The 288,358-nt window shown below is 39.6% G+C and overlaps 7 protein-coding genes and 2 long non-coding RNA genes across 32 annotated transcripts in view; 5 read left to right on the top strand and 4 right to left on the bottom strand.

Moving 5' to 3' along the window:
- LOC127435383 (putative uncharacterized protein DDB_G0282133) overlaps positions 1–11,017 on the top strand; it is a 16,622-nt gene extending 5,605 nt beyond the window's left edge. The window contains exons 5-21 of one of the 14 annotated variants that reach the window (XM_051688811.1): positions 125–282; positions 574–1,067; positions 1,308–1,369; positions 1,599–1,756; positions 3,792–4,465; positions 4,714–4,775; positions 5,000–5,157; positions 5,443–5,876; positions 6,125–6,186; positions 6,401–6,558; positions 6,846–7,519; positions 7,768–7,829; positions 8,044–8,201; positions 9,510–9,787; positions 9,988–10,049; positions 10,175–10,341; positions 10,472–11,017. In XM_051688811.1, coding sequence (XP_051544771.1) covers positions 125–282; positions 574–1,067; positions 1,308–1,369; positions 1,599–1,756; positions 3,792–4,465; positions 4,714–4,775; positions 5,000–5,157; positions 5,443–5,876; positions 6,125–6,186; positions 6,401–6,558; positions 6,846–7,519; positions 7,768–7,829; positions 8,044–8,201; positions 9,510–9,787; positions 9,988–10,049; positions 10,175–10,341; positions 10,472–10,560 — 3,910 coding nt within the window. In that variant the 3' untranslated portion in view covers positions 10,561–11,017. Of the gene's footprint in view, positions 1–124; positions 283–573; positions 1,068–1,307; positions 1,370–1,598; positions 1,757–3,346; positions 3,505–3,791; positions 4,466–4,713; positions 4,776–4,999; positions 5,158–5,442; positions 5,877–6,124; positions 6,187–6,400; positions 6,559–6,845; positions 7,520–7,767; positions 7,830–8,043; positions 8,202–9,509; positions 9,788–9,987; positions 10,050–10,174; positions 10,342–10,471 lie in introns of all 14 variants that reach the window. The other 13 variants (XM_051688810.1, XM_051688825.1, XM_051688814.1 and 10 more) reach the window with 13 other exon arrangements.
- A 105,291-nt stretch (positions 11,018–116,308) lies between these two features.
- LOC127435146 (nuclear receptor subfamily 2 group C member 1-like) lies at positions 116,309–137,547 on the bottom strand. The gene is made up of 14 exons (XM_051688362.1): positions 136,395–137,547; positions 133,606–133,717; positions 132,966–133,196; positions 132,426–132,504; positions 132,127–132,306; positions 129,092–129,239; positions 128,893–128,989; positions 127,982–128,160; positions 127,725–127,878; positions 124,094–124,215; positions 120,016–120,155; positions 118,964–119,101; positions 118,762–118,867; positions 116,309–117,005 (listed from the first exon to the last, which is right to left on the bottom strand). Exons 2-14 carry the CDS (start codon positions 133,657–133,659, stop codon positions 116,831–116,833), a joined length of 1,803 nt encoding a protein of 600 aa, XP_051544322.1. The 5' UTR covers positions 133,660–133,717; positions 136,395–137,547; the 3' UTR covers positions 116,309–116,830.
- Positions 137,548–137,971: 424 nt separating this feature from the next.
- Positions 137,972–182,577, bottom strand: LOC127435150 (FYVE, RhoGEF and PH domain-containing protein 6-like). 4 transcript variants are annotated; one of them, XM_051688370.1, is made up of 22 exons: positions 182,280–182,577; positions 178,299–180,318; positions 171,529–171,637; positions 170,942–170,998; positions 167,627–167,694; positions 167,434–167,464; positions 162,369–162,520; positions 158,046–158,202; positions 156,192–156,279; positions 155,980–156,030; positions 155,780–155,838; positions 155,636–155,707; positions 155,471–155,539; positions 155,159–155,242; positions 154,989–155,068; positions 154,679–154,778; positions 153,907–154,050; positions 153,722–153,824; positions 153,008–153,102; positions 152,762–152,890; positions 147,256–147,404; positions 137,972–141,115 (listed from the first exon to the last, which is right to left on the bottom strand). In XM_051688370.1, the coding sequence occupies exons 2-22, from the start codon at positions 180,314–180,316 to the stop codon at positions 141,079–141,081; spliced, it is 3,852 nt and encodes a 1,283-aa protein (XP_051544330.1). In that variant the 5' UTR covers positions 180,317–180,318; positions 182,280–182,577; the 3' UTR covers positions 137,972–141,078. The 4 variants fall into 4 exon arrangements, with proteins under 4 accessions (XP_051544330.1, XP_051544328.1, XP_051544329.1 ...); XM_051688368.1 differs by having other exon boundaries at positions 182,355–182,577; XM_051688369.1 differs by lacking the exon at positions 182,280–182,577 and adding an exon at positions 182,100–182,196.
- Positions 182,578–184,104: 1,527 nt separating this feature from the next.
- LOC127435389 (vezatin-like) lies at positions 184,105–222,924 on the top strand. 2 transcript variants are annotated; one of them, XM_051688832.1, is made up of 12 exons: positions 184,105–184,350; positions 191,603–191,737; positions 195,629–195,718; positions 201,307–201,491; positions 201,638–201,919; positions 206,163–206,300; positions 206,420–206,567; positions 207,342–207,670; positions 210,407–210,600; positions 213,431–213,528; positions 217,109–217,313; positions 221,877–222,924. In XM_051688832.1, exons 1-12 carry the CDS (start codon positions 184,315–184,317, stop codon positions 222,419–222,421), a joined length of 2,385 nt encoding a protein of 794 aa, XP_051544792.1. In that variant the 5' UTR covers positions 184,105–184,314; the 3' UTR covers positions 222,422–222,924. The 2 variants fall into 2 exon arrangements, with proteins under 2 accessions (XP_051544792.1, XP_051544791.1); XM_051688831.1 differs by having other exon boundaries at positions 206,151–206,300.
- A 2,778-nt stretch (positions 222,925–225,702) lies between these two features.
- On the top strand, positions 225,703–235,347 carry LOC127435390 (uncharacterized). Of its 2 annotated transcripts, none has more exons than XR_007896194.1 (3): positions 225,703–226,282; positions 230,743–230,838; positions 232,992–235,347. It is a non-coding gene; the product is annotated as an uncharacterized LOC127435390 (long non-coding RNA). The 2 variants fall into 2 exon arrangements; XR_007896195.1 differs by having other exon boundaries at positions 230,932–235,347.
- Positions 235,348–254,172: 18,825 nt separating this feature from the next.
- On the bottom strand, positions 254,173–270,553 carry LOC127435242 (ubiquitin carboxyl-terminal hydrolase 44-like). Its single transcript, XM_051688527.1, has 6 exons — positions 270,292–270,553; positions 265,074–266,342; positions 259,136–259,331; positions 258,022–258,130; positions 257,726–257,931; positions 254,173–255,121 (listed from the first exon to the last, which is right to left on the bottom strand). The coding sequence occupies exons 1-6, from the start codon at positions 270,466–270,468 to the stop codon at positions 254,991–254,993; spliced, it is 2,088 nt and encodes a 695-aa protein (XP_051544487.1). The 5' UTR covers positions 270,469–270,553; the 3' UTR covers positions 254,173–254,990.
- Positions 270,554–275,613: 5,060 nt separating this feature from the next.
- On the top strand, positions 275,614–278,785 carry LOC127435300 (putative nuclease HARBI1). Of its 5 annotated transcripts, none has more exons than XR_007896173.1 (3): positions 275,891–276,050; positions 276,573–276,728; positions 277,089–277,474. XR_007896173.1 is itself a non-coding variant. In XM_051688668.1 (2 exons), the coding sequence occupies exons 1-2, from the start codon at positions 276,893–276,895 to the stop codon at positions 277,451–277,453; spliced, it is 477 nt and encodes a 158-aa protein (XP_051544628.1). In that variant the 5' UTR covers positions 276,817–276,892; the 3' UTR covers positions 277,454–278,785. The 5 variants fall into 5 exon arrangements, 1 of the variants encoding a protein (XP_051544628.1); XR_007896175.1 differs by having other exon boundaries at positions 275,898–276,050; positions 276,623–276,728; positions 277,089–278,785; XR_007896174.1 differs by having other exon boundaries at positions 275,898–276,050; positions 276,606–276,728; positions 277,089–278,785.
- LOC127435301 (uncharacterized) lies at positions 277,483–279,624 on the bottom strand. Of its 2 annotated transcripts, none has more exons than XR_007896177.1 (3): positions 278,796–279,624; positions 278,504–278,565; positions 277,483–278,402 (listed from the first exon to the last, which is right to left on the bottom strand). It is a non-coding gene; the product is annotated as an uncharacterized LOC127435301 (long non-coding RNA). The 2 variants fall into 2 exon arrangements; XR_007896178.1 differs by having other exon boundaries at positions 277,483–278,565; positions 278,796–279,111; positions 279,210–279,624.
- A 38-nt stretch (positions 279,625–279,662) lies between these two features.
- On the top strand, positions 279,663–287,526 carry LOC127434914 (DEP domain-containing protein 4-like). Its single transcript, XM_051687976.1, is given in 7 exon segments — positions 279,663–279,743; positions 280,656–280,844; positions 282,731–282,750; positions 283,230–283,452; positions 283,536–283,688; positions 283,802–283,996; positions 287,510–287,526. Coding segments are annotated over 7 exon segments (873 nt in total). The 5' UTR covers positions 279,663–279,667.
- The last annotated feature ends 832 nt before the right edge of the window (positions 287,527–288,358 follow it).

Genomic DNA, 288,358 nt, shown 5'->3' with positions numbered 1-288,358 from the left:
CTTTATTGAATGATCTTTTGGTTTGTCATGTTATAAGTCAACTCAACAATTGATTCAATTGTTTTATTCCATTTTTTATTTGCTAATTATTTGACTGTGTTTCATCATGATTGTGTCTTCTCAGGAGCGGCTCCATTGTGACAGATAGTGTCCTTGAATTTGATAACAATGGCACTCGCCCTAACGTGTCAGAAGTGACAAACACCTTTGTTCAGGCAGCTACAAATGGAAACTTCAACTTCACGGTTGATCTGAAATCTGTCAATGTTTCAGAATCTGCTGGTCAGTATGTGCTTGCAGATTTACTGCAACTTTGAATGTAATCATTTTGTTCTCTAATGTAGTGATCGTGCACAATTAAGCACAGCAATTATCTGTGGTTTAGGCCGTTTCATTTCACAATTTTATTTTTTTTTTACATTTAATCTCAACTCAAGGCAAAAGTATATAACGATACATTGCAATTGTTAATATTAATTGAAATAATAATGTTCAGAATAATAACAATTATAATATATTTTTATCACTGACAATGTACTGTGTCCCTTTTTCCTGTAATTCTACACTAAACAGTAACCCAGAATGTGACCTCAACTACAGCATTCTCTAGCAACACCACAACTGCATCACCTAATAACAGCAACATCACAACTGCATCTCCGAATAACAGCAACATCACAACTGCATCTCTGAATAACAGCAACATCACAACTGCATCTCTGAATAACAGCAACATCACAACTGCATCTCCGAATAACAGCAACATCACAACTGCATCTCCGAATAACAGCAACATCACAACTGCATCTCCGAATAACAGCAACATCACAACTGCATCTCTGAATAACACCAACATCACAACTGCATCTCCGAATAACAGCAACATCACAACTGCATCTCTGAATAGAACCAACATCACAACTGCATCTCCTATTAGCATCACCACTTCAACTGCACCTGTTACACAGTTTGAAATAAATTTCAGCATTATTGAAACATTCAAGGATGTCTACTCAAATTTGAATGATCCTGAAACTATAAAGCTGAAAGATCGCATCACCTTTGAGGTAATATTTTTATCCAATATCGAATGTTTAGACTTATACTAATATGTGTAATACTCTGCAGCTAATGCTGTCAACATAAAAAAAAAAAAAAGTTACAATTGATATTATACATTTATAATATTTCTGCATGTTTAGGATAAAAAGCTTGCTAAGGCCTTGCTTTACTCTACTTGGACTAAATGACTTCTCTCTCTCTTATAATACATGTATATAAACTGTTTATTTATCAATCTATTGTAGGTTTCCCAAGTTTACAAGAAGCGTTTTCCAAACTTTGTTCGAATGGTTATTCTGCGATTCAGGTAAACAGTGCATGAAACACAAAAATATATCAAACAGACCGTTTACTGTAAATTTCATCATAACAGATTGATTTATGCATAATTTTTAAATTGCTTTATTGTTTTCTTGTTTGAATGATCTTTTGGTTTGTCATGTTATAAGTCAACTCAACAATTGATTCAATTGTTTTATTCCATTTTTCATTTGCTAATTATTTGACTGTGTTTCATCATGATTGTGTCTTCTCAGGAGCGGCTCCATTGTGACAGATAGTGTCCTTGAATTTGACAACAATGGCACTCGCCCTAATGTGTCAGAAGTGACAAACACCTTCGTTCAGGCAGTTACAAATGGAAACTTCAACTTCACAGTTGATCTGAAATCTGTCAATGTTTCAGAATCTGCTGGTCAGTATGTGCTTGCAGATTTACTGCAACTTTGAATGTAATCATTTTGTTCTCTAATGTAGTGATCGTGCACAGTTAAGCACAGCAATTATCTGTGGTTTAGGCCGTTTCATTTCACAATTTTTTTTTTTTTTTTTTACATTTAATCTCAACTCAAGGCAAAAGTATATAACGATACATTGCAATTGTTAATATTAATTGAAATAATAATGTTCAGAATAATAACAATTATAATATATTTTTATCACTGACAATGTACTGTGTCCCTTTTTCCTGTAATTCTACACTAAACAGTAACCCAGAATGTGACCTCAACTACAGCATTCTCTAGCAACACCACAACTGCATCACCTAATAACAGCAACATCACAACTGCATCACCTAATAACAGCAACATCACAACTGCATCACCTAATAACAGCAACATCACAACTGCATCTCTGAATAACAGCAACATCACAACTGCATCTCTGAATAACACCAACATCACAACTGCATCTCTGAATAACAACAACATCACAACTGCATCTCTGAATAACAACAACATCACAACTGCATCTCTGAATAACAGCAACACCACAACTGCATCACCTAATAACAGCAACATCACAACTGCATCTCTGAATAACAGCAACATCACAACTGCATCTCTGAATAACAGCAACACCACAACTGCATCTCTGAATAACAACAACATCACAACTGCATCTCTGAATAACAGCAACACCACAACTGCATCACCTAATAACAGCAACATCACAACTGCATCTCTGAATAACAGCAACATCACAACTGCATCTCTGAATAACAGCAACACCACAACTGCATCTCTGAATAACAGCAACATCACAACTGCATCTCTGAATAACAGCAACATCACAACTGCATCACCTAATAACAGCAACATCACAACTGCATCTCCTATTAGCATCACCACTTCAACTGCACCTGTTACAAAGTTTAATATAAGTTTCAGCATTATTGAAACATTCAATGCTGTCTACTCAAATTTGAATGATCCTGAAACCATAAAGCTGAAAGATCGCATCACCACTGGGGTAATATTTTTATCCAATGTCGAATGGTTAGACTTATCCTAATATTTGTAATACTCTGCAGCTATTTAAAAAATACAATTGGTATTATACACTTATAATATTTCTACATGTTTAGGATGAAAAGCTTCATAAGAACTTGCTTTACTTGGACTAAATGACTACTCTCTCTCTCTCTCTTTCTCTCTGTCTCTCTCTGTCTTTCTTTACATACTGTGTATATATGACTGTTTATTCATTATCTATTATAGGTTTTCAAAGTTTACAAGATCCGATTTCCAAACTTTGTTCGTATGGTTATTCTGCGATTCAGGTAAACAGTGCATGAAACACAAACAAAAAAATATCACACACTGTTTACATTTCATCATAACTTTAATTTATGCATAATTTTTAAATTGCTTTATTGTTTTCTTGTTTGAATAGTATTTTGGTTTGTCATGTTATAAGTCAACTCAACAATTGATTCAATTGTTTTATTCCATTTTTCATTTGCTAATTATTTGACTGTTTCATCATGATTGTGTCTTCTCAGGAGCGGCTCCATTGTGACAGATAGTGTCCTTGAATTTGATAACAATGGCACTCGCCCTAATGTGTCAGAAGTGACAAACACCTTCGTTCAGGCAGCTACAAATGGAAACTTCAACTTCACAGTTGATCTGAAATCTGTCAATGTTTCAGAATCTGCTGGTCAGTATGTGCTTGCAGATTTACTGCAACTTTGAATGTAATCATTTTGTTCTCTAATGTAGTGATCGTGCACAGTTAAGCACAGCAGTTATCTGTGGTTCAGCCTGTTTTATTTCACAATTTCTTTTTTTATTTAAACTCAACTCAAGGCAAATGTATATAACGATACACTGTGATTGTTAATATTAATTGAAAAAATAATGTTCAGAATAATAAGAATTATAATATTTTTTTTTAATCACTGACAATGTACTGTGTCCCTTTTTCCTGTAATTCTACACAAACAGTAACCCAGAATGTGACCTCAACTACAACATTCTCTAGCAACACCACAACTGCATCACCTAATAACAGCAACATCACAACTGCATCTCTGAATAGAACCAACATCACAACTGCATCTCCGAATAACAGCAACATCACAACTGCATCTCTGAATAACAGCAACATCACAACTGCATCTCTGAATAGAACCAACATCACAACTGCATCTCTGAATAACACCAACATCACAACTGCATCTCCGAATAACAGCAACATCACAACTGCATCTCTGAATAACAGCAACATCACAACTGCATCTCCGAATAACAGCAACATCACAACTGCATCTCTGAATAGAACCAACATCACAACTGCATCTCTGAATAACACCAACATCACAACTGCATCTCCGAATAACAGCAACATCACAACTGCATCTCTGAATAACAGCAACATCACAACTGCATCTCTGAATAACACCAACATCACAACTGCATCTCTGAATAACAGCAACATCACAACTGCATCTCTGAATAGAACCAACATCACAACTGCATCTCCTATTAGCATCACCACTTCAACTGCACCTGTTACAAAGTTTAATATAAGTTTCAGCATTAATGAAACATTCAATGCTGTCTACTCAAATTTGAATGATCCTGAAACCATAAAGCTGAAAGATCGCATCACCACTGGGGTAATATTTTTATCCAAAGTCGAATGGTTAGACTTATCCTAATATTTGTAATACTCTGCAGCTATTTAAAAAATACAATTGGTATTATACACTTATAATATTTCTACATGTTTAGGATGAAAAGCTTCATAAGAACTTGCTTTACTTGGACTAAATGACTACTCTCTCTCTCTCTCTTTCTCTCTGTCTCTCTCTGTCTTTCTTTACATACTGTGTATATATGACTGTTTATTCATTATCTATTATAGGTTTTCAAAGTTTACAAGATCCGTTTTCCAAACTTTGTTCGCATGGTTATTCTGCGATTCAGGTAAACAGTGCATGAAACACAAACAAAAAAATATCACAAACTGTTTACATTTCATCATAACTTTAATTTATGCATAATTTTTAAATTGCTTTATTGTTTTCTTGTTTGAATAGTATTTTGGTTTGTCATGTTATAAGTCAACTCAACAATTGATTCAATTGTTTTATTCCATTTTTCATTTGCTAATTATTTGACTGTGTTTCATCATGATTGTGTCTTCTCAGGAGCGGCTCCATTGTGACAGATAGTGTCCTTGAATTTGACAACAATGGCACTCGCCCTAACGTGTCAGAAGTTAAAGACACCTTCGTTCAGGCAGCTACAAATGGAAACTTCAACTTCACGGTTGATCTGAAATCTGTCAATGTTTCAGAATCTGCTGGTCAGTATGTGCTTGCAGATTTACTGCAACTTTGAATGTAATCATTTTGTTCTCTAATGTAGTGATCGTGCACAATTAAGCACAGCAATTATCTGTGGTTCAGCCTGTTTTATTTCACAATTTCTTTTTTTATTTAAACTCAACTCAAGGCAAATGTATATAACGATACATTGCAATTGTTAATATTAATTGAAATAATAATGTTCAGAATAATAAGAATTATAATATATTTTTATCACTGACAATGTACTGTGTCCCTTTTTCCTGTAATTCTACACTAAACAGTAACCCAGAATGTGACCTCAACTACAGCATTCTCTAGCAACACCACAACTGCATCACCTAATAACAGCAACATCACAACTGCATCACCTAATAACAGCAACATCACAACTGCATCACCTAATAACAGCAACATCACAACTGCATCTCTGAATAACAGCAACATCACAACTGCATCTCCGAATAACAGCAACATCACAACTGCATCTCTGAATAACACCAACATCACAACTGCATCTCTGAATAACAGCAACATCACAACTGCATCTCTGAATAACAGCAACATCACAACTGCATCTCCTATTAGCATCACCACTTCAACTGCACCTGTTACAAAGTTTAATATAAGTTTCAGCATTATTGAAACATTCAATGCTGTCTACTCAAATTTGAATGATCCTGAAACCATAAAGCTGAAAGATCGCATCACCACTGGGGTAATATTTTTATCCAAAGTCGAATGGTTAGACTTATCCTAATATTTGTAATACTCTGCAGCTATTTAAAAAATACAATTGGTATTATACACTTATAATATTTCTACATGTTTAGGATGAAAAGCTTCATAAGAACTTGCTTTACTTGGACTAAATGACTACTCTCTCTCTCTCTCTTTCTCTCTGTCTCTCTCTGTCTTTCTTTACATACTGTGTATATATGACTGTTTATTCATTATCTATTATAGGTTTTCAAAGTTTACAAGATCCGTTTTCCAAACTTTGTTCGTATGGTTATTCTGCGATTCAGGTAAACAGTGCATGAAACACAAACAAAAAAATATCACACACTGTTTACATTTCATCATAACTTTAATTTATGCATAATTTTTAAATTGCTTTATTGTTTTCTTGTTTGAATAGTATTTTGGTTTGTCATGTTATAAGTCAGTTGATTCAATTGTTTTATTCCATTTTTCATTTGCTAATTATTTGACTGTTTCATCATGATTGTGTCTTCTCAGGAGCGGCTCCATTGTGACAGATAGTGTCCTTGAATTTGATAACAATGGCACTCGCCCTAATGTGTCAGAAGTTAAAGACACCTTCGTTCAGGCAGCTACAAATGGAAACTTCAACTTCACAGTTGATCTGAAATCTGTCAATGTTTCAGAATCTGCTGGTCAGTATGTGCTTGCAGATTTACTGCAACTTTGAATGTAATCATTTTGTTCTCTAATGTAGTGATCGTGCACAATTAAGCACAGCAATTATCTGTGGTTCAGCCTGTTTTATTTCACAATTTCTTTTTTTATTTAAATTCAACTCAAGGCAAATGTATATAATGATACACTGTGATTGTTAATATTAATTGAAAAAATAATGTTCAGAATAATAAGAATTATAATATTTTTTTTTAATCACTGACAATGTACTGTGTCCCTTTTTCCTGTAATTCTACACAAACAGTAACCCAGAATGTGACCTCAACTACAACATTCTCTAGCAACACCACAACTGCATCACCTAATAACAGCAACACCACAACTGCATCTCTGAATAACAGCAACATCACAACTGCATCTCTGAATAACAGCAACACCACAACTGCATCTCCGAATAACAGCAACATCACAACTGCATCTCTGAATAGAACCAACATCACAACTGCATCTCTGAATAACAGCAACATCACAACTGCATCTCTGAATAACAGCAACATCACAACTGCATCTCCGAATAACAGCAACATCACAACTGCATCTCTGAATAGAACCAACATCACAACTGCATCTCTGAATAACAGCAACATCACAACTGCATCTCTGAATAGAACCAACACCACAACTGCATCTCTGAATAATAGCAACATCACAACTGCATCTCCGAATAACAGCAACATCACAACTGCATCTCCGAATAACAGCAACATCACAACTGCATCTCTGAATAACAGCAACATCACAACTGCATCTCTGAATAGAACCAACACCACAACTGCATCTCCTATTAGCATCACCACTTCAACTGCACCTGTTACAAAGTTTAATATAAGTTTCAGCATTATTGAAACATTCAATGCTGTCTACTCAAATTTGAATGATCCTGAAACCATAAAGCTGAAAGATCGCATCACCACTGGGGTAATATTTTTATCCAATGTCGAATGGTTAGACTTATCCTAATATTTGTAATACTCTGCAGCTATTTAAAAAATACAATTGGTATTATACACTTATAATATTTCTACATGTTTAGGATGAAAAGTTTAATAAGAACTTGCTTTACTTGGACTAAATGACTACTCTCTCTCTCTCTCTTTCTCTCTGTCTCTCTCTGTCTTTCTTTACATACTGTGTATATATGACTGTTTATTCATTATCTATTATAGGTTTTCAAAGTTTACAAGATCCGTTTTCCAAACTTTGTTCGTATGGTTATTCTGCGATTCAGGTAAACAGTGCATGAAACACAAACAAAAAAATATCACACACTGTTTACATTTCATCATAACTTTAATTTATGCATAATTTTTAAATTGCTTTATTGTTTTCTTGTTTGAATAGTATTTTGGTTTGTCATGTTATAAGTCAGTTGATTCAATTGTTTTATTCCATTTTTCATTTGCTAATTATTTGACTGTTTCATCATGATTGTGTCTTCTCAGGAGCGGCTCCATTGTGACAGATAGTGTCCTTGAATTTGATAACAATGGCACTCGCCCTAATGTGTCAGAAGTTAAAGACACCTTCGTTCAGGCAGCTACAAATGGAAACTTCAACTTCACGGTTGATCTGAAATCTGTCAATGTTTCAGAATCTGCTGGTCAGTATGTGCTTGCAGATTTACTGCAACTTTGAATGTAATCATTTTGTTCTCTAATGTAGTGATCGTGCACAATTAAGCACAGCAAATATCTGTGGTTCAGGCCGTTTTATTTCACTTTCACTATTTCACTGTCAAAACCTCTCAAAAATGCATGTAGCAATTCACAATTGCATGTAACTAAAAGCTGAAAAAATATGATATAGTGTTTTACAAGTTTATGACCCTACTGACAAATATACACAGGTAATTTGTATCGGTAATACCAGAAATTATCACAAATATCACAAAAGACCTGTCCAAAATTATAGAATCTCTCTACTAACTAAAGCATCTGGCATGCAAACATTTCAGAGATATCCATCATTGATGGAAAACTCGTAGTTCTGTAGGCATTCGTGGAAGACAAGCAAATACATATATTACATCCAATATGTTCTGAGTGGCTGGGATTGTGCTGTCGCACAGCAGTTTCACGTTCAGTGTGAACAAACAAATTGCTTGTTGATGTAATCTTTTCATATCTATTGTCACACTGACTGTGAAGGCAGAGCTTGAAGTTTTTTACAACACAGCGGTCTATTCGATGATACTCTTATCACTTACACTACCGGTCAAAAGTTTTGAAACACTTACTCATTCTTTATTATAATTTTTTTCACATTTTAGAATAATAGTAAAGTCATCAAAACTATGGAATAACATAAATGGAACTATGGGAATTATGTTGTGACTAAACAAAATCCAAAATAAATCAAAACTGTGTTATATTTTAGCATCTTCAGAGTAGTCACCCTTTGCCTAGAATTTGCAGACATGTACTCTTGACATTTTCTCAACCAGCTTCTTGAGGTATCACCCTGGGATGCTCTTTAAACAGTATTGAAGGAGTTCCCATCTATGTTGGGCACTTATTGGCTGCTTTTCTTTATTATTTGGTCCAAGTCATCAATTTCAAAAACTTTTTTAAAATTACATTTTAGTTTTATAATGAAATAAATTAATATGGTGGCACAATTATATTTTTGTCTACAAAACTAATTTCAAACATTTAAGCATATGTTTGAGATCAAAAGATTTTTAAGATCATGAGAAACATTTCAGTCAAGTGTTTCAAAACTTTTGACCGGTAGTGCAGCTTTTTGAGGGCATCTTAAATGTTATATTTGTGGTTAATATTCATGTAAACTCAAGGCAAATTTATTTAACATAGAGATTGTTAATGTTCATTGAAGTAATATAATAATGAAAAATTGTATCACTGACAATGTACTGTGTCCCTTTTTCCTGTAATTCAACACTAAACAGTGAATGTGACTTCAGATGCAACAGTCTCTAGCAACACCACAACTGCATCTCTGAATAACAGCAACACCACAACTGCATCTCTGAATAACAGCAACACCACAACTGCATCTCTGAATAACAGCAACACCACAACTGCATCTCCAATTAGCACCAGTATCACAACTGCACCTGTTAAACAGTTTAGCGTAACTTTCAAAATTATTGATACATTCCTGAATGTCTACTCCAATATGAGCGCTACTGAAACCATAAAGCTGGCAAATAACATAACCTCTCAGGTAATATTATTTATTTTATTTTTTTTATCAAATGGCAAATGGTTAAGATGAGGTTAGGATTTGTTTTTGTAGCATAATTTGATTGATTTGAAAATGATTTGTCCAGTCTGAAAATAATAATAATAATAATAAAAATGATGATACATATACAACTATATAGCATGAAATCTGTTTTAAGCTTATTTATTGATCTATTATAGATTATGCGAGTTTACAGGGTCCGTTTTGTGAACTTCCTTCGTATGTTTATTCGGCAATTCAGGTAAATTGTATTCTAAAATTAACCAACTGTTCTGTTCAAATTTCATTTTAACATATTCATTTGTTGATTCTGTTGTTTATTTGCTATGTATTTAACCATGTCTGAACCTGATTGTGCCTTCTCAGGAGTGGCTCCATTGTGACAGACAGTGTCCTTGAATTTAACAACAGCGGCACTCTCCCTAATGTGACTGAAGTGGCAAGAACTCTTGTTCAGGCAGTTAAAGATGGAAATTTCACCTTCAAAATTGATGTTACCTCCATCAATGTTACAGACTCCTCAGGGAACACTTGTTAGTATACATTTACAAATATTTTGTCATGTAATGATTTCTTTAAAAGTATGACTGTTTCCACAGCACTGAAAATATATACAGTATTTATGCTAAGTCACAATTTTTAATATTTTTGCTTTTTATACAGCTTCTAGGTCTCCAGTCTTGGCCAGTATGCTCACAGCTTTGTGGATGACCCTCACATCACTTCTTTTGTCAGCTGTAATGCACCTCTGAGCATCACATTCACACAAGCAAACAAACAAATCACACTACAACATTTATTCATTAAAATTAACCAATACAGATGATCTACAATTTAGAACTGGCTTTGCTATGCCAGATTGTAAATGGATTGAAAAATATGATATTTACTGCTTAATTTAAAGTCAATGTGAAATCAAAATGGACCCTATTTCCTTTCTTATTGCACATTTCTGGCCTTATTTTGAACTATTTATCCATACATGCCATTCCAAAGAAAGAAAGTATTTATCTTCATATTCTTTAATCAAAATATAATAGCTTGTTTTGCCTCTATTGGATGTGGAGAAAGGAACAATAAGGTCACAGCTGTGTTCGAGGCATGGTGCCACATGTTTTAGTAAAAAAAAACATGTGCTGTAAGTAAATAATGCTGTTTATTAATATGTGTTATATTGATTTATATATAAATAAAAAAAAGGTTACATATCATGTTTCCTCGTGTTCATTTAGTAAAGAAACATGTACAAACATTTAGTGAAAACAAAGAAAAGAAAACATGCCTTTATTACTGTATTCTTGAATTTATGCATATTTAATCTACTTGGCATCAGCAGCTGATTAGTTGAATTGATGTTTTCTCTGAATAAAAAAAACACCCTTTAAAGATATTTAGCAGGGGTATTAGCAAATACATGAATACTGATATACTGAATATCAGCAAAAGGTTAAAAAATGTCAAGATTGGCCTGCTTGACCATTTATTTAATCTGCTCCTTGTGGTGACAGGATTCATTGTCTACACCCTTCACTCAGTGGACTTTCATTTTTGTTCTTGAACAAGCTTATCATTTCTACTTGTAATTCCACACAAACTTTCTTAGCACCATTAAGAAATTACATGGCTTTTAATATCACTGCTGTTCTGATGGCACTCATTTATCTCACATTCCACTTTAGCCTTTATCTCTGAACTTCCAACTACAGTTGGAATCAAAATTATTCAACCTATTGAATTAAAACACATCAACTTAAACCTCAGTAAACAGTCAAAGTAAATTTTTAATACACATTTGAGTGATTTTGAGAACAAAGAGTTCAGTTTACCCAAATTTTAAAATAAATAGCATTCTCTCCACAAATGTCATGTCAGAAATATTCAACCCCCTAAAGTCATTTGTGGTACATCCTTTACCCTTAATAACATCAAATAAATGTATCAGGTATGTGTTCTCAGGCTTCAGACACCTCTCTATTGGAATTTTACATATTTCTCCTGAGCAAAAGCTTCCAGCTCATTGACATTCTTTGGTTTCTGTGCTAACACTGCTTCCTTGAAATCCAAACAAAGGTTTGCAATGGGATTCTAATAATGGACTGAAAGGGCCAATTCCACAATCCATCCCTGAACCAGATTTTGGACAACTTGGATGTATCCTTGGTGTTATTGTCTTGCTGGAAAGTCCAGTGATCACAGAGCTTCAATTTACACACTGAAGGCATCACATTTTTTTGCCTAAATGGCCTGATACCTGAAAGAAAGTCACAAAGTCATAGTCACAAAGTTTGCCAAATAACAAATGGAAAGTCGGGCCCATTCCTTCATGCTCCTTCTTAATAAATCTTCAGTCATGTTTTATCTGTATTATTGCCAGTTCTTTTGTAGTGTCTAACGCTCAAAGGTCATAAAAAGCACATTTTTGTTTTTCTCAAGACAAACAGATGAATTAATTCATTGGTAAAGATCTGACAGACAGATAGAAAGATGTAAAGTTAATCAAATAATGAAATAAAATTAGCCCTGTCCCTAATATACATCCACTGCTGTACATTATACATTTGTCTTGGAGAATGTTCTTTCGGGATTTGAACTCATTTGGTGAAGGCGGTCTGTCAACGGCAATGAAGGCTGAGCCTCCTTAAAAAAATTTATTCTTTTGAACAACAAAAGTGATAAAATTAAATGTTTTTTATTTATTTATTTTTTAATCATTTTATCATGAAGACTTATTCATGATAAAAGAAAAGGCTTATGGGTTCCCAGCAAACAAAACTTTTGTACAAAGTTTTTACAAAATGTAACAACGTTGCGTTGTGGTTGCAGTTATATTGCAGGATAGCATTTCAAAACTTTCTAGATACCATGCATTAAATAAAAAACAAGTGTAAACAAAATAAAACATTTTAGAAACATGGTAAAAATACCAACTTTTTTTTTTATTTTTTTTAGTAGCCACAAAAATGTCAGGATTATGCCATGTGCCTAGTCTTGTTTTTTATTTTAGTGGCAGGATCCTGACACTCTTGTTATATTGTGTTGTGTTGTTTTCTTCCACTGTCTTGTCTATCATGTTCCCAGCCCTGAGGCCTGTTACCCATAGTTGAACAAACTCAGAGTAAGTTTCAGGTTCACAAAACCAGACAGAGACAAACTGGTTTAAATCAGGTTCAGTGATCTCAAGATACTTGCTATAAACATTCTGTTAACTCAAGACTTTGATCCTGCATTCTTGCTTAAACCTGAAGCTCATGCGCATGAACGAGTGATGTTTGTCACAATAAGCCTATGTGTGAAGTATAGAGAAAGTCAGTGGCATTTACTTCTTGTAAGAAATTCAGTGTGATTTATGTCTCTGCTGATCATTATGAAAGTATGAAAAATGTAAAGATTTATACAGAATGAAAAAACACACCTGCTGCAGCAGAAGTTTGAGGTGACTGTTGGAAAAAACAACTGAATATAATGTGTAATTTAATTTATATAGGTTCCCAATAAGAACATACAGGATTATTAATTTTAATTGCATAAAAGTCTATATATTTGTCTAAAATAAAATAAAAATACAAAAGCTTCTACATTCATTTAAATTAAAAGTCTAATATAATTCAATGAAGTGCAATGCAGGTCATTTTATGTGATAGTCTGCAATATAATTTTAACCAGTATATATGTTTAGGTGGAAAGATTCATCACACAATAAATGCATCTTTAAAGTGTGAGAATCACCTAACACTTCTACAAACAATATTTTTTCTGAGGTTATCAGCATTGCACTGCATACAGGTACAGTATGTAAATAAATGCAAAGAAACTCAATGATTAATTTTTAATGTGCTGCTTAAAAGATACAAGGTTCCCAGATCTCTCAAATAACCCATTTTATAATATCTCAAAATATAGGTCTAATATATTAAATGTTAATATATATATCTAAATTCATTAATACATACATTTTCCTGTGAGGTGCGCTTTAATTTGGAGCAAGAGACACAGGGTGTGTGACTTTATTACAGATGTCATTTTTTTCAGATTAATTTTTATTTATTTATTCACATAAATGAACACCGTAAAACAAAACATATATACACAGAATCAATCTTAACCCCCACTATAACCCCTCCCCCTCCCAATCCCCAATCCCACCCTGACCCAAACAACATCACGGTGGTCTCAAATGATATAGACACATACACACAATATAATAATAATAATCTCATATCCATAAATGAGAATATACTCGCCCCATTTCTCCACGAACATGATATACCTCCCCATTCTTCTAAATGCCCCTTCCTCAAAGGCCGCCACCCTTCCCATCTTTGAGCACCACTCCTGAAAAGAGGGTGCTCCAGCTGACCTCCAGCCCCTTAAAATGATCTGCCTGGTGATCATGACACTGGTTAAGACCCAACTCTTATGTGTCTATTTTCAATGTCGATGACCGCTCCATCCCCAAAGATACAGGGTCTGGGGCAAAATGATACCCGAGAGCCTAATACATCGCACTCTAGACTCTGAACCTTTAACCAAAACTCCTGGATCTCAACACACCCCCAAAAGACTTGGGTTATGTCTCCGTCCTCTGATTGGCATCGCCAGCAGGTGGGTGTGTCTTTAAGACTAAGCATATACAATTTAGAGGGGGTCCAATAGGACCAATGTAAAATCTTGAATTGCGTAAGGTGCACCCTTGCGTCTCTAGACGCAGTTTTGACGTTTTTTAGAATCCTAGCTAACACTCCCTTCTCCAATTCCAAGTTTAAATCTTTCTCCCATAATCTCTTGACAGTGGTTGAGGCTCTGAATTAACAAGGAGTAATACACTGATGCCTCATGACCTTTTCCAAAAGCAGTAATCACCACTCTCATAGTATCTGCTGCTTTAGGGGGGTATATGCTATTCACAAAAATATTACAGAGCAAGTGGCGTAGCTAAAAAACTGAGCTCTAGGGATCCCAAAATGTTGAACCAAATTTTCAAAGGATCTCAACACACTACTCTCATATAGGTCACCGAGTGTAGTAACCCCCCTCACAATCCACTTTGACTAGCAGAAAGGGGACTTATTTATGCATAGTTTGGGGTTTAGCCATAAGCTCGAGGCAACATTTAGATAAATATCCGAATTAAACACTCTGGACACTTTTGTCCATACCGAGTGCAAATGCGAAATAACGGGGTGTGATTTAACTTCTCTGGTTAGATAGAAAGGCTTTGCAATGGCAATATAGGGGCAAGAACTTCCTGTTCAATACAGAACCAGGAAGGGGCTCTTTGAGGTGGAAGCAACCAATGAGCCAAATGTCCGAATGCATACTAATAAAACAAAATCTTGGGTAGGCCTAGCCCACCTTTGTCAATCGGCCTATGCAGCTTACTAAAATGTAATCTGGGGCGCTTACCATTCCAAATGAAAGACTTCGCTATGCTCTCAAATTGCTTTAAAAAAGAGTGGGGGACATCTATAGGGAGTGACTGTAGCAGGTAGTTGAATTTTGGAATATAGTTCATTTTAATAACATTAACCTTCCCAATCATCGATAAATGTAACGAAGCCCTCTTGCCCACATCACCCGAAAACCTTTTTATTAAAGGGTCAAAATTAACTCTTAACTAAATCAGACAAAGTTGCTGGGAATAAAATACCCAAATACTTAATGCCATGTTTGGGCCACTGGAAGGCGCCTGGCTGGAAGGCCATTAATGGACATTACACTGTCAGAGCCAAAGCTTCGGAATTAGACCAATTGACTATGTATCCTGAGAACTTGGAAAAGTAATAAATACTTCTGTGGAGGAAAGGCATAAATCTAGTAGCCTCAGAAATAAATAATAAAATATCATCTGCGTAAAGCAGAAGCATATGCGCCACACGTCCTGCCACCACCCCTGGAAAATCATCCTCCTTTCTTATCGCAGCTGCTAATGGTTCCAGTTCAAGACAGAACAATAATGGGGAAAGAGGGCAACCCTGCTGGGTGCCCCTATCCAGAGTAAAATAATCTGAAATTAATCCATTTGTTTGTACCACTGCTACAGGGTGTCTATAAAGTAACTTAATCCATCCAATAAACGTACTCCCAAACCCATACATTTCCAAAATCTTAAAAAGATAATCCCATTCTACCATATCAAATGCCTTTTCGGTGTCAAGTGAGATGACAGCGACCGGAGTCTGATCATTTGCCACTAACCACATGATATTGATGAAATGCCTAATGTTATCAGAAGAGCTGCGGCCCCAAATAAACCCCACCTGATCTATATGTATAAGAGATGTCATAACTTTACTTAATCGGTTAGCCAAAAGTTTTGACAAAATTTTTACATCTAGCTGGATCAGGGAAATTGGACGGTAACTCTTACACTCGCTTGGATCTTTGTCCTTTTTAAGAATCAGACTGATCCGGGCTTGTGTCATGGTTGGCAGAAGTTTCCATTCTTTAATGAATCCGTATAAAATTCTAACAAAAATTTAGCCAGTTCTGTAGCACAAGATCTAAAAAATTCAGCGGCAAACCCATCTGGCCCCGGAGACTTGCCTGTAGGTAGGGCCTTAATTACCTAGTCAAGCTCCTCCAAGTTTATCTCAGAATAAAGATAATTTTTTTGCTCAGTCGTCAGTTTAGGGAGTTCTAATAGTTCCACAAAGTTTCTAATATCTTCATCAGTAGACGAAGATGTGGAACTATAAAGATCAAGATAGAACTCTTTAAAGGCATTATTAATATCAATGACCAAGGTAAAAATTTCACCACCAGCAGATTTCACTGAGGGAATGGTAGACTTTCTCTGCTTTATATATCTAGCCAAAAGCTTCCCTGCTTTGTCCCCAAACTCAAAGTATGACTGTCTTGCCCTGAATAACCAAAACTCCACTTTCTGCGACAATATATTATTATATCTGTAATTCAATCGGGTAAATTCTCTGAGGCCATGAGACGACATTTGGCATTTCAGCTCTGCCTCGGCACTTTTAATGTTCCCTTCCAACTCCACAAGTTCTCGTACTTTGGATTTTTTGATGGATGAGGTATACTGTATGATCCGACCCCTAAGAACCGCCTTAAGTGCCTCCCAAGCCACACCCACAGAAGATACTGAGGACCAGTTGGTCTCCATATAGACACTGATTTCAGCCTTTAACGTTTGTTGGAAATCAGTATTTTGCAAAAGTGATACATTAAAGCACCAGCTGTATGATTTATTTTTCTCCATATGTGGTAACACCTCTAAATTCACCAGGGCGTGATCTGAGACTAAGATGCTTCCAATTGAGCAGTCAACAACAGATTAAATGAGGGACTTAGATACAAAGAAAAAATCTATTCTAGAATAAATCTTATGGACTGATGAAAAGAATGTATAGTCCCTACCAGATGGTTCAAAAGTCTCCAAATATCTGTAAGACCAAGATTTTTACACATCCTGTGAAGCGTCAATGTTGCTCTAGGGGGCTTACACACTTTTGCTCACTATGATCAAGGACTGAGTCCATCAAAAGATTAAAGTATCCTCCCAATATTATATCATGAGGGGTGCCAGTGGCTTGCAACATCCCTTCAAGATCTATAAAAAAGTCCTGATCATCAACATTAGGTGTGTAAATATTAGCCAAAATCAACCATTGCCCCTGAATTTCTGCTAAAACAATAATGACTCTTCCTAATTTATCTTTAATCTGTTTTAGCCATTTGAATTGTAGATGTTTACTTATCAATGTAATGATTCCCCTGCTCTTACTTGAGCCAGCACTAAAGAAAACATGTCCACCCCATATCTTCCCAAATTTTTCAGCTTTCTGCATGGAAAGATGCCTTTCTTGAAGAAATACTATATCATATTTCTCACGTTTAAGAAAAGAAATAACCTTCCTTCTTTTTATGGGGTGCCCCAACCCATTCACATTCTACGTGGAGAAAGACAATCCACTCATATTAACATCTGACATTTTGACATATTAGAAAAAATAGATTGTGTGTCAAAAATAAAAGACTACATTCCCCATTAGTGCAACAATCAAACCCCGAACCAATCAAACAGGCATCTATCCCTCTAAACACAAAAAGTCTGTGTACGCCTAGGAGAGTCCCCATGACAACTTTGCAGCTGGATTGCTCAAGTCCGGTGTTTCAATACAAATTTTGTGAGACAGATTTACATAACAGAAAATACACTGTAAAACAAACTCCAGCCAATAGACAGAATAAACACAAAGAATGTGTAGATTAATTCCCAGAACTGTATCGAAGGTGTGTTCCTCCACAAAACCAACTCTAGCCTCTAGCGTAACCAGCAAAAAAAAAAAAAAGGGGAAAAAAAGGGCCTTTCAGTTTCCTCGGACAGTCAAATGAATGTTCAGTGAGCCAGCTGTTTATGAGTGCCACAAATATCCTAATCCTTCCAATGTCCTGCAAAAATACTCGAAAAACAAACTCCAGGCCACAGGAGGCATAGGCACAAAGAATGAGCAGATTCATCCACAACTGTCCCGAAGGAGTGTTATTCCACAAAACAAACTCCAGTCGCTAGGCCAACACAAAAAGAAACAAAAAAAAAAAAAGGTGCCCAGCTTCTTCAGACAGTCAAGAGTGTGTACCGTGAGACAGCTCACTCAGGGGCCACATGAGAAACACCAAATGGCTACCTCACCCCATTGACTCTATGTAAGATAATGCTTGCTGGGGACACGTAAATACTTTGAGGCCATTCTTAGTATCTATTCTCAGTTTGGCCAGAAACATCAGTGCAAAAGCGATCTTCCATTGATGTAAGAGTTTCTTGCATTCCTTGAATCGATCACGTTTCTCTCTTGTCGAATTCGCAAAGTCTGGGAACAAGAAAATGCTGTGATTCTTCCAAGAAAGCGTTCCTTTGCTCCTCGCCTCGTGCAACACAAGATCTTTATTGGATGATCTCAGAACTTTGTCTAGAATTGATTGGGACTCTGTGAGCTCGCTCGATTTCCATCTTATGGCCTGTTATGTTGAGCAGACTCGGGAAGAGCTTGTCTAGGAATTTTACCATATCTCTGCCTTCTTCATGTTCAGGAATTCCAACAATTCGTATGTCATTTCGCCTACCGCAGTTCTCCAAATCCTCCCGTTTTTCCAAAACTCGTTTCAAATCTATCTTGGTCACTAGTGGATTAGCAGATAATTCCCTCTCCGATGACTCCAGATAATCGATTCGTCTCTTAACTTCCCTGATTCTTCTTACCAACTCAGAGAATTTTGTTTCCATCGCCATAATCGATTGACGTATTACAGCAAGATCCTCCAAGTCAGCTACAACTTTCGTCAGCCTTACAGACATGCTGGACAGTTGCCGCTGGATTTCTCCCACCACACCATCCAAACCGAGTCCCTGGTCTGCGGGCCTGTCTGAGGTTTCAGCTTGAGCACATAAGTGTCTTTTAATATGTCCAGAGCCCAAGGATTTTGAATTCTTTGACATGTTGACTTCAAAGAACAGATATATAGCAGGGTATATCGAATCTCACTGGTTTATGACATAAAAAAGATTAAAAACTGGCAAAGTGCACAGAGCTCGCCGTTAACACTTCTGTTCCTGCGCATGGCATCATGTGACTCCACAGATGTCACTTTAATCACAGCTGATTAATTCAGTATCAGTTTGTGATCTGTAAACCATAATAAAACCAGCTCCGGAGCAGGTTAGCCATGTAGCAAATTGCTAAGGCGATGGACAGTGGTAAAACCTGAAACAGAAAAACCAGAGTTTGCTCTAACTAAACTCAAATTTACCTGGGTGGCAACTGAAACTGGCTTCGTACAACAGGCCTCTGCCTATTTCTTGTCCTTGTTGTTCCTTGGATCCGTCCCCTTGTTTCTCTGATTATCAGTTCATTTGCCTCACCTGGCCTTCTCTTTACTACCTTCATTTTCTTCCCTTTATATTCCCCTCATGTACTCGGTTTTGTGCTGGATTCTTCCTCTTGGTTCCATCCTGGTCTGTTACCTTGTCTAGTGTTTTCTTTTTAAAGTAGCTTGATCTCTTTTGGCTCTTCTTTTGGTTTCGCCCTCTCATGTGTTGTTTTGATTTCCTGTTTTTTTGGTTTAAGTCTGGGATACTTTTTGTTTTTGTTTTGTAATTGTTTTCCTTTTAAAGGATCATTTCAGAGTTTTGGCTGTCTGCATTTGGGTTCTCCTCACTATATCAAGACAGAAGAATCAAGCCAGTTTTGATCCCAGTGGACAGTCAGCTCTTTTTTTTTCTTACCTATTCTCTGAGGCCATCAGATGACATACGGCGCTTCAGCTCTGCCTCGGCACTTTTAATATTACCTTCCAACTCCACAAGTTCTTGTGCTTTGGATTTTTTAATGAATGAGGCATACTGTATGATCCGACCCCTAAGAAACACCTTAAGTGCCTCCCAAGCCACGCCCACACAGGATACTGAGGACCAGTTGGTGTCCATATAAACACTGATTTCAGTCTTTAACATTTGTTGGAAATCAGGATTTTGCAAAAGGGACACATTAAGGCGCCAACTATATGATTTCTTTTTCTCTGTATATGGCAACACCTTTAAACTCACCAGAGCGTGATCTGAAACTAAGATATTTCCAATTGAGCAATCAACAACAGATGGGAAGAAAGCTTCCCTTTGCTCCTCACATGGCGCAACACAAGATCTTTATCGGATGATCTCAGAAATCTGGCCAGAATCAATCTGTGCTTGTCTCCCTCAGCAGATCTGTGAGCCGGGACTCTGTGAGCTCGCTCGATTTCCAGCTTGTGGCCTGTTACGTTGAGCAGACTCGGAAAAACTCGTCTAGGAATTTCACCATATCTCTGCCCTCCTCATGCTCAGGAATTCCAACAATTCGAACATTATTCCTGCGGCTTCTATTCTCAAGATCTTCAAGCTTTTCAAGGAGATGTTCCAAATCAACTTTGGTCGCGGGCGGATTAGCGGTTAATTCCCTCTCCGAAGATTCCAGAAAATCGATTCATCAACATCAGTCACTCTTGTAGCTAACTCAGAGAATTTTATTTCCATCGCCATAATCGATCAACGTATTACAGCGAGATCCTCCAAGTCAGCAAGAATCTTCGTCATCACCGACATGTTGGACAACTGACGCTGGATTCCTTCTCCCACTGCGCCATCCAAATCGAGTCCCCGGTCTGTAGGTCTTTCGGGGCTTTCATCCTGAACACATAAGTGACTCATCAAGACCCATATTTAACATAACATCCCAGCCACCCTGAACCCCCTGCAATTTGCCTACAGACAAAATAGATGTACAGATGATGCAATCTCCACAGCAACTCACATAGCGCTCTTAAGGACACTTACTTTAGAATGTTGTTTATCAATTACAGTTCAGTGTTTAACACCATAATTCCCTCAAAACTAATAGTCAATCTATTCACACTTGGCCTATCCTCCTCCCTCTACAACTGGATAATGGACTTTCTGACTGGCAGACTGCAATCTGTCAGCACTGGGTCTCTCTCCTCTAAGGCATTAATCATTAACTCTGGATGTCCTCAAGTCTGTTTGCTGAGTCCATTGCTGTTTTCAATCTTCACCCACGAATATGTTGCCTCCTTTGAAAGAAAGTCCATCATAATATTTGCCAACGACACCACTGTCATAGGCCTGATTACTTGTAATGATGAGAAGGAATATAGAAGTGAAGTGTCAGGCCTTGCAACATGTTGCAGAACAACCTGTAAAACTATGGAGATGGTTGTTGATGTGAGGAGATCAAGCAAAGGACAGCAGCATAAATGGGTCTGAGGTGGCGAGAGGGAGCTCCTTTACATTCCTTGGTGTTTAAATCAGTGATGATTTGTCATGGGCATTCAACACCACCCAAATAGTCAAGAAAGCACAACAGCGACTGTACTTTCTTAGGAAATTCAGTATGCCATACAAAATGCTCCTGAACTTCTAGAGGTGCACCATTGAAAGTGTGTTAACAAACAGCTTGTCAGTATGGTATGGTAACAGCACTGCTCAGGGAGTCAGAGTCATAATGACGGAAGAGAAAATCACTGGATCGACTCTTTCAGCCATGGATCAGTTGTACCCCATTTACCTACCTGCAAACCAGTTAAACTAGATAACTTGAGAAAGACTCTTACACATACACTACATAAACTTAATATTCTTTTGCATACAAAAAACACACAGCTCAAGGACTAATCCATATACATTACAACACTTACAATGCATGTTATAATTTTTGACTGTGAGTAAATTTACAGTATATTCAAGCAATAATGTGAATGACACCTGTTACTACATCTACTGTCCTGCTTGTACACTGTCTTAGTAATAATCCAAAACCAAGCATATTCAATTTATGGCTTTCAAACATGCTGCTATACACTTTGCATTTACAATGTCCATATTTTTATATTTAGACAGTATTATTGATGTTTATTAGGAACGGGCATGAGTGGCATGAGTGCCATGAATGGAAATAAACAATATTTTGAATTCTAAAGTTAATTTTTGTATTGTCTAATCAATGCTTTACTCGTCTACCACAATAATGTAATGCATTTGAATCATCTGAATTTATATTTATTCATTATAGAACTATTTATAATTTTAGTATATTTATATTTAAATATATTTGTAGTTATACATTTAAGGATGTATATTTGAGGAGTTGCTCAGTAAATATTAATACATGCAATTAAATGTGATTAATTAGATTAAATAATCATCACATAATGTAATTTAATCAATTCATAGTTCTAATAAAAGCAAAAGCACTGATGTGCAAAAATGAGGTTAGCCATTATATATATTTAGATTTGAAAAAACCTAGAGACAACCCTGTGTTCCAACCACCACAACACACCCTACTTCTGGCTTCAAGTGATTCCCTGGGGTGAAGTGGCAGGCTGAGTATATATATATATATATATATATATATATATATATATATATATATATACAGAAAATAAGCAATGAAAAGATTCATTTGTGGCTATTTGAGTCAAACAGAATAGTCAAACAGAATAAAAATATGAGCAGTTAATCTGCAAAATAAACCAAAAACAACCTATCTGCTCGTTAGGAGGTATGTCTATATAGTTAATATACATGTATTTTTTTAAAGGTCATCCCACTTGATGTCCACAAACATAAACATCATGGTTACTGGTGTAACCTCCGTTCCCTGATGGAGGGAACGAGACGTTGGTGTCGATGTAGTGACACTAGGGGTCACTCTTGGGAGCCCGAGACACCTCTGGTCTTTGATAAAAGGCCAATGAAAATTGGCGAGTGGTATTTGCATGCCACTCCCCCGAAAATATGGGTATAAAAGGAGCAGGTATGCAACCACTCATTCAGGTTTTACGCTGAGGAGCCAATATAAGGTCTGGCCATTTCAGCGGGTAGTTCAGCGTTGTGGCAGGAGGGACCAACGTTTCGTTCCCTCCATCAGGGAACAGAGGTTACACCAGTAACCATGACATTCCCTATCTGTCACTCACTCGACATTGGTCTTCCGCATCCCATCCAGGAGCCAGACATGGAGATTCCAGAGGTCTGGGCGCGGGTGCCGGATGGTGCCCCTTCCCTGAGAAAGAAGGTTCTTCCTCAGGGGAATTTGCCCAGGGGGAGCTGTCGCGAGGACCATGAGGTCCGAGCACCACGTCTGGGTGGGCCAGTAGGGTGCTTACCAGGACGACCTTCTCCTCGTCCTCCCTGACCTTGCACAGGTTCTGTGCGAGCAGGCTCACTGGGGGAAAACGCATATTTGCGAATGCCAGGGGACCAGCTGTATGCCAGCGTGACTATGCCGAGGAAGGCCTCGGTGAGGGTGTACCAGAGCGGGCAGTGGGAGGATTCTTGGGAGGCGAACAGGTGCACCTGTGCCTGACCGAATCAACTCCAAATCAGCTGGACCACCTGAAGGTGGAGTCTCCACTCTCCCTTGAGGGTAACCTGTTGTTACGGCGCGTCCGCCGAAGTGTTGAGGTTGCCCGGGATGTGAGTGGCTTGCAGCGACTTGGTGCTGCTAACTCCGTTGGAGGAGACGGCGGGCGAGTTGTGACATACAGCGGGAGCGCAGACCACCTTGGCGGTTGACATATGCTACCGCTGCTGTGCTGTCTGTCCAAACTAGCACGTGTTTGCCCTGGATCAACGGCCGGAACCTCCGCAGGGCGAGCAGAATTGCCAGTAACTCGAGGCAGTTGATGTGCCAACACAGCCGCGGACCCGTCTAAAGGCCGGCGGCTGCGTGCCCGTTGCCAACAGCGCCCCAGCCCATTTTGGAGGCGTCTGTCGTGACCACGACGTGCCTGGAGACCAGTTCTAGGGGAACACCTGCTCGTAGAACCGAGAGGTCGGTCCAAGGGCTGAAAAGACGGTGACAGACCGACGTAATGGCCACGCGGTGTGTCCCGTGGCGCCATGCCCGTCTCAGGACTCGAGTCTGGAGCCAATGCTGAAGCGGCCTCATATGCATCAACCCGAGCGGGGTGGCCACTGCCGAGGATGCCATATGCCCCAGGAGCCTCTGAGAAAGTTTCAGTGGAACCGCTGTTTTCTGTTTGAACGCATTCAAACAGGCCAGCACCAACTGGGCACGCTCGTTCGTAAGGTGCGCCGTCAAGGAGACTGAGTCCAACTCCAAACTGAGAGAAGAGATGCTCTGAACCGGGAGGAGCTTGCTCTTTTCCCAGCTGACCCGAAGCCCTAGTCGGCTGAGGTGTGAGAGCACCAGGTCCCTGTGTGCGCATAACACGTCTCAAGAGTGAGCTAAGATTAGCCAGTCGTTGAGTTAGTTGAGAATACGAATGCCCACCTCCCTTAACGGGGCAAGGGCAGCCTCTGCGATCTTCGTAAAGATGCGAGGAGACAGGGACAGGCCGAAAGGGAGGACTCTGTACCGATACGCCTGACCCTCGAACGCGAACCGCAGGAAGAGTCTGTGTCGAGGAAGGATCGAGACGTGAAAGTACGCATCCTTCGGGTCTACCGCCGCGAACCAATCTTGATGCCGGACGCTCGCTAGAATGCGTCTTTGCGTCAGCATCTTGAACGGGAGTCTGTGTAAGGCCCGGTTCAGTACTCACAGGTCCAAGATTGGCCGCAACCAACCGCCTTTTTTCGGTACAATGAAGTAGGGGCTGTAAAACCCCTTCTTCATCTCGGCTGGAGGGACAGGTTCTATCGCGTCCTTCCGTAGGAGGGTAGTGATCTCCGCGCAAGATAGCAGCGTTTCCGACTTTCACCTAGGTGAAGTGGACACCGCTGGACCTGGGCGGATGCCTGGCGAAGTGAATCACGCAGCCGAGTCGGACGGTCCGGACCAGCCCTCGTGACGGACTGGAAAGCGCAAGCCATGCGTCCAAGTTCCGCGCAAGGGGGACCAAAGGGACAACGTCATCGGATGTACCGGCAGGTGGGGCCTCGCAGCGGGGCAGAGCTTGAGGTGCCACACCACATCATGGCCGTGCTGAGTCCTAGGACATCGAAGCACTTACCTGGCTCTTTGTGACCACCCCCGGAACAGCCTGGGACGGGGGGGGAAGAGGCCTGTCCTCGTGACCCATGGAGACTGTCACATCGGGGGTGGATTTGTGCCACAGCTGGGCGCTCAGGGCGGGAGACCGCCGCTGGAGCGCCAACCTGCCAAATGGAGTGGTGGACGGTGGTCGTGATGCCAGCCGTACACACCGGATATGTGACCCAGGGAACAAGGAAACCACTCTTGCTGAGCTCTTGAGTACTGCAGCCACTTGGGCATGCAGTGCAATTAAATGCAAAAGGTAACAAAAAGATGAAGATCTGCTTACCAGCTCCAGAGCAGCGGGTTTCGTTGTCCCTGGGTCGCCCGTCTCAAGGGCGCTTTGAAGCCTTTCACGGGTTCTGGGCGGCCGCGAGACGGGTGGCATCTGCTTCCTGCGGTGGCTCCACGCCGGGGCCAGGCCGAAGGGGCGGGCTGCGGCGGAGCCGGTGCAGTCACCGCAGGGGGACGCCCTCGGCGATGAGTAGATGGGGTGCGGGATCTTGAGCCGCGCCGGGGCAGGATAAGCCGGCTAGCATCCATCTACTGCTCTACCATCGAGAACTGCTGGGCAAAGTCCTCGACAGTGTCGCCAAATAGGCCCGCCTGGGAAATGGGGGCAGCAAGGAATCGTGTCCTGTCGGCCTCACCCATCTCGATCAGGTTGAGCCAAAGGTGGCACTCCTGGACCACTAGTGTGGCCATCATCCGCCCGAGAGACCGCGCCGTGACCTCCGTCGCTCGGAGAGCGTGGTCGGTCGCCGAGCGCAGTTCCTGCATCAATCCCGAGGTGGAACTACCCTCGTGCAGTTCCTTTAGTGCCTTGGCGGATTTGCAGGAGAGCCATGGCGTGCAGGGCGGAGGCGGCTTGTCCAGCGGCACCGTAGGCTTTGACCATCAGAGACGTCATAAACCTACAGGCCTTGGACGGGGGCTTTGGGCACCCGTGCCAGGTGGCGGCGCTCTGCGGGCATAGGTGCACCGCGAGCGCCTTTATCCACCGGGGATTGCCAAATAACCCTTGGCCGCCCCACCATCGAGGGTAGTGAGAGCAGGGAAGCTGAAAAGATCGGGACAGGGCAGTAAAAAGTGCCTCCCGCAACCTTGTCAGCTCTTCATGCACTTCCGTGAAGAAAGGAACGGGGCGGGGCGTGGCTTTGAGTGGCACCACGAGCCCAGGAACCAATCACAGAGCCGCGAGGGTTCAGGGAAGAGCGGTGAAATCCACTCTAACCGACGCTCGCGGCTGTCCGGGAAAGCATGTCGTCATCTCCGCATCAGCCTGTGACTGGGCGATTGACCCCGAAGGGAGGAGCCCAGCCGAGGCTTCCGACTGGACGAGCCCGCTCTCCGATGCTGCGCTCGAGAGCTCATCACTTTCGCGGTCTCCGAATAAGAGGTCGAACTCGCCGTGAGACGAGCCGGCGGACTCACCCGGAAGCCCGATCGGGGCAGACGAGCGTGCTGGGGAATGGGAGGTCCGCGGGGGGATACCCGGCGGAGGCGGTCCCATTGGGGTCCCCAAATCGCCCCCAGTGCTAGCCGCGCTGGCCTCAAACCCGTGGGTAAAAGGACCGAGGTGGGAGCCTCTGGGGTGGCTCGCTTTCTTATGAAGGCGAGCCGCGACCGCAACGTTGCCATGGACATATTCTCGCAATGAGAACGTGACCATCCACGAACGGTGTCTCCGCGTGAGCAGTGCCCAGACACGAAAGACAATGATCGTGACCGTTAGAAGGCGAGAGATAACGAGCACAACCAGGAATAACACACAATCGGAAAAGCATCTTTAAAAAGACGCGTCTTTAAAAAGACGTTCCGTGTGTGCGCTCTTTTAGAGAAATATATACTCTTTTAGAGGGGAAAAATGCTCTTTCAGAAAATATACTCTCTAGTTTTTCTGCCGAAGCGCCCAGGGGCATTCTCTGCAGTGCACCAGTGCAAAGGAGGGAGAAGCCGCTGAAATGCACCGTCAGATCCAGCAGGTGAATGAACAGTAGTATTCAGCTCAGCGAGCATGACCATTCGGCTCCGAAGAGAAAATCTGAATGAGTGGTTGCATACCAGCTCCTTTTATACCCGTATGTTCGGGGGAGTGGCATGCAAATATTACTCGCCAATTTTCATTGGTCTTTTATCAAAGACCAGAGGTGTCTCGGGCTCCCAAGAGTGACCCCTAGTGTCACTACATCGACACCAACGTCGAGTGAGTGACAGATAGGGAACCAAAACACTTTGTAATATAAACAAAGTTTATTTATCCAGTAATATCAATTAATAATTAATACAATGCAGTCAATAAACGTCTGACTTACAACTACAAACTAAACAGTGATATGATTAGATATGGAAATAAAAATAATCCTATAACACATAAGGTGTGTGTGTGACAGTGTGTGTGTGTGTCAGTGTGGTTAGTGTGAGAGAGAGAGAGAGAGAGAGAGAGAGAGAGAGAGAGATTATTAAGTGACAGCCCGAAAGCTGATTTCGCGATAGCTGGAGAGAAAGCAGCCGTGTTCATCACTCAGAGACGCGGTTTTACAAGCGGGGCTCGTAAAAGTCCTGCGTTATTTGACTCTAATGGATGAACTCAGTTGCTGTCTCACCCACGATGGCGAAAATGCACAACAATCCAATTTGGTTGGACCACAATACAGCAAAACAAATTTGTGATAATTAATACCCTGAGTATTAATAATGAGCGAACATGGCGGTCCATAAACTGTACAAGCAAAAACCTTGAAACAAGAATAACACACTATAATATTCTATCTCTGCCCAGACGTAACCTCTTACTTGAATCGCATGAGGACACAGGTAGAATGTGTTTTCCTCCACCCTTTAACTTTGACCTGGTTCCTTGAGGCTCGGGTGATGACAGGAGGCCGTTTCCTCGCACTGTCGGTGGGCGGTACGGCTGTTGATTCTCGGCGGGCTGGCGGAGAACTCTGAAATGTCGACTTGATTGAAGATGGAAGAGAAATCTTTAATCTCTTCACTTCTGTAGGCCAACGGATGAAGATGCGAATTGCTCGGCGGTCTCCTTCGGATCCGTTAGAGTGTTCGGTTGAACACAAGAGTAATCTCAACTCGTCCAGCGAGATGGAGATTGTATGGCTACAGTTTCAAGTCGGACATTACTTCCTTAAGCCACGAGGTTGCACCGGAGAGCAGCAAAAAGCTACGTCCGTATTCGGTGAACTAAGTCGCTGGAAGCGAAATCTTTAAGCATTTCAGAATTATTTGAACTCCTGATGATGTCATGTTTGAGGGACGTTCTGTTGTGTGCCTCATCCAATAGGAGTTGAGAGCTCGATTCTTTAGAGGGCAAGGCTTCATGGATCTGTAGTCTGTTTTGGACTCCCTTTGTTTGATTTTGGCGCGATTTTTATCAGTAAAATTTACGACTTAGAAGGTGGGGGCTTGAGTTATGTTTTTATGACTGTTAGGCCTGCCTTTGTCTTCTATCTGAACACATGAGGCCCAACAACAGCATTTGAGGAGGTGATTTTTTAGAAGGCTGGGAAAATGGAATTTGTTTGATAGGAAGTGGGGTGGATATTTGGCTTTTTTGGAGGGTTCTCAGAGAGGGGCAGTGGAGAGGGATTTCTAGTTTAGATGTGTATGTGCATTCTTGTAGTTTTTCGAAAGTATACTTTTTAATTTTTTAATATGTTTCATATTTTTATATTCTAATTGTTGGTGACCACTGTAGTGCGTGTTTGTGTCGGGTGGGGGTGGGGGGGGGGTGTGGGGGTTAATGTATATAATTGATTCCATATTTTATGTTGTGTTTGTTTGTCTTATGAATGGAATCAATAAAAATAATTAATAACAAAGAATCAATGGATGCATCCAAAAGCTGAAAAAAGTTCAGAGGCTTTTATGCTTTACCGCTTTTATGCCTTATTTTTTTTTTTTTTGGCATGATACAACATAACGCAGAATGAAAGGGACAACAGACATTAGCTTTTACATTACACATAGTAACTTACATTAGCACTAGCCTTGCATGACAATACTTCTGGTGACGTTTGAGGATGACACAGGAAACATATTCTTGGCTGTTTCCTGGCAGCAAAGGTAAAAACATAAAAAAATAAATAAATAAAAAAACTTTTGCAACCATAATAGGAATAACTGTCCACATCTTTTAGGATTCCAATCTGAAATAATGGAGAGGTAAAAAACCCTTTTTCTAACAAACATAATAATATAAATAAGACAATCATGTCAAATATGGATGTGTGAAGTTCAGTGGTGGAAGTTTGCTATTCTGTGTGTACAAAAGATTGTTTAGGAACTTTCTGAGTTATGAGGAACTAGTTTTGCTGGAAAGGCGAGGTGCATAGTTTTGTTTTATTCTATATATTCAGGGATAAGAATTTGACTGGAAGCATTGCACCATTAAATTCAAAGACAGTTTGGTAACTTGTGACTCCCCACTCTGTTCTTATTCAATCATACTTTTGCGTGTATAAACAACAGGATATGAAAAGATTGTAATTGTTAAATCAATCAAGTTAATGTAATCAACCAAGAGTATATCAAAAATGCCTCATATGTAATATATTTTTATTGAATGTAACCCTAACCCTTACCTTAACCTTCAAGAAACATCTTAATATTGATTACTCCCAGGAAAAGAGCCAGCTAATTCCACTGCTTATAACTGGCTGACATTAAACAGATGAATGGGTATTTGATTGCATTTCAGTTATCCATCTCATCTAGAATGTACAATGTTTGAATGTATCAGTCATTAGAATGTAGAGTGTGTTATTAGTCAAGTAAACTGTATTTTCTTTTGATGGCCATTTTGTCGTTTTGATTACAATAATTCTATTATACAGGTGTCTCATTAAATATATGGAATCCAATTTAATATTTCACTTAGAATATTTGACATGTACTGTATTATTAAGTGATGGAGCCTAAACTGTTAAATAGAATATTAAAGATGTGTATAGGTTTTGCTATACGTTGTATGTCTTTTTTTATGCAAAACTGGTTAAAAATGTTCTTCCTGCAAGTCAACATGTACCAGGAACAAAGCAATTATTTTAAGTTGTTCCACCAGTTTCTAAACAAACTCATGGTCACTGGTCCTTTTTCTTTGAAAAAAAAAAGTTTCTCACTTTAAATGTCACCTCACCTGTCTGCTAGGTTCTCTTAGAGGCAACTATATAATTGTATAGACTTGCTATTGCTATTTGGATTAACCCTGGATTGTGGACTTTACTGAAGTGATAATTAAAAAGTAATCAGAAAAAAAGTTGTTTTGTTTGTTTGTTTTCATTGCTTGTTTCTTTTTTTTTTTTTTTTGTATGCACAAAAATTCAGGAATGTGTGCTTTGATTTAATCTCGGTATCCACTCAATGTGATCTTAGGTGTTGCTATGATGCTCCCGATATAACTATTTTAATGTTATCCACCCCAACACTTATTGATTATATTCATATTAAACAAGACTGTTATGTAATAAATTAGTTTTTTTTAGCAATGTGTCAATAATTTTTATGTACTTGCAAGGTTTGTGTGAAACACATTCTAATCTATTTAGTTAATTTACTAAACTGTTAATATTTGGTAAATATAACTGTATTTGTTTGTTGCTGTAAAGCTCTTGATTATTTTTCAGTCATGATATCAAACTCACCAACCATGTAGACTTTTTATGTTAATCAAACTGCTTATAATGAATTGTTGAAATATTTTTGGTCTTCTGTATATTTGCTCTAATCGGTGAGTCACGAGACTTGTTCTAAATCCCTCTTCATAATGTGCACATTGCACTATTTCAGAAGACAGAACTTTTCAGATATCATAAAGTAATAAATAAATAATTAACAACAACTACAAAAGTTAGTCAGAAGTAAAACTAGCAAATTAAGTATGGGGAAAACTGGCAACTTCAATGTACACAACAAACACAAGTTCTGTGTCAAATTATATATAGTAAATACTTGTTCTTGTAGTAAACTGTTGGGTACATAGATTCAAACCAAAAGATACATTCAAAGAAGTCCAAGATCCAAATTAAAAGCTTCACTGAAGAATAATACAAACTTATACATAAGGATAAACAACAAAAATTAAAGTTGGACCAAACTTTAAAGGTAGACCAAAAGTTTTAGTCCCCAAGGACTGTCTTTAGTGCTTTAGCGCTTCAATGTACAACCATTGGGGGAAACTTCCAGCTGAGTGATCTGCATTTAGATTGTTATCTTGCCCATATTCCTTTACTATAAATACAGTACTAAACTTTAAAAGATGCTAACCCTTTTGCATTATTTCCTCTATTTTAGGTCTATATTGGTTTCTCAAAAGGTGTCGTCCTGGTTACTTTTGTAATCTCCATTCCCTAATGGAGGGAACGAGACGTTGTGTCGATGTAGTGACACTAGGGGTCGCTCTCGGGAGCCCCAAACACCTCTGATCTTTGAGAAAAGGACAGTGGTAATTGGCGAGTGGAATTTGCATGCCACTCCCCCGGACATACGGGTATAAAAGGAGCTGGCTTGAAACCACTCATTCAGGTTTTTTGCTGAGGAGCCGGGACAAGGTCCCTGCCATTTCAGTGTGTAGTTCAGTGTTGTGGCAGGAGGGACACAATGTTTCATCCATCAGGGAACGGAGGTTATGAAAGTAACCAGGACGTTCCCTATCTGTCACTCACTCGACGTTGTGTCGATGAAATCGTTTATCGACTGGGGACCATAAGTGTCCGCGTCGAGGGGGTGTCACTTCTAAGGGGAAGACACCGCAGAGACCACGCCCTGCCCGAGGGGGAGGAAGTTGTGTGGAAATACGTCACATGGTCTTACCGAGTTTTGTCGGCAGTGTCTCATGTGGAGAAGTCCCCGTGAGAGGTCCTACCCAGGGGGGGTGGAGCTCTAAAACATGGCGACTGGTGGCAGAGGGGCCTCTGCCCAAGGAAGACGCGGGTTCACCAATGGGGAACCCCTGCCCGTAGAAATGCCAGGTCTGTCCAAAGGCTGAACAACAGTGACAGATCGACATGAAGCCCACACGATGTGCCCCGTGGCACCATGCCCATCTCGGGACTCGAGTCTGAAGCTGCTGCTGAAGTGGTCTCATATGCATCAACCCGCCGCTGAGGACGCCTCTGAAATTGCTTCAGTGGGACTGCCATTCTCTGCCTGAACGATTTCAGGCAGTTCAGCACGGACTGTGCACGCTCTTTTCCCAGTTAACCCGAACCCCCAGCCAGCTGAGGTGCCTGAGCACCAGGTCCCTATGCGCATATAACAGATCCTGAGAGTGAGCTAGGATTAGCCAGTCATCTAGATAGTTGAGGATGTGTATGCCCACTTCCCTTAGGGGGCAAGGGCTGCCTCTGTGACTTTCGTGAAGACGCGAGGCGACAGGGACAGACCGAAGGGGAGGACCTTGTACTGGTACACCCGGCCCTCAAAAGCAAACCGCAGGGAGGACCTATGTCGAAGTACAACCAAGATGTGGAAATACGAGTCCTTTAGGTCTACCGCCGCGAACCAATCTTGATGCCTAACGCTCGCTGAAATGTATTTCTGTGTCAGCATCTTGAACGGGGAGTCTGTGCAAGGCCCGATTCAGTACTCGCAGGTCCAAGATTGGCCGCAACCCACCGCCTTTCTTCGGTACGATGAAGTAGGGGCTGTAGAACCCCTTCTTCATCTTGGCTGGAGGGACAGGCTCTATTGCATCCTTCCACAGAAGGGTCGCAATCTCCACACGCAGGGCAGCGGCGTTCTCGCCTTTCACCGAGGTGAAGCGGACGCCGTTGAACCTGGGCAGACGCCTGGCAAACTGGATCGCATAGCCGAGTCGGATGGTCCGGGTCAGCCATTGTGACGGGTTGGAGAGCGCAAGCCACGCCTCCAAACTCCCCGAACCTGTGGCCGTGCTGAGTCTGGGGAGGTCAAAGCACTTACCTGGCTCCGAAGGAAAGCCGCGACTGCAACGTTGCCATGGACATGCTCTCGCAGTGAGAATATGACCCGTCCATGAACGCCATCTCCGTGTGGGCAGCGCCCAAGCACGTAAGACAGCGATCGTGGCCATCGGAAGCGGAGAGGTAACGACCACAACCAGAAATTATACACAAATGGAAAGATATCTTTAAAAAGACGCTCTCTGTAAGTACCACTCTTTTAGAAGGAAAATATACTCTTTCAGAGGAAGGATATACTCTTTTAGTCTGCTGAAGTGCCCAGGGGAGTTCTCTGCACACCACCGGTGCAAGAGGGGGAGAAGCTGCTGTAATGCGCCGTAAATCCAACAGCTTTGCAGAGGTGAATGGATCGGCAGAGGAATTCAGCTCACTGAAACACAACCGCTCGGCTCTGAAGAGAAAAGTGGTTGCGAGCCAGCTCCTTTTATATCCGTATGTCCGGGGGAGTGGCATCAAATTCCACTCACCAATTCCCATTGGCCATTTCTCAAAGATCAGAGGTGTTTGGGGCTCCCAAGAGTGACCCCTAGTGTCACTACATCGACACAACGTCGAGTGAGTGACAGATAGGGAACATGCCTTTATTACTATATTCATGCATTTACGCATATTTAATCTACTTGGCATCAGCAGCTGATTAGTTGAATTGATGTTTTCTCTGAATTAAAAAAAACACCCTTTAAAGGTATTTCAGAGCAAATACATGAATACTGATATATTGAATGTCAGCAAAAGGTTAAAAAATGTCAAGATTGGCCTGCTTGACCATTTATTTAAACTGCTCCTTGTGGTGACAGGATACATTGTCTACACCCTTCACTCAATGGACCTTCATTTTTGTTCTTGAACAAGCTTTTCATTTCTATTTGTAATTCCACACAGACTTTCTTAGCACCATTAAGAAATTACATGGCTTTTAACATCACTGCTGTTCTGATGGCACTCATTTATCTCACATTCCACTTTAGCCTTTATCTCTGAACTTCCAACTACAGTTGGAATCAAAATTATTCAACCCCCCTTGACCAGCAATACGTTCTATTGATGTGAATTAAAACACATCAACTAAAACCTCAGTAAACAAAGTACGTTTTTAATACACATTTGAGTCATTTTTAGAAAAAAGTGTTCAGTTTACCCAAATTTTAAAATAAAAAATAACTAATTCTCTCCACAAATGTCATGTCAAAAATATTCAACCCCCTAAAGTCATTTGTGGAGCATCCTTTACCCTTAATAACATCAAATAAGTGTATCAGGTACGTGTTCTCAGGCTTCAGGCACCTCTCTATTGGAATCTTTACACATTTCTCATGAGCAAAAGCTTACAGTTCATTGACATTTTTTGGTTTCTGTGCTGCCACTGCTTCCTTGAAATCCCAACAAAGATTTCAAATGGGATTTTAATGATGGACTGAAAGGGCCATTCAAGGACATTCCACAACCCATCCCTGAACCAGATTTTGGACAACTTGGATGTATCCTTGGTGTTATTGACTTACTGAAAAGTCCAGTGATCACCGAGCTTCAATTTACACACTGAAGGTATCACATTTTTGCCAAAATGGCCTGATACCTGAAAGCATCCATGGTGTCAGTCACATAGTCAGGATAGTCATTTCCTGCAGCCACAAAACACCCCCATAACAGGACTGACCCACCTCGATGCTTGACTGTGGGGATGGTGTCGTTCTTGTCATCACCTTGCCTTTATTACTCTAGACATACTGCTGACCCATGGGTCTAAAACTCATTTTCAGTTTAGTGTCATATGTCCATAAAACCTTCTGTAAGTACCCAGTCACAAAGTTCACCACAAAACAAATGGAAAATCTTAATAAATCTTCAGTCATGTTTTATCTATATTGTTTCCAGTTCTTTTGTAGTGTCTAATGCTCGAAGTTCATAAAAAGCACATTTTTGTTTTTCTCAAGATAAACAGATGAATTAATTCATTGGTAAAGATCTGACAGACAGATAGAAAGATGTAAAGTTAATCAAATAATGAAATAAAATTAGCCCCGTCCCTAATATACATCCACTGCTGTACATTATAATTTTTTCTTGGAGAATGTTCCTTCGGGATTTTAAATTAGGACTTTTTTCACTCATTGGCGAACTTCACACAAAGTATGAACAGCAGTTTTTTTTATATACACTGGCAGTCTGTCAGCGGCAACGAAGGCTAAGCCTCCTCAAAAATTTATTTTTTATTTTTTTATCATTTTATTATTTGGACCTTTATTCCTTCATGCTGTATTTCTTTTGGAACACACTTTTTATGTAATTTCTCTGCACTTCTGAAACTCATCACATCATGATAACATGAAAACAATGTTGAAATCTTGAAATAAGCTTGTGTCATTTAATTATCAGAAAAGGCTTATGGGTTCCCAGCAAACAAAACTTTTGTACAAAGTTTTTACAAAATGTAACAATGTTGCGTTGTGGTTGCAGTTATGTTGCAGGATAGCATTTCAAAACTTTCTAGTTACCATGCATTAAATAAAAAACAAGTGTAAACAAAATAAAACTTTTTAGAAACATGGTAAACCAACCTGTTATGTTTTTTATTTTATTTTTTTAATTTTTTTTGTAGCCACAAAATTTTCAGGATTATGCTATCTGCCTAGTCTTGTTTTTTTATTTTAGTGGCAGGATCCTGACACTCTTGTTATATTGTGTTGTGTTGTTTTCTTCCACTGTCTTGTCTATCATGTTCCCAGCCCTGAGGCCTGTTACCCATAGTTGAACAAACTCAGAGTAAGTTTCATGTTGACAAAACCAGACAGAGACAAACCGGTTTAAATCAGGTTCAGCGATCTCAAGATGCTTGCTATAAACATTCTGTTAACTCGAGTTTGATTCTGCGTTCTTGCTTAAACCTGAAGCTCATGCGCATGAACGAGTGATGTTTGTCACAATAAGCCTATGTGTGAAGTATAGAGAGAGTCAGTGGCATTTACGTCTTGTAAGAAATTCAGTGTGATTTATGTCTCTGCTGATCATTATGAAAGTATGAAAAATGTAAAGATTTACACAGAATGAAAAAACACACCTGCTGCAGCGGAAGTTTGAGGTGACTGTTGGAAAAAATAACTGAATATAATGTGTAATTTAATTTATATAGGTTCCCAATAAGAACATACAGGCTAATTAATTTTAAAAGCATAAAAATCGATATATAAAAGCTTTTACATTCATTTAAATTAAAAGTCTAATATAATTTAATGAAGTACAATGCAGGTAATTTTATGTGATAGCCTGCAATATAATTTTAACCAGTATATATATGTTTAGGTGGAAAGATTCGTCACACAATAAATGTGTCTTTAAAGTGTGAGAATCACCTAACACTTCTACAAACAATATTTTTTCTGAGGTTTTCAGCATTGCACTGCATACAGGTACAGTATGTAAATAAATGCAAAGAAACTCAATGACTAATTTTTAATGTGCTGTTCAAAAGATACAAGGTTCCCTGATCTCTCAAATAACCCATTTTATAATGTCTAAATATATAGGTCTAATATATTAAATGTTAATATATAAATCTAAATTCATTAATACATACATTTTCCTGTGAGGTGCACTTTAATTTGGAGTGAGAGACACAAGAGGTGTAACTTTATTGTATCACAGATGTCACTTTTTTCAGATTAACATTTTTTTTTTTTTTTTTGATTCACATAAATGACTGTCCCCCAGATTCTGAATTAACAAGGAGTAATACACCGAGGTCTCATGATCTTTTCCAAAAGCAGTAATCACCTCTCCCTAAAGTATCTGCCGCTCTAGGAGGGTGTATGCTATTCCCAAAAATAGTACAGAGCAAGTGGCACAGCTGTAGATACCTAAAAAACTGAGATCTGCGGATCCCAAAATGTTGAACCAAATTTTCAAAAGATCTCAACTCACTACTCTCATATAGGTCACCGAGTGTAGTAACCCCCCTCACAATCCACTCTGACCAGCAGAAAGGGGATTATTAATGCATAGTTTGGGGTTTAGCCATAAGCTTGAGGCAACATTTAGATAAATATCCGAATTAAACACTCTGGACACTTTTGTCCATACCGAGTGCAAATGCGAAATAATGGGGTGTGATTTAACTTCTCTGGATAGATCGATAGAAAGGCTTTGCAGTGCAAAATAGGGGCAAGAACTTCCTGTTCAATACAGAACCAGGGAGGGGCTCTTTCAGGTGGAATGCAACCAATGAGTCAAATGTCTCATAAACGCATAATAATAAAACAAAATCTTGGGTAGGCCTAGCCCACCTTTGTCAGTCGGCCTGTGCAGCTTAATAAAATGTAATCTGGGGTGCTTACCATTCAAAATTAAAGACTTCACTATGCTCTCAAATTGCTTGAAATAAGAGAGGGGGACATCAATAGGGAATGACTGTAGCAGGTTGTTGAATTTTGCAATACAGTTCATTTTATTAACATTAACCTTCCCAATCATCGATAAATTTAATGTAGCCCACCTGCCCACATTGCTCGAAAACCTTTTTATTAAAGGGTCAAAATTAACTCTAACTAAATCAGACAAATTTGCTGGGAATAAAATACCCAAATACTTAATGACCTGTTTGGGCCACTGGAAGGCACCTGGCTGGAAGGCCATTAATGGACAGTATGCTGTCAGAGCCAAAGCTTCGGATTTAGACCAACTGACTTTGTATCCTGAGAACTTGGAAAAGTAATTAATATTTCTGTGGAGGCAAGGCACAGATCTAGTACAAAAATAAAGGCTTCTTCTTCTTCTTCTTCTTCTAGTAGGGTCAGAGATGAATAATCAAATATAATCTGCGTAAAGCAAAAGCTTATGCGCCACACTTCCCGCCACCACCCCTGGAAAATCATCCTCCTTTCTTATTGCATCTGCTAATGGTTCCAGGGCAAGACAGAACAATAATGGGGAAAAAGGGCAACCCTGCTGGGTGCCCCTATCCAGAGTAAAATAATCTAAAATTAATCAATTTGTTTGTACCGCTGCTACAGGTTGTCTATAAAGTAACTTAATCCATCCAATAAATGTACTCCCGAACCCATACATTTCCAAAATCTTAAAAAGATAATCCCATTCTGCCATATCAAACACCTTTTCGGTGTCAAGTGAGATGGCAGCGACCGGAGTCTGATCATTTGCCATTGACCACATGATATTGATGAAACTCCTAATGTTATCAGAATATCTGTGGCCCGAATAAACCCCACCTGATCTATATGTATAAGAGATCATAACTTTACTTAATCGGTTAGTCAAAATTTTTGACAAAAATTTTTTACAAACTTTTTACATCTAGCTGGATCAGGGAAATTGGACAGTAACTCTTACACTCGCTTGGATCTTTGTCCTTTTTAAGAATCAGTCTGACCGGGTTTGTGTCATGGTTGGCAGAAGCTTTCCGTTTTTTAATGCTTCTGTATAAACTTCTAACAAAAGTGGAGCCATTTCTGTAGCATAAAATCTAAAACATTCAGCGGCAAACCCATCTGTCCCCGGAGCCTTGCCTGTAGGTAGGGCCTTAACCTTGGAGGAGCTTGACGACGTAATTATCTCAGAATCAAGAGAATTTTTTTGCTCAGACGTCAATTTAGGGAGTTCTAGTGGTTCCACAAAGTTTCTAATATCTTCATCAGTAGACGAAGACATGGAACTATAAATATCAAGATAGAACTCTTTAAAGGCATTACTAAAATCAATGTCCGAGGTAAAAATTTCACCACTAGCAAATTTCATGGTAGAATGGTTGAAAAAGACTCTCTCTGATTTATATATCTGGCCAAAAGCTTCCCTGCTTTGTCCCCCAACTCAAAGTATGACTGTCTTGCCCTGAATAACCAAAACTCCACTTTCTGCGACAAAATAGTATTTTATCTGTATTTCTATGGGGTCAATTCTCTGAGGCCATCAGATGACATTCGGCGCTTCAGCTCTGCCTCGGCACTTTTAATATTCCCTTCCAACTCCACGAGTTCTCGTGCTTTGGATTTTTTAATGAATGAGGCATAATGTATGATCCAACCCCTAAGAACTGCCTCAAGTGCCTCCCAAGCCACGCCTACAGAAGATACTACCTTTAACATTTGTTGGAAATCAGGATTTTGCAAAAGTGATACTTTAAAGTGCCAGCTGTATGATTTCTTTTTCTCCATATTTGGCAACACCTCTAAATTCACCAGGACATGATCTGAGATGCTTCCAATTGAGCAGTCAACAACAAATGAAATGAGGGACTTAGATATATATATATAAAAAAAATATATATTCTAGAATAAATCTTATGGACTGATGAAAATCAAATCAAAATCAAATCAAATCACTTTATTGTCACACAGCCATATACACAAGTGCAATGGTGTGTGAAATTCTTGGGTGCAGTTCCGATCAACATAGCAGTCGTGACAGTGATGAGACATATACCAATTTACAATAACATCAAATTAACACAGCTCAATTTAAACATCTGATATACACATAATTACACACAACAATATACAAATAATAACATACACTGTACAGTATACAATATGCACTATATAGATACACATTATTCAATAAAAATTAAAAATTAAAATAAAAGTATATATAGTAGTATATATAGAATGTACAGTATTGTACTGTATTGACATTCAGGCTGTTGGGTGATAGTCAGTTGAAAAGAATGTATAGTCCCTACCAGTTGGTTCAAAAGTCTCCAAATATCTGTAAGACCAAGATTTGTACACATCCTGTGAAGCATCAATATTGCTCTAGGGGGCTTGCACAATTTTGCTTCACTATGATCAAGGACTGAGTCCATAAATATAATAAAGTCTCCTCCCAATATTATATCATGAGGGGTGCCAGTGGTTTGCAACATGCCTTCAAGATCTATAAAAAAAGCCCTGATCATCAACGTTAGGTGTGTAAATATTAGCAAAATCAACCTCTGCCCCTGAATTTCTGCTAAAACAATAATGACTCTTCCTAATTTATCTTTAATCTGTTTGAGACATTTTAATTGTAGATGTTTACTTAACAACGTAATGACTCCCCTGCTCTTACTTGAGCCAGCACTAAAGAAAACATGTCCACCCCATATCTTCCCAAATTATTCAGCTTCCTGTAGGGAAAGATGCATTTCTTGAAGAAACACTATATAATATTTCTTAAGTTTAAGAAACAAAAAATTTGTAAAAAAAATTTATGGGGTGCCCCAACCCATTCACATTCCACGTGGAGAAAGACAGTCCGCTCATATTAACATTTGACATTTTGACATATTAGAAAAAATAGATTGTGTGTCAAAAATAATATTATAAAGACCACATTCCCCATTAGTGCAACAATCAAACCCTGGACATCCCCCCGAACTAAACAAACAGAAAAAAGAAAAGCGTTCGCATTAACCCCATGCATGACAGCCCCAACCGGCGTCCATCCCTCTAAACTCAAAAAGTCCATGTGCACCTACAAGAGTCCCCGCAACAACTTTGCCATCGGATTGCTCAAGTCCGGTGTTTCAATACAAATTTTGTGAGACAGAGTTACATTACAGAAAATACTCTGTAAAACAAACTCCAGCCAATAGACAGAATAAACACAAAAAACATGTAGATTAATTCCCAGAACTGTAATGAAGGTGTGTTCCTCCACAAAACCAACTCCAGCCTCTAGTGGAACCAGCAAAAAATAAATAAAAAAGGGCTTTTAGTTTCCTCGGACAGTCAAACAAATGTTCAGTGAGCCGGCTGTTTATGAGTGCCACAGATATCCTAATCCTTCCAATGTCCTGCAAAAATACTCCACAAAACAAACTCCAGGCCACAGGAGGCATAGGCACAAAGAATGAGAAGATCCGACACAAAAAGAAACAAAAAAAAAAGGCGCCCAGCTTCTTCAGACAGTCAAGAATATGTACAGCGAGACAGCTCACTCAGGGGCCACATGAGAAACACCAAATGGCTAACTCACCCCATTGACTCTATGTAAGATAATGCTTGCTGGGGACACGTAAATACTTTGTGGCCATCCTTAGTATCTATTCTCAGTTTGGCCGGAAACATCAGTGCAAAAGTGATCTTCCACTGATTAAGAGTTTCTTGCATTCCTTGAATCGATCACATCTCTCTCTTGTCAAATTCACAAAGTCTGGGAACAAGAAAATGCTGTGATTCTTCCAAGAAAGCTTTCCTTTGATCTCAGAAATTTGGCCAGAATTGATCGGGGCCTGTCTCCCTCAGCGGATCTGCGAGCCGGGACTCCAGCCTCATTTCCAGCTGATTTCCATTTTATGGCCTGTTATGTCAAACAGACTTTGGAAGAGCTCATCTAGGAATTTCACCATATCTCTGCCTTCTTCATGCTTAGGAATTCCAACAGTTTGGATGTTATTTTGCCTACTGCAGTTCTCCAAATCCTCCAGTTTTTCCAAAACTCATTCCAAATCAATCTTGGTCACTAGTAGATTAGCAGATAATTCCCTCTCCATCTCCAACTCAGAGAATTTTGTTTCCATCGCCATAATCGATCGACGTATTACAGCAAGATCCTCCAAGTCAGCTACTTTCATCAGCATCACAGACATGCTGGACAGTTGCCGCTGGATTTCTCCCACCGCACTGTCCAAACCGAGTCCCTGGTCTGCGGGGCTGTCTGAAGTTTCAGCTTGAGCATGTAAGTGTCTTTTAATATCTCCAGAGCCCGAGGATTTTGAATTCTTTGACATGTTGACTTCAAAGAACAGATATATAGCAGGGTATATTGGATCTCACCAGTTTTTGACATAAAAATGATTAAAAACTAGCAAAGTGCGCAGAGCTCGCCGTTCAAATGTCTGCTCCTCGCACGACGTCATGTGACTCCACAATCACAGCTGATTGGTTCAGTATCTGTTTGTGATCTGTAACCCATAATAAAACCAGCTCCGGAGCAGGTTAGCCGTGTAGCAAATTTGCTAAGACGATGGACAGCAGTAAAAACTGAGACCGAAAAACCAGAGTTTGCTCTAACTAAACTCAAACTTACCTGGGTGGCAACCGAAATAGGCTTCGTACAACAGGCCTCTGCCTATTTCTGCTCCTTGTTGTTCCTTGTCTCCGCCCCCTTGTTTCTCTGATTATCAGTTCATTTGCCTCACCTGGCCTTCTCGTTACCCCCTTCATTTTCTTCCCTTTATATTCCTCTCGTGTACTCTGTTTTGTGCTGGATTCTTCCTCTTGGTTCCGTCCTGGTCTGATATGTTTTCCTGTCGGTCTGGTTTTGTCTAGTGTTTTCTTTTTAAAGTAGTTTGGTCTCTTTTGGTTCTTCTTTTGGTTTGGTCCTCTCATGGGTTGTTTTGATTTCCCGTTTTTGTTTTTTTTAAGTCTGGGATTCTTTGTGTTTTTGTAATTGTTTTCCTTTTAAAGGATAATTTCAGAGTTTTGGCTGTCTGCATTTGGGTTCTCCTCACTGCAGAAGACAGAAGACAGAAGAATCCAGCCAGTTTTGAACCCAGTGGACAGTCAGCTTTGTGTGTGTGTGTGTTATGGGGCTGTTTCTTACCCCCTCTCCAGTCCAGCAGAAACTGGTCTCCCAGCACTTGCCTCTGAACTGCATATTGAGTAACTGTCACCAGGGTGACCGACCTTTTGGGGTTTATGCCCAGGTACTTCTCGATGCAGAACAGGGGTTGGGTATTGGTGAGACCGGCCTAACACATCTTTTTCTCGCCGGATTGGATAGGCGTTTGATTGGGAGGTGCTGGGGGATCTTAAATCCTAGACTTATTGGGGGGTGGTTGATCATGTCTGCCAGCTTAAAGAGATGGAGTTCCTACTCTGGGAATGGGACCCATCTCTGACGATCCTACCACCTGGTCCCTATCAGCCTCCAAGTCAACACCTAGCCCTATCATTACTTCCTTGGACATGCCTGCTCTAAAGAGTTAGTCTGGAAGGAAGGAGGAGGAGGAAGCGGCCAATGCTGAGTTTGCTGCTGCAGCCCCCCTTAAGGTGCCTGCCCTCTCCGCTGCAGCGACTATAACCCTGCAAGACTGTATTGAGAGCATAGATTGGGAGGTATTCAAAACTCCAGCCACACAGGATGACCAGTCTGTGTACATAGACAGTTATGCTGAACATGTTACTGGCTATATAAGCACCTGTGTCAATAACGTCATGCCCACTAAGCAGTCACGAGCCTATCCAAATGATAAACCTACAAGGCAGCTAGATATAACTTTAAAAAGAGCATCAGAGAAGCCAAGAGTCAGTACAGAAACTAAATTGAACAGCATTACACAACAGCCAACTCCAGACAAATGTGGCAAGTGTTACAGTACTTCACTGATTACAAGTGCACAAATGGAATAAAAACAAACCCCAGCACCTCTCTACCAGATTAACTGAACCATTTTTATGTCTGATTTGAATCAGGCAATATAGAGCTGACCAGGAATTCCATAAAAACCTTAACACACAGACATCACCACTGTGTCACTCAACTTGAAGAATATCAACCCATGCAAGACAGCTGGACCAGATGATATTCCAGGCCACTTTTTTAAGGAATCTGCTACTACACTGTCAGATGTCTACACTGACAATTTCAATCTATCATTCTCCATGGCTACAGTGCCAACTTGTTTCAAGACTACCACTATCATTCCGATACCAAAAGGAACACTGTGACTTGTTTAAATTATTACAGACCGATTGCACTCACTCCAATCATCACTAAAAACTTAGAGAGAGTCATCATGACCCATATTCAACATAACATCCGAGCCACCCTGAACCCCCTGCAATTTGCCTACGACAAAATAGTTTATCAATTACAGTTCAGCATTTAACACCATAATTCCCTCAAAACTAATAGACAAACTATTCACACTTGGCCTATCCTCCTCACTCTGCAACTGGATAATGGACTTTCTGACTGGCAGACTGCAATCTGTCAGCATTGGGTCTCTCTCCTCTAAGGCATTAATCATTAACACTGGATGTCCTCATGTCTGTTTGCTGAGTCCATTGCTGTTTCTTCACCCACGACTATATTGCCTCCTTTGAAAGCAAGTCCATCATTAAATTTGCCAGTGACATCACTGTCATAGGCCTGATTACTTGTAATGATGAGAAGGAGTTGCCTTGCAACATGTTGCGGAACAACCTGTAAAACTAAGGAGATGGTTGTTGATCTGAGGAGATCAAGCAAAGGACAGCAGTATAAATGGGTCTGAGGTGGCGAGCGAGAGCTCCTTTACATTCCTTGGTGTTTAAATCAGTGATGATTTGTCATAGGCATTCAACACCACCCAAATAGTCAAGAAAGCACAACAGCGACTGTACTTTCTTAGGAAATTCAGTATGCCATAAAAAATCCTCCTGAACTTCTACAGGTGCACCATTGAAAGTGTGTCAACAAAAAGCTTGTCAGTGTGGTACGGTAACAGCACTGCTCAGGAAAGTCATAAAGACTGCAGAGAAAATCACTGGATCAACTCTTTCAACCATGCATCAGTTGTACCATCAAAGATTTGTTAGGCAAATCCATGAAATCAGCAAGGACCACAGAAAGGTGCCTGAAGGCAGGAAGGCTACTCAGACTTACAGCATCAGTATGGTGAGAATTAGGGATGAGGTGGAGTAAGGGCAGCTGCTCTCTGCCAGGAACGAATTTAGGCACCTTTGAACAATGGGCCCCATTTACCTAACTGCAAACCAGTTAAACTGGATAACTTGAGAAAGACTCTTACACATACATTACATAAACTTAACAACATTCTTTTGTATACAAAAACACACAGCTCAAGGACTCATCCATATACACTACCGGTCAAAAGTTTTGAAACACGACTTAAATGTTTCACATGATCTTAAAAATGTTTTGATCTGAAGACATATGCTTAAATGTTTGAAATTAGTTTTGTAGACAAAAATATAATTGTGCCACCATATTAATTTATTTCATTATAAAACTAAAATTTAATTAAAAAAAAGTTTTTGAAATTGATGACTTGGACCAAATAATAAAGAAAAGCAGCCAATAAGTGCCCAACATAGATGGGAACTCCTTCAATACTGTTTAAAAAGCATCCCAGGGTGATACCTCAAGAAGTTGGTTGAAAAAATGTCAAGAGTACATGTCTGCAAATTCTAGGCAAAGGGTGACTACTCTGAAGATGCTAAAATATAACACAGTTTTGATTTATTTTGGATTTTGTTTAGTCACAACATAATTCCCATAGTTCCATTTATGTTATTCCATAGTTTTGATGACTTTACTATTATTCTAAAATGTGAAGAAAAAAATATATAATAAAGAATGAGTAAGTGTTTCAAAACTTTTGATCGGTAGTGTATATTAACAACACTTACAATGCATGTTATAAGTTTTGACTGTAAGTGAGTACATTTACAGTCAATTCACGCAATACTGTGATTGACACCTGTTACTACATCTACTGTCCTTCTTGTACACTGTCGTAGTAATAATCCAACACCAAGCATATTTAATTTTTTATGTCTTTCAAACATGCTCAAATCATCAAATCATCAAATAACTTTATTGTCACACAGCCATATACACAAGTGTGTGAAATTCTTGGGTGCAGTTCCGATCAACATAGCAGTCGTGACAGTGATGAGACATATACCAATTTACAATAACATCAAATTAACACAACACAATTTAAACATCTGTTATACACATAATTACACTCAACAATATACAAATAATAACATACACTGTACAGTATACAATACGCTGTTTTTTTTGTTTGTTTTTTGTTTTTTTTTACTATATAGATACACATTATTCAATAAAAATTAAAAATTAAAATATATTTAAAAAAGTATATATATATATATATATATATATATATATATATATATATATATATATATATATATAGAATGTACAGTATTGTACTGTATTGACATTCAGGCTGTCGGTTGATAGTCAGTTATTAAGAGAGAACATAATATAATAATAATAATATAATTTATGACAGTCCAGTGTGAGATAAAAGAGTAATAAAGTGCAGGGCTGATGTATTTTGATCGTGGGAGATCAAGAGTTCAAAAGTCTGATTGCTTGGGGGAAGAAGCTATGATGGAGTCGGCTGGTGCGGGTCCTGATGCTGCGATACCGCCTACCTGATGGTAGCAGTGAGAACAGCCCATGGCTCGGGTGGCTGGAGTCTCTGATGATCCTCCGAGCTTTTTTCACACACTGCCTTGTATATATTTCCTGGAGGGAGGGAAGCTCACCTCCGATGATGTGTCTGGCAGTTCGCACCACCCTTTGCAGTGCTTTGCGGTTGTGGGCGGTGCAATTGCCGTACCAGGCGGAGATACAGCCAGTCAGGATGCTCTCCACAGTGCAGGTGTAGAACCGTGTGAGGATGTGGCGGTTCATTCCAAACTTCCTCAGCCGTCTCAGGAAGAAGAGGCGCTGATGAGCCTTCTTCACAACGACTTCAGTGTGGACAGACCATGTGAGTTCCTCAGTGATGTGGACACCTAGGAACTTGAAGCTGCTGACTCTCTCCACTGGTGCTCCATTGATGGTGATGGGACTGTGTTCTCTGTCTTTTCTTCTGAAGTCCACCACAAGCTCCTTTGTCTTACTGACGTTGAGGGAGAGGTTGTGCTCCTGACACCATCATGTCAGAGTGTGCACCTCCTCTCTGTAGGCTGTTTCATCATTGTCAGTGATCAGACCTACCACCGCCGTGTCATCAGCAAACTTAATGATGGCATTGGAGCTATGTGTTGCCACACAGTCATGTGTGTACAAGGAATACAGTAGTGGGCTGAGAACACAGCCCTGCGGGGCTCCAGTGTTGAGGGTTAGTGATGAGGAGATGTTGCTGCCTATTCTAACCACCTGGCGTCTGCTTGACAGGAAGTCCAGGATCCAGCTGCACAGCGAGCTGTTTAAGCCCAGAGCCCGGAGTTTCTCATCTAGCTTGGAGGGCACTATGGTGTTGAATGCTGAGCTGTAGTCTACAAACAGCATTCTCACATAAGTGTTCTTTTTTTCCAGGTGGGATAGAGCAGTGTGTATTGTAGATGCAATGGCATCATCAGTGGAGCGGTTGTTGCGGTAAGCAAACTGCAGCGGGTCAAGATTGAGTGGCAATACAGAGCAGATGTAATCTCTGATTAGTCTCTCAAAACATTTGCTGATGATGGGGGTCAGAGCAACAGGACGCCAGTCATTTAAACAAGTTATTTTTGATTGTTTTGGAACAGGCACAATGGTGGATGTTTTAAAGCATGTGGGGACTACAGACAAAGAGAGGGAAAGGTTGAAAATGTCCGTAAAAACACCAGCCAGCTGGTTCGCGCACGCTCTGATGACGCGGCCTGGAATGCCGTCTGGGCCTGCGGCTTTGCGGATATTCACCCGTCGGAAGGATCGGGTTACATCCGCTACAGAGACGGAGAGTGAACTAACCTCTGTAGCTTCAGCCGCGAGAGCTCTCTCCACGAGGGCGGTGTTATTTCCCTCGAAACGAGCATAAAAAGTATTTAGCTCATCCAGTAGAGAGGCAGCGGTGTTCATGGCGGAGTTTTTATTCCCTTTAAAGTCCGTGATGTTGTTAATTCCCTGCCACATGCTTCTAGAGTTGGTGGTGTTAAACTGTCCTTCAATCTTGCTCCTGTACTGGCGTTTTGCTGTTTTGATAGTTTTTCGGAGGGCATAACTGGGTTGTTTATGCTCCTCCGTGTTCCCGGAATTAAAAGCAGAGGTCCGCCCATTAAGTGCTGCGCGAACATCGCTATTGATCCATGGCTTCTGATTCGGATAGATGCGTACAGTTCTGGTTGGAATCACTTCCTCTATGCACGTTCTGATGAAACACATTACGCTATCAGCGTAAAGTTCGATGTCGTCATCAGAGGCGGACCGGAACATCTCCCAGTCCGTGTGATCAAAACAGTCTTGTAGCATAGAATCTGATTGGTCCGACCAGCACTGGATCGTTCTGAGGGTGGGTGCTTCCTGTTTCAATTTCTGCCTGTAAGCGGGCAGAAGCAGAATGGAAGAGTGGTCCGATTTGCCAAATGGTGGGCGGGGGAGGGATTTGTAGCCATCCCGGAACGGAGAGTAGCAATGATCCAAAACCCGGTCTCCTCGTGTGTTGAAACTAATGTGCTGGTGATATTTTGGTGCGACTGATTTTAAACTGGCTTTATTAAAGTCCCCGGTCACAATGAACGTGGCCTCAGGGTGCGCGGTTTCCTGCTCACTTATAATCCCATACAGTTCCTTGAGTGCCAGGTCTGTGTCGGCTTGTGGGGGAATGTACACAGCTGTGATAATGACCGCTGTGAATTCCCTCGGTAGCCAGAATGGTCGACACAGAAGCATAAGAAATTCCAGATCAGGAGAACAGAAAGACTTGATGGAATGTACGTTCCTCTGATCACACCAGGATTTGTTGATCATAAAACATACACCACCTCCTCTAGTTTTACCTGAGAGGTCTTTCGCTCTGTCCGCTCGGTGCACGGAGAACCCCGCGGGTTCAATGGCTGAGTCTGGAATCTCTGCAGACATCCAAGTTTCTGTTAGGCAGATAATGCAGCAGTCCCTTGTATCTCGTTGGAAAGAGATCCGCGCTTTCAGCTCGCAGAGCTTGTTATCCAGAGACTGAACATTTGCCAGTAGAATAGTGGGTAGCGGGGGTCGATTTGCGCGGCGTCTTACTCTGATGAGAACGCCGGCTCTGTTTCCCCTTTTCCTCCTGCGTTTCCGCGGCCGTGCTGCCCAGACAAAGGGCTCTGCTTGCGTGTTTGTAAACAGCGGGTCGGCATTGAGGAATGTGAAGTCTGGTTTTCGGTGTGAGATCGCTGAACCAATGTCCAAAAGTGTTTGTCTGTCGTAGACAATAAGGCAGACAACATCCAAGACAAAAAACATAAGAATTGTGAACAAAACAAACAAAACATTGCTATGTTGTGTCGGAGCTCGCAACGCAGCAGCCATACTCGGCGCCATCTTGAGTCCAGTATGCTATATACTTTGCATTTACAGTGTCCATATTTTTATATTTTGATGGTATTATTGATGTTTATTAGGAATGGGCATGAGTGGCATGAGTGCCATGAATGGAAATAAACAATATTTTGACTTCTAAAGTCAATTTTTGTATTGTCTAATCAATGCTTTACTCGTCTACCACAATAATGTAATGTATTTGAATCATCTGGATTTATATTTATAAATTATAGAACTATTTATAATTTTAGTATATTTATATTTAAATATATTTGTAGTTATATAATTAAGGATGTATATTTGAGGAGTTGCTCAGTAAATATTAATACATGCGATTAATTGTGATTACTTAGATTAAATAATCGTCACATAATTTAATGTAATCAAGTCATAGTTCAAATAAAAGCGAAAGCGAAAGCACTGATGTGCAAAACGTCATGGTTACTGATGTAACCTCCTTCCCTGATAGAGGGAACGAGACGTTGGTGTTGATGTAGTGACGCTAGGGGTCACTCTTGGGAGCCCGAGACACCTCTGGTCTTTGATAAAAGGCCAATGAAAATTGGCGAGTGGCATTTGCATGCCACTCCCCCGGACATACGGGTATAAAAGGAGCTGGTATGCAACCACTCATTCAGGTTTTATGGCAAACATAAAAATGAGCAGTTAATCTGCAAAATAAACCAAAAACAACCTATCTGCTCATTAAGAGGTATGTCTATATAGTTAATATACTTTTATTTTTTTAAAGGTCATCCTACTACATATGTGCTGCTAGGTGTCCACAAAAATAAACTCAAATATTACTGAGTACACATTTAACTAATCACAGAAGTCTTATTAATTATTATCAGAATTCTCAGATTCACATTCAATTAACTCTGCATGCTACATTTGACATTCTGACCTGGTTTGCAAAAGGTTGCCAACAAGATAACATTTATATCTATACAGCTACTGTCAATGTGTAAGGTACTACAAATATCCAAGGCATGTATTTGCTGCCATCTATAGGCTATTTGAATAAATGCAAATTCATGAAGATTATTCATCCCATTTCTAAAATTTTAATGAATTAAAACGGGAATTTAGTTACCCAAGATATTATCTGTAAATATTGAAAGTTATTTTATTTCAGCCATGTACTCTTCCATGTACATTGAAAACTAATTTTCAGTATTGCTTCAGTCATTGATTTAGCTACATTTACACCTCTCAACCATACTAGAAGGGCATTTTCCTCCACTGAAGAAGGAAACTTTGGAAACCGCTCACCATAACCGCATACTTTGGAAAACAAATGACTTTAGGACACTGAAAACCAAGTTTACAAAATTTAAAAATTAAAGTTCTCTCATCATTTACTGTCCCTCATGCCATCCCAGATGTGTATGGCTTTCTTCTTCTGCAGAACACAAACTAAGATATTAAGAAGAATTTCTCAGCTCTGTAGGCCCATTCAATGCGAGTTAACAGGGTCCAAAACTTTGAAGCTCCAAAAAGCATATAAAGGCAGCATAAAAGTAATCCTTACGACTCCACTGGTTTAATCCGTGTCTTGGATGTAACCAAAATGTAACTCCATTTTCAAAATACATATTGATATCTACAGTCTCCATTTCCTTTTTGCAGATGTCAAGATTTGTGTTCAAGACAGGAATTCTATTTTGGTCTGTTCTCATCAAAAATCGTTTGGATTGGGGAGAGGCACGATGGCGGCTAGGGAGTAGAAGCAGTTTTCATTAGCTCCAGCACCCTTCAGCTAATTATACTTTAAGGACTCCTCCACGGCCACGTTGAATGGTACGCCAGATCAGAGTGATGTTGAGGCTAGCGATGATTCTGAGCTAAGCCAGGCTTGGTTGGACTTTAACTGTATGATGAATCCCCTATTGGATAGACTCTGCCAATAACTCCATTCCCACTAAGCAGGCTAAAACTTTATCCATTTTATGTGAGGAGCTAAGATATTTAGATGTATGGCGTACTCTCAATCCTTTTTTTTTCTTACTTTTATTTGCCCCCTGATAAATGTCATACCAGAATCAATTTTTTTTTTTTATTCGAAGTACTATGATGCAATCTGTCTCCCGTTGTACTAATTGTTGGTAATATTGTTATTTCCAATCATGCTGCTAGATATATCTGTGGTAGGGCATCCAAAATCTATCAAGTGTTGGAGATTTAGTACATTGTTGCTTCAAGATGATAATTTTCTTTCATATTTCAATTCCGAGTTCAAGATATTTTGGTCGATTAATTCGGACGACCCTTCCCTAAGCATGTATACCAAGACAAAGGGCATTCATTGTGTTTGTCCAAGCAACCCCTTTGTTAGAGAGGCGACTAACTACCTCTGCAGCCTAAGAGCCGAATCCCCTGAACAAAACTGTCAAGGTAGCATGTCTGTCAAAGATGAAGGAACAGAGACAAAGGTAGAGCGAGCAGGCAATCGCTAGCACATTAACACACCAGCCACCAAAGTTCTAATATCAAATGACTGCCATGATATACTAATGCTACCAAACCAGATGGTGTTCTTAACGGTTCCCCAAGGAGCCACCATGCACACTGACGATATAGTCCTCCATCATCTCAGCGTCGACAAACATGATGTGGAAATTGAGATCATGGATGCATTTAGAGGTCACAACCTCACCATTGATGACACCCTTTTACAGCAGCTTCAGGCTGAAGGGACAAAATTAGTGAAGTTCAGTCTCAAACCGACTGGCTTGACCACTATATTTCCTAGTAACATAAGCAGATCGTATTCTTACCAAGAACATCCTATCAGTCTGGTTGCCCTCGGGCTCCTCCTTAGTGGTTGGATCATCATGGCAATTATTGCACACGCCATGTATAGGTACATTCAAAACCTACAGGCCAGACTGGACTCCCTTCTTCTCGTACAGCTGCGTTTTAAACACCAGTCTGAGCCCATCCTACATGTTAACCCCAACCATTTCCAAGGATAAGCCTTTTAACCTCTAACCCACCTTTCCTTTCCTCTAACGTTTTGGTCCTAGTATCCATTGTCAGGTTCTACTATGATTTTGTGTTATGACCAAAGAACAGCAAAGGATTGTGTTATGGTTAATGCTGTGCCTACCTATAACTTGGAATGTTTGTCTTTATGTGTGATGAATGTAGTTTAGACCTAGCTAGAAGTTCTATGAACTGTATGGACTGTGCAACAATTTTCTTTTCTATTAGGAAGACACGGACGGCATAACCCACAGTTACTGTGAACCTACAGGAACTGTTCGGTCCTTCAGTTGCTCTAAAGATGCTGGACAACAACCAGATCTTCTGACCAAAGGGGGGAGTGTTGGGCCTCATGTACTCAGATAGGAGACAAAGGCAGGCCTACACACAGTCATGAAGCCTGACTGAGGCCTGTAGAAACACTCAAAGTCAAACAGTGCCAAAATCAAATAAAGGGAGTCCAAACAGACTACAGATCCCATCAAACCTTGCTCACTTTACACCTAGGTGTGAAATTCTGAAGGATCGAACTCTCAACTCCCACGATGTCATCGAGAGTATAAAACCCTGGAGATAGCAACTCAAGTAAGAGGTTTATATCTGGGCAGAGATAGATTATTATAGTGTGTTATTCTTGTGTATCAAGGTTATTGCTTGTACAGTTTACGGACCGCAGAGTCCGCTCATTGCTGCTAATAATACTCAAGGTATTACTGTAACTTACTGTTGGCACGAATTAGATTTTCTGTGTTGTCGTCCAACCACGTTGGACTGTTTGTGCATTTCCACCATCGCCAGTGAGACCGGTACTCTGAGTTTATCCATTAAAGAACCAAGGACCGTGGCGGACGGATTACTAGCCATTCACTGGTGATCTGAGTGATAAAACTAACGGTTGCCATCTCTCCCACGATCGCTAAACCGGCTTTGGTGCTGTCACCCTGTTCTCTCTCTCTCGTATTAAATGCACACACACACAACCCCTCACAAAAATACCCGCACACACATTTGGCGAACAGATAACTTGGCAGTAGAGCCCAGCTTTGTCCCTAAGTTATCGTACCAGCGGGGACACGCGTTAAATGGGCAGACCCCATTAACCAGTCTCTCCGCCCACATTCGCAGCCACATTCTCTGGCCGGAAACTTCGCGTGACGTACTCTCCATGTGAGTCATGCCCGCCATTTTGTGCACTCCTTCTCTCCTTATACACGCACACACACATACACCCATTCACACACACACACACACACACACACACCTACCCTCCTCTCATGTATTATAGGCTTATCTGTTACCATATCTAATCATGTTACTGTTTAGTTTGTAGTTGAAAGTCAGAAGTTTATCGACTGCATTGTATTGATTATTAATTGATATTACTGCATCAATAAAAGTTATATTTTAAAGAGAAGTGTTTGGTATTGTTCTGCATGCACCTGTGCCAAGGGCTGGCAGGGGATGTCAGTGCTTGGATTCAAGCCTTCATTGTTCCCTTTTTGAATGTCAATGTTCTCCTGACATCGACTTTCCTAAGAGAAAAATCCGATATTGTGGCTGCTTACTGTCTGGTTATTAGTCCCTGATTCCAGGGTAGTGCCCCAGCAATATTAATCCTTATTAATATTCTGTTCATTTTGATAATTGATAGTTATCTTTGATGATAGTTGATTTGAAGGATTAATAAGCTAATGTTGATTCTAATCAATGTTCTATTGATTTTAATAATTAATAATTATCAAAGATAATTATGGGTGGGTGGTGTGTACGTCATTCTGGGGGTTCCCTGGCCTGAGGCAAAGGAGGGAGGAGTTTGACGAGGAGGAGGGCGGGGCCGGGCCGTGAGTGTGCATGGCCGGCCCCCAATCAGGCTAATCAGCCAAGGAGAGGGATAAAGCCGAGACTGATGCGGCAGTCACCGCCCGGCCCCGCCTTCCTCCTCATCACAGTGACCCATATAGTTGTGTAAACTTTTCAGGACCATACTTTGTAACTCATCTGGAAGGACCAACTGATAGTGTGTCTGTTCACCAACATTTCTCTTTCTGTAGAGAATTCCACTCTTCAACTCTACTTTTTCCACTCTTGCAACAGGAGTGAAAACTCCGGTAATTCTTTCCTCACCATATACAAGCCTGCTTTGACGGCACTGATTGGAGTGTTTTTGAAGCTGCAGACACCAATCTATACAAACTCACAGATACTGTGACATCATATATCAGTTTCTGTGAGGATATGTGCATTCCTACTAGGACTTATTTAATGTTCAGCAATGACAAACCATGGGTTATAGGAAAACTCAGACATCTTCGTCATGCAAAAGAGGATGCTTACAGAAGTGGGGATAAAATCTTGTATAATCAGGCCAAAAACACACTGACTAAGGAAAATGAAGTGGCTAAAAGAAGCTACTCCGAGAAGCTGAAAACCAAGTTTTCATCTAACGACCCTGCATCAGCGTGGAGAGGCCTGAAAGACATTACTAACTTCAAGACACCATCCCCCAACACTGTAGGGAACTAACAACTGGCTGATGACTTGAATGTGTTTTACTGTAGATTTGAAAAGCCCAGTCTCACACCCCACACTCACTCTGATGTTCACTTCACACAACACCTCCTACTCCTGTTCCTATTCTTTCAGAAATACAAGGTCATTGGTAAGACCTCCCTGAGGACACTTTGAAAGAACATCAGCTTCAAGGTTACACTTTCCTGGTTGATACCGGAGCTTGAAAAAGAAAGCTGAAAGGGCAGACAACCATCATTAACTTGTTGCATTCAAATTGGCCAATGTAAAAATTAATGTTAGGGGATTGCTGTCTGTGACTAAGTTGAAAGTGCCCCCATATAATTCACTGTCACTGAATTTTTCTGTAACAGCCCATTTAAGAGCCAAGAATTCAAGTTTGTGCACAGGATAATGAGGTTCACTCTTCAAAAGTCCACAACTTGCCAATGCTATGACATGCATGTTTCCCTCCTGCTCTTGATAGTGTACAACTCCTATCCCGGTGGTACTTGCATCTGTATGTAATACATATGGCAGCCCTGGGTCAGCAAAACCTAGCACATAGGCTGTAGTGAGCTTGTCAATGAGCCTATCAAAGTCTTGTTGACAGCTAGTAGTCCATTGACCACCAAAAGGCTCCTTAGGATTCAAATACTGGTTACTGTGGCTTTTGATATTGAAGCTCTTTTTTAGGGGTGGATAACCAGCAGTCAAGTCATTCAGTGGCTTCACAATTTTAGCATAATCCTGGATGAATCTTCGGTAATATGGGCGAGGAAAAAGAAGACTCAGATTCACAAATAATTCCAGCTTCAATAACTCCTTCAGATGTCTTTGAACAGCCTCAAGATCATTTGGGTATATAGGCCTAGGTCTTTGCTTGAAGGAAGTTTCATCATGTAGTTTGATGTTTTCTGCATCTTATTTGTTTGGCCAAAAACAAGATCATGCAAGGCAAATACTTCAGGCATGTCAGAAAACTTCTGAAAAATTCTCCTCTTCCATTTGTCAGGAAGGATGAGACAAAAGATCCAAGTGCAGAGAACAATGATCAGTTTATTTAACAAACACAGCTAGGCTGGTAAAGCTTTGAGAGGGGAACCCGGCACTGACTGCAGGCTTGTGTGCATAGTGGAAGTGTAACGTATATCCTCGAGGAATCCTCTGTAGTGTAGTATGTTCGTAGGCATGTGTGCGTAGTGGTCGTGTGCGGAGCAGATCCAGTGCAGTGAAGTATCGCTGAGGGGAACGTCAAGAAGCGTCAAGTGAGGCGAAGCAATAAACTAGAAGGTAACCACAATCCCGGCATACACAGCACAGATTGGCAACCAATACACAGAACACAATACATACACTAGGGCAGAGGGAGAGAGTGGTAAGTAACAGGACTCAAACAACAATCAATCAATGAACACAAAACAAAGTGAGATAGATATAGCCAGGGAATTAATGGCGATCAGGTGCTGCTCACTCACAGCAAGCTGGAATGATTAGCGTTACCATAGAAACAATCAAGGATCCCATGGCAATGCTGATTACACGAGCCAGTGACACCTGAATCAGTAGAGAGAACATGTAACCACAAACTGAAACAAACCAGCAGACTCACCGAGACCGTGACACCATTCTTCAGGTACCGTGGAATTCTGCCACCTTGAAATGTCTGCCTGTTGGTACAGCTTTATCCTGGGTATGTTTGTTGGAATTCACTTGTTAGGGCATTAATTTCCACAATGATGCTCTTTCTTGGTATGATATTGTCATGCTCAGTTTCATTTCTCAGCACCACTGGCATCTTTTGTGATGGCATTTGGGGTAAGGTAAGTGCACAACTGGTAACCAACAATCCTCCAGCCACAGATGATGATGCAGGAGGTTCCATCATAACCCATTTCTCTGTGACTTTGCCTCTAACATTCACCACTCCATCAAGAAAAATGTTCTAGCCTGCAGGAATAACACCTGGCATATCACAAAGTAGTCTCATGTAACCCATAATACTGTTCACTTTCTGCTTATGTCTGTGCTCAATAGTCTTCACATCTGCTCTATATCCATAAGGCAGTGGTTTGGAATCTGAGCATTCCAAATCCAGCATGTTTGTGCCTATATAACACACTGGACTGAGCAGTGGCACCAATGTCTAGGATGACCAAAGTGAGGGTTGACACTTCAGCTTCTGACCCAAGTAAGGAAAGTTTTGGCCATTTGCAGCCTCCACTTCTAACAGGTCTTCCATGGGATCTATGGTTCAATCTGATAAATTCTCCTCATGGAAGGACTGGGAAATTGTGGTCACTTGAGACCCATTGTCTATAAAACAGTAATACATACATATATTACACTCGATACATACTTGTGCAGTGCACATGGCTCCAACCAGCCCCTTGGGTATATAAACAGAGCAGGATTTAGTATGAAAAACTTTAGATGGTCTTGGAACTAAGCAGTGTCAATGGGACTAATTCTACATGTGCTCACCTTTGTGTGTCCCACCACAAGGGCTAGTTCTAGTTTAAAGACCTGGGACCAGCTGAACCATAGTGGCTATTCCATATGCATTGTCTGTCTATTAACTGCCTCCTCTTGCTTGCATTAATGCTCGTTATCACACACAGAAGCAATGTATCCGTCTTTACAATGGAAACAGTAACCAGGCTTGGGCCTGTCGAGCACCTTCTTAGTTGTGGTGGGTTCTTTATAGTAGGTTTGGAAAGAGGCACTTTCCTCATCTCAGTAGCATTCACTTGACGGTTTCTGTACATTTAGTTTTGTAATCAGGCTCTGTAGCTCAGTGACATTTTTCAAATCAAGGACAGCATTACTTTGGAGCTGCACACTCTTTTTGGCTTGTTTTGTCTTACGTTTGGTAAGTTTGCTCTGAAGTTTGGCGACTTGTCTTTTTAACTCAGATACATCATTTTCTTCAGAGGTGATGTCCTGCTCTTTGTCAATGGGACAAGCGGTTACAATGTGGGAAGAGACTTTTTGCTTGTGAGCTCAAAGATGCTTTCTCATTCTGCTTTCTTTAGCAGTGTATTTGCTTTCCTCACTAAATAAATGTAGGAGTAATTTAGGGTATGGAGGTGGGTTGTCTCTCTTGTGTTCAAGCTGTAGACCCAGCTTGTCCCAACCCCCTCTGCAAAACTGTTTAAAAAGCTGACGGTCGGCTTCATAAGCAGAGACACCACCCCTCTTGATTGCCTTGGTAAGAGCTGTCTGCAACCACTGTAAGTAAAAGGACAGCTTCTCACCAGCATCTTGTAAAATAATTAAGAACTTGTCAAAATTTGTCTCCATCTTCCACAGTATCAAAAGTGGAGACCAATAAGTCTAGGTAAGCTGTGGATACAGCTTTTGAACCTAGGTGTATGACTGTACCTATTGCTGGCGGTAGAAGGCTGTCTAGGATTTTCCTAGAATGATGTACTGTAGGTCTGAAAGAGAAGGATCACGCAGAATGAGCACCACATTGTTTCTCCAAGTTTCATAGTCCACTTCAGTACTTGGACAGGGACTTTTTCCTGAGAACACTCTAAGCCTGAAGGATGCATGCATCTGTTATGATGCTCCTTCACTTCTTACAATATGTTCCATGGCCATGTGTTGGATTTGCATCAGTTACTTCAATGGCACGTGATTATTTCTCTGTAATAACTGTTTTAATTGTAGATTGGCTCTGACTTCCTTCTGCAAGGTCAGTACTCTGAAGTTGGCAAGGAGGATAAAGTAATTGTGACTCACTTGTGACAGGCTCACTTGTTTCAGGTTGCCGATGGTTGATTCATTGCATCTAAAAGCTACTCTTTCAAGAGGTTGTCGGATGATCTACCTTTCTGCAGTTCTCTGAAATAACTCAAGGTGGCAGGCTCAGAGATTATGGGCAGGTACACACTTGACAAGAGTCTTATGTGGTAGGTTACATTGTGTGGGCTCTTGAAGCAATGAGGCAGCAAGGGTTCAAATATTGTGAGAGTATATCAACTCTCATACTCCAGATGACATCTTGATGATATGGAGATTGTGGGTCATCTATGCAAAGGAGTCTGGATAAACGGCCATGTGTATTTAGAAAGTCAGATAAGTGTTCATCTAACTCTGCATTAATAAGGCCACTAACTATAAATGAGCTTGTGATTTTGACGTTCTTTTAACTATCTCTGTTTTTTATACATATGGCTATTATTATTTTCCTTTAAGTCTATGTGATCTGTTTTTTCTTAGTTATTTCAATATGTTAAGTTTGCAATAACTGCTCCTGGCTGGGCTCGCAAATTTTATGTAACATGTGACACCCTAGATCTTAAGGCGCACTGGACAAGAGTCTAGATTTGAAGGAGCATTAGAAAATGTAAAAAACACACACAGGAGAGTCACATGACGCCATGCGAGGATCGGACGTGTGAACGGCGAGCTCTGCGCACTTTGCTAGTTTTAACACTTTTAATGACATAAACTGGTGAGATTCGATACACTCTGTTCCATAACTGTTCTAGGAGGACAATATATCAAGAATTCAAAACCCTCGGGCTCTGGAGACATTAAAAGACACTTATGTGCTCAAGCTAACGTCCCCGAGCAGGCCGCAAGCCTGGAGTCGACTTAGTCAGGGAGGTGCGGGAAATGCGGCAAGAGATGCTGAACATGTCGGCAGTGCTCACGAAGGTCTTTGCTGACTTGGAGGATCTTGCTGTGATATGTCGATCAATCACTGCCATGGAAGCGAAGTTCACTAATATGGTTACAAGAGTGGGGGATGTCGAGAAATGGATCAAATACCTGAAGTCATTGAAGAGGGAATTATCGGCTAATCCACTAGCGACCAAGGTGGATTTGGAGCATGTCTGGGAGAAGTTGGAGGACATGGAGAACCATAGCGACGGAATTCCGTCTGTATCGTTGGAGTTCCTGAGGGTGAAGAGGGACAGGATATGGTGAAATTCCTGGATGGGATCCTTCTGAATCTGCCCGACATAGCAGGCCATAAGCTGGAAATCGAGCAAGCTCACAGGGTTCCTGCTCGGCAATCCGTGGAGGGAGAGAGGCCCCGATCAATTCTGGCCAAATTTCTGAGATCATCCGATAAAGATCTTGTGTTATGTGAGCAAGGAGTAAAGGAAGGCTTTCTTGGAAGAACCACAGCATTTTCTTGTTCCCAGACTTTGCGAATTCAACAAGAGAGAAACATGATCGATTCAAGGAATGCAAGAAGCTTTTACATCAACAGAAGTTCGCTTTTGCAAAGATATTCCTGGCCAAATTGAGAATAGATGCTAAGGATGGCCATAAAACTTTCACATGCCCACTGCAAGCAATGTCCTTCATAAAAGTAATGGAGTGAGTAAGTAATCTTTTTGTACTTTGTAGAGTAAAACACCTTCAGGACAGTTTTAGGGATGAATCTACATGCTCTCTGTGCTTATTCCTCCTATTGGCTGGAGTTTGTTCTTTTGCTGTGTAATTTTGTCTCACAAAATTTGTATAGAAACACCGGACTTGAGAAATCCGATGGCAAAGTTGTCGCGGGGGTTGTCGTAGGCGTGCATGGACTGTTTGAATTTAGAGGGTCGGACGCCAGTTGGCGCTGTTTTTCAATTTTTTGTGTGTGTTTGGTTCTGGGGGATGTTTGGGTTCCCAATCTGTCACTCACTCGACGTTGTGTCGATGTAGTGACACTAGGGGTCACTCTTGGGAGCCCGAGACACCTCTGGTCTTTGATAAAAGGCCAATGAAAATTGGCGAGTGGTATTTGCATGCCACTCCCCCGGACATACGGGTATAAAAGGAGCTGGTATGCAACCACTCATTCAGATTTTCTCTTCGGAGCCGAACGGTCATGCTCATTGAGCTGAATACTACTGTTCATTCACCTCTGCTGGATCTGACGGCACATTTCAGCAGCTTCTCCCTCCTCTGCACTGGTGCACTGCAGAGAACGCCCCTGGGTGCTTTGGCAGAAAAACTAGAGAGTGTATTTTCTGAAAGAGCTTTTTTCCCCTCTAAAAGAGTATATATTTCTCTAAAAGAGCGCAGACATGGAACGTCTTTTTAAAGACACGTCTTTTTAAAGATGCTTTTCTGATTGTGTGTTATTCCTGGTTGTGGTCGTTATCTCTCAACTTCGGATGGTCATGATCGCTGTCTTTCGTGTCTGGGCGCAACCCACATGGAGGCAGCGTTTGTGAATGGTTCACTACAAGAACATGACTATGGCAACGTTGCGGTCACGGCTTGCTTTCATAAGAAAGCAAGCCACCCCAGCAGCTCCCCACCTCGGTCCTTCTACCTATGGGTATGAGGCCTGCGCGGCTAGCACTGGGGGCGATTTGGGGACCCCAAAGGGATCGTCTCCACCGGGTATCCCCCCGCAGACCTCCCATTCCCCAACACGCTAGTCTGCCCCAATCAGGCTTCCGGATGAGCCTGGCTTCTTGTTTGGAGCCCGCGAAGATGATGAGCTCCTCACCTGGGCTACCCCCTTCGGGGACGATTGCCCAGTCACAGGCTGATGCCGAAATGATGGATATGCTTTCCCGGGCGGCCGCGAGCGTCGGGTTAGAGTGGAACCCTCCGCTCTCCCCTGAACCCTTGCAGCTTGATGATTGGTTTCTGGGCTCACGGCACCGCTCAAAGCAGCCACGCCCCGCTCCAGTGCCATTCTTCCCGGAAGTGCATGAGGAGCTGACGAAGTCGTGGGAGGCACCTTTTACTGCCCGGCCCCAACTCCGCAGTTCCCCCGCTCTCACTACCCTCGATGGCGGGGCGGCCAAGGGCTATACGGTGATTCCCCCGGTGGATAAGGCACTCGCGGTGCACCTATGCCCGCAGAGCGCCGCCACCTGGTGCGGACACCCTAAGCTCCCGTCCAAGCCCTGTAGGCTCACATCGTCCCTGACGGCTAAAGCCTACAGTGCTGCTGGACAAGCCACCTCTGCCCTGCACGCCATGGCTCTCCTGCAGGTCCACCAAGCCAAGGCACTGAAAGAACTGCACAAGGGAAGTTCCGCCCCAGATTTGATGCAGGAACTGCGCTCGGCGACCGACCTCGCTCACGTGGAGCTGGTAAGAAGATCACTCCATCCCCCGGTGGAGGGCCAGGTGGAAAATCTTTCGTTGCCTTTTTGTTTGATTTCACCGCATGCCCAAGTGGCTGTGGTACCCAACAGTTCAGCAAAAGAGCGGCTTCCTTTCTCCCTGGGTCACATACCCGGTGTGTACGGTCTTCACCATGACTACCGTCCACGGGCTTATTCTTGCAGGATTGGCGCTCCAGCGATGGCCATTCCGGCCCTGAGCACCCAGCTGTGGCACACAGCCACACCCGCGATGGCTGATCCGGACCGTCCGACTCTGGACGGGCCCGCGACTGCATTGGCACATCAACTGCCTCAAGTTGTTGGAAGGTGGTGAACCTGCAAGCGCCAGAGCTGTAGCGGCTTCCTGGGCCCTGGCCAGAGGTGCCTCTCTAACAGACATTTGCAGAGCAGCGGGCTGGGCAACACCCAACACCTTTGCAAGGTTCTACAACCTCCAGGTGGAACCGGTTTCGTCCCAGGTAGTGGCATGCAACACAAGCGGATAAGCCCGGGATAGCTGGCCGGGTGTATCGCTTGCACATAGCACCTTCCACCTCCCTTGGAGCTGAAGACTTGCAGCATTAATTCCCAGTACTGTTCACAAACTTTGTTCCCTGGTTGACTTCCTCCGAGCCCTGAGGCAGTCGAGTTTTCAGAGAGACTCGCTGCCGGCCCAGTACACGTGCTAATTAAGTGTCCTTTTCTGGGGTAGGTGCTCCGCATGTGGCGGTTCCCTGTAAGGCTAACCCCATGTGATATATATCTTCAGCTAGTTCGTTTCCCTGTTGGCAAACTGCGTCTTCCTTGGGCAGAGCCCCTCTGCCCCAGTCTCCATGTTTGTAGTAACTCCTCCCCCATTGGGCAGGATCTACCTTGAAGACTCTCCACATGGTTGGAAAGACCATGTGACGTATTCTTCCACTTAAATATCCCCCCCCTCTCTTTGGGCGAGGTGTGGTCTCCGCAGTGTCTTCCCCTTGGGAGGGACTCCCCCTGACTAGACCTGGCGGCCCAGTCGGATAATCCCCTTTCTTTTTTAGGGAGTGGAAAAAAAAAAGGGGAAAAGAGGCCACGACTGGGTTAAGCCTGACTCTATCTTTGGGTAGTTGACTTGTACCCAAAATGGGCCGTTTGACACTCATAACTATGTTGGGGGGGTTATGTATCGACCTGGTGTGCTGGCTATGAGGCACACAGTAGTCTGCCCACCACACACCGCCAGTTCACGTAACACAGTTCAGCCAGTTGTGGCATTTCGTATAGGGACCCCTAGTGTCACTACATCGGTACAACATCGAGTGAATGACAGATAGGGAACGTCATGGTTACTTGTGTAACCTCCGTTCCCTGATGGAGGGAACGAGACATTGTGTCCCTCCTGCCACAACGTTGAACTACCCGCTGAAATGGCCGGACCTTATATCAGCTCCTCAGCATAAAACCTGAATGAGTGGTTGCATACCAGCTCCTTTTATACCCGTATGTCTGGGGGAGTGGCATGCAAATACCACTCGCCAATTTTCATTGGCCTTTTATCAAAGACCAGAGGTGTCTCGGGCTCCCAAGAGTGACCCCTAGTGTCGCTACATCGACACAATGTCGAGTGAGTGACAGATAGGGAACCTTGCTTCCCCCTCATAGGGAACAAGGAAAGGATGCAAGGAAAGAGAAAGAGGACAGAGGAAACGAAGCAAGATGTATTTGTAAAATGGAATCTCCATGCTCACTCAAGCATCACTTCAGAGCGCTGTCTTTGCACATCTGCATTACATAGGCACGCTTGCTGTTATGCTGTTGAAATTTTATTTATTAATATATTCATAATAAATCCATATAATTCAAGATTCAGATTAATTAAAATATGTGACAATTATGGTCTATTGAAACAGCAAAGGTGAAACTTGGCGCTAAAGGAACTGCGCGAGGGTTGTTCTGCCCCGGGATTGATGCAGGATCTGCGCTCGGAGACCAACCTTGCTCTCCGAGTGACGGAGGTCACGGCGCGGTCTCTCGGGCGGACGATGTCCACATTAGTGGTCCAGGAGCACCACCTTTGGCTCAACCTGGTCGAGATGGGTGAGGCCGACAGGACACGATTCCTTGCTGCCCCCATCACCCAGGCTGGCCTATTCTGTGACACCGTCAAGGACTTTGCCCAGCAGTTCTCGATGGTGGAGCAGTAGACGGAGGCTATCCGGCATATCCTGCCCCGGAGCGGCTCAAGATCCCACACCCCATCTGCTCGTCGCCAAGGGTGTCCCCTGCGGTGACTGCACTGGCTCCATCACAGCCCGCCCCTTCGGCCCGGCCCCGGCATGGAGCCCAAAGCAGGAAGCAAACGCCACCCGTCTCGCGGCTGCCCAGAACCCGTGAAAGGGTACATTGACACAACGTCTCGTTCCCTCCATCAGAGAATGGAGGTTACACAAGTAACCATGATGTTTTGATGGTTGCACTAATGCTGGAATGTGGTTTTTATAATCTTGTTTTTGACACACAATCTATTTTTTCTTTGTGGCAGCGGGGGCGTGGTCAAGCGTCCGTCCGGAGAGAGAGAAAGCAATAAGGGCACTTGCACCTGAGCTAAATTATGTCTAACACCTGTCTCTAATTACAGTGAGCAAGGGGAGAGCAGCATAAAAGAGCCACACCGCCAGCAGACGAGAGAGAGAGCCTGGGTCCCAAAGTCATTATTGTGAAGCTGATTATTACTGTGACACTGAAAAGACTATTATTGTGAAGCTAAGAATTTATTATTGTGAAGCTGAAGAGACTATTATTGTGAAGCTAAGAATTTATTATTGAAGCTGAAGAGATCAGTGTGGTCATCAAAAGCCTTACCTGTGAGTGGAGCAACCTGCCTCCCATGTCCTCCTTATCGACTGTCCTTTACATTATTATACATCAATATGTCAAATGTTAATATGGGTGGATTGTCTCTCTCCACATGGAATGTGAATGGGTTGGGGCACCCCATAAAAATAAGGAAGGTTATTTCTCTTCTTAAGCGTAAGAAATATGATACTGTGTTTCTTCCCGCAGGAAGCTGAAAATTTTGGTAGTATATGGGGTGGGCATGTTTTCTTTAGTGCTGGCTCGAGTAAGACCAGGGGAGTCAGTACACTGATAAGTAAAAATCTACAATTCAAATGTCTCAAACAGATTAAAGATAAATTAGGAAGAGTCATTATTGTTTTAGAGGAAATTCAGGGGCAATGTCTTATTTTGGCTAATATTTATCCACCTAACATTGAAGATAAGGGCTTTTTTATAGATCTTGAAGGGATGTTGCAAGCCATTGGCACCCCTCATGATATAATATTGGGAGGAGACTTTAATCTTTTGATGGACTCAGTCCTTGATCATAGTGAAGCAAAATTTTGCATGCCCCCTAGAGCAACACTGATGCTTCACATGATGTGTAAAAATCTTGGTCTTACAGATATTTGGAGACTTTTGAACCCATTCTACGATTTACTTTAGAATAGATTTTTTTATATATCTAAGTTCCTCATTTCATCAGTTGCTGATTGCTCAATTGGAAACATTTTAGTCTCAGATCATGCCCTGGTGTGTTTAGAGGTGTTACCACATATGGAGAAAAGAAAATCATATATTTGGCACTTTAATGTATCCCTTTTGTAAAATCCTGAATTCCAACAAATGTTAAAGGCTGAAATCAATGTCTATATGGAGACCAACTGGTCCTCAATATCCTCTGGGGGCGTGGCTTGGGAGGCACTTAAGGTGGTTCTTAGGGGCCGGATCATACAGTATGCCTCATTCACCAAAAAATCCATAGCACAAGAACTCGTGGAATTGGAAGGGAATATTAAACGCACCGAGGCAGAGCTGAAGCACCGAATGTAATCTAATGGCCTCAGAGAACTGACCCGATTGAAATACAGATATAATACTATTTTGTCGCGGAAGGTGGAGTTGTGACTGTTCAGGGCAAGACAGTCATACTTTGAGTTGGGGACAAGGCAGGAAAACTTCTGGCTAGATATATAAAACAGAGAGAGTCTTTTTCTACCATTCCCTCAGTGAAATCTGCTGGTGGTAAAATATTTACCTTGGCCATTGATATTAATAATGCTTTTAAAGAGTCTTGATCTTTATAGTTCCACGTCTTCGTCTGCTGAACAGAATATTAGAAACTTTGTGGAACCATTAGAACTTCCTAAACTGACGGCTGAGCAAAAAAATTCTCTTGATTCTGAGATAACATTGGAGGAGCTTGGCGAGGTTATTAAGGCCTTGCCAACAGGTAAGGGTCAGGGGCCAGAGGGCTTTAACACTGAGTTTTTTAGATCTTATGCTACAGAATTGGTTCCACTTTTGCTAGAAGTTTATACGGAATCATTAAAGAATGGAAAGCTTCCACCAACCATGACGCAAGCCCGGATCAGTCTGATTCTTAAAAGGACAAAGATCCAAGTGAGTGTAAGTATTACTGTCCAATTTCCCTGATCCATCTAGATGTTAAAATATTGTCAAAAATTTTGGAAGAAAGAAGAAAGGAGATTCACCACCCAATATTGAACAGCCAGCTGAGAATCTGTCATCAAGCGAACACAAGGCTAATGGTAGCACTATTGACACAACAACTATCTTGGCAGCCATCCAAACCATGAACAAATCTATGAATGATAGATTTAATTCACTTGAAGCAACTTTGTCTCAGATGCAAGCAACGCTTCTCGTATTGCCGAACTTGAGAGTGTAAAAGTTGAGCATGAAAGCCGAACCTCTGAGCTAGATTCTGGCAGCCAATAAGGCCCTAAGCGCTAAACTGGATGACCTCGAGGGCCGCTCCCGGCGACAGAATATTAAAATCGTTGGCCTACCTGAGAATGTTGAACGCGGCCTTCCCACTGAGTTTGTGGAAAAGTTCATCCCGAACCTTCTAGGAGCCGGAAACTTCCCCAGTGGGATAAAGTTCGACCACGTGCATCGCATCCAACCTTTGCCATTGAAAGCAGGGCCCCTGAAGTTTGACGGAGCACATATCTCCATTTTCCCGGACCTCACAGCAGAGGTAATGTCACAGCGCAGAGCTTATGATGGAGTGAAAAAGAAGTTGAAGGAGGATGGTATCCGATACGGACTGTTGTTCCCCACATGCCTTATTGTTACCCAGGGCACTAAGAAGAAAATCTTCGACTCAGTTTCCAAGGCCGAAGTTTTTGCAGGCACCATCACATCTGCTTAGGACTGCTTCTGGATGTTGTCATTCATGGTTGACGGACTCAAATAAAAAAAAATGTTTTATGCCTTTTTAAGCATTGTGGGCTAGTTATACCATAATTGAGATTTATAGAGCAATTCTTTTGTTAATCTAGTTGTATAGAGGTTGTGAGGGAATCACCTGGTTTAGTTATTAGAGGCTATTTTGCTAGGTAGGTTCTCCTCTTACTCCTTATGCTGCCCAGCAGCTAACCTGTTCTTATGAGGGTTCTTTTTTCCTGCTTCATTTGGGGAAGCGGACGGAAGGAAGAGGGTGGGGGGTTGCGTTATCTGTCATGCGTTCAGTGTTGTGTGATTGTGTTCATCCTTCAATGGTTAAATTCCTTTTAAATCTCCAATGCAGCCATCACTGTATTAGATTCATACACCATGACAGATAGTAGGGGGTCTCCACTGATTCTTGTACATGGTTTAAATATCCAGATTAAGAGAGCCAAAGTCTTTTCTTATCTGAAGTCAATCCCTGCTGACATAATATTTTTGCAAGAGACACATATCAGGCATTCTGAACAAAGGCAACTGATATGCAATTGGGTCTCTCAGATATTTCAATCCACCTTTTCATGCAGTGCCAGAGGGGTGGCCATTCTGTTCCGTAAATCAGTTCCATTCAAAACTGTATCTACCATTACTGACCCGAATGGTCGCTATCTAATTGTATCTGGTCTCATCTCTTCAATTCATATCACATTGTTAAATGTGTATGAGCCCAATTTTGACGATCCCGCTTTCTTCCGTAAAGTTTTTAATCTCTTGCCAAATGTTTTGAATACGCATCTAATAATAGGTGATGACTTTCATTTAGTACTGGACCCTATCTTAGATAGATTTCCTTCTCGCATTGGTGTATCCCAGGTCAACTCTACCACTGTTCTTAATAATTTGATTAATTCATTTGATCTAGTTTACATTTGGAGACTAAAGCATCCAATTGACAACCATTATACTTTTTTCTCACAAGTCCATAAATCATACTCCAGGATAGACAATTTTTTAGTTGACTCTGAGATTATTCCGTGTAAAATCAATGAAACATCACAATAGAATCATTCCTGATCACTCAGCAGTGACAATCTCAAATCAAAATCAAATCAAATCACTTTATTGTCACACAGCCATATACACAAGTGCAATGGTGTGTGAAATTCTTGGGTGCAGTTCCGATCAACATAGCAGTCGTGACAGTGATGAGACATACGCCAATCTACAATAAACATCAAATTAACACAACACAATTTAAACATCTGTTATACATAATTAAACTCGACTTAAAACATCAAATTAACACAGCACAATTTAAACATCTGTTATACATAATTAAACTCGACTTAAAACATCAAATTAACACAGCACAATTTAAACATCTGTTATACATAATTACACAACTTAAAACATCAAATTAACACAACACAATTTAAACATCTGTTATACACAATTACACTCAACAATATACAATAATAACATACATTGCACAGTATACAATATGCTGTTTTTGTTTTTTGTGTTTTTTTTTTTTTTGTTTTTTACTATATAGATACTATATAGATACACATTATTCAATAAAAATTAAAATATATATGAAAAAAGTATATATATAGAATGTACAGTATTGTACTGTATTGACATTCAGGCTGTCGGTTGATAGTCAGTTGTTAAGAGAGACATAATATAATGACAGTAATATAATTTATGACAGTCCGGTGTGAGATAAAAGAGTAATAAAGTGCAGGGATGATGTATTTTGATCGTGGGAGATCAAGAGTTCAGAAGTCTGATTGCTTGGGGGAAGAAGCTATCATGGAGTCGGCTGGTGCGTGTCCTGATGCTGCGATACCGCCTACCTGATGGTAGCAGTGAGAACAGCCCATGGCTCGGGTGGCTGGAGTCTCTGATGATCCTCCGAGCTTTTTTCACACACCGCCTTGTATATATTTCCTGGAGGGAGGGAAGCTCACCTCCGATGATGTGTTTGGCAGTTCGCACCACCCTTTGCAGTGCTTTGCGGTTGTGGGCAGTGCTATTGCCGTACCAGGCGGAGATGCAGCCAGTCAGGATGCTCTCCACAGTGCAGGTGTAGAACCGTGTGAGGATGTGGCGGTTCATTCCAAACTTCCTCAGCCGTCTCAGGAAGAAAAGGCGCTGATGAGCCTTCTTCACAACGACTTCAGTGTGGACGGACCATGTGAGTTCCTCAGTGATGTGGACACCCAGGAACTTGAAGCTGCTGACTCTCTCCACTGGTGCCCCATTGATGGTGATGGGACTGTGTTCTCTGTCTTTTCTTCTGAAGTCCACCACAAGCTCCTTTGTCTTACTGACGTTGAGGGAGAGGTTGTGCTCCTGACACCAGTGTGTCAGAGTGTGCACCTCCTCTCTGTAGGCTGTTTCATCATTGTCAGTGATCAGACCTACCACCGTCGTGTCATCAGCAAACTTAATGATGGCATTGGAGTTATGTGTTGCCACACAGTCATGTGTGTACAGGGAATACAGTAGTGGGCTGAGAACACAGCCCTGCGGGGCTCCAGTGTTGAGGGTCAGTGATGAGGAGATGTTGCTGCCTATTCTAACCACCTGGCGTCTGCTTGACAGGAAGTCCAGGATCCAGCTGCACAGCGAGCTGTTTAAGCCCAGAGCCCGGAGTTTCTCATCTAGCTTGGAGGGCACTATGGTGTTGAATGCTGAGCTGTAGTCTACAAACAGCATTCTCACATAAGTGTTCTTTTTTTCCAGGTGGGAGAGAGCAGTGTGTATTGTAGATGCAATGGCATCATCAGTGGAGCGGTTGTTACGGTAAGCAAACTGCAGCGGGTCAAGATTGAGTGGTAATACAGAGCAGATGTAATCTCTGATTAGTCTCTCAAAACATTTGCTGATGATGGGGGTCAGAGCAACAGGACGCCAGTCATTTAAACAAGTTATTTTCGATTGTTTTGGAACAGGCACAATGGTGGATGTTTTAAAGCATGTGGGGACTACAGACAAAGAGAGGGAGAGGTTGAAAATGTCCGTAAAAACACCAGCCAGCTGGTTCGCGCACGCTCTGATGACGCGGCCCGGAATGCCGTCTGGACCCGCGGCTTTGCGGATATTCACCCGTCGGAATGATCGGGTTACATCCGCTACAGAGACGGAGAGTGAACTAACCTCTGTAGCTTCGGCCGTGAGAGCTCTCTCCGCGAGGGCGGTGTTATTTCCCTCGAAACGAGCATAAAAAGTATTTAGCTCATCTGGGAGAGAGGCAGCGGTGTTCATGGCGGAGTTTTTATTCCCTTTAAAGTCCGTGATGATGTTAATTCCCTGCCACATGCTTCTAGAGTTGGTGGTGTTAAACTGTCCTTCAATCTTACTCCTGTACTGGCGTTTTGCTGTTTTGATAGTTTTTCGGAGGGCATAACTGGCTTGTTTATGCTCCTCCGCGTTCCCGGAATTAAAAGCGGAGGTCCGCACATTAAGTGCTGCGCGAACATCGCTGTTGATCCACGGCTTCTGATTCGGATAGATTCGCACAGTTCTGGTCGGAATCACTTCCTCTACACACGTTCTGATGAAGCACATTACGCTATCAGCGTAAAGCTCGATGTCGTCATCAGAGGCGGACCGGAACATCTCCCAGTCCGTGCGATCGAAACAGTCTTGTAGCGTAGAGTCTGATTGGTCCGACCAGCACTGGATCGTTCTGAGGGTGGGTGCTTCCTGTTTCAGTTTCTGCCTGTAAGCGGGCAGAAGCAGAATGGAAGAGTGGTCCGATTTGCCAAATGGTGGGCGGGGGAGGGATTTGTAGCCATCCCGGAACGGAGAGTAGCAATGGTCCAAAACCCGGTCCCCTCGTGTGTTGAAACTAATGTGCTGGTGATATTTTGGTGCGACTGATTTTAAACTGGCTTTATTAAAGTCCCCGGTCACAATGAACGCGGCCTCAGGGTGCGTGGTTTCCTGCTCACTTATAATCCCATACAGTTCCTTGAGTGCCTGGTCTGTGTCGGCTTGTGGGGGAATGTACACAGCAGTGATAATGACCGCTGTGAATTCCCTCGGTAGCCAGAATGGTCGACACAGAAGCATAAGAAATTCCAGATCAGGAGAACAGAAAGACTTGATAGAATGTATGTTCCTCTGATCGCACCAGGATTTGTTGATCATAAAACATACACCACCTCCTCTAGTTTTACCTGAGAGGTCTTTCGCTCTGTCCGCTCGGAGCATGGAAAACCCCGCGGGTTCAATGGCTGAGTCTGGAATCTCCGCAGACATCCAAGTTTCCGTAAGGCAGATAACGCAGCAGTCCCTCGTCTCTCGTTGGAAAGAGATACGCGCTTTCAGCTCGCAGAGCTTGTTATCCAGAGACTGAACATTTGCCAGTAGAATAGTGGGTAGCGGGGGTCGATTTGCGCGGCGTCTTACTCTGATGAGAACGCCGGCTCTGTTTCCCCTTTTCCTCCTGCGTTTCCGCGGCCGTGCTGCCCAGACAAAGGGCTCCGCTTGCGTGTTTGTAAACAGCGGGTCGGCATTGAGGAATGTGAAGTCCGGTTTACGGTGTGAGATCGCTGAGCCAATGTCCAAAAGTGTTTGTCTGTCGTAGACAATAAGGCAGGCAACATCCAAGACAAGAAACATAAGAATTGTAAACAAAACAAACAAACCATTGCTAAGTTGTGTCGGAGCTCGCAACGCAGCAGCCATACTCGGCGCCATCTTGAGTCCAATCTCCCTTGACATTTTAGAAATAAAACCCACTTATAGCTGGCGGTGTAGTCCTACACTGCCCTCTGATGTCAAATTTTGTGATCGAATCAGAGTTGCTTGGTGAGTTCCTTGAATTCAATGATTCAGGAGATGTATCAGACTCAACATTGTGGGAAAGCCTTAAAGCTGTATTAAGAGGCCACATTATTTCATATGTGTCAGGTCTTAAAAAACAAAGGAAAAAACATTTATCAGAAATTGATAACCGCCTCACCCAGTTGGAAAATACATACAGAGACTCTGCAAACTCTGACATGATTAATGAAATCACAGCACTCAAATTTGAATATAACTCAATTCTCTAAAGCCAAGTTAATAATATGTTGTTGAAAGTAAGGCAAAAACTATTCAAACCAGGGGATAAACCAGACAAATTGCTTGCCCGACAACTGAGAGGGATACAAGCCAGTAGAGGGATCCACAAAATTAAGAATGAGGAGGGTATTTTTTTAACAAATCCCAGTGAAATTAATGACACTTTTAAAGAATTTTAGAAAGAATTATACAAATCAAAAGGTATGTACCGACCCCACAGCATTATCTTAACTTCCAAATCCAAAATTAGGGTGCATGGAGCAGACAGCTTTGAATGCAGACATTACAGTAGATGAAATACTGGACGCCATTAAATCTTTTTCTGGTGGCAAGTCTCCCAGCCCTGATGCATCGGGGTTGATTTTTACAAAAAGTATGCACAGCAGCTCTTTCCCTTAATGTTGAGGATGTTTAATCATTAGGGGTTCAAGCCCGAAGGGCTTTTGCACACAGACTCAAAATGTGCTGTTGCATATGTGTATCAAGTTTCGTAACATTTGGCCTTTTCGTTTGGTAGATATTGGTCAATACGTACAAAATGGACGACGCCTAACTTTTGTTGACTTATATCTGCGCAACGTTTCGACGAATCAAAATTCCTTTGATAACTTTTTGTCAGGAGGGTTCATAGTAGACACACTCCAATTTTCGTGCGAATCGGACATACGGCCTAGGAGTTCGAAAAAGTAGGTTTTTCGAATTATGCAAATTAGCGCAAACATTTTCATGACAGAAATGAAATCTTGAGCCATTGATTTAACATCATATATATATATAAACTACCCTTCGTCTTGAGCCAAGGACTCCAATGATGTAAGACACTTGAGTGTGCAACAAATGGTTTAGGAGTTATGGGCCAAAATGTAAACATGATCACTAAGCACCACCTTGAGGCCGATCGGGCCGAAACATTGATACGCTGTAGTACTCTGAGGGACTACCTTCCCTCAAAGTTTCAGCTTTCCACGACTTACGGTTTGGTCTGCACGATCAGACTCCGGTCACTACCATCTCACTAGATGCCGAAAAGGTGTTTGATATGGTAGAATGGGATTATTTTTTTATGATTTTGGAAATGTATGGGTTCGGGAATACTTTTATTGGTTGGATTAAGTTCCTTTAACTGCGGTTCAAACAAATGGATTAATTTCAAATTATTTTACTCTGGATAGGGGCACCCGGCAGGGTTGCCCTCTTTCCCCATTATTGTTCTGTCTTGCCCTGGAACCATTAGCAGCCACGATAAGAAAGGATGATGATTTTCCAGGGGTGGTGGCGGGAGGTATGGCACATAAACTTTTGCTTTACGCATATGGTATTTTATTATTTGTCTCCGACCCCAATCTAGACCCCACTAGTTCTATGCCTTGCCTCCACAGAATTATTAAATCATTTTCTAAATTCTCGGGATACAGAGTTAACTGGTCTAAATCCGAAGCTTTGGCTCTGACAGCGTACTGCCCGGTAACGGCTTTTCAGCTGGGCAACTTCCAGTGGCCCAAACAGGGCATTAAGTATTTGGGTATTTTATTCCCAGCAAATTTGTGTGATTTAGTTAGAGTTAATTTTAACCCTTTAATAAAAAGGTTTTCGAGCGATGTGGGCAGATGGGCTTCATTACATTTATCTATAATTGGGAAGGTTAATGTTATTAAAATGTATTGTATTCCAAAATTCATCTATCTGCTACAGTCTCTCCCTCTCTTATTTCAAGCAATTTGATAGCATAGTGAAGTCCTTCATTTGGAATGTTAAACGTCCCAAATTACATTTCAGTAAGTTGCATAGGCCGATTGACAAAGGTGGGCTAGGCCTACCCAAGATTTTGTTTTATTATTATGCATTCGGTCTCAGAAATTTGGCTCATTGCTTGCTTCCACCTGAGAGAGCCCCTCCCTAGTTTTGTATTGAACAGGAAGTTCTTGCACCTATTTTGCCTTTGCAAAGCCTTTCTATCAAACTAATCGGAGAAGTTAAGTTACACCCCGTTATCTCGCATTTGCACTTAGTATGGACAAAAGTGTCCAGAGTGTTTAATTCGAACATTTATTTCAAAGTTGCCTCCTTTGGCTGAACCCAAAATGATGTATTAATAAGTCCCCTTTCTGCCTGTCAGAGTGGATTGTGAGGTAGGTTAATACACTCGGTGACATATATGAGATCTGAGATCCTTTGAAAATTTGTTTCAACATTTTGGGATTCCCAAACCTCAGTTCTTTAGGTATTTACAGCTGTGCCACCTGCTCTGTACTATTTTTGGGAGTAGCATACACCCCCCTAAAGCGGCAGATACTCTAGGAGTGGTGATTTCTGCTTTTGGAATAGGTCATGAGGCATCAATGTATTACTCTCTGCTAATTTAGAGTCTGGGAGACGGAGCTTCAACTTCTCTCAAGAGATTATGGGAGAAAGATTTAAACTTGATATTGGAGGAGGGAGTGTGGGCTAGGATTCTAAAAAACATAACATCTAGAGATGCAAGGGTGCGCCTTATGCAATTCAAGATTTTACATCGATTCTATTGGACCCTCTCTAGATTGTATAGGATTGGTCTTAAAGACACATCCACCTGCTGGTGATGCCAATCAGAAGATGGAGACACAACCCATGATTTTTTGGTTGAAGGTTCAGAGTTTTGTGTGTGATGTGTTGGGCACTCAAATTTCATTTTGCCCCAGACTCTGTATTTTAGATTTAGAATATTTTCCACCAGATGGCACCATTTTTCTCATGTTTATCTTATGGAGCAAATACAGGTATTTTTCCTATTTTCTAGAGCACTGCAGGCCAATTTAATAAATGATGCAGCTAAAATTGTGTGGGTGTGTTGGTATGGATGTCAGAGTGTGTTTTGTATGTGTGTATTGAGAAATGTTTGTGTATGTGTGTGTGTGTAAAAAACAACAGTGGCATTATGTAAACAAACTGGCATTTAAAGGGTTAAAATCCTGAAAATGAATGAATATTTAGTAGTTATGATCAGGACTGATGTTGGTTAAAAAAATCTAAGTCAGTGAAAGTGGAAAATAATATTAATATATAATATTTTTATGCCAGTTTTTTGACACGGACATTTTTGTCCTCTAAGGACATTTTTTTTATTGATGCACCAGGGTTAAGTATGGTTTTATGTTTCCTTAGACTACGTAATGTGTGATATGTCTATCTCTGTTTTTGAAATTTAATGGTCTAGTGGGTTAAAATTCCACGAGCCACATGGATTACTTTTATGCTGCCTTTATGTGCTTTTTGGAGATTCAAGGTTTTGGTCACCATTCACTCGCATTGTACGGACTTATAGAGCTGAGATATTCTTCTGAAAAAACCTTTGTTTGTGTTTGGCAGAAGAAAGTCATACACATCTGAAATGGCATGGGGGTGAGTAAATGATGAGAGAATTTTTATTTTTGGGTGAACTAACCCTTTAAGTCTGCATTGAAGTAGATGGGAGCTGTATAATAAAAATGAAACAAAACAAAATAACTTTAAACATTTACAGATAATGTTTGTAATTTGTAGAGTTGGGGTACTCAAGTCCAATTTTAATGGACTTGGACTTGTCACGGACTTGGATGCATTTTTACTCGGACTTGACTCGGACTTGAGCCTTTAGGACTCTGGATTTTTTTCCGAGTCCAGCCGAGTCCATGGCATTTGTGATGCAATGACAAACAAGCAAGCAAACAAAAAATGTAACACAGGGTGACCATACATCCTCTTCTTCCCGGACATGTCCATTTTTTCAGACCTGAAAAAAGCATCCGGCCGGGATTTCAAAATTCAAAAACTCTTCTGATAACATTAGTGGCGAACGATCAGACTGTGATCCCTGCCATCTTACTTGATGCCGAAAAGGCGTTTGAGATGGTAGAATGGGATTATCTTTTTAGGATTTTGGAAATGTATGGGTTCAGGAAGACTTTTATTGGGTGGATTAAGTTACTTTATAGACACCCGGTAGTGGTGGTTCAAATGAATGGATTAATTTCAGATTATTTTATTCTGGATAGGGGCACCCGGGAGGGTTGTCCTCTTTCCCCCTTATTGTTCTGTCTTGCCCTGGAACCATTAGCAGCCGCGATAAGAAAGGAGGGTGGTGGTGGGAGGTGTGGTGCATAACATTTTGCTTTACGCATTTGATATTTTATTATTTGTCTCCGACAAATGTATCTATCAGACTCCCTCTAGATTGTATAGGCTTGGTCTTAAAGACACACAACCCATGTTTTTTGGTGGTGTGTTAAGATCCAAGAATTTTGGTTGAGGGTTCCGAGTTTTATGTGTGACGTATTGGGCACTCAAATTTCATTTTGCCCCAGACTCTGTATTTTAGACAATGTGGCAGTCATTAATATAGGGGATAAATGCATAAAAAATTGTGTCCTAGCCAGTGTTATGATCAGCAGACAGATCATTCTTAGGGGACGGAAATCGGCTGGAGTGCCCTCATTTCAAGAGTGGTGCACAGAGATGGGCAGGGTAGTGGCATTCAAGGAAATGTAATGTAGAAGGCTAGGCAACTTGGATTCATTTAATAAAAATGGTGCCGCTATTTGGCCTTTTTGGAGTGCTCTCGGGGAGGGGCAGTGGAGAGAGATGTATAGTTTTAAATGTGTGTGATTATTTTATATATATATATATATATATATATATATATATATATAAATACTGTTAAGGGAACACTTAAATCACACATCGAATCTCAATGAACTAAATATATTGAAGATCAAAATCTTTACAGTACATTGTGTAATTCGTTGAGAACAAAATTACTTAACAACAGTCAGTGGAAACCAAAATCACCAACCGATGAGGGCTGGATTCAAACTCACACCGAAAATCAGAGTAAACAATTGAAATCACAGGCTGTTCCAACTTGCGTGAATTTCATCACGGCAACTCATAATGTGACTCAGTAGTGTGTATGGACCCCACGTGCCTGTATGCACTCCCGACACTGTCTGGGCATGCTTCTGATGAGACGGCGGATGGTGTCCTGGGGGATCTCCTCCCAGACCTGGATCAGGACATCAATGAGCTCCTGGACAGTCTGTGGCACTACTTGGCGGCGTCGGATGCACTGACACATAACGTCCCAAAGGTTCTCAATTGGATTCAGGTCTGGGGAACGTGAGGGCCAGTCAATGGTATCAATGCCTTCATCATCCAGGATCTGCCTACACACTCGGGCCACATGAGGCTGGGCATTGTCTTGCACCAGGATGAACCCAGGGCCCACTGCACCAGCATAAGTTCTGATGATGGGTCTGAAGATTTCATCCCAGTACCTAACAGCAGTCAGGGTACCGTTGGCTAGCACGTGGAGGTCTGTGCGATGCTCCAAGGATATGCCTCCCCAGACCATCACTGACCCACTGCCAAACCGGTCATGCTGGATGATGTTACAGGCAGCATAACGTTCACCAAGGCATCTCCAGACTCTTTCACGTCTGTCACATTTGCTCAGTGTGAACCTGCTCTCATCTGTGAAGAGAACGGGGCGCCAATGGCGGACCTGCCAATTCTGGTGTTCTCTGGCGAATGCCAATCGAGCTACACGGTGCTGGGCTGTGAGCACAGGTCCCACTAGAGGACGTCGGGCCCTCATGCCATCCTCATGGAGTCTGTTTCTGACAGTTTGGTCAGAAACATGCACACCAGTAGCCCGCTGGAGGTCATTTTAGGGCTCTGGCAGTGCTCCTCCTGTTCCTCCTCGCACAAAGGAGCAGATACCGGTCCTGCTGCTGGGTTGATGCCCTTCTACGGCCCTGTCCAGCTCTCCTCGTGTAACGGCCTGTCTCTTGGTATCTCCTCCATGCTCTTGAGACTGTACTGGGAGACACAGCAAATCTTCTTGCGACGGCACGTATGGATGTGCCATCCTGGAGGAACTGGACTACCTGTGCAACCTGAATGGGCTGCAGGTACCGCCTCATGCTACCAGTAGTGACAAGGACACTAGCAAAATGCAAAACTAGAGAAGAATCAGTCAGGAAGGATAAGGAGAGAGCAATTGTCTGTGGCAACCACCTGCAAAATCATTCCTTTTTTGGGGTTGTCTTGGTTTTGCCTCTCCAGTGCATCTGCTGTCACTTTCATTTGCACCAAAATAGATGACACTGATTCACAATCGCTTAGGCTTCCTAACTGGACAGATTGATATCCCTGAAGTTTAATTGACTTATGGTGTTATGCTGTGATGATTATGTGTTCCCTTAATTTTTTTGAGCAGTGTATATATATATATATATATATATATATATATATATATATATATATATATATATATATGTATATGTTTTTTTTTTTTTTTGTATACTCAAGTTGTGATCACAGGGATATTTGTTGAGGGTCAGGGTGTGGTTGGGGATTGGGAGGGGGAAATAGAATAATGGGGGTTAAAAGTTGATTCTGTGAATATATGTTTTGCTTTTCTGTTTCAATTGTGTGAATCAATAAAAAGTGTTAATTGGAAAAAGAACACACACAGACCATCAAATATGTTGAAACTGTAAACCTTGTTTTGTTGTTTTTTTCTTCCTTAAAGGTTTAGTTCGTTTAACTAGTTTAGTTTGTCTAGTTTGTTTGTGTTATTTAAGAAATATAATATATAATCTATTTTTATTTTGTTTTAGGCATACTTATTTTGAGTTTGGTTTCACTTTTTGTCTCTTTTTCCCACTTTTGTCACTCACTAGTGATCTAGCTTTTAGGTTTACCCTTTTTTCAGTTTTTATACTAAACACACAAACTTAAATATACACAATTCAAAATGTACATAAAATACAAATCACAAAAGTTTCAATTTCACACTTCATAATAGTCAACAGTAAGCAACTTTTGATAAAATCAGTTCTTTTTCCCTCTGCAAAGCCAACTGCTGGTTGCAATGAATTGAAAGTAATAATACAGTATTTTTTTATTTATTTTCTTTTTTTTCACAATGAAATGTAAACATATATATATATATATATATATATATATATATATATATATATATATATATATATATATATATATATATATAAAATCAACATTTAAACCCCACAACCCCCCTCCCCCCAAATAAACAACAACCCTGTGGTCAATATACATACATACATATACAGACATAAATACATATACATTATATATATATATATATATATATATATACACATACATACATACATACACACACATAATAATCATACAAACTATAATACACTACTCTCTCCACACCCCACCCGAGAGCCCTCCAAAAACTCCAAATACCTGCCCCATTTCCGAACAAACTTATCCAAGCCGCCCCGTCTTCCAGATGACACCTCCTCTTAAGCTGCCACCCTCCCCACCTCCGTGCACCACTCGGGATATGGGGGCGCACCAGCTGACCTCCAACCCCTCAAAATAACCTGCCTGGCGATCATCACACATGTCAGAACCCAGTTCCCTATATGGCCATCCCCCACATCGATGACCATCCCATCGCCCAGAACACAAAGTCTGGGGTAAAATGAAACCTGAGTGCCCACCACATCGCACACAAAATTCTGAACCTTCGACCCGAATTTCTGGATCTCAACACACCAACAAAAAACATGGGCCATGTCTCCATCCTCCGATAGGCATCTCCAGCAGGTGGGTGTGTCTTTAAGACCAAGCCTATTCAGTCTAGAGGGAGTCCAATAAAATCTATGCAAAATTTTGAATTGTATAAGACGCACCCTTGCATCACTAGATGCAGACTTAACATTTTTAAGAATCTTAGCCCACACTCCTACACTGATGCCTCATGAACTTTTCCAAAAGCCACAATCACCTCTCCGAAAGCATCTGCCTCCTTAGGGGGATGTGTGCTACTCCCAAAAATAGTGCAAAGCAGGTGGCACAGTTGTAAATACCTATAAAACTGAGGTCTGGGGATCCCAAAATGTTGGACCAAGTTTTCAAACGATCTCAACACATCACTTTCATATAGGTCACCGAGTGTAGCAACCCCCCTCACAATCCACTCCGGCCAGCAGAAAGGAGACTTGCCAATACACAGTCTTGGGTTCTGCCATATGCTCGAGGCAGCATTTAAATAAGTGTCCAATTTAAACAATCTGGACTCTTTAGACCATACCGAGTGTAAATGCGAAATAACGGGGTGTAACTTAACTTTTCCGATTAGTTTGATAGAGATGCTTTGTAATGGCAAAATAGGGGCAAGAACTGCCTGTTCAATAACAAACCAGGGAGGGGCTCTCTCAGGTGGAAGTGACCAATGAGCCAAATGTCTGAGACTGAACGCATAGTTATAAAACAAAATCTTGGGTAGGCCTAGCCCTCCTTTGTCTATCGGCCTATGTAACATTAAAATGCAATCTGGGACATTTACCATTCCAAATGAAGGACTTCGCTATGCTATCAAATTCTTTGAAATACGAGAGGGACATCTACAGGGAGAAATTGTAGCAGGTAGTTAAATTTTGGAATACAATTAATTTTAATAACATTAACCTTCCCAATCATCGATAAATGTAATGAAGCCTACCTGCTGACATCACTCAAAAACCTTTTTATTAAAGGGTCAAAATTAACACTAACAAAATCAGACAAATTTGCTGGGAATAAAATACCCAAATACTTAATGCCCTGTTTGGGCCACTGGAAGGCGCCCGGCTGAAAAGCCATTACTGGGCAGTACACTGCCAAAGCCAAAGCTTCGGATTTAGCCCAGTTGACTTTGTATCCAGAGAACTTGGAAAAGGAATTAATAATTCTGTGGAGGCAAGGCAAAGATCTAGTAGGTTCAGAGACAAATAATAAAATATCATCTGCGTAAAGCCACCACCCCTGGAAAATCATCCTCCTTTCTTATCGCAGCTGCTAATGGTTCCAGGGCAAGACAGAACAATACTGGGGAAAGAGGGCAACCCTGCCGAGTGCTCCTATTCAAAGTAAAATAATCTGAGATTAATCCATTTGTTTGTACCGCTGCTACAGGGTGTCTATAAAGTAGACCCGTACATTTCCAAAATCTTAAAAAGATAACCCCATTCTACCATATCAAACACCTTTTCGACATCAAGTGAGATGGCAGTGATTGGAGATTGATCATTCGCTACTGACCACATGATATTAATGAGACGCCTGATGTTATCAGAAGAGCTGCGGCCCCGAATAAACCCCACCTGATCTATATGTATAAGTGATGTCATAACTTTACTTATTCGATTAGCCACAATTTTTTACAATATTTTTACATCTAGTTGGATCAGGGAAATTAGACGGTAACTTTTACACTCGCTTGGATCTTTGTCCTTTTTAAGAATCAGACTGATCCGGGCTTGTGTCATGGTTGGAGGAAGCTTTCTATTCTTTAATGATTCAGTATAAACTTCTAACAAAAGTGGAGCCAGTTCTGTAGCATAGGATCTAAAAAATTCTGCGGCAAAACCATCTGGCCCCGGAGCCTTGCTAGTAGGTAGGGACTTAATGTAATAATACAGTATTAACAGTTGAAGGTTCCTGAGAAAAGTGTTCCTTTTCTGTTTGAGATGGTAAGTGTCCGTATGTGATGGTTGTAGTCTTTAGCTTCAGTCAGTGGCTCTATGGGAGGCTCGCCATCTTGATTTCAATCGTGGTCCAAGTATTTAAAAAGACCTGTCCAAATTCGTGTTTCTCAGTTTCCTCAAATTTCAGAAAACTCCAGTACAATGTTTCCAAAAGGAAGTTGAACAAATTCAGGATTCCAGGATTGGTATAAGTTTGGTAAAACCCACCAAATCTTTATTAGGGTAAAGTGGTATAAAGATGCTCGTTATCAACTTTCTCTATCAACTCAGAGTTTGATCCTGGGTTTATGGTTAGTACACAAGCGCGTTTACATGAATGAAGTGCACAGCCAATTGCTTGCAACATGGAGCGATACAGCACGAGTGACTTCTCGCGAGAGAATCAGCGTGATTTACTTCTCCACTGAAGATCTTTATGAAAATGAAAAATAATTCATTCACAGTTACACAGCACAAGAGGACAATATAAAATATGTTCAATCAAAACACATTTACACAACACAAATAATCATATGAAATCATGAATAATTAAAACACATTTACACAGCACAGAGTACCACTATTAAATTACAAAGAATTTAAAGACATTTATACAACAAGAAGAAACATTGCTGCTGCTGAAAACATATCTGAATGTGATTAAAAAAAAACAAATAGCTGATATAGCAATGTGAAAGTAACTTTGTATACATCCACAACAAGAACATTCAGGGTTTTTTATTTTAAAAGTATAACATCTTGATTTAAAATAATAAAAAAGTTGTAGTATTAATTTAAATTGTAAGTGTAATATTTGCAAGTCGGAGATTTTGCTCATAAAAGATTTCCAGGCTTTCCTTCTCCACCCCCAGAACCCACCTTGATAAGATTGTTTAAGACCTCTTTTTGGTACTTAGAGGTAGGCTCTCCAAGATTTATAATTACTGTATATTAGCTCTTTGAGAACACCCTCTTTGATTATTATAAAATCTCATTGGGAAGAAGACATGGGCCTCAGTCTCTCAGATGAGATTTGGGAAGAGGCTCTTAACCATATTCACTCATCTTCACATTGCGCATGCCATGGCCTTATTCAGTTTAAAATCGTACATCGGCTCCATACAGATGTGCCCCTGCTACCCATTACCATATATTTTGGGGATGTATAAGGCTGGAAAATGTTTGAAAATCCTTCTTTAAGATTTTCTCTAAAGTATATCAGAGATCTATTACCCCCTGCCCTCTTACTGCTATATTTGGGGTGCCTCCTGATAACACATCAACTAATACTTATCAAAGAGACGCTTTGGCCTTTGCTTCTTTATTTACGAAGAGACTTATTCTATGTAATTGGAAGAAGGCTGCCCCTCCCTCCCACTCACACTTAATGACATTATGTCAAACCTCAAATTGGAGAAAATAAAGCACACAGTAAATGGTTCTCTGAAGGATTTCTATTGTAAATGGAAACCTTTCTTTGATTATATTCAGCAATTACGTGAGATTCCTCAAGACTAACATATTGTAACTAGTGTTGTCAAAAGTACCAGTACTTCAGTACCAAGTCGATACTAAAATAAAAAAGATGTAATGATACCAGTGTTTCTGCTGTACTGGTAGTCACAGCACCAACTCAATCTGATAGCAGCGCATAATATGACTGACACAGCTGCTTAAAAATGCTCGTTTTGAGCGCATGCTCTGTTACTCCTTACACTGAAATGGACAAATAATCAAATTAAAATCGTGATATGTCCTAGTGTGATTTATTAAACCGCTAAAGGCTTTGATCTTAGTGTGGAAGAGCTGTGTACTTTTTATAAATCCGACCACTCATTCACTGGAAACTCCACAGACACTGAGAAACATTCACAACATGTTGTATCAGATGATATAGCAGAGCACTAATCTACAGTGAACCACTCAGCACATGTAAACTATATATTATTAAATCACAGCATTAGTGCTATAATCTCAACTTAACTTTATTCATATAGCAATTAAAACAACAGAGCTGACCAAAGTGCTTCACAGTAATACAATTTAAAACAAACCATTTAAATATTACTACATACACAAACAATCTAAAACACAAAATACAAACACTCCAAAACTGTGTCCTACATTTAATTTGTCAGACTCAAAGGTCAGTATAAAGAGATGAAATTTCATACGTAACTTAAAAGTCTCCATGTCGCAAACTGTTTATCCGGAAAGTGAAGCTTCAGGCAAAAAATACATGCCATAATAAAAGCATAAATAGAGCCCTGAAATTGAAGAAATTGTGACAGAAATATATTACAACTGTATAGTAAAATGTAATATTCAATGTAATGATAATAATAATAATAATTAAACAATAAATCACAAGCAAAACTGTTGTTGAATAAATGTTTGGGGGAAAAAAGTTATATTTTTACTTGTTAAAAGTTTTAAGAATTAATTGATTAGACACCATTTTGATGCTGAAATTAAATTAAACTCTAAAATAAGCAGTTCTGGAAAATAATATTAACAAAAAGGAAAACATATTTTGGTAAAGAATAAAACAGATTTCAGGGTGCTACTTAAAAACTCTTAAGCAATGCATCCTTGATTGAGAAACACTTGAAGGAAACATGCATTCCTTCATTACTTCAAGAATGGATAAGAATGGGGGGCCTGCTGGAGTCGCGAGTTCGAATCCAGGGTGTGCTGAGTGACTCCAGCCAGGTCTTCTAAGCAACTAAATTGGCCCGGTTTCTTGGGAGGGTAGAGTCACATGCGGTAACCTCCTCGTGGTCGCCATAACATGGTTCGCTCTCGGTGGGTCATGTGGAGAGTTGTGCGTGGATGCCACAGAGAATAGCGTGAAGCCTCCACACGTGTTATGTCTCCATGGTAATGTGCTCAACAAGCCACATGATAAGAAGTGCGGATTGACGGTCTCAGACGAGGAGGCAACTGAGATTCATCCTCCACCACCCAGATTGAGGCGAGTCACTACGCCACCACTAGGACTTAGAGCGCATTGGGAATTGGGCATTCCAAATTAGGGAGAAAAAGGGGAGAAAAATAAATAAATAAAAAGTATGCGGGGCCTGGGTAGGTCAGCGAGTACTGATGCTGACTACCACCCCTGGAGTCGCAAGTTTGAATCCAGGGCGTGCTGAGTGACTCCAGCCAGGTCTCCTAAGCAACCAAATTGGCCCGGTTGCTAGGGAGGGTAGAGTCACATGGGGTAACTTCCTCGTGGTCGTGATTAGGGGCTCTCGCTCTCAATGGGGCACGTGGTTGTGTGTGGATCGCGGAGAGCAGCATGAGCCTCCACATGCTGCGAGTCTCTGCGGTATCATGCACAGTGAGCCACGTGATAAGATGTGCAGATTGACTGTCTCAGAAGCGGAGGCAACTGAGGTGAGTAATCACGTCACCACGAGGACCTACTAAGTAGTGGGAATTGGGCATTCCAAATTGGGAGAAAAGTGGATAACATTTTAGTAAAAAAAGATGGATAAGAATGTCCTTTTCTCTCCTTTTTTCAACTTTACTTTTTCTAAATTGTGACTTTAGAAATTATTTTTTGAATAACTGACATCAATTTTACATTTTAAAAATGTTTTGTCTTGCAATTTGCATTGTTGGCTGTACTTTTAGCATGGGGGTGTGGGGTTAGGGAATGGACTGCATGTACGTTGAGGAGTAGTTTAAAAGGCTTGCTCAGGGGATGACAACCAAAGGCACAGGTGTCACCTTTGGCACTCGGAGGGGTTGGCACGTGGGCAATAGCAAGAGAGTGGACAAACCATTTGCGCGACCCACTGAGTGCCAACTTGGCACCAAGCACGTCTGTACACTTTAAGGCTTTGTTCACACAGGCAGAAAAAAATCTGATTTTTTGGCCTGACTCAAATCCACTTAGGTTTTTGTAGACTGAACAGGACAAAAACATAAATTTTTTACAAGCCTGATCCAGGAAAATTAGATTTTCTTAAAGCATCTCAGTCTAAACGGTCAGATCAGATTTTTTTTTTTCATCATTCATTGTTCGTGTTTTGTCAAGAAGACATATACTGCGTTCCAAACGGCTTAAATGATGCCTTCTCAGGGCACTGAGAAGGGAAACCAGTGATGATGACATGCTGTAGGATTGTTACAAGAAAAATGTCAATAAAAAAATGACAAAACGGGAGTTCAGACCGTTTATTACACCTTTCAGTCCTCCGACAGTGGAAGGTAACGTCTATGAGTGGAATAGGCCATTGGGATGATCACTTCTCAATGGAATGCACCCATGTTTCGTGTATATGTTGCAGGGCAGCAAAAGCAGTGCAAACCTCTAAATAAATCCAGATTTTGGCTTTACTAAGGTGAGGTAACACACCGGCTGCGAGCCACCACAGCACGATATGGTATTGAATGACGCATGCAAATATGCAATTTTGCATTGTTACTATGAAAACTAACATAGACGTGCTAGCAAATGCGACTGCTGACCATAAAATCCAATCTGTCCACATATAACCTGCAGTCTGAACAGTAAGTCTAAAGAATCGAATTTGAGAATAAATCAGATTTTTCCTGCCATGTGAACAGAGCCTTAAATGGGTCACACAAGCATAAAGGGTTCGGCTTTGCATTGTTCGCTCCATGCAGTGGATGATAAAAGTTTGTTCTCTCGCTGTCTGGCAGAAGCTAGCACTTACAAATCACGTGTCAGTCACTTGTATCACTTTTTTCTCTAAGTTTATTTACCATGCATAGGATACTTGCAATAAACAACGGTGACCTCTTCTGAACTGGTTCTCATTTCCTTTTAAATTTAGGGTTATTCATCTTTTCTTATGCATTAAGGCCTTTATACTGAGTTTCCTTGCAATTTACCAGGTCCATTTGTCCTTGTACAATATTCATTTCTAACTGGTAAGAAACATTTGCTCATGTTGTCTGGCTGAGTGCCAGCTGCTATTGTGTTCACTTTCACTCTAAGGAATACATAAATGTATTGGTATGGATCTATTCTAATGTATTAATGTCTTTATAAAGAAATTACTTGGAAATAATTACTTGGAGACCCCACCACATACAGTGTATCCGGAAAGTATTCACAGCGCTTCACTTTTTCCACATTTTGTTTTGTTACAACCTTATTCCAAAATGGATTAAATTCATTATTTTCCTCATAATTCTACAAACAATACCCCATAATAACAATGTGAAAGAAGTTTGTTTGAAATCTTTGCAAATTTATTACAAATAAAAAATGAAAAAAATCACATGTACATAAGTATTCACAGCCTTTGCTCAATACTTTGTAGGAAGCACCTTTGGCACCAATTACAGCCTCAAGTCTTTGAGTATGATGCTACAAGCTTGGCACACCTATTTTTGGGCAGTTTCTCCCATTCTTCTTTGCAGGACCTCTCAAGCTCCAACAGGTTGGATGGGGAGCATCGGTGCACAGCCATTTTCAGATCTTTCCAGAGATGTTCAATCAGGTTCAAGTCTGGGCTCTGGCTGGGCCACTCAAGGACATTCACGGAGTTGTCCCGTAGCCACTCCTTTGTTATCTTGGCTGTGTGCTTAGGGTCGTTGTCCTGTTGGAAGATGAACCTTCACCCCAGTCTGAGGTCCAGAGCACTCTGGAGCAGGTTTTCATCAAGGATGTCTCTGTACATTGCTGCATTCATCTTTCCCTCGATCCTGACTAGTCTCCCAGTTCCTGCAGCTGAAAAAAATCCTCACAGCATGATGCTGCCACCACCATGCTTCACTGTAGGGATGGTATTGGCCAGGTGATGAGCGGTGCCTGGTTTCCTCCAGACATGACGCTTGCCATTCAGGCCAAAGAGTTCAATCTTTGTTTCTCATGGTTTGAGAGTCCTTCAGGTGCCTTTTGGCAAACTCCAGGTGGGCTGTCATGTGCCTTTTACTGAGGAGTGGCTTCCGTCTGGCCACTCTACCAAACAGGCCTGATTGGTGGAGTGCTGCAGAGATGGTTGTTCTTCTGGAAGGTTCTCTTCTCTCCACAGAGAAACGTTGGAGCTCTGTCAGAGTGACCATCGGGTTCTTGGTCACCTGCCTGACTAAGGCCCTTCTCCCCCAATCGTTCAGTTTGGCCGGGCGGCCAGCTCTAGGAAGAGTCCTGGTGGTTCCAGACTTCTTTCATTTACGGATGATGGAGGTCACTGTGCTCATTGGGACCTTCAATGCTGCAGAAATTTTTCTGTACCCTTCCCCAGATCTGAGCCTCGATACAATCCTGTCTCGGAGGTCTACAGACAATTCCTTGGACTTCATGGCTTGGTTTGTGCTCTGACATGCACTGTTAACTGTGGGACCTTACATAGACAGGTGTGTGCCTTTCCAAATCATGTCCAATCAACTGAATTTACCACAGGTGGACACCAATCAAGTTGTAGAAACATCTCAAGGATGATCGGTGGAAACAGGATGCACCTGAGCTCAATTTTGAGTGTCATGGCAAAGGCTGTGAATACTTATGTACCTGTGATTTTTTTTCGTTTTTTATTTTTAATAAATTTGCAAAGATTTCAAATAAACTTCTTTCACGTTGTCATTATGGGGTATTGTTTGTAGAATTTTGAGGAAAATAATTAATTTAATCCATTATGGAATAAGGCTGCAACATAACAAAATGTGGAAAAAGTGAAGCGCTGTGAATACTTTCCGGATGCATTGTACACACACAAATACACACACTTAGAGTGACTTCACCGCATAACAACACGTGTCAAACATCGTTTCACTGAACAATCAGTTAGCGCTTTCCTCGTGAATATAAACGAGCCTTCCCCTGTCATCTGTATGTTTTGGAGCGCATTTTGCTCACTTCAAAAGCTGAATGAAACAGCACTCCACGGGTCAGTTATCAACATGGCTTAATCATAGCAGCACGAGGGCAGAGCAAGTGCGGTAAATCGCGGACTGTCTCAACAGAACAACAGACTATTTTAAATGTGCTTTTGAACCAGTGAGATGAGCGGCAGGGATTGCAAAACCCATTTGAATGCGGTATACAATTGTCTGTTGCAAAACTCTTATGTCTCGGTGATTAAACTAGTTTAAAACAAAACAGCCCCACATTCTTTTCAATTCACAGATCACAATGCTTACAAAAATGTACTATGGATTTACTGCAGTAACACTAACTGTACTATATTACCTATGGCAGTTGTGGCAGAAAAACGTTCTAAATGTATTTAGACTGCTGTTTTTTTTTTTTTTTCATTACAAAAATGCCATAGTTCTTTATATAGAAACCATAGCTACTAACCATGGTAGTGAGGAGCCATGCTTGGTTTTACTGGGTACCATGAACTATTACAAATATCATTGTTAAATCTATGGATACTACAGAAATTCCAAGACTGACTGTAGTTTTATCAGTAGGAGCCTGATGAAAGGAATCGGTTAAGAAGACCCAACTTAGTCACACTGTCAGAATATTTCAATTTAGCCATATAAAAATTAGGTGTTCATTTTGTAACATGTAATATTATTTGCATGGGTGATTCCAAAGCAGGTGCTGGTGCAACATTTTCAACGGGCCCTTTGCGGGCACAAATAAACCGTGATGTGGCCCAGGCTGAAATTGAGTTTGACACCCGTTTTAATCTATTCGGGTCCGGCGTTGCGGGCTACCGCTGCTGAAAAAATCCTAGGGGAAACATTGATGTTACATAGAAATTCTGACCTCTTTAAAGCATTTAAGTTGGAATGGTTGCAAAAGACTTATAAAATTTCAATAGTTGAGCATTTTTATTAGCACAGCTACTGTGAATATGTAGGGTACTACAAATCTCCAATGCATCTATTTTCTGCCAGCTTCTGGGTGTTTGTATAAACGCATATTCATGCAGATTATTTAATCAATTTCTAGAATTGTATCAAATTACAAGTGTTGAGTTCGAGTCCACCTTAGTCGAGTCAGAGTCAAGTCTAAGTCTTTAAACAATCGAGTCCGAGTCCAAAAGGGGCAGAGTCCGAGTCAAGTCCGAGTTCAAATGAATCTGTTCATGAATCTGAATTAAAATTGTAACCGTAAGCTCAACATCAATATTTTAAGCTTACTTTAACCTTCACAACTAAGAAAAATAATTTGTCAATATAAATGCAACAAAAAACACCTCTGTTGCATTTCATATATACATTTTATGATTAGGATCCTGCTGAACAGGCTTCAAAGTGGTTTCAGAATAAAAGTGTATGCTTTAGGTGTATGAAGACAAAACTGTCCTTCAACATACCTCTTATTGCGTTCTGTTGACATTTCAATTATTTGCTGCTTTTCCCCTCCTCTCAAACATAGACTAAAGAAAGTGAAAGCTGTGTTAGTCATTACAACCAGAGTTATTATTATTTTGAATTTTAAATTCGTTTTTTTTCTACTTCATTTTCAACTTGTCCATTCAATTTAGTTTAGTTTTATCTAAAATTATGGGTGAAATACATTTAATGTAATTAATTAAATACATTTAATGTGTTTAATACATTTAATAAATGGTAATAATATTAAAACATTTAATAATGCCCATAAAATTAAACATTAAATAAAAACAGAAAAGATCAGATACCATTAGAAATGTATTTTTTTCTACTACACTTCATACTTGGGGGTCACGTGACACCATGTGAGGGTCGGACGTGTGATTCTGTGCACTTTGCTAGTTTTAATACTTTTTAGGTCAGAGTGAGACACTCTGACTCTTAACATTTCTAGGAAGACAATATGTCAAAGAACTCAAAATCCTCATCGTTGAACATGACAGCGATGCTGACGAAGGTCGTTGCTGACTTGGAGGAGCTTGCTGTAATACGTCGATCGATCACTGCCATGGAGATGAAATTCACTGAGATGGTTACAAGCGGATCGATTATCTGGAGTCATCGGAGAGGGAATTAGCTGCTAATCAGCTAGCGACCAAGACGGACTTGGAGCGCATTTGGGAAAAAGTTGGAAGACCTTGAGAACCAGTGAAACAATGTCCGAATTGTTGGAATTCCTGAAGACAAAGAAAGCTGAGATATGGTGAAATTCCTAGACGGGCTCTCGACATAACAGACCATAAGCTGGAAATCGAGCAAGCTCGCAGGGTTCCGGCTCGGAGATCCATGGAGGGAGACAGGCCCCGATCAATTCTGGCCAAGTTTCTGAGATCATCCAATAAAGATCTCATGTTACGCGAGGCGAGGAGTAAAGGAAGGCTTTCTTGGAATAACCACGGCATTTTCTTGTTACCAGACTTCAAACAAGAGAGTGAATTCAACAAGAGAGAAATGTGATCGATTCAAGGAATGCAAGAAACTCTTACATCAACAGAAGATTGCTTTGGCACTGATGTTCCCGACCAAATTGAGAATAGATACTAAGGATGGCCGCAAAATATTTACATGCCCACAGCAAGCAATGTCCTTCATAAAGTCAATGGAATGAGTAAGTCATTGTGTGATACTGTCTATGCAGAAATTCAGGGGCAAAGGTTGATTCTGGCTAATATTTACATACCTAACGCTGATGATCAGGGCTTCTTTATAGATCTTGAAGGGATGTTGCAAGCCGCTGGCACCCCTCATGATAAAATATTTGGAGGAGACTTTAATCTTTTGATGGACTCAGTTCTTGATCATAGTGAAGCAAAAGTGTGCAAGCCCCCTAGAGCAACACTGACGCTTCACAGGATGTGTAAAAATATTGGTCTTACAGATATTTGGAGACTTGTGAACCCATCTGGTGGGGACTATAATTTTTTTTTTTCATCAGTCCATAAGATTTATTCTAGAATAGATTTTTTTTATATATCTAAGTTCCTGATTTCATCTGTTGTTGATTGCTCAATTGGAAACACCTTAGTCTCAGATCACACCCTGGTGAGTTTAGAGGTTTTGCCACATTTGGAGAAAAGGAAATCATATAGCTGGTGCATTAATGTATCCCTATTGCAAAATCCTGAATTCCAACAAATGTTAAAGGCTGAAATCTGTGTTTATATGGAAACCAATTGGTCCTCAGTATCCTCTGTGGGCGTGGCTTGGGAGGCACTTAAGGCAGCTCTTAGGGTTCGGGTCATACAGTATGCCTCATTCACCAAAAAATCCTAAGCATGAGAACTCGTGGAACTGGAAGGGAATATTAAAGATGCCGAGGCAGAGCTGAAATGCCGAATGTCGTCTGATGGCCTCAGAGAATTGACCCGATTGAAATACAGATATAATACTATTTTTCACGGAAGGTGGAGTTTTGGCTATTCAGGGCAAGACAGTCATCCTTTGAGTCGGGGGACAAGGTAGGGAAGTTTTTGGCTAGATATATAAAGCAGAGAGAGTCTTTTTCTACCATTCCCTCAGTGAAATCTGCTGGTGGTGAAATATTTACCTTGGCCAATTGATTTTAATAATGCTTTTAAAGAATTCTATCTTGATCTCTATAGTTCCAAATCTTCATCTACTGATGAAGATATTAGAAACGTTTTGGAACCATTAGAACTCCCTACACTGATGACTGAGCAAAAAAATTCTCTTGATGCTGAGATAAACTTGGAGGAGCTTGGCGAGGTAAGTAAGGCCTTGCCTACAGGCAAGGCTCCGGGGCCAGATGGCTTTGCCACTGAATTTTTTAGATCTTATGCTACAGAACTGGCTCCACTTTTGTTAGAAGTTTATATGGAAGCATTAAAGAATGGAAAGCTTCCGCCAACCATGACACAAGCCCAGATCAGTCTGATTCTTAGAGGTGTTGCCACATATGGAGAAAAAGGTTTAGAGGTGTTGCCACATATGGAGAAAAAGAAATCATATAGCTGGTGCTTTAATGTATCCCTTTTGCAAAATCCTGAATTCCAACAAATGTTAAAGGCTGAAATCAATGTTTATATGGAAACCAATTGGTCCTCAGTATCCTCTGTGGGAGTTACCGTCCAATTTCCCTGATCCAGCTAGATGTTAAAATATTGTCAAAAAGTTTGGCTAACTGATGAAGTAAAGTTATGACATCTCTTATACATATAGATCAAGTGGGGTTTATTCAGGGCCGCAGCTCTTCTGATAACATCAGGCATCTCATCAGTATCATGTGGTCAGTGGCGAATGATCACTCTGGTCGCTGCCATCTCACTTGATGCTGAAAATGTGTTTGATATGGTAGAATGGGATTATCTTTTTAAGATTTTGGAAATATACGGGTTCAGGAATACTTTCATTGGATGGATTAATTCACTTTATTGACACCTGGTAGTGGCGGTACAAACAAATGGATTAATCTCAGATTATTTTACTCTGGACAGGTGCACCCGGCAGGGTTGCCCTCTTTCCCCATTATTGTTCTGTCTTGCCCTGGAAACATTAGCAGCCGCAATAAGAAATTAAGGTGATTTTCCAGGGGTTGTGGAGGGAGGAATGGCGCATAAGCTTTTGCCGTACGCAGATGATATTTTATTATTCGTCTCCGACCATCTAGCATAGAGCTATGCCTTTCCTCCACAGAATTATTAATTCCTTTTCTTAAGTTCTCGGGATACAGAGTCAGTTGGTCTAAATCCGAAGCTTTGGCTTTGACAGCATACTGCCTATTAACGACTTTTCAGCTGGGCATCTTCCAGTGGCCTAAACAGGGCATTAAGTATTTGGATATTTTATTCCCAGCAAATTTGTGTGATTTAGTTAGAGTTAATTTTGACCCCTTAATAAAAAGGTTTTCGAGCGATGTGGGCAGGTGGGCTTCATTACATTTATCTATAATTGGGAAGGTTAATGTTATTAAAATGTATTGTATTCCAAAATTCAACTATCTGCTACAGTCTCCCCTCTCTTATTTCAAGCAATTTGATAGCATAGTGAAGTCCTTCATTTGGAATGGTAAGCGTCCCAGATTACATTTCAATAAGTTACATAGGCCGATTGACAAATTTGGGCTGGGCTTACCCAAGATTTTGTTTTATTATTCTGCATTCGGTCTCAGATATTTGGCTCATTGGTCGCTTCCACCTGAGAGAGCCCCTCCCTGGTTTTGTATTGAACAGGAAGTTCTTGCCTCTATTTCGCCATTGCAAAGCCTTTCTATCAAACTAATCAGAGAAGTTAAGTTACACCCCGTTATCTCGCATTTGCACTCGGTATGGACAAAAGTGTCCAGAGTGTTTCATTTGGACATTTATATAAATGTTGCCTCGAGCATATGGATGAATCCAAAATTACATATTAATAAGTCCCCTTTCTGCTGGTCAGAGTGGATTGTGAGGGAGGTTAATACGCTCAGTGACCTATATGAGAGTGGAGTGTTGAGATCTTTTGAAAATATAGTTCAACATTTTAGGATTCCCAGATCTCAGTTTTTTTTTTATTTTATTTTTTTATTTTATTTAAAATGCCCAATTCCAAATGTGCTCTAAGTCCTCGTGGTGGTGAAGTGACTCACCTCAATCCAGGTGGCTGAGGACGAATCTCAGCTGCCTCCGTGTCTGAGACCGTCAACCCACGCATCTTATCATATGGCTTGTTGAGCGCGTGTGGAGGCTTCATGCCATCCACTGCGGCATCCACGCAAAACTCACCACGCGCCCCACCGAGAGTGAACCACATTATAAAAAAACAATTTAATCACTTTTATTGTCACACAACCATATACACAAATGCAACAGTGGGTGCAGTTCTGAGCAACATAGCAGTCATGACAGTGTTGAGACATATACCAATTTACATATCTAATATACACATAATTACACAACACAATAATAATATACAATGTACAGTATACAATACACACAATATAGAATACACACAATATAGAATACACATACACATAATATAGAATACACATACAATAAAAATAGTATATAATGTATATATAAAATATACAGTAGGTTGTATTGTACTGTATTGACATTCAGGCTGTCAGCTGATAGTCAGTTGCCAGTGTGTTGTTAAGAGAGAATATAATTCATGACAGTCCAGTGTGAGATAATAAGATTAATAAAGTGCAGTGCTGATGTATATTGATCATGAGAGATCAAGAGTTCAGAAGTCTGATTGCTTGGGGGAAGAAGCTGTCATGGAGTCGGCTGGTGTGGGTCCTGATGCTGCGATACTGCCTGCCTGATGGTAGCAGTGAGAGCAGCCCATGGCTTGGGTGGCTGGAGTCTCTGATGATCCTCCAAACTTTTTTCACACACCGCCTGGTATATATGTCCTGGAGGGAGGGAAGCTCACCTCCGATGATGTGTCTGGCAGTTCACACCACACTTTGCAGGGATTTGCGGTTGTGGGCAGTGCTATTGCCATACCAGGCAGTGATGCAGCCAGTCAGGATGCTCTCTACAGTACTGGTGTAGAACCTTGTGAGGATGTGATGGTTCATTCCAAACTTCCTCAGTCATCTCAGGAAGAAGAGGCACTGATGAGCCTTCTTCACAATGGCCTCAGTGTGGACGGACCATGTGAGTTCCTCTGTGATGTAGACACTGAGGAACTTGAAGCTGCTGACTCTCTCCACCGGTGCTCCATTGATGGTGATGGGGCTGTGTTCTCTGTCTTTTCTCCTGAAGTCCACCACAAGCACCTTGGTCTTGCTGACGTTGAGGGAGAGGTTGTGCTCCTGACACCAGCGTGTCAGAGTGTGCACCTCCTCTCTGTAGGCTGTTTCATCATTGTCAGTGATCAGACCTACCACCGTCGTATCATCAGCAAACTTAATGATGGCATTGGAGCTATGTGTTGCCACACAGTCATGTGTGTACAAGGAATACAAGAGTGGGCTGAGAACACAGCCCTGCGAGGCAACAGTGTTGAGGGTCAGTGATGAGGAGATGTTGCTGCCCATTCTAACCACCTGGTGTCTGCTTGACAGGAAGTCCAGGATCCAGCTGCACAGTGAGCTGATTTAGCCCAGAGCCCGGAGTTTCACATAAAGCTTAGAGGGCACTATGGTGTTGAATGCTGAGCTGTAGTCTACAAACAGCATTCTCACATAAGTGTTCCTTTTTTCCAGGTGGGAGAGAGCAGTGTGTAGTGTAGATGCAATGGCATCATCAGTGGAGCAGTTGCTGCAGTAAGCAAACTGCAATGGGTCCAGTGAGGCAGGCAGCACAGCGCAGATGTAATCTCTGATTAGCCTCTCAAAGTATTTGCTGATGATGGGGGTCAGAGCAACAGGATGCCAGTCATTTAAGCAAGTGATTTTGGATTGCTTTGGTACAGGCACAATGGTGGACATTTTGAAGCATGTGGGGACTGCAGACAAGGAGAGGGAAAGGTTGAAAATGTACGTAAAAACACCAGCCAGTTGGTTTGCACACGCTCTGATGACGTGGCCCGGAATGCCATCTGGACCCACGGCTTTACGGATATTCACCCATCGGAAGGATCAGTTTACATCCGCTACAAAGATGGAGAGTGAACTAACCTATGTAGCTTCGGCCGTGAGAGCTCTCTTCGCGAGGTCAGTGTTATTTCCCTCGAAACGAGCATAAAAAGTATTTAGCTCATCCGGGAGAGAGGCAGCGGTGTTCACAGCAGAGTTTTTATTTCCTTTGTATTCCATGATGATACTAATTCCCTGCCACATGCTTCTAGAGTCAGTGGTGTTGAACTGTCCTTCAATCTTGTCCCTGTACTGGCGTTTTGTTGCTCTGATAGTTATACGGAGGGCATAACTGGCTTGTTTATGCTCCTCTGCATTTCCGGAATTAAAAGCGGAGGTCCACGCATTAAGTGCCGCACGAACATCGCTATTAATCCATGGTTTCTGGTTGGGGTAGATCTGTATTGTTTTGGTCAGAACAACGTCCTCTACGCACTTTGTGATGAAACACGTTACACTATCAGTGTAAACCTCGATGTCGTCATCAGAGGCAGACCGGAACATCTCCCAGTCCGTGTGATCAAAAAAGTCTTGTAGTGTAGAATCTGATTGGTCCGACCAGCACTGGATCATTCTGAGGGTGGGTGCTTCCTGTTTCAGTTTCTGCCCATAAGCGGGCAGAAGGAGAACGGAAGAGTGATCTGATTTGCGAAATGGTGGGCGGGGGAGGGATTTGTAGCCATCCCGGAAGGAAGAGTAGCAATGGTCCAAAACCCGGTCCCCTCGTGTTTTTAAACTGATATGTTGGTGGTATTTTGGTGTGAATAATTTGAGATTGGCTTTGTTAAAGTCCCCGGTCACAATGAACGTGGCCTCAGGGTGCGCGGTTTCCTGCTCACTTATAATCCCATACAGTTCCTTGAGTGCCAGGTCTGTGTCGGCTTGTGGGGGAATGTACACAGCTGTGATAATGACCGCTGTGAATTCCCTCGGTAGCCAGAATGGTTGACACAGAAGCATGAGAAATTCCAGATCAGGAGAGCAGAAAGACTTGATAGAATGTACGAACCCCGCGGGTTCAATGGCTGAATCTGGAAGGCAGATAATGCAGCAGTCCCTTGTCTCTCATTGGAAAGAGATCCGTGCTCTCAGCTCACAGAGCTTGTTGTCCAGAGACTGAACATTTGCCAGTAGAATATTGGGGTAGCAGGGGTCGATTTGCGCGACGTCTTATTCTGATGAGAACACCGGCTCTATTTCCCCTATTCCTTCTGTGTTTCCGCGGCCAGGCAGCCCAGACAAAGGGCTCCGCTGGTGTGTTTGTAAACAGCGGGTCGGCATTGAGAAATTGGAAGTCCAGTTTTTGGTGTGCAATTGCAGAACCAATGTCCAAAAGTGTTTGTTTATCATATAAAATAAGGCAGACAACATCCAAGACAAAAAACATTAGAACTGTAAAGAAAACAAACAAAAAACTGCAATGTTGTGTCGGAGCTCGCAATGCAGCAGCCATCTTGAGTCCAATATGGCGATCACGAGGAGGTTACCCCATGTGATTCTACCCTCCCTAGCAACCAGGCTAATTTGGTTAGGAGACCTGGTAGCTACCCAGCCCCCCCCCCCCAAATACCAAATAATAAAATACCATATGCGTAAAGCAAAAGTTTATGTGCCATACCTCCCGCCACCACCCCTGGAAAATCATCATCCTTTCTTATCGTGGCTGCTAATGGTTCCAGGGCAAGACAGAACAATAATGGGGAAAGAGGGCAACCCTGCCGGGTGCCCCTATCCAGAGTAAAATAATTTGAAATTAATCCATTTGTTTGAACCGCAGCTAAAGGAACTTAATCCAACCAATAAAAGTATTCCCGAACCCATACATTTCCAAAATCATAAAAAAATAATCCCATTCTACCATATCAAACACCTTTTCGGCATCTAGTGAGATGGTAGTGACCGGAGTCTGATCGTGCAGACCAAACCGTAAGTCGTGGAAAGCTGAAACTTTGAGGGAAGGTAGTCCCCCAGAGTACTACAGCGTATCAATGTTTCGGCCCGATCGGCCTCAAGGTGGCGCTTAGTGATCATGTTTACATTTTGGCCCATAACTCCTAAACCATTTGTTGCACACTCAAGTGTCTTACATCATTGGATTCCTTGGCTCAAGACGAAGGGTAGTTTATATATATATATATGATGTTAAATCAATGGCTCAAGATTTCATTTCCGTCATGAAAATGTTTGCGCTAATTTGCATAATTTGAAAAACCTACTTTTTCGAACTCCTAGGCCATGTGTCCGATTCGCACGAAAATTGGAGTGTGTCTACTATGAACCCTCCTGACAAAAAGTTATCAAAGGAATTTTGATTCGTCGAAACGTTGCGCAGATATAAGTCGACAAAGGTTAGGCGTCGTCCATTTTGTACGTATTGACCAATATCTACCAAACGAAAAGGCCAAATGTTACGAAACTTGATACACATATGCAACAGCACATTTTGAGTCTGTGTGCAAAAGCCCTTTGGGCTTGAACCCCTAATGATTAAACATCCTCAACATTAAGGGAAAGAGCTGCTGTGCATACTTTTTGTAAAAATCAACCCCGATGCCATCAGGGCCGGGAGACTTGCCACCAGAAAAAGATTTAATGGTGTCCAGTATTTCATCTACTGTAATGTCTGCATTCAAAGCTGTCTGCTCCATGCACCCTAATTTTGGATTTGGAAGTTAAGATAATGCTGTGGGGTCGGTACATACCTTTTGGTTTGTATAATTCTTTCTAAAATTCTTTAAAAGTGTCATTAATTTCACTGGGATTTGTTAAAAAAATACCCTCCTCATTCTTAATTTTGTGGATCCCTCTACTGGCTTGTATCCCTCTCAGTTGTCGGGCAAGCAATTTGTCTGGTTTATCCCCTGGTTTGAATAGTTTTTGCCTTACTTTCAACAACATATTATTAACTTGGCTTTAGAGAATTGAGTTATATTCAAATTTGAGTGCTGTGATTTCATTAATCATGTCAGAGTTTGCAGAGTCTCTGTATGTATTTTCCAACTGGGTGAGGCGTTTATCAATTTCTGATAAACGTTTTTTCCTTTGTTTTTTAAGACTAGACACATATGAAATAATGTGGCCTCTTAATACAGCTTTAAGGCTTTCCCACAATGTTGAGTCTGATACATTGCCTGAATCATTGAATTCAAGGAACTCACCAAGCAACTCTGATTCGATCACAAAATTTGACATCAGAGGGCAGTGTAGGACTACACCGCCAGCTATAAGTGGGTTTTATTTCTAAAATGTCAAGGGAGATTGTCACTGCTGAGTGATCAGGAATGATTCTATTGTGATGTTTCATTGATTTTACACGGAATAATCTTAGAGTCAACTAAAAAATTGTCTATCCTGGAGTATGATTTATGGACTCGTGAGAAAAAAGTATAATGATTGTCAGTTGGATGTCTTAGTCTTCAAATGTAAACTAGATCAAATGAATTAATCAAATTATTAAGAACAGTGGTAGAGTTGACCTGGGATATACCAATGCGAGAAGGAAATCTATCTAAGATAGGGTCCAGTACTAAATGAAAGTTATCACCTATTATTAGATGCGTATTCAAAACATTTGGCAAGAGATTAAAAACTTTACGGAAGAAAGCGGGATCGTCAAAATTGGGCCCATACACATTTAACAATGTGATATGAATTGAAGAGATGAGACCAGATACAATTAGACAGCGACCATTCGGCTCAGTAATGGTAGATACAGTTTTGAATGGAACTGATTTACGGAACAGAATGGCCACCCCTCTGGCACTGCATGAAAAGGTGGATTGAAATATCTGAGAGACCCAACTGCATATCAGTTGCCTTTGTTCAGAATGCCTGATATGTGTCTCTTGCAAAAATATTATGTCAGCAGGGATTGACTTCAGATAAGAAAAGACTTTGGCTCTCTTAATCTGGATATTTAAACCATGTACAAGAATCAGTGGAGATCCCCTACTATCTGTCATGGTGTATGAATCTAATACAGTGATGGCTGCATTGGAGATTTAAAAGGAATTTAACCATTGAAGGATGAACACAATCACACAACACTGAACGCATGACAGATAACGCAACCCCCCACCCTCTTCCTTCCGTCCGCTTCCCCAAATGAAGCAGGAAAAAAGAACCCTCATAAGAACAGGTTAGCTGCTGGGCAGCATAAGGAGTAAGAGGAGAACCTACCTAGCAAAATAGCCTCTAATAACTAAACCAGGTGATTCCCTCACAACCTCTATACAACTAGATTAACAAAAGAATTGCTCTATAAATCTCAATTATGGTATAACTAGCCCACAATGCTTAAAAAGGCATAAAACATTTTTTTTTATTTGAGTCCGTCAACCATGAATGACAACATCCAGAAGCAGTCCTAAGCAGATGTGATGGTGCCTGCAAAAACTTCGGCCTTGGAAACTGAGTCGAAGATTTTCTTCTTAGTGCCCTGGGTAACAATAAGGCATGTGGGGAACAACAGTCCGTATCGGATACCATCCTCCTTCAACTTCTTTTTCACTCCATCATAAGCTCTGCGCTGTGACATTACCTCTGCTGTGAGGTCCGGGAAAATGGAGATATGTGCTCCGTCAAACTTCAGGGGCCCTGCTTTCAATGGCAAAGGTTGGATGCGATGCACGTGGTCGAACTTTATCCCACTGGGGAAGTTTCCGGCTCCTAGAAGGTTCGGGATGAACTTTTCCACAAACTCAGTGGGAAGGCCGCGTTCAACATTCTCAGGTAGGCCAACGATTTTAATATTCTGTCGCCGGGAGCGGCCCTCGAGGTCATCCAGTTTAGCGCTTAGGGCCTTATTGGCTGCCAGAATCTAGCTCAGAGGTTCGGCTTTCATGCTCAACTTTTACACTCTCAAGTTCGGCAATACGAGAAGCGTTGCTTGCATCTGAGACAAAGTTGCTTCAAGTGAATTAAATCTATCATTCATAGATTTGTTCATGGTTTGGATGGCTGCCAAGATAGTTGTTGTGTCAATAGTGCTACCATTAGCCTTGTGTTCGCTTGATGACAGATTCTCAGCCGGCTGTTCAATATTGGGTAGTGAATCTCCTTTCTTCTTTCTTCCAAAATTTTTGACAATATTTTAACATCTAGCTGGATCAGGGAAATTGGACAGTAATTCTTACACTCAATTGGATCTTTGTCCTTTTTAAGAATCAGACTGATCCGGGCTTGCGTCATGGTTGGTGGAAGCTTTCCATTCTTTAATGATTCCGTATAAATTTCTAGCAAAAGTCGAACCAATTCTGTAGCATAAGATCTAAAAAACTCAGTGTTAAAGCCCTCTGGCCCCTGACCCTTGCCTGTTGGCAAGGCCTTAATAACCTCGCCAAGCTCCTCCAATGTTATCTCAGAATCAAGAGAATTTTTTTGCTCAGCCATCAGTTTAGGAAGTTCTAATGGTTCCACAAAGTTTCTAATATACTCATCAGTAGACGAAGACATGGAACTATAGAGATCAAGATAGAATTCTTTAAAAGCATTTTTAATATCAATGGCTGAGATAAACATTTCACCACCAGCAGATGGTAGAAAAAGACTCTCTGTTTTATATATATAGTCAGAAGTTTTCCTATCTTGTCCCCCGACTCAAAGTATGACTGTCTTGCCCTGAATAGCCAAAACTCCACCTTCTGTGACCAAATAGTATTATATCTGTATTTTAATCGGGTCAATTCTCTGAGGCCATCAGACGACATTCGGCGCTTCAGCTCTGCCTCTGCACTTTTAATCTTCCCTTCCAAATCCACGAGTTCTTGTGCTTTGGATTTTTTGGTGAATGAGGCATACTGTATGATCTGGCCCCTAAGACCCGCCTTAAGTACCTCCCAATCTATGCCCAAAGAGGATACTGAGGACCAGTTGGTCTCCATATAAACACTGGTTTCAGCCTTTAACATTTGTTGGAATTCAGGATTTTGCAAAAGGGATACATAAAAGCGGCAACTATATAATTTCCATTTCTCCATATGTGGTAACACCTCTAAATTCACAAGGGCGTGATCTGAGACTAAAATGAGCAATCAACAACAGATTAAATGAGGGACTTAGATATAAAAAAAATATATATTCTAGAATAAATCTTATGGACTGTTGAAAAAATGTATAGTCCCTACCAGATGGGTTCAAAAGTCTCCAAATATCTGTAAGACCAAGATTTTTACACATCCTGTGAAGCATCAATGTTGCTCTAGGGGGCTTACACACATTTGCTTCACTATGATCAAGGACGGAGTCCATCAAAAGATTAAAGTCTCCTCCCAATATTATATCATGAGGGGTGCCAACGGCTTGCAACATCCCTTCGAGATCTATAAAAAAGCCCTGATCATCAGCGTTAGGTGTGTAAATATTAGCCAAAATCAACCTTTGCCCCTGAATTTCTGCTAAAAGAATAATGACTCTAATGACTCTTAATCTGTTTGAGACATTTGAGTTGTAGATGTTTACTTATCAATGTAATGGGGGGGGGCTGGGTAGCTCAGTGGTAAAGACACTGGCTACCACCCCTTTTAGTTTGCTAGTTCAAATCCCAGGGCATGCTGAGTGAATCCAACCAGGTCTCCAAAGCAACCAAATTGGCCTGGTTGCTAAGGAGGGTACAGTCACATGGGGTAACCTCCTTGTGGTTGCTGTAATGTGGTTCGTTCTCGGTGGGGCGTGTGGTGAGTTGAGTGTGGATGCCGCGGTGGATGGTGTGAAGCCTCCACACATGCACTATGTCTCCGTGGCAACGCGCTCAACAAGCCATGTGATAAGATGCGAGGGTTGGCGGTCTCAGACGCGGAGAAAGCTGGGATTCGTCCTCCACCACCCGGATTGAGGCGAATCACTACAGGACCATGAGGACTTAAAAGCATATTGGGAATTGGGCATTCCAAATAAAATAAAAAAATAAAAAATTAAAAAATTATCAATGTAATGACTCCCCTGCTCTTACTTGGGCCAGCACTACAGAAAACATGTCCAAAATTTTTTTCAGCTTCCTGCGGGGAAAGATGTGTTTCTTGAAGAAACACTATATCAAATTTCTTACATTTAAGAAAAGAAATAACCTTCCTTCTTTTTAAGGGGTGCCCCAACTCATTCACATTCCACGTTGAGAGAGACAATCTGCTCATATTAACATTTGACATTTTGACATGTCAGAAAAAATAGATTGTATGTCAAAAATAAAATAATAAAGACCACATTCCAACATTGGTGCAACAATCAACCCCCGAACATCCCCCAGAAAAAAAAAAAAAAAAAATAGCTGCCGTCCATCCCTCTAAACACAAACAGTCCATGTACGCCTACGAGAGTCCCCACGACAACTTTGTTGATGGATTGCTCAAGTCCGGTGATTCTATACAAATTTTGTGAGACAGAATTACACAACAGAAAATAATCTATAAATCAAACTCCCACCAATAGGCGGAATAAGCACAAAAAACATGTAGATTCATCCACATAACTGTCCCGAAGGTGTGTTCCTCCACAGAACAAGCTCCAGCCGCTAGTGGAATCAGCAAAAAAAAAAAAAAAACAATGTACAGTTTCCTCGGGCAGTCGAACGAATGTTCAATGAGCCGGCCCATTCGGCTGTTACATGAGTGGAACAGATGCCCTAATCACTCTAATGATTTGCAAGAAATATTCCACAACACAAACTCTATCCAAGAGGAGGCATAAGCACAAAGAATGTGCAGATTCATCCACAAACTGTCCCGAAGGAGTGTTATTCCACAAAACAAACTCCAGCCACTAGGCGGAACCAACACAAAAAGAAACACATAAGGCACTCAGTTTCCTCGGACAGTCAAGTGAATGTTCAGTGAGTCAGGTGTACTTGGCTGCATCGAGAGCATTACACAATGACTTACTCATTCCATTGACTTTATAAAGGACATTGCTTGCTGTGGGCATGTAAATATTTTGCGGCCATCCTTAGCATCTATTCTCAACTTGGCCGGGAACATCAGTGCAAATGCGACCTTCTGTTGATGTAAGAGTTTCTTGCATTCCTTGAATCGATCAGGTTTCTCTCTTGTCGAATTTGCAAAGTCTGGGAACAAGAAAATGCTGTGGTTCTTCCAAGAAAGCCATCCTTTACACCTTGCCTCACATAACATGAGATCTTTATCGGATGATCTCAGAAATTTGGCCAGAATTGATCGGGGCCTATCTCCCTCAGCGGATCTCCGAGCCAGAACTCTGTGAGCTCGCTCAATTTCCAGCTTATGGCCTGTTATGTCAAGTAGACTCGGGAAGAGCTCATCTAGGAATTTCACCATATCTCGGCCTTATTTGTCTTCAGGAATTCCAACAATTTGAACGTTGTTTCACCGGTTACGATTCTCCATATCTTCCAACTTTTCCCAAACCAACTTGTAACCAACTCAGTGAATTCCGTCTCCATGGCAGTGATCAATCAATGTATTACAGCAAGATTTTTAATTCTTTGACATATTGTCTTCCTAAAACAGTTATGGAACAGGGTGTATTGAATCTCACCGGTTTATGACACAAAAAGTATTAAAACTAGCAAAGTGTGCAGAACTCGCCATTCACACGTCCGAACCTCGCATGGCACCATGCGACTCACGTAAGTGTGTTTTAATGTCTCCAGAGCCCAAGGATTTTGAATTCTTTGACATATTTTCCTCCTAGAACAGTTATGGAACAGAGTGTATCGAATCTCACCGGTTTATGACATTGTGGCAGCGGGGGCGTGGTCAAGCATCTCTCCGGAGAGAGAAAGCGGTAAGGGCGCTTACTCCTGAGCTAAATTATGTCTAACACCTGTCTCTAATTTCAGTGAGCACGGGGAGAGCGGCATAAAGAGAGCGACACAACGCTCAGTGAGAGAACTGGATATGACAGAGTGGAAGTTATTTGTAGAAGCAGTGTGTGTGTTAGTCCTGAAAGAGTGTATAAACGTAACTATAAAGTGGTGTCGAGGAAGAGGGGAAATAAAAGCGTCACCTGAAAAAGGAAAACTGCTTCTCGCGTCCTCTTTTACACTGGTGCCGAAACCCGGGAATTGAAGTTTGGGTCGAAGATGGATGGAGGTTGTCCCGTAGAGTCCTCCCAGTTGGCGGAGATCCTCCAAGCCCTCGCCAGCCTACATCGGAACCACCAACAAACGCTGCTTGAGCTCCGACAAGATCAAGATCGCCGGTTTGTCGAGCTCATGCATGCTCAAGCCGAGGACCGGCAGGCGATCCGGAGCCTCCTCAGCCAGGGGGCATCCTCAGCCGCGACCCCGGACACACCCACGCCGTTACCCCCGCCAGCATTACAGAAAATGGGGGCGGCGGACGACCCCGAGGCTTTCCTGGATTTGTTTGAGCGGACCGCCGAGATCTGGAGCTGGCCGTTCGGCCAATGGGCAGCCCGACTGATCCCACTACTGTCCGGGGAAGCCCAGCTCGCGGCTCAACAACTGCCAGCGTCGAGCCTCCTGGCCTATGGAGATCTAAAAAAAGCCATCTTGCAACGGGTTGGTCGCACTCTGGAGGAAAGTCGTCAACTCTTCCGGAGCTTGAAGTTGGAAAGCTCTGACCGCCTGTTTGCCTTTGCCCAGCGGCTCCGTGACGCCTGCCGAAGGTGGCTGTTAGCGGGGGATCGCGACGTCCAGGGAATTATCGACCAGGTGGTACTGGAACAGTTCATAGTTCGACTGCCAAAAGGAACGGCGGAGTGGGTCCAGTGCCACCGCCCGGCGTCGTTGGAGGAAGCTATCCGACTTGCGGAGGACCACATGGCGGCGATCCCGAGGACGGAAGATCCCTCCTACCTTCTCTCTCCTCCCTCTGTTTCTTCCCCCTCCCCTCTCTCTCTCTCGTCTGCTCTCTCTCCAGGTCCCGTTCCTGCCCCATGCAGACGAGGAGGAACTCAGCCCCTGAGACCAGTTCCCCGGGTGTGGGAGGCGACACCTTCCCCTACTCCAGTGCCCCGCCGCTCTCCCCCTCAGGGGGGGGCGCCCGCCGACGCAAGTGCGGGCGTGGTGCCTGGGCCGGCCTGCTGGAGGTGCGGAGACCCGAGCCACTTCCGAGATCAGTGCCCTCTGATGGAGCTGGGGACGGTGGTGCAGGTCTCTGACCTCCCACAGGCTGCCCCCGACTGGGCCGGAGCGTACCGGATACCGGTAAGTGTCAAGGGGGGTACTCACCAAGCGTTGGTGGATACCGGGTGTAATCAAACCACTATCTACCAATGCCTGGTTCAACCCGAGGCATTGGTCACATCCAAAACGGTGAAGGTGAAGTGTGTACACGGGGATATTCACAAGTATCCAGTGGTGACCCTGACAATTAAATTCCGGGGGAAAAAGCATAGAGTGGAGGCTGCGGTTAGTTCCCGCCTCACCCATCCGCTGATTTTGGGGACTGATTGGCCTGATTTTAAAGCTTTATTAAAGGGAATTTGTGCGGATGGGTCCTGTGTGAAAATAGGGAGATGTGTGATGTGCGATGCTCTGGCAGGGGAGGCGGAGCCGGGGCCGTCCTCGACAGCTCCACGTCATGATGACGAGAGAGGGGGAGAGGCTGCGGCCCCTCCCCTTCTCAGGGAATTCCCTGAGGGGGATTTCCCTTTGGAGCAGTCGTGAGACGAAACCCTCAAACACGCCTTTGACCAAATGAGAGTTATCGATGGTCAACGACTCCAGCCTGACATCGCACTTTCATATCACTATTTTGCAATTATAAATGAGCGGTTGTATCAAGTGACACAGGACACTCGAACCAAAGAGGATACAACCCAACTTTTGATTACAAGGAGCCGTCGGGAAATGGTATTCCAGACGGCTCATTATAATCCCATGGCAGGTCACCTAGGAGAAAGGAAAACACTGAACCGTCTAATAGCCCGTTTCTATTGGCCGGGCATTGGCGGCGATGTCCGCAGGTGGTGTGCGGCATGCCGCGAATGCCAGCTGGTTAACCCACTGGCCACCCCAAAAGCGCCATTGCGCCCTCTCCCTTTGATCGAGGTCCCCTTTGAGAGAATTGGAATGGACCTCGTCGGGCCATTAGAACGGTCAGCACGCGGACATCGCTTTGTATTGGTCCTAGTGGACTATGCAACGCGATATCCGGAAGCAGTGCCTCTTCGCAACATCTCAGCACGCAATGTTGCGGAGGCACTCTTCAAAATAATCTCCCGGGTGGGGATTCCGAAAGAAATCCTCACCGATCAAGGCACAACGTTTATGTCACGGACACTACGCGAGCTGTACGAACTATTAAATATTAAATCGATTCGCACCAGTGTATACCATCCTCAAACGGATGGCCTGGTGGAACGATTTAATAAAACCCTCAAAAACATGATTCGTAAGTTCATGCACGATGATTCTAGAAATTGGGATAAATGGCTCGACCCCCTGTTATTTGCAGTACGAGAGGTCCCGCAAGCCTCCACTAGCTTCTCCCCATTCGAGCTGCTATATGGGCGACGCCCACACTGCGTGCTTGATGTAATGCGAGAGGCCTGGGAGGAGGGACCTTCAAACAGTAAAAATGAAATTCAGTACGTTCTTGATCTTCGAGCAAAACTCCACACCTTGGGGCAACTAACACAGGAGAATTTGCTCCAAGCTCAAGAATGACAGTGCCGACTGTATGACAGGGGAACTCAGCTAAGGGAATTTGCACCGGGAGATAAAGTGCTTGTATTGCTTCCCACATCGAGCTCTAAATTACTCGCCAAGTGGCAAGGACCCTTTGAGGTCACATGACGAGTGGGGGATCTCGATTATGAGGTTAAACGATCCGATAGAGGGGACGCACGTCAAATATACCACCTCAATCTCCTAAAATTGTGGAGGCAGGCGGTCTCCGTGACGTTGGCTACGGTGGTTCCCGAGAAGGCGGAGCTCGGACCGGAGGTGAGCTCAAAACATAAACAGTTCACCCCGGTCACTTGCGGAGACCACCTCTCACCGAGCCAACTCGCGGAGGTTGCCAGGTTGCAACAGGAGTTTGCAGATGTGTTTTCCCCTCTACCGGGACGTACAAACCTCATCCATCACCACATCGAGACCGAGCCGGGGGTGGTGGTATGTAGCCGCCCCTATCGACTACCCGAACACAAAAAGAAAATTGTTCGGGAAGAATTGGATGCGATGCTTGATATGGGGGTAATAGAAGAATCCCACAGTGATTGGTCCAGCCCAGTTGTTCTAGTGCCTAAGAGCGACGGGTCTGTGCGATTCTGTGTGGATTATAGAAAAGTCAACGCGGTGTCTAAATTTGATGCATATCCAATGCCTCGCGTTGATGAATTGCTCGATCGGTTAGGCACTGCTCGGTTTTATTCAACATTGGATTTGACGAAGGGTTATTGGCAGATCCCCTTGACACCAATTTCCTGTGAGAAAACCGCCTTCTCCACACCGTTTGGATTACACCAATTTGTGACACTTCCGTTCGGTTTGTTTGGAGCCCCGGCTACGTTTCAGCGTCTCATGGACCGAATCCTCAGGCCGCATTCAGCTTACGCCGCTGCCTATTTAGATGACATCATCATTTATAGCAATGATTGGCAGCGGCATATGCAACACCTGAGGGCGGTTCTGAGATCGCTGCGCCGAGCGGGGCTCACAGCGAACCCGAAGAAGTGTGCGATTGGGCGGGTGGAGGTACGGTATCTGGGGTTCCACTTGGGCCACGGGCAGGTGCGTCCCCAAATTGACAAGACAGCGGCGATTGCGACCTGCCCGAGACCCAAGACCAAAAAGGGGGTGAGACAGTTCCTGGGGCTGGCTGGCTATTATAGAAGGTTTGTGCCTAACTATTCGGACGTCACCAGCCCGCTGACTGATCTCACTAAAAAGGGAGCTCCAGATCCGGTCCAGTGGACGGAGCAGTGTCAACAGGCGTTCACGCAAGTTAAAGCCGCACTTTGCGGGGGGCCGCTGTTACATTCACCTGACTTCTCTCTCCCTTTTGTTCTACAGACAGATGCTTCAGACAGGGGGCTGGGGGCTGTGCTCTCGCATGTGGTGGGGGGGGGGGGAGCGCCCGGTGCTGTACATTAGCCGTAAGCTCTCGTTAAGGGAAACTAAGTACAGCACCGTGGAAAAGGAGTGTCTCGCCATCAAGTGGGCGGTCCTCACTCTCCGATACTACCTGTTGGGGCGGGCCTTCACCCTCTGCTCGGATCACGCCCCACTCCAGTGGCTCCACCGCATGAAAGATACTAACGCCCGGATCACCCGTTGGTATCTGGCTCTTCAGCCGTTTAAGTTTAAGGTGGTCCACAGACCGGGGGTGCAGATGGCTGTCGCCGACTTCCTTTCCAGGAATGGGGGGGGAGTGGTAGGCAGGCTGGATGTCGCCCCGGGCTGAGTCGGGCGGTGGGGATATGTGGCAGCGGGGGCGTGGTCAAGCATCTCTCCGGAGAGAGAAAGCGGTAAGGGCGCTTACTCCTGAGCTAAATTATGTCTAACACCTGTCTCTAATTTCAGTGAGCACGGGGAGAGCGGCATAAAGAGAGCGACACAACGCTCAGTGAGAGAACTGGATATGACAGAGTGGAAGTTATTTGTAGAAGCAGTGTGTGTGTTAGTCCTGAAAGAGTGTATAAACGTAACTATAAAGTGGTGTCGAGGAAGAGGGGAAATAAAAGCGTCACCTGAAAAAGGAAAACTGCTTCTCGCGTCCTCTTTTACAGACATTAATAGTATTAAAACTGGCAAAGTGCGCAGAGCTCGCCGTTCACACGTCCGAACCTCGCATGGCGTCACGTGACTCCCATATATTGCAGTTTTAATGGGTTTCAATGGGGACATTTTTGTCCTGAAGGTCCTGAGTGTAACTATTTTGTGTACAGTGTATTATAGATGTATTATAGGAACTGAGGGGAACACATTTACCCCAAAAATACACACCTTTGGCAAAATTTATGCCATAGGCATAGCCAAAATAATCAAAAAAACTAAAATAAAAAAGACAAAAATGTCTCTAAGGTCGCACAAGGTTCAAGGTTTAAAATCCAAGATCACGTGTGCTCCCTGAATGATAATAATGCATGTTTCCTGTTCTGGAAACCATCCATGGCAAAGGTAGGTTCAAATTTCTTGTATAATGCTAGTCCTTTGACTGCACAAAAGTGACAATAACTATGTAGAATTGTTTTGTTTTTGTGTTTTTTACTAAAAAAGGTTTAGCGCATCAAAATGTTTACCGATATAGCTGATGGAAACGTAAATCATCTATAACATTTCACAAATGTCGACATAATATTTTTTCGTTCAACTTTAGCACATAAATAATTTGTTGATACATCGAATTTTGTCAAAAACTAGTTTGGAAACATTTTTTCACTTTGTAGAAATTTACATCACATTTGCCTCATGACAAACAGCATAGTGGAGAAGAACACTTGGACTGATGAGGAGACTCGAGTTTTCCTCAATTTCATTAAAGACAATGACATTACTTTTATTATTGGTTGATTAGCTTGTAAGATTCCTGCAGCATTTGCTTGAACAGTGCATTTAAGCACTGCTGGATTTAGAGAGACAGGGAATGGAGGGGAACACCTGAGGGGGAGAAACTGGGTGGGCCTCTGACTTGCTGGCCTCCTCTAAAACTGCATCAAAACTCGATGTTGAAGTGTTGGTAGAGTTGTTTGAACTTGTGGGATTAATGTCTCTTGTCTGCTTACTCTTGAAATAGTCCTGAAACGGCTGATGTCTTTTCATATTGTGCTCACGAAATTGATCACGCACAACAATTTGTAAAGGTAGACCGTCACCATAGTTTAAGCACCTTGATGCAGTCTAGAGAAAATTCGCGCTGGTGATTAGTTCTTTTTTTCTCCCAGTTTGGAATACCCAATTCCCACTACTTGTAGGTCCTCGTGGTGGCGCGGTTACTCACCACAATCCAGGTGGCAGGGGACAAGTCTCAGTTGCCTCCACTTTTGAGACAGTCAATCCGTGCATCTTATCACGTTTCTGTTGTGCATGACACCGCAGAGACTCACAGCACGGGAGGCTCATGCTGTTCTCCGCAATCCACACACAACTTACCATGCGCCCCATTGAGAGTGAGAACCCCTAATCATGACCATGAGGAGGTTGCCCCATGTGACTCTACCCTCCCTAGAAACCAGGCCAACTTGGTTGCTTAGGAGACCTGGCTGCAGTCACTCAGCATGCCCTGGATTAGAACTCGTGACTCCAGGGGTGGTAGTCAGCGTTAATACGTGCTGAGCTACCCAGGCCCTGATTGGTTCATTTTTAATCAGTTAAAAATGTTGTTGTATTGGTTTAAAAATTTTGATACATATCAAAGGTGTAGGTGCATATCACCTACAATTAATGCAGTAGCACTTGTTAAAAATATAATAAATCATCAGCAATGTCATTAAATCAATTTTAGATTATTATTATTATTATTTTAAGTTTAATGCAGGGGCTTAAAGTAATTGAGTAAAAATAGTTAAGTATTGTACTTAAGTATTATTTTTAGGGATTTGTACTTTACTTGAGTGCAATTTAAACAGAATACTTGTACTTTTACTTAATTACATTTCCAAAGAAAAATTTTTACTTTTTACTAAGTATTACAGTTTTGCAGATACATTTCTTTCGTCTTACTGGACTGAAGCCGCCTTTTCACTGCATCCGAGAAACGACAGATGACAGACCAGAGATCTGTCAATTTAAATGAAGTGTCGCACGGTGGCCGTGTGGAGTACCTGCCATCTGCAGAGGCGAAATTTCGGATCTGATATGAGATTCAGATACTTTGAAATATTTGTGCAACTGGACCGAATGCGAACGTCCAACTGAATGTTATGTATTCATTCAAAACTATGAGCACGAAGTGAGAAACACTGATGGTTTTTGTCCTAAACTTTATTCTAAATGCCTGCTACTTCTACAGATTGTATAGTTAAAGTTAGAAATTATCATTCACATTGCAAATATATACACCGATCAGACAAAACAGCACCAACCTGCATCTCAGAATATCATTTTGAGAAGCTATTCTTCTCACCACAATTGTACAGAGCGGTTATCTGAGTTACCATAGGCTTTGTCAGTTCTAACCAGTCTGGCCATTCTCTGTTGACCTCTCTCATCAACAAAGCATTTCCATTCACAGAACTGCCGCTCACTGGATGTTTTTGTTTTTGTTTTTGGCACCATTTGGAGTAAATTCTAGGGACTGTTGTGCATGAAAATCCCAGGAGATCAGCAGTTACAGAAATACTCAAACTAGCCTGTCTGGCACCAACAATCATCCATGCGATTATCTAATCAGCCAATTGTGTGGCAGCAGTGCGGTGCATAAAATCATGCAGATACGGGTCAGGAGCTTCAGTTAATGTTCACATCAACCATTACAATGGGGAAAAAATGTGATCTCAGTGTTTGGACCATGGCATGATTGTTGGTGCCAGATGGGCTGGTTTGAGTATTTCTGTAACTGCTGATCTCCTGGGATTTACACAAACAACAATCTCTAGAATTTACTCAGAATCGTGCCAAAAACAAAAAACATCCAGTGAGCAGCAGTTCTGCGGACGGAAATGCCTTATTGATGAGAGAGGTCAACAGAGAATGGCCAGACTGGTTCAAACTTATAAAGTCCACGGTAACTCAAACAACCACTCTGTACAATTGTGGTGAGAAGAATAGCATCTCGGAATGCTATTCTGAGATGCGGGTTGGTGTGTTTTGGTGGCACGAAGGGGATCTACACAATATTAGGCAGGTGGTTTTAATGTTGTGGCTGATCGGTGTATAAATAAAACCAAAAAAACTATATTATTGTTGTTGTTGTTGTTGTTAGGCAACTATTAATTATAATAAAACTACCTGCAATGATAATAATAATAAAAATAATATTCAGTTATTAATTTAATTAAATTCACCCATCTGCTCAACATCAAGGTTCGGTAGCAAACCTCAGAAAACAATTCACAAAACCTACAACATTAATAATTTTCTTCAAAGCTTATTTAGAATTTTTTTCATCTTTCTCTATGTCTCAAGGGGCTGGGTGCTCTGACATGGCAATTTGTGAGTGCCTTCTCCCATGCAGTGAACATTGCATGACTGTGACAGCATTTTTGCTAAATAAAATTATGTGGTTCATTACAGGTCTCAGGGCAGTTCCAAAGTGAAATGTCCACTTTGTGGCACTAAAAGCGAGTGCAATATTCTCCCAAACAGATGAGGTTAAAGTTAATGTTCTATCGAGATTTAAATCAACAAAACCTTCCTCCCTGCCCTAAACCTTAAACCTAAACCGATAGTGTCAGAAAAAGCAAATGTGAGATGAAAAGCACAAATTCTGAAGCAACTACGTCATTTTGTGGTGCTTCTATGACACTTTTGCTTTGCCTTTAGCTTTGATTATGGCGTGCATTAATCGTGGCATTGTTTTGACAACCTTATGCAAAATCACAACATTTATTTCCATCCAGAGTTGCATTAATTTTTGGCCACAATCTTGCATTGACCAGTGACTTTCAATGGAGTTAAGGTCAGGACTACAGTTGTGCTCAAAAGTTTGCATACCCTTGGAGAATTGGTAATATATGTACCATTTTTAAAGAAAACATGAGTGAGCAGGCAAAACACATTTCTTTTATTTCTTATGGGATTCATATTCAACTGTTGGTTATGACAGAATGGCACAATCATAAAACAAAACATGGCAACAAAGAAAAAAATGAAATGACCCCTGTTCAAAAGTCTGCATACCCTTAGTTCTTAATACTGTGTATTGCCCCCTTTAGCATCAATGACAGCATGCAGTCTTTTGTAATAGTTGTCTATGAGGCCCCAAATTCTTGCAGGTGGTATAGCTGCCCATTCGTCTTGGCAAAATTTTCACAAGATTCCCCGTGCCTTTAGAGCTCACACACCCCCAAAACATCAGTGAGCCACCACCATGCTTCACAGTGGGGATGGTTTTCTTTTCACTATAGGCCTTGTTGACCCCTCTCCAAACATAGCACTTATGGTTGTGACCATAAAGCTCTATTTTGGTCTTGTCACTCCAAATTACAGTGTGCCAGAAGCTGTGAGGCATGTCAAGGTGTTGTCAGGCATATTGTAACCGGGCTTTTTTGTGGCATTGGCACAGTAAAGGCTTCTTTCTAGCAACTCGAGCATGCAGCTCATTTTTGTTCAAGTATCGTCATATTGTGCTCCTTGAAACAACCACACCGTCTTTTTCCAGAGCAGCCTGTAATTCTCCTGAGGTTACCTGTGGGTTTTTCTTTGCATCCCAAAGAATTCTTCTGGCAGTTGTGGCTGAAATCTTTCTTGGTCTACCTGACCTTGGCTTGGTATCAAGAGATCCCCGAATTTTCCACTTCTTAATAAGTGATTGAACAGTACTGACTGGCATTTTCAAGGCTTTGGATATCTTGTTATATCCTTTTCCATCTTTATAAAGTTCCATTACCTTGTTACGTCTTTTGACAGTTCTTTTCTGCTCCCCATGGCTCAGTATCTAGCCTGCTCAGCGCATCCATGTGAGAGCTAACAAACTCATTGACTATTTATACGCAGACTCTAATTGCAATTTAAAAAGCCACAGGTGTGGGAAAGTAACCTTTAACTGCCATTTAAACCTGTGTGTGTCACCTTGTGTGTCTGTAACAAGGCCAAACATTCAAGGGTATGATTTCTGTTATCATTATGATTTAAAAAGGAGCCAAACAACTATGTGATAATAAATGGCTTCATATGACCACTATCCTTAAATAAAAGACAGGTTTTTTTGCATGATCAGTCATATTTTAAACAATCAATGCCAAAATTTCACAATTTCTACCAGGGTAATTCATGTATGAAAATCATTCCTCATGCCCCGTGAACCACTCTTTCACAGTTTGAGCCTGATGAATAATGGCATTGTCATCCTGGAATATGCCCATGCTGTCAGGGAAAAAAAATTCCATTGATGGGAAAAACTGTTCATTCAGTATATTCAGGTAGTCAGCTGACTTCATTTTATTGCCACATAACATTGTTGAGCCTAGACATGACCTGCTGAAGCAACCCCAGATCATAACACTGCCTCCAGAGGCTGTACAATGGGCACTATGAATGACGGGTGCATCTCTTCATGCACTTCCCTTCTTACCCTGACACGCCCATCGATTTGGAATAAGGTAAATCTGGACTTATCAGATCACATGACCTTTTTCCATTGCTCCACATTTCAATCTCTATGCTCCCTAGCAAACTGAAATTGTTTTTTTTTTTATTAATCTCACTAACATGTGGCTTTCTTGTGGACACAGCTGTTTAGTCCCAATCCTGTAAGTTCTCGTCACATTGTGCGTGTGGAAATGCTCTTACTTTCACTATTAAAGATAGCCGTGAGTTCTACTGTCGATTTTTTATGATGTGACTTCACCAAACGTCTTCATGATCTCTGATCATGATCATTCAAGATTTGTTTCCGACCACATTTCTTCCACTAAGCTGACGATTCACCATTATCCTTCCAGGTTTTAATAATGTGTTGGACAGTTCTTAACCCTTTGCTTGATGCAGGCCAATAATTTGCAGCTTTTGAAACACAGTAACATCTTTTCCACAATCGCGGGACATGGTTGTTTAAGAAATGAGAAGCTACACACTGCATCTTATGTTTGATGCATGTGCACAGTACTAGATGGTGCTAGGAAGTGTAATAGAGCTTGAAATCATGATTGCAAGGAGACTGCAGATGTCAAGATTTATAGTGGAAAAAGCAGTTTCATTTTGGTCTGTTCTCATCCAAAATCGATTGGATCGCTTCAAAAGACATGGATTAAACCTTTTGGATTCACTTTTATGCTGCCTTTATGTGCTTTTTGGAGATTCAAAGTTTTGGTTTGAAAACTTGCATTTGATGGACCTACAGAGCTGATATATTCTTAAAAAAAAATCTTCTTTTGTGTTTAGTAGAAGAAAGTCACACATCTGGGATGGCGTGAGGTTGATTAAATGAGAGAATTTTCTTTTTTGGGTGAACTATCCCTTTAAATTTCCAAACGGTTCATCAAGACTATGATCAAAGAACATGTTTCAAATTAACAGTAAAATCTGACAACAATATCATTAATTGTGCTTCTTTTGCTCAGATCATGCTATAAAATGATATTTTTAAGGTTGGTCCAGCTAATGCGCATGTGCGTTCTAGAATTAACAGAAAGGTCATTGCTACTTTTAGAGCGGAGCATAACTAGAAGAATCATATTCACTACAGAAATCTCCATGCTTGTTTGTTAGAATTAATATCATTTCTTATTTATTAATTTGATGACTTTTCCAGGCTGGAAAAACACAATTTTAAAATGACCTTACATTTCCAGGTTGTCTATGACTGTGTATTTGTTCATTAAAATCTATCAGCCTCCATGCAAACAAATATCAAATGCTGACATTTTTTCCCTTGATCTGACATTTATTATTCCTATTTACACAATTCATATACATACAGAGAAAGTCAGTGCTTTGGGGGAAAGTTCTCAGAAAGAAGTTCTTTGCACTTCCTATGTCTTTATAGACACTTTTCAAAATATAAGGACACTGATACAATAAAAGCCAAAACCATCCAACTGCAAAGGGATTTCCCTTTATCATAACACATAAACCTGTAGACACAATCCACACACTGACAAACTATACAGATTCATAACAAAATTATGTCTTCATTCAAAACGGTTCATATGACTTTAGACTGCTTTTTTTGGCCCAAAGGGTTCTGAGTAAAGGGACATAATGGTCCCATTTTTGAGGCAATGATATGTTGAAGTTGACTGGTGAGGCTGTGGGCGGAGCTTCAGTCACTCGTTGGTGCTGACTGGCTGGCTATTGTAGTCGGTGGACTCCATTTTGAGTATGTAGGGAATGATGCTGTCGATCTGGACATTCCCGATGAGGCCGGCGAAAAAGAGCTCTTCAGTTAGTGCCGCGCTCATGAGCCGCAGGGCCGGTAGACGAACCAGTAGCTTTGACAAACTGAAAGACAGTGTAAGAAAATCACTTTGGTGTAAGGATGTGCCAAAAATATACTGTATTATATTGATACAGTGCTGTGAAAAATGATTTGCCTCCTTCCTGATTTGTTCTATTTTTGTGTATTTTCATACTAAATTGTTTTAGATCTTCAAGCAAGATATAACATAAAAACAAAGGCAGCTTGAGTAAACACAAAATACAGTTTTAAAATATAATTTTTGTTTTATTGAAGCAAAAAAGTTATCCAACACCTATATCACCCATGTGAAAAACTAACTGCCCCCCTTAAACTTAATACCTGGTTGTGCCATCTTTAACAGCAACAACTGCAAGCAAACGCTTCAGATAACTGGAGATCAGGTGGAATTTTGGCCCACTCTTGTTTGCAGAACTCCTTTAGTTCAACCACACTGGAGGGTTTTTCGAGCATGAACTGCCCATTTAACATCCTGCCACAGCATCTCAATCGGGCTCAAGTCAAGACTTTGACTAGGCCACTCCAAAACTTTAATTTTGCTTCTTTTGAGCCATTCAGAGGTGGACTTACTCCTATGCTTTGGATCACTGTCACTGCATAATCCAGTTGTGCTTGAGCTTCAACACACGGACTGATGACCGGACATTCTCCTTTAGGATTTTCTGGTAGAGAGCAGAATTCATGTTTCCCTCAATTACTGCAAGTCGCCCTGGCCCTGAAGCAGCTAAGCATCTCCACACCATCACACTACCACCACCATGCTTGACCGTAGGTTTGATGTTCTTTTTGTGGAATTCTGTATTTGATTTACACTAGATGAAATGGGACGCCTGTCTTCCAAACAGTTCAACTTCCGACTCATCAGTCCACAGAACATTCTCCCAAAAGCTTTGATGATCATCAAGGTATGTTTTGGCAAAATTCAGACGAGACTTAATGTTCTTCTGGGTTAGCAGTGGTTTTCGCCTCGCCACTCTTCCATGGATTCCATTTTCGGCCAATGTCTTTCTGATAGTGGAGTCATGAACAGTGACCTTTATTGATGTGAGAGAGGGCTCCAGTTCCTTGGATGTTGTCCTTGGCTTTTTTGTGACTTCCTGGATGAGTCATCGCTGTGCTCTAGGAAGAATTTTGGAAGGTCAGCCACTTCTGGGAAGGTTCACTACTGTGCCAAGTTTTCTCCATTTGGAGATAATTGCTCTCACTGTGGTTCTTTGGAGTCCCAGATCTTTTGAAATACCTTTGTAACCCTTCCCAGACTGATGTATTTCATTCATCTTTTTCCTTATCATGTCTGGAATTTCTTTCGACCTTGGCATAGTGTGCTACTGGGTGAGACCTTTTAGCCAAATTCATGCTGCTGAAAAAGTTCTATTTAGGTGTTGATTTGATTGAACAGGGCTGGCAGTAATCAGGCCTGGGTGTTTCTAGTCCAGCTGAACCCCGTTATGAATGCAGTTTCATAGATTTGGGGATTTTTAGTAACTAAGGGGGCAAATACTTTTCCCAGTCGGTATTGGATAACTTTTTTGCTTCAATAAATAACATTATCATTTAAAAACTGTATTTTGTGTTAACTCAGATTGCCTTTTTATGTTATATTTTGTTTGAATTTTTGAAACAATTTAGTATGAGATATACACAAAAACAGAAGAAATCAGCACTGTATACTGTGTTTCAAGCAAATAAAAAAAAATGACATTCTTCAGATTTAAACTCTCTCTCTCAATATTTATTATTGAAAAAATATCTGGTCCAGATGGAAAACCACACACTCACCGATACGTGTCCTCTGGATATACTTTGCTCACGTAGTCCTGTAGTTCCATGTGAGCTTTCTCCTGAAAACGCTCTATCTGAAGGGTGCTGTCCACTCCAGAGTGATCTATAGCCAAGACAAACAAACAATTCCATCATTTACTTTTCTCACTTCATTTTCTTTAATACATTCTTAAATTAAATTCACACCAGTTTTTTGTACCCGGGCTAAAGAGAGCCACAGCTTTGAGGTAAGCATACTCATAGGCGTCAGGACTCATTCGGCTCATACTGTTACAAAACTCCTGCATACGCCAGATGTGCTCCATCACCAGCTTCACCCGCTCTGGAGACAGTTTTTCTATTAAAGACATATCACATTAGACACCCGTATACCTGTGAAGTCATTTACAAAAATGTGTAGTTAAATAATTATAATGAAGGTGTGCGTGATAAGCACAAATTTATACCACAAAGTTCTTAAAATATTGATTTATAAAATGATATATCACAAATACATTTTTACAGAAAAGTGATTTAAAGGTGCTATATGTAAGATTGACAACAAGCGTTTGAAATGGGTACTGCAGTCTAAATTCAAAATATTGGAGAGTTGTCTGCTCCGCCCCAGACTCGAAGCTCATGCGGGTTGCCAGAATGTTGACACGCAAATTAGTCAACTCAGCATCCGTTTTAAAGGATTTCTGGGCTTTAAGCAGTCTCCATCTTCCAAAGACATCTCCAATATTTATCCTTGTTTTACTACGCCTCTGGTCATGGTGGTTTTAAGATGGATGGCAAGGCTTTTTAGGTCGGGTGGAATCTGTTATCTCTGATCCAGTTCATTTGCTGGCTTCCATGGCTGCAGCACGCAGTGTTGTTTGCCTGCAAACTTGTTCAAATCTGGCAACCTGGCAGTGTCAAAATACCACTGGTGAGTGGGCAGTGGGCAGGATCACACATGCCAAAAATATAAACATAAATTCCAGCCAGGAATGGAAACTTCATAGTAGAAGATACTGGCTGTAGCATTGTTAACGGAGAAGCCAGTATAGTACTTAGCATAGTACAGTAAAAATATTACATATAGCACATAAGTGATTGGATTTGCAACGGTGATTGGATGCATTTTATAGAAACAAAACTTTCAGTTCAACTAGTGCATTGCCCATCTCTATAATGATGTCCAAACAAAATAGTCACATATTACTTTATTTACTTAATAAGATAGGGACACAGAATACGAGTATTCATGAGAGGCTCTTGTCCACGTACCTTCCTCCAGGCTGGTCTGTAAGTGGTTGATTATGGCTGTGAGGATCGTCTCTACATTCATAATGTGTGAACACTGCGCCAGACCCAAAGCAAACAACTCATTCCAGCAAGCCTTCATCAGTGTGATGCCATTCTCTGAGCTAAACACCAGACAAAAGCAAGCAAGCACATCACTAATTCTTGAGATAAGGGACAAAACATGTTCTATGTACTAAAGTCATCTTTATGTTAAAAATCAAGAAATTCATAATTATAGAAATATTGAAAAAGTTAAATCTAAAGGAAATGTGTGTACTCAGGGCATTTATTAGTTATATTGTTTAAATATTTTTTTTTAATGAATGCTCTATACTTGGAAGCACATGTAACTTAACCTGTCCTCAGGAACAGTTCACAATGCTATACTGCCAAACAAAGTGTTTAAAAAGTGCAACAAATTCATAAATATAAATATCAAATGAAAGGTAGGGATCTGTAAGATATCAAACAATACAAACAATTTTTAATTATATTTTCCACAAAAAACTTCCTATCAAATTTGTGTCCTCACTTTGCGTCAACTCTGTAAGATTTTTTTTTTTATAATCCTGAATAAATCAGACAATGTCATGGCTAGCGATAACTCTGAGTACCCCTTTCCCACTTCCAGCTCATGCTGGATGCGACAATAGGACACATGTTCTGGTAAGATTTATATATTTTTATATTTTAAACAACGTTTAAGTATCTGCCGTCACAGCTTCAACATGTCAACACCGTCATCCCATTGTGATCATTTCTGTTAAAGGATTAGTTCACCCAAAAATGAAAATGTTTTTCATTGTTTACTCAGCCCTGTGTTTTTCTTTCTTTTTCTTAACACAAAGGGAGAAATGATGAAAAAAATGTGTGCTCAGTCATATCGGGTTATAACAACAACATCAAGGTGTGAGTAAACAATGACTAAAATTTTCATTTTTGGGTGAACAAACCCTTTGAGAATTGTGGAATAATTTTAGCATTTTAGTTTAAGTTATAGAGGCAGCTTCAACTGATGGAACGGTTAAGATGGAAAAATATTCAATTTTGTCAGCTCGGTCAATTTTCAGAATAGTGTGAAAAGTTTTTTTTATAAAATGTATTTTATCCCATAACTCCTTTACTGAACATGATTATTAGATAGTTAAAGACTTTACATTCTTGTTAGATGGATCAAATTAGAATAGTGTGCTTTATATATAGTGTCTGATGGAGTTGACACAAATTACAGTAAGATGTAAGTTATGAAGTGCATAAATGTCAATTTTCATAAAAGGCATTTTTATAAAAAAGCTGCTGTAATGAGCAATAGTGAGAACAAACAGACCCAAGAGCGGAGGAAATGTTTATAGGATTTAATAACAAATGTGAGCAGTCACTGTGGATGTCGAGGATCCCGGCACCGGCTGCAGCAGCGGGGAGAGATGACAGAGAAGCACGCAATCCAGGGGCAATCCGTGAAGAGTGTGTTCGTAGGATGAGTGTGTGAATTGTGGAATTCAGGAACAGATTCGTAGAATCCTCCATTGAAGCTTAGTTAGGTGCAGAACAATGTCCAGCTGAGATGGGCGATCTTACTCCCGACACGCTGCCCAGTTCACTGTCCCCTTTGCACTGAGGCCGCCACCCAGGCCTCCAGACCCTGCCTCTGGACCATGCCCCTTTACTTAAACTCCCTCCGGAACAGTCTCTGTGGCTGTGAGCACAGGCAGTGACTGGGAAACTGCTTCCTTGGCTGTGAGCACTGGCAGTGACAGGGGAAAAGCCTCTGTGGCTGTGAGCACAGGCAGTAACTGGGGCACAGCCTCCGTGGCCGTGAGGACAGGCGGTGACAGTGGAACAGCTTCCTCGGCTGTGAGCACTGGCAGTGACAGGGGAACAGCCTCTGTGGCTGTGAACACAGGCAGTGACAGGGGAACAATCTCAGTGGCTGTGAGCACAGGCGGTGACAGGGGAACAGCCTCCATGGGTGTGAGCACAGGCAGTGACAAGGGAACGATCTCGTGGTCGTGAGCACAGACAGTGATAGGGGAAAGACCTCCGTGGTCGTGAGCACAGACAGTGACAAGGGAATGACCTCCATGGTTGGGGGCACTGGCAGTGACAGGGAAACGACCTCCGTGGTCATGAGCGCAGGTAGGTAAAGGCAAACGACCTCCGTGGCAGTGGATACCGATAGGGACAGGTCAACAGCCTTTGTGGTCGTGAGCACTGGCAGCGACTGGGGAACGGCTTCCATGGCCGGGATCGCTGGCATAACCGAGGACACTGGCAATTGGATAGGCCTCAGTGACTGTGGGTGCTGACAGCAGCAGTGGAACGGCTTTCGTGCCCGTGGACGTTGTCAGCAGCAGGGGAAAGGCCCTCATGGCCATGGACGCTGGCAGCAGCAGGGGATCAAACACTCAGCAGAGCTCCGTGGCGAATGCTAAGAACAACGTGCAACAAGGACATTCATTGTCCCACATGGTGGTTCCAGCCCTTCCGGTGAGAGCAGGATGATGTAAGCCACCTTCTTTCTCTCCAAAGGGAAAGCAGAGGGCTGTGATATGAAGAACAAGGACCATTGTGCAAGGAATGCGCTATATGAATCAGCCTCACCTGAATACGGGGCTGGAAGGGGAATACGGGCTTCTGAGCATCCAGTAACATGGGAAACCACCGGAGCCGATGAAGATGCTTCCTGAGAGGGGCCAGCATTGGAAGGTAGGCAGAGCTGCTGCACAATGGAGGTAAGCTCAGTGAGCTGCGAAGCCATCATTTCCAGAGCCCAGTTCGAAGCAGAGATTTGATCCTGCTGATGCCCCAGCAAAGCTCCCTGCTGAGAGAGGCCAGAGCGAAGAGTGGATTCCTCCGCTGGGTCCATACTTGGCTGGATTGTTCTGTAACGAGCGATAGTGAGAACAAACAGACCCAAGAGCAGAGGATATGTTTACAGGATTTATTAACAACAAATGTGATCAGTCACTGTGGATGTCGAGGATCCCAGCACCGGCTGCAGTAGCGGGGAGAGATGACAGAGAAGCACGCGCTGTGGCCACACCTGGGGGCAATCCGTGAAGAGTGTGTGCGTTGTGGAAGTCAGGAACAGATTCGTAGAATCCTTCATTGAAGCTTAGTGAGGTGCAGAACAACGCCCAGCTGAGATGGGCGATCTTACTCCCGACACACAGGCAGAGACGAAGTATCCTCCATGGAAGACCAGCTGACACGCAGCAAAACTGGAAGGCAACCACACACCCGACACGCGGGCAACCAACAGATACACAAGACAGAACCAACTAGACAGAGAGAGTGAGGTTAGTACTCAACATCAAACAACAATTCTCAAAAGCTCAGTCAACACTGAGCAACATTAAACATTCAACATCTAACTACATTTAACAATCCAGCCCCAGATATGAAACACAAGGAGATTAATATAGGCATGAACAAACAAGGGGCAGCTGCCGCTTGCAGCTGAAAGTTGGCATGATCAGCGTTCCCATGGAAACAATCAGGGTTCCCATGGAAACACTGATTCCGCGTGCCAGCGGCATCTGAAACACATGAGGGCAAAAACTTTGACATGCTTGGAACAAAACAAACAAGGAATGATGATGGCACGGTCCTCGTCAGACAAAAACCCAACCTGACAAGGTGACAGGACCGTGACATCACCGGAGAGCGCACGGCGGTAACTCGCGCACGGCAGTCATTAACAACTGGACCCATGAACTCACACAAAGTACGTACATGAAACACGAGACAGAAAGGGGATGATAATGCCACGGTCCCATCAGACAGAAACCCAACCTGACAAGGTGACAGGACCGTGACACCTGCTCCCTTACATGGTTCGTTAGCTGAGACCGTTGTCTACCAATATATCCATTTGAAATTAATTTAGTATTAAAAAATAAAAACTCAGTTTTAAAACATGTTTTGTCCCTTATCTCAAGAATCAGTGACATGCCAAACGATGATACCACCATAAGTCATCTTATCTGTAGAGATAACATGTAGTATACAGTAATGTAGATTAGGAGTAGGAGACAGATGAGAAAACAAACACACTCACCCGAGAGCCTGGAAAGCAGGGATAGAGCGCACCCAGTGCATGGAGAGGAACAGCAGACGAGATGCTGATTCACAGATGTAGTTCAGATTCAGGAAGTCTGGCATGGGCAACGGCATCATCAACTACACACAAGAAAACACATTATGTTTAATGCAAATTTAAATGAAGCTTAATTGAGGCCTATACACATCAAGAATAAATATTAGCTGCAAACAAGACTTTGAACCAAAACAATGTTTTCTTATGGACCTATTCTCACTAGGGATAAAAATAAAATTGTCCGTCAAAAGAATAACACATTTTTTATTCCATTCAGCAACAAAACATGTCGACCAATAAGATGAAGCTGTTTGGTCATGTGTTCGAATCAGGTATTCCAGATAGATGTTGTTGAAAGTCATTGACTGATATGGGTGGTTCAGTGGCGAACATCTAGAAAGCAGAGTCACACTTTATATTAGGTGGCCTTAACTACTATGTACTAACATTAAATACATACAATACTATGTATTTACTGCGTAACTACATGTTGTTCTGCAAAATGCCCACATTTGCTGCTACTGAGGATGAGGTACAGGTAGGTTTAGGTGTAAGGGTAGGGTTAGAGTTAGGTTTTGGGGTAAGGGTTGCTTTAGGGGTAAAGTTAACAGTGTAACTACAAATGTATTTAAATGTAATTACAATGCAACAACATGTATGAACATAATAAATACATTGTATAAAATGGTTAAGTACATAGTAGTTAAGGCCACCTAATTTAAAGTGGGTCTTTGCCAATAATGCCAATATATAGGATGAATTCAAGTAAAGCCGGGGCCACACTAGCAGAATCAAATTTTGGCTGTGGGTGTCACAGTTGCTGACAGTTTTGCGGAGATCTCACCCTCTTCAGTCGGAGGTGTGACACACTTAACCATTAAGAATGGTGGAGGGGTGACACACATACCAACTCACCGCAACTCTCTAGCTCTGATTCAGTCACGTGTAGCTCACAGAAATAAAACAGGAGTAACGCGTGAGCATAAACAATTGTAAAATAGTGATTTAGGATGCGATTCATGGAGTAACATACCTTGTAAAAGTGTTGCCACCTACAGAAATTTGCATTTCATTTATTTCATTATATTTAATACATTTTCATTTAATGGACCATGGTGGAAGAACACTTAATTTGCTCAATATATTAAACAATCAATAGATTCAAATATTTAATCTATTTTAATGAAGTTATCTGAAAACAATGTGGTGGACCATTTCTGGTTCTGTAATGCAAAAACAAAATCTTTTGATGACTATGTTAATTTTATTTATTTATTTATAGAGAAATTAATGTTATGTCTATAAGTTAAAAAAAAAAAAAAACGTTATTATTTGTCACAAAATGTGTCTTGGACTAATAACATTTTATAGTTTGTTTTGAATTTCTTTGAATTGCAATTCAGTAAATTCCACTCCCTATCATTCTACTTCAATTCAAAGCATCTCTCAGTTCTGTTGGTGTGTTTTCTAACAATTTTGTCTTTTTACATGTGTTTGTTCCCAGACAATTCCTCCTCTCCAGCTCAACGTGACTCTCGGTTTCCCGCTTCTCTGCCTCTGACCTTTCACTGGTCGCTACTAGCTGAAGCAACATTAATGGTTAAGACCTTTGATTTGATAAGGTTAGGACCTTATTCTTGTTTTTCCTGACCCTGCTCGCCACTTCTGGAGAGAGTTTTACCAGCAGTTAGGGGCTTCTGTCTTTTTATCTGTGTTTAATCCCCAGACTTACAGCCAGACTGAACAAGCCAACCAAGACCTCGAGTGGAGGCTCAGATTTCTCGCCTCCTAGAACCCAGTCTCCTGGAGCCAGCATCTCTTGTGGGTTGAGTACACACAAAACTCATTGCCAGTGTCATCCATAGGGCTGTTCCAGTCTAGTCCAACCTCCTCTGTTCCCCTTACAGGAGCTGGATGCTGCCGTGCCCTCCGCCCAGGCTTTTGTCCAACGTTGCCGCCAGACCTGGGCTCGGGGTTAGATGACCCTCTCCAGGCAAAGGAGTGGACTAAGGCCAGGCCAATCTTCGCTGTTCTGTTCCCCTGGTCTACGTCTCTGTTTAGAAGGTTTGGCTGTCCACAAAGGACCTGCCCCTCAAGCAACAGCCCAGAAACTTGCTTCCTGTTTCGTGGTACCTTATATTATCACCAAAGTCCTAAGTCCGGTAGCCCAGACTTCCTCCCTGGGTAGGATCAATCCGGAATTTCATGTGTCCAGCATCATGCCTGTGCTCCATTACACCCCCACACCACCCAGACCGGAGAAGAGTTGATGGGTCCCGGCCCGGGACATTCTGGATCCATCCCTCAGTGATGATAATCTACATCACAGGTCAGTCAGCATGGGAGCGCCAGGTGGCGCTCTTGAGAGGGGAGGTAATGTCAGGATTCTGGGTTAACTGCCAGTGAGTCTGCCCTTTTTGTCTTCATGTTTCTGTGTTCACTAATTTGTCTGTATTTGTTTACAGGTGCCATGTGCTGGCCGTGAACTGGGGTTTCCCAGCAGAGGTGAACACCCCTGCTGGGAAACTCACACTCACATCCTCTCTCTTTATTTAACCTCCTTGTTTTTTCAGTCCTGTGCCAGATTGTCTTGTGCTGTAGCACCAAGCAGTCCAGCCTCACTGAGCATCTCTCAGTTCTGTCAGTGTTTTCTGCCAGTTTTGTCTTTGTGTGTTTGTTCCCAGACAACATGACTACCGGTTTCCTACTTCTCGTGGCTTCCCTTTCTGGTTCCAAGTTCCACCATCTCCAGCTCTAGTGCCACTCATCCTCTCCAACTTTCCATTTGTTGTTGGCACCTGGTTCAGCTAACGGTCCTCCAGCCTGTTCTCTCCTCGACCTCCGGCATTCGCCCCCTGCGCGAGGCCGCTTACCATCCACCCTAACGCTTCACCCCGCAGCCTCCATTGGGTGCTCTGCTCGGCTTTCATTCCAGCCTGTCTAGCCTCTTTGCTCACCTCCATTTCTGTTCATTAAATATTTCAATAAAAAGACTATTGCTGTTACTTACCTTTTTGGGTCCTCTCTCCTACACTAGACCCTGACACTTTTTGCCATTCATCTCAATGGTAAAAAAAGTGTCTTACAATTGTCTTGCTTTACCTATATTCACCCCACACATAATTTCATATTTATAAAATATAATTTAATGATAGCTAAAAAAAATCTATTCAATGTTTTCACAAAATTCACTCAAATAATTTCTAAATCTCTGATTAATCAGCATGGCCAATGTACTGGTCTGTCACCATTTTATTACAACAGGAGTGCTATTATTATTAACAATACACCTCTAGTTTCATTATACTGTAATTTAATCATTTACAAATTATACTTTCATTTGTATACTATACTATCACTCGTATCTTTTACTTTATTGTACCATACAGTTAATGACATATTCGTTTACATTTTAGCGATGGGTTTTATTTTGCATTAAAGCAACTGAAATCTGTATTGTCAGATGGATTGAATCTTGCATTAAAACACATGAATGATTAAAATGCTTTTTTGCATCGCTTTTGGTATGAATGGGCCTGTGCAGAGTCATTTTATGTTGCTATAGCTGCTGTGTGCGAAAATGATATCTGACCTTAAAGGGGACATGCATGTCCGAGAGCAGTGGTCCTTCTAGTTCCAGCAGGGCGGCACTTTGTTCATTAACCCTTTCAGCAACATCATCCTCTGCCAGCTCTTCCCCACAACCCTCCTCTGGCAGGAGCACCTTTGTGAGTGTGTCAAAGGCCCTAAACAAACACACGCAAACATAATAAAACACAAACATGTAACAGATGTCTATCACACATCGTCCAGGTTTAATATCAGGATTAGAGGAGTTTCTTTTTGTACCGTGTGACATCATTCTGCTCATCCCGCTGTTCATCTGTTATACCACTATCACTGTTACTCATGGTCTCTATCCCTGATAGGTCGGTACTGCAGTCCATCATCTCACGACACTTGTTGATGTGTCCCAGAGACGTGACCACATTTGCAAGAGTCCCCAGATCTCCCTGATTGGAATCATTCTGAAGTGAACACAAATTTGTTGAGAACATATCACTAAATACTAAAAACAAAGTGTGATAGGGTGTGAAGGGGTAATTTTATAAAAACATGTCCTGGTCGCATTTCACCACAAATCAAAATATATATATTTTTGGGAAATTCTAGTTTGAATTCTATTAAGAAAATAGAAAATTAAGCCTATTTTTAGGAGTATTCTGAAAAACTTACTGTAAAAATGTACACATTACTGTAATGTGTCTAGACATTTAACTTTACAGTTTTTACAGCAATTCACATCATTCTCAAATGTGATTCTCATTACAATTAAACAGATTATTATTTATGTATCACAATGAAATGTATTATAATCATTTTTTTTTTATATAATCAGCATAAATTAAAGGCAATATACTACCACAAAATACCTTCTATATTTCAATATATAAACATTTTTCACAATAAAGTAATGAGAATGCAATTTTTTTGCATTACAGTAAAGAGAATCGGTGGGTAAATGTGCTTAATTTAGATAATAATATCATAATACAAAAAATCTTAATATATCTTATATATTTCTAATTTTTTTTTTTGCCCCTTTTTGATTTAAGGGAGAAATATGTCCGAAACTGGCTTTGTGAGATTCAACGGTAACATATCAATAATGGGGACTAAAGGAATAGTATCACTGCGTTATATTATACAAGTTTTAATGTTATGGTTACTGGATGATGTATACAAGCAAGTGTTTTTACCTGATCTGGTGAAGAAGGAATTAAAATTGTGTTGTCGAGTTTGGACAGAGAATGCTGGATGTTCAAGAGCATGTTGGAGTCCAGTAAACTGTTGGATCTGTACCCAGAAACAAAGTGAGTGTTTGAAATGCAAAAAAACGATGACAAACTTTCATTTCTGATCTAATTTTTAAACTCATACATGCATACATACACCTACCGGGTGGTCTCTTTATCACTCACAAACGTTGGCATGGCTGCGAGAGGGCTGCAGAGATTTTTACGAATGTAAATCTTTTCAATAGAGGGTGCACAGTTGGCTGGCTTCTCCCTCAACACTTCCACTGGCTTCCTCTCACACTGCACAGCTGTAGGGAGAATTTCAACACTGGTCATTTGCATCGAGAAAATACAATTAATATCAAACATCAAGTCAAAAACAATTTACATAAATATTCAGTGCCAAGGAAAGTATTGTGATTTTACCTGCACTTATGTATACATTTGTCTTAAAATCTGGTTTCATATTCATCTAAGTTACAATAATGAACAAACAATCTGTTTTAACTAATAACAAACAAATTATTGTATTGCTCTTGTACGTATTGAATACATCATTCAAACATTCACAGTGTAGGTAGAAAAAAGTATGTGGCATCCACTAACCCCTAGGCTAATGACATCAGCAAAAGCTAATTTGAGTCAGGAGCTGGCAAACCTGGTATCCAATTAATTAAACGAGACTGGAGGTGTGGGTTAGCGCTTCTTTGACTTCTAAAAAGCACTCAAACAAATGTTAGTTTTCTATTCACAAAAAGCGTCGGCTGACGTGGACCATGCCTCGCAAAAAGATCTTAGAAGACCTGCGACCAAGCTTGAAAGGGTTACAAATTTATCTCGAAGAGTTTAGATATTCATCTGTCCACTGTTAGACAAACTGTCTACAAATGGATATGATTTAGTATTGTGAGGTAAAAAAGAACCCTAGAGTGACAGATAAAGACTCGATGGAATCAGTGGAACTGGTTAAAATCTCTGTTCATGAGTTTACTACGGAAAACGTTAAACAGGAGTGGTTTCAATGGCAGGACACCACACAGGAAGCCGCCGCTTTCCAACAAAAACATCAAATCAAATCAAATCCCTTTATTGTCACTCAACCATGTACACAAGTGCAACAGTGGGTGAAAGGCTTGGGTGCAGTTCCAAGCAACATAGCAGTATATTAATTACAATAAACATCTGATTTACACAATACAATTTACACATCTTGTTACTCAACACAATATACACCTAATAATATACAATATACAGTATACATAAAATAAGAAGAATGTATACAATATAAATAATATACAATATACAGTATACACAAAATAAGACTGTATACAATAAAAATGCACTGTATCCCCCATGAAATCAATGGAAATAAATATGAAGTGTTTTGCTGACATTCAGCAGTCGGTTGATAGTCAGTTGCCAGTGTGTTATTAAGAGAAGAATAAAATGTGAGTCCAGTCTGAGGCTAATAAAGTGCAGTGCTGATATATGTATTTGATCGTGAGCGATCAAAAGTTCAAAAGTCTGATTGCTTGGGGGAAGAAGCTGCCTTGATGTCGGCTGGTGCGGGTCCTGATGCTGCGATACCGCCTGCCTGATGGTAGCAGTAAGAACAGCCCATGGCTCGGGTGGCTGGAGTCTCTGATGATCCTCCGAGCTTTTTTCACACACCGCCTGGTATAGATGTCCTGGAGGGAGGGAAGCTCACCTCCGATGATGTGTCTGGCAGTTTGCACCACACTTTGCGGGGCTTTGCGGTTGTGGGCGGTGCTATTGCCGTACCAGGCAGTGATGCAGCCAGTCAGGATGCTCTCTACAGTGCTGGTGTAGAACCGTGTGAGGATGTGGCGGTTCATTCCAAACTTCCTCAGTCATCTCAGGAAGAAGAGGTGCTGATGAGCCTTCTTCACAATGGCCTCAGTGTGGACGGATCATGTGAGTTCCTCAGTGATGTGGACACTGAGGAACTTGAAGCTGCTGACTCTCTTCACCGGTGCTCCATTGATGATGATGGGGCTATGTTCTCTGTCTTTTCTCCTGAAGTCCACCACAAGCTCCTTTGTCTTACTGACGTTGAGGGAGAGGTTGTGCTCCTGACACCATCATGTCAGAGTGTGCACCTCCTTTCTGTAGGCTGTTTCATCATTGTCAGTGATCAGACCTACCACCGTTGTATCATCAGCAAACTTAATGATGCCATTGGAGCTATGTGTTGCCACAGTCATGTGTGTTCAGGGAATACAGTAGTGGGCTGAGAACACAGCGCTGCCGGCCAACAGTGTTGAGGGTCAGTGATGAGGAGATGTTGCTGCCCAATCTAACCACCTGGTGTCTGCTTGACAGGAAGTCCAGGATCCATCTGCACAGAAAGCTGTTTAAGCCCAGAGCCCGGAGTTTCACATAAAGCTTGGAGTGCACTATGGTGTTGAATGCTGAGCTGTGGTCTACAAACAGCATTCTCACATAAGTGTTCCTTTATTCCAGGTGGGAGAGAGCAGTGTGTAGTGCAGACGCAATGGCATCATCAGTGGAGTGGTTGTTGTGGTAAGCAAACTGCAGTGAGTCCAGTGAGGCAGGCAGCACAGAACAGATGTAATCTCTGATTAGCCTCTCAAAGCATTTGCTGATGATGGGGGTCAGAGCAACAGGACGCCAGTCATTTAAGCAAGTGATTTTGGATTGCTTTGGTACAGGCACAATGGTGGACATTTTAAAGCATGTGGGGACCACAGACAAGGAGAGGAAAAGGTTGAAATTTTCTGTAAAAACACCAGCCATTTGGTTCGCGCACGCTCTGAATGCCATCTGGACCCGCAGCTTTACGGTTATTTACCCGTTGGAAGGATCGGGTAAGGTTTGGTCTGCACTATCAGTTTTAGGGCAGACGAATAATAATAATAATCCTGACAATTTCAATAGGGTTTCAGCACTTTGTGCTTGAACCCCCAAATATACACTTTTCTTTTTGGTAGAACAACAAATGTACAGTTTAAATAGGCTGTGTCTCAAAAGCTAGAGTGCTGCCTACCTAGTCAGCATTTTTGGACAGCAACATGTCTATAATGCACAAAAATTATCTCGGTTATAAAAGTGCACTAGGTTTCTACAACCTCTATCTTGCTTCATGATTTTAAGTCTGAAAGCATGTGATTTGTGTAGATATGTGCGTGTTTCTGGTGTTTGTAAGGGACTCACAGTCTTGTTTCATGCCAAGAGCCATGCAGCGCTGCAGTCTGCAGTATTGACAGCGGTTGCGATGGTGTTTGTTGATGACACACTCTCCAGACCCACGACATGTGTACACCAGATTCTTTCTGATGCTGCGCTTGAAGAAACCCTTACAGCCCTCACAGCTCACTGCTCCATAGTGACGACCTGAACACACAAACAGCCTGTGTTTATCTTTCTGAAACAATCTAATTCTTGGCAAAGCTCAATTTATAACCATTTTCTTTGATTGTTTTAAAAAAATGTCTGTGTTTTTGTTTTTTTACCTGAAGCTTTGTCTCCACAAACTACACAATACTCCACTGCTGGCTTTGGAGTGCCCTGGTCGGAACCTTCTGTCACAAACTGTGAAAAATGTAAAACACAAGACGTTATACCATAAAAATAAAGGTTGAAACCGTTAACCAAAAAATTATATTTGTAATGAAGCCAAATCTAAATATGCACTGCAAGTTTCCAGTGACAAATAATTTGTTTGTCCACACTGAGAGTAAAAAAGCCATGTGATTTGACAATCACAGCGAATCAGAACAAATAGCTATGTGGGGTGGGATTTTGGACCAGTGAGATTTCATTGTGGGAGGGGCTACCAAGCTTGACGCCACAGAAGTTGGAACCAGGTGACTGACAAAATGTCTTGTCGCAGTTGACTAAAACCAAAAAATCTGATTTGCATTGAAGAGATGGACATAAAAATCTTTGAACATGCACATATTAAGTGAATATACACGAATGACGATACGTACATTTAATCACGATGTTACTGACTTCACATAAATAAACATTGAGCTGTGGTTCCTGTTTACCTGGATCTGTTGTCCTGTCAGTTCAGGTGATGCGAAAAGCAGTTGATTGACAGCTGAACCTGCCGCAGAGGTTAAGATGACCTTGGCAGGTGAGTTCTCCTGTTTGATGAAAAGTTTCTCCTGGTTGGGATAATCTAGGTTAGCCAAAATAAACTGTTGCTTGCTGGCTCCAGCCTGATCAATCGTTGTGACGATCTGCACTTTCTGTGCCAACTGCTGCTCTGTCACAATCTGGCAAATGCACATTAAAACATAAACAATCACGTCAGAATGAAACCCAAAGACATTTATAGTAATAATGCTCCGTGAGTATCTGAATCAGGAGTTTTCAAACTCGGATCAAGGGACTCTCAGGAGGCGGTCCACAGAAAATTTAACAGAAAAAAAAAAAAAGTGTATTTTTAATTTCATTTTAAACGTATAAAAATTTAATACTAATATCAATTTAATTTTTATTATAAATAATTATATATTATGTATAATTTTATAAAGCTGCTTATGGACAAAATGCCTTGTAAATGAGCTATACAGACAAATCTGAACTGAGCTGAAAATGTTTCTCTTTTTTTTTTTTTTGGCTTAGTTTGTCAATATTCAGTTTTGCAAAAACCATGTCTCTACAATGAAAAAGTATAGTCACCTGTAGGCCTCCATCTGCAGACACCAGCTGTATTCTGGGCCTTTCTCCCTCCATGATACCGATCTGTCAAAACAGTGGCTCAGACACAACGCCCCATCAGCCACACGCTCAACTGAGAAAAAAAAAACAACACAACTCACAAAACACATTCTTTACCAACCATTTTCAATAAGAGACTGTACTGCAATCTACCAATCTTCTTAATCTAAAATTTTTCCCAGCGAATTTTGTGTAAAAAAAAAATGTGTGGACATATCATTTTTTTGTCCACATTAAGCATATCGGCCAATGACTAGTTATGAGTTTATTCAAATCCCTAACCCTAATATAAGCACTAGCTATAGTGATGCTTGCCTTAGCAAACTCCAATAACTAGAACTCACAGAACTTACTGGAAATAAGATCCTGTTACTGGAAACAGTATCTTTGTGCGACCCCACGTACACATGCGAGGACATTGTATTTCTGGCTTCACTATATGCAACGCATAATTTAATTTCATTAAAACTGATTGATCTCAGTTCAGGAGACTCTGGGCTGTCAGTAAAGGGTTAAACTTTCAATGAATGGAGTCATGTGACAAAACAACATGGCGCCAACCACAGCGAAGTCTGTCTTTGGGGGGAAACGCCAACAAAACTACATCTGGTAAGAAACCTAATTAAGTTTACATTGAAACCTGTTTGAGTCAAAAGATTTGAGTCTCTAGCATCATCCGATATGCCATTTATTTATTTATTTTTTTGCAATTTATCGCGAAACGCCACACTGCTAAACACAATGTATACTAATGTGTACAACAGCACAAGGTTTTCATTAGAAATCCCACATTTACTGTGCATTTTCACAATGAGAATGTTTTTTTTTTTGCTTTCAGAGGCTTTATATGGAGTTAGGATGAAAATAAGGTGCATTTCAAACTGTTCTGAGACCAGTGCAGACAGACAGCACACTGGAGGTTAAGTCATTCAGTAAAGAGGAATAAAAGGGAGCATCCTATAGCTTTCCTATGATGCCAAGTACATTCAATCCAACTTCTATCAAAAGTTTCAGGCTGCAGATGGTGTTTTAACCACTCAATATGCTTGGCAGACATGGGACAATGGAAATCAGTACTAAGATTCTGAATTTATAACGTATAATTTTATTTAACATAGTTGGCAGTGATTGGATGATGCTGGCAATTACTTGTATCAGAATTAATTATGCAAATTTCTGATTGGTAAAATTATTCAACACTGGCTATCACTGGTTAGTTTGATAGTGCAAAGAGAGAACATTGAGATTTTGTTGCCAAAGTAGAAAAAAACATTGCAACATAAGTCAAATAATTTTTATTTGTATAGTTTTTTTATACAAAAAAAAAAACCAAAAAAACAATTTGATTAAAAAAAATCTGACTATCTAAAGCTTGGCATTATTTAAAAAAATTCACAACTTAGTCCTGCTGTCCACATATGTGGACATCACTTCTTAGGAAAACTATTTGCTCCTTTTTGCATATGTATTAGGTGCTACTAGTTAAAAATCAAAAAGGGAATTGGAAAATGCACATGCTCGTATGGGTTAGTTTTGAGCTATTTTCGGTGCATTATCATGATCTGTATCAATGTCAGAAATTCACTTTTTTTTCTTTTTTGTGAGGGGATTGGATTCTCAAGGGCATTTGTTTTCTGACCAATTAAAACGAAATGTGTCTCATCCATTGACTTCAATTTAAACATTTATGACAATTTCCCCCTAAATATTAAAATCAACATCAAATAATATTTTATGCCATACTATGTACGCTAATTGACTAGGCCTAAAATAGAATATTAAAGACAATATCAGTAGTTTAAAAAATAAAAGAAAAAAATTTAATGGACATTTTTGCCCATGCATTTTGAATTTCTCGGACATTTTTGGTGGCAATTTTGCCCCATTAATTTCCGACCCTGGCCTGTATCATCCTGGCCAATGAATGAATTCAATCACACCTCCTCAGTTTGAGTCACCACTGTAGTATGAATTAGATAATATTATACCTGATCTGAAATTGCATGTGTACTCGGTGCTATCTTTAGTGAAAATCTTATTTATAAAGGGTTTAACACGAACTCCAAGCCGTCTAATTAGCTGTAGCTACATTCGCACACATCCGTATGTTGGCTTTGCGCTTTTATGGTATCACAAAACCGCATAATAATAGTCAACAAGTGTGATTTAGTGTGAACGACAGTTGTAGGGTCAGTAACTTGAGGAGTGAGTGTGTGTGATCCGGGAAGATAAAGTCAGATCTGTTCCTGTAGGTTAAAGGTCATGATTGAAGGGTTAAAGCCCCATACACAGAGACGGCGCTACACTACAGCAGCTCCACAACAAGAGACATCACAGGACAAATCAAACATCTACACACATTCATATCATCGACGGATAACAAAACTGCTCCATAAACCATATCTGTACTTTAATATGACATGTCTGTTGTTGTGTTTGTCCGACTAGCATGGTTTTAGCAGTGTTAGCCAGCTAAAATACATTATAACAGACTGTAAATTTGTTTTGATGTTTAATAGACACCTTTTATTAGGGTTATCGTTATTAAATAATCGTAGAAGCTCATTGGGTCTGCTCAATGTCAAATAAACGCCTTTAATAATCGATTTGATAGCATTTATTATGTTATGGTAGTTGCTAGAATGCTAACTCGTGCTAGCAGGCCGGCTAACTACAGCGCTAACGTTTTCCTGTATTGTTCGTCCTAATCGATTACCGAAGACACTGGGGTTTGGTGATGTTGTTCTTACCCCGGTAGCGTGCGTAGTTATCCAGATATGACGACGTTTTGATAAATAATCGTAATCTGACGGCTCACTGCAGCTACAGGAGGTCAGAGTTCGCGACCTGCTGAAAGGAGACCGGCGAGTCTGCGCATGCGCACCTGAACTCTTGAGCCATCATGCAAACTGATAATTTTCATGAAGCGTGAGTGATGATGGGTTATTTACTCCCGTCCAGGATTTTCATGGAAACATTTAATTCCATTCCGGGATGTCAATAATTCGAACATTTTCCTGACGCATTCATGTGAGCATTTGTTTACTCTCCTAATACGCTCTCTGATATGAATAATTAGAAAGTCCGATTCATTTTAGTGAATCGGCTTGTTCGGACGGTTATGAAGCTCGTAAACAGTCCTCTCATATGAAGCATTGAGAAGTCTGATTTATTTTAGTGAATCGGTTTGTTCGGACGGTTCATGCGGCTCTACTAAACAGTCCTTTCCTTCTCATACGAAGCATTGAGAAGTCCGATTTTATTTTAGTGAATTGGTTTGTTCGGACGGTTCATGCGGCTCTGCTAAACAGTCCTTTCCTTCTCATATGAAGCATTGAGAAGTCCGATTTATTTTAGTGAATCGGTTTGTTCGGACGGTTCATAGGCCACAAGAAGCTCGTAAACAGTCCTCATAAATGAACTACTGAGAAGTCCGATTCATTGTAGTTAATCAGTTTGTTCGGACAGTTAATATGTGAAGTAAACAGTCCTCTCATTTGAAGCTTTGAGAAAACCGATTCATTTTAGTGAATGGGTTTGATTGGACGGTTCATATATAAAGCTCAAAACATCCTCTCATATAAACCATTTGGAAGTCCGATTAATTTTAGTGAATCGGTTTGTTTGGACAGTTCATATATGAAGCTCGTAAACAGTCCTCTCATATGAAGTAATGTGAGGTCCGATTCATTTGAATCAATCGGTTTGTTCGGTTGATTCGTGTAGAAGAACCATATTAAAGGATGATTTATTTGTTTCACGCAGAATACCCTCTGCATAATTTCTTGTCTTCTTATTTGTTGTTGAATACTTACATAAATGCTGTTGTTCATCATTATTGTTTGTTCATTTATTTTCATAATGGTGTTTAAAAAAAACAATTGGGACAAAATAAGTAAATATGTTAAACTTGTACATAATAAAATTATTAATGTTATCGTTTGAATGAATTATACACTGTTTTTGTAATAATTTCCATATCAAACATGAGTAAACAGTCATAAAAATGTGTTATTGCTTGTATGATGGACTTCAATAGGTTACTTTTTTGTTATTGAGAATTTTACAGGGCAAATGTGGCAACCCTTGCTAATGCATGTATTAGAATGCTCGAAAATAATAGATGTAATGCATAAGACAAATTAATTAGATGGACATTGTCTAGTGACGGACTAATATATAAACAAGGCTAGTATATCAGCCATTGGCCACCTTGCTCTCTAGTTATCACTATTGGCCACTGAAAAACTTCTTTAACTAGACTGTTAAACAAACACATCCTCAAGTGATTATGAGACCAAGTTCTACCACCCACACTCACACACACTTTGACATTTCATTACATTATTTATTAAAGTTTATTTGCACTTTACATTTATGTTGGCGTACTCCCTTGAAATCCTCAGATATTAACAGATTAATTTAGGAAGTAAAATATTCTGTGATCTACACAATTTCAACTTTGGGAACAACAGTGAACAACCAGTGCCAGAAACATGCATTTATCTTTAAAGTGGAACACTTAAATCATGGTACAAACAAAAGCATAACTTATTTGACATAACGGTGTATGTAATGCTTCCCAAAATCCAAACACTCAAACAAAATGTAAACAAACATCCAACACACAAAAGTGATTCATATGGAATCATATTAAATGTAAAACAAAAACATTTCTTGGATGTGTTGCACTTTTAACAGTGAAACAAGATCAGTGGCTTGCTGTGCTTAGAGGACCTTAGTGAAAACTGCAGCTAATATAATTATCATTTCATTACTGTTGTCAAAGTGTTAGGAGATGTGATCCTGAACAAGATGCATTAGAATTAATGAGTGAAAATATGTGTTGTATCTTTCCCTGATAAGAGCGCTAGTTTTTCTTTCTGTGTTCACAGCCGCTGTGCTATAATGTGTTATAGAAAAAGTTAAAACAGTGCTGAGTCAGTGAGCCAGCCTGGCACTGTCTTTACTATCCATAATTCATGGAGTCCATGAAAAATCTCAAACTATTTTAAATACACCTGCATTATATTACCATTTACAGAATATGTACACTTCCAGTTCTATCCAGTATAAGGTTCAAAACATCAGTCAAAAGGCCTACTTTTTACAAAAGAGTTTTATAAAAAAGTTTAAGATCATTAAAAAGATTGTAAAAGATTTCTTATAAAAGGCAAACTGGAAACACAAGCAGAATGAATTCCTGTATAAATAGTTTGTAAAACCATTCTTACTTAAGCTGTCGCATTCAATGTGGAAATTACATGTGGAAACCATTCGTACGTTAAACGTCAAATACAATGCGTGATTAAAAAAAAAAAAAAAAAAAAATCCTTACACATTCAGTGTTTAAATTGTTCACAATGCAATAATTTAAGCAAAAATGTTTTTACAAATTATTTACACATTGATGGCCTCATGAAATATGAGCAAAACTACTTTGTAAATATTTTGTAAATCCAATCTTAAAGATAATGTCGCATTTAATTAAAAGCGAAAATTTTCATGGGAATGGATTTATGAATAATTTGCACAAATTCGTTTCCTACTTCGTTTAGTAGGAATTTTTATGCCAACGATTTAAGCATTCAATGCGACAATTTGCGCAAGCATTTTTTTTTTTACAAATGAGTTCCATTTGATTAAGGCCTTATAAAATACGAGCAGACCGTTCGTAAAACCATTTCTACATAAAACGTTGTTGCGGATTTTTACGTAGAATGGTTTTATGAACGCTCTGCTCGTGTTTTATTTAAAAAGTTGCATTGAATGCAACTTTTTACGTAATTTTTTTTTTTTTATGAACGCTCTGCTAGTGTTTTCTAAGGCCTTAATCAAATGGAACTAATTTGTAAAAAAAACAACGCTTGCGCAAATTTTATACAAGAATGGTTTTCCGAATGCTTTACGCATTAAATGCGACAATTTATGCAAGCATGTTTTTTGCGAACGATTTACGCATTGAGGGCCTAATGAAACACAAGCAGAACGAATTTGTGTAAACTGCCCATAAAAACTATCTAATGTAAAATGTCGTATTCAATAACATTCAACAGTTTACGTGAAGATGGATTTATGAACAATTTGCACATAAAATCGTTCCGCTTATTTTTCACGAATAAGTCCCTGAATGTGAACATTTAGTAATAATTGTTTTGCAGAAGATTTAAACATTAAATGCAACAGTTTACGCAAGCATGGTTTTCACAAATTATTTACAAACTGAGGGCATAATGAAACACAAGCAGAATGAATCCTTTGTAAAACCAATCTTACGTCACATTCAGTTAAACACGACAATTTACAAAAGAATGGATTTATGAACGCTTTGCACAAGTTAGTTCTGCTCGTGTTTAAAAAATAAAGGCCCTTTATGCGACAATTTAGTAAGAATTATTGTGCGAATTATTTATGCATTGCATGCAAAAATTTACGAAAACATGTATTTTGTCTTACGTACATTAACGCATGCAATTAAATGTAACAATGTACGTGAGAATGGTTTTATGAACGATTTGCACAAATTCTATTTGGTTATTTTTTTCATGAAGAAGGCCCTAAATGTGGCAATTTAGCAAGAACTGTTTTGCACATTACTGAAGTAGTGAACAGGACACTTTATGTAAGAACGGTTTTACAATCGATTTACGCAGAAATTTGTTCTGTTCATGAATGAGGCCCAATTATTTTAAGCCTTCTTTCTCCCTGCTTTCACAGTTGAATCCAAAATCTCCCATGTCAGAGTGCACGGACAGCATCACATGGCCATGCCAAAGGTGCAACCTGCCGTCAAACATTCCTTGTGCATCCTTGCTCATGCGCATTCAGACTTGACTATGAATAACGTATGTGACCAAATTTATCATTTAAACCATCAGGCAATAAATTATGCCTGTAATTAAGTTTAAACTAACTGTAGTCATGTATTATGTCCCAATGACACCATATTGGAGTGTTAAAAAAAAGTGTTCTTATGGTGGAAAAAATACAGGTTATAAATATGATTCGTAGGTAAACTTCAGGATCAGGAGACATTAAAAACTTCAATATTTTGAGCTCACGAAAACCATTCAGTTTCCAAGCGAACAGGTTCTCAAAGCTCTCTGTGCTGGTTTCATGGTAACATTAAGCACCAAAAGGACATGGCACAGAGAGGCAGTGTTTCCTAAAATGACATTAGGAACTATGGATACCTGACATTTTTTAAATTCAGCGGAGGCAGTTTGATAAAAGGACACTCAATGTCGTTTTACCTTCATTAGGTTGCTTATAACAGATTAATGTGAAAACTACATCTACCAGCATCCATTGCTTCACACTGGGATTAATTTGTGCCTTCTTGACTCACTGCCTGTGTCAACAGTGTACAGGCAGAGGAAGACACAGATGAGTCTTTTTAATTTTTTATTCAATATTTAATTCAATCCAGACCAGTCAAAGAATCATAGCCTCTTGAAATGCCTCGATCCATCTGGAAAAGAAGGACAGATTTAGTTAAACTCAGTCAAAGCAACACAAGTACGCATTGCATTCTCATTTTTGCCACAAAGGGGTGCTATAATAATTAGGGCTGGCCGATATAGCAAAACAATTATCACAATATTTTTTATATACCTTATCTATATTTGTGTATTTGATCTGAAATGGCTTAAAGGTTTATATTTTTAAGAGGAACCATCATTTCGACCAAACAGCCACTATTGCGGAATAGATTTAAAACGTTTAACGCAAAAAGTGAAATACTCTAAAAATGTAGTTAAAAATAATCAAGGCATGTTTTCCACACTATTTTTCACTAAATGAACAGTGGAAGAACAGAATGAAAAATGTAATTTAATATGTATTTATTTGCACCAATTAAACAATATATGGTCAGTGTTGGGTAAGTTACAAAAAAAAGGTAAATCACTACAATAACGTTACTAGTTACTTTTCACACAAAAGCTTGTTTTTGTGCTCAAATCAATGCCTATATTTCCTCCTTGTTCATGGACTTGTTAGGGGGTGCCCACCCATCAGCTGTCACAAAATGCAAACAGATATACATATTAACACAATTCATGTTACATATATACTATTATTTTAGCAATATGTGTAACCCATGTAAAGTAATTGTGAGTGGATCTTTTATTTTGGCTTCGCTATACACAATACATAATTTAAATGAAAAAAAACTGACTGACTGTTCACAAGATTCTAGACTGTCATTTAAAGGGTTAAATTCTGGCACACTGAGTCACGTGACACAACAGCATGCCATCGACTTCCTGTAAGTGCTCCTATAGACACAGCAGCAACAAAAGTGCCTCTGGTAAGAAATCTCTTTAGGTTTTTTCACTGAAACCTGTTTGGATGTAAACAGTAGAGTCTCTAGTTACGTTTGATATGCCACTTTAAAAAATCTGTTCATTTTTCACAAGTCAGCAAGCTGATAAACATGATGTCCACATATGTGGAAAGTGGCACTGCATTTATTTTTGAATAACTTTCAACACATCTGTGGGTCATTTAGCTTCATTTTAATATACATTTTGTTATGTTTAATTTTGTAATCACTGTGCAATCCAATTCTATTCATTAACATTAGTTAATGCATTCTTATATATTTACTATGCATTTTCACATTAAGAATAAATGGGTTCATCCAAAAACTGAAAAATGTTGCTTTCAGAGGCTTTATATGGAGTTAGGATGAAAATAAGCTGTATTTCAAACTGTTCTGAGACCAGTGAAGCCAGACAGGACACTGGAGGTTAAGTCATTCACTAAATAGGGAGCATCCTATAGCCAGGGTTGGGAGGGTTACTTTTGAAATGTATTCCACTACAGATTACAGAATACATGCTGTAAAATGTAATTTGTAACATATTCCGTTAGATTACTCAAGGTCAGTAACATATTCTAAATACTTTGGATTACTTCTTCAGCACTGGTAGACATTTTCACTTGTTTTGACTATAAAAAATCTGCCAATACAGTAAGACAAAATACACATTAAAAATACATTCTCTGAAAAACCTAAATATCTTATGCAGTGTTGTTTCTAAAACAAGATTTATCAAATTGATCTTGTTTTAATGATTTTTAGATATTTTTACAGGAAAACAATACAAAAATGATTATCAAAAATATGATTTTTGCCCTAATATCAAAGGTCTTACTAGAAAAAAAGAAATTATGATCCAATGTGAATTTTCTTGATAAAAAATAAGATCGTGCCTGATAACGTGCATGTAAAATGGCTAGAAATAGCATTTTAGTCTTAGCATAAAGCTGACAATTTACACAAGGATTATTTCTATTTCTTCTGCTCCAAACTTACATCAAAAACATCATAAGAAAGTGTTTCACCGCTGTTCAAATGCACTTTGGATCGCATCATATATATGTATAAATGTTTTCCATCTGAAAGGACTAAATATTAAATGAAACAAATTACAATAAAATGTAATCTCTTCAGTAATCAAAATACTTTTTGAATGTAACTGTATTCTAATTACCAATGATTTAAATTGTAACTGAAGTGGAATATAGTTACTTATATTTTGTATTTTAAATACGTCGTTACATGTATTTCGTTACTCCCCAATCCTGCCTATAGCTCTCTATGCAGCTAAGAGCATTCACTCCTAAAATCCAACCAAAAGTTCAGTTTCAGGCTGCAGATGATGTTTGGACCACTCAACATGTTTGGCAGACATGGGACAATGATAATCAGTACATAGATTGAGAATTGTATAATGCCACATTTTATTTGAACATGGTTGACAGTGATTGGATGATGCTGGACATTACTTTGAATAAGAATTATTTACTCAGCTTTACAGAAAATCAGCTGTCATTTCTGTAATGTCTCAAAAACATGAATAACTAGCTTAGTGTTATTTAAAATGTCACAACATTGTCTCACTGTGGACATACATTTTTAGGAAAACTATTTGCTCTAGAAAAAAAAAGAAAACAAATATATATATATATATACAGTTGTGCTCAAAAGTTTACACACCCTGGCAGAAATTGTGAAAGTTTGGCATTGATTTTGAAAATATGACTGATCATGCAAAAAAACTGTTTTTAATTTAAGGATAGTGATCATATGAAGCCATTTATTATCACATAGTTGTTTGGCTCCTTTTTAAATCATAATGATAACAGAAATCACCCAAATGGCCCTGATCAAAAGTTGACATACCCTTGAATGTTTGGCCTTGTTACAGACACACAAGGTGACACACACAGGTTTAAATGGCAATTAAAGGTTAATTTCCCACACCTGTGGCTTTTTAAATTGCAATTAGTGTCTGTGTATAAATAGTCAATGAGTTGGTTGAGCTCTCACGTGGATGCACTGAGCAGGCTAGATACTGAGCCATGGGGAGCAGAAAAGAACTGTCAAAAGACCTGCGTAACAAGGTAATGGAACTTTATAAAGATGTTAAAGGAAATAAAAAGATATCCAAAGCCTTGAAAATGCCAGTCAGTACTGTTCAATCACTTATTAAGAAGTGGAAAATTCGGGGATCTATTGATACCAAGCCAAGGTCAGGTAGACCAAGAAAGATTTCAGCCACAACTGCCAGAAGAATTGTTCGGGATACAAAGAAAAACCCACAGGTAACCTCAAGAGAAATACACGCTGCTCCGGAAAAAGACGGTGTGGTTGTTTCAAGGAGCACAATATGACGATACTTGAAAAAATATGAGCTGCATGGTCGAGTTGCCAGAAAGAAGCCTTTACTGCGCCAATGCCACAAAAAAGCCTGGTTACAATATGCCCAACAACACCTTGACATGCCTCTTAGCTTCTGGCACACTGTAATTTGGAGTGACGAAACCAAAATAGAGCTTTATGGTCACAACCATAAGTGCTATGTTTGGAGAGGGGTCAACAAGGCCTATAGTGAAAAGAATACCATCCCCACTGTGAAGCATGGTGGTGGCTCACTGATGTTTTGGGGGTGTGTGAGCTCTAAAGGCATGGGGAATCTTGTGAAAATTGATGGCAAGATGAATGCAGCATGTTATCAGAAAATACTGGCAGACAATTTGCATTCTTCTGCACGAAAGCTGCGCATGGGACGCTCTTGGACTTTCCAGCACGACAATGACCCTAAGCATAAGGCCAAGTTGACCCTCCAGTGGATACAGCAGAAAAAGGTGAAGGTTCTGGAGTGGGCATCACAGTCTCCTGACCTTAATATCAGCGAGCCACTCTAGGGAGATCTCAAACGTGCGGTTCATTCAAGATGACCAAAGACTTTGCATGACCTGGAGGCATTTTGCCAAGACGAATGGGCAGCTATACCACCTGCAAGAATTTGGGGCCTCATAGACAACTATTACAAAAGACTGCATGCTGTCATTGATGCTAAAGGGGGCAATACAGTATTAAGAACTAAGGGTATGCAGACTTTTGAACAGGGGTAATTTCATTTTTTTCTTTGTTGCCATGTTTTGTTTTATGATTGTGCCATTCTGTTATAACCTACAGTTGAATATGAATCCCATAAGAAATAAAAGAAATGTGTTTTGCCTGCTCACTCATGTTTTCTTTAAAAATGGTACATATATTACCAATTCTCCAAGGGTATGCAAACTTTTGAGCACAACTGTATATATATATAATAATATGTAATCAGTAATTTGATTACACCCAACACTATACATGGTAATAAACAGCAATATTTACCTAAAACTATTTTTCTAAAATTGTAATAAACAATATCACTATGCCTGTCGCAATTATTAAATAATCGTCTGATCGCTGTTATTTGATCTTATTGTGCACTTTAAATTCCAAACACATTTTACTGTACAAATAAGGGAATGAATGGCACGTTTGAGTGTCTTATTCAATTGAACTCCGACCGTTTCACTAAGCTGCACCGCGGACCGCACTGAGTGCAGCTCCTGAAGAGCGCGTGAAGATTAACTGCTTCTGAACCAGCCTTGAAGCACTGTGATGCATGCGGCGTCTGCGGAGGTTCACGCCAAACTCCCGTGAAGAAATGAACGAGGATTTTAGTGAATGCAAAGCCCTCTGGTTTGACTTTAATTTAACGATCATGTAACAGCAAATGTTATTTGTCGTTGTGGGTTCATACACGCAGTGACACAGAGCCACGCAGTGAGACAGAGAAGCCCTGTGTCACGAGCAAGATGACAGAATGAAGAAACACAGAATCTCAAAGGTCTTTCTTCATGTGAAATAAGGGCTTGATCGTTTAATCAGAGAGCCTTAAAGTAATGTGTGAAAGTGAAGAATTTTGGAAGGAAATATTTACTATTGCATAATTAATAATATAATAGCTATTCAGTTTGGCTACCAACAGCAACAGTGTAAATATAAAATGGACTAAGACTAAAGTTGACCAAAAAGAGAGACAGATATTTTAAGTATTTCGAAATATTTTGTCATTCCTAAGTTTTTAAAGCCTTAGAAATCATGTAAAAGTTAAAATGAATAAATTACTTCTTAAGGTTTATAAAGCACACATACACCTATGACAATTATCATAATCATGAAAGCCCTAAAATGGACAATCTCCATAATCTGCATTATTGTGAGAGCCCTAAAACAGACAAATGATCATCATAATCGCAATCATTTCTTTGACAATTAATCGTCAGCCTGATGTAATAATCGTGACAGCCCTAGATATCACATTTATATTTTTAATATATGAAAATATGACATGCAAAGATGTCTGTAAACATATTTGAGTAATGACGCAAACATATTGGTGAATCATTAATGAATCAATTGAAATAGAATTAACTGATTCATGAAAATGAATTATACTTACCAACTTAAATGCCATTTTTGCTAATTACGTTTTTATCGGATTCGCTGTTAAAACATAGACATGGATTACGAAACTACTCGCTAATGCTGTCTTTAGGAAATGTAAATGCAAAAGAAAAAATGCAAATAAGTAAAATCACTGTGATATTCACTAGGGATGGGCATTTTCGAGTAATTCTGTAGTCGAGTACTCTAACCCACAAAAAAGATTAATCGATTACTCGTACATAACAAGGATGACACGCACGTGAAATTTATATTTTGTTTTATTCACAAACGTTAGCAAGAACGGTTTCAAAGTAAGATAACTGCAACAAACTATGCTTTTCTTTTGGAGGGTAAAATGTAACAATATGCATTAATAAAAATGAAAAAAACAAACAAAACAAACAGTAAAAACATTTTAAACACACCTCAACAACACGTGTATCCACAGCACCCCCAGTTGACAGCTCACGGCAGGCAAATGCGAAAATGTAAATTAATTTGCGATATTTGAGTAGCAATTTTAATATTCGACTAGCTGGTGCAGAGCAATTAATCGATGAGTTTCCTCTTTTAAGTCAACTGTTATATTATGGTGGAGCAACAATATGAAGAGAATCTTGCTTGGAAAGCTGCTTAAAGTTAGGCCCAGCTACACTGTCAACATATTTACTACTAGCTACCTTAATAATAACAACAAATCCAGTTTAATGGACATTTGAAGATCTGAGGTTTGTTACTACCACAGTAGCGCAAGAGAGCACATGACAACAATTCACTTCTGCATTGAGTATATTTCTGTTCTTAATGTGCTTGTGTACCTCTGGGCGGTGGGGATATCCTCAGCTCTGAAGATGTAGTAGAGAGTGTTTTTATGGTAGAGTTTAAACTGTAGTTTTTGAGCTGGCCCCGTCTTCTCCTCTCTGAGGAAAAAGCCCAGCAGCGGCTGGCTCTCTAACGCTGCAACATCCTGACAAAAACACACAAAATCATCATCACGACACATTTCATCACGTCACACACACTTGTTACTCTCATGACTAAAATTAATAAAAGAAATGCTTAAAAGCAGTGTTGTGGAGAAACTCACTAAATAGTAGCGTGTATTAACGCAACAAACGTAACTATATTTAGCACTTTGACAGTAGCTCAGCTATTTCCAAATGTATTAATTTTTTTAAACAAGCTACTTTATTCCAACAAGTAGCTGTGTAGCTCAACAAAATGACTCCCAGAGGTGATCCCAGAATTGTTTGCTCAATGTTCCAGGAGTTTTATTTTATTTGTATTATTGAAATAAATGTTAAATCCTAGTTTAAAAAACCTCTTCCACCATTTACATGGACTAATTGCTAAAAATTGGTGTACTTTTTCAGAACCCCCCCCCCCACCCCCCATAAATAATATTGTATATGTTTACAATCTTGTGATGAATAGAAATTAAAAATAAATGTTGTCTTAACTTTGTAAGCATGTAATTTTGGTTCTGATCATGCTATCTCCCTCCAAAAAGTCTTATTTTATTCGACTAGATGGCAGCAAGTATTAGAAAAAATATTTTTTCCTCCATCACCTTCCATCACAAAATGCCGATCTGAAATGTAGGTGGCATTCAAATGCATTTTAGATGTGCTCGTCCATTAGGGTTTCCAAATTTTTGTCACACGAATACAGGACGCTTGAGCCCCTTTGAACATTTTGTTGATTCAATACAGGGCATTTCGCCATCTGATCGAGGTCCCGCTCAAGCGTCTTCCTGCTAAAATACAGGACAATAGGCTTCCCGTATGGGACATCTTCACTTCCGTCGAAATACGGGACAGTTGGCAACCCTATCGTCCACAGACATTCAGTCTAATTTTCAGTTCATGCACCACCCCCAATGTTTTATCGAATACCTCTGAGTGGACTAGAAGCTTAAACTGTGAGGTATCATTAGGCGTCATTAGAAGGCTGAGATCCTCCCCTCATGATATATAACATTTTATCATAAACAGTTGATAACATATATTTCTGATGATTTGTTTAGCATGGTTTTCCTGCTGGACTGCATACTTTGGGGCTGTGGTGAGTGCATCAGTTTATTTTTCCTCGCCCAGCGATGAAATGCCATGACCAATATAATATGTTTCAGTTACCAAAACCAGCACTAACACACAGAAAGCTGTTTTGACCACAGACAACACTAATTCAACAAATACATTCTGAACCAGCAGTGAGGATGTATATTTTATTTGCATCAAATGTCTTAAAACTGAAAAACATGTAAATCATATTGCAGCATCTCTGCCTTGGATCCCCTTTTAAAAAACGTTCTGATCTTACGAGGATTGTCTTTATAATGTATTTCATAATGCTTCATGTGCCTTTGCATTTAATCTTTTGTGAGTTCTCTTTAAAATACAATATACTGGATATTTTGGATATCAGATTTTAATGAACAACTTTGCATATCTTATGTGATTTTACTTCATCAAATATATTAGTACTATTGCTGTGACTTTTAATGCACTCTATACCTGCATATTTGCTATTGTATCAAAGTCCCTTTCTATACCCAAAACATGGTGGTTTCTCCACAAATTGTTTTTAATAGTTATTGCTGTTCTATCGTTAACAGTTTAAAAAATATATAATAATGGATCAAACTAAAGATTTTGTTTGATGGGATTTGTTTATAATTGCTTGCATTATACAGATTCTTGGAGCATGCCACATTTAATTCCATGTGTAACTGCACAGTTAAAACACGCAGGGTTTTGAAACAAATCACCCTTGGTAAATATGAGCAAAGAAGGCTGTCTTTATTCTTTATCCTTTTGGTCTTTCATCCAAAATATTCACAAAAATCTATCCTCTAATGATATCAAACAATTGCAAACACAACACAAGTTTTTATCAGAAAACAAACATTTTTGTCAAATATATGTGGGGCACAATTATTGGCACCCTTTTATTCAATACTTAGGACAGACCTCACCGAAATGACCTGCCGGTTGAACAGCGGTGCACCTCACTGATCTCTGCCTGCATCACCTTTGTCTAATGATGGACTACACTCTTAAAATGGAATACATAGACAATCAAATAACTGCCAACAAAAGCCTTCATCAGCCAACTAACAAAGGACAATGCATATACTGTATGTGAACTTCTGCAGTTAATCCAGGATGGACTTCAAAGACTTTAGTCATCAATCTTACAGTTCATTCAAAATATTTGTTTAAACACTGGCCATTAACACTTACTTAGTTTACTCATTTGAAACCATGATTTGCACTGCACATAAATAACTAATATTGGCATTATATTCATGTTTTTTAGCTAGAGGTAAACTGGCCCCCACAGTGAGTGGTTTCTCCCAAGGTTATTTTTCTCCATTAACCAACATCTTATGGAGTTTTGTGTTCCTTGCCACAGTCGCCTTCGGCTTGCTCACAGGGGTTCTAAATAAAATTATTATTCAGTTATTTAATTTCTATACACAATTTACAGTCTTATTTAATCAAACTACATAATGATGACTCTAAGACATTACAGATATACAGTTTCATTTCTTTTAATCCATGATTGTCTGTAAAGCTGCTTTGAGTCTTCTCCTATAATGCCTAGTGTTTCAAGTGTTTTCTTTCTTGCTGAGCAAATCAACAACAAACTAGTCATCACTGCTGCAGCTTGTGGAGAAAACAGTTTTCTTTTTTCGATCAGCTTGCTAATGAACTCGCTTGCTTGTCTTTTTTATTGTGATTACATTGTTGTTTTGCAAACTTGTCAAAAAGTTGTTCTTCTCATTCGTGATAGGTGGAGGGCGGACCTTTAATGTGCGTTGCGCAACTTACTTTACTGGAGTAAAATTGACTGTCGATCAGCGCTTCCTAATGTAATGCCGTGGATGTGCTATCGGCGAACATTCGTGACTGTTGCAGTGTGAATGGGCCATTTCTCTGTGATTTATCCTACTTCTTCGCAACGCTTTCGACTTTCAGAACAATCAGTCTCATACATATGTTTTTTATTATTTTATTTTTTTATGTAGTGAAATATTTAATTAAATTGTGCTGTTTATTACTATGATACTCAGATACATCAATTTGGGTACTTTTTAGTTTTATTAAATGTATTTAGTTTAACCTTAATTGAGATCCTTATTTTACCAGGTACACTAAATATTGCTTTGCTTGCAAAAATAGATTATATCTGATTTATTTTTTTAAAAGATAGTTTTATATTTATTAGGACTGTCAATCTATTAAAATGTTTAATCAAATTAATTGATTATGACATGATATGCCTATTAATTGCATATATAAATATTTGCTGAAAAGCCCCTTAAATAACAATAATTCAATATGATTATAATTATACTGCTAATTATAATAATTATAAACAGTTTTATTTTATTTAAATAATTATTATATATATATAATATAGATTATTATATATATATAATATAGATTATTAAATACAGAAAATTTATTACATTATTGTAGCAGACGAGTAAAGCATCAATAAGATGAAAAAGTGGCTTTATAAGGCAATATACTGTTTCCTTCTATATTATTGAACATAAGCCTATCATAGGCCTACAGCAATCCATGTTGCTATTGAATTCGTCAATTTGTCTGAGATAGATTTTTCCTAAGGGCTCAATGTACACCTGCATCATACGGACGCTTCTGGAGCGTCATAAACAGCGTCAAAATCAAGTTAAACATAGTTTGAAACTTTGAAATACACTTCTCGAGGTCCCTGCCTTTTGGAATTTCGCTTTGTCCAGCTGTGCTTGAACACAAGAACACGTCCTCATCTTGTGCTGTTGCTAGTGTCAGGAAAGCCTGAGTTTGGTTTGTCCTTTTTGCAGCTGTGTGTTACCAATACAGCTTGAGCTTCACTTACTGCCCCCTGCTGAAAACAAATTCAAGCATGAATTACTCAGATGGTAAGAATTTTTTATATTACAGTCCGAGGACATGAATAATTGCGTACTTTTTTAACGCTTTATTTTTATATAATTAATCGCACTGAATCAACATGTTAAATCGACAGCCCTAATATTTAAATATACACCGATCAGCCACAACATTAAAACCAAATGCCTAGTATCGTGTAGGTCCCCCTCGTGCCGCCAAAACAGCTCTGACCCGTCGAGGCATGGACTCCACAAGACCTCTAACGGTGTCCTGTGGTATCTGGCACCAAAAAGTTAGCAGCAGATCCTTTAAGTCCTGTAAGTTGCAAGGTGGGGCCTCCATAGATCGGACTTGTTGGTCCAGCACATCTCATAGATGCTCAATCGGACTGAGATCAGGGGAATTTGGAGGCCAAGTCAACACCTTGCACACGCACCTGGCCATCCACATAATCAAAAAGAAAATGTGATTCATCAGACCAGGCCACCTTCTTCCATTGCTCCATGGTCCAGTTCTGATGCTCACGTGCCCATTGTAGGCGCTTCCGGCGGTGGACAGGGGTCAGCATGGGCACTCTAACTGGTCTGCGGCTACGCAGCCACATACGCAGCAAGCTGCGATGCACTGTGTGTACTGTCACCTTTCTATCATGGCCAGCATTAAGTTTTTCAGCAATTTGTGCTACAGTAGCTCTTCTGTGGGATCAGAACAGACGGGCTAGCCTGCGATCCCCACGCACATCAATGAGCCTTGGGCGCCCATGTCCCTGTTGCCGGTTCACTTTTGGACCACTTTTGGTAGGTACTAACCACTGCATACCGAGAACACCCCACAAGACATGCTGTTTTGGAGATGCACTGACCCAGTCGTCTAACCATCACAATTTGGCCCTTGTCAAAGTCGCTCAGATTCTTACGCTTGCCCATTTTTCCAGCTTCCAACATATGAAATTCAAGAACTGACTGTTCACTTGCTGCCTAATATATCCCACCGCTTGACAGGTGCCATTGTAATGATATAATCGATGTTATTCACTTCACCTGTCAGTGGTTTTATTGTTGCGGCTGATCAGTGTAAGTGGCATTTTAAAAGATATGGCCCCTTTAAACAGCTTCAGTTTTGTTAGCTACTTTTTCATAGTTTTGTATTGTGGCTAAATACCTTTTCAAAAGGTTTGATTGTAATTTACTCCTTTGAATACTGAGCTCTTCCCCAACACTGTCTGATAGTAACATTGTTAAAAAGTAATAGCTTCTTAAATATATTTTGCTACTTTTTGTTAGTAGCATGAAGTGTAGCTATTGTACCTACATTATCAAAAGAGTAGCCTGACTGTAGCTAACTAGGTCAAACTATGAGTAGCTTGTAGCATCTCTAACACAGGCTGTAAGTTACTGCACAAATATAGGCAACGTACTTCACTAGCGGCATAAGTGTAGAGGACTTTGTTCTTAATGACAAACCACAGTCTCTTCCAGGGCTTCTTGTGACCTTTAGATCTTTGTAGGTATCCACTCATAGAAGAGTTCTCAGTGTTGGCCGAAACCTGTGAGCAACATTTAAATAGTAACACAATATGAGTGTTTTGTGGATACAGTCCTCACTACAGTGACACATTATACAAACACTTCATGCGGTTTGCTATTGGTGTACTGCAGGTTACCTCTTTAAGGGCTGAAGGAATCTTCTTCTGTTTTCTAGAAAAAGCAAATGTTGAACTCCGCCCACTAGGGGAGACAGTCAAGTTGGATTGCTCACCTAAAAGACAAAAGCAAAACAGTAAACTAGATTTTTACACTAGATTGTTGATTGTTAGGGTGAGAGTTTTTTAGCGCATTGCTATGCAGTTGCTAAGGTGTTCTAGGTGATTGCTAAGGTGTTTAGAGTGGTTTTTAGCATGTAACTAGTTGCTAGGGTGTTCAGGGTGATTGGCAGGGTTGTTGCCAAGTGGTTAAAAGGGTGTTCTGAGCAGTTACCAGGATATTGCTATGCAGCTGATAAGGTGTTCTGGGTGGTTGCCAGGGCATTGCTGTGCAGTTGTTTTGATGTTCAAAGCAGTTGCTAGGGTGTTCATGAGTGTACAAACGGTGCGAGACGATTTGCACGCTTAAAGCTGAAGTGTGTAATTTCTGCGCCAATAGCGCCACCAAACAGAATTGCAAAAATAAACATTGTTTTCAAACAGCTTTCTGAAAACACTCCCCATCTTCTACATGGAACAGCAGAGGAGCAAAATTTGGAAAACGCTTAAAAATGGCAGTGTGGACGGAGAGCATTTCGAAAACGCACTTTTCAAATGTATCAGGATTAATGCCTTCGTAGAGATGGGGGAGTAAGAGAAGAGAAGATGTGCTGAGTGAAAGCTAAAATCTCGTACCCTTGTGCTGTAGTTTAATATAGCAGTGGTCACACACTCGTGCCAGCTGATTCTTCAGGTATTCCAGGTAATATTTATTAGAGGAACACGCCTGACACACCACCTGTTGCCAAAAAAGTCATCAGATCTATTCATTCACTCTACAAAATATTACAAAGCCTGGGACAAATTTTCTGATCTCTAACCTTTCCGCAAGCCCGGCAGTGGTGGCGTCTCCAGGTGAGCGTGAACTCACAGGTGCAGATCATACACATGGTTGTCCGCAAATCTGGGATCCAGATCGGAGCTTTAGATCCCAGCGGAAGACCATCATCAGAAATTCCCTCCAACTACACAGAGAAAAACCACACACATTAAACAAAAAGTCAATTTTCAGCATGAAAAACAGGCACAAATTTTAAATAGAAACAATGCACCTCTACAGACTCCTTCAAGATATCGTACAGCAATTATAAACAATTTTCTTACGCAGGCTAGGACGATATTTTGGCATGTCAATTACATATAGTGGGGTCCAAAAGTCTGAGACCACTAGTGCCACTAATGCTTCTATTTTGAATTTAATACAATTCAATCAATTGCAAATTATATTACATTTATTAACATTTGCATACATTTCATGAATGACCTAGAAATAGTGCAACATCTTCAATATTAAACATTTCTTAATTTTATTTAACCTGAAAATGCAGTCTCAGACTTTTGTGCCCCACTGTATTTTTATTTTATTTTCTCCGAAAATTATACAAATTTGGCATCGGACAGGTGTAAATAGTTCTGGTCTACAGGCCTTAGAACATTCAACTGGATATTTTACACACACAGACATAAAGATGAGAGCACTATACATCAGATATAACACAGATACTCAGAATCAAACATGTAAAATCAACACACACTCAAGTGCAAACACACACACACACACACACACACACACACACACACACACACACTCACCTCTTGGCATTTGCTGGAGAAGAATGAAATCTTCTTTCTGGTGTAGTCGTCTATTGCATTAGTGATGGCTTCCAACCATTCATCTCTCTCTGTGGCTGAACTGCAAACAATGTTTAGAACCAGTCATTACAATTAAAATAGTACCAAATATTTAATTATTTAGTTATTGTCATGTATAATTATTGACTCCACTACCGAAATGACTTTTTGGATCCAAAACATGATAATCATTTTTTCCAAACAGTCGGGTTACATGTGTGTGAGTATGCGGATTAGGGCTACGACCCTAGTGTATGTGTGTATTTCTTACTTGGCAGACAGTATGAAGGAGCGTTCCACACTCTCAATGTTTAACTCATTCTGATAGGCCTCCTGACTGGGCTTGCTCACCTATAAAAGACGTGAGACACAAATACAGGCTAAATCCTCCTGTTGTGTGTTTTTCGTGTATGTGTGTGTGTATGAGAGTGGATATCTGACCTTCATGCCAGCCAGAGAGAGCATGCTGTTGACTTTATATTGGCCGGACTGCACTGGTGTTGTATACAGCAGAATATCATTAAACTGTGTGAGAGAAAGTTGACATTCACTGACTGTCCCAATAACAAAAAATCATTACACCACCCTTATGTCATATGAAGCACTAGCTTATGACCTGCTAATATGGTCATTTCAACAACAAAATCACCCATTATAATCACTATATGGACATACTATATACAGTACTATGCATACTGTATGGCAAAGCTTCAACGTGGCCTCTTTCACAAAAGTACACAGTTTTTTTCTCACCAGGAAGAACATTCTGGGCTGCATAACTTTCCTGGAGAGTTTCATCAGTGTGCCCTCTTTTAGGAAAACCTGCATATGACACGCAGAAATCCAGTATGTTAGTTTAGCAACACAGACTTCAGGTGCAACACATGGCTGCATCATGGGTAATGCAGTCTATCTTACCCTGCCAGGCTGCACGATTTCATGATGACCGTTGAGACTGTACTGAACCTGCATCAGTTTCTGAAAGTTATCCTGAATACAATGATATACCTGTTAGAAGTCATTCATATTCATGATATGGTAATGAGGAGTTGTTTGTCATACCCCTTGTTTCATGATATCGTTTGCATGGTTTGCAACTTCCTTCACCACACCAAGAGCAGCTGTGTAAACCAAATCAAAGCAGAAAAGTTCAACAAAGTATTTTAAAAGTCTTATGTATAAGCGTCAAATCAAGCTGATATATAAGAATAGCTCTCTAGTGTGTGCATGTATTATTTATAGGGAAATCTGTGAGCTCTTACTTTGTGTGTCTTTGTAGTCAGATGAATCCTCAGGAAGGTTCTTCAAATAATCTGAAATTGGCATAAAAAAATTTGAATTAGAAGATTCAGAAGTGGTCAAAGAAATCTTCTGACTTCCCAGAATTGTAAGTTTGACCTACATACTTATGAAATTCCCTCCTGATCCACTGCTGAGTGTAGCATGTACTTATATAAAGATATACAGTATGTACCTGTAAGCAGGAGTTGGTATTGAGGGATCCTCTGTACTGGTTTCAAAAGATAATGCTTTAATGCAAGACTAGCACAGCGAGGACTCGTCTATGAAAAGGGAGCGAAAAATTAAAGATCAACTAAACAGACCCATTAAAACAATATCATTAGAATTTTATGCATATATATTTTGAAGAAAAATTCAGCCTTCACACTGTTGCGTATTTCTGTTTCATTATCCAAAAGTTAGATTTCTGCACCAATTACTAGAACAATTTCACATACAGTTGTGTTCAAAGAAATAGCAGTACAACATCAGTAACCTGCTGAACCACTGTTATTAGTAGTAGTGATATTTCTGCATTGCAAATAATTTATTTGTAGATGTAGTAGTGTAATAGAAAAACAACAGACCCAACTGTCATGACATGCATGCTGCTTGTCCTGAATAATTGACTCATTCATTGAAAGGGGCGTGTTCAAAATAATAGCAGTGTGGAGTTTAATTAGAGAATTCATTCATTCTGTGAAAAAACAGGTATTCATTAATTGTCCTTTATTAAGGAAGAAGAGAAGCAAATGTTTCACACATTGTTATAAAATATATTTCCTTCTGAATTGCTAAGTAAAATGGGCCGTTCCAAACGCTGTTCGGAAGAACAACGTAATTTGATTCAAGTTGATTGGAGAGGGGAGAACATATAAAGAAGTGCAGCAAATTATAGGATGCTCAGCTAAAATGATCTCAAATGCTTTAAAATGGCAACAAAATCCCGAAACACGTGGAAGAAAACGAGCAACTACTGTTAAAACGGATCGAAGAATAGTAAGAATGGCAAAGATTCAGCCAATCATCACCTCCAGAAAGATCAAAGATGATCTAAAATTACCAGTAAGTACTGTTACAGTCAGAAGACGTTTGATCGAAGCTAAGCTATCAGCAAGAAGCCCCCGTAAAGCACCATTGTTGAAAAAACCGCATTTGTGCAGAATCGGTTAAAATTTGCCAAGGAACACATCGATTGGCTCAAAGAGAAATGGCGTAACATTCTGTGGACTGATGAGAGTAAAATTGTTCTTTTTGGGTCTAGTGGTCATCGACAGTACGTCAGGCGACTCCCGGGAACTGAATTCAAGCCACAGTACACTGTGAAGACAGTGAAGGATGGTGGCACAAAAATCATGGTATGGGGATGTTTTTCTTACTATGGTGTTGGGCCTATTTGTTGTATACCAGGGATCATGGATCAGTTTGAATACATCAAATTTCTTGAAGAGATTATGTTGCCCTATGCCGAAGAGGAAATGCCCCTGAAATGGGTGTTTCAACAAGACAACGACCCTAAACACACGAGTAAGCGAGCAACATCTTGGTTCCAGCCAAAAAGGATTGAGGTAATGGAGTGGCCAGCTCAATCCCCTGACCTCAACCCCACTGAAAACTTGTGGGGTGACATTAAAAATGCAGTTTCTGAAGCAAAACCCAAAAATGCACAGGAACTGTGGAATGTAGTACATTCATCCTGGGCTGAAATACCGGTTTCTAGGTGCCAGAAGTTAGTTGACTCGATGCAACGCAGATGCGCAGCAGTTATCAAAAACAATGGTTATGCAACTAAATATTGAGTTTGAAGAGAAAAATGTCGACACTGCTATTTTTTTGAACAGATTAATATTCCTTTTCTTTGCTTCCTGTAAAAGAATAATGCAGACTTGATAAAATTTGTTAAGGCTTTGATTTGGAATTGAATGGGTAATGTTTCCACTACATTTGAAATATGGAAATAAAAGCTATTAAAACATATTTGCACTTTATTCACTTTTATTAACACAATGCTATTTATTTGAACACAACTGTACTAAAAACAACATACCTCAAACTGACGTACAACGTTGGCAAAAGGAGGATTTTTGCGGCACTGTTCATCCAACAGAGCTACGTTATGGTCAAACTCTCGTATATAGGTTGAGTACATCTTCAAGTATGGACCCTTCTGAACGAAGATATCAGCCAACCTCTGGTGATCAGACCTGTAAAAGATGCCAAAAAAATCCTGTATTGAGCATTAACTGGTTTATGATATATGTGTTTTAATAGCTATACAAGTTTTGACTCTTAATATTCTTTATAGACAGTATCTATAAACTACTTTGCCCCTTAGAGGACAGGAAGGGAATTTATTTTCTGAAATAGTTTTGCGTTCACTCACAAAAAGTTTTGCATTCCCTTGCGATAGTTTGCATTCGCTCGCAAAACGTTTTTGCGCTTCCTCACAATCGTTTGCTATCCCTCAAATAGTTTGCATTCCCTTGCAACAATTTTTGCACTCCTCTGCAAATGTTTTCATTCACTTCAAAAAATTTGAGCTCCCTCGACTGGTTTGCATTGCCTCACAGTAGTTTGCGTTCTCTCTGTAGGGCTTTACTGGTTGTTTAGATCAGTGTTACTATCAGAAATAATTGATAATTATTTCTTTAGTTATTAACTAATATTTAAATTAATTAATTGAATCTAACTCATTAAAACCTCATATGGGGCTCCAGTAAATGTAGTGCACTACGTTTAGGAGCGGGTTTGGTTATTAGCAATAATTAATAATTAAAGATAATTATTAATTATTAAAATCAATAGAACATTGATGAGAATCAATGTTAGCTTTTTTTTAATCCTTTAAATCAACAATTATCAAAGATAATCGCCAATTGTTAACATCGCTGAAACATTAATTAAAATTAACACTAGCTTATTGATCATTCAAATTCATCAATCATCAAAGATAATTATCAATTATCAAAAATCAACAGAATATTAATAAGGATTAATATTGACGGGGCACCACCCTGGAATCAGGGACTAATAACCAGATAGTATAACAGTCTCAATATTAGATTGTTTTCTTAGGAAAATCGACATCCGAAGAATAGTGATTTTCGGGAAAATAACAATGAATGAAGGCTTGAATCCGAGCACAGACATCCCGTCAGCATGACACAGGTGTATGCAAAACAAACCAAAACACTTCTCTCTGTAATATAAACAAAGTTTATTTATGCAGTAATATCAATTAATAATTAATACAATGCAGTCAATAAACTTCCGACTTACAACTACAAACTAAACAGTGATATGATTAGATATGGAAATAAAAATAATCCTATAACACATGAGGGTGTGTGTGTGTTTGAGAGCGAGTGTGTGTGTGTGTGTGTAAGGAGGGACACACACAAAAAAATGGCGGACGTGACTCTCGTGGAGAGTATGTCACGCGAGACTTCCGGCCAGAGATTATGGCCACGAATGTGGGCGGAGAGAAACCAGTCAATGGCGTCTACCAGTTACCGCGTGTATCCGCTTGTATGATAGCTTAGGGACAAAGCTGAGCTTTATCACGAAGCTATCTACTAGCCAAAAATGTGTGCCAGAATGTTTGTGAGGGGTCGCGTGTGTGTGTGGTTAGTACGAGAGAGAGAGAGAGAATTAAGTGATGGCCCCAAAGCCGATTTCACGATCGTGGGAGAGAAAGCAGCTGTTAGTTTCACTCAGAGACGCAGTGGAAGGCTCGTAAACCGTTCCGTGTTCTTTGATTCTTTAATGGATAAACTCAGTTTGCCGGTCTCACCCGCGATGGCGGAAATGCACAACAGCCCAATGTGGTTGGACCATAATACAGCAAATCAAATTCGTGATAATTAATACCCTGAGTATTAATAATGAGTGGACATGGCAGTCCTTAAACTGTACAAGCAAAAACCTTGGTACACGAGAATAACACACTATAATATTCTATCTCTGCCCAGACGTAAACCTCTTACTTGAATCGCATGAGGATGTAGAATGTGTGTTCATCCGTCCTTTAACTCACACTTGGTTCCTCGAGGCTCGGGTAATGACGGGAGGCCGTTTCCTCACTCTGTCGGCGGGCGGTACGGCTGCTGATTCTCGGCGGGCTGGCCGAGAAATTAGCAACATTGACTTGATTGACGATAGAAGAGAAATCTTTAATCTCTTCACTTCTGCAGGCAAACGGATGAAGATGCGGATTGCTCGGCGGTCTCCTTCGGATCCGTTAGAGTGTTCGGTGGAACACAGAGTAATCTCAACTCGTCCAGCGAGATGGAGATTGTATGGCCACAGTTTCAAGTCGGATGTTACTCCCTTGTGCCACGAGGCTGCACCCGAGAGCAGCGATGAGCTGCGTCTACACACGGCGAGCAAAGTTGCTGGAAGCAAATCCCGGAAGCATTTCAGAGGTATTTCTACTCCTGATGATGTCATGGTTGAGGGACGTTCTGTTGTGTGCCTCATCCAATAGGAGTTGAGAGTTCGATCCTTTAGTGAGCAAGGCTTCATGGGATTTGTAGTCTGTTTTGGACTCCCTTTGTTTGATTTTGTCGTGGTTTTTATCAGTAAGATTTACGACTTGTTATGTGGGGGCCTGAGTTAGGTTTTACAACTGTGTTAGGCCTGCCTTTGTCTTCTATCTGAATACATGGGGCCCAACATCTCGCAATAGTTTGCGTTATCTTGCAATTCGTTTTGTGGTCCCACGAAATAATTTGCATTCCCTCGCAATCATTTGCGCTCCCCCGCAATAGTTTGCTCTGCCTCACAATAGTTTGCTCTCCCTCGCAATAATTTGTGCTCCTTTGCAACAAGTTTTGCGCTTCCTCGCAATATGAAGTTTGCATTCCCTCACAATAAGTTTTGTGCTCCTTCGAATAATTTGTTTTCTCGCAGTAAGTTTTGCACTCCTTCGAATTGTTAGCGTTTCCTCGCAATAGTTTGCACTTCCTTATAATACTTTGTGGTCCCTCAAATAATTAGGGTTCCCTCGCAATAGTTTGCACTCTCTCACAATAAATTTTGCGCTCCCTCAAACATTTTGCATTCCCTCGCAATAAGTTTTGCGCTTCCTCTCAATAGTTTGTGCTCCCTCAAATAGTTAGTGTTCCCTCGCAGTAGTTTGCATTCCCTCAAATAAGTTTTGCGCTCCCTCAAATTGTTTGCATTCCCTTGCAATAAGTTTCGCCTTCCCTCGCAATAAGTTTTGCGATCCCTTGAATAGTTTGCGTTCCCTCGCAATAAGTTTTGCGATCCCTTGAATAGTTTGCATTCCCTCGCAATAAGTTTTGTGCTACCTCTCAATAGTTTGTGTTCCCTCGCAGTAGTTTGCATTAGTCAGCAGCACGTCTGGTCTTTAATCAGCCAAAGAGGGCTTACGTCACCCCACTCTTGATTTCACTCCACTGGTTACCAATAGCTGTCCACATCAAATTCAAGGCTTTGACTCTGGCCTTCAGGACAGCCTGTGAAAAGGCACCCTCTTACTTCAATTCACTCCTCCAGGTCTATGTTCCAATTCACTCTCTACAGTCAATGAATGAGCGGTGTCTGGTGGTCCCGTCACATAGAGGCACAAAGTCTATTTCACAGTCATTCACTTTCTCTGTTCCTCTGTGGTGGAATTAATTTCCAACCTCCACACAATCATTTACTCGCAATAGTTTGATTTCCCTCACAATAAGTTTTGTGTTCCCTCGCAATAGTTTATCCATTCTTATGAAAATTTACCATGGTTTTACTATAGTAACTATAGTTCAATTTTGGTATTTATAGTAAAACATAACCACAAAAGTTCCCATGGATTTAATACAGTAACACAAGACCATTGTGATAGAATGCAAAACTGTTTCAGAAAATAAAAGTCCTCTAAGGGGCTCCATAATAAACTCCCTTAGGGTTTGTCTGCATAACTGAATTATATCTGCTGCTACCCACTAAACATATGTGCTACTCCAGCTTAAAAACAACATGAAATGCATCCGCAACACATTGAACTTCTGAGTAAAATTCTAAGTGAAACATAATTTTCAGTATGAAACAATGCAGGACAGGACTTGGGATTTGATTGGATCGTGGATGTCAGGCTACTGATATTACTGGTTATTAACACATTTTTCCCAGCCCACATGGCCTAGATTACATCTGCAGAAAAGTCATTTCAGAGGCAGAGAATGTGATTACATTTTGATGAAGATTATGAAAACAAACCTTCTCTTTTGAATAAAATGCACTGATTAACACCAGAGGCATTTTTTAAGAAAGTAAATGGGGTCAATATAGATTTCATGTTGACTCTACAAGAACTCAGTGAGCGTGTGTGTGTGTGTGTGTGTGTGTATGTTTGTTTAAGTACCAGTGGGCAACTCTCTCCTCAAGTTCTTTCAGCAGGTCTTTATTCAGTTCGTAAAGTTGAGGCAGGTAGTACAAGATCTGATTCAACACTTTCTCCTCCACTAACGTCTTCCCGCTCGCACGAGATGCTTTGGCAACCGCATCCCGGAAATCCTGACACAGAAACAGAGATGTTATGTAGTGCCAAATTCCAATGTACAGCAACAAAACAAGCTAGACAAGATGAGTAATAACCAAAAACACATGGTAAAATCCACAAAGCTGCACATGGGTAGCTGACATTAAATTTCAAACAGTAACAGATGTGTCCTGTTACATATCTTATAAAAGTATTTTAAACAACATTTTCTAAAAAAAAAAAAAAAATGTATAACTGTTAAACATGTTAAGCAGTTTTTATTACCATATAATAATTGAAAAACTACAGGGAATATTTGTACTTTTAAACATTCCATTTAAAATGAAAAAGTTAATGGACATAATTCAACTATCCTCAAAGCCACATAATCAATACTCAAAATATTTCACATTTTATATATATATATATATATATATATATATATATATATATATATATATATATAACTGAGACCTACAAACTGACAGCACAGTCTATCAACAGCTTTAACAGGAAGTAGAGAGGACATTCTCTCACAAACACACACACACACACACACACACACACACGCGCACGTGTCTTTAGGACAGCTGTTTGGGGTCATGGCCATACAAGTGGGTTAAGGGGGGGGACACTTCAGACACACTCTTCCTCTCGTTCTTCCTCTGTAGTCTCTTTTCTCTTAATTCATTTCACTCTTTCTGTTACTTTCTCTATTATTCTGTACATCTCTCTTATTTTTCTACCTTTAATATTTTTAGCAACTGTGCTGTAAAGTGCCCTGACAGCACATGTACATCACCCAGACGTCTATTTGATGTGTGTGTTTACATCTGGAAGACGTTTTTTTTACATTGTTTGCTCATCTGCGATACGCATATAAGACGTATGTCAATAAGTTTGTCTCAGATGTGAATAAGACATTCAGCAGATGTCTTTGAGACGTTTATGATTTAGAATGTTTGTATATCTGATCTTTTTAAGATGTTTAGCAGATGTTAACAAGATTGTGATGCTTTCCAAATGAAAAGATCTAAAACAGACATCTCGGAGATGTACGTGTGCTATCTGGGTGGATGATTTAGGAGACGCAGGGCCTTATTTAAGCTACATCTTAAGCGCAGTGCTATGCAATCCACTTCATAAGCACAAAGTCAATGAGTTTGAAGTTTTGGCATTTTGTATTTAATTTTATAATTTTGGGAATTATAAAAAACCCTACAAAATGCAACGTTCAAATGAATTTCGGTAAAGAAATTCGGGAGGAAATGCACTTAAGGCTAGGGTATACGTTGTTTTTCCGCATGCTGTTATGTCTCACGCATAACCAAGCGCTTAGACTTTCAAAGTATACTCTTTTTACTGCAAGCCTGTATGGATGTATTCAACACGTGCACTATGACTGCTTTGTAATACACTTTTAGCACAATCAGTGAAAGGCACATACACTGACAACGCAGACTGTCTGTGTGTCTAGAACAATTAGGCTGAATGCAGACAGTCTTGATTTAAAACTTTATTTTAATGCGATTTTAATATAAAAAATAATGTGTTAAAAAATATTAACACAATTAATCATGCCCCCCGACCCATAGGAAAATTCTGTGATAAAATTATTTTCTTACCACCTGAGCTATTCAAGCTTGAAGTACATGTAACTTTGTGTTTTTACAAGCCGCATCAGCAGGGGGCAGTCAGCGCACCTCAACAAACCTCACATGCAGCGCAGCAACAGAATGAGAGGCGGTCAAAAATGATGCGTTCTTTTTTTTTGGGGGGGGGGGGGATTTTTTCCCCCTTTTTCTCCCAATTTGGAATGCCCAATTCCCAATGCGCTCTAAGTCCTCGTGGTCGCATAGTGATACGCCTCTGTCCGGGTGGCGGAGGACGAATCCCAGTTGCCTCCACGTCTGAGACCACCAACCTGTGCATCTTATCACATGGCTTGTTGAGCACGTTGCCATGGAGACATAGCGCATGTGGAGGCTTCACGCCATCCACCGCGGCAACCACGCTCAACTCACCACGCGCCCCACCGAGAACGAACCACATTATTGCGACCACAAGAAAGTTACCCCATGTGACTCTACCCTCCCTAGCAACCGGGCCAATTTGGTTGCTTAGGAGACCTGGCTGGAGTCACTCAGCACGCCCTGGGATTTGAACTAGTGAACTCCAGGGGTGGTAGCCAGCATATTTTACCACTGAGCTACCCAGGCCCCCTAAAAATGATGCGTTCTTGACAGCTGGAATTGCTGTCGAATCTATGTCTAATCACTGCTTTACTCATCTGCCACAATAATGCAATATATTTCAATATACTGTATATACAGCTCTGGAAAAAAAAAAAAAAAGAGACCACTCCAAATGTTCAGTTTCTCTGGATTTACTATTTATAGGTATGTGTTTGAGTAAAATTAACAATTTTGTTTTATTCTATAAAATACTGACAACATTTCTCCCAAATTCCAAATAAAAATATTGTCATTTAGAGCATTTATTTGCAGAAAATGACAACTGGCCAAAATAACAAAAAGGATGCAGTGTTTTCAGACCTCGAATAATGCAAAGAAAACAAGTTCATATTCATTTTTAAAGAACACAATACTAATGTTTTAGTTCAGAAATCAATATTTGGTGCAATAACCCTGATCTTTGCACACTTTCCACCAGTCTTTCACATTGCTGTTGGGTGATTTTATGCCACTCCTGGCTCAAAAATTCAAGCAGGAATGGAATGACTGCCATACATGTAGAGATGCTGATTTAAGAAACATTTGGAGTGGTCTCTTAATTTTTCCAGAGCTGTATATATACAGTGTATACATTATATCAAACACAGTTGAAAGCTATTTGGTTCGTTAAATGAAGCTTAACATTGTCTTTGTGTTTGTTTTTGAGTTGCCACAATATGCAATAGACTGGCATGTGTTAAGGTCAATATTAGGTAAAAAATGGCAAAATAGAAAAAGCTTTCTCTAGAAACTCGTCAGTCAATCATTGTTTTGAGGAATGAAGGCTATACAATGCTTGAAATTGCCAAAAAACTGAAGATTTCATACAAAGGTGTACACTACAGTCTTCAAAGTCAAAGGACAACTGGCTCTAACAAGGACAGAAAGAGATGTGGAAGGCCAGATATACAACTAAACAAGAGGATAAGTACTTCAGAGTCTCTAGTTTGAGAAATAGATGCCTCACATGTCCTCAGCTGACAGCTTCATTGAATTCTACCCGCTCAACACCAGTTTCATGTACAACCGTAAAGATAAGACTCAGGGGTGCAGGCCTTATGGGAAGAATTGCAAAGAAAAAGCCACTTTTGAAACAGAAAAACTAAAAATTAAAAGAAAAGGTTAGAGTGGGCAAAGAAACAGACATTGGACAACAGATAAGTGGAAAAGAGTGTTATGGATCTTAAACACATTGAGCTTTTGTGGGATCAGCTAGACTGTAAGGTGCGTGTGAAGTGCCCGACAAGACCTCCACATCTATGGCAAGTGCTACAGGAAGTGTGGGGTGAAATGTAACCTGAGTATCTGGACAAACTGACAGCTAGAATGCCAAGGATCTGCAAAGCTGTTATTGCTGCACGTGGAGGATTTTTAGATGAGAACTCTTTGAAGTAGTTTAAGATGTTCTGGACATTTTTATCAAATTGTAATAGTTATTTTTCATGTTATTAATGTCCTGACTATACATTGTGATCAGTTGAATGCCACTTTGGTGAATAAAAGTACCAATTTCTTTCCATAAGAGAAAAATCTTCACATTATTCTAAACTTTTGGCCACCAGTGTGTGTGTGTGTGTGTGTGTGTGTGTGTGTGTGTGTGTGTGTGTATATATATATATATATATTATATATATATATATTTACAGTGGCAAGAAAAAGTATGTGAAACCTTTGGAAATACCTGCATTTATGTATAAATGTGTCTTAAAACCTGGTTTGATCTTCATCTAAGTTACATAATGAACACAAACTATCTGTTTTAACTAATGTTTTAACACACAAATTATTGTATCGTTCTTGTACATACTGAATACATCATTCAAATATTCACGGTGTACGTTGGAAAAAGTATGTGAACCCCGTAGGCTAATGATGTCAACAAAAGCTAATTAGAGTCAGGAGTTGGCAAGCCTGCAATCCAAATAATGAAATGAGATTGGAGGTGTGGGTTAGAGCTACTCTGATTCATAAAAAGCACTCAAACATTTTGAGTTTGCTATTCACAAGACACATCTGCTGACGTGGACCATGCCTTGCAAAAAAGAGATCTCAGAAGACCTACGATCAAAAATTGTTGCTTTGCATAAAGCTGGAAAGGGTTAAAAAGTTATCTCGAAGAGCTTAGATATTCATCTGTCCACACTTAGACAAACTGTCTATTAATGGTGACGATTAAGTTCTGTGGCTACTCTCCCTAGAACTGGCCATCCAGCCAAGATGACTCAAAGGGTACAACGCAGAATGCACAATTAGGTAAAAAATGAACCATAGAGTGACAGCTAAGGACTTAAGGAATCATTGGAACTGGTTAACATCTCTGTTCATGAGTTTACTATACGGAAAACATTAAACAGGCACGGTGTCCATGGCAGGACACCACAAAGTGATATGTAGTGATATTCACTCATGAAGTTTTGCACATCACAGTTTTGCATTCAACACACAGCTACACATTAAAGTTAGCTCATTAAAGCAACTCAGAAATAATCAGACAGATGTCTGTGTTTGTGTGTCCCGAAATAAGCCTAATCAGACAGATGTCTTTGTATGTGTGTGCATATTTGTGTGATCCCCTCTACAACTCTCCTGTAGCCATGAAAATCAAATATTGTATGTAATTTTCTGCAATTACACACAAACTAACACAATTCTACTGTAAACACAATTTTTTCTCTGATTCAAATCTGAAGCCAGTGAAAACAGTGATGACTTACAATGTGAAGCAACTTCAGAACATCCACAAATCTGCAGAAGACACACAGACACAATCAAAACAACCTCAGACACACACAAATAAACAATCTGTACATGTGGTCACTACTAAAATATGCACACACATTAATATACACAGCACAAATGAACAGATCTTCATCATATAAATCACTATCAAATGATCACAATACTTACACTTTCTCTGAGCTCATGATCTCCATGGCGATGTGGACCACCTTGTTTCTCTTCGCCTTCTCTACCTCCTAGAGACACACACATTAAAACGCTGTCATGATATTAAACTATATTACAGTATTCTTTATAATGGCATTAACTTACACAGCTGCTGCATCCAACCATGATTACTGACAATATATAGCCTCATATCAAAACAAACGCCCTGTACATCCCATCTGTGTGTGTGTGTTTGGGTGTGGGCTGCTTGGTGAAATTGTTTTGGGATAGCGAGAGGCTGCAGTCTTTATTTGGATCAGGGGTCTGTCTCAACAGAAGGACAGAGTTTGATTGAAAGGACCCCCTGTTTCTCAGATCGGGGCGTGTTTGGAAGTCTTTTAGGATTATCTCCAGACAGACCGTCTGCTGGACGCGCCTGCTTGAGACTGATACAGTATATCCATTAGTGTTTGGAACCGCTCCTTTTTTAATTATTTTTTATTTTGAGCCCCTTTTCTCCCAATTTGGAATGCCCAATCCCTTAGTAGGTTCTCATGGTGGCGCAGTTACGCACTTCAATCCGGTGGCGGAGGACAAGTCTCAGTTGCCACCGCTTCTGAGACCGTCAGTCCATGCATTTTATCACGTGGCTCGCTGTGCATGACACCGCGGAGACTCACAGCACGTGGAGGCTCATGCTACTCTCCGCGATCCACGCACAACTTACCACCCGCCCCATTGAGAGCGAGAACCCCTAATCGTGACCACTAGGATGTTACCCCATGAGACTCTACCCTCCCTAGCAACCGGGCCAATTTGGTTGCTTAGGAGACCTGGCTGGAATCACTCAGCACACCCTGGATTTGAACTCGCGACTCAAGGGGTGGTAGTCAGCGTCAATACTCGCTGAGCTACCAGGGCCCCTGGAATCACACCTTTTTTTAAGAAAAAAAGTGGATAAGGTTTTTGTCTTTGAATTAAGGTTAAAACCGAATTGGAAGTTTAGAACATTTAAGACAAGAAATGCCATTCACAATGCATTTAACTTGCACGACATATTTTTTTATTGAAACAGAACATTCAGTAGGACATAATGTAGGGCCGGACTTGATCGTGAACAAGTTAAAATTGATATTATTGGTTAAAGGGATAGTTGACCCAAAAATAAAAATTCTCTCATCATTTACTCACCCTCATGCCACCCTAGATGTGTATGACTTTCTCTCTTCTGCAGAACACAAAGATTTTTTGAAGAATATTTCAGCTCTATTGGTCCTCACAATGCAAGTGAATGGTGAACAGAACTCAGAAGGACCAAAAAAGGTCATAAAGGCAGCATAAAAGTAATCCATAAGACTCCAGTGGTTAAATCCATATCTTCAGAAGTGATATGATCAATATTTAAGTCTTTTTTTTTTTTTCCTAAAATCTCCACTTTCAGTTTCACATTCTTCTTCTTTTGTTTTTGATGATTCACATTCATTTATCACCACCTACTGGGCAGGGAGGAGAATTTATAGTAAAGAAGGACTTAAATATTGATCTGTTTGTCACCCACACCTATCATATTGCTTCTGAAGATATGGATTTAACCACAGAGTAATATGGATTACTTTTATGCTGCATTTATATGCTTTCTGGACATTCAAAATTCTGGTCACTATTCACTTGAATTGTATGGACCTACAGAGCTGAGACATTCTTCTAAAAATCTTCATTTGTGTTCAGCAGAAGAAAGAAAATCATACACATCTGGGATGGCATGAGGGTGAGTAAATGATGAGAGAATGCACATTTTGGGGTGAACTGTCCATTTAAACTATGGTTACTGTAGCAAAACCATGGTTAATTTTTGTAAGGGAATGTCCCCCTAATTAAATAAACGAACTATCAGGTGATATTTAAATTGTGCAATCAGAACTGAACTGTGCGCAATAAGACCAGGGACATTTATTGAGAAAATAAATATGGTATATTTTCATTTTATATTGTCTATAAATATCTAAGACGTGTTTTTTGGTTTACAACTTCTATTAAAAGGAATATTCCAGGTTCAGTACAGGTTAAACTCTGTGGCCAGCATCTGTAACTACAGAAAATAATTTCAACTCATCCCTCAGTTTATAAAAACAACCAAAAACCGTGTTTACATTAATGCACTTACAATGGAAGTCTATGGTGCAAGTGTATCAGAGGGTTTAAAAGCAAAAATGTGATGCTTATATTTTTGTTAAAGCTCTTGTATTTATTCTTTTATACAAAAATGTGTGTTATTGTTACAGAGGTAATTCCTGTGGGTGGAGTTTGCTCCATGTAAACAGCACTTTTACGGATAGTTCTGCCACATCCCTTTCTGGCTAAGGTACAGTTTTGTATTGGCTTTGCATAGTGTGACGAGGAGGAGTGAGGGTGCACGGCCGGCGCAGAGTCAACTAATCAGCGGGAGAGTGAGATAAACGGGAGCCGGAGACACCAGTTCGAGAGAGAGAGACACACGCGGCCGCGCTGTGTGTGTGTTTGTTTTCTGTTATGTTTCAGTTCTTTTACATCATTTAAGTTAAGTTGACTGTTCTGCCAGTTCCCGCCTCCTCCTTGCCCATCTACACATAGTCATGACAGGAGTAGAAATATTGGAGACAACTTTGCACAGACAAGGTTATTATGTGATTCCTTCACCCTAGTCTCATGTTAAAGGGATGGTTCACCCAAAAATTTAAATTTTCTTCTTCCGAAAGCAATCGAAGATTTTTTGGAGAATATCTCAGCTCTGTAGGTACTCACAATGCAATTGAATTGGTACAACATTTTTGAAGGTCCAAAAAGCACATAAAGGCAGCATAAAAGTAATTCTATTTGACTCCAGTGGTTAAATCCATATCTTCAGAAGTGATATGATAGGTGTGGGTGAGACACCGATCAATGAGCATGTTTACATGCATGCCAATACACTGATTACTCCCCAAAATCAGCTTATTTAAAAAATGTGACAAAGCAAGAAAACCGCGTTTACATGAGATTTGAAATAATCGCGTTATTCTCTGCTTCTGACCTCAAACCGTGAAGAGACATGCGCTTAACACGTGCGCACATTGGATAAGTCGGTGACAACACCGGCAAAGGTGCTTACATGCCACGCGAAATCGGCGTAATTGGCAAAAATCTACCTGTAATGACCGGTTTATTCTTACGCCGTTCATGACCGTACGCCGATAAAGGAACGCCGTCTATTGCGTTTACATGACCACACATGCTGTTGGCTTATTTAGCATAACCGGTGTAAGAACGTTCATGTAAACTCGCTCACTATTTATGTCAATTTTTACGATCAATTCCCACTTTTACTTTCTTCTTCTTTTGTTTCTGGTGATTCGCATTCTTCATCCATATCGCCACCTACTGGGCAGGAAGGAGAATTATAGTTAAAAAAATTACTTAAATACACCTATCATATCACTTCTGAAGACATGGATTTAACCTCTGGAGTCGTACTGATTACTTTTATGCTGCCTTTATATGCTTTTTGGAGTTTCAAAATTGCATTGTGAGATATTCTAAAATCTTAATTTTTGTTCAACAGAAGAAAGAAAGTCATAAACATCTGGGATGGCATGAAGGTGAGTAAATGAGAGAATTTTCTACTGTTCTCCCTTTAACACAGTTATAATTATTATAATTAGTTATATAGTGTATATACTTTCAAAACAGTATGTATTTTAACATTTACTTAGATATATATTTTTAAATGTTAGACTTCCATTGAGAGTACAATCTTGTAAACACATTTTTGTTTATTTTTACAACATTATCACAGATGCTGTTGATAAAACTGAACTTGAACTGACACGGAACATTCCTGAAATGGCATGTGCTCACCAACTAGAATGTTGCAACGCTGGTTTGTAAATCTGTGTAAAATGCAGTACCTCTTTGTTTTTTGATTGGCTCATATCTTCCTTGCTGGAGTTGGAGCTGTTATCATCTTCCTCATTAGAGCTTAAACCATCTTCTGACACATCACCGCTCCCCAAACATCTGAAATAAAACAGGAAGTCACATTCAGTTCATGCAATCAAAAAAACTGTACATTCCTGCACAAATATTTACACACATATTCACACGCTTTAATTTTTACACCGTTTTTTTGGTTTTAGTCATAGTATTAGTCTATTGATGAAAATGATATTCGTCATGTACATCTGTTCCTAACACAAAGCTATTGTATGACCTGGAATATAGCACCCAAGTCATATGGACTACTTTTATGGTACTTTTGTCATTTTTGGAGCTTGACAGCCCCTGGTCAAAATATGCGTTCGTTGTAAGTAAAAGCACAGCATGAACATTCTGCTAAATTTCTCCTTTTGTGTTACACGGAAGAAAGAAAGCCCTACGGGTTTGGGACGACATGAGAAGGTTAGTTCATGACGGAAGTTTTCATTTTTGGGTGAACTATTCCTTTAATATACAGCATCAGATAGAACAGGCTCGTCCTTTCTGACAGGACTGACAAGGTAAAAAATTCTTTCACACACACTTTCTCCTCTTTTTGGGTTCCCTTGCTCTCATTCTTCCTCCTGCCACAGGAGGACAGAGCTGCTCTTGTTTACAGCTTATATAAACTCACTCTGCAAAGAGATGCCATACACACACAGATAAGCAGGCAGGAGTTTGGAGATTCTATCATGCCTAGGCAATTAGTTTAAGTTATATTTCAAATGAGTTTAACTATCATATATGTAGGGCACTCAGCTCAGTGGCTGGATGGTGCCAAAATCTTAGTGAACAAGTAAGATTTTTACCTTGTTAACGGCTAATATAGGACTGGCAAACAACATGTCTTTCTAGCTATCTAAATGAGGACCTATCATAGACTTCTATCTATCTTATATATATATATATACACACATATATATATTGTTAATTATAATTTCAGACTAACCCTAACCTTAAAAGAAAACGTTTTGCTTTTGAATAATACGAATAAGAAAATATATATTTTTATGACTCCTTTTTCTGAATGAGAATGTCCTCAGATGTCCCCAAAGGAAATGTTGTCACATTTAGCTATCACACACACAATGGTTTCACTCCAAGTGCTTATGCCTGACTCCTTTTAACCAATATAACACAGCAACCAACCCAATATTAATCACAGAAAGTGGCTGTCTGAAATTGAATATTTGCTTACTGCTTACTGTGCAGTATATAATGTATACTGCCAACTAGTTCTTAAAAATGAAAGTTTGCATGTTTAGTTTGCATTTTTAATCCAATTCTGTGTTAAAATGTCTTGATGTTAAAAATCTTGATTCCAGAAATATTTTTCCCATTAATTTGTTCCATTGGGATTTCATAAAGTACTTCATACAAGCATTCTAATCCATGAAACACCTCCGAGGTGATTCACAACATTACAAACTTAGATTGGTAGCAAAAAGTATTTGAAAATTAGACAAAAAGACAAAGGTAAAAGACTGTGTTCTTAACATCTTTCATGTGGGAATCAACTACAATCACATAAGGCATTGCGAATGACGTAATCAAATTTAAAACAATGGAAATTTGATTTCCTAATCATAAGTGTAGAAACAATTTGTTTACATTTTATTACAAAATATTCAGATATACACACTGGCAGCCAAAGGTTTGGAATAATGTACAGATTTTGCTCTTATGGAAAGAAATTGGTACTTTTATTCACCAAAGTAGCATTCAGCTGATCACAATGTATAGTCAGGACATTAATAATGTGAAAAATTACTATTACAATTTGAAAACAAATGTTCAGAACTTCTTAAACTACTGCAGAGTTCTCATCAAAACATCCTCCATGTGCAGCAATGACAGCTTTGCAGATCCTTGGCATTCTAGCTGTCAGTTTGTCCAGATTCTCAGGTGACATTTCACCCCACGCTGCCTGTAGCACTTGCCATAGATGTGGCTGTCTTGTCGGGCACTTATCACGCATCTAACAGTCTAGCTGATCCCACAAAAGCTCAATGGGGTTAAGATCCATAACAAATTAAAATCACGTCATGTCCTAGTAAGATTTAACAGCAAAAGCTGCGATTTAATGAGATAAATATACACACTGTATAATAATAATAATAATAATAATAATAATAATATAATTTGCATGTGCAGCACTTTAAATGTGAGTGCCTGTGAATGTGTGGTGCCAGTGTTGTGCTAAAATAAACACACAAAGTGCTCATACCTTTTAGAGATCTTTGACTCATAGACGGAAAAAACACCATCATGAGCATCGCACTCTCTGTTTGTAGCAGATGACAACAGGCAGAGCGCTAATTCACTTTGTAGCATGAGGCACATACAGACTACATATTTATTTAATGAAATAGCAGCCTTTTGCGGTTTAATAATCAATTTTAGTCACGTAGCAACTGGCTTTTCCAGAGTGGGAAGCTACCGTCATAATGTCAGAGCTCCTTGGTCATAACAAAACACAGAAACACTTCAAAATAAAAGCTCAATTTAATTAAGGGAAAAAAGTATGACACAAATGGATCACTACTGTATAGTTATGTAATATTCACTGTAATGCTACAAATAATAATAATAATTGTTATAAATCAATAGTAATTTTATTATATTTACGCAATATCTCACATCTGTGATGCTCTGTTATGCAGCACTTTATTTGACAAATATAACTCCAAGGTTGTATTTTGTATTGTGCTGTGAGGTCACTTCATTTGATAAAAAAAAAATGCAATATCATGTTGAAAGTTTTAAAGAATCATTTGATTAAAGTTAAGGAATTCAATGGTATCTGGATATCCCTAGTTTTAGGCTTCCGCTCATACCGAGATGGCGTTTTTTTCCAGCGACAACTGAGCCTTTTCGAAAACGCTCTCCCAAGTGAACCAAGTTGAAAATGCTGTCTTCGCACTGTAGTGTGGACAGAGATATTCAAAAACAATTACATATTAGTTGTCGCTTGATGCAGTCATGTGATCCATTCAACCCCAAACAATCAAGATGGCGGCCAATGTTGTAGCAGCATTGTTGTGTCTGCTATCCACTTACACGTACAACCTTCATATTGCATTCCTTCAAAAGCGAACGGAAGTTTACTCGGAATTGTTGTCCAGCGGCGGAACATGAGAAAAATTGCATTTCAGATGTACATGGAATGATGCAGGGCCATGCTTCGTACTTTTTTCTTTTTTTTTTTTTTTGCATGCGCAGTAAGGGAATTTAAACATTTCGTACGTTTCAGTGTGGACGAGCAACTTTTTGAAAACGTTTAAAAACGGCAGTGTGGATGTAAACGTAAACGCCATTTTCAAATTTATTCGGTTGAACGTGGATGTACCCTTAGGGGCCGCTTACACGACAACATTTTCAACTCGTTTACACGACAACAGCGTTTTGGGGCCTGAAAACGCAAACTTTTGAAAATGGGTTTCAAAGTGCACGTTTTTGAAACCGCTGCCATTATCGTCTCCGTGTAAGCATACAAAAACGCGAATTTGTGAAAACGATGACGTCATGCGCACGCATATTACATTTTCAGTCTATAGGCATGCACGCGGGTACTTCAAAACAACGCGCGAGACATTCAAAACTACAGTGGCGGAATACAGGACTGTGTTTGTGCTGCTCAAGATTTTGAGTTTATTGAGGCTTCTCCAACAAAATGTAGATTTACTACATCACTACTACGACCAGCGATCGCCATCTTCATTGTTTGTATTCACCGCCCTGTGGAAGAATGCTTATGTGCGCAGGCACGTAGTGTTTCTTTACAAAGTGACATTGCCAACTACTGGCCTGACATGCGTAATACAGCGCTTTTAGTCGTTTTCGCGGATCGTTTTGACAACGTTGTCGTCTGTACACTAAACTTTTCAAAAATGCAAAGGGAAAAACTTTTCCGTTTTTAGTACATCATTTTTGTGCAAATGTACCCTTAGTCATAAAACCTTTATTTATATCTTCATCATGTGAGGTAAACCCCTTAATCACAACAGCAATACTTTACAGATTGTATTTGATCTCTCAGTAAATTTGAATATTTATTGGCAACAAGCTGCTGACAACTCATTCCAAACAAATTACCACAAACTTGATTCAAAGTCCTCTGCATCTGGAAAACAACTGCAGATTCAGCAGAATGCTGTTACTTTTCACCAGCAGTACGACTTTATCACTGACAAACTAATGTGAGTGAGGTTTACAAAGTAAGTCATCCTCACAGTAAGATTATGTATTTAATACATCTAAGACTGAGGTTAGTAAGCAATTCCAAACAGAGTAGTACTAAGGGTTGTTCAAGTCCATATTCCTAAGTATGACCAATAGAAATAGTGATGCTTGCCTTGTCAAACACTACTAATTATGCAATGATGGTTTTAATAGATGTTGTACATATGTTAGGAAATACTGTTGCTATATATGCATGCATCCTAAAGTAAATGGCTGTGATGCTTTACAGTCAGCAGTTGCTATTTTAGCATTCAGAATAAGATGAATCATATTTTACTGATATGACAGGATTTGTATTGCTACTTAGTTGGAAATGTTGTAATGACATAGCATGATCATGGGCCAGAAGATCTGACTTTAAAATTCAGAGAATGAAAAAGTGTGTGGGAGAAACCGAGAGCAAGAGAGAGAGAGACTCGAGAGAGAAAGGTTATTTTCCAATGGCTCAGCTCTCTTCTCTTCAGACATTTCCTGCTCTGGCCACTGAAAATAACCCACAGGAAAACAGCCCAACCTGGACTCAAAAACTGGACTGTAACCCTCCCTGATTCAGCACTCACAAATACACACACTTACATGACCACACAGACCAAACTACATTGATGTTTGATCCCACACAATTGGCTATTGTCACTTGGTAAAAGTTTTATACCAATGTGTTAGCAAATCAGACCAGCTGATAATGATAAACAGACACAAAACTAGCAGAGCCCCATTTACAAAAAAAAGAGCAGAATGTTATATGCAGACAAATCACACAATGGATTCAGCGATAGGTGGAATTTTGCTGCTGAAATCGGTGCTTTCCGAAATTCTAATCACTGCCCCCAGTGGCTGAAGTAGGTAGTGTTGTTGAGCATATGCGCCTGGCTCCAAAAGCTAGTTGTATTTTTAGTTGTATAAGATGTAATACATTTAACAGGAATGCATATTTTCTTAACTCTACCTCCATATATATATATATATATATATATATATATATATATATACACACACACACACACACACACACACACACACACACACACACACACACACAGATCAGCCACAACATTAAAACCACCTGCCTAATATTGTATAGGTCCCCCTCGTGCCGCCAAAACAGCACCAACCCTCATCTCAGAATAACATTCTGAGATTATATTCTTCTCACCACAATTGTACAGAGTGGTTATCTGAGTTGCCATAGACTTTGTCAGTTCGAACTAGTCTGGCCATTCTCTGTCGACCTCTCTCATCAACAAGGCATTTCCATCCACAGAACTGGATGTTTGTTTGTTTTTGTTTTTGAATTCTAGAGATTGTTGTGTGTGAAAATCCCAGGAGATCAGCAGTTACAGAAATACTCAAACCAGCCCTTTCTGGCACCAACAATCATCCATGTGATTATCTAATCAGCCAATCGTGTGGTAGCAGTGCAATGCATAAAATCATGCATATACGGGTCAGGAGCTTTGTTTTATTACCATATAATTGAATAAAAGCATAGAGTCGACAGCAATTTGCAACTGAGTTTGTCAATTTGTCCTTTTCTTACAGAATGAGTACATAAACAGCACATTCTTATGATGTTAAGTTAAAGTTAAAAGTAGTTGAGAACATTAAATTGCATCTCTATAGCCCTGTATTCTGTTGTGCTTCATCCAGTTGTCAATAATGCATTATGTGTAAGTGGCTCTCATTCCGTGGCTGCACTGCTTGTGAGGTTTGTTGAAGTGCATTGACTGCCCCCTGTTGACATGGCTCCTAAAGTTACATGTACTTCAAGCTTGAATTGCTCCGGCGGTAGGAAAATACATACTTTTATTTCGTAATTTTTGTAAGGGCCAGGAGGCATGATTAACTGCATTTTTTTTTTATATAATTAACTGCACTTAATTAACGCACCCTAGTTTTAAATTATATATCACATCACACCAAATGCGGGTAGAAAATGACAGTGGCGTGTAACTCCGTCGCTCTTAAGGCTACAATGGTTTTCTACGTTTCGCGCTCAGAGCATGTGTCACAAATTTTGTTATAAGCACAGTACGCTTGGTCTGTCCGTGTGAAGCCCAGTTTTTCTAGACACATGGACAGTACGTGTCTGTGCATGTCATCTGCGCATACACCTGTCATTGATTGTAGACTAAAGAGACAATGTCAAATGCATCTGTAGGAGCATGTGGTCAAAAGAGTATCCTTTAAAAGGCTAGAGTACTCGACCGTGCGTGAGATGTACCGATTTGTAAACAAATCAAGTCAATGTGATACCACGCAATATCATCCAGACAAAAAAAACTATGTATTGCAGTGAATGTCAGACTTACGGCACCATACTTCTAATCAGTTTGTCTGCTAAGTTACCATACCCTAATTATAAAGTAAACTAAGCCTATTGTTAACAGGACAGCTCTGGTGCAAGGTGATGATTAACTATGAATGATGATGCTCATGTATACACATGCATGCACCAACTCACCTGTTCACCTCCCATGGTTCCTGCTCCTCATACACTCCTGTATCTGAGTCCTGGTTGGAGTAAACCCATGGCAAGTTCATGTATTCTGGGATCTTCTCATATACGTTCTCGTATTCCACCCCACAGTCCACCTCTCTATCACCCTGAGCTACTTCCTCATCACCTGGGGTGACCTGGTTAATGGGCATGTCTTTATGGTCCTCATACTCTGCATCAGCCCGAGTGCAATCCAGGGACTGTCCGCTGCGAAGAAACTTCGGAAGCAAGCGCACACACACACGCAGTTCTAAAAGTTTTCGCAAACTACAACGTCCTTGATCGGACCGTACCAACGGCTTGGTAGATCCGGATCCATTGTCAACCCGATGAAGATCTGCTGAGGAAAACGACTTTGCCCTCTGTTTGATGAATACAGGTCCCACGCCTCCAGCTTGTGGTTGGCTGTTACTGCGAGTCGGTTGGTTCCTACTAAAGATAGGAATGTTAGGCAGGGCAACTCGCCACGAGGGCTTCTCCTGAGGAGGTGCGGGGAGTTCTCTAAATATGGGAGGGCTGGATATGGGGAGCAGAGGAGGCATCTGCATTTGCGGAGGAGTGTTTTGCTTCCGCAACACAGCAGATGCGGGAAGGCTATTCCGTTGGGGCTTCTTTGGCATGACTTTTGGAGACCTCTCCTCCCCATCAGAAGGTGTCTTGGTTATTGCAATGAATTGTGTTTCACAGCTGAGCTTAATCTGTTTCGGAACACTCCGGGTTATTGGGTATCGAGCAAAATCTCCATATGCTCCGTCATCTTCGTCATCGTCCTCCTCATCCTCACACGTTTTAATCTCAGAACTGTGAGGGTCCAAGTGACAATGCAAAGGCAGATTATCTACTGAAGATGAGGCCATTTGTGTAAGGGACATGTGTCGAGGAGGTGGAGCTGGAGGTTGTGACTCCTCCTCAGCTGTGTCCATGTAAGCTAGAGTTACACCATTTGTCGGAGTGGAATAATGGTTGGAGTCTTTGTGAGAATGCATGTTTTCAGTATGTGCACTGAGAGAAGAGTCTATTGTGTGCAAAGGATCCGTGTTGCGTGAAGAGTCAGAGTCTGTGTTTTTCGTGTCCTCTATAGGGAAACATGTATTTAGGGGTGTGTTCATGTGGCCATGACATGTTGTTGAAGTGTTTGCAGAATTTTCCAATGATGTCTCTGTTTGAAGTCGTTTTGAAGTTTCTGCAGGTATATCTGCTTGAGTATCCTCAGAGGGTGCTTTTTCCACATTGTTCTGCCTAAGAATTGCCCTCCGTGGGCGTCGTGGGTGGGGTATGGGGAGTGGCTTGCTAGGTGGTGCAGGGACACAATTGCCAACATTATCACTGGAGCAAGAGCTAGCAATGGAATTCACTGCCCTGTTCTGCTCTGCCAACTGGTCTTGTTTTTGTAAAGGTTCAACAAGGCTGCGTCTTAGGCCCTCAAAAGTTTGTATTTGTATACCTGCTTGGTCCTTCTCTAGTGCGGGAGTGTGTGTTTCCTCCGGTGCCTCTGCGGCAGTGTGGAACGACCCTGTGGGAGCATGCATTTGTTCCCATCTGGGTAGGGCAGCCTGTTCTTGTGTGTCATTGTAATACAGATGTTCTTTAGGGCTGTCACCTTCTTTGAAAACGCCTACCTCTGCTGTTCCACTTATTTCCTCAGATCCCTCTGATTTGCTGTTGCCAAGGTGATGACATTGAGGGCAGGGAGATATAATGTAATTTGATAGGGGTAAGGGGAGTAAAATGGGACCCCCATTTCTGGAGACAGGGGGATGCTGGGTCTTGCAGGGATCTTGCCTCGTCTGGAGAGGCTTCTGAGAAACCACAGGGTTTACTTTGGGGAGGCATGGCTTGGGGGCAACAGCAGGTTTTCCTCTCTTGATTGCAGAAGGTGAGGGTGAAGGCAGCAAAATCTCTGGTTTTGGGGCAATAGGGGGAGGGGACAGTTTCTGCTGATGAACCAGCTTGGGTTTGGGAGCCACCGGCGGTTTCTTCATTCCTACATAAACTCACACAGAGAAGAAAGAGCGACATGAATTCCATGAATAGACATAAATACCAAACGTTAACTGCTGAACACTCCACGATTACGGGTCACCCCTGAGGTCAAGACTGAAATGTAGCACATAAACAAACCATACTAAGGATTCTGTCTGAACCCAGAATATATTTGAACATCGAAACTAGTTGTGATTTATGGGATTCTTTGATTTTAGGATGGCGTGACATCCTGTAAATTAGTCTTTGTGATTTCAAGATTATGTCATCTATCACAAAAATGATGAATAAAATAAAGTACAACTTTTGGTGCAGCCAGTGGCTTCAGAATGCTTCTTAAAAATCTAAATTTCATAGGCGTTTTAATCTTTCTGCAATTATTTTGATTTCAGATCTCTCCTTTTATCCTTTCCAAAAACACGGTGACCATAGCTTCAACCACAATACCAAAGATGCTACAGTTATTCTTACAATAAAACAGTGGTAACTTGCTATTAACCACCATTATCATTAAGAAAGAAATCATCCTACCAAAAATTACCCAATGTAACCATAGTTCCCACCAAAATACCACAATTATGGCAATTATTGTTACTACAGTAAATTGTGGTAACTTATTGTGGAATTAGCCACCACTGCCAACCAAAAAAACATTAAACCTCATGTTCTGTTTGAAGTCCCAGGGATGCCAATACCCTTTAATATCTCCAAATATATATATATATATATGTAACAGTTAAATCTGAGGATGTTACTTCAATACGTTCCGCATGTTTTCAAATAGCTGTGGAGCATTTGTCTTTTTTCAGAATAAAGGAATGGACCTTAATCTGAAAATGGGCACTGATAGACAACATGATAGAATGATTGTCACATATATCCATGTATACTGTACAGGAGAAATATATGTTGCATATATGTACACGTATGCGCCATTTCTTATATCCGTGAAAACCATAAATGAACGTTTACCAATATACATGCATTTCCAAATTTCAGATTTCTGTGTGGGAGATATTACATTTACAAGAGGATATAGATATATCAAAGTGGAATGATAAATATTTCATGAAATAAACTGAGACACCACGCTTTGAGGTAAAGAAAAACGTAAATTTTGTCGATGCACTCTTGAGGAAATGCGATCTTCCTATTCTGAGGGAATCAATCCAACACTAATATTGGAAGCGCCCTCCTCTCCTCCTCAGCCGGACCGGACTCATGTGCGAGAGAGTTCGCGAGTGCTCTTTCTTCTGATCCGGAGCGTCTCGCGGGCCCGTGCACGAGCTCTGGATCAGACAAAAGAGCTCGCGAACTCTAGTGGTCCATATAAAAGTCCTCCTTGTACTTAAGCGGCAGGCGAGACGGAGTCATCAGGCGGATGTACATTGAAACAGTTCCTTACTGCCGTGGAAAGAAAATCATGAGACTTTTCCTTTATTCCCTCATCAACCTTCCTGGACAATGTCCATATTGACCATAAAGTACAAAGGAAAAAGTATACTCGTCCTAAAATGGTTATTTGCGCGTGAGAAGCGAGGCAACGAGTAAATAAAGAAAAGTTGAAACAAAAGGTTGAAATCAAACCAGAGTAGCAAATCCTTTGCGGACTCCATATAATCCTTAGGAGAAACCTGGATGAGGCTGAAAACAGAATATCCCCCCAGATCTGAGTTTTTTTATTTTATTATTTTTTTAAATTATTATTATTTAGTTTTTATTTAGATTTTTTAAATAACGTGCTACGAAAAACACACGCACAAATATATATAATCTCATTACCTGCTTCATCCAGGAATTACTTGTGCATGTTTTGGGGGAATTCGTCCTGATGGCACAAGATTAGCCTCAAACAGAGAATACAAACATTGAGGCTACTACTTCAGAAGTTTCAGTGGTTGCAACACTAGGAAAATCTCAAATGAAACAGCTTGATATTGCAACATTTTACCATAAACTCACAAAATATCCGACGCCCTTGCCTGGGACTGCTTGGTCAACAGAAGTGGGTGATGTTTATTCATCCAGGAAACTAACCTGCACTCATGATCCCCAAACGACTCCCTTTACTCCATAAATGAGCACAGTTTCTTTAGATTCGGGTCTTCTCTTTTTACAGGAGCCATTGCAAATCCCCCAAAGAGAAAGACAACTCGCTATCTCGAAAGGATCATCCAAAGTCCTTGTATTCCTAATGAGTCGGAATGAGATCCATGCTTTCCATAGTTTTGCCACCGCTTTTGTAAAGCTGGAACGGCGAAGTCCAATGTGTTGGAGTTCAATAAAAACTTCCCTGATCCGCCGCTAGAGGGCTGTCACGCTAGCGACGGGGAGTCCGAGTCATTTTAGAGAGTCGGTTCGTTCGAACTGTTCATTTCAATGAATCATTTCGACTCAGCGATTCGCTGCACCCATCACTCAGGTGTTTGTGTCACTCATTGTCACTCAAGCATTGTTTCTGATTTCTGATTGTTAAATGTACACAATTGACCTTAGTAACAGCAGGGCCATCTTTGATTTTTGACGGGAATGGCAACGAGACTGCCAGGGATAGAGGCACAGTCTCTTTGATGGGTTGTAAAGTTGTTTAAAGTGTTTTGGGGTCGTTCTGCTGATGAAACATTTAACAACATCTGTCCAAGAAATTTCAGTAGACAAATAATAATAATAATAATAATAATAATAATAATAATAATAAAGTCAACATGTGTTGTGGAAAATTAGATGTGATCTAGGAACGTTTTGTTAGCTTTAGCATTCATGTCATTGAACAGATGGTACTCACAGCCTCGTTTTCATTACCGTCAAAAATCAAAGATGGCGCTACTATGAATACTCTCCTCACGAACAAGGCAATGTGTCTTTCACAATCACAGCAACCAAATATTTCTGGTTTTTAAAATGTAAATGATACCCTTTGCTCTCAAGTTGCCCACATTACGATTTGCACATAAAGTGTCCCTACGAACAAGGGAATACGCCTTTCGGAAACACAACAAATATTAATATGATATTTGTGATTTTAGCAGCTTAGCCCATTTTTATTTGAGTAAAACGTACATCCATTGAAAACGGACAGCCAGATTCAGAAAAGTGATTCACTTCGACCAATGTGTTCAAAGGAACCGATTCCAACGAACGAGTAGTATGCGAATTTGCACCGCTATTTGTAGATGTTAATTACTGTATTTGTGGTAGGAATATGAAGTAAGATATTTTGATAACCATGTTAAGAACATACTGTGTGGAATCACTACTCCTAACTGGGGCAGACGAAGATTTTTATATGATTGTGATATGTGTTGCAGTGAGGGAAAAAGTAATAACTCATTATACAAACAAAGTCGAATGCATAGGGATTTTTGGTATGAATCGGGTAGGACAATATATGATAATAGAAGAAGAATATACGCCTAGTAAATTAAGCTTAGGATGTTTTTTTATTAGTAAGTTACAGGCCTGTTAAATATTATCAAGATAACTCCTGATCACACAATTACATCCTGGTTTAAAATTTTTTTTTTTTATTTAAAATTCATAACAATACAAACAATAAACATTTTAAATCAAAACAAACATTTATATTTTAAATACAGCATAGAAATATTATAAGCAAAAATATATGTGCATCATCTCAAATTAATTAAAGGCAGTATTCCTGTATTTCTTATATTTATAAAATTTGACAGACTCTAATTTTTGAAATTGGGTTTAAACCACTCTATTTTGTCTAATAAAACGTATATTTCCCTGATGATAAAAGCAAATCATTAAGCCATCATGTTCATTTTCATATAGCCCAGTGGGTGGCGATATACACGAAGTTTGCGACCCACATTAAAGCAATAGAAGAAGAATGCTCATGAGTCATGGGAATTGTAGTTCAAGACATGGTGTGTTTCTGCGCATTCAGCTGGATCATTAGAGATCCTTCCTTTCATTCATATCGACTACAATCCCAGCATGCGCAACTATTGGAAACATATGGCGGAGAGCAATGACTGAGGATTTCGATGAAGAAGTTGTGTTCGAGGTGAGTTTATTTCCATACGCATGCATGCAGACAGACAGCAGCTGCTCATATGTTTCATAGAAGATGTGCTGCTAGCTGCCTGCGCTTAGCCACTCATAACACAACACGCCTCCCGGTGTATCACCTGTACAAGACTTTTGGGCTGCTTACAAATCACTCTGGGTTCAATAAAATGTAGACAGAATTATTTTTATGGGTTTGCATTCTTTTGCATGTGTTTTCTAATACACCGATCAGCCACAACATTAAAACCACCTGCCTAATATTGTGTAGGTTCCCCTCGTGCCGCCAAAACAGCACGAACCCGCATCTCAGAATAGCATTTTGAGATTATATTCTTCTCACTGCAATTGTACAGAGCTGTTATCCGAGTTACCGTAGACTTTGTCAGTTCGAACCAGTCTGGACATTCTCCGTTGAACTCTCTCATCAACAAGGCGTTTCCATCCGCAGAACTGCCGCTCACTGGATGTTTTTTTTTTTTTTTTTTTTTGGCACCATTCGGAGTAAATTCTAGAGACTGTTGTGTGTGGAAAATCCCAGGAGATCAGCAGTTACAGAAATACTCAAACCAGCCCATCTGGCACCAGCAATTATCTATGTGATTAGCTAATCAGCCAATTGTAAAATCATTCAGATATGGGTCAGGAGCTTCAGTCAACCATCAGAATGGGGAAAAAAAATTGATCTCAATGATTTGGACCGCGGCATAATTGCTGGTGCCAGATGGGCTGGTTTGAGTATTTCTGTAACTGCTGATCTCCTGGGATTTTCACACAAACCAGTCTCTAGAATTTACTCAGAATGGTGCCAAAAACAAAAAACAAAACATCTAGTAAGCGGCAGTTCTGTGGATGGAAATGCCTTGTTGATGAGAGAGGTCAACAGAGAATGGCCAGACTGGTATGAACTGACAGAGTTTACGGTAACTCAGATAACCGCTCTGTACAATTGTGGTGAGAAGGACAGCATCTCAGAATGCTATTCTGAGATGCGGGTTGGTGCTGTTTTGGTGGCACGAGGGGGACCTACACAATATTAGGCAGGTGGTTTTAATGTTGTGGCTGATTGGTGTATAAGAGCTCATTGTACTATAAAAAGATACTGTAAGTTTCAGAACTCAAAACTTTCTCTCCTGTCCAAAATGAGCATTTATTGTTTCTACTATGCAAAAACAACTCATTTGAAAATTGGCTACATTGTGACGTCACAGTGCAGTGTCATTTGAATAGCCCCGCCACCTCAACATATCCAATCATCGTGGTGAATTTATAGAGTGAATGAATGAACGTTACATTTATATAGCGCTTTTCTGACACTACACTCAAAGGGCTTTACACAGTGAACAGGGGACTTTCCTCGAGCACCACTAATGTGCAGCATCCACCTGGATGATGCAACGGCAGCCACAGTGCGCCAGTACGCTCACCACACACCAGCTATTGGTGGAGAGGAGAGAGTGGATTGATAGAGCCAGTTAATGGATGGGGATTATTAGGAAGCCATGATTGATAAGGGCCAATGGGGGGAATTTGGCCAGGACACCGTAGGGCTACACCCCTACTCTTTTCTAGAAGTTTCCTGGGATTTTTAATGACTACAGAGAGTCAGAGAGGTCTCATCCGAAGGACGGTGCCTTTTTACAGTATAGTGTCCCCATCACTATACTGGGGCATTAGGACCTACACAGTCCATAGAGTGAGCACCCCCTGCTGGAGTGGCTGAGGTACTTTAACACTGAAAGTAGTTCTAATTTTAATGTACTTTGTTTTCAGCAAACCAAAAGATTAAGATGACAAGTAAGGTCCCTAGATGTTGTTGTTTTTCTGGTTTTGGAAAACTGCATTTCTGCAGCCTTCTGAAATTTCCCAATGTTAAGAATGCATGGCTTAAGGCTGGGGTGTAATTAGTTTTTTCTGCGTTCTGTATCGGTTTGCACCCGATCAACCGAATTGCCTTTCAAAGCATACTCTTTTGACTGTGAGCGAATTGGATCACGTTTGACGCATGCACACTATGACTATGCATGTCATAAAATACTGATATTTCGATTACTGATTGGCACGTTTTTTTATCAGTATATTTGAGGCCTTGAAATGTAACATTAGCCGACTTTTAAATTAGAAGCCTAATTTGCATGCTTTCCAATTCACTCAGTAGGGCTTCTGTTTAACAGTCTAGCATGATAGCGTTGGGAGACCACAAGGGGGTGATATAACATTTACTGAAGCAGAGGACCGGTATTTTAGAGCTCCTTACACAGGATGCAATCACACAAGTTACAACGGTTTTTGTACTTCAGGAGTTTACAAAGTGACGTTGATGAGTTGCAGGTCAGTGTATGAAACTGGTTTAACCACGTAAACTGAATGATTGGAAATGTGTATGCAATTTCTCTGTATGTAGCTTTGAAGAGGTTTTTATTCAAGCTGTTAAACCACAAAAGACATACTTGTAACTGCAGTTACATTTTGTAGGCTACATTAAATATACAAATACACAGTATCATCCAGTGATGTCTAGAGTAAATCATCTTTGTCCTTTGATAATGATTTTGGTCGAATTTAATGGAAAACTATGCGAGTTACGCTCCGTAGCGCTGCAGATTTTGAGCAGCCTCCAGAGACGGCGAGCCCGCGCTGTGTATGTTCCTTCATTGCAAATAATTGTTCGGATTATCTTCTGATTATCGATGCATAAAAAAAGCATCGATCCCAAGCCTAACTACGAAATTTGAGTCACCCATACTGAAAGTGGAGTGAGTGTACTTTGGCCTTTATTCAAAATTATGTTGCTCTTTGTGTGTGCAATCTCTATCTCTATTTTTTTAAATTCTTGTTGAGTAATCATTAGCCTAATGACTGGAGAAGTCATGGAATCTTATTGGTGATGAAAACGTCTGGGAAATCTTTAAGCCTATGTTTATTTAGTTCAGTTGATGGTCATGGACATCCAGGTGTCCGTGTACTGGATGCGAGGACTACCGTTTGCATTTTTTTTTTTTTTTTTTTTTCTCTGCCATAAGTTTTGTGGGTCAGATATTTGGCATGGTCATCTATATCTGTTGGATATGGTAGGGAATTCATACTTCCAAATAAGTATGCTCTCATTTGGACTTGCGTGTCCTAAAATGAGGTCTTTCGCCTCAGGCCGATTTATTTGTGCTTTCACATCAATACACTCACACCGAACAATTTCCTCTCACTGCAAATGAGCTTTACTGCACAAGATCCAAAGTACATGACGAGAGGCAGGTTCACTCTGCTTAGGATTTAGCTGAAACAAGAATACAAGAGTTATAAACCTCTTTAGTAACTAAAATCCAGTGGAAATGGTAATCTGAGCATCTGACCGGTGGGAATGAGCCTGTGATTCTGGATCTCTGGTTGGGAATTGAGACTTGTGAGAGTGTCGGGTCTACATCCTCCATTGAGTGATGAAGCGTTTGAGAAGATGTGAGATTAGAGAGGTAAGGGAGGATGCAGACGACAGGAAATTATAAGAGAGCACAGTCTTTAACTTCCTGTGAGGAATATCTGAATCATGACCTCTCTGTCTTTCTCTCTCCTCCCTTCCTTTATGTTCTTTTATTCATCACGTGATGTTTCTTCCATTTTTTTTATTTTTTATAAATGATGAAAGAATACTTGTGGGTCAATAATGTGGTGTTTTTTTTTTTTTTTTGTTTTTGTTTTTTTTTGCAGTTATTTTTTTTTCAAAAAAGTATTCAAATGCATTTTATATAGAAGAAAATTAAATGTGACATTTCTGAATCTATATAATTTTTATATTTTATGTGTTCAAAAATGTTATGTTAACTTAGCTCATGATTAAGAAAAATATCATTTAAAGGATACAATTATAATGTGTGTGTGTGTTTTATAATATAATAAAATAATAGAATGATCTGAATACACTTCTGAATTTCAAAAACATTTTGGTAAAAAATGTTAAGGTTATATAACTTTACTGAGCTCCTGATGAAGATAAACATTAAAAGGCAACAATTCTTGGATTTTTTTTTTGTTGGAAAAACTGATAACACTTTACAGTAAGTTTCTATTTGTTAACATTAGTAAATGCACTAGGTATCATGAACTAATAATGAACAAGATATTTTTACAGCATTTAGCTATTAATCTTAATGTTAATGGTAATTTATATAAATACAATTTTAATTTTTTGCTCATTTTAGTTAACATTAACTTTTAATTAAAAAAATGTATTAGTATTTGTTGAAATTAATATTAACTAAGATTATTAAGTGCTGAAAAAGTGTTCATTTAATTAATTCATTGTAATGTGTTAACTAATGTAGTCAACAAATACAACTTTATTGTAAAGTGTTAGCAAAAATGTTTTTTCCACCAAATTAAATGTCAGAGTGGTGTGACCAACATGGCAACCAGCAAGTAGAAAGTCACGGTAAAATTTTACAATTAGATTGTATTTGTTAACATTAGTTAAATAACTACATTAGTTAACAAAACAATGAACAATACTTTTACAGCATTTATTAATATTTAGTTATAGACGGATATATCGGCCAGACCAATTAATCCGCCGATATTTGGCCATTTTGCTATTCTCGGCATCAGCCGATAACGGTGTTTGCATGGCCAATTAACAGAAGTGTTAACTTTCCCTTGTGTCAGTTCCAAAATCTATCAATAGTTTTGTCAATGGATAGTCAACACTTTCACAGTTGTTTTCTTCACGTTTACGCACATTTGAGTAAATGAGTGTTTGTTTCACTTTAGAAATTTTGTTTACATCTGATTTGCTGTTGTTAAATTGTATTGTTTATCTGCATTTATACCGGCCATCAATATTCTGCTCTCTAGATATCGGTATCAGCATCGGACACTGAAAAACCTTATCGGTTGACCTCTATTAATATTGGTTAATGATCATTTCTAAATATACTAATCGTTTTTTTAAAAGTAACAATACATGTTTTTTTTTTTTTTTATAACATTAAAAGTTGTTTATGTGATCATTAGTTAATAAAATATGGACTAAAATGAACAAACAGTGAATTATAGTATTTTGATTAGAGGTAGAACGATATATCGGTTTTACCGATTGATCGGTGCCGATAGTTGATTTTTGACATTTTCGGTTATCGGCAAAAATCTATGCCGATAGTTTTTATTATTTTTATTATTCCTCCATCTGTCATCATTGAAAATATTCATCCATATTTTTATCCTCACTTCAATGCATATTTTGTTATTTTAATTAGAAAATCAAGTATCTAAATTGAAGCAAGGGCATACAACGAAAAATGCGACTATATGGAAATGTGCCCATCAGCGCACATATTCCAACTTCATATCTTATGAATAATAATAAACCTTAATCCTCATTAAACCTCATTTGGTTAAATATATATAAATAAAACCCATCCTCTGGTGAATGTATAGGTTATAAAAAGCTTAATTTGGTGAATTATTAAATAAAGAACTTTTTCATCGTGTATTTCGGCCTTTTTTATAGTTAAAAGTCCCGCAATATGCACCAAATCTACATTTATTCAGATTATTATTGGGATTTTGGTTGCACTATATCTCTGTTTTTATTTATTTTGGACTCTTGTAGCCTCTGTGTCTGTGCCCGTCATAGTTATCATTCTATAAATAGATTTTTAAAACTATCGACCGATTAATCGTTTATCAGCCTTTTCCACCACCTTAATTATCATATCGGCAAAATCCACTATCAGTCGGCATCTAATTATTAAGTAATCAAGATTAATAAATGCTGTGAAAAATAATTTTTCATTGTTAGTTCATGATACCTAATACATTTCCTAATGTTAATGAATAGAACCTTATTGTAAAGTGTTACCAAAGTCATTTTGTTGTCATGTGACAAGAAAATAATAAAACAGGAAATGATATCACAGAGAGGGCCCCCGTTGGTCATCTTGACTGTGTGACAAAAGTCAGTACGTTTCTTAAAACTATCAGATCATGTTAGGTTAATTTATGTTGTAAAATGTCAAATAGTATAACCCAAGAAAAGGTTCAAAATGTACTTTGAAAGATATGTTTGAAAGTAATGACTGTGATGTGCACACTCTGTGTGTATTCAAGGCGTGAGGAACATTTTTTACTTTATACTTTTTACTTCATTAGGTGGGTTTCCATCCAACTATTTTTATGCGCATTTTGAAATTGCGCAAAAGAAATCCTGAATGGAAACGCTTGATATGCGAATAAACTTTCTAAATTCGCTTAAAATCTAATGCGCTAGGAGGAGGTGGATTTTCGCATTAGTTAAAATGCACATTTTGATGGAAACTTTTTATTCGCAAAACGATGACGTGTTTTGACCATTCGTACATGTGTTATGAGCGTGCGATAGCTTGATGTTACTAGCCCACTGAAAGGTCCAACACAATTCTTTGAACATAGTGCTTGTCATTCAGAAGTGTTTGACCCACAGCTGGTCGATAAAGTGGGTCCTCACAATCTGCCAGAACAGTTTTGAGAGCGGGCGCTCCCAGGTATGCGGAGACTGGCGGTGTGTGGGCATCGCAGCTATTTCAGCCCACATTATATCAGATATTACACTTATTCTGCATTGTTTCGTGGATGCATTTAATAAAATGAGATACTTGCTCCAATCTTCCTGTCCCCAAAGCAGGGAGCGGTCATTCAGCTGATCCATCATGATGAGGCGGCTCCCTCATGATAATGCGCATTACTTAGTGGATGGAAACGCACAACAATTTGTATTTTGTTGAGTCATTTTTTTATAAATGGGCTTAAAAAATGCTAAACATTTTGGATGGAAACCCAGCAATAGTTACACCACTTTTTTGATTCAGTATCTCAAAACATTGGTTGAAAATGCTGTGAAAAGTATGAAACCACCATGGATGTGAAGTGTTCATTTCCATTTCTTGGCACATGCATTTTTAACTAGCACACATGAAATAATTGTTTAAAAAACAAATTATTCACTTTTCTTGCATAAAACTGACCTATTTTCTGAGAAAAAAAAAAAAAGGAAAAATAAAATGTAATATAATAATTTAAGGTGATTTGCTTGAAGGCAACATTGTGCTTCAATGGAAAGAAATGAATCAAAGAAAGTGACTTAAATATTTGAAGTGAAAATGAGTGGCTATACATTTTTGTGGATGTCAGAATACTAAAAATGTACCAAAAACACAATGAACGGTGCTGTTAAAAAAATCTTTGACCAATGTTTATTTAGAGTTGTGTCTCTTTCGCCCCTCCAGAACTCTCCGCTGTTCCAGTATTTGCAGGATCTAGGACACACAGATTTTGAAGCATGTTCTCCCGTTTCTCAGGAGGAGTTGAATGCAGGAGGCGAGGAGAGGCCTTTTCCACAGGATATCCTCCCTCCGGCCAGAGTAAGTGTCAGCTTTTAGCTTTCCAGTACTCTAATCGTACAACAACAACAATTTTCCAACTACAGTACAATCTCTCAGGCCCCTCAGTGTAAAATGAAAGAACTGATGACCTTTAAGCTAAAACGTGTTGCTCAAAACAAAACCGAGAGGATTAGACACTACTCTGAATGCTGTTTCGTAACTAACACAGGTTTTGAAACACAAATTGAAAAATCAGATTAGAATCGGACTGATCTTAAAGCAGTAGTTCACCCAAGAATGATAATCGTAATTTACTCACCAATGTTGTCCCAAACCTGTTTGACATTCTTTCTAGTGTGGAACAAAAAAGGATATGTTTTGAAGGACAACATACAATGAAAGTGTCTGTACTTTTTTACATTTTTGCTGCTTCACTGTCCCTTTCCACTTTTATTACAAGGAAAAGAACAGTGTGAACATACAGAATTAGTAAAAGCCTAAATGTTGTCTAAAATTATGCAAATGCAGTGCGGATGTGCTTGTGTTTTGCAGCTGCTAGCTTTTTAGTGACACATGGATGTTGTTTGGTGTACCAGACAGTAGTCTGTAGTCTGCTTTTTTTTTTTTTTTAATCTTAACTAAGGTTTTAGACAAACACTTTGTGTTCAATACCTTAATTCTAAATGTTACATGTTATATCCAAACACCTGACATAGTTGCACGGTGTCTTCAGATTCACTGTCAAGTTGGTACTTCGAGGGCACATATGCAATACAACACAGAATCATATTTTAAAATCTTAATGTGTTGTTTTAAAATGTTATGAATAAAAAAAAACAAGCCACTAATGCAGAAGAACAGCAGCACAGCTAGTGCCCTTATAAAACATGTATCATGATTCCAAATGAAGAGCACAGGAACCAATTACATCAGGGGGTGGAGAGTGGGATAATGTTTCATCACCAGGTAAAGTTTTCCAAACAAGAACAGTGTGGCTAGCTACAGTCTGCAGCAAGGAGTACTACTTCGCTCTATAACAACAATCAAAAAACATCAAAAACGTTGAGGAAACGAGCACTGTACTTGTGATATGGTCTTCTTTCAAGATAAACTAAAGGGTTCACAAAGGAAAAAAAAAGAGACCACGAGGAGATACGGCAAGAAATGATGCACACTGACTTCAATCGGACGATTGACCAAATCATAAGGAAATTGAAGAAAAACTTACACAGGGACCATTAGAAGGACCTAAACAAAAGCGACAGTGGAGGGAGCAACGATGTCTTGGATACAGACCATTCAGCAAATTAACCTGGGTATTGAATTCAGTTAATCAGGCTCAAGATTAACACAGAATCGCCAGTGTTCTCTGTGGCTGATCTCGGAAAGTTATCACATTTGCCAACTTTGTTAGCTTTCCTAACACTCATCTTATTTTGTGCATTGTTTTGTTCAGTAAGGGGACTACTCACTTACTAAGGAAGATCACTGCTATCTGTTAAGTAAACCTGGCAAAAATCCAAATAAAACCATCTGCTATACCAATGTTAATAACAATTCCACTGTTACATTTTATAGCCAGTTAAGCCACATTAATTAGTTCACTCAAAATAATCTAATTACGTTACCTGTCATCCTGAGCGTAGATGTAATCTCTGGCTATGTAATAACGTTGGATTGCATTTCTCTGTTTAAATATGTCCTCAAAACGGTACAAACACTGTGACGTGTCATTTTTGTTAATGGGCAGGTGAGGTAGTCATGGAAAGCTACCACGCTGACACACAACCCATTACGTCACCGTTCGGTTCTCATGTTGTAGAAGAGTGCGGCTCCAGATTACCCTGGTCATGAACCAGCCGAGCACAGGCTCAGCACGAGAACCATCACTTTTTCGGTGGAAAAGGTAGAGGCCCCATTCTGACATCATATACGCACCATTATGACATCGTAGAGGCACCATTCTGGCATCATAAATACCACATTGACATCATAGAGGCTTCATTATTACATCATAGATCCCCCATTATGACATCATAAAGAACCCCATTATAGCATCATTAATGCCCCATTATGACATCATTGAGGCACTGTAATGGCATCAAAAATCCACAATTATGACATCCCAAAGGCCCTATTTTGACATCATAGAGGCCCCATTATGACATCATGGACACATCAGGGGAAATCAGATTTTTTTTCATAAATTAATTTGTTTTAGACCTAGACCTAGAACTGTTCAAACTGCAAGTTATATGTGGCCAGATTTGTATTATTTTCTGTTTAGGAAAGAAAATGCTTGTGTCCTCCAACCAATGTGAGTTACTGCACCTTAGAGCATCTCTTTGGAGTGGGCAAAGCGACTGTCGGTGTTATCGTAAAAGTGGTTTACACTGCTTTGGCCACCCTTTGACATATTTATGACATGTCTTATTGTTGCAACACCTGACGTAACAACCCGTCACACAAAAGAACACATGAAATCCTATCCTACCGGTCTACATTGGTCAACACGCTGTCTTACACTGGATGCAACCGTTGACACTAAATGCCGCAACGACTTGAGGCTGTCTACACTGGACGCACACATAATTCTAAATATAATGTTAATATTGCAAGAACCTCATACAATTAGAAACAAAATTTGATTAAAATGAGTGGATCAGAGATCAGAAACATAAGTTGGCTTTGATGTAATGTTATGTTAATAATGTTTATTTAAGAAGTTATGTACGTGGCGTGACGTGATGGACTTATTCCCTGTAGACAGCATTATTGATTATAATAGGAGCAATTTGCTCTTGAAGTGACACAAATCTTGCATCCAGTGTAGATGGTATGAGATTGTAAAACTTTATTCTGTGCGGTCAGGGGTTTCAGTTTAAAAATTAACAATGACTGATGCCTGGAACACCAAATGGCATGGCCAGGTGTCACTAGAAAGTTAGTGACGTTGAACACATTAACCAAGACTTTCACTCTAAAAATGAGCTATTTTCTGCTTTTAACATTTGACGTGACATTATTTGAAGTTTGCGGGCCTCGTGGAGCATGTAAACTGCACATGCTTCTTGACCTCGTGGACAAACCATGCCACCCGTAATGACGTCACACACACAACCCCTGGTATTAAGTGAAAGCTGTTTGGGAATGTGCTGAAGTTCATTCCAGAGCATAGAGACTTTGCAGAGCAAAATACTTTGTGTTATGAACTCTCCTTTATTTTATGTGTGTACAATAGAAAATTTAATCAGAGTAAAAAACACATCATATTTTGTTGACACAGTCCATGTTGGCAAGTACACACAACCACACACTGAGTGCCTGTTTGTGTTCTTAGTCTGCTATGTGTGTGTTTCTCTCTCTCACACACACACACACACACACACAGATTTTAGATGCTTTGTGTGTTTGTCACACAACTGAAGAAGAGAAAGAGACCGTGTGTGAGTCGAACAGCAGCAGAATACTAAAGACGTGCAGAAAGAAAAGACAAAACACAGCAAAACCCCTCTCTGAAACTTTCTCAAATCTACAGACTGTTTCTTTCTGAATAACAACACACCAAAAAAAACCAAAAACTTTCCTTTAAATGTTCTTTAAAAACGATAACTTTTATTCATACATGTCAAATGGATGAAAACGACTACTCCAGTGAGTCTGTTGTGGCTGTTGATGTTGTGACTCAGACGTGATCAATAATCAATCGCTGTTGATCATAATGAGTGAACATAATAACAAGAGGCCATACTAAATACAAACCGTATCCACTATACTGCTGCTAATAATCTAGTACTGTTATTGAAGGGGTTATATCATAGAAAACAGTTTTATTTTTTTTATCTTTTGAAATGAGGTTGATGTACTGTGTAGACATACTGTAACAAATGTAATATGTAGTTGCAGTCAAATATCTGTGTGTGTTTGCAGAAGGCTGGTATTTGGAGGTTGGTTGATGCTCTGCACAGCCTGAGTCCACTGCATCGAGACAGCGCCACACATTGGCAGGAGCAGCAGCTGGTGAGAATAAAACCTTTCTGTTTCGTTCTGTTTGTTTTTCCCTTTACAGAGATACAGCCCTAAACTCGCGTCCAATGCCTGTTGTAAAATGTTTTGGCACTTAGTTGTATCATGTATCAGCCATTTTGTGTCTGAGAGTGTTTCCCCCATGATTCATTGGTTAAATGTATATGGTAAACTGTCCAATTACATTTTTTAACTAAACTGGCAAATGGATAAAGAAAAGCAATTGGCAGATGTTTTTTTAATGCAATTTAAAAATATATATAAATTATAATTTTTTTAATATAAAACAATAGTTATATTTGACTTAATTTTTAAATATGTAAACATTGTTTGAAAAACAAAATGTCTATTTATTAGTAATTTTGTAACTGAGTTGGCAAATTAATAAAAAAAGAAGCAATTGGCAAATGTTTTTTAAAATGCAATTTAAAAGTATATAAATTAAAAAAAATTAAATATCAAATTTTGATTTATATGTTACTATATTGTTAAACAAAATCATTTTAAATATGTCTATTGTCATTTTGTAATTGAATTGGCAAATGGATAAAGAAAAGCAATTTCAAATGTTCTTTAATGCAATTAATTATATATAAATATGATATTTTTTAATATACAATTTTTAGTTCTATTTAACTACGTTGTTAAACATGTAAACATACATTTTAATCAAAATATTTTTAAACATGGCTATTTGTCATTTTGTAACTGAATTGGCAAATGGATGGTGAAAAGTAATTTGCAAATACTTAAAAAAAAAAAAAAAAAAATGCATTTTTAATTCATGCTTTTTTAAATGCAATTAAAAAAAATAATGTATAAATATTTAAATATTTAATTATTATATTTACCTGCATTGATAAACATATTAACATTATTTTTTAACAAAGTCATATATATATATATTTTTGTCATTTTATAACTGAATTGGCAAATGGATGGTGAAAAGTAATTTGAAAATACTTAAAAATAAATAAATAAATAAATAAAATAAAAAATGCATTTTAAGATAAAGATTTTTATAAAGATTTTTAATGTAAACAATACTCAATTGTTATATTTAACTATATTTAAACAAAAAATGTAAACATACATTTTTAAACAAAATTTTAAACATGTTTTTGTCATTTTGTAACTGAATTGGTAAATAAATAATACAGCAATATGCAAATGCTTTTTTAAATGCAATTAAAATAATACATACATTTAAAATGTACATATTTAATTGTTATATTTTATGCCATTCTTATACATGTAAGCATTATTTTTCATCATATTAATTATGCATTTTATGAAAAATATATTTATAAATATTTTTAAATGTAAATAATTTGTATTTGTTATATTTAACTACATTGTTAAACATGCAAACATTTTTAAACAAAATCATTTTAACTGTATAAAAATGTGTAATGTTTTTTTTAAAACAAATTTTAAATTTTTTTATTTATATACATTTTTATTTTCATATGAATCAATGAAATGGAAAAATTCCCGCACACTATCATGGCTTGCAAAGAGTATCAAAATTTATTAAGCAACGTTTCGGTCACTCGACCTTGGTCAGGCATTTACAAACAGAGTGCAACTGCACCAAATTTAAAATATGTCATGACCAGTCAACACATCTGATGACCATGACATCACAACCAATGACAATCAATAAAATAGAGAACATCTAGAAAACACCTATGAATACAGAAAAGAGAAAAACATCACCCCATATACATATAATAAATTACAACTGTAAGGTAACCTGAAACATTACATACAGATCCTTTTCTTTCATTTATATTCCATATATATATATATATATATATATATATATATATATATATATATATATATATATATATATACGTATATACATATACATACATACACATATATACATACATACACATGCATACATATACATGGAAAAAAAACTGTATCTATACATACAGTATATCTACAGCATCACATTAAACAAGTCTTCATCATTAAGTCCCATCGGTGATGAGATTTGGAGTGTGTAGATCCAATAAATCTCACGTCTCTGTAAAATCAATTCAGTGTTGCCTTCTCTTTGTGGTATCTTAACACTCTCAATGCCACAAAAACGCAAAGAGGAGACATCATGATTAAATTCAACAAAATGAGCTGCGACAGGATAATTTAGATCTTTTCTCCTGATCAAACTCTTCTGTTCACTGATTCGTTGTTTTAACTGACGTGATGTTTTTCCCACGTATCCAAGACCACAAGGGCAACGAATCAAATACACAACATGGGTAGAGGAACTTCTTTTTTGAATAATGCCAAAACCCAAGGATGGATATCTCCGAATGAGTTTGAATTCCTAAATTGCCAGCATCTTATCAGGCCTGTTTTCTACACTCTACCAAAGATTCACAAAAGACTCACTGATCCTCCAGGTCATCCAGTTGTGGCTCAAACTAATGCTCTTCTATCTCCCTTTTATCAATATGTTGATTTTTTTTTTTAATAAACCTTTTGTTCATTCGTTACCAGCATATATTAAAGATTCGACAGATTTCATTAATAAAATATCAGATGTACAAGGTTTACCTGAGACATCTTTGTTACTTTAGACATTACTAGTTTATATACAAATATCTCTCATGAGGGGGGACTTTGTGTGCTAAATAATTATCTTTCTGGCCGAGAAGATGTGATTCCACCTTCAGAATTTCTAATAGATATGGCTTTACATGTTTTGAAATATAATTATTTTAGTTTCGTTGATGATTTTTATTTACAACTGAGTGGGACAGCAATGTGATTGATTTTTTTTTTTGCCCCTAATTATGCTCATTTGTTTGTGTTTTTTTTTTTTTTTAAGCATTGTTTTGTGTTTAACAGCAATGTTAATCCTTTCCTTTCATGCATCTTAAAATTGTATAGAAACATTGATGATGTATTTTGTATTTTTGAGGGGGATCTTAACAAAGTTCATGATTTTGTAAAACTTCTAAATGGTTTTGTGGAGAATTTGGAGTTTAGTTTGGAAGTGAGTTCGGTACGTGTCCATTTTCTTGACATGTGGGTTCAGAAAAACGAAGGGAGTCTCATTACTACTTTATTTACAAAAGACACTGACCGAAATGCTCTTTTGCTTGCCTCCAGTTTTCACCCTACTCCTCTAAAAAAGGGTCTTCCTAAAAGTCAGTTTTATAGATTGAGGAGGATATGTCACTCTGATTTAGGTTTTATTGATAAGTCCCAGATAATGAAAAATACATTTCTTCAACGTGGATACCCACCTGATTGGATCGAAGAAGCGTTTAGGACCGCTGTTCGTAAAACACGCTCTGATTTATTGAATCCAAATCAAAGGAAAGCAAAAGAATTTTCATTTACTTTTACTACGACATATTCATTAGTCCATGCCCAATTCCGCAGTAAGTTTCTCGCACCATCTCAGAGACTGTTTAGTCCAATTCCAAATGGGAACTATCCATGTGGTAATTGTGCTCAGTGTAATAATACTTTTAAATCATCCTTTTTTTTTTCATCTGCGAACTGGTAAAAGGTATTCAATAAACTGTTATCACCTGTTCCTCTACACATGTTGTGTATTTGATTCGTTGCCCTTGTGGTCTTGGATACGTGGGAAAAACATCACATCAGTTAAAACAACGAATTTGGGAACAGAAGAGTTTGATCAGGAGAAAAGATCTAAATTATCCTGTCGCAGCTCATTTTGTTGAATTTAATCATGATGTCTCCTCTTTGTGTTTTTGTGGCATCAAGAGTGTTAAGATACCACAAAGAGAAGGCAACATTGAATTGATTTTACAGAGACGTGAGATTTATTGGATCTACACACTCCAAATCTCATCACCGATGGGACTTAATGATGAAGACTTGTTTAATGTGATGCTGTAGATATACTGTATGTATAGATACAGTTTTTTCCCCATGTATATTTAGGTATGTGTGTGTGTGTATGTATATATGTGTATGTATATACAATTAATAGCTTAATAAACATCAGTACTGTATGTTTAGTATCAGTCAGTCGCTGACCATTAAAATAAAGAATAAATAAAAATAAAATAAATAGCTAAATAAACATCAGTATTACTGTTTAATATCAGTCAAATGCTTACTATATTAATACTGCCAAGTCAAGATAAACAGCGGCAGCGTTGTTACACCGTATTCTGCTATACAAGTTTAGGGGAACCTTTCAGTGGTGGAAAACCAGAATTCTAAATATTACATTTTATAAATGCAACGACTGGAATTGTTCGGTTGAATCCTGAACAAAACAGTTTGGTGAATACATATTTACTCATTAGCTTCCACCCAGCTGACAAGCAATGAAAGAAGCTATGTGATTAGCTAGTTAGCTATAAGCTCATTGTCACAGAGAGTAAAAGACAGATGTTGTTTGTTTTACTTTCCAGCATTGTGTCTTACCAACTAGGTAACAACGTAGCGTGAAATCAACACTCAACAGACACAATCCACCACCACACTGTTGTCTGATGAGCTGCAAAAAGATGCTCTGATGTTTACCTTTCAATCTGCTTCATTACTGACTGCACTGACAAACTATAGCTGGCTAACAGCAAACAGACATGAGTGACATGGTTGTCAGGGACAAGGTTAACGTTATATTAGTTATATTGAAAAGGGAAAATGATGGGGTCATTGTTTATTAAGTATTTAACAGACTAGTTAACAGCTTACCGTGATGACACCGTTGAACTCCGCCCTGTCTGCAGAGCCACTGTCAGTTCAGCTCTGTAAACAATGGAGTCGGAGCGCGCTCTGCTGGACAAACTACGTTATGACACCAATACTAAAGCATTGTTTTCTGCATTATATGTTCTGAAAAAAAGTTTTCATATCGGCGCATATCAGTAAAATATACGCCGATACCGATATATCGGTGAAAGGTTAATATCGGCCGACCGATATATCGGTAGGGCACTAATATGTATATGGAATATAAATGAAAGAAAAGGATCTGTATGTAATGTTTCAGGTTACCTTACAGGTGTAATTTATTATATGTATATGGGGTGATGTTTTTCTCTTTTCTGTATTCATAGGTGTTTTCTAGATGTTCTCTATTTTATTGATTGTCATTGGTTGTGATGTCATGGTCATCAGATGTGTTGACTGGTCATGACATATTTTAAATTTGGTGCAGTTGCACTCTGTTTGTAAATGCCTGACCAAGGTCGAGTGACCAAAACGTTGCTTAATAAATTTTGATACTCTTTGCAAGCCAGGATAGTGTGCGGGAATTTTTCCATTTCATTGATTTTGCTACAGCTAGTGTCCGACACACCTATCAATTACGTCTCAGGTGTGCGAGGTTAGTTGTTCATTATTTTCATATGAATAAAATTATAATTGATTCTTTCTCCTTTTTTTTTTTTTTTTTTTTTTAAAGTGGGTGTACTTCAACTAAATCACACTAATAACTTCCAAATGCAGTATTATTGTGCAGTGCAGTTGACATGATGAAAAACTGACTGAATGCAATCATTGGATTAGTTAATTAGATTATTGATCTGCAGCCACAGAGAGATTGTGTTTATGTGTGTTTGTGTTTCCTGCAGGATGCTGCTTTCCGCCAGTATTCCCTGCGCTGTCTGTTATCTCAGGACGTGCTGTTGCAGGAAGATGTTGAGTTGATTGAGCTGTTGGATCCGAGTGTGCTCTCTCTGGGCTCGACTGATACTGTCTGCCCCAGTGCCAGCATTGCTGTGCCCGCACCACGCTATGTTTCACCACCCTCAATATGGTACATGCATACATCAGTGCCAATTTAAAGGGATAGTTCCCCCAAAAATACTTTCATTTACTCACCCACATATCATTCTTACAGTATATGCTGTTATTCTTTCTGTGAAACACAAAAGGTGTTTTTGTGTCTGCCTGTGTTTACAGGGACGTGTCAGTGTTGGTCGGGCTGCTAGCCATCCTCCTCGCCGTCCGTTGCTCATACCCTGACCATGAGCAGGCCCTGTGGGGGTGTGTTGTGTTGTTGTTTGTGGTGTGTGTGTACCGTGGTCTGTGTCTGTGGCATAAGGCAGGTCTACAGCGTCACGTTCAATCTCTGGCCGTTCAGCTGGAGGGATTGGTGAACAACAGTCGAGCTCTGACCAGCCTCTCTCGCAAATCACTGCGACTCATACAGGAGACTGAAGTCATCTTACGAGGATTCACACTGTAAGTGACCCAGCACAGAACACACACACACAAACTTTAGAGTAATGTTATGTCTATATATGGGTCATTGAAAGATAAGGTTGTCTGATGATATAATGAGAATGTCCATGTTGGTTTTAGGGTTGCTCCGATACCAAACTTTTGGCTTCGGTACAATACCAGCCCTGGTACCACGGTATCGATACTAACTCGATACTATAATCAACAAATAAAAAGCCTCAGATTTTTGATGAAATTACACAGAAAATGACTTGATTAAAAGAACTGCATAAAGTCTCACAGATACAAATTATGCATTTTCTGTTTCCATGTTAAATGTTTTAATTAAATGTTATGATCAAATGGTGTTTAATCTAATTGATACATACTTTTAATCAAATAAAAATAATGCTTCACAGTATTAATGAAAAAAAAAATCTGATTACCTGTGGCACAAGGCTGTTATGGGTGAATCACAACACACTGATAAAACACTTGCATTTGTGATATTGCTTACAGATAATAATAATCCAACCATTTAATATTATATTATTGTAATTATGAGAATTATTGCTACTTTTTGAATATTACATTTTTATACAGTAGTTATATATTCTGTCATCAATTTCACGCATCCCATTGAATAGAGCTTTCATTTTGACAGACCTTTTAGTTCTTCCTGTTTTGACGGGTTAGTTATATCAAGCTTCCATTAATGCTGGGATAATCCCGTCACGACTCCTGAGCTGAAATCTCCGAGCTGCAACGGAGGAGTTCATTTAAGTGTTAACAGACGTTTATACTCGGAACACACTGCATGAAAATTAAGCACCATCAGTGTGTTGAGTTTGTGTGAGTGTGTCTGTGTGTGTGTGTGTGCGCCCATGTGTGTGAAGCAGATGACAGAGCAGAGCGGCACCTCTTGTTCATTCTGTAGCGTGCAGCACATGTGACTATAATATTTAATGAAATTACAACCTTCTGCTGTTTAATGATCACACTTGGCCATATCCAGAAGTTTTTATTTTATTTTCAAATTGGCATTGATTTCATTTCAAAACTGTCACATCTCATATAATTTTGCTAATTACAGCATACTGTAATACGGTACCGAAATTATCATCAGATGATATCATACTGTTTAAATTTTTTTGGTATCGCGATACTTCGTTAGTACCGGTAAACCACGCAACCCTAAAATTATAGCATTTTCTACCAATTTTTTATTTATTAAATTACTTTAAAATGTAATGTGGTAAAACCATCAAGTAAAAGGTATTAAAATACTTTCTTTGCTCTTTGAATACACGTAAGTGTAAACAAATTAATCATTAATTTCAAAATCTTTTTTTTTTTACAAATATAAATTGAGTCATGAATATCGAGAAGTTTTCTTAGGTTTACACTAAATTTCCAAAAAAATAAATAAATAAAATAATTAACAGAAGGTTTTTCCAAACTACTTATGTCAACATATCTTTTTTCAAGAATTTCAGCTTTTAATGAGACAAATACGTTTCTGGCCTTTATTTGCTTTGCATGCCATTCGGCTATTTTGAAGTTGTTTCAAGCAATAGTTTACCAAAAAATTTTATGAGAACATTGCGATTGTTGATTTCCATACAATGGCAGTTGATAGTAACCACTTTAAAGCACCCAAAAGTGTCATAAAAGTAGTCCATGCAACTTGTGTGTCATATTCCAAGTCTTCTGTAGGCATTTGATTGAAAAAAAAAAACCCGTGCTGAGACAAAAACAGATGTTCACTGTTAAAATATATAACATTTTCAGTTGTTTCTCACCAAAAACTCTTGTATGGCTTCAGAAGACTTGGATAATGACACACAAGTCACAAAGGACATCCCTATTTGTGTGCTTTTTTTTTTTTTTTTTTAAATGTTTCAAGTGAGTCAAACTTAATTTGTCGTGTACAATGGATACTGTGTTTGTCTTATAGAATTTACTATTTCTTAGTAATATAAAATGTGTTTTTGTTTATTTATTTGTGTCATTTCTCTGTTAGTTTTATAAATATTGTGTTGTCACAGTTTATTGCAATAATAACAGTATTGTAGTATTGTATGTTTTTTTGTTGTTGTTGTTGTGTGTGTGTGATGTATGTAATAGGGCTGGGCAATATGCAAGAAATATTTTCATAATATTTTTATTTAAATATTATCGTAAAATCCAATTACATCATCAACCCCCCCCCTGCCCCTACTGCTGAGGAATTGGTGAATATTTTTGCATGCACTTCACTACTTCACCAGTTGTTTTTGCTGTAAAAATTTAATTCATTTATTGAAACACGAAAAACTTAATCTTTAACCAAAGATATTTCTAATTTCTAATTGCATTTCAAACTAAATGACAAAGCAATTAAAATAACATAGTGGTAAAAAAATTGCATGAAACCACCTCCCCAAATCCAAACATTTACCGTCACGCAAGTATTCATCTTCGACAACAGGTGGAAACTTACCAAAACAAATTAAGATCTAAAGACAATTATAAGTTTAAACATAATAATGATAATAATTGAAATATTAATCAACTTTACCTCTAGAAAGTTTAACACAGCCCAAATAATTTTTACTTCAATAAAACTGTTGCAAAAGTTTGTTTACTTAGTCTGTGCTTAAACAAATAAAAAGCGGCAGTTTTCATCTTAGGTGTTAGCCTAATAAATGTCCTTGTATTCCCCAATTAATGCTGCCTAAAAATTTCCGCTGTGTTCTTATCAAATTTGTGTTTGCATTAAGTTTCGTTAAAGCAGTTAATACTGCCTAAAGAAAATGCAATTGAACTCAATTTTATGTTCAAGATGAACTTGTTTTTGTATTATTTTATGATTTTATCACTTTCTTTGTTTCTTAAACTGCGCTTTCCCTAAGTAATTCACATGGTTGTTAATGGGGCCTACGCACACCATAATTTTATTTCAAAAGAAACCTTGTTAACTTCCATGGCCTACAAATTAAAAACTTTTCTTTATGGAGTGAATGCTGAATACAAGTTGATGTCACAAAGCAGCATATTTTGAATAGCTTTTGAATAAAAGTTTTTCATAAAGACCGCAATGTTTCATCACTCTCATTATTTTCATTTTAATGACATTTCATAATAATGTCTTTTCCTGGCAGTCTGTATTTCCTTAATGAAATTTCTAATATACGTGCTGTTGTTTATCTAGTTGCTAGGCCATAGCTTATTTGTTACAAGTCATGTCTAAATATAGAATGTTATAACTGGAAATCTGTTGAAGTCGATATCTGATTACAGCGTCCTATCGCCCAGCCCTAGTATGTAACATTATTGTAGTATTATGTTTGTTAAAGGTAGACCGATATATCGATTTTGCAGATTAATTGGTGCCGATAGCTGCTTTGGAACGGTTGGTTAACGGCAGAAATTAATGCAGATATTTCGCCCAGCTCTATTATGTAACAGTATTGTAGTATTATGTGTGTTAGAGGGTGACCGATAAATCGGTTTTGCTGATTAATCATTGCCAATAGCTACTTTTGAAACTATTGTTATCGGCAGAAATGATTGCAGATGGTTCATCCAGCCCTAGTATGTAACAGTATTGTAGTATTATGTGTGTTAGAGGGCGACCAATATATCGGTTTTGCCGATTAATCGGTGCCAATAGCTACTTTTGAAACTATTGTTATCGGCAGAAATTAATGCAGATATTTCACCCAGCCCTAGTATGTAACAGTATTGTAGTATTATGTGTGTTAGAAGTCGACCGTTATATCAGTTTTGATAATTAATCGGTGCTTATAGCTACTTTTGGAACTATTGGTTATCAGCAGGAATCAACACGTATAGTTTGCCCAGCCCTAGTATGTAACAGTTTTGTAGTATTATGTGTGTTAGAGGTTGACCGATATATCGGTTTTGCCAATTAATCTGTGCCGACAGCTACTTTTGAGACTATTGGTTATCGGCAGAAATTAACACAGATAGTTCGCTGATTATAATAATTAATCCTAAAGGAAAGACTAAGAAAATTTTCTTAGAAAGAAAACACATTTAATTAATTACTGATAAATCGGTTATTGGCTTTTTCCACACCCTTAGTTATCAGCATTTGAAAAATCCAATTTCAGTCCTTATCTGATGTGTGTTGTTGTATGTGTTGTGTAACAGTATTTTAGTATTATGTGTGTTGTTGTGTGTGAAGTTTGTTTGCCCTAATGGTTCTCGGACGTCTGCACAGTTGGATCACGTTACACTTGTTAAGTTTACTCGACAGGGTGAGTGGCGCCTGTCCCTTTAACAGGGTGGGGCAGCTTCGCAGCCAGCAGCTGATTGGTCTACGGAAGGTGGCCTATCAGTGTCTTCGCTGCACATTCAGAGCTTCCCGTCTCGCCACATGCATCATGCTCAAATCATATCCTCACACAACAGAATTTAAATCATTATTTGCTTTGAGATTACAATTTTTGAACTTTTAATTTAATTAACTTGGATTCTAGTTGATGAGTTGATTTCCTTGACTGTCTGCTCTAAGTTTCCGTTGAACTCTGAGATTGACAATGTCACTAACTACGTGTCGACCGTGCCAATCCGAGAGCTGGGTCTCGGCCTTGGGGTGGAGCATCTTTCTGACGAGCAGGCGCAAGAACTGACCAATGATTACAGCCTACCATCTCTCAAGGTTTACAGAGTTTTTCTATACTCACACTGTTGATTAGGGGCTGGGTGATATCGCTTAAAAACATTATACCTGAATATACAGTATTTCAGTCAAAAGTTAGATTTCCTGTCAATCAGAGCAGTAATCATTTGAACCAACAACAATTGTTGCCTAGTAGATGTTTAAGATGTTAGATGCAAGAAGTAAAATAGAGTACAAATATAGCTGAAAATAATCAGGTCATGTTTTTATTTTAAATAAATATCCCTCTCCTTGGCTGATTAGCCCGATTGGGGGCCAGCCGTGCACACTCACGGCCCAGCCCCGCCTTCCTCCTCGTCACACTCCTCCTCGCCTTCCGGCAGGCTTTCCCTGCTTTTTGAGACCTGGGAGGGAGACAAGGGGAGAGGGGAAAGAGCGAGGCAGAGCGACAGTGAGAGAGGAGAGAGAGAAAAAAAAATTGCTCGCCGGTTCCCAGACACGCCGTCGCCTGGTCCTCGACCACTCCTCTACCCTCTGGCGGACGACAGCCGCTCCTCTCCGGGTGGACCGGAGTAAGTCCTCTGACCCCTGGCAGATGGAATGCCCCTCCACGTTCTGGCGGCCGGCAGCAAGCCCCTCCGCCCCTGGCAGAGGCTCCACCGCTCCAGGCAGCCGGCAGTGAGCCCCTCCTCCCCTCACGGCAGACAGCCACGGCTAAATATTCAATATAATGCCCAGCCCTACTGTTGATATAAAAACACACCTGTCTCTTCAATACACACAATCACTCTTGTACTCTTATGTATTTTGCAGATGTTGTTCCAGTTGTGGGTGGGGCAGAGCTCTGAGTTTTTCCGTCGATTAGCTCTGCTACTGTCTCCAGGGAGGGAGGAGCTTAATTCCAGGTCCAGCCCCTTCACGTTTAACAGCGTCCCTTTGATTACTGACTCTCTGCATCGCACCCTGGCCGGTTGTCTTGGAGATCTTCAGCGCAGCTATGACTTCCATCGCTACTTTGAGACGCAGCACCAGTCACTCTGCTCAGGACGAAACGGACGTGCTCAACAGAAGTGTAGAGAGCTCAATTCTCTACACACATCCGTCCGCAGTTTACAACTTCACCTGAAAACACTCCTGAATGAGTAGGTACCACTTAATTAGTGGTTTTTCAAAGGTCAATGCTGATATCTAGAGAGAAGGGTGGCTAATGGCCGATATAATGCCATGTATGGTATAAAATGCAGATCAGTAATTTCAAATGAGGTGTGTATATATCTATTTTTTTATTATTATTTATTTAAAAAAAATTGGAAAATTTACACACATATTCATAAAAATATTTAAATTAAAATATGCAGTATCCATTTGAAAATAATGTTGGTAGATTTTGGAACTGAAACATTTGTGAACTAATACCTCTTGGCCAAGTGGTACTGTTATCAGCCAATTTCGATGAAACGATAGATCTCAAACAGTCAAATATTGGCCTATATAATGGTTTGCCACTAGTTTTATAAAATTTTACAAAATGCTTAAAGACTGTTTTAAAGATTGCATTCACCATGACAATTAGTAATGGACTGTCACAAAGGCCAAGCCAATCAATCAGCTGAATTCTGGACATTTTTATTGCCAATAGAATGCTTACTTGGCTGATTATCAGAAATGGTAGTTCCCTCTTCTTTGACTATGCAAATTTTCGGTTTAAAATTTATTTATTTTTTATTACATTTTTCAAATAAAAAAATAAACAAATAGAGTAGATATTGTGAAAAAAATAAATGTTGATTTAATGTCAGCTTTTTTTTTTGTTTGTCTCATTTGTAGTCATTAAATGAAATATACATCACCGTTATGTCAGCCATTGGCCACCAACAAATCTAATCAATAAATCTTTCAATAAATTCACATTTGTTTTTGTGTAAAATATTAACTTTTAACAACATTTACCATAAACTATTTTCATTTTACGTAAATATTATGTACAAAATCACTGTTTTTGCTGATTATGTTGCAATATAGTTTTGTATAAATTAATATCAGCATGTGGAGCCACCATAACTGATACTTCATTTTTATACCTTATATTTTACTGTATTCAGAAGTCAAAAAGTTTTGCTCCTAGATGAATCAATTAATTTTCAGTAACACTTTACAATAAGATTGTATACCTGAACCTTAGTTAATGCATTAGGTATCATGAACTACTAAAGAACAATAATAAAAAAATTAAAACAAATTTAATCATGGTTAATGTTAATTTCTTAATATATTACTGTTCATTGTCAGTCAATGTTAGCTCATAATGCATTATCTAATGTTAATTTATAAAACTTTGTGTTAAAAATGTATTTGTATATGTAAAAATGAACAAAAATGAAAGATTAATCAATGCTGTAAAAATATTGTTCATTGTTAGTTCCGTTAACTAAAGTTGTTAAATAATGTCAATGAATACAGCCTTATTGTAAAGTGTTTTTTACTTTATTTTCTTCCTACAAAACACAGTTTAAAGGGGTCATGAAATGCTATTTTTTTTTATTTTTTGTTATATTCCTGAGGTCCACTGATAATGTTATTAAAGTTTTTTTTTTTTTTTTTTTTTTTTTTTTTGCACCAAAGCAGTCATAATTTAGTAATATATGATCATTTTTCACACTATATCTGGCCCTCTGTCTGAAACGCTCGGTTTTGACCTAAGCACCTACTTAAAACTTCAACGTAAATGACCACTGTTATGATTGGCTAACATCGAATACAGCCATATTTGAAACTCAATCGGAAGAAAATGAATCAGCTCCACAACATTATAAAACTACATTTCAGGGTTTACACATAACGCACATCCAACACATTGCATCCGAATATATTAAACTGCTCATCTCAACCACAACTGTTATCACTCAGCACCATAAACTATCAAACAGTCATGACATTTGAAATCTTCATGAATGAAATGGTTGAATTACATTTTTGACCAAGTGTTTTTAACTGCCCCATCCTTCAAAAAGAGTTCCTTTGCAAAGCTTGAATCATATTATGACTGGTTCACAAACAATCCACACTGATATGAGCCCAAAAAAATACACAGTCCAAAGCACAGTGAAATGACGCACACACATAGGAGCACTGAGGCTCACATTGCCGAAAACACAGCAAAACGGTCAAAGACGTCCATCTAGTGCATGTTTACATACACCAAAAATGTAAAATAGCAAAGATGGGCGAAAGAACGCATCCAGGACGAATTTGTGCTCAAAACAGCAAGAGGCAGAGTAGCTGAATGAAAGTGAGTTGTAACTTGACACTGCATATTTTAAAAGCATTTACATGAAAAGCAGTTACATGACAGCGGTTAAAGATGTCTGTCTAGTTAGTGCATGTTTATATATAAAAATAATTGAAAACGGTCAACATGGGTCCCTTTGCTGTTCAGGAATAGTTAGGCCGCACTAGTCCTCTTTGACCGGCTCTCTCTTGGTGTATGAACTGAAGCACCAGTGGGCAGTGCCAAGGGTGCGATGATGCATGTTATGGGATGTGTAAATACAAATGAGCAATGTCTTGTGTGTCATGAACAGACAGATTTCAAAATGATGTTTCAACAGGGTGGAAACTATAAATGCTCTTTTTTTTTTTAGACTGGGGAGGAAGTTTTGAGTTTTGAAAGTTACAGTACAGTTACCTGTTATATGTCTAAATATCAAGGAAAATTGTATTCTCCATTTCATGACCCCTTTAAATAAATGCATTGCCTATGTAAACGAAAGTATCTTAGTTTAACATACCGGTTATAGCCATCATTGATGGCTGTAGTCTAACCTGATGACACTGCAGTTTTTATAGTTTATTGCATCATGGTGGTTTATTTCTCATAGGGTCATAATTTTGGAGGATGATTTGGAGAAGTTAATGGTTGCTAAGGAGACTGAGGAGATGACGTGCGCAGGCTATCAAGAACTTAGGGAGCGTCTGCAGCTGCTGCAGCCACACATGCAGGCCAGCACCTGCTGCTGGGACGACACGCTTGCGCAGGTCGACCGCATGCTGCGCAGGGTCTCCAGCTGCCCAGGTCAGAGGTCTTCATCTCAACCAAACACAGCAGTCGGGATCATTACTTTTGTGATGCTGCTTTGAAATTTAAATCAATCAAAACAATTAAAATGTTAATGTATGTTTAATTTCCTGGTTCAATCTGATCTGAATATTAAATGGTCCAATTTGCGTGTATGTTATTCTGAATATTTTTCCATTTCTGTTTTTTTTAATTATTTTGTTTAATGTTTTATGGTAGTTAGATTAAGTTTAGTTATAAATAGGGCTGTCAATCAAATAAATTACATGATATGCTGATTTATTAATCTGAGAAAACACTGAGATTCAGAAATGCAGTAATGCATTTAAAATGTTAAATTGACAGTCCTAATTATAAATAGTTTAGTTTATTAAACAGTTTAAATGTGGCAGTAGAATTACTTTAAGTGTGCATGAGTTCTCTAATGACGTCCACACCATGCAGATAGGTGCGTCAGCCTTTGTATGTTTCTGTGGTAACAGCGTGTTTCTTGGAAGTATTTTTAGAGTTTCTTATTTGACCAATTTCCCTTCCCTGCAGTTATTTTAGGGAGCATTAGGGAAGTGGGAGGGCAGGGTAAAAAAGGAAAGATACAGAGATGTAGTGGGTGATCTCCTTTACAGAATTAGGCTATAATGCATAAGTCTGTGAAGTCATTGAACACGTGATGTCTAGCATCATATGATGAATTTCCTCTGTGCTGGTTGTTTTAATGCAGCTGGGTCAAAGGTCATCTCTACAGTTGTTTGATGTATTTTTGCACATCCACACACACACACTGGGTGGCAAACAACTGCAGATATTTTCAGAGTAATAACTTAATTAATTTTGGCCTTGTTTAATAGTGCATTACCACAGGCAACACTGCAGTAGATTGCCACAGATAAAAAAAGAAAATATATGGTGCATATAATATTACTCAAAAGATTCCTGTGAAATATTAGTGATAGGCTGCTATATTGGCCAGGTGAATAACTTGGCCCATATTGTGCCATTTGGAATCCGATGGGATGCCCCAGGCTTGCTTCAAACCCACATAGCCCTTATACAGTGCATCCGGAAAGTATTCACAGCGCTTCACTTTTTCCACATTTTGTAATGTTACAGCCTTATTCCAAAATGGATTAAATTAATTATTTTCCTCAAAATTCTACAAACAATACCCCATAATGACAGTGTGAAAGAAGTTTATTTGAAATCTTAGCAAATTTATTAAAAATAAAAAACGAAAAAAATCACATGTACATAAGTATTCACAGCCTTTGCCATGACACTCAAAATTGAGCTCAGGTGCATCCTGTTTCCACTGATCATCCTTGAGATGTTTCTACAACTTGATTGGAGTCCACCTGTGGTAATCTCAGTTGATTGGACATGATTTGGAAAGGCACACACCTGTCTATATAAGGTCCCACAGTTAACAGTGCATGTCAGAGCACAAACCAAGCCATGAAGTCCAAGGAATTGTCTGTAGACCTCCGAGACAGGATTGTATCGAGGCACAGATCTGGGGAAGGGTGCAGAAAACTTTCTGCAACATTGAAGGTCCCAATGAGCACAGTGGCCTCCATCATCCTTAATTGGAAGAAGTTTGGAACCACCAGGATTCTTCCTAGAGCTGGCCACCTGGCCAAACTGAGCGATCGGTGGCCTTAGTCAGGGAGGTGATCAAGAACCCGATAGTCACTCTGACAGACCTCCAGCATTTCTCTGTGGAGAGAGGAGAACTTTCCAGAAGAACAACCATCTCTGCAGCACTCCACCAATCAGGCCTGTATGGTAGAGTGGCCAGACGGAAGCCACTCCTCAGTAAAAGGCACATGACAGCCCGCCTGGAGTTTGCCAAAAGGCACCTGAAGGACTCTCAGACCATGAGAAACAAAGATTGAACTCTTTGGCCTGAATGGCAAGGGTCATATCTGGAGGAAACCAGGCACTGCTCATCACCTGGCCAATACCATCCCTACAGTGAAGCATGGTGGTGGCAGCATTATGCTGTGGGGATGTTTTTCAGAGGCAGGAACTGGGAGACTAGTCAGGATCGAGGGAGAGATGAATGCAGCAATGTACAGCGACATCCTTGATGAAAACCTGCTCCAGAGCGCTCTGGACCTCAGACTGGGGCGAAGGTTCATCTTCCAACAGGACAACGACCCTAAGCACACAGCCAAGATAACAAAGGAGTGGCTCCGGGACAACTCTGTGAATGTCCTTGAGTGGCCCAGCCAGAGCCCAGACTTGAACCCGATTGAACATCTCTGGAGAGATCTGAAAATGGCTGTGCACCGACGCTCCCCATCCAACCTGATGGAGCTTGAGAGGTCCTACAAAGAAGAATGGGAGAAACTGCCCAAAAATAGGTGTGCCAAGCTTGTAGCATCATACTCGAAAAGACTTGAGGCTGTAATTGGTGCCAAAGGTGCTTCAACAAAGTATTGAGCAAAGGCTGTGAATACTTATGTACATGTGATTATTTTTTTTTTTTTTTTTTTTTTTTTATAAATTTGCAAAGATTTCAAACAAACTTCTTTCACGTTGTCATCATGGGGTATTGTTTGTAGAATTTTGAGGGAAATAATGAATTTAATCCATTTTGGAATAAGGCTGTAACATAACAAAATGTGGAAAAAGTGAAGCGCTGTGAATACTTTCCGGATGCACTGTATTTGTCAACAGCCAGTGCGCTACTTTCTGCACCACAGCTATGACAAACGATGAGATCTAGGCCCATAATGTTGTATGCATCAGGAATCTAAAAACTGATGGAATTTGTTCTACACAAACACACACACTAATTAGATTCTGTGTATTTGTGCTTGTTCCTCAGAGAGTTCAGACCAGCCGGAGGAAACAGCTGCTACAGAACCCCCTCCCCCTGCTCCCATTACACACATACAGGACAGAGATCCCATCCCTGAGGAACAGGTGCTGTCTGTTTGTGTCAGAAATATGTGACATTATGAAAGTAAAATAGGTTGCGAATACCGTTTCTTGACTTAAAGCTGGGCCGGTACTAGGATGCGATCTTTGCACTCTCAAAAAGTAGCTAAACTTAATTCAGTTGTGGACAGTAGTTCCACATGTCTGAAATGAGTTTTCTTAACTTAAAATTACTATGTAATCTTAACACAAAAACTTTGTGTAGAAAGAACCTAGTTGAATTGGGTAAACCCAACAAACTTAGACATGTCAGTGGAACACAAATAAATCTCTTCTATTTCTGTATGTACTAACTAGTGAAAGTGAATGTTAGCATGCTAAATTAATGCTGAACTTAAACACTAACAAGTATACCCATTTATACACTGCCTGTCCAAAAAAAAAAAAAAAAGTAGCTGTTTGGACTTAAATAAGCAGATACTTAAGAGCCTATGATGGGATCATTATTGCAGTGATTAAAATGTTTCAGTTGGCAACAATTCTTTTAACCATAACTAATGCAGTGTGTAGCTTCTCATTTCTTAAACAACCATGTCAGAAGACGTATCCCGTGGTCATGGAAAATATGTTACTGTTTTTCAGAAGGGGCAAATTATTGGCCTGCATCAAGCAACAATTAAGGAGATTGCTGAAATCACTAGAATTGGGTTAAGAACTGTCCAACACATTATTAAAACCTGGAAGGATAGTGGTGAATCGTCAGCTTCGTGGAAGAAATGTGGTGGGAAAAAAATCTTGAATGATCGTGATTGGAGATCATTAAACGCTTGAAGTCACATTGTAAGAAATCGACTGTAGAACTCACGGCTGTGTTTAATAGTGAAAGTAAGAGCATTTCCACACGCACAATGTGACGAGAACTTACAGGATTGGGACTAAACAGCTGTGACCACAAGAAAGCCACATGTTAGTGAGATTAATAAAAAAAAAACGACTTCAATTTGCTAGGCAGCATAAAGATTGGACTGTGGAGCAATGGAAAAAGGCCATGTGGTCTGATGAGTCTAGATTTACCCTATTCCAAACCAATGGGCGCGTCAGGGTAAGAAGGGAAGCGCATGAAGAGATGCACCCTTCATGCATAGTGCCCACTGTACAAGCCTCTGGAGGTAGTGTTATGATCTGGGGTTGCTTCAATTGGTCAGGCTGACTTGAAATGAAGTCAGCTGAGTACCTGAATGTAGACCAGGTCATCCAATCAATTTTTTTAAATTATTTTTTTCTGACGGCACGGGCGTATTCCTGGACGACAATGCCGAGATTCATCAGACTCAAATTGTGAATGAGTGGTTCAGGGAACATGAGGAATCATTTTCACACATGAATTGGCACAGAGTCCTGACCTTAACCCCATTGAAAGTCTTTGGGATGTGCTGGAGAAGACTTTACGGAGTGGTTCGACTCAAGATCTCGGCTAAAACTAATGCAATTCTAGACGGAAATTAATGTCGTGATGTAAGGGTGTCGAAACAATGACACTACGAATGCGCACCATCAAAGCTAAAGGTGATCCAACTAAACATTACAGTATGCGATTTTTTTTTTTTTTTTTTTTTTTTTTTTTTTTTTTTTTTTTTTTTGCCAGGCAGTGTATTCATCGTGCAAAAAAACACAAAGTAACACTTTAATTTTAACATTTACACTCCCTATCGAGTCACATGCAAAGCATACTGGGAAATAGAAATCCCCATTTTTGGCCTTTAGGGTGGACAATAGGTTCTCTCTTTGTCTGAACAGGGGGGGTGGGGGTTGTCCTTTCGCCGTCCGACTGGTAAGTGGGTATTCAATTAAATTTCAAGAGTTCCAGCCTCTACATTTCCTTCCCAGCAAAGGTCCGGATAATACTACGTAGCTTACATGGAGTCAGTAGTCATATGGCTATGAAATTATATAATGTGTATTTTTTTTTTTAAATAGTTTTTATAACTTGCCATGTTGGCAGTAATAGTACTTTGTAAAGGAAAACATACTAAACAGTCAAAATAGTCTCTTCAAAACTGGGCAGGGATGAGGACATTGGGGGCCCAGAGACAGCCAAAGTCGTGGGGTCTGAGGGATCTTTTCCCAAAGGATTAAATTATTTCATCAAGACATTATCAGTTAAGGGTACTTGGATATGAATATTAAAAGATAAGATCAACAGTTCGTTTTGAAGCTGAATGTCAGCAGTCCTGTTTTTGTGTTTAAATATTTTTACATTCAGAATACATAGTATGTGTGTGGGACATAGGAGGCGTTTTGACAGAGACAAAATACTGTATGGGGGTTCAGGGGTGTCCCCAGAGAAAATGTATAAAAAATGTGAAAGTCTGAATTGACCATTTTTATATTTTCCTTAAAGGTGCTATATGTAATATTTTTACTGTACTAAATCATAAAATGACCATAATATGTCATTAGAGAATTAGGAAACATGCTAAGTTGAAATACTGGCTTCTCCGATAACAATGCTACAGCCAGTATATTCTACTTTTGAAGTTTCCATTCCTGGCCGGAATTTCTGTTTATGTTTTGGCCTGTGTGATCCCGCCCACTGCCCACTCACCAATAGTATTTAGACACCACCGGGTTGCCAGAGTTGAACAAGTTTGCAGGCACACAACACTGCGTGCTGCAGCCATGGAAGCCAGCAAATGAACTGGATCAGAGATAACAGATTCCACCCGACCTGAAAAGCCTTGCCATCCATCTTAAAACCACCATGACCAGAGGCGTAGTAAAACAAGGATAAATATTGGAGATGCCTTTGGAAGATGGAGACTGCTTAAAGCCCAGAAATCCTTTAAAACGGATGCTGAGTTGGCTAATTTGCATGTCAACATTCTGGCAACCCGCATGAGCTTCGAGTCTGGGGTGGGGCAGACAACTCTCCAAAATTTTGAATTTGGACTGCAGTACCCATTTCAAACGCTTGTTGTCAATCTTACATATAGCACCTTTAAAGTGGGAATCTACAAACAAACAATTTACATGACAACAGTGAAGCATTAAAATATTGTTTGCTTAATTTAAGTATAAATAGGCTTTCCTTGCCATCCATGCCATGATGACATCTCTGATTAATTTTCACAAAATTAGAACAAAAATCTGTTTAGTTTTTTTAAAAAGGCTCCTAACATGCTGATTAATGAAGCTAAATTTAGATAGAAAAAAACAGAGAAATGGAAAACAGAGATAGAAAGAAATATTGCTCTGTAGTGCTGAACACGTCATTCCCGCTCTGCACGCGTACACACGTATGCTTAAACAATCACTTAGCCAGGTGTCAGAAAACAACCACAAAGATTTAGATCTCGGTCTGGACTGAATTGTCTTTCGGTCCGGATCCGATATATATTATTCTTTTAGTTATTGTTTGGAATTATAGTGCTTTTTTGAAATCATCATAAACATTTATTTCACTTTTGAACACATTCTTTGAATTCTGTGTTCATTTGAACTGTGGCACAAAGCAAAACAAACTGCATGGCTAATAATAAAAAGCCTTAAATATTGGCAAAGATAACTATAAACAGTGAATTTTGTGGCTTATTTGGAATAAATAAAAGGTGTTTTTCTTGGGCAGGAATTGGAGGCATATGTGTCAGATTCTGACTCTGAGACGGAGTGGAGAGGGACCTCAGACATGCTGTCGCCATGGGAACAAGAGCATCAACGGCATGAACGAGAAGAGTCAAGATGCGTTTTACTGGAGCTTAAATCTGTCCTGGGAATTCGAACGTCAGATGGAGAGAGAGACAAACGCAAACGTCTGCTCTTCAGTGATCAGGGTACTACACGCACAAACACACACACATGGTTATCCCACTTTTTTTTAAAAACATGCCTTACCATACATACCATACTCATCATAGGCTGCTTGTTTATGATGCACAAAATTTGGTGTACATCATCTAGAGATGCTCCTGACAAAAAATTATCGAAAGAATTTTGATCAGTTAATCATTTCTAAGATATCAGCAAATGCATTTTTAGGTGTGGCCCATGACGACTGATTGGCCTGTATCTTGTGAGTGCAATATCCAAACTTAAAACTTGATAAACATGGACAACAGGACATTCTGAGGGCACATTTCTTCAATTCCTGATGCTAGGGGATGCTATAACTTATGAAAATCCTAATGACCATATGAGCATTTCATTTTGTGGCACTGAAGGATTCAGAGGAAACAAGAATTGTGATCCCACTCCATATGTTTCCAGAGTTAGTATCAAAAATGTAAATGTATTCATTATAGCACCACCTAGTGTCCGATCAAAGTGTGTTTGTGCTCATGAGTATTGGGTTGGGGGGGGGAGATCCGGGACCATTCCACCAAGTTTGGGATCTGAAGAGCCACATTTCACTTACTCTTAAAAATAGTGTATTTTTGGACTCTCAAAATATATTGATTTTAACATTTTTATGTGAATAAATAAAGGTACATTATTAGTTTCAACATCATTTGCACTTTAGATTAGTGGTCGACCGATATATCGCTAAGGCTAATAAATCGGCCGATATTCTGACTTTTTTAATTATCACCATCGGCCGATACATTTTCCAGTTTGGCCGATTTGTTTCTTGAGGTCGCTGAGAATCAGCTGCTTGCATGTGAAGCATCTGAGACATGTAAACGACCAGTCACGGTTAATTTTGTTGTTACGGGCCATCGCGTTACTAAAATAATAGACCGGTGTGCAACACATTGTCATTTAAACGGTCCGCATATCAGAGCGATGACAGACGTGTTTGAGCTCATATTGTTAAGGTGTTTGCCGGTTTTATTCTCCCTCTCTCTAATCAACAGTTCCCTGTAACATTTAACTGTCTTGTCTAATGATAAAATGGCAAAAATTAATAAAACGTATTATATACCGTCTGCAAATATGCAGGTATCTTGTTTAAAAAAGATGTAATTCACGAACCTCACGAAAATCCAGCGTTTTCTTCCCGTCGAGCGCTCATCTAATATCTTCCTGTGTAGCGTGTATTCTATCAGCCAGAATCAAAAACTTCAGGATCAAAAGTGACCGAGTGACCGTCATGATTTATGAATGAGAGGAACTTTTGATCCTGATCCTGAAGTTCATGATGGTCACTCCTTAACAATCCAAGAAGGCTATCCAGGCCGTTTAAACTGTCAGGAGATTGAGGCTCGCGTTGGATCCGCACGAGCGTGTGAGTGCATCTTCAAGGCTGCGTCCGAAACCAGGAAAATGATGTCTCTGGAGGCTGTATACGGAGGTACGATGAAAATGAGATGCTTTTCAAACTGTTCGGAGACCAGTTTCCTTTAGAGTTCCATTAATTCACAACAGCTCAGTTAAGCCATTAACTGATTAGGCAGCAAGACAGCAAGTCAGCTGCCTGTGTTTTCAGATGCAGTCCAAAGTAAAAGCGCTTCAGGTGTGCTATAAGTAAATGTCTTATTCACTATGCACTGTATATACAATTACTTTGATTCTGTATTTTTTGAGAAAATGCGATTGCTAACATGGACATGCCATCCATGATTGCTGGACTACTGTGTGTACTGTTATTTCCTTCTTCCTAATATATTAACAATTTCTTCACGTGCAAATAAATTACTAAACTTTGATGACTAAACATAAATCTGAAGAAACTGCTATCTACCATTTCAAATACAATATAATTTTTTAGCTTTGTGTGAAATTGAGTAAATATAGAGTTTTTTTTTTTTGCAATTATATGTTTGTTATTTACTATATTCAATTGTGTGATATATCGGCATTGCATTGGCCTCTTGGCCACCCTGCTCTCTGGATATCGGCATCGGCCATTAAAACCTCCATATCGGTCGGCCGCTGCTTTAGACCTTTTGAAAAAAAACTATTAGATGTAGCCACATTGAGCGCCCCATATCTCTGGCATTTAACCATATAGGGCTATAAAAATGTAGATACTAAAGGAAACGTTTGTTCTGAACTTGAATCTTAAAGGATATTAAGATATCTTTAATACTTCTGGAATTATAGGCACTCTAACTTTGGAAAAACGTCACAAAGATGTTTTTTTTGTTTGTTTTTTTCGCCATTTTTGGACTCACACCATTGTCATATAATGCAACAAGGGGTGCTGAAGTCAACTGATTTTTGTAATAGACCTACCTATCTCTGTATAAAAATAGAATATTGATGCTGCCACCATTTTAAGGTTATTTGTTTTGCCTGTAATTTTGCTTCAGAGTCATTGGCAGAAATGTAATTTTGATAATGGATTATGGATTACTCAGTAAATATTGATCCATAGCATTTAATATTTTGGCTTTCATCATCATTTAGAAAAAAGTATGAACAAAATAAAAAATGTTAGTCTGGGAAGTTTTGTTGATTTGACATACTGTTTCACTTAAAAAATAGGGAGTATAGTGTATTCTCTCCACTATTCAGTAAGTTCATACATTTCATTTTGATGAATTCATTGCAGATTAATCAGTCATCACTCAATAGTGTACTTGCATAGGCACCCCATCTAAATTTAATCTGAGCCCCCCTAAAAATCTGTGGGTGCATCTCAGTCAGCTCCCTTGTTCAGTAGTCAGTTGACTAATCAGTGAGTCGGCAAATGCACGACAGTGTTATTTATACAGCGATGTTGTTGATTAATACCAGCTGTGTTTTGACACGCAAGCTCGTAATCGTGTCGCAGGTGATTGAATCTTAAGTGTCCCAAAGTTCAGTGGATGAAGACCCTTGCCAGTGCCTGAGTTCATGTTCACGATATACTGATTCACGACATAGGGAGCTAATTACGTGTGACGCACCGTGTGATTCTGTAATCAGCATGCAAATCTGTGATCGCCCCTATGGTAGCTCTAGGACGAATTCCAATAGAAAGTGATCATCCCAATGTCCTACTCACTCAGAAGGACAAAGCTCTTGATGTGGTCACTCTGAAGAGAGAATGCCATTACTGTATGAATGTACCCTTCGCTAACAGTCTTGTGGAAGGGCCCTTCATGAAAACATTCATTATCTTACTTTCATTTGGAACAACCCTTTGAGTGGTGTCCACTTCTTGCAGTGCCCGTCAAGGGCGCAAAAATCAGTTTGGAAAATGGTACTAGTCTGTAGCACGAGACTGCTTTAGTGACTTGCCTGTAAAGACTGACTATAGCGTGAGCCAAATGCATTTGAGTGCAGGCTGTGAAGTAGCATATTATTGCTTTGACAAACTAAACGAATACGCCCCTTCACTGAATGTGCGAGGAACAGAAAGCGAGTAGGAGGTTTGTCGTTTGTTTACTTCTGTAATCTCGTTCAACAAGTAGAGTTAGTGGCTGAATCAATTACAAGTAAAAGTTGCTGATGACAATACAATAACATCAGGATGTAATTGAATCACTTATAATTGTTTTTAGGCTAATATTGTTGTATTTTTGTATAGTCATGCTCAGCAGTTCACAAACTGATAGTTACGTTTAGTTGTTATTTGTGGGGAAAGTGCTTATGCTGCTTAAACACTATGCTGGTTTCTCTTTGTAGATTTGTAGATGCACAGATTTTAATAAAGTATAATAAGACATGTTTCGGTTGTGAACAACTCAGTGCTTTATCAATAGTTTAATGACTCTCTCAAAACACATACAGTAAAAGACATTCATTTGTTGCCACTTCTGGTTAAGTAAAAATTGTCAGTGAACGAATCCGAATGACAGACAGAGAAACATCATCTAGAGTTAATTTTCTTCACTAAATAAATTTGATATTTATTGTAGTAAGCGGTTTTGGTGGGGTTTGATATAACTTTAAACTTTAGAAGTTGTGAAATGATTGATTCTATTATTTTTGCTAATAAATGGAGAACAAAAAGGAATGATTAGGACAGATGAATAGACCGTTACATTAATATATGGTTTGTCTAAGCAATTTTGGTTTTTATAACTTTCTAAATGTTAATTAGAGAAAATTACAGTATTCTGAATGAAAATTATTAGCTGGCTAGCTTGAATGGTGTAAACAAATCACCAACTATGCAACAGAGTGGAATACATTAAATGCGCACATCTTATAGTGTCACTGGTGGCTAAGATTGAAATCCTAGAATCGCCCCTGTTTAGGGTTATGTGCTAAGTTCTTTACATTTACATTTATGCATTTGGCAGACGCTTTTATCCAAAGCGACTTACAGTGCCCTGATTACAGGGACAATCCCCCTGGAGCAACCTGGAGTTAAGTGCCTTACTCAAGGACACAATGGTGGTGGCTGTGGGGATTGAACCAACAACCTTCCGCTTACCAGTTCAGTGCTTTAGTCCACTACACAGTTCTTAAACAACAATTGTTGTTACTCACTCTTTTTTTTTCCACTGTGTTTTATGTCCTGCTAGCTGCTCTGGCTCCATTTGATAAGGAAACATCAGAACTGGATACAAACTCTAAAGAGTTGAGTGTTTCGTCAGAACCAACGACTACCGCCAGCAACCATATCGCCCAACCATCACAAGAACGATTGATAGCAGAGGAAGAAGAGGAGAATGATAGTAGGAAGCAGACTGAAAATATTAGCAGGGACGCAGAAGTGAAATGTTCAGTGACGGAATTTTGCACCGGAGATTCAGTAGTAACTGGAGCAACTATAGATATCAGTGGGGCGGGAACTGTGGAGGAAACGCAGCTCTTCCAATCAGATGGGCTTATAGATGATGGGCAGGATGGAATACACCCACTCACACCCAGAGTGCCCACCCTCTCTGTGACTGACAGACTAACAGAACTGCATGGCTCAGATGCGCTAACTTTTAGCTCCGCCTTGGCGGCCCAGGTAGCAGCGCGCTCGCATACATTCACACATATGCAGGAGTGCACTTATGGAGACTCGGAGGAGGAAGAGGAAGTGACATCACAGCAGAAGGGAGAAACTGAAGAAAACTGAAACAGCATTTTGTGACATTCGGGATATTTATTCTCATCTCCTTTTAGTTTTATTTATTAAGCTTGATTTCAGGTCACAGACATCATTGGATGTAGCTGATGTGTGCATCAGTTTGTTCTTTTAAGTGTGTCTCTGTCTTTAAGTGTGTGTGTGTTTGAGGGCTATATGTCTCATGTGACGTCCCATGTCCACAATCTCCATGACAGGGCTCAGGTACAGTCTGGCACATACTAATACACAAAATAACAGACCGAAACGTCCACATTTACTCACACACATGCACAAATCTACGTAGTTGTTCTTTGTCCCACTTTTATTCACTTTCATGAAGGTCTTTTCTCAGAATAACCTAAACATACCAATTCATAGAGTATTCAATTAGTCAATATGGTTGAATCACTCAAAGCCTTTCAAGAACATGTTCCAATCATATTTCAACCCAACGTCAAAAGAAAAACATAAAACATTAAATTTTGCTTGAAAGGACTCCTGCTTTTAGAACCATACAGTATATATTATACATTATTATTTTTTTTTTTTTTTTTTTTGCATTGACATAATCATAATTGACATAATTTACATTTTCATGACAAAAAAAATGTCATATGATCTCATTTTGGAAAAAAATATATATTATAATAATATTTAGTATTTTTCACTACTGCACTGCAATGAGAATGATTTTTTTTCATGATACGATTATTAAAATGTGTATTATAGTATTTAATTAATAGCATTACAGTAATGAGGATGAGCTTTTTTTTTGTATGACTAATGAAAAAAAAATTCTCGTTTCATTAGTTTTTTTTTTTTACATCAATGTGATTTTTTTTTTTTTTTTTTTATTGCAGTAATGAATATTTTTTTCTTATTACAGTAATGATAATGAGATTTTTGCATTACAGTAATGAATTTTTTTATTTTTTTATTTTTTTTTATTTTTTGCTTTTAGAAGTGGGAACAATTCACTTAATTGTCATGAAAACAATGCAACGATCTTAACAGTCATAAAAATAGGCTTAATTTTCTTTAGGCAAAGTAGAATATAGTATAATATATATATAAATATTATTAGAATATTTTGTATTTTCAGTACTGCACTACAATAAGAATATATTTTTTCTCATGGCGGTAATGAGAATGAGATTTTTTTGCATTACAGTAATGAGTTTTGTTTTTCATTACAATAATGAAATTAGAATTTTTTCACAGATTAATGAGAATAATATTTTGTCATTACAGTAATGGGTTATTTTTTTGCATTACAGTAATGAGAATAATATTTTTTTCATGACAGTAATGGGTTATTTTTTGCACTATGGTAATGAGACTAATATTTTTCATTACAGTAATGGGTTATTTTTTGCATTTTGGTAATGAGTAATATTTTTTTCATTATAGAAATGAGTGATTTTTGCATTATGGTAATATTTTTTCATTACAGTAGTGTTTTTTTTTTGCATTACAGTAATAAGGATAATATTTTTTCTCATTACAGTAATGGGTTATTTTATGCATTACGGTAATGAGAATAATATTTTTTCTCAGTACAGTATTTAGTGTTTTTTTTTTCATTACAGTAATGAGTGATTTTTTTTTTTTTTTTTTTTTTTGCATTAGGTTCATGAGAATAATATTTTTTCTCATTACAGTAATGAGGGATTTCTTCTGCAATATGGTAATGAGACTAATATTTTCATTACAGTAATTGGTTATTTTTTGCATTATGGTAATGAGAATAATATTTTTTTATTATATTAATATTTATTTCAGTAATTCAGAAAATTCGATTTTTTTTTTTTTTTTTTTTTTGGTTTTGTTTGTTTGCTATGAGAATTGGGGAAAATGCACTTTGTAATTAAAATAAAGTCATAATGCAGCAATCCCAATGGTCCTAAAGATAGGCTTAATTTTCTTATTTCCTTTTTTTTTTTTTTTTTTTTTTTGGGATGAAGTAGGTCCCAGACATTTTTACATGGGATTCACTCTAATATTTAAACAGTCTAACTAGAGAACAACATTCAGAAAATTAATATATATTGACGTCCTACTGGATTTCAGCTGGTATGCCGGGTGGCCTTGAAAAGACAGTTTCTTTCCTCTTGTGAAACCCCCATTTGTATATTTGTGTCTGTGCTGTCATTCTTCAGGGAAATAAATAGCTGCCCTGATTTCATTTCAGCATCAAACTTTGACAGAGTGTCTGTTTAGTAGAAGCTTGATTTGCACCACAAGGTTATTGCTTCTATGAAACGAATGTTAAAATTTTCAGACTTGTTACAGCAGTTCCAAGCTATTAAACTACCTGCAATTGACAATGAGAAATGATTTACAGTGGATTTTATTTTTGTCTTTTCCCCAAGGTAATTATAAAAGTCCATATATGTTCACTTCTTTTCAAATAATACATTTTTTTACTAGTTTTCAGGCCTTTAATTGTAGTAACCAGTACTGGTTTAAAGACTCCAGCCTTGGTTAAAAGACTCAAGGCTACCTTCGTCTTTCACTGAACCCAGTTAAGACAAAAACGCTTCTTTTAACTCTTGACACTGCTGAAAAGGTACTGAGCTATAGTTGAACTTGCCTTAAACATTTTCCTCTAGAAGGACTGGTGCAATTTACAGTTACAGTGAAATGCTGTAATTGGACATAGAATGTTATTGATAATGTTGACCTTTGTTTATACGACTCAGTGTATGTGTGTCAATTCTTTTATGTCCAACAAATTTTTCTCCATGGATATGCATGACTCTGAGACTGTCCAACAATCGTCTTGAACATGGCCGAGACTGTCTGTGTATGTTTGTCCTCACTCAACACCAGTTTTGCCTTTTCTAAAGGTTCAAGTTTTTCCTCATTCCATAAAGTGGCAATCTTACATTTCGTTTGTGAAATAAAGTATACTGTATGTACCATCACAAAAGAGCACTTCTATCTGTAGTAATGTGAGACCCATATGGGTTTTCATATAGTAATGCTGCCATCAACTGGATAAATGAGTGATACTCATGACAATTAAACATATTTACCTCCTATTTTATTACTGAAACACTTTATCAATATATATATTTTTTTATTAAAGTATGCATCATGGTAATATCTGTTGGTGTGTGTGGACAGGGTGATTTTATTACTAATTACAGTAATTATATTCTACTGAGAATTACAAAAAGAGATTTATAAACAATTCACCTAAATAGGGCAACAAAGGAATCGGTGAACCAAATTGCAAATTAAAAGTGTTTATATACTTTACGATTTCTCACGAGTCTTACGTACAGTATATATCTACTTTAGAATATGGATGTATTATTAATACTTTGGTCGTAGAATTAAGTTGCGCTTTGTTTGCGCACATTTTCTCTGAATGGCTTTCCTATTCATTAACATTCATGGGGAAGTCATGGCTCATGATTATGAATAATATAACGTAACGTATCGCAATTAGGCCTATGTGACTGGTCTAAAAGCAAACGCGCTAGCAAAGGCATGGTTATAAATATTAACTAAGTTAAGTAAATAGACAGTCTGGGAATGGTCACAAGAAACGTCAGCGCAATGACCTAATTAATATTCATAAGCTGGGCCTTTACCATAGTAGTGTAATTTCGCATTCCGCTGATGACGCGCGTCACGCACTCAGCTGATTCGGCGAGTAGGAGTCGGTAGCTTTTCTCCGCTCCTCCCCTCCTCTCCCACACAAGAATCGGTCTTGTGCCACTCGCGTCTGCAATCATGGAGACGAACGGAACAGACCTGCTGCCGGTACAGTCGGGCTTGGACGCGCTTATAGTGAACGGGCTCACGGCGGAACGAGAAGAAACGGACCCGCCAAGAAGAAAAGAAAGCCAGCAGTTTCCAGTAAGTGTCATATAAGAATGAGGGTACAGAGGCCCCTGTATAACCCTCATTACTACTTTAAATACTCAGCTGTGAACTCTGCTTCAGGTCTCAGATTAACTCCAGACACAGATTAAAAACAGCAGAATCTGCCCTTTATGCTACTATGTTTTGGTACTCTCTTCGGTTCTCTAAAAGTTTTGAAACTTAGGAATTTCATGTATTGAAAAATATTTTCATCCTACAGAAAATATTTATATATTTTTAACGTTTGTATCATTTTATATATATATATATATATATATATATATATATATATATATATATATATATAGTTGTGCTCAAAAGTTTGCATACCCTGGCAGAAATAATGAAAGTTTGGCATTGATTTTGAAAATATGACTGATCATGAAAAAAAACTGTCTTTTATTTAAGGATAGTGATCATATGAAGCCATTTATTATCACATAGTTGTTTGGCTCCTTTTTAAATCATAATGATAACAGAAATCACCCAAATGGCCCTGATCAAAAGTTTACATACCCTTGAATGTTTGGCCTTGTTACAGACACACAAGGTGACACACACAGGTTTAAATGGCAATTAAAGGTTAATTTCCCACACCTGTGGCTTTTTAAATTGCAATTAGTGTCTGTGTATAAATAGTCAATGAGTTTGTTAGCTCTCACATGGATGCACTGAGCAGGCTAGATACTGAGCCATGGGGAGCAGAAAAGAACTGTCAAAAGACCTGCGTAACAAGGTAATGGAACTTTATAAAGATGGAAAAGGATATAACAAGATATCCAAAGCCTTGAAAATGCCAGTCAGTACTGTTCAATCACTTATTAAGAAGTGGAAAATTCGGGGATCTCTTGATACCAAGCCAAGATCAGGTAGACCAAGAAAGATTTCAGCCACAACTGCCAGAAGAATTGTTCAGGATACAAAGAAAAACCCACAGGTAACCTCAGAAGAAATACAGGCTGCTCTGGAAAAAGACGGTGTGGTTGTTTCAAGGAGCACAATATGACGATACTTGAACAAAAATGACCTGCATGGTCGAGTTGCCAGAAAGAAGCCTTTACTGCGCCAATGCCACAAAAAAGCCCTGTTACAATATGCCCGACAACCTTGACCTTGACACGCCTCACAGCTTCTGGCACACTGTAATTTGGAGTGACGAGACCAAAATAGAGCTTTATGGTCACAACCATAAGTGCTATGTTTAGAGAGGGGTCAACAAGTGCTATAGTGAAAAGAAAACCATCCCCACTGTGAAGCATGGTGGTGGCTCACTGATGTTTTGGGGGTGTGTGAGCTCTAAAGGCACGGGGAATCTTGTGAAAATTGATGGCAAGATGAATAAAGCATGTTATCAGAAAATACTGGCAGACAATTTGCATTCTTCTGCACGAAAGCTGCACATGAGACGCTCTTGGACTTTCCAGCACGACAATGACCCTAAGCATAAGGCCAAGTTGACCCTCCAGTTGTTACAGCAGAAAAAGGTGAAGGTTCTGGAGTGGTCATCACAGTCTCCTGACCTTAATATCATCGAGCCACTCTAGGGAGATCTCAAACGTGCAGTTCATGCATGACGACCAAAGACTTTGCATGACCTGGAGGCATTTTGCCAAGACGAATGGGCAGCTAGAATTTGGGGCCTCATAGACAACTATTACAAAAGACTGCACACTGTCACTGATGCTAAAGGGGGCAATACAGTATTAAGAACTAAGGGTATGCAGACTTTTGAACAGGGGTCATTTCATTATTTTATTTGTTGCCATGTTTTGTTTTATGATTGTGCCATTCTGTTATAACCTACAGTTGAATATGAATCCCATAAGAAATAAAAGAAATGTGTAATAATGGTACATATATTACCAATTCTCCAAGGGTATGCAAACTTTTGAGCACAACTGTATATATGTGTGTGTGTGTGTGTGTGTGTGTGTGTGTGTATATATATATATATATATATATATATATATATATATATATATATATATATATATACAACGGGGCTGTTGAATGCTTGATTCTGATTGGTTCACAGATGATATAAGGTGTGCAATTATTTTTCAAGTAAACGCACAGCTATGAAGTAGTTCCAGGTCTTCACCACATTACGATTCCATATCACTTTGCCAAATTATTTCAGTTTTTCAAAGAGCCCTACAGGCTACCACAACAAAATAACCTATTAAAACAAAGACACTGGTTAAAGTAAATTGGTTAAGAATGTCAAACAATGTCTAAACTATCCTACATTTATTTCAATTTCGGTTAAAAAGAGCCCTCGTCTCACCCGCACTTACACACGCTCACACACATACACACGCACACATCGAGGCTCGAGTCACAACCAACAAATAGAGCCACATCCCTGCAACTTGATGAATACAGTTTCTATTATCTGAAATAACTTTTAATGTTTCAATGTATTTCGCCATAATCAGCCTCACATAGCTATAGTGGGGAAAATGCGCCGCGCTACCCCTCCCCCTCTGTTTCGCTCTCATACAAACTCTCTTGTTAGCAAAGTCAGCGCTCCCCCTCAACTCACTGTGATTGTAAACAGTTGTTTAGCAATAGAAAATCTATATACAAGAATGGTGACACTCGCTGCTGCTGAGATTTAAACTTACACTTTGGCAATTTGAAGTGATGTTATTCCTGACGAGAGCCACTTTAAACTAAGGCAATTCAACTCGCAATCTCTCTCAGTTTCTGTCTTTCTCTCGCTCACACACATACACATGCCGAGAAGCAGTGCATCCTCCATTGCTAGTTCTAAAGTGACGTTTTCGAACTAGCAACTTAGGCTTGAGCTGTATCAGAGCAAGATGCACTTGATCAATACAACAGTTTCTGTATTACCTGAAACATCTGTGGGAAACACTCTCTCGCCCCCCTCTCTCACACACACTCCCACACACGTGGACACACATAAATTATATGCATAGGCACACACTCGCGAGAGAAAAACAGAGCCGTCATGTCAGCACACTCCTGCATCTTAGTAGGGTTGAAAAAAGTTGTTAAGGTTTACAGTGGAAATATGGTGACACTCGCTGCTGCTGAGAAGTGCTTAAACTTACATCTTGGCGATTTTGAAGTGATGTTACTTCTGATGAGAGCTGCAACAAAAAAGATAATCCCAGAAGCGATCTCTCTCATTTTCTGAGTTTCTCTCTTTCGATCCCTCAAACACAAACTCACACATACACTTGCACAAATGCACTACCTCATTATCCAGTAAGTCCTCGAGTAAAGCAGCACGAGCCTCGCAATCCTCCGTTGCTACTTCTAAAGTGACGTTTTCGAACTAGCAACGAAGGCTTGGACTGTATTAAGCAAGATGCTGAATCCGTGGCAAAAGAAAGTAGTTCTTATCATAAGAGCATTTTAGGGACGAAAACCAGAAAATGTCTTGAGATAAAACCCTGAACAATGTCTTAAGATGTGGTAACTGTGGTATAAGCAGAATAATTGACTCCGGCCCTTTGAATTGTTTAAAAATAATGCACACCTGAGGTGTAACTCCGCTGCGCATTGTGACTGCATTACCACCTCGGGTGTGCATTATTTTTCAACAATTCAACGGTCCATCATCAAGTATTCCTTAACAATATATATTATTTTCCTTAATTTGCATAATTTATTTTTTTATATATATAATTTTATATGTATTATTTAGTTTTTATTTTTAACTAATATGTTTGTAACGGGGTAACTTGGGCAAGGAGGAGGTGGCAGGAATCGGCTGAACAGTCAGCGTAACTTCTAATATCATAAATTAACTTAAATCAACTTAAACAAACACACACACACACACACACACACACACACACACACACACACAGCGGCCGCATGTCTCTCTCTCTCTCGAACTGGTGCCTCTGACTCGTCTTTAAACCCCTCTTGGCTAGTTAGCCCAATTCAGGCCCTCCTCCTCGTTACAATGTTATTTTTTTTTTTTTTTTTCATTTGTATAATTTATTTACTTTCATTTTTGTAATAAATTTGTATTTGTTCTTATTTTTATATTTATATCATTTTCATTATTAATTAATGTTATTTTTATATTTATTACTTTATATTATTTTAAATTGTTTTATTTTTATATTACTATTTTATATTATTTCATTTTTAATTAATATTATGATATTTACTTTTTTATTTATGCATGCATGCTTGCATGTCTTATAATATCCTGTACTTGCATTAGGTCTTATGCGTCGCCCTACCAAGTTCATATGATGATGCAGATTGTGGCTAGTCCTGTGCCAAGTTTGCTTTCATATGGACACATTATATAGAGTTGAAGTTGTGGACAGCTTCCAAACTGACAGCCGTTACTCACTCCCGCTCACACCCATACATACGCAGTGTTGATGGAGATTGCAGCTTGTGATGCGTCTGGCACACTTAGCACTTTGCTCATGGGTCAACGCACCTGTGTGTGACTGCAGCAGAACAGGTCGAGCAGGGGGAGGATGGAGAGGTGGAGGTGAGGAAACAGACAGAACAGCAGAACCTGGAGAAGGACAGTGAAGACGATGGAGAAGGTATTCTGCTTCTAAACACACACTTTTACAACTTTACACTTCCTATACTCATTTATTTACCACAGACATTAACTAAGCTTACTCTTTTCCCAGAATGCATCAGCTGTCTCACTCATACAGGCTATGTTGGGAATAGCTAACTACCATACTACACATACTATTTCTGTAGTATGTATACTGTGCATAGTATGCAAACATTCTGTATGCATAGAATACCTGGATGACCTACTGCATTTGGGTGAATTTGTTGAAAAGATCACATTTCACCCCGAAATCAAAAGAAAAAAATAATATTTTGCATGAATAAAATGAAGCCCATTAATATAAAGTGCCTGGACGTTTTACTTGACAGCCCCTTGACAAAGTTTTTATTTTTTTAATTAAACTCATCATAAAGGCATTACAACTAATACTACCATAATGTATAAATACTTAATTAAAAAATTAAATATTATATTATTGTTTTTTCCCCATTTTAGAATTTGATTTCTTTGCATGAAAGTAATGATAATTTAGGGTGAAAATATGATTAATTGACATGGAAATAAAGTCACAATGTCAATAATTACAATGTTCCTCAAATTAGTCACTGTGAGGAGGAAATGGGTGTGGCCGGGCCGTGAGGGTGCACGGCCGGCGCTGAGTCAATTAATCAGCGGGAGAGAGAGATAAAGGGGAGCCGGAGACACCAGTTTGAGAGAGAGAGAGAGAGCGTGCGTGTGTGCATGTGTTTGTTTTATGTTGTTTTAAGTTCAGTTATATCATTAAAGTTATGCTGACTGTCCTGCCGGTTCCCGCCTCCTCCTTGCCCATCCTGAACCCATTACAGTCACATTTCAAATTAATAACATTTCCTGATGCAAAATATAAGCTCTTGATTTTGGAGCTAAATATAACCTGGATATGTTCTTGAAAGGTTTTGTGATTCACCCATTTGGCAAAATGTGCATTATGTAATGTGCAAAATACAGGTCACTGCGTGAGGTAAGGGGCTGTTCACAACAAACACGTTATTTTGTCCTGCTGTGCTGTTTTTAAATTTTTTCTATGCAAGCATACACTAGACAGCTCATTTTTTGACCATTGCGCTGTCTTGCTGTTATTTCGGGGTTTTTTTTTCACTATTATAGATGCCGTGACAAGTTCAAATTAAAAACTCTTAAAACGTAGAAAAATATGTCTTGAGACACCTGCGCTCTGTTACATTCATTGCGCTGTGTCTAGCTTTTGTAGTGTGATGAATGAACAGGAAATAATGTCATCTGTTATTTTGTTTTACTACTTCTTCACTCTACTACTTCACTTTCAGTATTTGATCAGACTGCCAAAACTTTTTTATTATTATTAAAAAATTAATTATAAAAAACATAGCAAATTAATGTATTTATTTCCAAGATTGTAACTGGATGTCACTTGTTGCATTAAACATGCACATAATGTCATGTGACAACAATGTAGCATACTACTGGTTGAAACATTTATCGTTGCATACTGAGTACTGTTTAATATACTTAAAAAAAAAAAAAATTTAAAAACGTAGGCACAATGTATACTGCGCAGTAAGCAGTACAATAGTATTTTATAAAGCGCAATATCTGGACCCGGAAGTAAAAATCCATAAAATTTTTTCCATAATGGGAATTGATTATTAATGCTAGCTTATAAACCAGAACAACTGTGAGCGCCGAGGTTGTTAATTGATGGTATATACTCCTGTTGAATTCATCAGTCTGCGTTATTTCAACTTAATTTTTTAGAAATCATGTTTAATAGCAGAATTCTTGGTGAAGAGCTACACTACCCATAATCCTGAGGGGAAAAATCCACCAATCAGAGAATCGTGGCAAACAAAGTGCGCCAAAAGAGCTCTGCAGCAACGTTTTTTTTTTTTGTTTTTTTTTTTGCTTCAGATCAAAGTTTGTAATGTTTGAATTCTCTCTGAGCTGATTGATCTGGTTATGGCTTACAGATCTTTAACTGAAGGATTTTATGAAATCCTTACGGAAAAAAATGAATGGGAAAAATACTTCAGAAATCAAGACAGCTGAAAAAGTGGGCGGGTACTGTTGCTCTCTATTCCCAACACAGCCACACTCTGTTACAGTCACTTTCTTGACAAGTAACTTACTGTGTGAACTCTGTTCCTATCATAGATGGGGATGAAGTCGATAATGCCTCTGGGGAAAAAAGAAGAAAAAGAAGGCCAAGAAGAAGAAAGGACATATGTTATCTTTTCTCTTTTCCTTGTACATTATGTTCTCTGCACAACCAGACTCACATCAGTGCTTATTGGTTCCCAAAGTGCCCTTGCTCTTTGCTGATAGGATGATATGTTAGAAAATGACCACTGAAGAGAAATGAGCAGTATTTTCAATCATCTGTTAGAGTGGGGCCGCATCAGTACAGCACCTTTGAGCATCTTTGTGGCTCTGAGATTAAAGGCCCAAACATACTCAGCGCATGTATGTGAACGCAGATGCATCTTGCTACGCAAGCTCGATTTCACACGTCGTTACGTTGTGAAATGTGTCAGAGAGCAATTCATAACCTAATGCAAGGAAGCGCCGCATTCTCAGCATTGCCGCAAGGGGCGCTACAGTAGACTTTCTTTTCTCAATCAACAACTGTCATGGCGGAGCAGCAATTTGAGGAGAGTCTTGCCGAACAATTTAGATTATACAAACATATTTTTCTGGCGTCTTATTAGCAAATACAAAAGCACACTCCTCAACTGTCTACATGTTGACTCTACCACATCCGGTTTTGCGTACTTGCGTGAAGTATGTTTGGGCCCTAACAGTACGTGGCCTGCCATTTAATATGCTTCAGTGAAATGCACATAATTGTGCTGGTGTTGATGAGGGCTGGGAGCACAGTTGGCTGCCAATGCAGTGCACTGGAGCTCTGCCAGATCTCTGTGCCTCAGGGAAAATCCTGCAGTGCAGACTACCATTTCTCGGTAAAGGATTTTGAACAGGTCCCAAGTGTCACTGAATGATTTGTCATTATCTAGTAGATATTTATCAGTGTCATAACATAAAAAGATCAAGGCATAAACATGAAAGACATGTTATTTTTTTTTTCACAAATTTTATAATACTATTAAAGCTGAATTTTTTTGTTGTTGTTCAAATACTTCTTTCCCAACTTAAAGAATTAGTTCACTCAACCGTGAGAACTCATTATTTACTCACCCTCTTGCTGTTCCACACCTGTATGATTTTTTTCTTCCGTAGAACACAAAAAGGATTTTGCAAAATGTCCGAGCTGCTCTTTTCCACACAATGAAAGCATATAGTGACTGTCAAAAAGGGCTGCGTGATATAGCTAAAAAAACAGCAGTACTTCTCAGTATATTTAGACTTTTTTTATGACATTTATCTCGATATTTATTTATTTGCTTTGAAATTGCTTAAAGCTGTGAAACCAGAGCAACCATTATTTCGATCTAATGTTTTTTAAATGATGACACAAATGAATTGTTGAATCAGTGTTTTGTAACCGTTCACCAAAACTGACTGTTTGAAAGAACAGATGCCTGAAAGTAGTCTAGTGGGATGTTCTATAATGGGATGCCATAATGGGTAAATAAAACGTGTTAAAAATCATTGCAGTATTACCAAAACATTTCTGTGTAAACTACAAAATAATATTGCATAATGCATACATTGTAAATATTCAATATTCTCTATAAAGAATATAAAAAATAAAAAATAAAAACATTTTATCTGGATATTCAGCATTTTGACATTTTTGATACCTCAATATTTATGTATTTGCTTTGATATTGCTTAAAAGGGTGTAACCAGGGGAACCATTTTTTTTTTATTGAATGTTTTTGAGTGATGACGCAAATTAATTGTTGAATCAGTGTTTTGAACCGATTCACCAAAACACAGTTCATAAGAACAGAGGCTTGAAAGTAGTCTACAGGGATGTTCTAAATAAGAGGATAAGTACATCAGAGCCTCTAGTTTGAGAAACAGATGCCTTACATGTCCTCAGCTGACAGCTTCATTGAATTCTACCCGCTCAACACCAGTTTCATGTACAACAGTAAAGAGAAGACTCAGGGGTGCAGGTCTTATGGGGAGAATTGCAAAGAAAAAGCCACTTTTGAAACAGAAAAACTAAAAAAAAAAAGGTTAGAGTGGGCAAAGAAACAGACATTGGACAACAGATAATTGGAAAAGAGTGTTATGGATCTTAAACACATTGAGCATTTGTGGGATCAGCTAGACTGTAAGGTGTGTGAGAAGTGCCCAACAAGACAGCCACGTGATACAGGAAGCATGGGGTGAAATGTCACCTGAGTATCTGGACAAACTGACAGCTAGAATACCAAGTATCTGCAAAGCTGTCATTGCTGCATGTGGAGGATTTTTTGATGAGAACACTTTGAAATTGTTTAAGAAGTTCTGAAAAAACTTTTCAAATTGTAATAGTAATTTTTCACGTTATTAATGTCCTGACTATACACTGTGATCAGTTGAATGCCACTTTGATGAATAAAAGTACCAATTTCTTTCCATAAGAGCAAAATCTGTGCATTATTCCAAACCTTTGGGTGCCAGTGTATATGCATATATAAATATAGTGACATAAAAAATAATTAAAAAAAAAATAAGATGAGAAAATAAGATGTGGTCGTGTAGTGGACTAAAGCACTGAACTAATAAGCAAAAGGTTGTTGGTTCAATCCCCACAGCCACCACCATTGTGTCCTTGAGCAAGGCACTTAAATCCAGGTTGCTCCAGGGGGGATTGTCCCTGTAATAAAGGCACTGCAAGTCACTTTGGATAAAAGCATCTGTCAAATGTAAATGTGAAAAAAAGAGAAAAATATACAATAGTGGAATAATTTTGCTAGAATATTTTATATAAAGATATACAGTTATGTGCAGGTGATGTAATGTATTGAAGAAGAGGTAGGATGTGTTAAAGATTATAAATGAAATATGGATATCAAATCACTTTATTGTCACACAACCATATACACAAGTGCAACAGTGGGTGAAAGTCTTGGGTGCAGTTCCGAGCAACATAGCAGTCATGACGGTGATGAGACATACACCAATTTACAATAAATATCAGATTTACACAGCACAATTTACATACCTAATATACACAATTACTCAACACAATATACAAATAATAATATACAATGTACAGTATACAATACATACAATATAGAATACACATACACACAATATAGAACCAATGTCCAAAAGTGTTTGTTTATCGTAGACAATAAGGCAGACAACATCCAAGTCAAAAAAAACAAAAACAAAAAAAACATAAGAATTGTAGACAAAACAACAAAAAACTGCAATATTGGGTCAGAGCTCACAATGCAGCAGCCATACTCGGCACCATCTTGAACTTACATTATAATTAGGAATGGACTTACTTTATAAGTAGGAATGGATGGATTGAATATTGCCCATGGTTGTTTTGACCAAAGGAAAGTATTTGGGGGCAGTTTTAACTGTGCCTGAGGGAAAAAAATGTTCCTGTGCCTGGCTGTTCTGGTGCTTAGTGCTCTGTAGCACTGGCCAGAGGGCAACAGTTCGAAGAGGAAGTGTGCTGGGTGAATGGGGTCAAGAGTGATTTTACCAGCCCTTTCCTTACCAGCCCTTTTTACCTACCAGTTTTAGCAGGGTGGGTAGGGGAGGGCCAATAATCCTCTCAGCAGTCCAATCTATCCTTTGAAGTCTTCTGATAGCTGAACCAAACCAGACAGTTATAGAAGTGCAGAGGACAGACTCAATGACTGCTGAGTAGACTGCTCAGCAGCACCTGTGGCAGGTTGAACTTCCTCAACTGGCGAAGGAAGTATAACCTCTGTTGGGCCTTGGAACATGAATGACTTCAGTGCTGCCACGGTGCTGTTCAGAATGGTGATCGGGGTTAATGTTGGGGTGTTCCTCCTAAAGTCCACTATCATCTCCACTGTTTTTAAGCGTGTTCAGCTCCAGGTTGTTTTGACTGCACCAGACAGCCAGCTGTTCAACCTCCCTTCTGTATGCAGACTCATCGTCTTCTCCACAGATGTACTCCATAGAGTACATGAGGCTGATGACTGTAGTGTTGTCTGCGAACTTCAAGAGCTTGACCGAGGGGTCCTTGGCGATGCAGTAATTTATGTAGAGGGCGAAGAGTAGTGGGGAGAGCACACATTCCTGGGGGACACCAGTGCTGACTGTACATGTGCTGGAGGTGAATTTCCCCATTCTCACTAGCTGCTGCCTGTCTGTCAGAAAGCTGGTGATCCACTGACAGATAGAGCCGGGAACAGAGAGCTGGGTTAATTTAGTCCATAGGAGAGAGGGGTTGATGTTAAAAACCAAACTGAAGTCAACAAATAGTATCCTTGCTTAAGTCCCTGGTCTGTCTAGATGTTGAAGTATGTAATGCAGTCCCATATTGACTGCATCATCCACAGACCTGTTTGATCTATAAGCAAATTGAAAGGGATCCACAAGGGTTCAGTGATGTCTTTCAGGTGGGCCAACACCAGTCTGTCAAATTACTTCATGACCACAGACGTCACGGCGATGGGTCTGTAGTCATCAAGTCCTTTGATCTTGGGTTTCTTTGGGACGGGGATGATTGTGGAGCATTTGAAGCAGCAGAACTGTGTGAAGATGGGGGCCAGCTGGTCATAACAGGAATTTAGACAAGTGGGTGAAACACCATCTGGGCCCTGTGCTTTTCTTGTCTTCTGTTTCTGGAAGAACCGACACACATCATCTTCACAGATCTTAAGTGCATGTTGAGTAGCAGGAGAGGGGAGGAGGGTGGTGGCAGAAGGTGTACATGTTTGTGTGCTGTGAAGTTTGGAGCAGGTGTGGGGTGTGTGACTGGGCTTTTCAAATCTACATTAAAACACATTCAGGTCGTTATCCAGTTGTTGATTCCCTACAGGGTTGGGGGGTGGTGTCTTGTAGTTGGTAAAGTCTTTCAGGCCTCTCCACACTGATACAGGGTCGTTTGCTGAAAACTGTTTTTTCAGCTTTTCAGAATAGCTTCTTTTAGCCACTCTAATCTCCTTTGTCAGTCTGTATTTGGCCTGATTGTACAATATTTTATCCTCACTTCTGTAAGCATCCTCTTTGGCCTGACAAAGCTGCCTGAGTTTTGCTGTAAACCATGGTTTGTCGTTGTTGTATGTTAAATAATTCCTAGTAGGAATGCACATGTCCTCACAGAAACTGATATATGATGTCAAAGTATCTGTGAGCTTGTCCAGGTCTGTGGCTGCAGCTTCAAAAACACTCCAATCAGTGCAGTCAAAGCAGGCTTGTAGTTCCAGCTCTGCTTCATTGGTCCATCTTTTTACAGTCTTTACTACAGGTTTAGCTAATTTTAGTTTCTGCCTGTAGGTCAGAAGAAGAAGAACCAGACCACAAGTTGTGTGATGAAATTGGTTGATTGGTCTGGCTCTTACAGTGTTCATGTGAATATGGTTTTGCTCTGGCAAATAAATGCACTTACCACATAAATGTATATTCACTCCTATGTGTGTGTGTGTGTGCATGCGCTACATGGAGAATGACCAGCGAGGAGAAGCGCGTGTTGGATAAAGCTAATGAGGAGATGTGGAATGATTTCTGGCAGGCAGCCGAAGCTCATTGGCAGGTGCACAAATGTGTGAAGAGCTGGATCAAACCTGGCTTGACCATGATTGACATCTGGTGAGTCCATAATTACATTAGCATCTTTATTCAATAGTACAGAAGCCTTAGTAGGGCAGATTATACAAAAATGTCTAATTATATACAGTTGTGCTCAAAAGTTTGCATACCCTGGCAGAAATTGTGAAATTTTGGCATTGATTTTGAAAATATGACTGATCCTTGGTTGTTTCAAGGAGCACAATACGACGATACTTGAACAAAAATGAGCTGCATGGTCGAGTTGCCAGAAAGAAGCCAATGCCACAAAAAAGCCCGGTTACAATATGCCCGACAACACCTTGACACGCCTTACAGCTTCTGGCACACTGTAATTTGGAGCAACGAGACCAAAATAGAGCTTTATGGTCACAACCATAAGCACTATGTATGGAGAGGGGTCAACAAGTATTGTGCTCCTTGAAACATCCACACCGTCTTTTTCCAGAGTAGCCTGTATTTTTCCTGAGGTTATCTGTGGGTTTTTCTTTGTATCCCGAACAATTCTTCTGGCAGTTGTGGCTGAAATCTTTCTTGGTCTACCTGACCTTGGCTGGGTAGCAAGAGATCCCCGAATTTTCCACTTCTTAAGAAGTGATTGAACAGTACTGACTGGCATTTTCAAGGCTTTGGATATCTTTTTATATCCTTTTCCATCTCTATAAAGTTCCATTACCTTGTTACGCAGGTCTTTTGACAGTTCTTTTCTGCTCCCCATGGCTCAGTATCTAGTCTGCTCAGTACATCCACGTGAGAGCTAACATACTCATTGACTATTTATACACAGACACTAATTGCAATTTAAAAAGCCACAGGTGTGGGAAATTAACCTTTAATTGCCATTTAAACATGTGTGTGTCACCTTGTGTGTCTGTAACAAGGCCAAACATTCAAGGGTATGTAAACTTTTGATCAGGGCCATTTGGGTGATTTCTATTATCATTATGATTTAAAAAGGAGCCAAACAACTACAGGTGCATCTCAATAAATTAGAATGTCGTGGAAAAGTTCATTTATTTCAGTAATTCAACTCAAATTGTGAAACTCGTGTATTAAATAAATTCAATGCACACAGACTGAAGTAGTTTAAGTCTTTGGTTCTTTTAATTGTGATGATTTTGGCTCACATTTAACTAAAACCCACCAATTCACCATCTCAAAAAATTAGAATATGGTGACATGCCAATCAGCTAATCAACTCAAAACACCTGCAAAGGTTTCCTGAGCCTTCAAAATGGTCTCTCAGTTTGGTTCACTAGGCTACACAATCATGGGGAAGACTGCTGATCTGACAGTTGTCCAGAAGACAATCATTGACACCCTTCACAAGGAGGGTAAGCCACAAACATTCATTGCCAAAGAAGCTGGCTGTTCACAGAGTGCTGTATCCAAGCATGTTAACAGAAAGTTGAGTGGAAGGAAAAAGTGTGGAAGAAAAAGATGCACAACCAACCGAGAGAACCGCAGCCTTATGAGGATTGTCAAGCAAAATCGATTCAAGAATTTGGGTGAACTTCACAAGGAATGGACTGAGGCTGGGGTCAAGGCATCAAGAGCCACCACACACAGACACTACAGTTGTCGTATTCCTCTTGTTAAGCCACTCCTGAACCACAGACAACGTCAGAGGTGTCTTACCTGGGCTAAGGAGAAGAAGAACTGGACTGTTGCCCAGTGTTCCAAAGTCCTCTTTTCAGATGAGAGCAAGTTTTGTATTTCATTTGGAAACCAAGGTCCTAGAGTCTGGAGGAAGGGTGGAGAAGCTCATAGCCCAAGTTGCTTGAAGTCCAGTGTTAAGTTTCCACAGTCTGTGATGATTTGGGGTGCAATGTCATCTGCTGGTGTTGGTCCATTGTGTTTTTTGAAAACCAAAGTCACTGCACCCGTTTACCAAGACATTGTGGAGCACTTCATGCTTCCTTCTGCTGACCAGCTTTTTAAAGATGCTGATTTCATTTTCCAGCAGGATTTGGCACTTGCCCACACTGCCAAAAGCACCAAAAGTTGGTTAAATGACCATGGTGTTGGTGTGCTTGACTGGCCAGCAAACTCACCAGACCTGAACCCCATAGAGAATCTATGGGGTATTGTCAAGAGGAAAATGAGAAACAAGAGACCAAAAAATGCAGATGAGCTGAAAGCCACTGTCAAAGAAACCTGGGCTTCCATACCACCTCAGCAGTGCCACAAACTGATCACCTCCTTGCCACGCCGAATTGAGGCAGTAATTAAAGCAAAAGGAGCCCCTACCAAGTATTTAGTACATATACAGTAAATGAACATACTTTCCAGAAGGCCAACAATTCACTAAAAATGTTTTTTTTATTGGTCTTATGATGTATTCTAATTTTTTGAGATGGTGAATTGGTGGGTTTTTGTTAAATGTGAGCCAAAATTATCACAATTAAAAGAACCAAAGACTTAAACTACTTCAGTCTGTGTGCATTGAATTTATTTAATACACAAGTTTCACAATTTGAGTTGAATTACTGAAATAAATGAACTTTTCCACGACATTCTAATTTATTGAGATGCACCTGTATGTGATAATAAATGGCTTCATATGATCACTATCCTTAAATAAAAGACATGATTTTTTCATGATCAGTCATATTTTCAAAATCAATGCCAAACTTTCACAATTTCTGCCAGGGTATGCAAACTTTTGAGCACAACTGTATATATATTTATATATATATATATATATATATATATATATATATATATATATATATATATATTTTGATCCTGATTGTTCAATTGTGGCACTCAGTGGTAAAATATTTCTTCAAAATGATCGCACATACAGGCACAAATTAATAGTTCCACAATAAAAACCATTCATCCCGGTATTGTGAATAATCTTTTTAATTTATGTGATGTGCTCCCATTCTCTTATATTATTCTGTGGTCTCTACAAGTAAGCTAATTAGTTAATCTGTCCTCAAATTACATACATATGCATGAGCAAAATTTTCTCTCTCAACAGTGTGCCGGTATAGACGTACGTCTTTGTGTCGTTGGAGAATCGATACAGGAAGTAATGGAGTCGTACGAGTTTGAAAAAGATGGAAAAACACACCAAAATATTGACCTAACAAAACTAGCTAATGTAAATAACAAGAAACTTACTTTATACAATTATGTGTAAGCAGATACGAGTGTTTAGCCAACGCATTGCCAGCACACTGTCCGGTTGAACATGTTAAACATGCATTCCTGCATTACTGTGGCGGTAACAAACCTCAGTCCTCAAGGGGGCGATAGAGTTACCTTCAAAAGTCTGTGTCATTAAACTAGATTTGTTATTATTCAGGTAAGTTGCTATAAATATATTGACTTTACCTTACTTGCTCAGAAATATTATTTTCAAACTGTTGCTCCACCATGACAGTCGTTGAATTGAAAGAGAAAATTCACCAGAGAAACGGACAGCTCACACTAATGTCCGCTTTAGCTCCCCTTGTGGAAAGGCTGAGAATTGCATTGCATTATGAATTGCGTTCTAACATGTTTTCCAATGCTGAAATTATATCAAGAAGCTTTTGTGTTCACGTACTTGTGTAGAGTGTTTAGAGCCTTAAGTGCACTTCATTATCTCCTCTTGTGTGTCTTTCTCTTATGGGGCTTTTCCACTGCATGGTACAGTTCAACTCGACTCAACTCTGCTCGCTTTTTGGGGGTTTTCCACTGTGGATAGTACCTGATACTTTTTGTAGTACCACCTCGGTCGAGGATGCATGAAACTAGTTTATTAGATATTAAAAAGCAATTGTGACAAGACAGGCTGTCAGTCTGTGTTAGTGTTGGTGGGGATTTTTCAACGATTTCAGTGCAGTTACATTGTTACATCAGTAGGTGGCGGCAATATTTATTTCCCATCTACACGTTAACCTTGTACGACCCCGTGTCCACATGCATGGACGTTGTATTTTGACTTCACTATACACAACACATAATTTAAATGAATAAAAACTGACTGAATACTATTCACAAGACTCTAGACTGTCATTTAAAGGGTTAAATTCTGCCGCACCAAGTCACGTGACACAACAGCATGCCGTCAATTTCCGTGAAGCGCTCCTACTGATGCAGCGCTAACAAAAGTGCCTCTGGAAAGAAATCTCTAATTTTTTTATTTAAACCTGTTTGGTTGTAAACAGTAGAGTCTCTAGTTTTATTTGATATGCCGCATTAAAAAGTCTGTTAATTTTTCTTATGTTAGCGCCCTGATAAACATGATGTCCACATATGTGGAAACTCGTACCGCATTTCCTCAAAAGTAGGAAAAACATTTGAGTTATTTTGAATAACTTTTAACTCGAACACATCTGTGGGTCATTTTGCTTCATTTTATTATACATTGTAATATTTTATTTTGTTATCACTGTGTAATACGATTCTATTCATTAACATTAGTTAATGCATTCCTATATATTTACTGTGCATTTTCACACTGCGAATCAATGGGTTCATCCAAAAGCTGAAAAATGTTGCTTTCAGAGGCTTTATATGGAGTTAGGATGAAAATAAGGTGCATTTCAAACTGTTCTGAGACCAGTGAAGACTGATAGCACACTGAAGGTTAAGTCATTCAGTCGGTTTTTATTCATTTAAATTATGTGTTGCGTATAGCGAAGTCAGAATACAACGTCCACGCATGTGGACGCGGGGTCGCACAAAGTTAAAGGCAGAAATGTGAAGCTTATCATTTTTTAAAAGCAATTTAATTAATTCTGTTAAAACTCATGTATTATTTGTGCTGTAAAGTTGTTTAAATGATAATTTTTACAGTTATTTTAGGGTTTGTTGACATTACATCATCATGGCAACTAGGGATGCACTGATCTGATACCTGGATCGGTATCGGCTCCGATACTGAAGCTTTTAGACGGATCGGGTATCGGTCCGACGAGCCCGATCCAAATCCGATACTGTGTGTTAGTCATGTTCGTTACTGTCAAGCTCCAAAAATTACATAAAAGAACCATAAAAACACCATTAAAGCAGTTAATATGACTTGAAGCCACTTGAAGACGTGCGATAGCTCTGTGAATGACAAAAGGCTGTGTTTAATAAGTAAATATATAGTATGCGCAGCGTGTTAGTGAATGGTGGTGCTCTGTTGACACAAACTCACGCACAGGCTGGTGATGCACTCGCGGCTATTTCAGCCATGTGCAATATTTGAGCGCAACTCAAGAACAGCATCTCAGATGTAGATGCTCAATAGTTCGGTTCACTTATAATATGCATTTAGAACGGCACCGGTGGTGCATTTTACCAGTAATTGAATAAGAAATGAATTAAACTGCTGTGAACTTGCTTACAAACAGACACATACAGGACTTCCTGGAGAGTTTAGAATGTCAAAATAAAAGCGTGAGGGTTTAAAAAGTGCACGATTTAAATATATTACTGTTGTATTTAAACTTAAAAAGTAAATAATAATAATATTAATAACAATTTATTATTATTATTATTATTGTCATCATTAGTATTTTTTTTTTTTTTTTACAATTTATAATAATATTTAAGTTGAATGGGTTCCAAAAAATACCTGTGTGAATGAAAAGTGGACAAAAAAGACTGAACAAAATTGAACAAAAAAGAGATCTGAATCCTTTAAAGTCCAGATGCAAGTTGAAACATGTTTGAAAAAAAAAAAAAAAAAAAACTGGTTTATTTTCTACTGAAGACTTGAAGACTGGTATTACTGTTAATTTTGCTGCTACATTATTCAGTATACTAGTTAAAAATAAAGTGTTTCTTAATAAGCTATACATTTATATTGAAATAATGTGTAGTTAGAGGTTTGTGTTTTTTACATATTAAAGAGTACTCCCAATTAGTTCCACACAATAATGTAAAGATATTCTACACTGATTATACAAAAAAACAACACTGGTATCGGTTTGGGATCAGTATCGACCGATACTGAGATTTCCGATATCAGAATCAGAAGAGAAAAAGTGGCATCGGTGCATCCATAATGGCAACGAAGTTGTAAAATTGGCTATAAGGTCACAGAAAAGGTTAGTAAGTGATTTTATCACACTAAAATTATGTTAACATGCATATTGTTTTTGTCTTGTTGCTTAACTTTTGAAAAAAAAATTTTTATTTAAATGTTTAGTGAATGGCCTCATTCACTTTCATTGTAAGTGCCTCACTGGAACCCAGATTTGTGCTTTTTTTTTTTTTTTTTTTTTCCTTTTTCACCCAATTTGGAATGCCCAATTCCCAGTGCGCTTTTAAGTCCTTGTGGTCGCGTAGTGACTCGCCTCAATCTGGGTGGCGGAGGATGAATCCAAGTTGCCTCCGCGTCTGAGACCATCAACCCGCGCATCTTATCACGTGGCTTGTTGAGTGCATTGCCACGGGGACATAGCGCGTGGAGGCTTCACGCCATCCACTGCGGCATCCGCGCTCAACTCACCACACGCCCCACGACAACGAACCACATTATAGCGACCACGAGGAGGTTACCCCATGTGACTCTACCCTCCCTAGCAACTGGGCCAATTTGGTTGCTTAGCAGACCTGGCTGGAGTCACTCAGCACACCCTGGATTCAAACTAGCGAACTCCAGGGGTGGTAGCCAGCATCGTTTTACCACTGAGCTACCCAGGCCCCTGATTTTTGCTTTTTTTTAAAGAAAAGGAGGGACGAGTCAAAATTTATTTTTCTGGTAATCAGTATTATGTCACAATGCTGTCAATTGAGCTTAACTTGTAAAGAACCCAGAATATTCCTTAAGGTGCTATATGTAAGATTGACAACAAGCGTTTGAAATGGGTAATGCAGTCCAAATTCAAAATACTGGAGAGTTGTCTGCCCCACCCCAGACTCGGGCTCATGCAGGTTGCCAGAACGTTGACATGCAAATTTGCCAACTCAGCATCCGTTTTAAAGGATTTCTGGGCTTTAAGCTGTCTCCATCTTCCAAAGGCATCTCCAATATTTATCCTTGTTTTACTACGCCTCTGGTCATGGTGGTTTTTAGATGGATGGCGAGGCTTTTTAGGTCGGGTGGAATCGGTTATCTCTGATCCAGTTCGTTTGCTGGCTTCAATGGCTGCAGCACGCAGTATTGTTTGGTGCCGGCGGTGTCTAAATACTATTAGTGAGTGGGCAGTGGGCAGGATCACACAGGCCAAAACATAAACAGAAATTCCGGCCAGGAATGGAAACTTCAAAGTAGAATATACTGGCTGTAGTATTTTAATCGGAGAAGTCAGTATTTTAACTTAGCATGTTTCCTAATTCTCTAATGACATATTATGGTCATTTTATGATTTAGTACAGTAAAAATATCACATATACAATTACATTTTGAATTCCCTGAGGTTTTTTAATAAAGAGAAAAATAAAGAAATAAATTCTAAAATACTTAAAATTGCTATACTTTTTTATATTGCGATAAAATTGGTTTGTTCACTGTTTTTCACAGGTTAAATCTGTTATCATTGCAGTTTACAGAACAAAAGTTTGTATTGTTTTTTTATGAAAATTGACATATGCAATTTTAATATGTGGTTTGGGGCTTGAGGTTGTTACTTTAGCCATTTGCACAAACTTTGAAATTAAAATTCGACAACATTTGTGGGATAATATTGATTAAAAAAATCAATTGAAAATAGTGATCGCAAAAAATAATTTTGACTCTCCCACTCGATTTAAAAAAAATTTAAATAAAAAGCTAAAATGATCGTAACAGTAAGGTTTTACGACTAATACTGTTTATGCCTTGTGGCTATACTTTTGAAACCGTGTGTATATTTTGTAATTAACATTTTTTATTAAATCTTATAATAACAAGAAACACACACATTATATATATATATACACACACAACATTTAAACCCCACAACAAAAAACAATCTTGTGGTCACACATAAGTAAATATATACATAATAATTATAATAATTTTCTTTATTTATCACACATTATACATTTGCACATATACAGTGAAATTCTTCTTTTTCACATATCCCAGCTAGGCTGGGGTTAGAGTGCAGGGTCAGCCATGATACGGCGCCCCTGGAGCAGATAGGGTCAAGGGCCTTGCTCAAGGGCCCAACAGTGGCATCTTGGCAGTGCCGGGGCTTGAACCCCCGACCTTCTGATCAGTAACCCAGAGCCTTAACCGCTTGTTATGTTACAGCCTTATTCCAAAATGGATTAAATTCATTATTTTCCTCAAAATTCTACAAACAATACCCCATAATGACAACGTGAAAGAAGTTTGTTTGAAATCTTTGCAAATTTATTAAAAATAAAAAACGAAAAAAAATCACATGTACATAAGTATTCACAGCCTTTGCCATGACACTCAAAATTGAGCTCATGTGCATGCTGTTTCCACTGATCGTCCTTGAGATGTTTCTACAACTTGATTGGAGTCCACCTGTGGTAAATTCAGTTGATTGGACATGATTTGGAAAGGCACACACCTGTCTATATAAGGTCCCACAGTTAACAGTGCATGTCAGAGCACAAACCAAGCCATGAAGTCCTGAGGCACAGATCTGGGGAAGGGTACAGAAAAATTTCTGCAGCATTGAAGGTCCCAATGAGCACAGTGGCCTCCATCATCCGTAAATGGAAGAAGTTTGGAACCACCAGGACTCTTCCTAGAGCTGGCCGCCTGGCCAAACTGAGCGATCGGGGAGAAGGGCCTTATTCAGGGAGGTGACCAAGAACTCCAGCATTTCTCTGTGGAGAGAGGAGAACCTTCCAGAAGAACAACCATCTCTGCAGCACTCCACCAATCAGGCCTGTATGGTAGAATGGCCAGATGGAAGCCACTCCTCAGTAAAAGGCACATGAGAGCCTGCCTGGAGTTTGCCAAAAGGCACCTGAAGGACTCTCAGACCATGAGAAACAAAGATTGAACTCTTTGACCTGAATGGCAAGCATCATGTCTGGAGGAAACCAGGCACCGCTCATCACCTGGCCAATACCATCCCTACAGTGAAGCGTGGTGGTGGCAGCATCATGCTGTGGGAATGTTTTTCAGCGGCAGGTACTGGGAATCTAGTCAGGATCGAGGGAAAGATGAATGCAGCAATGTACAGAGAATCCTTGATGAAAACCTGCTCCAGAGCACTCTGGACCTCAGACTGGGGCGAAGGTTCATCTTCCAACAGGACAACGACCCTAAGCACAGCCAAGATAACAAAGAAGTGACTCCGGGACAACTCTGTGAACGTCCTTGAGTGGCCCAGCCAGAGCCCAGACTTGAACCCGATTGAACATCTCTGGAGAGATCTGAAAATGGCTGTGCACCGACGCTCCCCATCCAACTTGATGGAGCTTGAGAGGTCCTGCAAAGAAGAATGGGAGAAACTGCCCAAAAATAGGTGTGCCAAGCTTGTAGCATCATACTCGAAAAGACTTGATGCTGTAATTGGTGCCAAAGGTGCTTCAACAAAGTATTGAGCAAAGACTGTGAATACGTATGTACATGTGATTTTTTTTTTTTTTTTTTTTTCTTCCTTTTTGTTTTTTTAATAAATTTGCAAAGATTTCAAACGAACTTTTTTCACGTTGTTATTATGGGGTATTGTTTGTAGAATTTTGAGGAAAATAATGAATTTAATCAATTTTGGAATAAGGCTGTAACATAACAAAATGTGGAAAAAGTGAAGCGCTGTGAATACTTTCCGGATGCACTGTGTGTGTGTGTATACATATACACACATAAAAACTATACTACAATACTCTCTCCACACCCCACCCGAGAGCCCCCCAAAAATTCCAAATACCTGCCCCATTTCCAGACAAACAAATCTAAATCACCCCGTCTTCCCAATGTCACCTCCTCATAAGCCGCTACCCTCCCCATCTCCGTGCACCACTCCGGATATGGGGGCACACCAGCTGACCTCCAACTCCTCAAAATAACCTGCCTGGCGATCATCACACAGGTCAGAACCCAGTTCTCAATATGGCCATCCCCCACATCGATGACCGCCCCATCGCCCAGAACACAAAGTCTGGGGCAAAATGAAACCCGAGTGCCCACCACATCGCACACAAAATTCTGAATCTTCGACCAGAAGTTCTGGATCTTGACACACCACCAAATAACTTGGGCCATATCTCCATCCTCTGACTGGCATCTCCAGCAGGTGGGTGTGTCTTTAAGACCAAGCCTATACAGTCTAGAGGGGCTCAATAAAATCTATGCAAAATTGTGAATTGTATAAGATGCACCCTTGCATATCCAGATGCAGACTTAATGTTTTTAAGAATCTTAGCCCACACTCCTTCCTCAAATGCCAAGTTGAAATCTTTCTCCCATACTCTCTTGAGAGAAGTTAAGGCTCCATCTCCAGACTCTGAATTAACAGGGAGTAGTACACTGATGACTCATGAACTTTTCCAAAAGCTGCAATCACCTCTTCCAAAGCATCTGCCTCCTTGGGGGGGGGGGGGGTTCTACTCCCAAAAATGGTACAAAGCAGGTGGCGCAGTTGTAAATACCTGTAAAACTGAGGTCTGGGGATCCCAAAATGTTGGACCAAGTTTTCAAACGATCTCAACACTCCACTTTCATATAGGTCACCAAGTGTAGCAACCCTCCTCACAATCCACTCTGGCCAGCAGAAAGGGGACTTGCCATTACACTTGCCAATATCTTGGGTTCTGCCATATGCTCGAGGCAACATTTAAATAAGTGTCCAATTTAAACAATCTGGACACTTTAGTCCATACCAAGTGTAAATGCGAAATAACGGGGTGTAACTTAACGTTTCCGATTAGTTTGATAGAGATACTTTGTAATGGTGAAATAGGGGCAAGAACTGCCTGTTCAATAACAAACCAGGGAGGGGCTCTCTCAGGTGGAAGTGACCAATGAGCCAAATGTCTGAGACTGAACGCATAGTAATAAAACAAAATCTTGGGTAGGCCTAGCCCACCTTTGTCTATCGGCCTATGTAACTTATTAAAATGCCTTCTGGGATGTTTACCATTCCAAATGAAGGACTTCGCTATGCTAGAGGGGGACATCTACAAGGAGAGATTGTAACAGGTAGTTAAATTTTGGAATACAATCCATTTTAATAACATTAACCTTCCCAATCATCGATAAATGTAATGAAGCCCACCTGCCCACATCGCTCGAAAACCTTTTTATTAAAGGGTCAAAATTAACACTAACTAAATCAGACAAATTTGCTGGGAATAAAATCCCCAAATACTTAATGCCCTGTTTGGGCCACTGGAAGGCACCCGGCTGGAAAGCCGTTACTGGACAGTACGCTGTCAGTGCCATAGCTTCGGATGTAGACCAATTGACTTTGTATCCTGAGAACTTGGAAAAGGAATTAATAATTCTGTGGAGGCAAGGCATAGATCTAGTAGGTTCAGAGACAAATAATAAAATATAATCTGCGTAAAGCAGAAGCTTATGCACCACACCTCCTGCCACCACCCCTGGAAAATCATCCTCCTTTCTTATTGCAGCTGCTAATGGTTCCAGGGCAAGACAGAACAATAATGGGGAAAGAGGGCAGCCCTGCCGAGTGCTCCTATTCAGAGTAAAATAATCTGAAATTAAACCATTTGTTTGTACCGCTGCTACAGAGTGTCTATAAAGTAACTTAATCCAACCAATAAATGTACTCCCGAACCGATACATTTCCAAAATCTTAAAAAGATAATCCCATTCTACCATATCAAGCGCCTTTTCGGCGTCAAGTGAGATGGCAGCGACCAGAGACTGATCATTCGCTACTGACCACATGATATTGATGAGACGCCTGATGTTATCAGAAGAGCTGCAGTCCCGAATAAACCCAACCTGATCTATATGTATAAGAGATGTCATAACCTTACTTAATCGGTTAGCCAAAATTTTTGACAAAATTTTTACATCTAGTTGGATCAGGGAGATTGGACGGTAACTTTTACACTCGCTTGGATCTTTGTCCTTTTTAAGAATCTGACTGATCCGGCCTTGTGTCATGGTTGGAGGAAGCTTTCCATTCTTTAATGATTCAGTATAAACTTCTAACAAAAGTGGAGCCAGTTCTGTAGCATAGGATCTAAAAAATTCTGCGGCAAAACCATCTGGCCCCGGAGCCTTGCCAGTAGGTAGGGACTTAATTACCTCGTCAAGCTCCTCCAAGGTTATCTCAGAATCAAGAGAGTTTATTTGCTCAGTCGTCAGTTTAGGAAGATCTAATTGTTCCACAAAGTTTCTAATATCTTCATCAGTGGACGAAGACGTGGAACTATAAAGATCAAGATAGAACTCTTTTAAGGCATTATTAATATCAATGGCTGAGGTAAAAATTTCACCACCAGCAGATTTCACTGAGGGAATGATAGAAAGAGACTCTCTCTGCTTTATATATCTAGCCAAAAGCATCTCTGCTTTGTCCCCCGTCTCAAAGTATGACTGTCTTGCCCTGAATAACCAAAACTCCACTTTCTGCGACAAAATAGTATTATATCTATATTTCAATCGGGTCAATTCTCTGAGGCCATCAGATGACATACGGCGCTTCAGCTCTGCCTCTGCACTTTTAATATTTCCTTCCAACTCCACGAGCTTGGATTTTTTGATGAATGAGGCATACTGTATGATCCGACCCCTAAGAACCGCCTTAAGTGCCTCCCAAGCCACACCCACAGAGGATACCGTGGACCAGTTTGTCTCCATATAAATATTGATTTCAGTCTTTAAAATTAGTTGGAAATCAGGATTTTGCAAAAGGGATACATTAAGGCGCCAACTATATGATTTCTTTTTCTCTAAATGTGGCAACACCTCTAAACTCACCAGGGCATGATCCGAGACTAAAATGTTTCCAATTGAGCAATCAACAACAGATGAAATGAGGGATTTGGATATTAAAAAAAAAATCTATTCTAGAATAAATCTTATGGACTGATGAAAAAATGAATAATCCACAAAACAAAACAAACTCCAACCACTCGGCGGAGCCAATGCAAAAAGAAACAAAAATGCCGCCCAGCTTGCTCCGAAAGCCAGAGCATGTACAGTGAGCCATCCACTCACAAGAAAAAACCCCATTGTTTCAATAAATGACATTGCCTGATTGGGACATGTAAATACTTTGCTGCCTTCCTTGGTGTTTATTCTCAGTCTGGCCGGAAAGAGCAAAAGTGATCTTCCGCTGATGTAAGAGTTTCTTGCATTCCTTAAACTGATCGCGTTTCTCTCTTGTCGAGTTCGAAAGTCCGGGAACAAGAAAATATTGTAATTCTTCCAACAAAGCTTTCCTTTGCTCCTCGCCTGGCGCAACACGAGATCTTTATCGGATGATTTCAAAAATTTGGCCAGAATCGATCAGGGCCTTCCTCCCTCAGCAGATCTGCAAGCAGGGACTCTGTGAGCTCACTCGATTTCCAGCTTGTGGCCTGTTATGTCGAGCAGACTCGGGAAGAGCTCATCTAGGAATTTCACCATATCTCTGCCCTCCTCATGCTCAGGAATTCTAACAATTCGAATGTTATTTCTGCGGCTTCTATTCTCAAGATCTTCAAGCTTTTCAAGAACACGTTCCAAATCAACTTTGGTCGTGGGCGGATTAGTGGCTAATTCCCTTTCTGATGCCTCCAAATAACCGATTCGTTTTTCAACACGCTTCTGACTAGCTCAGAGAAAATTTTTTTCCATCGCCGTAATCGATCGCCGTATTACAGCGAGATCCTCCAAGTCCGCGAGTACCTTCGTCAACATCACCGACATGTTGGACAGTTGACGCTGGATTCCTTCTCCTGCCGCGCCATCCAAATTGAGTCCCCGGTCCACAGGCCTGTCTGGGCTTTCATCTTGAACCCTTAAGTGTCTTTTAATGTCTTCAGAATGTCTCTAGAGCCCAAGGATTTTGACTTCTTTGCCATGTTTACCTTAAACCGTAAATGTGTAACTGGGTGTATCGAATTTCACCGGATTATATCATGAAAATAATTTTAAAAAAGTAGCAAAGTGCGCAGAGCTGTCTCTCACACGTCTGCTCTTCGCATGGCGTCACGTGGCTCCCGAAACCATGTGTACATTAACGTTTATGGACTGGCCTTATTCACTTCCATTGTAAGTGCCTTGTAACCGTGATTTCTTTTTGTTTTTTGTTTTTTAAACAAGCGACAAGTCAATTAAATGTTTTTGTGGTAATCAACATTATGCCACAAATGCTGATGATTGAACTTATCTTGTATTTAACCCGAACATTCCTTTAAGAAATATATAAATTTGAAGTAACACTAAAATCACACTTATTATAGAGGAATCATTGCAGATTTTATGTATTTATGCCACTGAAGAGGAATATAATTTTTTTTTTCTTTTTGCCCATCCAAAGTTTCATAACAATTTTTAAAACATAAAAGAAACCAGCCCACAAGAACATGTAGTTTAGAGAAATTTCAAATAAACATTGAGGTACATTTTGATAAACTAGGAAACAATTTGCAGTCTGACATCTATTGCAGATTTATTAAGTGGTTTGCAGTGTTGGACAAGTTAATGTAGAAATCCACTAAAAATTTGAATTACTTCTCTAAAATTGTAATCAGAGTACTTTACTGAATACTTCATTGAAAAATTCATACTTTTGATACCTTTAAAAATATTTTTTACAAGTTTGTTTTTCTGCTCAACAAATTCAAAATAATGTCTATATTTCCTTGTTCATTGTAGCCATATGAGTCTCTCTTGTTATGCCAGATTTCTTAAAGAGACAGTACCAGTTTTTAGCACGTGATCGACAAATCAATGTAAATACTTGTAAATAGTATATTTATTAAGTTAAACAATAAAGATGTAACAAAATATAATATTTGCAATATAATCCCCCCTGGAGTCGCGAGTTCGAATCCAGGGTGTACTGAGTGACTCCAGTCAGGTCTCCTAAGTAACCAAATTGGCCGGTTGCTAGGAAGGGTAGAGTCACATGGGGTAACCTCCTCGTGGTCGCGATTAGCTGTTCTCACTCTCGATGGGGCGCGTGGCAAGTTGTGTGTAGATTGCGGAGAGTAGCATGAGCCTCCACATCCTGCGAGTCTCACTGGTGTCAAGCACAACGAGCCACGTGATAAGATGCGTGGATTGACTGTCTCAGAAGCGCTGGACTTGTCCTCCGCCACCCGGATGAAGTGAGTAACCGCGCCACCACGTGGACCTACTAAGTAGTGGGAATTGGGCATTCCAAATTGGGAGAAAAGGGGATATATTTTTTGAATACATGGATTTGTTAATTTTTAAAAAGCTCAAATGTGACCAAAATGATAAACTAATAAAATTTCATTAGTAAAAAATATTTTCTTAAATGTACCTAGTTAGAAAGTTCCCTGTATAATTAACAGTATTAGCTGGGAGAGGATTTCCTTTAAAATGTAAGCAAAAGGTACATTATAACTGAAATATACCCATATGAATCGATATCGAATCGAGAAATCTGCATCAATACCCAGCCCTAATCGTAATGAGGAAACTCCTTTTAAAATAAAACACTCAGAGGAAGGCATGCAGATTTTATATTATATAAAAAATGTAATCATTTTATGTTTTACTGTTACTAAACTGAAACAGAAATGCCATATTCTTCAAATGTCTTTCAGTGATCCAAAGTTTTAAAATCATCGGTAAAGAAACCAGCCCACAACTTATTTAGAAAAATGCAAAAATATTCTTCTTTTATTGAGGTAAATTTCTCAATGAATTGAGGTAACAATTTGCATAGTTTTATATCTATACCTGCTTGAAAGTGGAAAATGGACTGGAACAACAAACGAGAGATGGCAACTACATATGATATGTGTGCGAGTCGCACAACCACACACACCCAACAGCTTAACTATACACACACTGACGTGGTGACTACATAAAACATTTTGTCTCTTTTGCTGGTGGAAACATCTTTTATATTTTCCTGTAAAATAGAAAAACTATGTTTTACCCAAATACCAGGTATAAAACTACTTTCTGAATAGGTGACATAAAAATTCCTGAATTCTTTGAATTGTGTCAGAAAAGTCAATCTTCAATTGGTTAGGCATGGCTGGGCACTTTCAAAAGATGTTTGGAGATGCGACAACACACATTCAGTGATATGAAGAGAGAAAACCTCATTTTCTTACAGATGTTTCTTAAAATTTCTTTCATACATTTCAGGCTCAGCACACATTCAAAAGTCTTTCAACTTTGGTTTGTGGTCAACATTCAGTATTTAAAAGGACACATACTTACGAGATATGCAATAATGCTTCTGGTTTGGACCAATATCACACTCTTCATACATACAAACGCTACAATCACTGCCTCCTACCAAAATCTGTCAGTTGTTAAACTGTAAGGCATGAGTGTGTGCAACAGAAATGCACTCCACAACTGCTGTACACTAGAGAAGATGACGCTCGCTAACAGTCTCAAACACAATATCAACAGAATGTACATAAAAACACAGTCTATGGGGCTGGAGGGCTGCTCAGCAAGGGTCAGAGGTCACTGGTTTTGAATTTGTCCTGAGAGCTTCGCTGTGTGTAGAAGAGAATGTAGGCCTGGGCTTTACACACTTCCTCCACAGCACACACACTCAGTTTAGAGTCATTACAGTGCACCCAAAACCCTGAAGAGAAAGAAACAAAGGGAGAGAATCAGTTGAATAAATAATTCAACATGAAGGTTTAAATTAATGTTTTAGGTTCAATCCAGCTGTACAGTAACACACTTGTAATGGAAGTCTATGGGGCCAAAATTTTGAAGGGTTTAAAGCAGAAATATGAAGCTTGCATTTTTGTTAAAGCTCTTATATGAATTCTTCCAATCAAAAATGTGTGAAATTTGAGCTGTTAAGTGGTCTACATCATCCTTTTGGATTGGGACTACTTTTCTAGGCAGATGAATGTCCAGTTATGCATTACAGACATACTGTAATTCCTGTGGATGGAGTTTGATCCATGTAAACAGTATTTTGTGGATAGTTGGATCGCTTTCTGTTATCCCAACGCATATTGTGCAAAGGTTGATGTAGCTAATCTGTTGGTTTGCATCCATCAAGTTGCGGTTACAAGGCACTTATAATAGAAGTGAATGGGCCCAATTAATAAACGTTAAAATGCTCACTGTTTTAAAAGTATAGCCACAAAACTTATACATTAGACGTGTTAACATGATTTTAGTTACTGTGATAAAATCGCTTGCAAGGTTTACTGCCGTTGCATCATCAGACTAAACAAAGTTGTAATATTGAATATGGTGTTACACAGGTTACAATGTTAGTAAAATCATGTTAACACACATGATGTTTGTGTCTAGTGGCTATACTTTCGCGAGTATTTGAGGGGGCCTGGGTAGCTCAGTGGTAAAGACGCTGGCTACCACCCCTGGAGTTCATAGTTCGAATCTCAGGGTGTGCTAAGTGACTCCAGCCAGGTCTCCTAAGCAACCAAATTGTCCTGGTTGCTAGGGAGGGTAGATTCACATGGGGTAAACTCCTCGTGATCGCTATAATGTGGTTCGTTCTCGGTGGGGCACGTGGCGAGTTGAGCGTGGTTGCCGCGGTGGATGGCGTAAAGTCTCCACACGCGTTATGTCTCCGTGGTAACGCGTTCAAGATAAGATGCGTGGGTTGACAATCTCAGACGCAGAGGCAACTGGGATTCGTCCTCCACCACCCGTATTGAGGCGAATCACTATGCGACTAAGAGGAGTTAAAAGCACATTGAGAATTGGGCATTCCAAATTGGGAGAAAAAGGGGAAAAATCCACACAAAAAAAGAAAAAAAAGAAATTGCGAGTATTTTAACTAGGGATTCCCGAAACTCCAGGCAGAGAAAAAACACTTCCAAAAGAGAATAAAAAAAAAATTTATAAAAAAAAACTGAAAATCTTGGCTTTGTTTAAAAACAATGAAAAAGCATTGTTTATGTTGCACATTAAAGATCCACATCCCCAGAAGTGAAGTGATCGCTCTCTTGGTTATTATCGCATTAATGAAGAGCGTTGTCCAGAGCTCCGGTATTGTATTTTATTGTGTGCCATAGCCGTTACTGTTAAGCTCCAATATGACATTAAAGAAGCATAAAGGCACCATTAAAGTAGTCCACATGACTCGTGCATTGTATTCAAAGTCTCTTGAAGCCATTCAATAGTTTTGTGAATCGCAAAGGATGCGATTAAGTAAATATGTTGTCTGCATGCGCAGCGTGCTTGTGACTCGTGAAGCGGTATTGTTTTTAGCACAGCTCAAACTTCTTCCTGGAATATTCCACCAAAATAAAAGCCAGAGGTCAATTTTTTTATTGTACAATAGGTTACCATTTTTTGTCAAATAAAGTGCTGCACAACAAAGCATCAGATTGTAAATGAAAACATTAATAAACACTTTTCTACGTCACTCTTACTTGAGATAAAATCATTAAATATTATTATTATAACAATTCTTAATGTTAATATATATTTTAGTGAATACTACATTTGACTATACGGTATTAACATATTTCTTTCGCAAGGTCAATCGAGTTTTTATTTTGACATGAAGGCTTTTCAGTTTGTGTTTTTTTGACAGTAGCTTCACACCTCCGGATAAGCAGTTGTTTAAATGGCCAAGTGTGATTATTAAAGTGCTGTGATTGAATTATATAAACATAGTCTGCAGGCATTATGTGCTTCACAGTGAATAAGTGTGCAAGTATTACAACACGCACAATGTGCAATGCTCTTAATGCTGTGATTTTAGCATATAAGCGGCTTGACACATTCACTGTAAAGCGTGCAGCACATGCAGACAGTATATTTATTTAATTAAATTGCATCCTTTTGCGGTTTAATAGTCATACTAGGACCTATCACTAGATTAATTGTGCATTCAATTGTCTCCTAAATATGTCAAATTCGTGTGTGAGCATTTGAAAGCAGCTGTGTAGCAGTCAGACATAGCGCGGGTATCAAATTGAGTTGGTGCTCGGTACCGCAGAAACACTGGTATCGTGACATTTTTTATTTTGGTATCGAATTGTTCCCGAAGTAACTGTAATTTTGACATCACCAATGATATTTACGTACTGCTACTGTGACATACAATTACTTATACCATAAGATACGTTTTAAGTCATACCGCCCAATCCTACTTGCACTGTTATAATAATGGCATATTTACTGCATATAGCACAGCGTGACGATACTGAAAGATAAAAATAAAAATAAAAAATCTTTTTTTTTTTTTTTTTACCTCCTTCTGTATTATAACAATAGGCAGTGTAGTGGCCCGAGCCAAATCCCTTCCCATGATGCATGACGACAGCAGAGAGCTGGTAGAGGAAGTGTTGAGGGTGGAGTGAGGTACTGGAGTCTTTGCAGCAGTAGGGCTCCATGTTGAGCTCCTGCTCAAACTGAACATGAACGCCAATCTTCTCCCTGTGATTTCGCCCAGACCACCTAAACATACACACATATGTACATTAAGATCTGACTGTCAACAAACTCGCACATACATCAGTTTCTGCTCATGCAAATGTGTGTGGGTACCTGAAGCGTTTGAGGTGCAGTCTGAGAACATGAGGCAGTTTGTGTACCATCAGCTGTTTCTGAGCTTCCGTTAAGACTACCTGCTTTGAACAGAATCGCCGTTGCTTGCCTTAAAGGGACAACAAAAAATAACTTTTGTAAGTGCATGAAACTTTCTCAACTTAATGTTATTGTTGGTTTAGAAGACTTTAGCATTCAAGCTTTTGACCTTAAACTTAAGCTTAAAGTCAACATGAAACAGCATTTGTAACCCATTTTCAATGTGGAACAAATGTAGGACAGGACTTCATTTTATTATTTAAGGGATAGTTCACCCAAAAAAGAAAACTCTCTCATCATCTACTCACCCGTATGCCATCCCAGTTGTGTACGACTTTCTTCTGCTGAACACAAATGAAGATTTTTAGAAAAATATCTTAGTGGGTCCATACAATGCAAGAGAATGGTGGCCAGAACTTTGAAGCTCCAGAAAGAATATAAAGGCAGCATAAAATTAATCTAAAAGACTCCAGCACCTAATATTGAAGTCTTTTTTAACTAAAAATTCTCCAACCTGTCCAGTAGGTGGCGATATGCACGAAGATTGCAAATCGCTAAAAATAAAAGAAGAATGTGGAAGTGAAAGTGGAGGTTTAAAAAAAAAAAAAAAAAAAAAAAAGGACTTAAATGTTGATCTGTTCTCACCCACACTTATATCGCTTCTGAAGATATGAATTTAACCACTGGAGTCACGTGGGTTCCTTTTTTGCTGCCTTTATATGCTTTTTGGACCTTCAAAGTCCTGGCCACCATTCACTTGCATTGTATGGACCAACAGAGCTGAGATATTCTTCTAAAAATCTTCATTTGTTTTCAGCAGAAGGAAAAAAGACATCCAAATCTGGGATGCATGAGGGTGAGTAAATGATGAGAGAATTTTCATTTTTGGGTGAACTGTCCCTTTAAGAATTAATTTGATAAAAAAAGTCCAGAAATGTAGAACTGTGAATTAAGAAAGTAAATAGGATCAATGTTGACTTCTAGATTTAAACTTAAGTTAATGGGTAATTCACAAGCCAAAATCTAAGTACATTTCCCTGTAGCCGTAATGTGTGTTTGTATGTGTTCAACTCACTGTTGCAGTGGTCACAGGCATATATAGCTCCCTCTAAAGCCTCCGTCTCTGTAAATTTGGCCAGCATCTCCGTCAGCCTACACGGAACCTGTGCGGCATCCTTACTGTTGCTGTGGTAACGCTCCGGGAACTCCAAAGAAAGATCCCAGAAGGGCTCTATTGTGTTTGAGCGATGATCGCATGCCAAACACCTCACCTACAGGAAATAAGGCAAGGATTTTTAGCAATTGTTTCTGATGTCTAAGAAAAAGTGATGTAGTCTCAAAATATTCTCTATGCGAGTATGTGAACGCAAACGTTTCTAGCTACGTAAGCTTGATTTTATGCATAACAGAAAATGCGGAATCACGCAATTGAGTAATGAAAATTTAATCAACATAAAAACACAGAACTTCGAGTTAAATTTGAAAAATTTTGAATAAACGAAAATTTGACAATTAATTAAAAACTAAATACACATAGGAACTCAAAGGTCTTTACTCAGTTTTCCACCAAAATAAAAGCTAGATTCAACTGGATGATTCAAATTGAAGACATTACAACAGAAATATATTACTACTGAATATAATAAATAACTTTATGCATAATTATTTGTATTACTATTATTATAATAATAATATTAAATGTAGTAGTTATAATAATACCAACAATTTTTTTTAATATTTTATAATAAATAACAATAGGCATAATCACTGGTATTATTATTATTATTTTATTTTTTTCTCCCCAGTTTGGAATGCCCATTACCCAATACGCTCTAAGTCCTCATGGTGGCATAGTGACTTGCCTTAATCCGGGTGGCAGAGAACGAATCTCAGTTGCCTCCGAGTCTGAGACGTCAATTCACGCATCTTATCACGTGGCTTGTTGAGCGTGTTACCGCGGAGATGTAGCGCGTGTGGAGGCCCATGCTACATCGACACACAACTCACCACGCGCCCCACCAAGAGCGAGAACCACACATTATTGTGACCATGAGGAGGTTACCCCATGTGACTCTACCCTCCCTAGCAACCGGGCCAATTTGGTTGCTTAGGAGACCTGGCTGGAGTCACTCAGCACGCCCTGGATTCGAACTAGCGACTCAGGGTTGGTAGAATTACTGGTATTATTAAACATTAGGCATGTCATAATACTGATATATCAATTAGCAAGTTATTTTATAGATACGTTTGAGGCATCGATATATTAATATTAACCGACATTTTAATTAGAAGCCCTCTGTCTGTTTTCCAATTCACTGTCAGTTGGCTTTCTGTTAAATTTTGTCTGGTGTAATAGCTTTGGGAGACCACAAGGGGTTATAACATTTACTGTCACGGGTAATACCAGGCACACTGACTGTTACACAGGATGTTTGAAGAGACAAAGACTATTTTGCAACGAGCAGCCATATTTATATCTGAAAAAAATTATGAAGCATATAAATAATCATTGGGAAAATTTTCAGATTATCGATGCATGAAAAAGGCATTGATCCTAAGCCAATTAAACATGGAATCCAGAAAAATTAAAACAAAAAACATTAGGGTAAAAATAAAAACAGAATTTGGAAAAAATAAAATGGATTTCATAGGGCCCTAATCATTGGGAGCGCTGTAGTGCGCCTTCACGCAAACTTCTTCTAAAGTTAGGTTTTCTTTCAGGTCAACTACTGTAATGGTAGAGCAACAGTTCTAAGAGAATCTTGCGGAGAAATTAAGCTAAAGTTAGTTAAATTGTCAACATGTTTATAGCTAGCTAGCAACCAGAACAATAACGCAACTAATTTAATGGCACAGGCATTTGACGGTACTCTACATCGCCCCCTTGAGTACTCGTTGGAAGAGGTGTTAGTGAGGCCAGTAGGGGGTGCTCATTCTGTGGTTAGGGTTAGTGACAGGGACACTACACTGTAAAAAGGCACCATCCTTCAGATGAGATGTTAAACCGAGGTCATGACTCTCTGTTAGGGATGCCGCGGTGTGAGTTTTTGACAGTAAGATTACCGTCTGACAAAAAAAAAAAAAAATCACGGTTAACTGGTTTTAAGATTTTTTTGCCAAATCCAGGGCGTGCTGAGTGACTCCAGTCAGGCTTCTTAAGCAACCAATTGGCCCGGTTGCTAGGGTGGGCAGAGTTATGTTGGGTTAACCTCCTTGTGGCCGCTATAATGTGTGGTTCTCGCTCTCGGTGGGGCACGTGGCGAGTTGTGCGTGGATGCCACGGAGAATAGCGTGAAGCCTCCACACACGCTAGGTCTTCGCGGTAACGCGCTCAACAAGCCACGTGATAAGATGCGCGGATTGACAGTCTCAGACGTGGAGGCAACTGAGATTCATCCTCTGCCACCCGGATTGAGGCGAGTCACTACACCACCACGAGGACCTAGAGCATATGGGGAATTGGGCATTCCAAATTGGGAAGAAAAAGGAGAGAAAATCCCCCCAAAAAATTGTTTTGGTGCAAATTTCCTTATTATGCAACAGCACTGATGTAAAAAATGCATATCACAATCTAATGTCTTAGTGGACGTATTTCCGGGGGATATGTGGACGCTAAGGGCAGCCCTACAATAAGAAAAATGATAAATACACAAAAAATAAATAGGAGGTGTATATTAAGAGATGCTCCAATCTAGGGCACGACACTGCTTGTATCCCAAGTTCAGTGAGTGCTTCAAAAGTGTGTAAATGTAAGACTGTTGTGGCCGTGCCCCATGTAGTTCATGGCATCCAACAGTTTTTCCTTCTGTAACAGTTTATTAAAGCAATCCACTGTCTGTCAGACACCCCACCATAAAGAATCGGCAACAGACTCTAAAAAATTACTCTCCACATCACCTCACAAATAAACCTGAGGACTATGCATAATAATGGAAACATTGCTCAGAGCAGACAATTTAAAGTCTGATAATGACTAAAATTCACATTTATTGTTGAATGCGGTGAATTTGTACAGAACCAATGCTTTAAATAATGAGGACGATTTAAGGGTGTTTTCACACTTGAGTCCTCTTTAAGGGTACTTTCACACTGCAGTTTAGTTCGAAACAGAGCACGGTTCGCATGAAAAATTGGTAATACGGACCGGGGAGCGCACCGCGGTACCGAACCCGAGACTACCTGTAGGAGGTGGTCTGAGTTCAGTTGCAATGGAACTGTAGCGCAATTCGCGTGAATGTGAAAGCAACTTGGACTCGGGTGCGCACTCGTTCAGGAAGTGAAGTAACCTGTGCGTGTGTTTTAGCCGATGACGACATCATTAGTTTGACAACATACAAGGATCCACACATTCCTGAAAGTCTCAAAAAAGTAATGACACCACAACGACATATAACACTATAAATACTGTCTGTCTATCTATCTATCCACATTATAAATACTACTATAGGTTATAAATACAGGGTATAATAGGAGATGACAGTGGCGATAACTTCACATTGGACTCGAGCGTGAGCGTGCAGTGTAAACAAAGATGCAAATTAATTCCATGCAATCAGCTGTCTCCTCAAAAAACGCTGTTTGCAAGCAGCAGCAAGCCGCCTCCCCCTAGACATCTGATGAGTTACGCCATGAAGCGCACATATACACAGTTCTCGTTCACTCTGCTGTGCATAATGGCACCAAAATAACAAAAAGTATGATGAGTCGCATTGTGTTCTCCATGCGTGTTTGTGATGATGTAAGATGAACGCAAATGGACCGGAGTTCGATAAAAACCGGGGTTCAAGTGAGTGTGAAACCAGACCAACGGTGCGGGGGGCACCGGGAACAATCGCACTCGGACAGCAGCAAACGTGCCCAGTGTGAAAGCCCCCTAAAAGAACCAAACACAGACCCCTTTAAGTGGACCAAAAAGTGGACAGAGTGAAAAAGGACCCAGTTTTATTTTATTTTTTTTGCATTCACACTGTCTGAGACCATGTAAGTGGGCTCAGATCTCTTTTTGGTCCACTTTACCAGTTACGAGGTCTCGGTCCTTTCTGCATTCACACCCTGTGTCATTTGTGAGACCAGGTCCATGTTAAAAAATATTGTATTTATTATAATTATAATTATTAGAGCTATATTTAATGTTAAGAGTACAAAAAGCTCTACGTATTAACTTATAAGATAATAAACATGTTTAGTGCTCTCAAGATGAATAAGCAGCATAAGAACAGGTGTCTATATTCAATAAAACTCATTTATTGATCTTTGGCATCAATATTATGTAATTGTATATTATTACAAAGTAATGTAACAGAACTGAATGCACTGTATTTTTATATTTAAAAAAAATTACTGGATTTAAGGCAAAATTCAACATTCAACCATGGTAGATTAGTCTTATTAACAACAAACAATACAATTAATCACGATTTATGCTTAATCTACTGACAGCCTCAGGTTACTTCCATTAATAGAATACAATAAATATTCATGTCGTAATTTCTACACTTTCATGCGGTTTTCAAGGAGTCCGGTTAAACCCTCGAATCTTCAGCTGCACAGAACACTAAACACATCTGAGTTTGTTTCGTGTGCAGTTTACAATAGTTTAAATATGCTTCTCCTTCTGTAAAATCCATAGAAACAAAACAAGCTGCGCGTTGTCATTTCCTGAGTACGGGAACCTGTCAGGGCCAAACATGTTTGGAATTATGCGAGTGTGAAAATCAAGGTAGCCCGGAGCGTTTTTTTTTGTTCACAATGCACGTTATTAGCGAACCGTACACAGACCACCTCCCGAGATGGTCTCGGCTCACTTTTAAGGGATCTGAGATCGTTTGGTGTGTTCACATATAGGCCAAAAATCCCTAAGACGCAACTTTTCAAAGTTTAATCGCTGATAGTAACTACACGCAATGCACCACGCGCTGTCAGCACGCTTAAACATTATAAAAAAAGTTACATCTTTTAATTAATATCTTTAAAATCACCACAGCTAAAAATATTAAGCTTACTAGTTTGCTGCTGGATGACTAGTGGAGCATCCTGTCCCATTTGTAGAATGTGTATCTTTCTATGACTTCTGTCTGCATTTTCACATCCGTCGTATTCAGTCAGTCATTTAAATGCTCCCAAACAGCCGCTTTTTTGACGAGTATGAGTCTAGTAGATCAAATTTCTCTGTTATATTTTGGAGTTTGTGTGTAGTTGGCCCAGTTTTACATGAATTGAAAGTTCACATTCAGTCCATTACACCTGGCCAAGCACTACACTGTCCGTAACCATAGCAACAGCTCCAGTTACCCACACATGCTCAAGAGTTTCACATTTAGGCTTACAAAATCTTAAGAATAACTATTTTATATTATATATTTATACATTATATTTAATATTTCTGCCACAATAAAGCATTTCACGGTTTTTAACAGTGGATTCTAAATTCTTGCGGTTAAATTAACCATGACATTTTTAATCGCGGTTAATAGGAAAACCGTATAATCACTGCATCCCTACACTCTGTGGTCACTAAAAATCCCAGGGCAATTCTTGCAAAGAGTAGATGTGTAACCCCGGTGTCCTAGCCAAATTCCCCCCATTGGCCCTTATAAATCATGGCCTCCCAATAATCCTCATCCCTGAATTGGCAATATAACTCTACTCTCTCCTCTCCACCAAATAGCTGGTGTGTGGTGAGCGTACTGGCACACTATGGCTGCCGTCGCATCATCCAGGTGGATGCTGCACACTGGTGATGGGTGAGGAGAGTCCCCCTGTTCAGTATGTAAAGCGCTTTGAGTGTAGTGTCACAAAAGTGCTATATAAATATAACATTCATTCATTAATTCATTCATTGTTAGTAGATTTGTTACCACAACATGAAATGCAAGAACGTTAAGTATGTATAAAGGAACAGTGCAATTGCAGTGCGGTGTCAAAGCAAGTGTCTCTGATTGCGTACTTGTGTTGTAGAATATGTGTACATATTAATTGGCTAACGTGACTGTGTGTGTATGTGTACTAATCACCTGGCTAAGCAGCTGGCCATGAAAGATGGTGTTGATCACGCTGAGCACCTGTTTAATCAGCTGTCTCTGATTGGCTGGCACAGTGGCAGGTGTTAGCATTCTGGTCCGTTCCAGCTCATGCTGGACTTTATCTAAAAGTTCACAAAGAAATTCCTGCGCATCCTGCTGCGCGTAACCGCGGAACGCCGGGATCAGCTGCCACACGGAGTGCAGCATTGCAAACGGAGACACCAGGGCCCACTTTCCCGACCACATCACCTGGAACAGCGTGTGTAACTCGTGACAAAGCGAGATGTGTTTGGAGCTGGGCTCCTTGGGTTGGATCAGCTCCATGCTGCGTGAGCGGGACGCCCCTCCGCTGAGCCCCGACCCCAGGCTAGAGCCTTTCGGCTGGGTGATGCGCTGAGCGGAGAGACCTAACTTGCGGCTGACCGCAGAAGCTAGCAACTCCAGTGCTTGATTTAGATCCAGTCTCAAAAAACACTCTCGGAATACATGCAAGTGACTCAGAACCTGAAGTATGGAGTTCATGTAGCATGTATTCCCGAGGTTGCGCAAGCCCGTAACTCCCGGCGTCACAGTGGGACGCCGTTTGATTGGCGAATCACCCGTTTTCGGAGGTGGGGGGCGAGAACGCTTGGCCTTGGCAGGTGTACGGTGCCTCTTTTGAGGCATTCTGTCTTTAGCAGTTTGTGGAGTCATGGTGGAGACGCGAGCAGGAGCATACCTGCGCTTTGTAGGTTTGATGCAATTGGCCAATGTCGGCGTCGTAGCCGCAGCAGCAGCTTTTAGGCTCTGCCGGCGAATACGATGGCTCTTTCTTGGAGGCGCGCTTTCCTGCTCCTCCCTGAGTTGCCGTTTGAGTTGCAGCCTCCTCTCCCGCGCCTCCCTCTTCCGTTCCTCCACTTCCTCCTGTTGTCGATCCTCCTCTAATCGCTTCTTCCCTCGTTCTGTTTGTGCAAACCACAAGCGGAACACACGGCCAATCAAAGCACGTCGACGGTGCCACAGTGCCGTGAACATGCGGTCCTCGTCGCGCAGCTGCAGCTCCTGCGTGCCGAGCGACGGCTGGTCTCCAGTGGCAGAGGGCGAGCGTAGGGTGCGCCCACTGCGCGTGGTGACTTCATAGCACTGGCTCTTAATGGCACTTAGCGTGCTACGCAGCAGCTTCAAGTCACCCGTCACATTATCGTTCAGTACGTAGTCATCGCACAGGTAGCAGTACACATACAATTCATTCACCTCCAGGGCCAGGGGGTGGTGCTGCTCCTACAAACAAAACGAAAAACAAAAACAAACTTCAATATGAATACAACATAAAATAAATATTCCTATATAATTAGAGATAATTGGCTGATAACTGGCTTGACGTGATGGTATTCAGTAATACGGTATACTGCGATAATTAATATGATGCATGGTTATGTTTTAGTGGTCACATAAAAAAATTCTAGATAATCTCTTAGTCCAATTCTGATTTTTCTGAACGCACTGTAGCATAATTTCCATCAACAAGTCACAATTCACAAACGGGGACCAAAATTAACACTCGCCAAGTGCCAAATATGAGTACTTAATTGCTTTGTGACTAGAAATTACACTGCAACACAAAACATAAGTCAAATTGTAAGAATGACAGTTTAACCCTTGTTGACATATAACGTGTATTAAAATGAATAGTAGAAATTGGAACACCCAACCAAGGAACTCTAAGCGCACAACGGTCAACGAATGTTGAAAGGAAGTCCCGTTACAGGTAAAAGAGCCATTCACCTTTTAGATACAGACATCGCCTGTCAATCATCTCGAAAATGCGCATTAGCTATACAATTTAAGATATCAGTGTTGTTAGATTTTACTGCTGATGTAAAATGTTTTTTGATCATAATCGTGACCAACCATTTTGGAAATTTCGGTCTTTCCACATTCAAGTAGATAGGAGTTGCACTTTCATGACTGGAAATAGCTTCCCGGTAGTGTTCCAAAGATGGCCGCCGGTGGACTGGCTTGCTAGAAAGACTTCGGCTATTCTCAGCATACAAACCTTAAAGTTACAGGGCTGGTAACATTATGAGAAACTATAAACCATATTAGATGGTTTAAGTTGAATTGTAAAATTGATATCCCTCGCTTATGACCCTTGCTGATGTAAGTCACATGAGTGATTCAAAAGAAAGACATTAAAATTGTATATTAAAGAAATCATCAAAGTCGCATCTTCTAACAGCTTACCCTCGGTGGAAAATTTATCCACGAAAGTTTATCTAGGATGTTTTTCTTCAGAACTCCATTAAAGTTCCCAGCCCTTTTTCTGCCTTATAAAAGGGTAAAGTCTGAAATGTGGAAATACTTTTTATTCCCATTTAGTTTCTTAAATGTTCAAGGTTCTTTTCAAAGTTATACTTTGTGTGTGATCTCTCAATTTTAAATGCAGGTTTGGTGTTTAAAAAGCAATTAAACTTGTCATAGGAAACAACATTAAAGTTTGTTTATTTTTCTATCCGATTTGTAATGTAATAGGCGTCAGCAATTATCATGATTTGAAAAATGTATACCGGTACATGCCTATAATTGGCAAGATCATTTTTATGTTATATTTTATTATCAATATATTTTTTAACTTTGCTGCTTAATCAGTTATTGATTGTTTAAAATTTGCTCTACCAATAAATGGCATCATTTGGTGGATCTCCAAAGAATCAATGTATTTTTTTATAAATTACTGTATACAATATATAAATTACTAAACTTTTTACTTAACATATTAGCAATTCACAAGTGAAAAACAGGTAGCATTACAGCTTATAGTTAGACATAAAATTAGAAAATATTTTTTTTCAGACCATTTATATAACAGAACAACTTAAATATAATGTCATAATATTTAGGGATGTACCAAAATGCAATTCCTGGGCTACTACCAATAAACGCAAATTTTACTTTTTGCCTTTTAACCCTTTATGTAAACTGGAACTGGTAGCTAATTAAATAAAAACATTCTCACTTGAAACAAAATAGGTGTTGTTTAAAAGTTTGGAATCTGCATTATGCTAAGTTTGGGCTCAGCATCATCTGCTGTGGGTAACGATTTTCCAAATTCTGTATGTTTCACGAATAAACGAAAATGCAGAAGTGATTGCCCCCAAGTAGTATACAAGTTGGTTTGTCACATTTTCGCTTATAACTTCATGAAACAAACAGAATATGGAAAACAGCATATCTTTACTTACAACACATGATGCCAATTAAAACAAGCCGCAAATCAGTGTAACATTGTGTACAGATTTTAAAAGAATCTTAATAGAGCGATGTGATATCAGGGTTGCTGTGTTTTTAAAATCAAATTTAAGACCCTTTTCAAGACCTGAACAAATAAAATTAATACCGTATCCCCATACCAAAACAAACCCACATAATTTCAAAATAAATCATGTATCACAGACTTACTTAAACAAGCAGGGCACACATTCAACATGGCCTTAACATTTCTTATCAGTAAAACAGGGTAGGATATATGCAAGTTTAAAATACTCAAGACATGTTTTCAACATATACATTACATTAAAATTGGTTTATGTACCATTACATAAATAAATACAAATTAGAGGTCGATTGATATCTACATTGAATGGCTGCTGATACGATAATGTGTTGAAAGGCAATTAATCTGCCAATAGTTTTTAAAATTGGCAGCCTATATTCAATGTTCTAAATCTTTTCTTCCTGTGATGGGGAGGGCCAGACAGAGGCTACAAGAGTCCATATTGAATTAAATTCCAGATGCAGTTTATGGTGCAACCAAAATACCAATAACCAGAAAAAAAAAAAAAAATCTGATTCATAGCGGGAAACTTTTCATTTTAAAGGCTAAAATACACCGGGGACTCTTATTTTGAAATGTAAGCGCTTCACTGCTTCCAGCTGCTCATTCAAACAGATAAGGGAAATAAAATGTGCACTCCTACAATAATCTATAACGAATTACAATATAAACAGTTAAAAGTAAACGTTGTAAAATTTCATCAACACTACATCATTATCATTAACAGTTAGTCATTAGTGATCGCTTGTCATAAATTTCCAATATGGCCTAATGATTGTGAACTGCTCAGCAACAGCTGAAACACTCACATTTTAAGGATCAGCGGGAACCCTGGATATGCTAAATTGGCTTTGAACACTGCCTGACAGGGAAAGAGATCGCAAGCAGAGATTCTCCGCTACAAGCAAATAAACCATATAAGCAAATTATCTGCAAAAAAGAATGCGGCAATTCCACTATCGGCATGATAATATTTGAATTGTTCCAGTTATCATATAAATATATATATATATCACTCATGTATATTGTATATCATGCACCCCTAATTATTAAATAATATTTATTAAATTTAATTGTTGCACTCTCATGATTATTAGGTTATTATTGTGTCAAAAGCAGAAATAAAATAATTTTAAAAAAATCGCTTCTGCAAATTCGGAGATCGGACACTTAAAAATAATCTGTATTACATCGGCTGTAAAACAAAAACATTTTATATACCTTTTAAACATATATATATATATATATATGTATATATATACACCGATCAGCCACAACATTAAAGCCACCTGCTTAATATTGTGTAGGTCCCCCTCGTGCCACTAAACGCAGTTACAGAAATACTCAAACCAGCCCATCTGGCACCAACAATCATGCCACGGTCCAAATCACTGAGATCACATTTTCCCCCATTCTGATGATGTGAACATTAACTGAAGCTCCTGACCTGTATCTGCATGATTTTATGCACTGCCACCACATGATTGGCTGATTAGATAATCGCATGGATGATTGTTGGTGCCAGACGGGCTGGTTTGAGTATTTCTGTAACTGCTGATCTCCTGGGATTTTCACACGCAACAGTCTCTAGAATTTACTCCGAATGGTGCCAAAAACAAAAAAACATCCAGTGAGCGGCAGTTCTGCGGACAGAAATGCCTTGTTGATGAGAGAGGACAACAGAGAATGGCCAGACTGGTTCGAACTAACAAAGTCTACGGTAGCTCAGATAACCGCTCTGTACAATTGTAATGAGAAGAATATAATCTCAGAATGCTATTCTGAGATGCGGGTTGGCGCCGTTTTGGTGGTACGTGGGGGACCGACACCATATTAGACAGGTGGTTTTAATGTTGTGGCTGATGTGTAAAATACTACACTTTAAATAATACAAACCTTAAAGTGCTGAAGCGCATGCTCCTCTATGTAGCGTCCACAGGCTACGTGCGAGCAGCTGAGACACGCCCACACCGACTCTGTGGTGTTGCAGTCCATGCAGTGCCATTTCTGTGGGTTCAGGATGGAGTGGTCCTGCGCAAGCCTTAAACGACCCACGTGCTTACACCTGTCCATCACACTGAGTCACAGCCCTCTTCACATCACCATGGTGACAGCAGCCAGTGGTGAAACCAGCGCCTCCCAAGGCATGTTGGGTAATCTTCGGAGACAAAAAGATCAGATGAGCTTCATGGTTACAGTAATGGAAATGAATGGGGCCAATTTTTCGAGAGTTTAAAGGCAGAAATGTAAAGCTTATTATTTTATAAAAGCACTTATATTAATTCCTTTGTTAAAACTTGAGCATTAATTGACCTGTAAAGTTGCTTAAATGGGCAGTTTTTTTTTTTACAGATGTTTTAGGTTTACGTTGTCATGGCAACGAAGTTGTAAAGTTGGATATTTACACAGAAAAGGTTAGTAAGCAATTTTATCACACTAAATTCATGTTAACACACATATTGTTTATGTCTAGTGGCTATAATTTTAAAACGGAGTATTTAAACATTTAGGCCAATATATTGGACTTCCATTGCAAGTGCCTCACTGTAACACAGATTTTTGCTTTTTTTTTTTTTTTTAAAGGAAATGAGGTACAAGTCGAAGTTAATTTTTGTAGTAGTTAACATTATGCCATAAATGCTGTCAATTGAGTTTAACTTGTATTGAACCCGGAATATTCCTTTAATATCCATGTTATTAGGGCACTTCAAAGAATACTCTGGTACTACCATGGTACATGTCCCCAAAAAACATACTACCATAGTGCCATGTCCAAACAACACAATTGCACTTTTAGTTTGTGTCAGATCAGTTTGGAATGTAACATAGGACTGAATTATTAACATATTCGTGCACCATGGTAAAAGCTTGGCATTACCATGAAACATGTTTAAAAAAAACAAAAACAAAAACAAAAAAACATGTTGCTACCATAGTACTTTTCGGTTACTGATTAAAATAGAGCAATTTCAAAAAGACATAAATGTCGAAAACACAAACATTCTCCATCTTTAAAGGAAGAAAGGCAGTAAATGTCACTAGCTTAGCATGTAAACAACCCGGCTTAAGCAAGTGTGTGCCTTATATAGCTCCACAGACGCCTGTTTATCTGTGTCACGACCAAAATAATATCCCTGTTACCCTGGTGCCCACGTGTGTTCGACTAAAACAAACTAGCCGTCCTGGTAATACACCTAGTTAGTTGACATTAGTCATTTTCAGAAGGTTACATGTGTGTAGCTGCATTGCTAATATAACTGGCTTGTAAAAGTTGTTACTGCGCAACCACTGCTTGTCGTATCCCTCTTGCATTACTCTAAATCGGATCTTAATTTGAGATTAAACGAAGTTAGACAAAACCTGATCTCCTTTAATTAGTTTCTATCTGTTTGACTTTGAAGGTGTTTATACGCGCTAATGGTGAAAGATGCTAGCTGCAACCTGCCTCATTCATCAAGATAATTTCAAAGAGCTAACCTGGTTAGCAGTTCAGCACAGCTCAAATCAGCTAGTTAAATGTGTTTAATCAGCCTGATTTAGAGGAAAGTTAAGCGGTACACGGGATGCTAGTGTGCTAATGCTAAAATCACACAGCACTGGAGTGTGTATCAGGTACTGGGTGAGTGAAATACTCCGATTATGTTAAATTTTCGCCGCTGATAAGCGATGAGATCGGAGGTGTTATGACACGGCGATCTTTTACTAACCTGTTTTTTTTTTTTTTTTTTTTTTTTTTTTTTTGTCAAGTGCTGATTACATCTGGGGCACAACAGCGAGCGCCATCTTGTCTACACTTGTCGCGTGGAGTGTCCGTCTGTGACGTCACGGCGGAGAGGAGGCGTGTGTCTCAAAACAACTCAAAACAAAAGAGACACTTTAATATTTAATGCAATTTTTGATTAAAAGCTCAATTTTGAATAAGAGCAGCTTTCAAAAGAATTAGGTGAACGCTAGCCGAAAACCACACCAGTTTAAACACTAAAATGTTTATGACTGAAGTTTACTTCAGCCAAATGGCAGTTTCACAATCTCAAATATCACTCACATCTGATATCCATTTATCATACAGGAGACAATGTCAGAAGTACACATATTGTACTATTGGACATGTGCCATGGTAGTACCGAGGTATTCTTTGAAGTACATTGGAGTACCATGTAAATATGCTGGTTTGTGAATATGGTAATTGTCAGGGCCGTTTCTAGCTATAAGCGGTCCCCGAGCCACCAGGGGGCCAGCAAAGCAAGGTCAGTTTTTATTTTTTATTTTTATTTATTGATTTTTTTTATAGTTATTTATAGACATTTATTGTTAATTTGACTAGTTATTTTATGTTTTATTTTATTGATTTTTTTGCGTTTTGTGTTATTAATATACACCAATCAGCCACAACATTAAAACCGCCTGCCTAATATTGTAGGTCCCCCTCGTGCCGCCAAAACAGCGCCAACACACATGTCAGAATAGCATTCTGAGATTATATTCTTCTCACCACAATTGTACAGAGCGGTTCTCTGAGTTACCATAGACTTTGTCAGTTCGAACTAGTCTGGCCATTCTCTGTTGACCTCTGTCATCAACCAGCCATTTCCGTCTGCAGAACTGCCGCTCACTGGATGTTTTTTGTTTTTGGCACCATTCGGAGTAAATTCTAGAGACTGTTGTGTGTGAAAATCCTAGGAGATCAGTAGTTACAGAAATACTCATACCAGCCCATCTGGCACCAACAATCATCCATGCGATTATCTAATCAGCCAATCCTGTGGTAACTGTGCAGTGCATAAAATCAAGCAGATACGGGTCAGGAGCTTCAGTTAATGTTCACATCAACCATCAGAATGGGGAAAAAAATGTGATCGTGGCATGATTGCTGGTGCCAGATGGGCTGGTTTGAGTATTTCTGTAACTGCTGATCTCCTGGGATTTTCATGCACAACAATCTTTAGAGTTTACACAGAATGGTGCCAAAAAGGAGGAATTTGCTTAAAGGCCCAGGTATATTTTGTTATTCCGCATTCCAGATCAGATCACGCCCATCCGATCGCGTTGCCTTTCTGAGTATACTTTTCTGACCACTATGAATAGGAATGTGTTGACACATGCACACTAAAACTGCTTCTTGACATTCTTTTAGTTCAGTCAATGGGTAGCGCATGTGCAGATGACACACAGAGGCCAAGAACATCTGGGTGGCGCGGTCAGGCCGCGCGGCTGTGCTGATGACGAAATTTGCATCACGCATACTGTGCACGAAGCGATTAGCACCGCAGACACGTAAAGTATACTTTGGCCTTTAGGGCCCCCATATGCTCAGAAACGGATCTGGATGGATGGATGGATGGATGTATAGATGGATAGATGGATTGATTGATTGATTGATTATGCAGTGATAGAATAGATGCTGAAATTTAGAGATCCTGGTGACTCTAAAATCATTTAAATGTACATTGTAATGCATAATTTTTTTTTTTTTTTTTTTTTTTTGCTTTTTTGTATTATAATAGTTAAATTAATATATTCAAAATGAATTTGTCTTTAATAGAGTGGGATGCTGTTCTGGGATCAGATTCTTTCAACAACAACAACAACAACAAAAAAAAAGTCACAGAATTCCAGCTGTTCTCAGATCAGCGCCCCTACGCAGTCCTACGGCGTTATTTTTTTCCCCCACTCATATTCTGGTAGGTCCCGCTTCCTGCGTTCGGATTGGTTACTAAGAGCTACTGAAAAGCGGTCTGCGATTGGGCAGTTGAGAAGTCGTTCATATAGACTTAATAACTATAGTAAACAGAGGGACATCATACCGTATAAGTTGAAGAAAAACAAACAGCCACTAAGTTCGAAGTTCAGTGCGAATTTTAAATGGTTAACATTAGACAAGACAAAACTATCACATGCATTTAAATAAGTTGTTTACAGCTTTGTCGATTAATATTATAATGGGGCCGATACATCGCAGCTTCTAGTGAATGAACTCGTGTGTGTTTTTACTCTTCTGTCCTATACAACTGATAGACCTATATACTATACAGTATATTCATACAGCTCAATATACGATATGTAACATAATTTGTCACTTCTTTTATTTAGCTTATCATTCATTAATTCCGCAATTAGTTTTTAATAATTTAGAACGTTTAACTATATGTAGAGTGTTTAAACTTAAATTAAATTATCAAGATGTGTGGCAAATTATCAAGATGTGTGTTTGTGTAGCAAACTTAATATCAAGACATTAAAAGTCAAGTAAATTACATGTTTATTAAAAATAATATTTCAAATGAACAATTAGAACAAAGGATCATGTCATCCCAGATGTGTATGACTTCTTCTGCAGCACACAAATGAAGATTTTTAGAAGAATATCTCAGCTCTGTAGGTCCACACAATGTAAGTGAATGGTGACTAAAACTTAGAAGGTCCAAAAAGCACATACAGGCAGCATAAAAGTAATCCACAAGACTACAGTGGTTTAATCCATGTCTTCAGAAGTAATATGATAGATGTGGGCAAGAAACAGATCAATATTTAAGTCCTTTTTTCACTAAAGTGAAAGTGAACGTGTAGATTTATGGTAGAAAAAAAGGACTAAAATATTTCTGTTTCTTGGAATATGGTAAGAAATAATTGAAGTTGTTATATTTCTTAGCTTACAGAAAAGTAAGAAATACACTGTCAGCTGTGAATTAAAAATGTTGTTTTCCAGCCTTGGTGTCTTAAAATTATAATAATACATCTGTCTCCATATATTATTCAATCAATTCAAGTTCTGCTTTAAATAGAATAAAATTACCTTAAAATATTACATTCCAAGGGTGGCTGTGTGCTTACCATCAATTCACTGTACATAGCAATATTTCAGTCAGGACTTTGACCAAAAAAAAAAAAAAAAAAAAAAAAAAACACTATCTACAGTTTGTTTTTTGTTTTTTCTTCTGATAAATAGGTGATTCTGTAACTAAAGGCACTTGACCTGATTATTATTATTTATTTACTTACAGTGTAAAAATAAAAATGTCCATATGGTCTTCTTTCTATCTAAATCTGAATGACTTCACATTCCATCTCTACGCAATAATGTATTTCTTTTCCACAGCATTTTCAGAAAAGTCTGAAATAGTTCATTACAAAAAATACATATTCTCTCATGGGAAGTGGTGGTTACCTTGATATTTTGTGTTCTTATATTTGGCATACAGTGAAACCATAGATGGGGGAGCCAGGCAAAATCGGTTTGTCAAAAAAAAAAAAAAAAAAAAAAAAAATCGTATTCATATTACTCATTATTGTTCAGGACGAAGTGATATGTCACATATAACTAACTATTTTCTTTCTAGTGCTTTTATTCAGCCATTCACTATTAATAAAAAGAAAAACACAAATAGTTTTTCTACTGTCGGAACGACAAAGTGTCAGAAGTTATAGAATCGATAACCATCCAATCAGAAGTCGTCGTCAAGCTGGTGACGTATAGACAACTTTCGTCCAATCATTTGACGTCTAAATATATCAGTGGCTGGAGTTGCCGGAATACTGGGGTCAGTTCTTCGTACATCGCTAACTCAGTTAGCTGGATTTGATTATTGACGATTTGTCATGATCTTGGATTGTTAGGTTCTTCGACGTTCATCCTGGACTTGCTGTCATAGCAACAGGTCTGTAAGCTTAAACCTGCTCGGGAGCAGGCTTATTTCATGTAAACAAGATTAGATTGCAACTTTATAAATTGAGGTGATACGGGAAGTCTGTAACAGCCATGTCTTGTCCGTTTTTACGACAGCAACCTTTTGCGGAAGGTGCAAGGATAATTCGTAGAGCTTTTCGAATTAATCGCGTATTGCGGGATAGACAGGATCCTTTAGAGCAGCGCGATACTATACTTTTTGAGAGATATCGGTTTCTCGTGAGGGCGTCATTTGTTGGAACCACATATTAAATGTTCGACTCGTCGGAGTCGGGCTTTAACCACAGCACAAACTGTGTGCATTGCCCTGAGATTCTTTGCGAGTTGCACTTTACTTTACACTATTGGAGATGCGGAGAACTTGGTGAAAAGTGCGTCTGTCGTGCCATTCGCAAAGTTTACCTGGCGCTCAAGCAGTTTTTAGGGGTTTTTGTGGTATTTCCAAGCCACTTTACGCCCCAGGTTGTAAAACAGAATTTTTTCACCATTGCAGGTACATTAAAAATTGTTAATGAAGATCATGCAGACTTATGTGATCCCCAGGCTTCCCTAATGTGATTGGTGCCATAGACTGCACACACATCCACATCAAGGCCCCAATGAAGGGGATTTTGTGAACCGAAAAGGGGTTCACAGTGTAAATGTGCAGGTAAGTTACTATTAGGATTCTTAATATTCCAGATTAGTAATATTATATCAAATTTAAAAAAAGGAATGTTATAATATATATATATATATATATATATATATATATATATATATATATATATATATATACACATACACACATACAGTTGACTGACTAAAATCTTGATGGTGTGTGACTCTATGTGCCACATCACAAACGTGGAAGCAAAATGGCCTGGATCTGTGCATGACTCAAGAATTTTCAGAGAGTCACATTTATGCACATTATTTGAACCTGGTAAGGTAAAATATAGATGTCAAGGTCACTGTATTACATACACTTATGCTGGGCCTAACAGAACTGCATTTTTCCATTATACAGGTGATTATGACGGGATCCTGCTTGGAGACAGGGGCTATGCCTGCAGGCAGCATTTTATGACGCCATTCCCTGACCCAAACCCTGGACCACGAACCCGTTATAATGCAGCTCTAGCCAGGACAAGGGCACGCATTGAAATGACCTTTGGGCAACTAAAGGGAAGATTTCAGTGTCTGAAAAGTCTGAGGGTTGCACCTGACAACTGCGACATTGTTGTATGTGCTGTATTACTCAACATTGCCACCATCAGAAAGGAGAGGACCCCTGTGGTGGAGGTGCAGCCTGATGATCACCTCCAGCCAGTGCACTTGGACCAACCTAGTGGCAGAGCTGCACGAGACAGAATTGTGGAACACCATTTTTGATAAGTTTAATAAAAGACAAGACAAATATGCTTAGTCCCTTGAGAGTTTTATTACAATTATTCTTTGTAAAGAAAAGTAATGTCATCTTTTGCCTGCAATAAGAGATATTGTTATGAAAGGTCAATAATAGTACTTTGTGTGAAATGGTGTATTAGCACTTAGTCTGAAGTTCCTTTTGAAGCAGCTCTATCTCTAGTGCCAGTTTCTTCTTCAAGTGGTCAAGTTTTATTTCTCCCCTTTTTGTTTTTTTTTTCAGGGAAAAACACTATTTTGTGTTGAAGACTCAGTTTATATAGGGAATGGATGTCACCCTGTGCCATTTGTGAACAAAACAATGAATACATGCCTCATGCAACAAAAATAAAAAGGAAAAGTACAGTGCATCCGGAACGTATTCACAACGCTTCACTTTTTCCACATTTTGTTATGTTACAGCCTTATTCCAAAATGGATTAAATTAATTATTTTCCTCAAAATTCTACAAGCAATACCCCATAATGACAATGTGAAAGAAGTTTGTTTGAAAAAAAAAAAAATGAAAAAAATCCCATGTACATAAGTTCACAGCCTTTGCCATGACACTCAAAATTGAGCTCAGGTGCATCCTGTTTCCACTGATCATCCTTGAGATGTTTCTACAACTTGACTGGAGTCCACCTGTGGTAAATTCAGTTGATTGGACTTGATTTGGAAAGGCACACACCTGTCTATATAAGGTCCCACAGTTAACAGTGCATGTGAATACTTTCTGGATGCACTGTACAACACCTCCCACTTCTGTATCATTGCTCTGTGCAGACTCTTCTGTGGGCCTTTCCGTTGATGTGGACTCCTGTAACAGTCAGAAATAATAGGTACATGAGTGTATATATAAATTAAGTCAAGTTATTTATGCACTTACATGTACTTCCTCTAAAGGACAGCCATCTGAGAGGGTTTCTTCACTGTCCTGTGCAATGGAAACAAATGGGCATTACGAAGTGGTATGATACCACTTCGATATTGAGGGCTTTCTTCCCTTTTGATCTAAAAAGTTTGAAGTCCACTTACTGCACATGCTTCAGCCAGTACTTGCTTGGGAACAGGTAAAAGTGTTTGTGTATTATGTAAAACTGCACAAAAGGGGAAAACGTAGGTTCATTACAATGAACCACTGTATAAAAAAAAAAAAAGTGGCAACATTTTTTACATTAGAGTTAATAGTTCACTTTAAGTTAAAGCAATTCATCACTAATCAAGATTTAACATAGTTGAAATGACTGTAACAGCCATTTGGATTATACTTGATTTAATGCAGCAACAAATTATTTTAGTGTACTAAGAGAACTGAAAGCTCATTTACCAGTAATGAAGGTGTTTCTGCTACTGGTCCCTGGATGTGGGTTGAAGGAAGAGCTGCCCCCAGGGATGCCCTCCACAATGGGTCAGTTCACATTCAACCCAAGGGCCAGGTCTTCTGCTGGGGTATAACTGGGGGGTGCAGGACTACCACTTTTTTTTCTTTTTTTTTCTCTCAGCCTTTTTCTTGGTTGCGTTTATAAACAAACACATCATTTAACAGTGTCTTTTTAAAAGATACTAAAAAGTATAAGTAATAAAGATTACCATTTTGTAGAATATTCTTGTATTTCACTGTTCTAGTGGGTCCCGTGGTGGCTCTGACATTAAAGATGATAAAGTAATTATGAAATTATTAAAATACAAAAATATATACTGTAATAAAGTGATAAAACCATCTAACATGGTCACCACTTACGCATTTAATTTGTCTGCTACTTTTTGCTAGCCCTCTCTCCTGGCTTATGCAGACTTTGAGGTGTTCCCTGGCGTTTTAATTAAACCTTCAAATTCCGCATAACCTTCGAGCAATAGCTCTTGCTCTGTTGCGGAGAAAAACTGGGCGCACTCTTTGGCCATGGAGAGCAGCCAATAGCAGCGTTGCTGATCAAGGTTTCTACTACTGATACATATCCCCTTTTAAACTAACGCATGAACGCGAAATTATCCCAGACAACTCAATCCAGCGATACTAATCGTAAACAGCAGGTGTGTTCGAAGATCATGATTAGCACGATGATGTCACCTTGGATGTGTCGTTTGATCTCGGCTGTAATAAGCGAGGTACGAAGAACTGACCCCTGGTGAGGAAACAAAAATAACGCAATCCTACGGTGTACGTCACACACTAAATTTGACGTCATTTCCGGTGCCGTGATGGCGGTGGATTTGACTCCTTTGTTCAGAAGACTAAACAATGAAACAGCTTTCAGAGAAAATAAACAAATGTCAGGTACGAACACACAGTTTATATGACTAATTTATATTTATATGCAAATACTTTTAAGTTGCATATTGTTCCACAAATTTGATAATGAAATCAACCGAAAGATTCTGAAGACCTTTTTTATTTATTATTTCCTTTCTCCCCAATTTGGAATGCCCAATGGTGCAGTGACTGACCTCAATCCAGATGGCGGAGGATGAATCTCAGTTGCCTCTGCGTCTGAGACCATCAATCTGCTTATCTTATCACATGGCTTGTTGAGCGCGTTACCACGAAGACATAGCGTGTGTGGAGGCCCACACTATTCTCCGTGGCACCTACGCACAACTCGCCACATGCCCCACTGAGAGGCCAGAACCACATTTGTGGAGGTTACCCCATGTAACTCAACCCTCCCTAGCAACCAGGCCAATTTGGTTGCTTAGGAGACCTGGCTGGAGTCACTCAGCACGCCCTGGATTTGAACTCACTCAGCATCAATACTCACTGAGCTACCCAGGCCCCTGATTTTTAAGATCTTTATCATGTTACCCAGTTAAGCTAGAGAAACAGTTTATATTTAGTTTTCAATATGTTTAGTGTGTTTTCATTTTCTATGGTGCTGTAATATATTAAACTACAAGTTTGAAGCTACATAATTTCTATAAATGTAACTGAGCTGTGTATTTGTACCAAGACAGTGTTACACATATTGCATGAGTGTATACTGTAGTAAGAGTTTTTGTCATTCTATAGAACCAGAATTATTAAATTTTTACACATTTTCTAATTAAAATGGACAAAAATAGAAAGCAGATGTGATTTTTCACTCAAAAAGTGAAATTGCCATGGTACATCGTTTTACCATGCTACTACGTCTAAAACATGGTACTTTTTGTTAGTGTTTGAAGACTCCATTTAAATCCTGATATTTTTCAGGTTACTCTGGTCCGTTCGGGGCCATTCAGCTGTGGCAGGACATCATCGAGGCTCTGCAGACGCAGATGGAGCTCAAACTCCGCAGACAGCACCTGTGTGTCCTTCACGACTGCTTCACCGGCTCTGATGCTGTGGACATGGTTCTGAGCCACCTCATGCAGAACATTTACTTTTTTTTTTTTTTTTTTTGTTATTAACAATTTTTATTGATTCCATTCAACAAATTAAAAATCACAGAAAATGCAGAATCAAATTATGTACAATTAAACCCTTCCCCTGAACACCACCACCCGACACAAACACTCACCCCAGTGGTCATAAATATTTGGAAACAAAAAAAAAAACACAAAACACGTGCACACACACACACAAAAATTAAATAAATAAAAAGCATATTTAAAAAAAAACAATCAAATTGCACACACATATTTAAAACGAGATCCTTCTCCACTACCCCTCCCCGAAAGCCTTCCAAAAAGGCCAAATATCTGCCCTATTTCCTATCAAATAACCCCAGATTTCCCAGCCTTCTATACATCCTTTCCTCAAAGACCGCCACCCTCCCCATCTCTGAGCACCACTCATGAAATGAGGGCCCTCCAACCCCTTAAAATAACCTGTCTGGTGATCACGACGCTCGTTAGGATCCTACTCTTTATTTGCCTATTCTCAACGTCGATGACCACCCCATCGCCCAAAATACAGAGTCTGGGGCAAAGTGAAAGCTGAGTGCCCAATACATCACATATAAGACTCTGAACTTTCAACCAGAACTCCTGGATCTGAAAACACACCCCCAAAAGACATGAGTTATGTGTCCAACCTCTGATTGACATTGCCAGCAGGTGGGTGTGTCTTTAAGACCAAGCCTATACAATCTGGAGGGGGTCCAATAAAATCGATGTAAAATCATAAATTGCATAAGGCGAACTCTTGCATCTCTAGATGCAGACTTGACATTTTTTAGGATCCTAGCCCACACCCCCTCCTCCAATGTCATGTTTAGATCTTTCTCCCATAATTTTTTGAGAGAATTCAAAGTTCTGTCCCCCAGACTCTGAATTAGCAGGGAGTAATACACTGATGCCTTATGACCCTTCCCAAAAGCAGCAATCACCACTCCCAGAGTATCTGCTGCAACTGGTGGGGGGGTGCGTGCCACTCCCAAAAACAGTGCAGAGTAGGTGGCACAGCTTTAAATACTTATAAAACTGAGATCTGGGAATGCCAAAATGTTGAACCAAATTTTCAAAAGGTCTCAATACTCCACTCTCATATAGGTCAGCAAGTGTATTAACCCCCCCACAATCCACTCTGACCAACAGAAAGGGGACTTATTAATACATAGTTTAGGGTTCAGCCATATGCTCGAGGCTACATTTAAATAAATATCAGAATTAAACACTCTGGACATTTTTGTCCATATCGAGTGCAAATGCAAAATAACAGGGTGCGACTTAACCTCTCCGGCTAGTTTAATCTAAAGGCTTTGCAGTGGCGAGATGGGGGCAAGAACTTCCTTTTCAATACAAAACCAGGGAGGGCCTCTCTCAGGTGGAAGCGACCAAGGAGCCAAATATCTAAGACCGAATGCATAATAATAAAACAAAATCTTGGGTAGGCCTAACCCACCTTTGTCAATCGGCCTATGTAACTTATTGAAATGTAACCTGGGACGCTTACCATTCCAAATGAAGTACTTTGCTATGCTATCAAATTGCTTGAAATAAGAGAGGGGGACATCTATAGGGAGAGACTGTAGCAGGTAGTTGAATTTTGGAATACAATTCATTTTAATAACATTAACCTTCCCAGTCATCGAGAAATGTAATTAAGCCCACCTGTCCACATCATTCGAAAACCTTTTTATTAAGGGATCAAAATTAACTAACTAAATCAGACAAATTTGCTGGGAATAAAATGCCCAAATACTTAATTCCCTGTTTGGGCCACTAGAAGGCACCCGGCTGGAAGGCTGTTACTGGACAGTACACTGTCAAAGCCAAAGCTTCGGATTTAGACCAATTGACTTTGTATCCTGAGAACTTGGAAAAGGAGTTAATAATTCTGTGGAGGCAAGGCATAGATCAGTAGGGTCGGAGATGAATAATAAAATATAATCTGCGTAAAACAGAAGCTTATGCAACACCTCCTGCAATCACCCCTGGAAAATCATCCTCCTTTATTATCGCGGCTGCTAATGGTTCCAGGGCAAGACAGAACAATAATGGGGAAAGAGGGCAACCCTGCCGGGTGCCCCTATCCATATAAAATAATCTGAAATTAATCTGTTTGTTTGTACCGCTGCTATAGGGTGTCTATAAAGTAACTTAATCCAACCAATAAATGTACTCCTGAACCCATACATTTCCAAAATCTTAAAAAGTGAATCCCATTCTACCATATCAAACGCCTTTTCGCGTCAAGTGAGATGGCAGCGACCGGATCGATCATTTGCTACTGACCACATGATATTGATGATACGCCTAATATTATCAGAAGAGCTACGGCCTCAAATAAACCCCACCTGATTTGTATGTATAAGTGATGTCATAACTTTACTTAATCGAATAGCCAGAATTTTTGAGACTCTGCCAAGCCTTGATGGAGTCCAGAGTGTTCGAACCCATCTGTATGAAGCTCTTCAGACAGGAGAAAGAGATGAGCTATGAGGATTCCAGCTGCAGCCTCTATCGCTTCCTGGACGGAAGTGAACTCCTGGGATCAGCCAAGAAGAGATACATTGGCGTCGAGAACCAGACTCCCGAGAAACGCACTGAAAAGAACACCACTTTAAAGTAATTATGTATCTTTGGGGCAAACAAAGAGCCAAAGAAAACCTTTTCTTTTCAGTACTCTTATTTTATACAATTGTTTTTTGGTTTGGAGAAATGCAGACCATCTCCAACCCATTGATTCTTAGATCATCACACAGAAGAGTGGAGAGACTACTGAAGAATATAAATCTTCACCCTTCTGTGCCCTCTGATCTAAATCGTTCTGCATTTTCCAACAGTTTCCTGACCAAAAAAGGTGAACATGCTAGTGATATTGACATAAAGTTTACAATAGAAAGGAGCAGGTGTATTACAAAAACAATTTTTTTTCTGCAGAAAATGTAAAAACTTTCCAATTCTCATGTTCAGTTGTTCAGGACATTTGGAGGCAGCAGGCATTACTCCAGGTGTTGCAGGTGGTGGAAATCCCCATGCTGGACTGTATTCTGTCCTCACCTGCCAAACCTGAGCCCCTGTGCTCATCACTGTGTAACCAAGGTGGCCTGGTCATCTCCAACACCTACGTCGATCGAGAAGTGTCTGAGAGTCTCAGCCTGCCTCAGAGTCAGTGCCACAGTACTCAATACCGCCACAATTCATGTTTCTTATTTGGGTAATAATAGTGCTGTATGTAAGCAATAAGGTACAAGTACAGAGACCCTTAGAGGACAGGAAGGTAATTCATTTTCTGCAATACCTTTTGATTCCAGTCGCGAATGCTTTATCCATACAAAAATAGATATCGTTGACGCTGACTCAAGTCGTGAGTTCGAATCCAGGGCGTGCTGAGTGACTCCAGCCAGGTCTCCTGAGCAACCAAATTGGCCCGATTGCTAGGGAGGGTAGAGTCACATGGGGTAACCTCCTCGTGGTCACGATTAGGGGTTCTTGCTCTCAATGGGGCGTGTGGTAAGTTGTGCGTGGATTGCGGAGGGTAGCATGAGCCTCCAAGTAGAACCATAGCAACCACAAAATGTACCATGTTTTTACTACAATTACTATAGTTCAACTGGTATTTGTTGTAAAACCATAACCACAAAATTGACCATGATTTTAACAAAAGTAACCATATTTTTACCATGATATTTGTGGTAAAACTGTAGTAATAATACAGGAAAACCCAAACTATGGTAATAAAAATCATAATCATTCTGCCAAAAACATGGTTAATTTTACTGTGGGAACACCATGGTTAAAAATGTGGTACATGTAGCATGGTGCATTTTTTGGCTGCCACCTGCAATTTTTCGCTCCCCATTTAAAATTGTACCTTACACACAGGGACCAAATTCACTTCTTAGCCCACCAGTCAAGGTGGCTGGTAGATGAAAATATTTACCAGCCAGTTAGATTTCTTACCGGTCATTTTTATTTTTTTTTATTACATTTTACAAGTGGATTTTACAGACGTGAGAGACAAATAAACAGTACTCTAAGCATGTTTAAAAGTGAACTGCTTTTTTAAAGAATTGTATTGTTTTATTATTTATGAAATATTTAATTGCCAGATAGTCCATTTAGAACTATTTTTCAGATTATTCACTTATTACAACAAAATTAATTTTTTTATTGTAAACTACAAGTTGTCAAATGAATGAGCAGTAAGTAACTCTCATGAGTCTCATGAGCCTTAAGTACACATGAAACAGTGACAGATCTTGGTTTATTTGGAGTGATTCACTTAATTCAGTCAGCTCCAACTGATTCATAAGTCTTTTTGATTCACTAAAAAAGAGCTGGCTCATAGATTTACTGCTAACTAGGGATGTCCTCATACCATTGTTGTTTTAAAGTACTGACACTTTCTTTTCAGTACTCGCCGATACTGATACGTGTTTTTTGTTAAATTTTTTTTTCATCTGAAATCCATATCAACAGTTTATTTCAATGTTATCATTAAAATTGTGTCTAAATAAGTTAATTTAATTAAAACTTTACTCAAATGAAAATAGAACAATTAATTTTCAACATGATACGGTGTTATTTTTATCAAATGCGGTGGTGTTATTCAGAACCTCACAGCACAGTCCAAAATGCAACATTTGAGTTATTTTTGTCAAATAAAGTGCTGCATAACAGAGCATCACAGGTAAGAGATATTGCTTAAATATTATACAATTACTGTTGATTTATAATTATTATTATTATTATTATTAGTAGTAGTAGTAGTATTAAGACCTAATCGGACGGGATTAGTTTTATATGGGGATGTGGAGTAATGTAATAATTACCAGAGCTTCTCAGTTCTCAGTAATTTTAATCCCGTGCGAATCGGTCATGTCAGTAATTTTCCCGTACTTTTTACGGACTGTGCATTCCCACGCCAGTAAAAATTACAGCGTGTTTTACCTACTATAAAATGGCCTGTAAAAATAACCCCTGGTAATATTAATCCAGTGCGAATTGACATGTTAACTAAAAAGCCCGTAAATCTGCACTTTCCAGCACTTGAGACCTTTAAATATCGCTGTTTCTTAAGTTCTTAGAGTGTGTGAACTGGATGTTGGTCAAGAGAAGTTGGCAGAAAAAATTAGTTGCATTTCACAACTTCAGAAAATGCTGGCTGGGGGGCCTGGGTAGCTCAGTGAGTATTGACACTGACTACCATCCCTGGAGTCGCAAGTTCGAATCCAGTGCGTGATGGGTGACTCCCAGCCAGGTCTCCTAAGCAACCAAATTGGCCCGGTTGCTAGGGAGGGTAGAGTCACATGGGGTAACCTCCTCGTGGTCGCTATAATGTGTGGTTCTCACACTCGGTGGGGCATGTGGTGAGTTGTGCATGGATGCGGCGGAGAATAGCGTGAAGCCTCCACATGCACTATGTCTCCGCGGTAACGCACTCAACAAGCCACATGATAAGATGCACGGATTGACGGTCTCAGACGCGAAGGCAACTGAGATTCCTCCTCTGCCACCCGGATTGAGGTGAGTCACTATGCCACCACGAGGACTTGGAGCGCATTGGGAATTGGGCATTCCAAATTGGGGAGAATTGTTATTTTTTCTTTTAAATAAAAAAAAAAAAAAAAAAAAAGAAAATGCTGGCTGTTGCTTTTGGACTGATGCATGTTTTTCTCAAGCTCTTTATGCTGTCGAGTGTTTATTTACCCATGCAAAAGAGAAACAAGCAGCTTTTGATTTTTGAGTGAGTGGGGGAAATTGGTGGAACATAAAATTACATAATGTGAAGGGATTGTCCATATTTTTAATTCGAGATTAATATAAGATTACAGGCTTGTTAATGTCACCAGTTATGTTGTATTTAGCCAGATATTCCAATCAATTTCTTCTTATAATCACAGATACAGTATATGCTCATGTTGAATATTTCCTGCATAATTAATCAGCACAGTATACATTTTCTAATAGGTCAGTTACGCGTGACAGCAGTGTGTAAATGCTGTAGACACACTCTACAGTTTTCACCTCCAGATAAGCCGGTCACTATATGACTCAAAGTGATTATTAAACTGCAGACGGCTGCTATTTAATTTAATAAATATGTAGTCTGTATGAAGTGAATTAGCGCTTTGCTCGTGGTAATCTGCTACAAACAGAGCAAGTGTGAGCCAAGGAGCTCGTAAGAGTAGCAGGCTTCAACACAACACTAGCTCCACACATACAGGTACATGAGCGTGGTATCCCTACTGCTAACTGAGACTTTCGATGAGCAGCGGGACTAGCTAATTAGAGCTATTCCATGTAAAAACCTGCAACCTTACTGACTGAAGACCTACAGAACCCCCTTGATGAAAAAACTGGAACATGTTACATTGTTACATTATTTTACAAGCTGACACAAACTGACAAAAAAGTGCCCGCCATTGTGGCATTTGACACCACAAAATTCACCAGCCAAATAGAGAATGTGTGTGGGTGTTAATTTTGGACCCTGCTTACATGCATTGGACTAATTGCAAAACAATTTACAGAAACCCCCTCCAAATAAAAAAAAAAAAGATTCCAGTAATTAATAAATAATATTAGCTATATTTACAATCTTATGATAAACATTGTTTTCTTTGCAAGCATGTAATTCAGGCTCTGTTTGCTCTATCTCTTATTTATTTCCACTAGATAGCAGCAAGTACTAGGAACAAATAATTTTCATCTATCTCCTTCCATCACACTATACAGATCTGAAATGTAGGTGGTGCTCTAACGCAGCTGAGCAGTCACAACATAGACTTCCAGTCAAGTTTGGATTGCATGCACGTTTTGCACTGTTTCTCTGTTCTCTGTTTCTCTGTTCCCATGTCTATCTGTCAGTGGATCACCAGCTTTCTGATGGACAGGCAGCAGCTAGTGAGACTGGGGGAATTCACTTCCAGCACCTGTACAATCAGCACTGGTGCCCCCATGGGATGTGTGCTCTCCCCACTACTCATCTCCCTGTACATAAATGACTGCACTGCCAAGGACCCCTCCGTCAAGCTCCTGAAGTTTGCAGACGACACTACTGTTATCGGCCTCATCCAAGATGACGATGAGTCTGTATAAAGAAGGGAGGTTGAACAGCTGGCTGACTGGTGCAGTCAAAACATCCTGGAGCTGAACACGCTCAAAACAGTGGAGATGACTGTGGACTTTAGGAGGAACACCCCAACACTGACCCCTCACCATTCTAAACAACACTGTAGCAGCAGTTGAGTCATTCAGGTTCCTGGGCACTACCATCTCACAGGACCTGAAGTGGGACACCCACATTGACTCCTGTGAAAAAGGCTCAGCAGAGGTTGTACATCTTTCGCCATCTGAGGCCATCAAGTTCAACCTGCCACAAGCGCTGCTGATCCAGTTCTACTCAGCAGTCATTGAGTCTGTCCTCTGCACTTCAATAAATGTCTGGTTTGGTTCAGCTACGAAATCGGACATCAGAAGACTACAAAGGACAGTTCGGACTGCTGAGAGGATTATTGGTTGCCC

This window comes from Myxocyprinus asiaticus, chromosome 45 (assembly GCF_019703515.2).
Source record: "Myxocyprinus asiaticus isolate MX2 ecotype Aquarium Trade chromosome 45, UBuf_Myxa_2, whole genome shotgun sequence".
Lineage (NCBI taxonomy): Eukaryota > Metazoa > Chordata > Actinopteri > Cypriniformes > Catostomidae > Myxocyprinus > Myxocyprinus asiaticus.
The sequence above is the reverse complement of the archived record's forward strand: the minus strand, read 5'-3'. Positions and strand labels throughout refer to the sequence as shown.

Coding starts and splice junctions, on each gene's coding strand:
- LOC127435146 (XM_051688362.1), bottom strand. CDS start 133,659: ATGGAGGGAGAAAGGCCCAGAATACAGCTGGTGTCTGCAGATGGAGGC. Junction 124,216..127,724: donor ACATGCATGTCCCCTTTAAG/GTCAGATATCAT, acceptor TCTTGTGTGTAG/TTGATGATGCCGTTGCCCAT. Junction 119,102..120,015: donor ACAGACCAGCCTGGAGGAAG/GTACGTGGACAA, acceptor TGTCTTTAATAG/AAAAACTGTCTCCAGAGCGG.
- LOC127435150 (XM_051688368.1), bottom strand. Junction 167,465..167,626: donor ATCATGAGCTCAGAGAAAGT/GTAAGTATTGTG, acceptor TGTCTTCTGCAG/ATTTGTGGATGTTCTGAAGT. Junction 154,779..154,988: donor TCCTTCATACTGTCTGCCAA/GTAAGAAATACA, acceptor CATTGTTTGCAG/TTCAGCCACAGAGAGAGATG.
- LOC127435389 (XM_051688831.1), top strand. CDS start 184,315: ATGACTGAGGATTTCGATGAAGAAGTTGTGTTCGAG. Junction 191,738..195,628: donor ATATCCTCCCTCCGGCCAGA/GTAAGTGTCAGC, acceptor GTGTGTTTGCAG/AAGGCTGGTATTTGGAGGTT. Junction 195,719..201,306: donor ATTGGCAGGAGCAGCAGCTG/GTGAGAATAAAA, acceptor TGTTTCCTGCAG/GATGCTGCTTTCCGCCAGTA.
- LOC127435242 (XM_051688527.1), bottom strand. CDS start 270,468: ATGGACAGGTGTAAGCACGTGGGTCGTTTAAGGCTTGCGCAGGACCAC. Junction 258,131..259,135: donor TGCCTGTGACCACTGCAACA/GTGAGTTGAACA, acceptor TGTCCCTTTAAG/GCAAGCAACGGCGATTCTGT. Junction 257,932..258,021: donor CTGCACCTCAAACGCTTCAG/GTACCCACACAC, acceptor GTGTATGTTTAG/GTGGTCTGGGCGAAATCACA.
- LOC127435300 (XM_051688668.1), top strand. CDS start 276,893: ATGGTGTGTGACTCTATGTGCCACATCACAAACGTGGAAGCAAAATGG. Junction 277,005..277,088: donor ATGCACATTATTTGAACCTG/GTAAGGTAAAAT, acceptor TCCATTATACAG/GTGATTATGACGGGATCCTG.